This window comes from Diabrotica virgifera, chromosome 9 (genome assembly GCF_917563875.1).
Source record: "Diabrotica virgifera virgifera chromosome 9, PGI_DIABVI_V3a".
NCBI lineage: Eukaryota > Metazoa > Arthropoda > Insecta > Coleoptera > Chrysomelidae > Diabrotica > Diabrotica virgifera.
Genome location: NC_065451.1, coordinates 150,669,078 through 150,957,435, shown reverse-complemented (window position 1 = coordinate 150,957,435; position 288,358 = coordinate 150,669,078). Strand labels below are relative to the sequence as shown.

The 288,358-nt window shown below is 32.7% G+C and overlaps 4 protein-coding genes across 9 annotated transcripts in view; 2 read left to right on the top strand and 2 right to left on the bottom strand.

Moving 5' to 3' along the window:
- Positions 1-65,164: 65,164 nt before the first annotated feature.
- On the top strand, positions 65,165-96,918 carry LOC126892330 (uncharacterized). Its single transcript, XM_050661837.1, has 4 exons — positions 65,165-65,453; positions 76,056-76,168; positions 87,164-87,509; positions 96,785-96,918. The coding sequence occupies exons 1-4, from the start codon at positions 65,197-65,199 to the stop codon at positions 96,876-96,878; spliced, it is 810 nt and encodes a 269-aa protein (XP_050517794.1). The 5' UTR covers positions 65,165-65,196; the 3' UTR covers positions 96,879-96,918.
- LOC126892329 (uncharacterized) lies at positions 96,837-183,404 on the top strand. Of its 5 annotated transcripts, none has more exons than XM_050661835.1 (8): positions 96,840-97,125; positions 103,624-103,868; positions 115,629-115,838; positions 142,108-142,305; positions 145,903-146,187; positions 146,296-146,505; positions 169,441-169,638; positions 182,958-183,404. In XM_050661835.1, exons 1-8 carry the CDS (start codon positions 96,953-96,955, stop codon positions 183,296-183,298), a joined length of 1,860 nt encoding a protein of 619 aa, XP_050517792.1. In that variant the 5' UTR covers positions 96,840-96,952; the 3' UTR covers positions 183,299-183,404. The 5 variants fall into 5 exon arrangements, with proteins under 5 accessions (XP_050517793.1, XP_050517792.1, XP_050517791.1 ...); XM_050661834.1 differs by having other exon boundaries at positions 146,224-146,505; XM_050661833.1 differs by having other exon boundaries at positions 145,903-146,259.
- On the bottom strand, positions 116,538-117,961 carry LOC126892331 (uncharacterized). The gene is made up of 2 exons (XM_050661838.1): positions 117,373-117,961; positions 116,538-117,318 (listed from the first exon to the last, which is right to left on the bottom strand). Exon 2 carries the CDS (start codon positions 117,055-117,057, stop codon positions 116,539-116,541), a length of 519 nt encoding a protein of 172 aa, XP_050517795.1. The 5' UTR covers positions 117,058-117,318; positions 117,373-117,961; the 3' UTR covers position 116,538.
- Positions 183,405-279,087: 95,683 nt separating the features above from the next.
- Positions 279,088-288,358, bottom strand: part of LOC114343671 (USP6 N-terminal-like protein) — a gene marked incomplete in the record, with an annotated part of 143,926 nt that continues 134,655 nt past the window's right edge. For both annotated transcript variants that reach the window (XM_050661831.1, XM_050661830.1), the window contains 1 exon segment: positions 279,088-281,118. In XM_050661831.1, coding sequence (XP_050517788.1) covers positions 280,610-281,118 — 509 coding nt within the window.

Here is a 288,358-nt window from a genome sequence, read left to right as displayed (position 1 = left end):
AATTCAAAGAAATACCTCTAATTCCATATACCTCGTCCAATTTACTTACCGTTGCACGTCATCCGCGCCATAGCCTGTGACACGATACCAACACGAAATATTTAGGCGGTGGGTGTGTTCTTTTTTAGAATCAAAACGATTCTAAAGGGGAACACACCTACCGTCTAGATATTTCGTGTTGGTATCGTGTCACAGGCTATGGCGCGGATGACGTGCAACGGTAAGTAAATTGGACGAGGTATAGAAATTTAGTTTTTTAATCAAGATGTCGTGATTTACACAATCAAAAGCTTTGGTATAGTCACAGAAAACAGTGGCAGTATAAAGATTATTGTTTAGTGCTTGATAAACCTCATGTAGTACAGAAAACATGGCATCAGTGATACATTTATTAGTTAAAAAGCCGAACTGATTTTGAGATAAAATGTTGTTATCAACGATAAAGGACATATGTCGAGTTTTAATGAGTCTCTCAATAATTTTGGAGAGTGCCGGTAGTAAGGCAATAGGTCTAAAGTTGCAGGCATTAGATTTTTCACCACCCTTATGAAGAGGAATAATAACGGCTAATTCTAAGTATATAACTAGCACTTTCTTGGAATATTCGTCCCACATACTAAAAAGATTGCGATAGTACATTCTAAGTATATAACTAGAAGGTATATAGCACTTCCTTGGAATATTCTTCCCATATACTAAAAAATATGTGCGATAGTACATTCTAAGTATACAGGGTGTCCAGAAACTCTACCGACAAACGAGGACAGGAGATTCCTCAGATAATTTTAAGACAATTTAATCCAATTCACCTAGTCCGAAACTGCTTCCTAAGGGAGCTAGAGCTCTTTGAAGATGGCGTCATGTAATTAGTTTTTCTTAAATACCTCCAGAACACTTTTATTTAGAAAAACGAAAATTGGTATACATATTTACTTTGAAGAAATGAATCGATTTCATCTATTGCGAATTTCTAGTACAGGTCATAGGCGTCCGTTTTGGGTAGGAAAATGGTTATTTTATCGCCTAACTTTTTTGTCTTTAATTTTTAAGCATTTTTGACTCTGAATTATTAAATTGTGAGTTATTCTAGTACTAAAAGGTACTCTTAGTTTAAGTCGATAGGATACACCGTTTTCTAGAAAAATCGATTTGAAAATTTTTCGTTCCTTGAATTAAAAAAAAATATTAAAAAAAAAACTATTTAGAAAGATGAAAACTGGTACATTTATTTATATTCCAGAGATTAATCGATTTCATTAATGGCGAATTTCTAGTACCGGTCATAGGCGTCCGTTCTGGGTAGGTCAATAGTTATTTTATAGCATAACTTTATTGTCTTTAATTTTTAAGTATTTTTGACACTAGATTATTCAATTATGAGATATTCGAGTACTTAAAGTTACTCTTGCTTTAAGTTGGTAAAATACATCGTTTTTTTTTTAAATTTTTTTTAACTTTTTTTTTTCAAATTCCCAAAACTAAAAACTTTCAAATCGATTTTTCTAGAAAACGGTGTATCCTACCGACTTAAAGTAAGAGTACCTTTTAGTACTAGAATACCTCACAATTTAATAATCCAGTATCAAAAATGCTTAAAATTTGAAGACAAAAAAGTTATGCGATAAAATAACCGTTGCCCTACCCAAAACGGACGCCTATGACCGGTACTAGAAATTCGCAATGGATGGAATCGATTCATTTCAGGAAAGTAAATACGTATACAAATTTTAGTTTTTCTAAATAGAAGCATTCTGGAGATATTTAAGAAAAACTAATTACATGGCGCCATCTTCAAAGAGCTCTAGCTCCCTTAGGAAGCATTTTCGGACTAGGTGAATTGGGTTAAATTGTCTTAAAATTATCTGAGGAATCTCCTGTCTTCGTTTGTCGGTAGAGTTTCTGGACACCCTGTATAAATAGAAGGTTTATAGCACCTCCTTAGAACCTTCTAAAAAGTATGTTCTTGGTATATACTAAAAAGAAGTGCGGTAGTTCATTCTAAATATACAGTGTGTCAATTTAAAAACTCACAATGGCTATATCTCACGAACAAAAGCTGATATCAAAAATGATTGAAACCGTTTCTAGGATAGTAAGGGGGAACTAAAATGACATGAAAGAGAACTCACCCCCATCAACCCCCTAGGCCCCCCCATCACAACCAAAAAAGTTTAAAGTGCAAACCCCTACTTGTGATACATCATTGATAAAAATTGCTATCCAATGGTATAAATAATAATTATACAGGGTGAAGCAATAATTGTGAAACTTTGGCTTAAATGAAAAATTTACTAAGGTTTTGTTGAATTGCAAATTGATTAAAAATGTCAATTAAGTAAATATTTAATGTGAATTCCGTTGTTTGGTAAACAATAATAAAGCCTATTTTCAAATTCTGCACGAAATTTGGTAAATGTTCTAGTAATAGGGCGACATGGTCCAAGAGCTGTGAGACATTTTTGAGTAGGTATTTTAGGCAAGCTGAAAATTTTTCAGGTGACTCTTCCATAATAGCCTAATACAAAAATGCCGGTCTGGCTGGAGGGTAGCGGTTATTTTCCCCAAAAATCCCCCCCAAAGTTAAAAAAAGGGTAAAAATTGTTATTACAAAAAATATCATTGACGTGACTTTAAAGTAAATTTAAATATTCAAATATTAGGAAAATAAACAAGCCAGGCGATTTGAGGGCGATTTTAGCTCTGCAAGATACTTGCATGGGCGTCCCAGGATTATTTTCAGGGGATGCATATTAACTTCAGAAGATTTTATCTGAATCTGTACATACTATTAACAAGTATAAAATATACAACTATACATGCATAGCTATGTATATTCCTTCTGGACAGGGAGGTACAATTGTTATTTTGACAGGGTATTTTTTAATATTAAAAATAAATATTCTAAAAAAGGCAGCTTTTTGGTGAAATTTTCCAACTGCCATGTGATCAAACAAATTACGGGTTCATATAAATGAAAAGCGCTATAGGTAAGCAGCAGTGTGAGAAAGAGCGTATACCGATAGCTGTTTGCGTCCTCTGTTCTAGCGAAGTGAGTCCGTTCGCTCGAGAAAAATCACGTGACCTGGTGATACCCATGTTGTTGTGCCTCGAAACGTTAGAGTAATTGTTATATATTATAGTTTTTTAAGTAACTTTTCCTTAATTAAAGGAAAATAATACGTACTATACAATAGATTTTGCAAATATGATAGGAAATGACAAATTTATTATTATAAATATATAGGTAGAAAATTATAAAACTATAAACTAAATAAATTCTGTGTCCGAATCTTGTACTTCTTCTTCAAACTCCTCATCTGAGCTTAAATATTCATTCTTTTCTTCTTCGTCAGACTCCCCTCGAGACTCAGATTCTTCTTCTACATGAACTGTAGATAGTTGTAATATGCATTTAGAATTTATTAAAAATTAATTACTGATTAATTAATTGATTTGCTACGTATTCTCTGTCATTTTGTACGGAGTCGAAGCCTGCACAACCACGGGCGCATCTGAAGAAAGACTTGCCATTGTTGAGATGTGGTGTTATCGAATAATGTAAAAAAATAATGTACACAACACGTAACAAACGCGGAAACATTAAGAAAGATGAAAATTAGACAAGAAATACTCAACACTATGAAGGAAAAAAATGAGCTACTTTGGTCATATACTAAGAAATAAAAAACCTGATGTGATTGGTTATATAAGGAAAAGTATTAAGTATTGGTTTTAAAAGAAAGAATACGTAGCAACTCAATTAATTAATCACTAATAATCTTTTAATTAACTCTAAATACATATTATAACTATTTACAGATTAGGTAGAAGACGAATCTGAGTCTTGAGGGGAGTCTAACAAAGAAAAAGAGAATGAATATTTAAGCTCAGATGAGGAGTTTGAAGAAGAAGTACAAGACACAGAATTAATTTAGTCTATAGTTTAATACTTTTCTACCTATATATTTATAATAATACATTTGTTTTTTTTTTCTATCATATTTGCAAAATCTACAGTGATGAGCGCGCTAATAACCGGCAAAACAGCTCAAAAGATGGAAAACATAATACATCTCGAAACAAAAAGAGATGAAACTCTTTTTGTTTCGCAATGTGTTATGTTTTCAACCTTTTGAGCTATTTTGCCGGTTATTAGCTTGCTCATCACTGTATTGTATAGTACGTATTATTTTCCTTTAATTAAGAAAAAGTTACAACAACATGGTTATCGCTAGGTCACGTGATTTTTCTCGAGCGAACGGACTCGCTCAGTTAGAACAGAGGACGCAAACAGCTATCGGTATACGCTCTTTCTCACACTGGTGCTTACCTATAGCGCTTTTCATTTATATGCACCCGTAATTTGTTTGATCACATGGCAGTTGGAAAATTTCACCAAAAAAAACCTGTCTTTTTTAGAATATTTATTTTTAATATTAAAAAATACCCTGTCAAAATAACAATTGCACCTCCCTGCCCGGAAGGAGTGTACATAGCTATGCATGTATAGTTGTATATTTTATACTCGTTAATAGTATGTACAGATTCAGATGAAATCTTGTGAAGTTCAGATGCATCCCCTGAAAATAATCCTGGGACGCCCATGCAAGTATCTTGCAGAGTTAAAATCGCCCTCAAATCGCCTGGTCTGTTTATTTTCTTTATATTTGAATATTTAAATTTACTTTAAAGTCACGTCAATGGTATTTTTTGTAATATCAATTTTTGCCCTTTTTTTAACTTTGGGGGGGATTTTTGGGGAAAATAACCGCTACCCTCCAGCCAGACCGGCATTTTTGTATTAGGCTATCATAGAAAAGTCACCTGAAAAATTTTCAGGTTGCCTAAAATACCTACTCAAAAATGTCTCACAGCTCTTATACTAACATGTTTGAGTAATTCTTTCTCGCAATTCCCCAAGTGATGCAAGTTGAGTTTTATAAACAACTGATTTAAGGTAACCTCATAGAAAAAAGTAATATACTATCCTACTATAAAAAGTACTATCCAATGGTATAAATAATAATTATGCAGGGTGTTAATATCAGCTGGCTTACTATGACTTTTGTATTTGTAATGCTATCTCCCGGACTATTATTTTAAATGGTAAATGTCCGCTCGAACTTTTTTTTGTTGAATTAAACCTTAATTTGCTATTTTTGCCTTAAATCAGTTGTTTATAAAACTTAACTTGCGTCACTTGGGAAATTGCGAGAAATAATTACTCAAGCATGTCGCCCTATTACTAGAAAAACATTTGCCAAATTTCGTGCAAAATTTGAAAATAGACTGTATTATTGTTTACAAAACAACGGAACCCACTTTGCACATTTACTTAATTGACATTTTTATCAAATTTGCAGTTCAACAAAACCTCATTAAATTTTTCATTTAAGCCAAAGTTTCACAATTATTGCTTCACCCTGTATAATTATTGTTTATACCATTGGATAGCATTTTTTATAGCCTTTTCAATGATGTATCACAAGTAGGGGTTTGCAATTTAAACTTTTTTGTTTGTGGTGGGTGGGGCCTAGGGGGTTGATGGGGGTGAGTTCTCTTTCATGTCATTTTAGTTCCCCCTTACTATCCTAGAAACGGTTTCAAGCATTTTTCGTTTTCAGCTTTTATTCGTGAGATATAGCCATTGTAAGTTTTAAAATTGACACACTGTACATACATAGAACGTTTAAGTACTGTAATGTAGTATATACTTAGTATCTTCTCTGCACATTCGCAATGGTAATTACGCATATTCTCAGTATATACTTTTTCTGAAAAGTATGTTCTATGAATCTACTAAGAACATGAAATTGTTATGTGGGATGTTAACTAACTTTCGAAAAATATGCAAAAAACTGTCTCAATTTGGGTCCTTTTGTGTAATAAACGAAAAGTACGCTATACGATTTCTCTATTATAATAGAATGAATCGGGTCTCTTTCTACCATAAACGATGTTTTTACCATCATAGGGAATGAATCCACTTTTAACAAAAAAATAACAAAAACTGAATCAGGTTCCTTTCTGAAATAAGCTGTTCTTGTAGATCCGCGTTTTGTTAATTGTTATACGCTCAGAAAATCTTACAGGCAGAAACGCATTAGAGAGTCGTGGACGCGACTCATCGCGAACAAGACAGTTATTATTATTATTATTTTATCTCATTAAAAATTGAATCAAGTCCTCGTCGCATCCGCGACTTTCAAATGCGTTCATGAAGATTAAACCAACATAAAGAATCTGAGCTAGACTAGTCCGCGACTCTCTAATGCGTTTCAGCCTTGTTATGTTCGTGTAAAACTCCCTTAACCATGAATGTAGGTTGGTACTACTGTCATCTGAACGACAGCTGTCACATACTTAATACTGCGATAGAAAATGGAAACCATGTGCATAATTCTTTAAAATAAAGTATTTTACATCGAGTATTATTTCATTACAAATACTTACGTCCTTTAAGTACAAAGGACTTGACATTTGGCGACGAGGATAATGGATACAAATATTACAGACACTACATCAACTACAACGTTCCAACTACAGCCGGTACAAACACGAGTTCCTCGACTACAACTGCGATAGTTGCACCTGCTACAGCTCCAGTAATGTCTACACAAGTTTCTACATTCCAGTTTTCCGTTGAACCTTTTAACCAGACAGCTACAAAATGGTCCAGGTGGGTAAAACGGCTGGAAGGAGCATACAAAGTTTTTAAAATTCCAGAGGAAATGAAATTGCCCTATTTACTACATTACATGGGGTCGGAAGCATACGATACACTGTGCGATAAACTAGCTCCAGAGGTCCCTGAAGACAAGTCATATGAGGATACAGTTAAGTTAATGGATAATTTTTACAACCCTGCACCACTTGAAATTGCTGAAATATTTAGGTTTCAATCAAAAAGACAAGCAGAAGGCGAAAGTATACAAGAATACCTACATTCTCTACAGAAACTTGCCATAAACTGCAACTTTTCCACATATTTAAAAAGTGCTATACGAAATCAGTTTGTTTTTGGTTTACAGTCAAAGAGGATTCAAGCCAGACTATTAGAAACAAAGGGATTGGACTTGGACCGAGCCGTAGAAATTGCAGCAAGCATGGAAACTTCAGAAAAGGATAGTAATCAATTTTCTCACAACAATAATTACAATCAGGCTAGTATAAATGTTTTAAATGCGAAAGCAAAAAGTTTTCATAAAAATACAAACACTAGTAAATTTAATGATAATAATACAGTAAATAATCATAGTAGCTCTCCTAATAATACTTTTACAATGTCAAATAACCGTAATAGGGCTTGTTATAGATGCGGAGACACCTCGCATTTAGCCGATAAATGTAATAAAAAGCATTTAATCTGTAACTTTTGTAAAAACGTCGGACACATTCAAAAAGTTTGTTTAAAGGCACAACAAAATTCACACAGGCAAGTAAATTCAGTAAACTCTGCTCAAGAGGTCTTAGAAGTAAATGCTGGAAATTGCAAAGATAAATTTTTTATAAATTTAAAAGTGAATGGTAATATTTTAAATTTTGAGATTGATTCTGGCGCTGCTGTTACAATCATAAATAAAAATATATTTGAAAAATATTTTCCTGCATTACAATTACAAAAATCGGATGTTAAATTAACTACATACTGCAAAAATAATTTGAATGTTTTAGGTTTAGTTTCAGTGGAGGTTGAGCACCAGGAATTAAAGCACACTCTAAAGTTGTATGTGGTGGATGGTGATGGCTACTCACTGGTTGGTCGAGAGTGGATACATGCTCTGGAAATCAATTTACATCAGGTAAATACAATTCTACATGAAAATTTTGAAATTGCAACTTTGTTAGATAAATATAAACATTTATTTGAAAAGTCAGTTGGTGAAATAAAAGGGTTAGAGGCTGAAATTTATCTAAAACCTGGTACTAAAGCAAAATTTTGTAAGGCCCGTCCTGTAGCTTTTGCATTACGCCCTAAAGTTGAGGCAGAATTAGAGTCCTTAGTAAATCAGGGAGTCTTAAAGAAAGTAGCATTTTCGGACTGGGCAACTCCTATTGTTCCTGTAGTTAAACAAAATGGGGACATACGCATTTGTGGTGATTTTAAAATCACATTAAACCCTTGCATTGAAGTGGATGAATACCCTTTACCTACACCAGATGACCTACTTTCCCAATTAGCAGGTGGGGACAAATATACAAAAATAGATATTACGAAAGCTTACTTACACTTGCCAATAAAAGATGAAATGAAACATTTACTTACATTAAACACCCATAAAGGTTTATTTCAACCAAATCGATTAATGTTTGGAATTGCTAGTGCTCCTGCCAAATGGCAACGTTTAATGGAGCAAATGCTACAAGGAATAGATGGTATTTCAATATTTCAGGATGATATAAGAATTACAGCTCCAAATAATACCTTACATTTACAAAGACTTGAACAAGTTTTAAAGAAATTATCTGAACATAATTTACATATAAATTTGGATAAAAGCGAATTTTTCAAAGACGAGATTGACTACTGTGGATATAAGATGAGTAAAACGGGTGTGTCTACTAGTGCAGATAAGGTAACTGCAATTGCAAATGCTCCAATACCTACAAACAGAACTCAAGTTCGGAGTTTCTGTGGCCTAATTAATTATTACAGACGTTTTTTAAAAGATACTTCTACAATTTTACAACCATTAAATAATTTACTTAAAAAGAATGTCAATTTTAAATGGTCGAATACTTGTCAAACTGCGTTTGACAAAGCAAAAAAACTCATTTGTTCTAGAAATGTTTTATGTCACTATGACCCAAATTTACCATTAGTCCTAGCAACTGATGCATCACCCTATGGGGTAGGTGCAGTACTTTCACATATCTTTTCAGATGGTACAGAGAGACCCTTACAGTTTGCTTCTCAAACTCTTACTACTACACAGCAAAGGTACTCACAAATAGACAAAGAAGCTTACAGCATAATTTTTGGAGTAAAAAAATTTTACAATTATTTATGTGCTAGGAAATTTACTTTGCTCACTGATCATAAACCGTTAGTTCAAATTTTTGCACCTGATAAAAGCCTACCAGTTTTAAGTGCAACAAGAATGCAACATTATGCAATTTTCTTACAAGGTTTGAATTATGACATTCGTTACAAAAATACAGATTCTCATCTCAATGCTGACGCACTTTCACGTCTACCTATAAAATCAGAACAAAATTTCACACATGATGAGCCAGATATTTTTGAAATAAATCAAATTGAAACTTTGCCTACAAATATTAGAGATCTAGCTTTTCATACAAAAAATGATCATACCTTAAAAAAATTACTTGTTGGGTTAAAAACAGGAAAACCTGTTGATAAACGATTTAGCTTCAATATAAATCAAGCTGAATTTTCATTACAATCTGATGTTATTATGAGAGGACAAAGAGTAGTTATACCTACTAAATTGAGAAATAAAATTTTGACAGAATTACATACTGCACATTTTGGAATAGTTAGAATGAAATCTTTAGCTCGTAGTTATTGCTGGTGGCCTCACATAGACCAGGATATTGAGTCACTTTGTAAAAATTGTTTAGAGTGCAATAAGCACAAGAACAACCCAATTAAAGATAATTCTCATATATGGGAGCCACCAAAATTTTGTTTTGAACGAGTGCATGCTGATTACGCTGGACCTTTCAATGGAGGTTATTATTTTATATTGGTAGATTCCTTCAGTAAATGGCCTGAAATTCATTTTACAAAAAATATTACTACAAAAACTACTATTGAAATTTGCCGAAAAATTTTTACAACTTTTGGTATTCCTAAAGTTTTTGTTACAGACAATGGTAGACAATTTGACTCTCATGAGTTTAGAACTTTTATGAAAGATAATGGAATTACACAAAAATTTACTGCACCCTACCATCCTGCAACTAATGGACAGGGAGAGAGATATGTCCAAATACTAAAAAAATGTTTAAGGGCTATGCGAAGTGAGGGAAATGACAGGGAGTTTGAATTATGTAAGCTACTTATGCAATACCGCAGAAGCCCACATACAGTTACAGGTAAAAGTCCCTCAGAACTTATGTTAGGAAGACAAATAAGGAATAGATTAGATTTACTTAAACCTTCATGTAGTGATAGAGTTACCTATACTGATATGAGTCTAAGAAACTTTGATATAGGAACTAGGGTTTCCGTGAGGGATTATTTTCATTCTAAATGGCAATTTGGCATTATTGTACTCAGATTAGGGTTATTGCATTATTTAATTCAGTTAGATGATGGTAGAACATGGAAACGTCATGTAGACCAAATACGGCAAATTGGGGAATATACTCCATCTCAAAATAATCCAACATGTTACATTCCGGATACCATTACTCACAATTTGATTCCGAGGGAGGCATCAATTCCAGAGCACAGTGTCTCACCACCACCTACCGAAGTGATTACTGATGAATCCGAAATTTCAAACAATATGGAAAGTTCGAATAGTGTACCTGGGGCTCAAACTGAAACTGAGGAACCCATTTTAAGGCGTTCCACTAGAGTAAGGAAACCTGTTACCAGACTGAATTTGTAAGTACTTTTACTTCTAGTTAACTTTTGTAATTCATGGTCAAGGGAGGAGGTGTTATGTTCGTGTAAAACTCCCTTAACCATGAATGTAGGTTGGTACTACTGTCATCTGAACGACAGCTGTCACATACTTAATACTGCGATAGAAAATGGAAACCATGTGCATAATTCTTTAAAATAAAGTATTTTACATCGAGTATTATTTCATTACAAATACTTACGTCCTTTAAGTACAAAGGACTTGACAAGCCTGAAAAGGCCGAAACGCATTAGAGGCCTTTTAAGGCTGAAAAACATTAGAGAGTCGCGGACTAGTCTAGCTCAGATTCTTTACGTTGTTTTTAATCTTCATGAACGCATTTGTAAGCAAGGGCGGATCCAGGACCGATTTTCGGGAGGGGCCATGAACTTTTTGTTCATGTTGTTAGGAATCGCCACATCAATGAGGGTTGTGTGTCTCGTTAATTTATTGACTAATACGAGATCTGGTCTATTATGCGCCACTGTTTGGTCTGTGAGCACAGTGCGGTCCCAGTATAGCTTGTAGTTGCCATCCTCAAGCATACTCTCAGGGACGTATTGATAATATGGGAGATGGTCGGTTTGGAGAAGTCCCAGCTTGATAGCTATCTCCTGATGAAGGATTTTTCCCACTGCGTCATGCCGTTCCTTGTACTCAGTTGTAGCAAATGCCTGGCAGCCCCCTGTAATATGTTGGATGGTTTCTTGGGCTTGACATCCATATCGGCATCTGTCGCTTTGAACATGAGGGTCTTTGATGATATATTTCAGGTAATTTCTGGTTGGTATAACCTGATCCTGAATGGCCAGTAATGAACCCTCCGTTTCAGGGAACATCTTTCCTGATGTAAACTAGTAGTTCGACGCTATATTGTCGACATAATCTTGGCTGACCTCATTGGGATGTCGCCCGTGCAGAGGTTTACCCATCCAGGCGCGCACTTTTTCGTTCTTAGTAAGGTGGTTTATGCGCAGTTCCGCTTCCCTCAGTTTTATCGGTGATATCCCTCAGTTTTATCGGTATTATTATTATTATCCAGATTTATCCATACGGCTCACACTCCCTCTAAGGGGAAAATTGAGTCATCCCAGATACCTACGGTATCAAAAGGATTGAGCTCTGGTGGGACTCTTTCCGTGTTATCGAGCCCTAGGTGACTTGGTATGCAGGTGTATCTCCCAAAAATTTTCGTACACATCTGGCCGTTGCGAGTAGTACAGCTTTCTGCATGGTCTTGTAAAGATGTTCATTTAGACCCAGCCTTTTTATGCTTTCGAGGAGGTTCTTCGGAATGACTCCAGTAGTAGACATAACAATAGGTATCGTCTGGGTACTTTGCATTCTCCATTGCCTTCGTACTTGAATTTCTAGATCTCTGTACTTGGCGATCTTTTCAGTGAATTTACTACGTAGATTATTGTTGTTAGGTATCGCCACATCAATTAGTGTTGTTTGTCTTGTTAATTTATTAACTAGTACGAGATCTGGTCTATTATGTGCCACTGTTTGGTCTGTGAGCACAGTGCGGTCCCAGTATAGCTTGTAGTTGCCATCCTCAAGTATACTCTCAGGGACGTATTGATAATACGGGAGATGGTCCGTTTGGAGAAGTCCCAGCTTGATAGCTATCTCTTGATGAAGGATTTTTCCCACTGCGTCATGCCGTTCCTTGTATTCAGTTGCAGCAAATGCCTGGCAGCCCCCTGTAAGATGTTGGATGGTTTCTTGGGCTTGACATCCATATCGGCATCTGTCGTTTTGAACCTGAGGGTCTTTGATGATATATTTCAGGTAGTTTCGGGTTGGTATAACCTGATCCTGAATGGCCAGTAATGAACCCTCCGTTTCAGGGAACATCTTTCCTGATGTCAACCAGTAGTTCGACGCTATATTGTCGACATAATCTTGGCTGACCTCATTGGGATGTCGCCCGTGCAAAGGTTTACCCATCCAGGCACGCACTTTTTCGTCCTTAGTAAGGTGGTTTATGCGCAGTTCTGCTTCCCTCAGTTTGATCGGTGTTGTGTCATCTACTGCGCAGATAGCGCGATGTAGAGTAGATGTCTCAGCCTGCATCTGAAAATAAGTTCTTAAATTAGCAATTTGTTTATCTAATTGCTCACCTATATCCATAAGTCCTCTTCCTCCTAAATACCGGGGTAATGTCGTTCGTTCTACTGCACTTTTAGGGTGGTGTTTTTGTGCCTTTGTGAGGTGTGTTCGTACTTTTCGCTGAAGATTTTCTATATCCGTTTTTGTCCACTTAACAATACCAAATGAATAGCTAAGCGCGGAACAAGCGTAGGTGTTAAGTGCCTTAAACAAATTTTTACTGTTAAGCTGTGAACGAAGCAGCTGTTTTACCCTTCTTATAAACTCAGTAGTTATCTCAGTTTTCATTTGCTTATGGTCAATTTTCCGCGCCTGCTTTACTCCAAGATATTTGTACATATCGTTGTCGCCCATGGCCTCGATGTTCTGGCCATTTTGCATATCGAATCCACCGGGCTGTACCTTTCCTCTGACTATATTCAAAACACGGCACTTGTCTAGACCGAACTGCATACTAATATCATTAGAAAATGTTTCTACAGTCTTTAGCATCTCTTCTAGGTGTTCTCGAGTGGAAGCCATTAATTTCAAATCATCCATATACAACAGATGATTGAGTTTCGCTACCACAGTATTATTGCTTTTAATGCTAAAACCTGAGTCAGTGGAGTTTAATAGCTGGGAAAGGGGGTTCAAAGCTAAACAGAACCACAATGGACTCAACGAGTCTCCTTGAAATAGGCCCCGGTTGATTGCGATATTTTCGGTTTCGATATTGTTTTCACCAGGTATTTGGAGGTGAATTTTAGTCTTCCAATCTCTCATTATATACCTTAAAAAGGTCACTATGTTATCATCTACTTTGTATATTTTCAATATATCTATTAGCCATTCATGCGGTTCTGAATCAAAGGCCTTTTTATAGTCAATAAAAGCAGTAAAAAGGTTCCTTTTTTTAATGAATGCCTGGTTAGAAATGACTGAGTCGATGATAAGCTGTTCTTTGCAACCCATGGAACCCTTAGCGCATCCTTTCTGTTGAGGCTCTATGATATTGTTTAGAGCACAGTGTTGGTAGATACGCCGGGTTACACAGGATGTGACCAATTTATACAAAGTTGGAAGACAAGTAATTGGGCGGTACTTGGATGGATCTTGGGTGTTATTTTGATCCTTGGGTATTAAATAAGTAGTTCCCTGAGTTAGAAATGATGGTAATTCCTGCGGATTAGAAATAACATGATTAATTAATGTTGATAAGCACTCATGAATACTCCAAAACTTTTTAAGCCAGAAGTTCTGAACTCCGTCTGGTCCAGGAGATTTCCAGTTATGAAGCTCTTTGATGACATTTGAGATTTCTTCAGTCGTGAATGGTTCGTAGTTAGCAGTGACGTAGTGGTGACAGTTGTGTGTCGTATCTTCTATCCAGGCAGCATTGTTGTTAAAAGCAGCTGGTGTGGAAAGTTGATTTCCCCAAAACTCATGAATTTCTTCTTGGCTTGGGTAAGACTTGTCGACACTCTCTACGGTGGAATTGAGTTTTCGGTAGAACGCCTTCTCAGAGTTCTCAAAAAGTGTATTGTCACATTTTCGGTTGTTACTAACTTTATACCTTCTTAATCGTCCTGAATAGACGGAGAGTTTTTGTTTTAATGTATCCAGACACTGTTGGGCTGTGTTATTTTCTGGATCGTATCTCGAGTGTCTTGCAGTGCTCCGCATTATTTCTTCAGCTCTTTTAATGACTTTTCTACTTGTTACACCTCTTATATATTCTGTGACTTGACCAATATCCCTACGCAGTAATTCAATTTTTCCGAGAAGTCTTTTTTCCCAGGGTGCAATTCTGTTACCAGTCCTTCCGTTATTAGTACCCCGTCGTGTTCTGATCTTAACGCCCATCACATTGGCAATTGCTGTAGCTGCAAAGTAGATTAGCATATGCAGATATTCCAATGTGTGGGCTTCTACGACATAATTGGGTAGGACTTCAGTATTCACAATTTGTAACAGGGCACCTAGTTTCTTACAAGAGTTTATTCGTGGTAGCGGTGGTCTGCTAAGTGGATTTGTTCCATTAAACTCTTGTACGGCACGAGCCATTTCGTTTTCTAGACTATCGCGCAACTCGTTGTTTTCCTGCTGTGTATTATCAGGTTGAGTTTCTGGTATGGGAATCTCAGGAATCTGCTCATCAAGGATTTCATTAGGGACTTGATCTAAAACTAGCTCTTGGTTATTAATCTCCCGTTCGACTTCGCTTTTGATCGTATTGCGTCTAGTCTCTGGGATAAGGTTGTTTCTTACGATTACCCGGTATTGATCTGATACTCTTTGCTCCGATACTTGAATATCTGGGTACTCCCTGCAAAATTCGGCATACAGCTGTTGTCTGTAGCCGATCGTTTCTTGACCGAGGCTTGTCACCTTATAATAGAAGCGCAAAATGCTTTCGTTAATGGACACAGTCCATTTCATGCGCTGCCTCGGTCGTCCCGCTTGAGTGAGCGCCGGCTGATGTTCCGGCGCAGCACCTTCAGCGAGTGGAGCTCTTGCTGTTGTTTGGCTCGCTTGTGGTTGTTGTTCTTGTTGTTGGGCTGTAGTTGTTTGTGTGACAGGGGCCCGCCTCCTCAACACCCTGCCACCGACGTCCCGCATGCTGTCACGTCCAGCGTCGGCTCCAGACGTGCCCTGGCGATCCCCAGGCAGCGGCCCTAAACATAAACTATTAGTCTCCATTCTCATGGGTGTGCATTTTATACCTACTGCCAGGTGTCAGTTTTTGTTCCACGGCAAGTATTCCTGCTACTCTCTGGGTATTGGCGCTACGAATACCCAGAAAGCATCCCCCATTCGCAGGGGGCCGCGCCTGATAGAAGAACTGACATAAAACTCCCACAGGTTATTATTATTATTATTATTATTATTATTTTATTTAGCTAATGCCTCGACAACTAATGGCCATTGGCATGGTAGGTACGGTGAATTTTTGCAGTTAGGTACCTAGTGTCATGTGTAGTGTGTGTTAAGTAAGTGTCTTGTTACTTTGCAAAGTCGACGTCATTGTCTTTGCAAAGAGACGCTAATTGTATCCGAACGTTGACCGGTGAGTACCGATCCCACAAGGACAGAAACTATTTTCATTTATTAATTTATTAATTTATAATAAACGAAAAATTTCTGACCCTGGTGAGATTCGAACTCAAGACCATTCGGAACTTTCGATCCAAAGGTAGGCAATCTTACCACTGAGCCACAGAGGAGGTTATAATTATTATTGATTCAGTGATAATAGCCAGTTTTTTTATGATTACAGGTAATAACAGGTATTAAAACAAAATACAAACAAAAATGTTGTGTAAGTAAACGATTCTGAGATTAAAAATATCACAAGTGATTTGTAAATAATTATTTCATCGGAGAAGCAGATTTTAACATACAAATAAGAAAAAATACAAATCATCATCCTTTTATATTTTGAGAGTCATTGATAACACACTTACTTACATAAAAAACTCCAATAATTTAATTAATATTTTTTGCTATTACAAGTCATCGTTCAAGAATCCAATGTAATACCTACATTTTATATACATAGTAATCATCAGATCATTAAGTAGAGCTGGTTAGATATAATATTGTCGTATCGCCGAAACTACTTGAAATTCTGCCTATAAGTACATATAAAGGGTGATTCATTTAGAGGTACTTTTTAAAAAAGAAGAAACAATGAAAAAAATTAATCTTATTTGAAAATCTTTATTGTCATACAAAAGAATCATTCTTTACAATTACCTCTTAAAGATAATTTCTTTCAAATGTTGACTGTGACTGCGATGACTCGTTTGAGCATTTATATAGATTGGTATTTGACCAATGACTCGAGTAATATTATTAGTCTCCGATGCCTCAATCTTAGCCGGTTTATTCATGTAGACTTTGAACTTTACGTAGCCCCAAAGGAAAACGTCTAGAGGTGTGATGTCACAGAATATAGGCGGCCAATTAACTGGTCTGAAGCATGAAATAAATTGCTCACCGAATCGTTTTCGCACCAAAGTCATACTTCTATGAGCTGTATGGCAATTGGTGCCATATTTTTGAAACCAAATGTCATTGAAACTACGAGCTTCAATTTCTGACATCAAATAGTTCGTTATCATGGCGCGATTTAACGGGCTCCATTCGCAGTTTAACAATGAACATAAAGAAGACAAAATTTATGGAAATATCTAAAACTCAAAGAAATAACGAGAATCTCCTCATAAACGGAACCAACGTCGAACAAGTAGACCAATATGCATATCTTGGAACAATGATCAACTCCACAAATGATTACTTCCAGGAGATTAAAATTAGAATAGAAAAGGCTAGAGCGAATTTTAACAAAATGAGAAAAGTGCTCTGCACAAGAGATCTAAGGTTAGAGCTAAGAATAATGTTGGCTAGGTGCTACGTTTTCTCGACTCTGTTTTACGGAATGGAAGCTTGATCCTTGAATGCGGCATCAATGAAAAAACTGGAATCATTCGAGATGTGGGTATATAGAAAAATTCTAAAAATATCATGGAGAGAACACGTCACAAACAAAGAGGTTCTGATAAATATGAATAAAGAAATGGAAGTCTTAAATACAATTACAACCAGAAAATTGGAATATCTCGGACATATTACACGTGGAGAGAGATACAACTTGCTCCAACTCATTATGCAGGGAAAGATTCAAGGAAAAAGAAGCATAGGGAGACGCAGCATATCGTGGCTGCGCAACCTGAGAGAATGGTACGGATGTACATCAAACGAACTTTTCAGAGCAGCCGTCTCCAAGGTCCGAATAGCTATGATGATTGCCGACCTCCGTCGCGGAGATGGCACTTGAAGAAGAAGATTCACAGTAACATTCAGGCCGGCCTTTGCGTTAAAGACAAATGGACCGACGATTCAACCGGCCCATAAATCACAAGAAACAGTTATTTTTTTAAAGTAATGGCAACTCTTGAACCTTTTCGGGTTGCTCATTAATATTCTTCTTCTTCTTCTTCTTCTTCTTTTTGTATAGACATGACTGTCTGTTTTTTCAATGTGCCTCCAGTAAGTTGACGTTCCATCGTTCTCGTAGTCTTCTCACTGATCGTCTTCCTATTGGGGAACCATCTCTCGCTGTCCTGACTACCCCATTTTTGTTGTCATTCAGCTTATGTGGTCATTCCATTCTATTCTTCTGTTTCTTACCCAGTTATTAATGTTATCCACCTTGCATCTCCGTCGTATATCTGTACTTCTAGCTCTGTCCCACATAGTCTTACCATCGATTTTTCGAAGGGTTTTCATCTCCGCTGTTTCGAGCAATCTTTTTGGTAACCCAAATATGGGTATTTTGTTTATTCACGTTCCCATTAAGTCAAAAATGGACCTCATCGGAAAACAATTTTCTTTTTTTCGATAACAGTGGATCTTCTGCAAACTTATCAAGAGCGCTTCAACTGAAACTGTGACGACTCAGAAGGTCGATCAGCCTCAGATCTTGCAATAATTGAATTTTGTGGACTTTTAAACCGAGGGAATCACGATACACAGAGAACAGATATGCCGATTGTCGTCGCTAAATTTGGTTCGGCCGCGCAGCACGTCACGTGGGAACCTAACAGATATTTTGCTTATTGTTTGGGTGCATTATTTCGTATGTGGTGGCGTTGAAAGTGAATAGATTGAGGCGGTTTTAAAATATTAAGCTGTTAACGATTGAAGTACATTCTATATTATTTTAGTTACAAATTGTTGTTTATTAGCATAACTGTGTATTTTTAAAACCATTATAATATAACTATTAGTTTTATAGTAATTTATTAAAACCGAGACTATACCCTATTCCACAAACATACGCCTGTTTTGGATTACTTCGACAACGAATATTTTACTGTGCAAAATAAGAAGAACGAAAGTAAATTGCAAATTACATTGTTGCTTATTGGAATAATTATTAGCGCCATTTACTTTCGTACTTCTTATGTTGCACAGTAAAATATTCGTTGTCGAAGTAATCCAAAACAGGCGTATGTTCGTGGAATGGCCCATATAATGCTATTTGAGGTGATATGCATGTGCAGAACACGAACATATACAGGGTGTAACAAAAATACAGGTCATAAATCACATATTCTGGGACCAAAAATAGTTCGAATGAACCTGACTTATCTTAGTACAAATATGCACACAAAAAAAGTTACAGCCCTTTGAAGTTACAAAATGAAAATCGATTTTTTCGAATATATCGACAACTATTAGAGATTTTTTATTGAAAATGGACATGTGGCATTCTTATGACAGGAACATCTTAAAGAAAAAATATGGTGAAATTTGTGCACCCCATAAAAATTTTATGGGGGTTTTGTTCCCTTAAACCCCCCAAACTTTTGTGTACGTCTCAATTAAATTTTTATTGTGGTACCATTAGTTAAATTCAGTATTATTAAAACTGTTTTGCCTCTTAGTATTTTTTCGATAAGGCAGTTTTTATCGAGTTGTGGCTTATTTTTTAATATGTTTACATAAAAATTTTATGGTGATTTTGTTCTTTTAAACCCCCCGAATGTTTGTGTACGTTCCAATTAAAATATTACTGCAGTACCGTTAGTTAAACACAGTGTTTTTAAATCTTTTTTGCCTCTGTGTTTTTTCGAGAAGGCACCTTTTATCGAGATGTGGCTTCCTTTTTAATATGGTTCAAAATATACCTAAAATGTAAATCCTACATAGATTTTCATATTATTACAAAGTCTCCATAATCGTACTTAACCATATACAAAATATGTGGTGGATTTGACAAATATTCAAAATATCTCCATAAAAACTGAGTTTTCGAAAAAGTACTAGGAGCCAAAAAAGTTTTAAAAGCAGTGTGTTTAACTGATGGTACTACAATAATAATTTAATTGGAACGTACATAAAAGTTTGGGGGGGGGGGGTTTAAGGGAACAAAACACCCATCAAATTTTTATGGGGTGTCAAAATTTCACTATAATTTTTTCTTAAGATGCTACTGCCATAAGAATGCCACATGTCCATTTTTAATAAAAAATCTCTAATAGTTTCCGATATATTGGAAAAAATCGATTTTCATTTTGTAACTTCAAAGAGTTGTAACTTTTTTTATATGCACATTTGTACTAAGGTAAGTTAGGTTAAATCAAACTATTTTTGGGCCCAGAATGTGTGATTTAATTTATGACCTGTATTTTTGTTATACCCTGTATATTAGAATGAGGGATATTAACAGAAAAATAAGTTTTAAAAACTGCCAGAGAGCACTTGACAAAAGATATCTAAATTTTCTAATTCTAAAAAATGTTTTTAATTATAGATACTAATTCTAATATTATTAATAAAACTTTTCTAGTAAATTTGTTTTTTTTATTAATATACATAATATGTAAGTATTATGCATAATATTATACATAATATGTATTAAGAGGATCGGTACGTATTTTCGGCTGCAATGCTATTCAAATGGGGATTCATTTTTTTCGAATCCTGAGAAAACTAATAAGTATTTTTGAAAAATTTAAACGCAGAATGAAATATTACGTTATTAGCGAGGGCCGAAAGTCCCTGAGAACTTCTATAATGTTTATTTTAATAAGTTACAGGGGTGAAAAACTAAGAGAAAATTTAGTGTGATTTTTAATTTCAAATATATCATTCAAAATAACATTTTTATTTATTCTAAGGGACTTTCGGCCCTCGGTAATAATTTAGTCTTTCATTCTGCGTTTAAATTTTTCAAAAATATTTATTGGTTTTTTCAGGATTCGAAAAAAATGAACACAATGCCCTGGTAATATTTTCCAAATCTATCTTTGTCTTACAACGCACTCAGCCGAATATAGTATTGTCAGCATATATTGTCAATCAGACACTGACAATCAGTGACAATTTTAAATATTTGACATTGCATCGGGAATATGTTGAGTTATTGATTAAATATTATTGATATATAGTGTATTTGATAAATAATTGATTTAAGACGTGAACTTAATAAAAAGTTATTTATTGTGTATTATTTGTGAAAGATCCAAGCAGAGAATACATCAGGATAATATATTCTGTGATCCAAGTATTTTGTTGTTAAAGATGTTCAAAATTGTAAGCGTTCCATAACAATATATTTTTAAAAAATCACTTTAACACTTTTCCTCTTTTCTCGATTGAGTATTAGTCTTTGTTGTGCAAATAAATTATTACAATCACTGGATACATAGTTAGTGAAAAAATTATCACATTTATTAACTGAATTAATAATTTGTAATTATAAAAATAACAGTTATCCAAGAACATTCAAAACCCATATCTTTAAATTAATGATGACATTTTCAAGTAGAATGACATTCTAGTAATGTTTACATATCCATACCAGTGTGAATTTTACTAAACGTAATTTGCCGTGTATAGACAGAAAAAGTAGGGATACACGTAAAATATTTGCGAATTATGTACCCATAGCCTTAATATACATAATCTATTTAAAGTGATCAAGTTATTGGTTCTAAGTACTTTATCTAAAACTTAAAATTTCTTAATTGATTTGTGGTAAGTTTTTATTTTTAGTCAAATATTTTTCAACAATTTAGAATTAATAACAGTAAGTAGACACAATTTTATGTGAAACATTTTTACAGACCCAGAAGTAAAGTGAATGTTTATATTATTTCTGTTTTATTTTTTTAATATACTATGGTAAATGTATATTGGGCAACAGATACCTATAAAATATTTATTTTTCAATGGAAATTCATGTTTAAATTAAATGCATATTGGGAAATGACAGTAAAAAGAATATAAAATACAATTTCTTATTAAAAAAGCGATTATAGGTACATCATTTTAAAACTCGAACATTATTACCGCTTCATTTAGCATTTCCGGATGAAAATTAAGGTTCCCATATGACGTCACGCGTTCGCCTTCCATGCGTGCGAACATACCGGTTCCCTGTGTACCGTGGTGGGAATGAGAAGACGGGGTAGACCAAAGATGAGGTGGATGGACGGGGTAACACAAGATGCCGAGAAGATCGGAGTCGGCAACTGGAAAATGCAAGCAAGGGACAGAACAGAATGGCGTAGAAAGCTTGAGAAGGTCGAGGCCCTCGACCAAAAAGGCTGTAGCACCAAGATGATGATGATGATGAAGACTTTTAAACCAAGATCGTTACGTAATATACGTCAAGTTGTTGCATACGACAAGCCAAGCTTTTGGGAACGGCGACTAATCGATTCTTCGTTATTTTCGCATACATCATCTGCTACTGCCGCTAGGTTTTCTTCAGGTACGTGCTGAATGTGGTCTATTTGGTCATGTTTATCCAATAACAAAAACTGGGTTTCAAAATTACTGATGGTATAGCGAATTGTGCGTTCGGTAGGCTAATTATCTGGACCATAAGTTACTCTAAGCGTACGAAACACATTCTTCATTGAATACTCCAGGGAAATAAGCTAGAAATAGACCATGTTCGGGACACTCAAAGATCCAGGTAACTGACTACTTTTTTAGTTATTGTAGACCTATAGGAAGAAAACCTATCTGTTTCCTTCCTAGAGTTCGCGTCCGTTTCTTAATTATTAATAATTTAGTGCAAAAATCGCGATTTTTTCGATATTTTGCACCCCATTCACAAGCTTAAAGGTTGACATAAAACTACAAAATTTAATTTTTTAGAACATTGAAAAACCTTCAAAATGCCGATTTTTGAAAGTGAAAAAGTTAATTTGTTGCTACACAAACTGCTAAATAAGTGAAAATCGTTATTTGTTAATAACTTTTACTAAAACTAGGGGAAGGGGGGGTATGATGGGGTAGCTAAGGAAAATAAAAAAAATACAACATAATTACTGCGTTTATTACTATTACTAATTGATGGCACGTTACGTCATTAATCTAACCATGATTTGGTACAATCTTTGGAAAATCAACCTATCACATTTTTCAACAATTAGCCATTAATAAGAACATTATGAAAAACCATCTTGCCCCATACTATGGGGTATGATGGGGTAATGGAATTTTGGCATGATGGTGATGCTAATTAATTCTCACAAAACAAACAAAAATGTGTATTTGCTCCAGATCTTCATTGTCCACCCTAGCACAAGCATTGTGAGCTCAACATCCACAGATCTGGCAGTCTACCCAGGGTTCTGACGATGTCACTTTATCTATGGCTGTTTTCATAGCATCTCTCGACTACTCTCCTTTTTTTGTTTTTTTCTTTTAAGTACGTACCATGGTATTATCTAAAATAATAATCCAATGTTATTTATTAAGAAATTTAAATTAACCCAGACTTACCAACAATGTCCCATCATACCCCGCACCCAATACCCCATCTTGCCTCAAAAGGTAACTTTGAACAAAAAAAAAATTCACTAATTAAATGTTTAACGTATTCACACAAACAATATGCCATTATCAAAATAAGAATACTAGTAAACAACGATAAAAAAGACATTAATGAGGTGATCATAATTACCTTATAATAACGATGGTTGTCCCTGCAAAAAATTAGATCAACGGATCGCTAAAACAGTTTTCCGTTTGTAAACAAAAAACGCGTGCACTCTCATTCACGGTTTCTCTTGCAGGGACCGTTAGTCGAATGACTCTTCCTATTGAGTTACTGCATGCTATTCACCAACGTGTAGTTTCTTGTTTGTCTGCGGTACCCCGTCTTACCTCGAGACCCCGTCATGCCCCCCATTCCCCTACTTTAGAACTTTAGTGTTTCACCCAAAGTTGTACATTGGGGTACTTAACAAACCCTCAAAATTTGAGACTGATCCATTAATTAGTTTAAAAGTTATTCTATTTGTTTATCCCAGAGACCTTTATTTTGCAATAACATAAGACAGAAAATAATGATGATAAGGCAATTCTGCGTATGTCAAATGAAAGTAGAAAAGTGATACTATCAAAATGTACTAAAAAAGATAAAAAAATTATCTAATATAGTCAAAAATACTAATGCCAAATTTTTGAAATTTTATAGTTTATAAACATTTAGAACAACTTTAAAAATATTGTCCGTAGAAAAAATCATTTTACATATTCTAAAAGTTGGTATTTTACACGAATTTTTAAAAATGTTGTTCAGTTGGTGACTAGTCGTGGTAAGTGAAGGGGGAGCTGGGAGCCGACAAATGCACGAGTTCAAAAACTAAAAAAGGCAACTTAAAACTACTATCATTTTCTATATCTCGGGATCTACTGAATATATTTTGATCTTTCTTTTTTTTAAATTGTATGTAATTTTTCTGTACATTACAAATATGAAATTTGTCTATTTGCAGGTTGACATTTATTAATTAAAAAAAATTTAATTTGTTTAAACAATTTTTGAAAAAATAATTTTTCCCAAAAATCCATGTTTTTAATCAGACTATCATTATTAATCATACAAAAAGTTAAGGTATACTTTAATAAATAAATTATCTTCAATAAATTATTATCTAATAAAAATAATTTATTTATTAAAGTGAACTTTATCTTTTTGTATGATCATTAATGATACTATGGGTCGGTTGTTCGAACGCTAATCAAAAATGATCATTATCAAATATTTAATTACTGTCACAACTGTCAATGTCAACTTTGATTGGGTTGCTGAAAACATAATTATTGATTACAATTATGAAATTTTTTAATCAATTATGTTAATAATTGTTATGTTAATTAATTAACTAATCTCATAATTATAATCAATTATGTTTTCAGCAACCCAACCAAAGTTGACATTGACAGTTGGGACAGTAATTAAATATTTGATAGTGATCATTGTTGATTAGCGATCGAACAACCGGCCCTTAGATTAAAAAAATTTATTTTTGTAAAAAATATTTTTTCAATAATTGTTTAAACAAAATACTAAATTAGACTGATTATTAATTAATAAATTTACAAACAAATTGCATATTTGTAATGTACGTAGAAATTACATACAAATTAAAAAAAAAAGATGAAAATTCATTAAGTTGATCCTGAGATACAGAAAATTGTATTAGTTTGAAATTGCTTTTTCGGTATTTTAACTCAGTGGATTCGTAGGTTCCCCCTAGTAACCGTTTGAACTACAATTTTAAAAAATCGTAGAGGGTGCTGTGAAGATACAATGTTTATGAAAATTTTTTAACAAAAAATACAAATCCCATTATTTAAAATGGCATCAATGAAGTTCCTTAAATATTATAAACAAATTAGATGTGAATTAAAAAAAATACATGGCTAACTCTGTCCCTAATGAACTCAGGCTATTTTTTTTATTTGAAAATTTGTAGAATATATAAAAATAAATTTCAAAAATTTAGCATTAGGATTTTTGATTATATTGGTTAATTTTTTTATCTTTTTTAATACATTTTGATACTATCACTCTTCTACTTTCATTTGGCATACTCACAATTGCCCTATCTTCATTATTTTCTGTCTTATGTTATTGCAAAATTAAATTCTCTGAAATAAACAAATAGAATAACTCTTAAACTAATTAATGGATCGGTCTCAAATTTTAAAGTTTTGTTAAGTACCCCAATACCCGATTTTGGGTGGAACACTAAAGATATAAGGTAGTTGTAGTAATAGTTATTAACAAATAACCATTTTCACTTATTTTGCAGTTTGCGTAGCAACAAATTAACTTTTTAACTTTAAAAAATCGTCATTTTGAAGGTTTTTCAATGTTATAAAAAACTGAATTTTGTAATTTTATGTCAACTATTTAGCTTTTAAATAGGGTGCAAAAAATAGAAAAAATCGCGATTTTTGCACTAAATTGTTAATAATTAAAAATGGACGCGAACTGTAGGCAGGAAACAGGGAGGTTTTCTTCCTATAGGTCTGCAATTACTAAAAAAGTAGTCAGCTACCTGGATCTTTGAGTGTCCCGAGAAAATCCTTATTACCCTGGACTAGAACGCCTATTTTCGAATACAGCTGAATAATTTCTCGAGCTCAGGTTGAAATGTCAAACGATAATGAATAAAAACGCAACGTCAGGTGATCAGTGGCGTAGCTGACAGACCCGCAGGGCCCGCAAGGCGGGGGGCCCCGACGCTAGGAGGGGCCCCTTAAGCCTTCAAGCTTAATACTTCTACTTTCTTTAAATTGGGGACCAAAACATATTTTCCTAATAAGTATCAAAATAGGAAATTTGGACGGAAGTAATTAAGCGGGTAATTGAGGCAACTCTTACTCTTTCTGGGTGCAATTTAGCGTTTCGTGGACATGTTGGTAGTTTAGATGAAAGTGAATCCCAAAAAGGTAATTTTTTGTCCATGGTTATTTTACTAGCTAAATATGATCCTGTTTTAACTAAATTAATCGATATAAACAACAACAATAACTTAAACATTACTTGAGTCCCCAAATACAAAACAAAGTTATAAATTTGCTGGCTTAAGAAACTGAAAACAAAGTGAATAATTTAATTAAAAAAAGTTATTTTTATTTAATAATTCTTGATACCACTCAATATATTTCCAAAGACGATCAGCTTAGTTTTATTTTCCGGTATGTAAAAATAACTCGCGATGAAAATAATTTACACTCCAAGCAGAAGTTGTTTTTGGAATTTATTTGTATATTAGACCAAAGTACAGAAGGTCCTGTAAATGAAATTTTAAAATTTATATACAAAGCACCTTTCCGTACACAACTGCAGAGGAAAGGGGTATGATGGGGCAAGCGTTATGAGTGGTGTATATTCAGGGGTACAAAGGCGCATAACTGACATTGAAAAAAAAAAAAACAGTTTCCAATGTTCATTGTGCATCCCATAATCTGAACCTAATGTTGAATGATGCCGTTGCTGGTGTAAAGATACAGGAGTTGTTTTTTGTACAATATAATGAAGAGATTATAAAATATGTCTTTTTTGTGCAAGTATTAAAAGATGGGATGCACTATGTACTATTATGACTTTGGATTCATCGCGTTTGACAACACTTAAAAAGGTTATGTGAAACCCAGTGGTCATCCAGATATGATGCTGTTATAGCTTTGCGTCGAGCTTTCCGACAAGTAATGAAATCGAAAATTTCACTGTTGTCAAAAAACTATGAAAAATTAGAAGCTAATGCATTATTAGAGCATATGAATAATTTTTAATTTGGCGTTAACATTACTATTCAATCTGAAATACTTAACTTTATTCATCTAACATCAAAATTTCTGCAATCTGAAACGGCAGAGTTACCGGTCCTTCTTTTTTGAAACTTTTTGAAAAAACTTGTGATAATCTTCGACAAATGAGAAATTCGTTTTCCGAAATTTTATCAGAAGGAGCAGGAATAGCAGAATAGTGATGATTACACCGGAATTTAAAAATAAACGGATAAAACGTATAAAAAAATTTACGAAGGGCTCAGCTGTAACGAAAAAATAACTTACCTATATAAATAAGTAGCAAAAAAAGTTTTGAAGTTAATGTTTTCAATGTAAATTTATATATAGTATTGCAACAACTTAATAATAGTTTTGTCGGATTAAGAAACATGAAGGTATACTTAAAAGGTTTTCATGTCTATTCCCAAAAAATCTATTAACACTAACTGATGAAGACTTATTAAAAAAGGCCAAATATTGTCATTTACACATATTTTAGAATTATACTCTTATTAGTTGTCGGTATGTTTATAATACGGGGGCCCACAAAAATTGTCGCGGGGGGGCCCCGCAATCTTCAGCTACGCCACTGCAGGTGATACCAATCATGCACGATCTCCCATTAAATCCCCACCAAGAAAAGTACCTCTAAACGAATCACCCTTTATGAACGATGTTTTAAAGAAGTGATTATAAAAGTGATCTGAAATATTACTAAACCAAGTCTTGTTGAGTACAGGTAGACCAAGAAAAAGATGACACGAAAAGTTTCAGGAAGATATAGGATCTACAATATATGGAAATTACAGACTGAAAAGGGTAGGCTGAACATAGGATACAGTTGAGAACCATAGTGCAGCAATTTTTATATAGGCAATAAAATTATGTAAACATTAGTATATAGTATATAGGGTGAGGCAGATAAAGGGCCTATTAGAAATATCTCGAGAACTAAAGGTAACTGAATTATGAAAATTGGAATAATGGGGTTTTGAAGACTGATCTATTTAATGAAAATATTTTCATCTACTTGGTACTTCCGGTTATACCGGAAGTTGCTTATAACTTCGTTTTTTAAATGGGATACCCTGTATATTTTGCCATTTTTGGATTCTTCTCGATTTCTTCTTTCTTAAAATATAATGTTTTGTAACATTATACAGGGTAGGTTAAAAGATATTTACGTTTTCTTATTAATTTCGTAGCAATATTCACACCCTGTAGGATTGTAGTAGTTTGACATAATAAACTCTATTTATATTCAAATGATTTTCAATATAGTCTACTATTGTTAGCAATTATTAGTATAGCTAAATTTTTAATTTTAGTATACAGGGTGGGTCTAAACTCGGAATGAGTATTTTCTGAGTTTTCTTAAATGGAACACCCTATATTTTAGTATTGTAATGAAATGATATTTCATGGTACTTTTTTATTTCTTAAGCATTCCCTACACTTAACTGCTTTAATTTGTGCTTAATTGTTAATCGCACCCACAATTGATGGTATTTTGACAGTTCAACCATTATTGGCAATTTTAAGTATCAGTCTAGATTAATATGTATTTATTTCCAAAAAATTATTTGTGATTGAATATTTTCACGGCCAACCTAATAGAATTTCACATATTTTGTGTTGCAATGAATGTTTTGCTTGAATCACCAATAACTCGCAAATAGGGCTTTTCATTCACAGTCATTTGTTTCGAGCTTCTGTCATATGTCGTATAAACCGTGCATATTAATCTTATACACGGATTATACGACATTTGACAGAAGCTCGAAACAAATGACAATCGATGAAAAGCCCTATTAAAGCAGTTAGGTATAGGGAGTGCTTAAGTAATTAAAATGTACCATAAAACAACATTTCATTACAATACTAAAATACAGGGTGTTCCATTTAAGAAAACTCAGAAAATACTCATTCCGTGTTTCGACCAACCCTGTATACTAAAAGGAAAAATTTAGCTATACTAATAATTGTTAACAATAGAAGACTATATTAAAAATCATTTGAACATAAATAGAATTTATTATGTCAAACTACTCAAGCCTACGGGGTGTGAATGTTGCTACGAAATTAATAAGAAAACGTAATTATCTTTTAACCTACCCTATATAATATTACAAAACCTTATATTTAAAGAAAGAAGAAATCGAGGAGAGTCCAAAAATGTAAAAATATACAGGGTGTCCCATTTAAAAAAACGAAGTTACAATCAACTTCCGGTATAACCGGAAGTAGCAAAGAGACCAAAATATTTTCATTAAATAGTTCACACCTCAAAACCCCTGTATAACAATTTTCATGATTTTCTTACCTTTAGTTCTCGAGATATTTCTAATAGGCCCTTTATCTGCCTCACCCTGTATACTGTCATGTGTAATATGTAAAATTTTACAATTGTAATTGTAAAATTGCAAAGCCCTAGACATACAACGCCTGTAGAGCATATTAAATCTTCTTTTTTTCTTCTTCTTCAGCCTGTTTGCATTCACTCCTGGACAAATGTCTCCCCAAGAGCTCTCCATTCATCTCTGTTTTGTGCTATTTGGTGCCAGTTTCTCCCCAAAATGGAAAGCACTTTTTGCAAAAGAGCATATTAAATAATAAAAAAAAAATAAAACATAATTAATTTATTGTTACGACGGTCCGTAAAATTAATATAGTCATAAACATACAGAAAGTCCCTTGACGAAAAATACGAAGTATTAAACTTCGAGAACCGCAGACGTTCGGAAACAATTAGCGTCTCTTTGCAAAGACAATGACGTCGACTATGCAAAGTAACAAGACACTTACTCAACACACACACACACACTGCACATTACTCCCCTGATAAGTGATAAGTTATACAATTACGTGGCTAAAGGTTCTAGTTCTAAACCAAAGCCAGAATCAGAGAAAAAAAAAACTTCGAGAATATACGAGATGTCATCGAAAAATCATGAAATCGCAAAAAATCATGAAATTTAGAACTTCTAAACATAGGAATTTGACATTTTAGTTGGTGATATAGTCGAGGAAATGAAACTGAAAAAATGGTAAAACCTCGCAATTTTTTCGTCCAGTATCGATTTGTACAAAAATTTGGGATTAGGCTCATTTCACCCTCTAGTTCATTTTCTATATTGAGCCGTTGTACGCTTTTGGTTTTTTAAGGGTGAAAACTACCCCTAAAAAAGCTACTTGTAAAAAATTATAAAATAACATTTTAAACTTTAATATTGTTAACATTTGGTACTTATTAGGTACATAATGATTATTGTATGCTTCAAGATATACTATCATAATATTTCAACCTTTAAAACCACCCCTGTTGGAGCTATATATAAATAATTACTTATCCTAAAAGAATAATTTCGGCTTGCATCGATTTACATAAAAATTTGGGATTAGGATCATCTCACCCTGTACTTCATATTCTATAACATGCTTAAGAGCGTCGATTATTTTTAGGGGTGTAAACTACCCCTTATTGTCAACAATTATATAAAAAACATTGTAAACTTTAATATGGGTAAAATTTGGTTTTGATTCGCTAAAAATAATGATTGTTTTATGCTTTAGGATATAATATCATAATATTTCAACCCTTAAAAACTACCCTTAAGAACATTACAATTTTTATAAGTAGATAATTTAATAGATCTATACAGAAAAAAAAAGAAGAATTAAATAATTACAAAAACATTTATTTACACAAAAATACGAATTTACAAATATGTAGAAGTACAAATACAGATAGTTTTTTAGTCATCTTCCAGTATACGAACCGGTTCTGTGGTATTATACATACATTGAAAATTATCCATAATCGGACTATTCGAATATTTCGAAAAAAAAAATTCGTTTTATAAACATAGCTCCTTCATTTTTGGCAATAAAAAGTTTTTTCAAAAATGATTTTGTAGGAACTATAAGACTGTGTAAATTAAATTCCGTTAGATCACTTACTTTTTGATTGGAGTGGGTTTAAAGGGCACGAATAAGGGGGTGTTTGCTCGTAAATAGAGGATTTAAACAGCTATATCTCGCTAACTATTCACTGTAATGAAAATCTATACACAATATAATGTTATTATAAAAGCTACAATATAGTAGTCTATCATTTTTTTCGTATCTCCAGTATCTTCGGAGATATTGGGAAGTAAAAGGTGAAAAATAAGAAAGTGCAAAAAATAAATTTTTATTTAAACTCCAATTTTCTAAAATAGGTCTTTTAAATAGGTCAAACTTCTTGGGTGTATTAACAATACAAATATACAAGGAATTACAGAAAGGTTAACACCAATTTTTAATTAGGAGGGTAGTTAGGGGGTTATTTTCACTGATTTTTTCGTAGAGAAAAGCAGGTACCGACTTTTTTTTGATCATAAGTCGCTCTATTTTCATGTGCGAAATTTTTTATTATTATTTTTTGAAAGGTTTAATTGTATACTTGAAAAAAGATAATTTAAGTTTTCCTCGAAAAATGCAAAGTTTTCCCGTTATTTGGCTTTGAATATTTCAAATTATGCATTTGACGAGAAAAGCTAACCTTTAACATGCCGTATCTCGGTGTGTATTGGTTTTAAAGATATTATAGAAAAATAATTTAGTTTGTGTTACTAAAAGATACAATTTTGCTATCTGCAGTTTTTTTGATTAAATGCCTATTTTTCGAGGTATTCTCAAAAAACCCTCTAAAAAAGTCGATTTTCTCGACGAAAAACTGTTACTGCGCGAATAACTGGAAAAATATTAGTTTTACGAAGAAAATGTAAAACACATTTTTTCTTAGAATTACTTTTTACATCGATTTACATGGTTAAAATGTAATAAAAAATTCCCACCCACGAGATGGGGTGGTTAGCACCCCCCAAGGTTTTAGCGCACAGCGGCATGATATAGAAAATGATCCTTGGACTATTCCCTACCATCTGTGAAAATTTCAAGTAAATCCATGCTGGACGAAAAAATTGCGAGCAACAATGCTTCATTTCCTCTACTTCTTCTTCTTCTTCGTCTAGCCATTCACGTCCACATCTGAACATAAGCCTCTTCAAGTCTTCCTTTCCATTGTTTTTTGTTGTACGCTACTTGTAGCCAATTTTTCCCGGCAGTTCGTTTCAGATCATCTGTCCATCTCATAGGAGGTCTGCCTCTGGGTCTTTTGTGTTCGTATGGTCTCCAGGTTAGAATTGTTCTGTGCCATTTGTTAAGATCGCTCCTAGCTACATGTCCAGCGTATTCCCATTTCAATTTTAGTGATTTTTGTACCACATCGGTGACTTTGGTTTTCTGTCTTATCCATGTGTTTGTTGTTCTGTCCTTAAGTGACATGCCAAGCATTGCGCTTTCCATCGCGTGTTGAGTGACTCTGAGTATAATCATATTCTTTTTTGTGATTGTCCATGTTTGTGCCCCATACGTTAATATCGGAATAATGCATGCATCAAAAACTTTAGATCTAAGATGTAGTTGAATTTGCTGATTTCTGAGTATATAGCTCAGTTTGCCGAATGCTGCCCATGCTAACTTTCTTCTTCTTTTTATTTCTTCCGTTTGAATTTCGCTATTTAGTATTATTTTTTGTCCTAAGTATATATATTCTTCAACTTTTTCTATAACTTTGTTGTTTATTATTGTCATCGTTTCTTCGGAGTGCATGACTTTTGTTTTGTTTAAATTCATTTTCAGTCCTATTTTAGAAGATTCTGTGTGTAGTTCTGAAAGCATGGTTTGCAGTTCTTGTAGGTCAGTAGCTATCAGGATTATGTCATCCGCAAATCGTGGATTACTGAGATAGCGGCCATTGATGTTTATTCCCTTATATTTCCAATTTAGATTTTTAAAAACGTCCTCCAAAACTAAGGTGAACAGTTTGGGTGATAGAGTGTCTCCCTGTTTGACTCCCCTGTTTAATGGTACAGGGTTCGTGTATTCATTTTCATTTAGGTAGTATGTAGCTGTAGCTTGTAGCTGTAGCTGTAGCTCTCTACTAATAGAGAGATATTTTATTAATTGTGAATGGTAAATATAAGACCCACCGCATTCGATGTAGAAATGGATACGTCCGGACATCCGCATGGTTTTTGAAAATGAAAGAAGGTGAAAAGAGGTTAGACAAGAAGAGAAAAAGCTCCTAGCTATTGTAAAAGCCTTATTCCAAATATTACATGTGGCTCTTTTCATAGAAATTTTTCTAGATTAATATATTTTTATTATAAACACCTTTAATTTTACCTACAGTTTACCTATATTATATAACTCGTATCAATATTTACGTGTACTTGATTTTATTTTATCTGTAAAACATGTAGGTAGTAACATTATTCTATTTTTGGCCTACAAGCGTATTTCAAACAAACTGCATTGATAAAAAAAACATTTCGCAATATTTGTTACTTTAAGAAATCGTTATTCTCAGTCGTTATAGTGTAGTAGTGATGTTGAAAAAGTAACTATTCGTTACAAAGTACTCGTTACTTACGAATACCGAAAGTAACGATTACTATAAAGAGAGGTAAATCGTTACTTTGATTACTTTGATTACTCTGATTACTTCGTTACTTCGTACCAATCGTATCAGAGCGAGTAATGACTATTGTATCTACAATCAGCTGTGGGAGCACGCCAAATAGAATTCTATTTTAGTGACGTCACGTTGCCTAGCAACCGTCGATTCTCCCATTATGAAATTCTATTTTGTGACGTCAGCAAAATAGAATTCTATTTGGCGTACTGTGGGGCCAGTACACTTGATGACTTTCTACCATTCGTATCCCAGCGAGTAAAAACAGATCGGTGAAGGTCGTTGTTATATCGGAATACCCATGGGTCATTCCATTTCAAATCACTCAATTTTGGAGCAAAAAAAAATTTGGAACTCCGACTTGTCTGAAAATTGGTATATAGCTTCTGCGGGACGTAAAAATAAGATATCTAAGGTCAAAAAATCTTCTTCTTCTTTTTTTCTCAACATGTTATTTTATGCGATTTAACAGTGATTTCGTGTTTATTTATACAAATTTGCATTTTCTATCTATCGTAAAGTATCAATGGAAAACATAATATTTTAATAGAAGGGACTCAAAAATGTCATTATATGGCATTATAACAAGTTACTTTGATTCAAAACAAGCTTTTGATCAAATTTTATAGTGTAGAAAACGTTAAAATACCGTTTTTTACATTTTTCTCCATTCCCAAAATACATCATAATCGATTTGGCTAAAAATTTGCCCACAGATAGACAAAACATAGGACTTTAAGTGGTGAGAAGGATTTGAATTATATTACAATACCAAAAAAGTTACATGCAATATTATAGTCAAACATATAGGCGTCTACTGTAAGTACAATTTAACTCGAAAATATCGACCTCACGACAAAAATTGTTAAAAAGAAATTGTAATAATTGTAAATACGATTTATTTGGAACAATTTCAGTTCCTACCATTTTTGTCGAACAGTTAAAAATGGTGGAGATATTGAGCAAAACAGGTTCTCCTTTAAAACCAAGATGGCGGCTAACGTAACGGAGGAATTCATTCGTGATTTTAAATTTAGGCTACTATTGACTCCCCCAAAGATCAGAAAAATAAAATTTTGGGCAGCTCGGCATTCAAGGTCAAATGCTATCCCGACTGGGCTAATATATACTTTTGAGTCTGATATTACTGCATGTAACTTTTTTGGTATTGTAATATAATTCAAATCCTTCTAACCACTTAAAGTCCTATCTTTTGGCTATCTGTGGGCAAATTTTCAGCCAAATCGATGATGAAGTATTTAGGGAATGGAGGAAAATGTAAAAAACGGTGTTTTAACGTTTTTTACACTATAAAATTTGATCAAAAACTTGTTTTGATTCAAAATAACTTGTTATAATGCCATATAATGACATTTTTGAGTCCTTTCTATTAAAATATTATGTTTTTCATTGATACTTTACGACAGAAAATGCAAATTTGTATAAATAAACACGAAATCACTGTAAAATCGCATAAAATAACATTTTGGGAAAAAAAGAAGAAGAGATTTTTTGACCTTAAATATCTTATTTTTACGTCCCGCAGAAGCTATATACCAATTTTCAGACAAATCGGAGATCCAAAATTTTTTGCCTGAGTGATTTGACATGGAATGTACCCTATACAAAATACCTACCTACTGAGAAATACGATTCTCGATATGATTCTCTCTCTCTCTCTTGTCGTTTCCCCATTACTGAGGATCGTGACTTCTTCCAATATTCCTAACAATGTTTCTCCATTGGTCTCTATTTTCAGCTGCTCTAAGAGTTTAGCAGAATGAGTTTCCAGCTGAATACTTTATTTGGTCAGACCATCTAGTTGGTGATCGTCCTCTTGATCTTCTCCCCGGAACGTTTCCAGAAACAATTAATCTCTCCAAACTGTCGTCACCTCTGCGAACCATGTGACCAAAGAATTGCAGAATCCGTTGCAGACATATTGTGGCCAGCCTTTTTTTAATATTGAGTTGGTTTAGAATGGAAACGTTTGTCCTATGAGCTGTCCAAGGTATGCGCAGCATTCTTCTCCAGCACCACATCTCAAAGGTATCAATTTTTTCTCTGCTCCATATAGAAATATTGAGAATACAAGGGCATTCACCAGTCTCATCTTGATATTTTGAGAAATAGATCTGTCTTTCCAAACTTTAGTTAGGCGGCTCATCGCATTTTTTGCCATACCAATATGTCTCCGAACTTCTGCTTCACAGTTACCATCGTTAGTTATACTATACCCGAGATAGATATGATAACCGGTATACAAAAATACAAAAGTAACAAAAGTAATCATAGTAATCAAAGTAACGAATACTGTAAATGATTCATCATCATCAGTAGCTCGACAACCCTTTTTGGGTCCTGGCTTGTTCTAGGATTTTCCGCCATTCTGTTTTGTTCCTTGCTTTGTTCTTCCAGTGGGTAATCTCAAGTGTTTTCAGATCTTGTTCCACTTGTTCCATGTATCTAAGTTTGGGTCTTCCCTTTGACCTTCTCCCTACTGGTGTTTGCTTCATTATATGTTTTGGTGTTTCGGTCTCCAACATTCGTTCAACATGGCCCATCCAGCGCAGACGTCCGATCTTTATGGATGTTATGACGTCGGGTTCGTTGTATGCTGCGTATAGTTCAAAATTATATCTTCTGCGCCATACGTCATTTTCTTTCACACCCTTATATAAATATGTGTCTAAGGATTTTTCGTTCAAACGTGCCTAATAAGTTCTCATCGCTTTTCGACAGTGTTCATGTCTCTGATCCATATATAAGGACCGGTTTTAGCAGGGTTTTGTACATTTTGCATTTGGTTTTTCTAGTGATGTTGTTAGATCTTAGATGTTTAATGAGTCCATTATATCTTTTATTAGCAATATATATTCTTCTCTTAACTTCTTCGCTGACATTGTTATATGCGGTAACTAGTGAACCTAGATATGTAAAATGTTTTACGTTTTCGATGTTATAGTCTCCTATTGTCAGATTCTGTAGGTTTCTTTGGCCTGTCGATTTGCTGGCCTTCATGTATTTGGTTTTTATTTCATTGAAATTTAGGCCACTGTTTTGTGCCGCTCTTTCTATAGCATTAAATGCTTCTATCATTTCTCTTTTGGTTCTAGCTATGATATCAACATCATCTGCAAATGCCAATATTATTTGTACACTTTTTGTTATTATTGTTCCTCTGGTGTTGACTTTTGACTCTCTAATTATTTTCTCTAATGTGATGTTGAATAGAATACAGGATAGGGCCTCTCCCTGTCGTAGGCCCGTTCTAACATGGATTGTATCTGTTAGTGCGTTTTGAATGCGAACCCTGCTTTGTACTTTGTGTTTCTTTTACTATATCAATGAGATGAATTGGAATATTAAACTCTTTCAGGGCGTTGATCAGAAATTCTCGATGGATACTATCATAGGCACTCTCAAAGTCAATGAAGAGATGATGTGTTTCTATATTAAATTAACTAGTCTTTTCCAAGATTTGTCTCAAAACGAAGATCTGATCTATTGTGGACTTCTGCCTGCAGAAACCACATTGATATCACCCAACTATTTGTTCCGCATATGGTCTCAATCGCTCATACAAAATATTTGACAGTATTTTATATGCCACAGTCAGTAGCGTTATTGCCCGCTAGTTTTTAAATTGAAGCTGATCTCCCTTTTTATGTAGTGGAATGATTACTCCGGTATTCCAGTCTTGTGGTAGTTGTTTATTATTCCATATGTTCACTATAAGTTCGTGTATCGCATTAAATAGGGAGTCTCCGCCTTCTTTTATTAATTCTGCGCTAATGTTGTTCAATACAGGTGACTTGTTGTTTTTCAGTCTGGTAACTGCTTCTTGCATTTCAGCTACTGAAGGGGGGTTGTTTCTCTGGTATCCGTTTGATCCAGTATAATTTCATCGTATAGTGGATCTCTGTTTTGTTCAAACTTTTCTTTGAAGAATTCAGTCCATCTTTGCAGTATTTCACTCTGTTGAGTTACTACATCTCCTTCTTTGTCTCTGCACATCATTGTTCTTGGTTTAAATTCTTTTCTGCTTTTGTTAAGTTTTTGGTAGAATTTTCTGGTTTCTGTAGGTTTATTTAATTTTTCAATTTCTTGGAGTTCTTTTTCCATGTGTTCTCTTTTCTTTCTGCGGTGTATTTTCTTCTCTTCCCTCCTTAGCATTATATATTCCTCCTCTGCCTGTCTTGTTCTATGTCGTTGTTGTAGTCGTTGATATGCATTATTTTGTCTCTCTGTTATGTTACGACACTCTTCATCGAACCACTTCCCTTCAGTTGATTTGACCTTTTTTTGTAGACCCAAGGTCTCTTTGGCAGCGTCTTGTATAATGTTTTTATACTCTTCCCATTCTCTGTTTATATCCTCGTGCTTTTGTCTGTTTTCTAGACTTCCGTTTATATATTCTTTGTATTTGGCCCTTTTGCTATTGTCTGCTAAGTTTTTTATTTCATATTTTTCAATTTTGGATCCCTTTTCTTTTTTAATGTTTGAGATTCTGGCTCTTATTCTACTTTCCACTAGGTAGTGATCTGAGTCTGCATTTGCCCCTCGTCTGCTGCATACGTTTATTACGTCTGAGTGATGTCTAGAGTCAATAATAACATGATCGATCATGTTTACTGTAACCCCATCTGGAGATCTCCACGTTCCCTTATGAATATTTTTTCGCTGGAAGCATGTGCTGGCAATGACCATGTTAAGGGAAGTTGCTAGATTTATTAGTCTGATGCCATTGTCATTGGATACTTCATGGAGGCTGTGCTTACCTATCGTTGGTAGGTATTGTGGCTCTTTTCCTAATTTTGCGTTGAGATCACCATAAATAATTTTAATGTCATTATTTGGGCATGAATGGTACGCAGCTTCTAGATTTTCATAGAATTTTTCTTTGACATCGTCTTCTTTTTCCTCTGTAGGGGCATGCACATTTAAAATGCTATAGTTAAAAAAAGTTCCCCTTAGTCTCAGGATTCACACATTCTAGGGTTCATAGCACGAAAGTCTCTTACGAGGTGTTTAACCTTTTTATTTACAATAAAACCAGTACCTAGTGCGTGGTCTTTAGAGTCGCAACTATAGAATATAATGTGGTGTCTTTTGTCGATGGTGCCAATCCCGGTCCATCTCATTTCCTGTAGAGCTGTTATATCTATGTTATATCTATTCAGTTCACCGAGCAGATTTTGGAGGGCTCCCGGTCTGTATAGGGATCGGATGTTCCATGTCGCAATTCTTAAATAGTGTACCTTTTTCTCGCGCAGTCGTCGTCGTTTGATCAGTCCGGTTTTCTTTCCTTGAACGTTCGTAACATGTGTGTTTTCTAGGATAGGGTTGTTAGCCCTACGCCCAACCCCCTTTTCGGAGGGCCATTTCTCCCTTCCTCGTCGGCCCTGACCCTACTTTCCACTGGGGTTGGTTACCCAATCTCCGGTAGGGTTGCTCAGGTTTACCAGGGGCCACCCGTGTGATTAAGTCACACTTCTTGGAGGTGAGGATAGGAATTGAGTAGGAGTGGCTAGAGGTGTCATCAGCAAGCGACACCTTGTATTGCGCATCACTACTCCTTTGAACCCCCCTGTAAATGATTACTTTATACAAAAGTAACGATCTGTAACGAATACTCAACAGTAACTATAATCAGCAAATCAAGATCACTAATCACTATAGTGTAGCATAACAAGAAAATATACACTGCGCGTCTGAAATCTGCTCCTTATAGTTCAGTCAATTTATACTCTACGAGCCCCCTAGTGGGAAAATTTTGGTATAGTTCTGATTTCATTCATTATATAATAATATGTATTTTGGGCTACTGAATCCGAATATGAGGTTTGCGGACAAAATTTCATGACGGAACATTGAGTAAATCGCGAAAAAAGCGGAACATTTCTGCTTTTTCCTGCTTTTTTACTTCAAATTTTGAAAATTATTAACTTTTAGTAAATGATCTGTTAACAGAAATTAATGTACTTAAAATTCCCTACAAATATCACTATTTACATTTTTGTTCAGACGAACCGTTTGGTCTAAAGTGCAAGTTGAAAATTGCCAATTTTTAACTGTCTCTGCAAAATCCCATTTTTTTACATTTCAAAACTTTATTTTTTCAAAAATGAATAACCATTTTTATTTTCGTTGCAACACGAAACTACAGCCGCATCATATTCTAGTTCAAGCAGAGAGTGCTGTAAGCACCTCTACCGGTTTCGAAACTTATTAGTCTCTCATCAGGAGGCACATATTCTGCTCTCTCTGACCCAACCAGGACAAACCCCGGCGTGCAGTTACGAATTGCAACGAGCGAAATGGCATGGATGCCCTAGCGGCAACAGTTAGCAAAAGACTAAGTTTTCAATCTAATAGCACATAAAACCAGCGGCAGCTCGTGGTCTAAAAAGTGGTGAAGATGAGGAAAGTCTGCCGGACCTAAAAGAAATTTCGATGTACTTATACCTATGACGCGCCCAAATCTCATTAAAAATTCTTTAAAAAATGTTTAGAGTTTAGGGTCCTAACAACTTGAAAACTTTTTTATGGCACTTATATTAGAGACGAGGATGAAGAGATACTTAAGCAAATAAGCAGTATGTATTAGATAGATTAATAAACCTGACTTAATTAATTTTTATAAATCTAGTCGAGTCTTTGATCGTTTATGGAAACAAATCTATCAATGTGCAATTGCATTTTCGAGTGATGTGTGATAGCGAGTAGACGTGCTTTGCCCGTGCTCCCAACAATTTAACAGTGAAATCAGTTGAAGTCATATTAGTATTACAGTTTGGTCATTTGTAAATCATCGAATTTAATTTCTATATAAAATGGTTGTAACTAGAGAAATGAAAGAAGAAATTGAAAAAGCAGTTCACGCAGCAGTAATTAGTGCTTTCAAATCTGAATCATTTTTAAAAATTATTACTACAAATGTGACCGAGGCAACCAAAAAAACGATAAATGAGCTTGAAAAAACTGTAAACAGCTTAAGTGATAAGATAAAAATAATGGAAAGTGAACATCAAAATTCTATAAAGCACGTTAACCAAGAGTTATCGGATATGACAACGGATAATCATAATTTGAAAGGAAAAATTAATATATTGGATCAAGCAAATAGAAAATTTAATCTCAGAATCTTTAATTTAAAAGAAAAATCAAATGAGAAGGTAGAAGACGAAATTATTAAGCTTTTAAAATCAAAAATAAATATCGATATAACTAATTATATTGAAGTATGCTACAGTGTTGGACAAAAACAACAGAATAAGGATAGAGGAATTTTCCTCAAGTTAACAACGTATGAAATGAAAAAGAGAATTTATGCAGGAAAAAAGTATTTAAGGGTACCGGCATCGTTGTTAGAGAAGATCTAAGTGCTACGAACATGCAATTATTAAACCAGGCAATAAATAAAGTGGGCGCAAAAAACGTTTGGACTATGGATGGAAAAATATACATACAAAAAGATAATAAAATTATTAGTTTAAAAGACTGTACTCATCTGGAAAAAGTATTTACGTAGTAATTGTTGTTGAGTTTGTTATGATGGTTCACTAGAAGTTATTTAATTTATGTTAAAGAGTAATATTTGCTTTAGGTTTTTAGTTACAATATAATATATTCTGAATAATTAAGGCTTCTTGTCTAAATTCATTATAGGTTGGCCGAGCTGGAGGTAATTAAGCATGCCATCAAAACAAATTCTATGATTGAATTCCTTAATCTACTAGATAACAATTTAACAATTGATACAAATATTATTAGTAATATGGAACAGTTTGTTGGTGAGAGAGACACGGACAATCTATCAGGTATGGGTATTGTTCATTTTAATATTCGTGGGCTCAGAAAACATCTTGATGAATTAACCATATATGTAGCTACTATGGAAAAATATTTTGATTTAATTGTTCTCTCTGAAACGAGAAATCTTTTTGAGGTAAGCAATTACAATATTCCTGGATATAATCTGTTTTATAATGATTCTAAAAAAAATATATGTGATGGTGTTGCCATCTACATAAAAAATTCAATTAATGCAGACGTTAAAGTAATATCAATAAATGATAACAAATTTCTTAGAGTTACATATTTATTAAATTCTACTTATTCTAAGTATTCATTTGGTGTAACAGCTTCATACCGATCACCTTCTAGTAAAATTGATACTTATATTAATGATTTAGAATCATATTTCTCGCAAATTCAAATGATGGATATTGAAATACATCTAGGTGATATCAATATTGACTTACAAAATCAAAACTCTCACGAAACAGTTATATATTTAAATATGCTAAATATGTTTGGCTATACTTCTTATATTAATAAACCTACAAGAGTAACTAAAAAATCAAGTACTACGTTAGACCATATATTTATTAGACAGAATAGCGCAATACAAAATTCGTTTAGAATTGATCCTGTAATTTTTACTACTGATATGACAGATCATTATACACCGTTTGTATATTTTAATACTGAAAGTGATAAACCGCTGTCCAATTTAAACGATACCGCCCAGATAATAGATTATAAAAAATTAAACGTAAAATTGTCCGGTGAATCATGGAATGACTTATATTCAAGTAATACAACGCAAATTGTTTATGATGAGTTTATAAATAAGTTAAATAATTTCATCATAAACTCAACAAAAACTATAAAAAGAAAAAATAAAGAACAATGTAAAAAAATTAAACCCTGGATTAGTTCTGGTTTAATATTGTCTATTAAAACTAGAGACAATCTAAAGCGAAAACTATTAAAAAACTACTCTATTGAACTAGACAAAGAATATAAAACTTATCGAAATCACTTAAGTAATCTAATTAAAAAGACAAAAAATGATTTTTATAAAGCTAAAATTAATGAAACAAACGGTGACTATAAAAAAATGTGGTCTATTATAAATGAAATTTCAGGTTGCAAAAGAAAACAAAACAATCAACTTGAAAATATTCCGTTGATTAATACACAAGGAACTCAAATAACTAATAATATTGAGAAATCAAATATGTTTAACAATTATTTTACAAGTTGTTCTGAAGCTATTTTCTTGTGGCATTTTTATAATCAAGTATATTCAAATGGGAAATAAGCCACAATTTTACCTAAAAATGATTTTATTAACGTTTCGACGCCCAAGTCGGGTGTCGTTGTCAAAATACAAAATAATTATTTTGTATTTTGACAACGACACCCGACTTGGGCGTCGAAACGTTAATAAAATCATTTTTAGGTAAAATTGTGGCTTATTTCCCATTTAAATATACTTGATTATAAAAATGCCACAATTTTACCTAAAAATGATTTTATTAACGTTTCGACGCCCAAGTCGGGTGTCGTTGTCAAAATACAAAATAATTATTTTGTATTTTGACAACGACACCCGACTTGGGCGTCGAAACGTTAATAAAATCATTTTTAGGTAAAATTGTGGCTTATTTCCCATTTGAATATACTTGATTATTTTACAAGTATTGGTCAAAAAATGGCTGATAGTATTACAAAAACTACATTACCACCGGGTTTTGAAAGAGACTTAGAATTACAATCATCAATTTTCTTGGAACCTGTAAATATAAATGAAATTATTTTACTAATATCTAACTTAAAAAATAATAGTGCGCCAGGACCAGACGGAATTACTTCGAAATTAGTTAAAAATATTCATGTGCACATTGCTTCTCCATTAGTTCATATCATTAATCTCTGTTATACAACAGGTAAAATCCCAACACAATGGAAAGAATCACTTGTAACACCTGTTTTCAAAGCCGGTAATCAAAAACAAGTCGACAATTACCGTCCTATATCAGTCATTAATAGTTTTTCGAAAATTTTTGAACAATCTCTCAAAAAGAGACTAATTACATTCTTTGATAAATATAAAATTATAACCGAAAGGCAATTTGGATTTGTGAAAAAAGCTAACACAGAGAAAGCTATAATCGATCTTGTTGATCAAACAGTACAATGTCTAGAAGAATCAAATAAATGTCTAGCAATTTTTCTGGATCTCGCTAAAGCTTTTGATACTATATCACATGAGATTCTTCTAAACAAATTATATAAAAATGGGGTAAGAGGTATAGCTTTAAATCTTATTAGTAATTATTTATCTCAAAGAACACAAAAAGTCAAAATAGGTAATTGTATTAGCTCAACTAAAGAGATTACTGTTGGGGTACCCCAAGGAACAGTACTAGGTCCGATTCTATTTATACTGTACATTAATAATATAACCGAAATTCATGGGTTTTCAGGGCGAATTTTATGCTATGCTGATGACACAGTCTTAGTATTTAAAGATTCAACATGGGACCGCGTATGTAAAACAGCTGAATCTGGCATAAGTAAGATACAGTTATGGCTTAACCACAATCTGCTCAGTCTGAATATAAAAAAAAAAGTAAATTTATTACTTTTTCTCCCACTATGTCTGATGAGCCAACTAATATTAGTTTAAAAATTCATAGTTCAGATTGCAACAGTGTGCAGGCATGTCCATGTCCCTCTTTAGAAAAAACTAAATCTATTAAATATTTAGGAGTTATAATTGATCAGCATCTGAGATGGCGTGAGCATGTGGCACACGTGGCAAAAAGAATTAGATCCTTAATGCCTAAATTTTACTTATTAAGAGACATTCTCTCAAAAAAAACCTTGAGTATCCTATATAACTCTTGGATTGAATCTATAATACGATATTGTATTGTTGTTTGGGGTGGTACATTTAGTAATACCTTACATATTTTACAAACAGCTCAAAATACATTTCTTAAAATAATATTTAAAAAAAGTAAACTTTTTTCCACATCACTTTTATATAAAGAGCTAAAACAAATGAGTGTCCGATCTATTTATATACAGCAATCATTAATTTGGGTATTTTCCAATTCAAGTAAGTTAAAAATAAATCAACATCAAAAGTATACAAGGACAACTCAACAACTTTTGGTTAAAGTACCATTTTTCAGCAAGACAATTACAAAACGATCACTATTTTATTATGGTCCAACTCTATTTAATTTATTGCCAAAAAATATAAAAACAATAATAAATTATAAACAGTTTAAAAGAACCATAAAAAATATGATATTAACAATTGAATTCAACATTTTCTAAAAATTAATTTTCTAGCCAAACTGTCTTCTAGTAAATATAGTTGCGCCATGCCGATTAGGTCTTCTCTCCTCTCACTTTCAATTGTATTTTGTCAAACATAGAGTATGTAAATTATACCAGCCACAAGTACTTACTGTTTAAAATTGTACAATTGGATTGTACACCTTCAGGGATTAAGGTTACAATACAGGTATTAAGTTGCCTAGTGTGCTTTTTCCCTGAAGTGGGTGCATTATATTAAATATAATATTATTGTTAATTACAATGTACAAAATTCTTCTTTGGAAATAAAATTGAATTGAATTGAATGATATCCTCGTAGAAACGATTCTTGTGCATAAGTTTATTTAATAGTTCTCTATGAGTGCGATAACAGTCAAACTAAAAGTTTTTAGCCTTTTTAAGCACGAAAAACTTCTTTCTACAGATACGGTATTCGATGGAATTGTCAGAATTAAACAAAACAAATTATAGGCTTCTGTAACAATGTCTTTAATTGGTTGTAATGTTATAACCAATTCTTGCAAATTACCATTTTTTAAATTTCCGTCAGCATAAAAAGGCAGAGCTCTCTTTTAAGTGTTTGAATTTTAGTCAATTTTTTGCCAAAAACTAAAAATAAATTTTGATAAGCGTCGGAAGGAATGATCAAACCGTATGACCCAAACTTTGTTGTATCTGCTAAGCTTACGAATTTTAATTCATCACAATCCTAAAAATGTACATCCATTTCCATTAAAATATGATCATATATTAAATAAAAAAATTAATGCTCTGTATTGGGTAGAATATGCATTCGTGTTCATACCATCATCACACCTAGATCTTTCCAAAGTATTAATGACGGTCATTGTGCTTCTTTGTCAAAAATATAATTAAAAAATTATTCGGTTCTTATATCACGTATTAATTGACGAGTCCTTTTTATCTAGTTTAAATAAAAATGAGTATCTAGGGACTTTCTTTTTGAAGAACGTCATATAAAATATCTGTTATAATATGAAAAATGTCGCTAAAAACTGTTGCTAAAAATGTAAACCGAAAATCATTTAAATCTCCTAAAAAGCCTTTTAGTATGGTATAACTATACCCAAACCCCGACATCCAAAGTGAAAGTTATCCTCCAACACCAAATTGTTCTATATGGTCCATATAAAGCTTCAGAAAAAAGTCACACCATTTTGAGCGTCGGATTTGGGGGGAGAGGGGGGAGAAATCGGTAAATTCGTAGTTTTTTACGTTTTTCGTCAATATTTCTAAAACTATGCGGTTTAGCATGATCAACCTTCTATACAAAAATGTTCTGCATTAAATTTGAAATAAAAAAGGTCCCATGCATAATCGTTCTAAAATGAACGGTTCCAAAGTTACGGAGGTAGTATAGTATAATTGGTCCAAAAAAGGCCTAACCCATGTCCACATATTATTATTCAGTAAAAAGTTATACCATTTTGAGCTTCCGGTTTGGGGGGAGGGGGAGACGGGGGAAAAGTCGGCAAATTAGTAGTTTTTTACGTTCTTCGTCAATATTTCTAAAACTATGCTTTAGTGTAAACAATGTTCTATACAAAACTATTCTACATAAAATTTAAAACAAAAAAGGTCCTATACATAATTGTTATAAAATCAACGGTTCCAGAGTTACGAAGGGTGAAAATTGGTGGTTTTCGATTCTTTTGATATCTTTTGGGCAATTTATAATATTATTACTGATTAAAGAAGGTCTTTAACAGAATTGTGTTTTGTAAATAAAATTTGCTATTTCAGTGGCCGATGGTATGTTAGTGATAAGCCCTTGAAGAAACGTCAACCTCACCACCCAAAATCTTCATCAATTACCCAAAAAATATAAAAAGTATCGAAAACCTCCACTTTTCACCCTCCGTAACTCTGGAACCGTTGATTTTATAACAATTATGTATAGGACCTTTTTTGTTTTAAATTTTATGTAGAACATTTCTGTATAGAACATTATTGGAATTAAAAAGGCTTTTTAACCTTTGTTTACAAAGTAATAATAATAATAATATGACAGTCGTGACATTACACTTCAGCTGTCAGCCTTAAATTCACGTTGTATGTTTCTATATTTATACTATATTGATAGATTAGCACAAAATTAATAGTTAAATTTTAAATAATGTCTCGTTTTTGTAAACCACACATAAATCATACACATAAGATCGTCCCCCGCAACGCCAGAGTGTACCACGTGACCTATAATCATAGCTAACGCTCCGAGCCGATAGTTTTCGCAGTTGACGTGTTCTTCATTTTTGTATATTGGCACTATAAAGTTACTCTGCCAGTTTTTTGGGACTTGTTGCTTATTGCATGCCTCTTTGTATATTTTCCCTAGACAGTTTATTCCAGTCTTGAGTGATCGCTCGCCGTAGTTAGTCGAATTTAACGAGTACCTTCCGATAAGCATTCACAAGAACCTAACTACTTTCTAAAAAGTTAATCATATTGTCTAATTTGGTTAGTGTAAAATTTAACAGTGGATATTGATACGGGCGGCCCTCCGCCCGGGTTGCCCCAGGTAAATGATAGCTTAAGTAGTTTTAATAACAATTCCATTAATTTTTGATAATGGTCCATATTTAGTATACCTACTTGGAGCATAAGGATAAGAACTTGGGAAAATTGTTCCCTATCAGGGTGGGACACTATCTTCAACAGGTTACTGAATTTAAAAAAGATATTATTAATATTCAAACTATAGACAAAAACACGAGTCAAAGTAATTTTTAAAACATTCAGTATTGCAAACTCATTATAAATCATAAAATTGTTCTTAAAAATAATCTAATAGCGCACATTCCAAACATATCGTTTAGAAAACATTGTTTCGGTGAAGGAGGTATCTGAAGTCAAGAGAATGAAACGTAAAAAAGTTAACAGTGATGGTACAGTGAAATATATTAATAGGCAAATCATAATTTTAAGTTTTGTAGGTAATATTTTTCCACAAAATGTAAAAATAAACATGTGTATCTTCGTAGTTGAGCCTTATGTGTATCCTGTAGTTCAATGCCTTAAATGTTTACGGTATGGTCATACAATGTCCCAATGTCGTGGTAAAATTAGGTGCCAAAAATGTATAGAAGAAACTATTCAGGATTTCTGATTTATCTCTTGCTATTTTGACCATTCGTGTCTGCCCCATTTTGCTTATGTGGATATTCCATTCTTTTTTCTATTTAGCATCCATTCGTTTACACACTGTACGTTATATTGTCGTCTAATGTCTTCACTCCTCTTTTGATCTCTCAGCGTATTTCCTGTAATTCTTCTCAGTAGTCTCATCTCTGCCGTTTCCAATAGTCGTTGTGTTGTGGCTGTATCGGGTCTTGTCATCTTGTTTATGATGCATATGTCATTATTGGTCTTATGGCCGGTATACACGACAACGATTTATCGTAGCGATGTGAGTGTGGAGTTCGTCGGTGCAGTTTATCGAACGTTCATTGAGTGTCCACACGTCTCCAAAATTTGCATCGATCATCAGTTTCCCGAAGCTCAGACTATAAACATGTCATCCGTTATATAAGCCGACGGACGTGCTTGCAATAACCTAGCTTATTTTGTGAAAAAACGGAAGAAAATCAAGGAGTTTGTAATCTGTGGTGTAAGTATTGACTTCTCAAAAGAAAAGCATACTCTCATCTAAAGGCTATAGCGGGATAAGATGATCAAAACTGCCCCCGCCACGATCAGCCCCACGACTTGTAATTTTGAAAAAAGCATATTATATAAAAACATGCCTTCATATAATTTTTTAGCTTCACAGAGCTAGGCCATAGAATCTTTTGAATAGAGAAATAGTATATTGTACAACAAGAGAGAAAAAATACATATTTCTCACGAGCGCAGAAGTTTGTTGGCACGAGCCAAGGTACGAGGCGAGTGCCGCAAATCAAGCGAGGGAGAAATATGTCGTTTTCTCACGTGTTGTACACTGTACTTTTTGTATGGATGCGTTTTTGTCAAGAGTTCAAACTTCAAAATTAAATAATTTAGGTACTTTTATGTAGATTATATGCCAAAATTGAAATAAAATACATATTATACACATATGTAGGTATTTAATATTCTTAATATTTATATACTTTTTTACACATTTGAGAGAGAAGTTGCACATTTTATAGCATCCATAGAAAATAGTATATTGTACAACAAGTGAGAAAAAAGACATATTTCTCACTGAGCTCTTACTGAGCTCAGAAGTTTGTTGGCACGAGTCGAGACACGAGGCAAGTGCCTCAAATCAAGCGAGGAAAAAATATGTCATTTTCTCATGTGTTGTACACTGTACTTTTTCTATGGATGCGGTTTTGTCGTTTTGTCAAGAGTTCAAACCTTAAAAATTAAATAATTTAGGTGCTTTTAGGTATATTATATGCATAAATTAAAATCAAATATATATACATGTAAGCATTTAATACGTATTCTTAAAATTTATATACTTATGTTATTTATTTAAAATTCTAAACAATTATTTTTGAACAGTTTTGAAAGGTAATTCCTGGTAAGTTTCGCTTCAACACATTTTGTTTGACAACATTAATTGTGTTTGTATTGTACATGTTACCATGGAAACGGCGATCATATGTATTGTAAATCCGGCGAACCCGTGAGAAAAAATATTTCTCACTGCAATGGCCGACTTTTCTCACTGTGTGAGAATTTTTTCTTTTGAATGTATGTAAGTAGTGAGAGAAGTTGCACATTGTGTAGCATCCATAGAAAAAGTACGTTTTTAGACCTTATTTTTTTAGCGCAATTTTGCTTTAAAAATCTGAAAAAATTCAAGATGTATCTTTTGAATACAAAACAGTCTGATTTTTTCCGACTTTTAAATTGATTTTGGCGAACTTTTAAATAGTAATTTCTTGTGATTTTTTTTTTCGTTCTTTTGTATGGCAGAGGCAGAATTTTTAATTTCTGAGCGGAAAGGAAGAAAAAATTTAAAAAAAATCGTCTTTTACCAAACTAAACATATTTTACCAAAAAATATTAAACGACTAAGAATAGTTTCGAAAAAATTATAAATAAATATAAATCTCTGCAGAAGCCCGAAGGGATGATTGCGCCGATTTTATCTGTTTTTAGACACCCCCATTGTGATTTCTTACACACTTACACAAATTCCAACAGCTACTAATAAGTTAAATAAATTCGATAACTCTAAATCACCACAAAATTGCTTTTTAAATCTTCGATCTCTTGATAATAAGATTTTATACGGTATTTACCCTAACAACACAAAACATTCCAGGAATGTACTATCAAAGTTCTATTAACGTTTGAATGTCCTAGACATTCAAGGAACATTCGGTGAATATCTGATTAAGATAATCGTGGAATGTGACCACAAGACATTCTATGAACATACTACCAATGTCCTATATTTTAAGAGAGGCCATTTACTATTCAATTTGCATTCATTTTCAAATTGGCCGCGCGTGTATATTATGTATTTACTAGTAGGCAATCCAAACCACGTGACTTCTGGTTCTGGTTGGCAAAAAGTTACAGAGGTTATGTTTGTATGTTTGTATTAATATCATTTCATTTAATTGTTTATCGTCGGTTATCGTCGTATTTTATCTATTTTGGATTCAGTTTGCTGTATTTTGTGAACTTTATAAACTTTACCACACTGCAAAGTGATTATTTAAGGAAATTATTATTGGAAACTCCAATTCCAGATGTTTGGAGAAATAGGTAGGGGAAACAATTTTTATTTACTGTTCATTTTTCTCTGATATTTATCAATATTGATGAATTTACAATCAACTATTTTCAATGGGAAATAAGCCACAATTTTACCAAAAATAATTGAAAATAGTTGATTGTAAAAATGCCACAAGGAAATAGCTTCAGAACAATATTGATGAATTGTGCAAGCAATAACATTATTTCTTTTATTGTTTTATGAAGCTGAAAATAATTGGGGATTAAGATCCATATACAATTCAGTCAGAATTGGATTTTACCATAAAGTGCATTCCACCAAATTACTATTATAGATATTTATACATATCTGGTGGAGTCTCACAGTTACTACTCTAAGCAGCAGATGAAAGCATACAAAAGCCTTCAGGCACATAAATATTTTACAGCTGGATTTGTTTTTAAAGTTGGAGTAAAGTTGGAAGTCACAAGCAACAACTTCGTAAGTACCTACAAGAATATTGAGGAAATCCAGCTCCTCGATACTACTGGGCAAACTAGAAGATTGAAGAGGCCAAAGCCTTTTGAATTAGTTTGAGTGATAGGTGATAGTGAAAAGCAGAGCATAATGCTTGTGTGCCAGTGAATGTTAAAATAGTGCGTTTAGAAAAGCAGAGTATAGTGCTTGTGTGCCTGTTAGATTAGATAAGAGACGCTATGGGGTAAGCTCTTCATTTTAAGAAAGAGTAGTAATTTAGGTTAAATTAAAATTGCTCATTGGTCAGAGTTATGACCAGATTGTAATTGTAATGTACAATTCAATACAATGAATCATCATCGTAGTGAAGATTATGGAAAGAAATATATGATAAGATTTTGTGCAATAAAAATGTTTATATTTACCAAGGATGTATTATTTGGTACGGCCACATATACTTCTGGTATATTGTCGGTGATGTGACAATACCTCCTATCTGCTTTTTCATGAATTTTGTAGGAGATGAAAAACTTGTTTGGGCCACCTCCTGTTTTCATATGATATTTTTTGACTTGTTTTGTAGTAAATTCAACTATCTATTTACTACAAAACAAGTCAAAACTTACGTATAAAACAGGAGGTGACCTTAAAAAATGTTTTTCGTCTCCTGCAAAACTCATGAAAAAACATAATATAGGAGATATTGTCCCATCACTGACGATATATTTCAGAGAATGTCTAAAAAATATACTTTGAATGTCCTAAGAACATTCGTAGACATTCATCATGGAAGGTTTCAACAAGACATTCAGTCTAAAAAATATACTGTGAATATTCAAAGAACATTCGTAGACATTCATGGAATGTTCCAACAAGACATTCAAGGAATGTTTAAAATGCTGACACAGCACTTTCCTGGGACTTTCCAGGGACGTTGGTGTGCTTTTGGGGACATTCCAGGAATGTTTTCAATGTCCTGTGTGTACCTTCTAGGAACGTTCCTGGAATGTTTTGTGTTATTAGGGTAGTTGTCGAAAACCAAACTCCTGTGTAATGTGGTTTGCCTAACTAGTTCCACTTACAATGAACGAAAATCCATTTTAAAATAACAACTAGTTTAATGAATTTTAAATGATAATTTTCACATTGGGTGTGTTGTTACATCATTTCTAATCTTAACAATCTGCATACCTTACTCTTAAATATGACAGGTTATTTTAAACTACCTGTGGAACTGTCGTTTGTCTTGTCATCGTTCCGAGGTTCCCAACCATTTCATTTTCACTTGCCGTCTCACTTCCAACATGTGAACAAGTCATACCTAGCTCTCAGATGTTACCTAGGGCAAATTAGATAATATTTTAAACATCCAGGCTTAAGGTAGCATTTTATACCAATGTTTCCTTGACGGACTACTTTTACTGGGCTTTGACCCACATATTTTTGTGTAATACTATCTTGGTGGTTAAGCATGTGCATTGCACGTGAATATAACCTAATATTTTTTAACCCTAGTCAAAATTTCAACATCTTTGCCTTTTTATCAGGTTATATTCATTTTAGGTAAGCATTGATGATGTCTGGTAAACCAGTCGAAAACTAGTTATGTGAATTTGATGTGGCCCTTTTGAGGGTTTTTTAAATATACCTTTTATACAAGATTTATTGTTTTTTGTATCACATGGTATACAGCCAACTACAGGAAAACTTTTTCCTTGTTGATTTTTGGATTGTTATAATACGGTCTCGATAATAATAATAATATCGTATGGCATTTTTGCCGGGGAGATCCTTTCGGATAGTTCCGGCGCCATTTACATCTTTAACCCTATTTTAAGTAACTAGTGCCGATGTACACTAGCCCAGGGGGACCGACGGCTTTACGTGCTCTCCGAGGCACGGTGAGACGGCTCGTGTCATTATTGGAAATGAAAATGGTTTGTCTTTGGCAGGGCTCGAACCCACGTCTACTGGCGTATGAGGCCAGCCGTTATTCCACGGACGCTCACACGGTCTCAATAAAGGGTCCTTTAAGATGTAGGCACGATTGCGCCGATGGCAAATTTAATCCTCGGGTATGGGACGAAATCACGATCATTATTAGGTATTATACTTACTGGAATATCTGCTCATTAGAGAAAATATGTAAATTGCGTAAAGAAGGCAGGCGCGGATCAAAGAGGGGGTCAATGAAGTCAATTGCCCCCTCCTTGAGACCTCGCTCGGAGTCTACTGACACTGTTTTTAAGAAAGAGATTACGATTGAACATAAACAGTGAATTTTGTGTCCTGTTGATAACTGAATAACTGTTATTAACTGAAAATTATTAAAAGTCTTTGGGACATAATAAATGAAAAAGTCCCACAATAAATCTGTTTATTGTCATCTATTCAATTCAATGCCAGAGACCGGGTAAAAATAGTAATTGCCGGTGCTATGTTATGGTTATTATTTGATCATTTAATAAAACCCCCCGAATAAGAGCCACTTTCAGACAAGGGCGCCCATATAAAAATTTTTAGGGGGGGCCAAACGTGAAGATGTTGCACATTACATTTTGTATATTTCGGATGACAATATATACAGTAGACTCTCTCTATAACGAACACGGATATAACGAGGTTTCGCTTATAACGAGGTACATTAGGCGTCCCATGAAATTCCTGTTGAACTATAAAGGCGGAGATACATATGCGCTCTGCTCGGTGTGCGAGCCGCTCGCGCGCAGCGTATTCGTCATATTAGTACGTGTTTTCAAGTGACGCACAAACGGCACGCACACGGCGCACCACGATCTAAATTCTGTCGGTTTTTCAACAAACGCTTTGATGGTTCGCAATACGTATTTGGACGGGTTTGCGAGTGGTTTGTTGGTTTTGGCGCGCATGAGTTGAATATTTGTTAGTAATGGAATGGTAGGAACTGTCGGAAGGAAATTGATGTTTACCGTGGAAAATCATTATTGTGGGATCCTCAATAAAGAACCATTTAATTTAAAGAAACAACTTAAATCCGATCTGAACGGAAATAGAAGCTGAAATAAAAAAATGTACATGCGGACCTTTTTAAAAAATGTTAGTTCATTGTTGTACTAAAAATAACATGTATTAAAAATAAGATTTATTATTTTATTTGGGCATAAGCAACAATTCGAGTTTGAAATCAAGTTTACTTGACCTTTCGACTTTCGCTTCGGAAATAGTTATCAATATCAAAAAAACATTCATAAGCAGATATATATTATGTGTCACCGGAAAGCCAAATAGGTAACGCACGACTTGGAGAACCTATAGTTTTCTAACTTCGTGTCAGGTGAAGCAACGCAGTTGAAACAAGCGGATATATTATAATTGTGTCACCGGAAAGCGAAAAAGGTAAGGCACAACTTGGAAGACCCAATAGTTTTCTAACTTCGCTTCTGGTGAAGCAACAGAGTTGGAACAAGCAGATATATTATAATTGGGTCACCGGAAAGCCAAAAAGGTAACGCACAGCTTGGAAGACCCAATAGTTTTCTAACTTCGCTTCTGGTGAAGCAACGGAGTTGGAACAAGCAGATATATTATAATTGGGTCACCGGAAAACGAAAGAGGTAACGCACAACTTGGAAGACCCAATAGTCTAACTTCGCTTCTGGTGAAGCAACGGAGTTGGAACAAGCAGATATATTATAATTGGGTCACCGGAAAGCCAAAAAGGTAACGCACAATTTGAAAGACCCAGTAGTTTTCTAACTTCGCTTCTGGTGAAGCAACGGAGTTGGAACAAGCAGATATATTATAATTGGGTCACCGGAAAGCCAAAAAGGTAACGCACAACTTGGAAGACCCAGTAGTTTTCTAACTTCACTTCTGGTAAAGCAACGGAGTTGGAATAAGCAGATATATTATAATTATGTCACCGGAAAACGAAAAAGGTAACGCACAACTTGGAAGAGCCTATAGTTTCCTAACTTAGCTTCTTTTGAAGCAACGGAGTTGGAACAAGTAGATATGTTATAATTGTGTCGTCGGAAAGCGAAAAAGGTAACGCACATCTTGGAAGAGCTTATAGTTTCCTAACTTCGCTTCTCGTGAAGCAACTGAGTTGGAACAAGCAGATATATTATAATTGGGTCACCGGAAAGCCAAAAAGCTAACGCACAACTTGGAAGACCCAATAGTTTTCTAACTTCGCTTCTGGTGAAGCAACGGAGTTGGAACAAGCAGATATATTATAATTGGGTCACCGGAAAGCCAAAAAAGTAACGCACAACTTGAAAAACCCAATAGTTTTCTAACTTCGCTTCTGGTGAAGCAACGTAGTTGGAACAAGCATATATATTATAATTGGGTCACCGGAAAACGAAAAAGGTAACGCACAACTTGGAAGAGCCTATAGTTTCCTAACTTCGCTTCTGGTGAAGCAACGGAGTTGGAACAAGTAGATATGTTATAATTGTGTCGTCGGAAAGCGAAAAAGGTAACGCACATCTTGGAAGAGCCTATAGTTTCCTAACTTCGCTTCTGGTGAAGCAACTGAGTTGGAACAAGCAGATATATTATTATTGGGTCACCGGAAAGCGAAAAAGTTAACACAGGGCTTGGAAGAACCTATAGTTCTCTAATTTCGTTTCTAGTGAAGCTACGCAGTTGAAACAAGCAGATACATTACAATTGTGTCACCGGAAAACGAAAAAGGTATCGCATGACTTGGAAGTACCTATAGTTCTCTAATTTTGTTTCTGGTTGTAGGAACAAGCAGGTATATTATGGTAGGGGAGCAAAGTATGCTAAATGTGCAGTCACTCGAGCGCTTTGGCGACCTATTGGGTTGTGATTATTAGGTCCTAAAACCAAAAAAGTTAAGTAAAATTTTCCATTTTAGTGGGGACTTCCCATTTTTTAATTTAATTTTCCATTTCCAACAATCCTTTTTCCGATTATAGCGCCATCTATCCATAATTCAAAAAAATGTTTCGAATAAAAGTTGTTTATTTTTATACAAACAATCCAAATCTGCAATAAGAAACGGGGTCTACCATTTAAGATTTTAAAGTAACCCCCCACCTCACCTCCGTGGGGGGTCGTGTTTGGAACCATTCGATAGATTTTTCAAAAACATTGATAAAGTGTATTTTGCAGTTTTTCAATATGATGTTTATTTTGCGAAAGATCGCGGGATTTGTATTTAAAATTTTAAATTTACCCCCCACCCCTCTCCGTGGGGGGTCAAGTTTGGTATTTTTCGATAGATTTTTGAAAAATATTGAACACGTAGTTTTTAGTTTTTCAATCTGACGTTCATTTCGCGAAATATTCGCTTTTTTTTGTGAAACTTTTTGACTCACCCATTTCCGTATGCCCCGCTCAAATCGTCATATTTTTGAAATATAGACTCTTTTGCATGTACTTAACTTACCTTATCTTAATCTGACAATTTCGAATATTTTAAGGATAGATTTTTTTTCGGGCCCCCCTGAACGAACTCCCCTGTGTTAAGAGCATATATGGTGGAGGTACATCTGCAGGGTACCACGTTTCTCCCCATATGATAATCTAACGCGCTCGAGTAACTGCAAAAATCCCCGCTTGGGCTCCCCTACCATTATATTTGTGTTGCCAGGAAGCGAAAAAGGTAGTTTCCGAAATGTTCCCAAACTGTGGCTTATTCCACATAAAATAGTAAATTGCATAAGATGACACAAGAAAATAGTTTCAGAACAATACCATAATAAGATGTAGTAGAAGTACAGGACAGAGACATGATTATCTACAATTACTAAACGTTCGTAAGTTTCCTCTGGATCGTCAAAATGAAAAATTTTAACGAACAATAACCGCGCCACGAACGCGCGGCGCACACACGGCGCGGAGTTCGCGGCGCGGATATGTATTTCCGCCTTAACGCTTTATAACGAGGCATATTTGGTTACAACGAGGAAAATTGAAATTGAAGAATACGTGTCTTTACCTGTTTTTAGCGTTGTAATGATCATAAATAAATAAATGCCCCAACTGCCTGTACATAGAAATGCCCAACATCTACCTTATTATCAAGGTCAGTGCTGTAATAAACTCGGCCACCTGTAATAAACTTCTGCCTGTTTATCGACCGATATTGAATATTATAGAAAATTTACAATTTATGACGGCGAAGTCTCATTGTTCACTGTTCAGGTTGACCATCGACACCTAATAAACTACGTAAGAGGCATCAAAACATTTCAATATTATTGTTGTTTGATATAAACGAAATCCGCTTATAACGAGATAATTAGTCCACCGTTTCAGTTCTCGTTATTGAGGGAGTCTACTGCAGTTTAAACCACCTAAAAAACCTAGTTTGAACCCTGTTGTCAGAAATTATTCATACATTTAAATACTAGACCAAGTTTTTAAATGGAAATGTCATGGGTATTACCACAAAAGTTGCGCCTCTCTTTAAAAACCGTTTGAAAAGAATACAATGCTTGCAAAGTCCTGCCTTCAACTTTGGCGAGTAGACTAACCATGAGTATGTGTCGAACCAAGTTTTTACTTTAAAATCTCAAAAATCTTTATTTTCGCAGATTTAGAATCCTTATGAAAAATAAGTCACATATATTCCAAACATTTTTAGAATCGTTAATAGATGGCGCAAATAAATCGCATTTTCCGATTATAGCGCCATCCGTCAACAATTCTAAAAAAAGTTTCGAATAAATGTTATTTATTTCTTGAGGGGGAAACTCAATCTGCAATAAAAAACGGGGGTTCCTATTTAATATTTTAAAGTTAACTCTCACCCCACCTCCAGAGTGTGGAATGAAAAATCCTGTTTGGTGCCATTCTATAGATTTTTGAAAAATATTAAACACATGTTTTTTAGTTTTTCATTTGGAAGTATATTTTTTGAGATATTAGACCGTTTCTATAATTTTGCTATGGTATCACGATATATCGTTTTTTCCGATTATAGCGCTATTTATCCACAATTCTCAAAATTGCTCGAACAAAATTTGCAACAAATCCAAATCTGCAACAAAAATTAGGGGTTCCATTTAACATTTTAAAGTTACCCTCCGCTCCACACCCAGGGGTTGAAGTGGTGGACTTGTTTAGTGTCATCGCATAGATTTTTGAAAAGTATTTAACACATATTTTTCAGTTTTTCGATCCGATGTTCATTTCGCGAATTATTCGAGCTTTCCGCTACTTTTGGGACACCCTGTATATAACACTCATTCGTCATGAAAGATCACCTGTTTTTCATTTAAATAAAATTGTTCTGTTGATCATAATGTACACTTTAAAAATAATCTAATTACTAAAAAAATACTTTTGCAAACTTTTGACTAACTATGTTCAATAAATTTTAAAAATTATTTTTCAATATGAATTTATTTCTGCTTGTGAAGATGGTTCTATTCTGTGTACACACAACTTAATATAGGAAACAAATATAATCACTTCACAGATTTTACACTTTATCTTTATAGTGCCAGTTCTCAAAGACAAATGGCTCATAAGTGATTATCGGTCAGAGATCGGATTTCTTGCTGATATGATTTTCTTTGCAGTATTATAAATGATTAATTTAATTTGTAATTTTGGGTGTCGATTACAGTATATATTATGTTCCCACGTTTCTAATCTCTTTCAATGTTTTCGTTAATAGCATACCGTGACTGTGCGAAATGTGTATTATGCACATTCCATATAGACCGCTGTCGCAGACTCACAGATTTTCTGTTAAACTATTAATTACCCAATATGTGATTTTTTTTATTAATAAATATGTTGTTTCCAATTTATCTCTAAAAATTATCCAATGATTTTTGACAAAAATACGTTTATGTAATATAAATTTAATTTTTGTTCTTTCCCGAAAAGCCAGGGGGGGGGGGCACGGCCAGGTGTGTATGGGCGCCTATGCTTTCAGAAGGATGTCCAAAGTATTATGTAACAAACACCTAAAATTGTCATTAAGGATCCGACTACTTCGCTGCTACTTGTTCTCGGTCTTACTGTAGTGGAGTCAATGAAGGTTTTCACCTCCGATTTCGTTGAACCTCTATCGATTTTCATGAAAATTGGTAAGTACGTAGAGGATACCTCAAGAAACAAAGGTGACATGGTGCCAACTTGCGCTTTTACCCTGGGGGGGGGGATGCCACCCCTTCTCGGGGTGGAATTTATTTTATTAAAAATAATACCACTAATCGATAGAGGGACAAATTATAAGTTAAATTTGTTATATAAAGTTATTTCAATAAATCAATAGTTTTTGAGTTATTAAAGATCAAAAGTTTTGATTTTTCCTGAAAAAAATCCATGTTCTAAAGCAGTTTTTCATAAATAACTCAAAAACCATAAGTTTCTTCAAAAAAGTTGTTATTACCAAAATCGAGGATAATATAAAAATAAATAAGCTCCTTATTCGAAAAATCCTTTATTACATATACAAAGTGAGTTATATGCAATTGAATGTATATTTTTTTTCCGCGAGTACTCAAATCTAAGTATTCAAGCTTAAATAACAGGAAAACGATGCACTTTGTTAAATATAGATATTAAACATTTTAATAAACTACTTAAAGGTAACTATCAAAAAGCTATATAAGTAGTAGATAGCATCAAAATTAAGCAAGTTATGATGGAAATAAGAGGACCCTTTCAGATTTTTTAGGGAAGAATGAAAAATGAAACATACGTCATTTCCACAAAAATTAAAATTTATAGTAACCCATTTAAAACTTTATTTATTTTAACATGAGTAATAACTTCAACAATTTTGACCGGTTTAGAACGCATATTTTTGAAAAAAAATACGATTAAAAAAAATTAGAATTTTTCAAATTTTCGTGAATTTCATTTTCTTTTGATAATAACTCCAAAAATTCTGGATATACTTAAAAAATGGTAGAGAACAAAATTTTAGTTTTAACTTTATTTAAGCTTTTTCTTTTTTTAATATTTTTTTACGACAAAAAATAACCGAGAAAAAAACATTTAAAACATAAATTTTACTGCGAGAACCTTGTAACCGGGGCCCTTTCACCTTGTATTTAAAAAAAAAAATAAAGGATTTAGATAATTATGTTTAATACAGTGTTATAGAACTTTTACTTAGCTTTGTAATGGTTTTTGGATAAATCTCATATTTCAAAATTTAACGGAGTTATTTAAAAAAAAACCAATAACATTTTCTTTGAAAAAATTTTATAGCGGAGATTTTGTATGTATACAGGTTGTGGGAAGTCCAATTAGTCGTTTGTTGTAGGAGATACGAAAAAAGTTTATTTAGGTGAGATTGGGGCATAGATAATATCAGAATTTAAATACATTTCCAAATATACAGGGCCACCCATATTGACAGGGTGAAACAAAATTATCTTTTGTTTAATGGAACACCCTGTATATTTTTAAATTTTTGGATTCTCCTCTATGTTTTATTTCTTAAAATATCAGGTTTTGTGATGTTATACGAAGTAGTTTAAAAGATAATTACGTTTTTATTTTCAAATTTCATAGCAATATTCACCCCCTGTATAATTGTAGTGATTTGACATCAGAAAATCAATTTATGTTCAAGTGATTTTTAATATAATCTATTATTGTTAAAAATTATTAATCTAGCAAAACGTTTAATTTTAGCTAATACAGGGTTGGTCGAAACTGAATGAGTGTTTTCTCAAAGTTTGAGAGTATGAGTTTTCTCAAACGGAGCAGCCTGTAATGCCTGTAATGAGCATTATAATGAAATGCTATTGTATGGCACTTTATTATTTCCCACCCTGCCAGTGAGAACTGAATTTATTTTTGAAATCCCTAACTTTATTTAATTATTAATTATTTTAAATATTGTAAACGATTAAAAAACAATCAAATTAAATTGAAATGAATAACCAGTGTATATCTTCCACATTTACTTCATATTTAACGTAGCCTGTACCATAACATTGCACAGATTATTATCCCTGTATAGCAACGATATACCATGAATGTGAATTCATACTTGAGAAATGTCCTATATCCAGTCTCACAAAAAAAAAGGGATTCCTCAAACATAATATATATGCAGACAAAATCAGCCAAAGTGATTTGCGATATCTAATTAAAGGCCCTACCAAGTTGGTTTTGTTGAATATAGCATGGAAGCACGACGATACTTTAGTGATAAGCGTATTTTTCGTAGTAGCTATAGTATGTTGTTTTATATTATGTATTACCTATATTAAATTAGTTTTAGTATGTTTCGTTTATCTAAAAAAATGTAAAACAAACAAAAATTCTGTTTTTCTTGTAGTTGTTTTTTCGTATAGATATTGTTTTATATTGTAGTAAATTTAATTTAGTTTTAGTATGTTCCGTTTGTTTGTAGAATTATATTTAATTAGATTTGCTTTAATTACTAAAATAAATAAATTTTCTTAATGTTGTTCTGAAGCTATTTCCTTGTGGCATTTTTATGATTAATTATTTATATGGGAAATAAGCCACAATTAAAATGAAAAAAATAATTTTATTAACGTTTCGACGCCCAAATCGGGTGCCGTTGTCAAAATACAAAATATTACTAATATTTTGTATTTTGACAACGGCACCCGATTTGGGCGTCGAAACGTTAATAAAATTATTTTTTTCATTTTAATTGTGGCTTATTTCCCATATAAATAATTAATCAAATAAATTTTCAATTATATTTTATGTATTTGTGGAAAAGGAAACCTAGCATTAGCGGCCACATTTCTATAACGGCCAATTGTTTTCTATTTTTAGTGGCCGTTATTGTCAGGTTTTACTGTACCAATAATATTTTATTAAATTATGAAATATTATTTAAATAAAAAATTTATAAACTTGACAAAAGAAAGTTTGCTTAGAATGTACTCCTCTATCTAATTATGGGGTTATTTTTAATAAAATAGTGTTCACCAATGAGAAGGGGTAACATCCACCCCCAGGATAAAAGCGCAAGTTGGTACCACATAATTTTTGTTTCTTGAGGTATCCTCTAACTACTTACCAATTTTCATGAAAATTGATGGAGGTTCAACGAAATCAGGGGTGAAAACCTTCAGTGACTGCCTTTTTGGAAATATAAAAGATTAATTTTTTTTCGTGATTGTCGATTTGTTAATTTTTTGATTTTTGGTTGCTATAAGGTTTAAAAAATTAATAAAAATTATAAATCATGCACATAAATGTAAAAAAATATTTATTTTACTTAATTAAACAAGATTGCTTGAGCCAGAATGCTGAAATCTGCATTTTTATCATTAAAAAAAAAGGTGGATTTCACCCCTAAAATGCAGAAAGCGCAACTTGGTGCCATATCACTTTTGTTTTTTGAAGTATCCTCTAACACTCTAACTAATCAACAAATTTCATGATAATCGATGAAGGTTCAAAGAAATCGTGGGTGAAAACATTCAGTGATTACACTTTCAGAAATATAGAAGAATAAGGTTTTCGTGATTTTCGACTTGTTAATTTTCGGATTTTTGGTTGCTATAAGGTTTGAAAAATTAAAAAAAAATGTAATTCATGCACATATATATAAAAAAATATTTATTTTTCTTAATTAAACGAGATTACTTGCGCCATAATGCGGAAATCTGCATTTTTTACAATTTAAAAAGTAGGGGTGTATTACATCCCTAAAATGCAAAAGCGCAAGTTGATGCTATATATCTTTTATTACTTGAGATATCCTCTAACTACTTACCGATTTTCATGAAAATCAATGAAGATTTAACAAAATAGGAAGTGAAAACTTAAAGTGACTGCACTTTCAGGAATCTAAAAAATAATTTTTAAAAAAGGGGTGTATTTCACCCCTAAAATACAAAAAGCGCAAGTTGGCACTATGTCACCTTTGTTCCTTGAGGTATCCTTTAATCACTCACCAATTTTTATAAAAATCGATGGAGGTTCAACGAAATCTGAGGTAATAACTCATATCCACCTTCATTGACTACTGTATGGTGTCGAGTCTTGGACTGTGAATAAAATCGATCTAAATCGCCTTGAGGCTCTCGAAATGTGGTGTAATAGAAGAATTTTAAGAGTTTATTGGATGGAGAAGATTCGAAACTCCACAATACTACATAGAATGTCTGAGCAAGACTACTGCGATTATAAAAAGCATCAAGAAGAGATTGCTGGATTATTTCTCACATTTAATGAGAGGTCTCAAATATACCAGGCAAACGCAGTCCAGGAAGAAGAAGAACTTCATGGTTGATTTTGGGCGGCAATAAATAAAATTAAGATACCTATGATGTTAACCAACCTTCTGAAAGGACAAGATGAAGAATAAGAAAATAAAAGCCCATCCCGAAAAAGAATCCTGCGTACGCCAGTCACGAGAAAATTTTTATTTCATTGCCCCCACCTTGCAAGTTTGTTGGATCCGCAGTTGAAAGAAGGTAGTCTGTTTAGTAGGTACTAAGCAGAAAGGGTGGGTGAGAGGTAGGGTGCTTATTACAAAGAAATTGAATTTTTCAAAAACATGCCAGTTGTTTTGATTTAGTCATATCTTCAATATTGAGAAACTTATAAGTGAACAAGGCAAAACTCTTGCGTTTGTTCAAAATTTTAAATTTCGATCTATCAAGTAGAGGTGCACTAATAAAAAGTGTCAATCTAAGCTGTACACAGATGAAGCTATAACTGTTGTTTTGGGTATCTAATAATTATTATTATAAATATTTTATGCGATTTTTTTCACTATTACACCAGTCTATCTGGGAAAAAATAATTGATTTCACGAAAAAAATCTTATACGGATTATAAGGTTATAAATGTTATATGAGGTGTAGTTGATGAAAAATCCGTCAAAACGTTTCTTATACATTTTATCAAAAAATGGTTTAAATAAAACTTGTAGATCACAAACAGTTCTTTAATTTTGAGAGGTTTCTAATTAACTAGTCACAATTATGACAGTTAATGAGTTATTTACTTTTTTTAATTCTTTTACTTTATTAATGTTTTGTATTTTGATAACGATTTCCTAAGTGGAAATCGAAACGTCAAATAAATTTAATTTTAATCTTAAACTGTGGCTTATTCCCACCTAAAATAGTAAATAAATAAAAAGTAAAAGAAGGACAAGATATTAATTACAACATCACGGGAAGCGGCGCAGTCATACCTATAAATAGTCCTGTCGCCAAGGGGGGTACAACGGCCTCCTGTATTCAGATGGACTTACCTAAGTTTTTTTTTATGTATTTTGACCTGTAGAACACGAATTTTTTGGGTAACAGTTGATCCGGATGTCGATAAGATTGTTATAAACCAAGAAGTTGAGGAATCACATAACAGCGATTTCTCGCAAAACAAAACATTTTTTTGTATTTTTTGGGCCATTCTAACCAAAAAATGTTCCTACAAATTTTTTCTTAGGATGCATAGTTTTCGAGATAAACGCGGTTGAACTTTCAAAAAATCGAAAAATTGCAATTTTTGAACCCGAATAACTTTTGATTAAAAAATAAAATAGCAATTCTGCTTACCGCCTTTAAAAGTTTAAGTAAAATTGTATCTGTTTTGAATATTTGCATTGCTAAAAATTTATTTTGTGATTGTTAAAAAAAGCTATAAACACATAGTGTTTCCCGTGCCTAATACATGCGTTTTAATGCATGCTACGTAGAAATAGCGCCGCTTGCACTTTTACCTCTACCTACTCATTCGATTTTAAATGAGAAATCATTGAAAACATCACTGAAGCACTAGGTGTTTATAGCTTTGTTTTAACAATAAAATAATAAATTTTTAGCAATACAAATAATTAAAACCGATATAATTTGACTTGAACTTTCAAATGCGGTAAGCAGAATTGCTATTTTATTTTTTAATCAAAAGTTATTCGGGTTCAAAAATTGCAATTTTTCGATTTTTTGAAAGTTCAACCGCGTTTATCTCGAAAACTATGCATCCTACGAAAAAATTTTAGGAACATTTTTTAGTTAGAAAGGCCCAAAAAATACAAAAAAATGTTTTCTTTTGCAAGAAATCGCTGTTATGTGATTCCTCAACTTCTTGGTTTATAACAATCTTATCGACATCCGGATCAACTGTTACCCAAAAAATTCGTGTTCTACAGGTCAAAATACATAAAAAAATCTTGGGTAAGTCCATCTGAATACAGGAGGCCATTGTACCCCCCCTGGCGACAGGACTACTAGGGATTATGGACCCTTTGAATTTGTTCGGCGCAATCATGCCCTCAGTTTAACGTACCTCAGGTGAAATCGGCGCAATCGTCCCCTGCCCACATTACTTTTACTAGTATATTTTATATTACATATTATATAAAAACTACGTTTGCAGTTTTGTTGGGTGGATTGAATAGCTCGACAGAACTGTTGCCGGTCCCAAGCCCGGATAAAGGAGGAGGGGTTCTACAGCCAGGTTAGCACCCTACTGATATACTTAAAAACCATACAGCTCATAGAAACAGGATTATGCATCGGAACAGGAATGACTAAAACCATTGAACTATCTAATTCTCACACTAAACTTACTTAATGTCTACTGTCAAACTAAACTGTCAGCAATATTTACTATTTATATAAACATTTATTCTGGCAATGTCTGAGGCTCCTACAAGCCCTTCAAAAGATCACCAGCTAAAAGATGTTGCAAATACTTCAAAAGATTATCAGCTAAAATATGTTCCTTGGGTTTTTAAATCGTCTTCTCAGTTTACGCCATATTATACTAGAGTAACTCAAAGTAGTCTTGGGAAATATTGCGTTCCAGTTATTTCCAAAGATGATGAATTACCAAAAAGAGGTCCTAGCGTAATTCATCCTAAAATTTTAGAAAATATGATGTTTGATGAAAGGTAAAGTATCTTTTACTTTATTTTGATATTTCTTTATCTATAATTATAATGGGAGATTTTAACGCAAATATTGAGGAAGAAAAAGTAGAAGAATGTGCAGGTGGATACGGTCTGTCAACAATAATTTTGTTATAGCCAATACATTGTTTAAATTGCCTAAGAAAAAAATATACCTACACCAATATACACCAGAATATAAACCAAATAGATATAGAGCAGCGTTTCCCAAACTTATTTTTCCGTGACCCGGTTAATTTTGTGTTTATACTTCGTGACCCACTATTTTTTTGCATACCCTGGTGTGTATGTACAAGAAAATATATTTAAATATTTTTTATAGTTTTATATATTTTAATGAATAATCATTAGCTCAAACAAAAATGTAATAAAATAAAATAAAAATATTTTAGTAATGAGAAGTGTGCAGTTATTTCTGGTTAACTAAAAACTTCACGTTTAGAAGAAAATATGTTAATTATATCCTCAGGTCTGGTTCGACTTCCTAACGGTTCCTATATTTATTTTTGAGAAAAACCAGTGTTGAATACCCTGCCCCCACACTTATAGGTCGTAACAAAAGGAATTTGAAACTTTATCGCTTTTTCTGCTAAAACTGGGTACTCCTGGCGCAAGACAGCCAAAAATCTATCAGTGGTATTTTGTCAAATATGTCTTTGAGTGTCCTATCACACGATATTTCAATTACTGACTCAATATCTAAGTCCGGAAGTCCTGTCTAAGATTCTACGTCCATTGTAAACGGATTCCTTATACATGCCTTGTTGCTGTGGATGAGGGGGAAATATTCCTTCAGATTTGCCTCCAGTCCTAGCAGGTGTTCCTTGAAAGCTGCTGAAATCTCATCAGCGCTCATCATCATTTGTAATTTCCTGCTTCCGCGCGACGTGTCCACAAATTAAGTTTTTTTGTTGCAGCTTCCACCTTCTCTTGTACTATATTGCTACTTTGTAATGTCATATTTAAATTGTTCAAGAAGTCAAAAATATTACATAGATAGGCTACCTTGATTAACCAATTGACATCATGATAACTGTGTTTAAATTGAAATATTACATCCCTAGCCGTTGGTGGATGTTGTTGAAATTATTGAAATTGTTGAATTTTGAAATTTATTCCTTCAATTCAATTAATTCAATTAAAGTTTTTTTAAAATATTCCCTTTTGATAGCCAACGCACTTGATAGCCAACAGTGTAAAAGAGGATGTTCACGTGAAACGGCGAGGCGAGGCGACCCGGCATTTTAATTTCGTGGCCCGGTACCGGGTCGCGATCCACCATTTGGGAAACGCTGATATAGAGTATTAGTTAGGCAAAGATACAGGAACGCAATTATATCAGCAATACCATATCCGAGTGCCGACATAGGATCAGATCACAATCCAGTGGTGACCAGAATTAGGCTCAAAATGAAAATAATAAAACGAAAAAAAAAAACAGATGCAAAAATATATACAAGTGGCTAAAAATTAAGGAACCCACTCATAAGACAACGCATGACAGATGAAGTCAATAATCCACTAATGCATGTTAAAGAACAAATTCCGCAAAATACTAAAACGGATACAAAATGGTTATTAATAAAGACAGAAATAGATAAGACAAATTATCTTACTAGCTGTATACGGTCCAACAGAAGACAGCTCAATTCCAGAAAAAGAACAATTCATAGAACAACTTCAAGAAGAAATCGAAAAGAGAAAGAAGAATCAAGAAATAATTATTGCCAGTGACCTGAATGGAAGAACAGGAAGAAAACAAAACGACAGAACAGTAGGTATATTTGGAGAAGATGTAATAAACGATAACGAAGAGAGAGTGATTGAACTATGCGAAATAAACCATTTAAAGATCACAAACGGATACTATAAACATAAAGACATACACAAATACACATGGACACAAGAAACAAGAAAATTGAGATCGATTATTGACTATGTTATAGTAAACCAAGAAAGCTCGACAAAAATAAAGGATGTGAGAGTAAAACGAGGTGCAGAATGCGGCACAGATCACAAACTAGTAATCGCTCGGATGGAATTCCCCTTTATATGGACCCAACAGAAACCGACCTTGGGAGATACTGACGAATCTACGACTCCGGCAATACCTGTCAATGTGTGCTCAATAAATGAAAAGAAATTCAACATAAACACATAAACTTATTAGAAGAAGACTCCATAAAAGACTTATACAAACGAAGATTGGACCCAAAGGTAGAAGAGTTTAGGTATGAATCATTAGAACAGACTTACGAACACATAAAAACCTGCATAAATACAGCAGCCCTAGAAGTTCTTGGAGAAAAAGACCAAAAATACACCCACCAAAATATAAAATTAAACGAAGACACACTGAAATGCATAAAAGAGAAGAAGGAACTCCATATAAAATACCTGAACACAAAAAACTATGAGGACTTGGAACTCTACAGGGAAAAAATAAAGAAGTAAAAAGAAAAGTAGCAAAAGAAAAAAATGAAAGATGGGAAAAACAAGCATAGAAATAAAACAACACATAGAAGGAACGGGAAATTCAGAGTAATGGCGTATCTTAAAGTCACTCCAAAGAAATAAGACAGAGAAAATCAAGATTGGTCAAATCAAAGAAAACGAGTGGCAAGAATACTATAAAAAATTGCTAACGTAAAGTCGCCACCAATTCAAAGAAGTAGAAAGAGACGGAATAGAAATCTATACACATGACGAAATCGAATTAAGCCTAGCTGAGGTAAAAAAAAACGATCAAAACACTAAAGAACAAAAAAGCAGAAGGCCCCGGCGGAATACCAAATGAATTGATAAAGAACGGATCAGAAAGGCTATTCCGCATGATACACAAAATGTTTGAGAGAGAACTGAATGGAGAAGACTTACCGAAAGAATGGACTCAAGCATATATGACATCAATATATAAGAAAGGAAATAAAAAAATGAGAAATATATACAGGGTGGTTCATCTTATTCGCCTCGGTGGCTGTACGGAAAACCACTTAATATTTAAAAAAAAAATTCTTCACAGAAATATACAGGACCATTAATACTACAATCCAAAAATAATGTGAATTATAGAGGGTGCTCCAAAAAAGAGTGGTATATCAAAGTTTTATTTTTTCTTATGGAATACCCCATATCTGATGACATTATTGAATTTACCTTAAAAAATAAAATATACTTTCATAAAGATTCCCTATACCTAAATACAGGGTGTTTTGATTTATTTCGATTTTTATAAAAATGTAAGGTTTTAGAAAAAAATAAATATCTACCAATCTAAGAATCAGTAACAAATTCTTTCTCGGATTTTAATAACATACTATTTAGCATACTTAAACAGATGCTTATTGAAACAAAGTTTCTTACAGGGTGGTCAAAATATGAGATTGTTCTATTAACAAATTCAAGCTGTAATAACTTACTTATTATAAATGGAACACCCTGTATCTTACTAGTCTATCGCGTAGAAAATTTACTTAGCTCTCAATTTGTATTAGGGTTTCCTATACCTATCTTTTTACAGGGTGGTCAAAATATTAGATTGTTCTATTAACACATTCAAGCTGTAATAACTTACTTATTTTAAATGGTACACCCTGTATATTACTAGTCTATCGCGTAGAAAATTTATTTAGCTTTCAATTCTTATTAAGGTTTCCTATACCTATCATCCTTCATTTTTTTTAATTTTTAAAGATTTCCTAATTTGTAAGCTTTAAAAATTAGAAGTATAGTCTGTTCGCTAAACTCAGACGCAACTTTCTAGATATTTTAGTCATTAATTTTCCCAATTTTAGTAAAATTGGCAAAAAACAAAAAAATTATCGACTAAAATATCTAGCCAGTTGCGTCTGAGTTTAGCGAACCGACTATACCTATGTCGTGGTTATGCACAACACATCACCAACACAGGCAATATACTTAGAAGATACTGTCATTAATAAAATTTTCATTGTTATCATGTAATCACCCAGACTGTTGTATTATTTTAGTTGATTTTGGCCTACATGTGACATGGAATAATATGTTTATATTTATATTAAACTGCGTAGCCTATATTAGATGCCGTATTTTGGAAGATATTTAAATTATTATATTTCATTTCGTATAAGTATTTTCCATATCTTAAACCGACGGTTATTAAGTAAATTTAAGAACACCACTTTTTGATTGAATCTTTGAATCGCAATTACAAACAATTAAATGCAATGGCTACTATGACGAAAACGAGCCTATTGTACAAAAATATGTAAAAATGGGTATCTACAGAATAACATGGGAATTTATATTTACAGAGTAACATGTGTATTGAGAATGTTTACATGGAATTGAAGAGATTTTAAATATCTTCCACTATAAAGAATATAATATCGAGTATGTCAGTTAAATAAGAACACTATGTGTGATTAAATGATAAAAAATGTGAATTTTATTAACGAACGTATCTTGACTAAGATAGTTAAGTATATTGCCGGTGTTGGTGATGTGTTGTACATAACCACGACATACAAGGTACTTAATTCTAATTTTTAAAGCTTACAAATTAGGAAATCTTTAAATATTTGAAAAATGAAGGGAGATAGGTATAGGAAAACCTAATAAGAATTGAAATCTGAGTAAATTTTCTACGCGATAGACCAGTAAGATGCAGGGTGTTCCATTTAAAATAAGTAAGTTATTACAGCTTGAATTTGTTAATAGAACAGTCTAATATTTTGACCACCCTGTAAAAGGATATGTATAGGAAACCCTAATACAAAGTTAAAGGTAAGTAAATTTTCTGCGCGATAGACTAGTAAGATACAGGGTGTTCTATTTAAAATATGTAAGTTATTACAGCTTGAATTTGTTAATAGAACAATCTCATATTTGGACCACCCTGTAAAAAATTTTGTTGCAGTAAACATTTGTTTAAGTATTCTAAATAGTCTTTTATTAAGATTGAAGAAAGAATTTGTTACTGATTCTTAGATTCGTAGATATTTATTTTTTTCTAAAACCTTACATTTTCATAAAAATCGAAATAAATCAAAACACCCTGTATTTAGGTATAGGGAACCCTTATGAAAGTATAGCTTATTTTTTAAGATCAATTCAGTAATAGTATCAGATATAGGGCATTCCATAAGAAAAAATATAACTTTGATATACCACTCTTTTTTGGAACACCCTGTATAATTCACATTATTTTTAGATTGTAGTATTAAAGTCCCTGTATATTTCTGTGAAGAAATTTTTTTTAAATATCAAGTGGTTTTCCGTACAGAGACCGAGGCGAATAAGATGAACCACCCTGTATACAGGATAAAATCGGAGAAGACCAGGCAGGATTCACAGCGGGGAAAGCATGCCTGGATCACATTTACACGGTCGAACAACTAATAGAAAAACGAATGGCCAAAAATAGATCCGTCCATCTGTCATTTGTAGATCTTAAGAAGGCGTATGACTCGATACCTAGAACCAAGCTATGGGAAGCAATGGAAGACATCGAAATCCCACGAAGGTTAATAAAAGCAGTAAAAGCACTCTACAAAAATAACACAGTAGCTATCAAAATGGGCAATCGAATATGCAGTCCATTTAAGACGACAAAGGGACTACTACAGGGGTACTCCACATCCCTTACCCTGTTCAAAATATTCCTGGAAAAGACCCCGAAACCATGGAAAAGAAAGTGCGAAGGAATGGGTATACCAGTAAGGAATAAATATCTATATACCTACCCTAAGTTTTGCCGACGACCAAATAGTGATCGCACAAGACGAAGATGACCTTAGTTTTATGATGAGGAAACTGGAACAGGAATATACAAATAATGGGATGAAAATAAACCCAAAGAAAACTGAATACCTAACAACGGAGAATATAGAAATAAAACAACTGGAAATAGACGAAGGTAAATAAATCAGAGGAACAGATAAGTACAAGTATTTAGGTTTTATAATATCAAACAAAGGAACAACTGAGGAAGATATAAAAAATAGACTAGGACAAACAAGAGACTGCATACGAAAATTGAACTCGATACTGTGGGATAAGAACATCAGCATAACAACAAAAAGAAGAATATATAATACCATGACAAGAAGTATCCTTAAGAAGGGTGTGAAAATTGGATAATAAATAAGAAAACCAAAAATAAAATAAGAGCAACAGAGATGGAATTCCTAAGGAGAAGCTGCAGATTAACAAGGAGAGATAGAATAAATAACATAGAGATTAAGAGAAGAATGGGAGTGAACTCAGACATAATAGACTACATCGACAGAGGAGATTAACCTGGTACGGACATGTCAGAAGAGCAGACCCAAATCGGTGGATATACCGAATAACAGAGTGAAGCCCGATACGAAAAAGAAAGAGAGACAGACCCCGAATATCCTTCAGAGATGAAGTAGACGAAGCAATGGAGAGAAGAAATCTACAGGAAGGGGACTGTCGAGACAGAAAGAGCTGGAGAGAACGGTTTAGTGAAGGAATGCAGTGAAAACTGTGGAAATCCTTAGTATATAATAATATATAGAAATAGATAAAAGTCAAAAAGAAATTCCGACACCAACCAAATACAAAAAGAAACAATTTATGACGGAAGAAATCTTAGATTTAATGAAAAAAGACGTCAAAATGAAAACAAAGATTATCAGATGTACAACAATGTGGATAAATAAACATATAAAATAAATAAATAAAATACAAAACTAAGCAGATGGAAGAACAATGGTTAAAAGAACAATGCGCAGAAATAGAACAATACCGGAAAAGATATGATAGTTTTAATACACATAAAAAAAATAAAGAATTAACTCACAACAACAGAAAAAGAAATCCGGGAATACTAAAAGATACAAATGGGAAACTAGTGTTGAATAGGTACTAACGAAACCTTAAAGAGATGGACAATACATTAATGAATTGTTCAGAGACAATTCAACAGAGATGAACAGATAACGAACCCAGTTCAGAAATTATTGAAATCAGGAGGGGTGTTAGGCAGGAATGTAATATGTCTCCATTAACTATTTAATGTATATAGCACAGGCGTAGTCAGGTTTTAGTTTTGGAGGGGGTTCAAAAAACTAAAACGACTAAAACTACATAAAATAACCTTTATATTCATAATAAAAATTTGAAATATGTTAATATCTTAACTTTTCGGGGAGTGTTTGAACCCCCAAAACCCCCCCTGGCTACGCCCGTGGTATATAGTGAACCGAAGGAATAAGAATTAAAGGAAACAACATCAGATATGAAGATGACACTATGATTATGGAAACCTTTGCTGAACAACTCCAATTACTACTAACGAAAAAAAAAACAGATTATGTGAAGAATATGGGCTAAAAATGAATATAAAGAAGACCAAATACATGCTAATAACTAACAAAACAAATATACAAACAAGCATACATTTGGGAAATGTATCGATAGAAAGTTGATACATACAAATACCTAGAAACCTGGATTTCAGAAAATAAGGATCAAACAACAGAAATAAGAGCCAATAGTGGGAGCACGCAAAATAGAATTATATTTTGCTGACGTCACAAAACTAATTTCACAATGCGAGAATCGACGGTTGCTAGGCAACGTGACGTCACTAAAAGAGAATTCTATTTTGCGTGCTCTACTACAGGGGTGAGAGCACGCCAAATAGAATTCTATTTTGCTGACGTCACAAAATAGAATTTCATAATGGGAGAATCGACGGTTGCTAGACAACGTGACGTCACTAAAATAGAATTCTATTTGGCGTGCTCCCACAGCAGGATAGAAATAGACAGAAATGCGTGCTTAAAAATGAAAACAATTCAATACGCTCTCTATTCATCTCCTAGCGAATAAATGGCAGATTCTCTACAACTCTCGGGACCACAAGTGAGAGCCGTCACCAGAGGGCAATTACTAATAGAATGGCAAACAGAATGGGACGCACAGATAGATAAGGCACAATGGACCAAAAAACTAATACCCAACTGATAGAGTACGTAGGTTCAAACAAGTAAATTTTTATTTTACGTAGTTCCTGACCGGATATGGACCTTTCAGGTCTTGTACGTATCGTATTCTAAAAACCAGAGATGACAACAGCACAGAATACGGTCACAACTAGGAAAGATATCCCCTGACAACTTGATATGTATCGCTATGGAAAACTGAGAGAATTTTGAATTCCTCATAGACCAAATAACAAAAATCATGAAGAGAAAGTCCATGATAGAGAAAGAAATTGAGACAGGATGAGAGAGATCTGGGCCAATCCCTTTTTTTGCTGATTATAGGCTGATATTACTGATATTGATATCTTAGGAGCCACCTCTTTTTTCTTAGCTTTACATGCCCATCACAGACATGAATAATATTTAAACTGCATTTTTATTTTCCATGTATTTCTTTCCCCCGCTTCCTTCCCGCTCCTAGATAAGAACCGACAACTTCTACGATCAATCTAGGCTGCGCAATGCACTCCGAAGTTTTGGTCATTAACTGAACACGTACAGGGGTGTCTTGACGAACATGGGTGGTTTTAGGGTAAGAACAGAACAAGTGGGTCGCGGTCGATGTCGATATCCATGTAAAACACACACCTTGTAGTAAATGGAAGAGAACAGAGCAGGTAAGTGGCGGTGGAGGTTTAGCGCGATGCCATCCAGGAGGTTTACATCGATGCTTTTGAAAATAAAATGAGTTTGTTTTACATGGATATCTACTGCGCGGCCTACAGGGATGCTTCCTTGAGATCGGTCCGTTTGAAGCCAAGTTGTCATTAACTGCGCTATCTGCGTTGATACTTTTTATACAGGGTGTAACGAAAATACAGGTCATAAATTTAATCGCATATTTTGGGACCAAAAATAGTTTGATTGAACCTAACTTACCTTTGAACAAATGTGCATATGAAAAAAGTTACAACCCTTTGAAGTTACAAAATGAAAATCGATTTTTTCCAATATGTCGAAAACTATTAAAGATTTTTTATTGAAAATGGACAAATGGCATTCTTATGACAGTAGCATCTTAACAAAAAATTATAGTGAAATTTGTGCTTCCCATAAAAATTTTATGGGGGTTTAGTTCCTTTAAACCCCCCCCAAACTTTTGTGTACGTTCCAATTAAATTATTATTGTAGTACCATTACTTAAACACAATATTTTTAAAACTTTTTTGGCTCTTAGTACTTTTTCGAAAATTCAGTTTTTATCGAGATATTTTGAATATTTGTCAAATCCACCACATATTTGTATATGGTTAAGTACTAATAATTATGGAGATTTGGTTTAATATGAAAATTTATGTATGATTTACATTTTTAGGTATATTTTGAACCGTATTAAAAAAGAAGCCATATCTCGATAAAAGTTGCCTTCTCGAAAAAATACAAAGAGGCAAAAAAGTTTTAAAAACATTTTGTTTAACTAATGGTATCCCAGTAATAGTTTAATTGAAGCGTACACAAACATTTGGGGGGTTTAAAGGAACAAAACCCCCATAAAATTTTTATGTAAACATATTAAAAAAGAAGCCACAACTCGATAAAAAATGCCTTATCGAAAAAATACTAAGAGCCAAAAAAGTTTTAAAAATATTAAATTTAACTAATGGTACCACAATAATAATTTAATTGGAACGCACAGAAAAGTTTGGGGGGGGGGGGTTTAAGGGAACAAAACCCCCATAAAATTTTTATGGGCAGCACAAATTTCACTATAATTTTTCTTTAAGATGCTCCTGCCATAAGAATGCCACATATCCATTTTCAATAAAAAATCTCTAATAGTTTTCGATATATTCGAAAAAATCGATTTTCATTTTGTAAATTCAAAGGGTTATAACTTTTTTTATGTGCATATTTGTACTAAGATAAGTTAGGTTCATTCGAACTATTTTTGGTCCCAGAATATGTGATTTAATTTATGACCTGTATTTTTGTTACACCCTGTATAATCCCTTTTTTGTATTTAGTTTATTTTTGAATTTCTAAAGTAATTAAATTCAGTAAATTTTTGAAATATGAAGGAGAATCTGATTATTTACAGCTGGCATTTCATCACTATCATAACTTGACTGACACAACATCGCAAAAGCAGTCTTTTTGTCATTCAAATTTCATTAAACTACTTCACTTGGTAGTGGTTCTAATTTGACTGACAGCGCAAGTGACCTCCTTGCTATGTGCTGTCGACATCGACCGCGACATAACTAGTAGCATCCACCGCGACCTACACCTCCACCTCGACCCGCTTGTTCTGTTCTTACCCTAAGTTGGTAGGCAGGGTAACAGAAAGCCATCCGTTTGCAGGATCTCCCTACCCAGCGTGAAATGGACTCGGATGTTTTCCTCTACTCTGTATCTGAAGTTGCACAATACACACTTGAGCATATTTTGATAACAGCAAATAAACCTGAAATCGCGATAACGTGCTACTGTTTACGAATTCAAATACAAGGACTAACATGGCGCTTCTGTAAGCAAAACAGTTTATAAGTTGTATAATTAGCCTTGATAATAAGCAACCCCGTCCTATATCAGGACTGCGTTGACATAGCGAGTAGTAGGTATGTCTAATTTATAAATATATTTTAAGATACTCCTGGTTGGCTAGACCAGGTAAAGAAGACTTTTTTATCCACGAAATGTACAGAAAGTTCACACCCGATAGATCAAAAGGAATGTACGATCCGAGATATATGCATAAAGGTAAGGTAATTAAGTCAAAAGAAGTTATTTAAAGATGTGAATTTGACCAGAATCGATTACTAGTCAAAATAAGCCATTTGGTTTACTATACTTACATCTGTACAGTAAGCCAATTGGTAAATATAGTTGTTCCATTTTATCTTTGCTCATGCGTCATGCTTAATTTTCAAACAAATTAAATCAAAACATAAAGTGAAACGTACGTCGATGTGTATATTATATAGTATATACTAGTTCAATAACTAAGTTCAATAATACTAGCCTAATTTTTTTTGTTACGTTGGTACACTCTTTATATGAACGTATGTGAAGTTTTATTTAAATTTGTCAATTTATTATTTTTTAGAAGCCATTTAGTATCGATTTATCACAGTATTTTTTACAATGGAAATAATCAAGTATTGTGCAGTAATTGAATTTTTATTTTTGGAAGGTTTAAAAGCAAAGAAAAATGAACGAATGTTGAAAGTGTATAAGGACTCTTCGCCTTCAATTAGCACAGTAGAAAGATGAGTTGCTCAATTTAAAAACACTCCCAAAAACAGCAATAACACCAGAAATCGTAGAAAAACACGGGATATGGTGTTGAAAACTCGTCAAGTAACTGAAAGTGATTTAGTAGAATCTCTAGGCATCTCATTGGGCAGTATAAGCAATATTTTGGCCGAAGTATTGGGTTTTAAAAAGCTGTGGTCACAATGGGTACCGCACTTGCTGACAACGGAACACAAACATATTCGAATGTGATTTTCTCAGCAATATTTAGGGCGTTTTCGAAAGGATAAAGTAGATTTTGTGCGTCGATTCATCACAATGGATGAGACTTGGTCTATTACCATGATCCTGAATCAAAACAAGAGGTTAAATAGTGATAGAATCTGGTTTTTCGGCTTCAAAAGGAGATTGTGTCCAGAAATCGGCCAAGAAGATTTTAGCATCAGTTTTTGGAATGTGAGAGGAATTTTTTTGTGGATTACTTGCAAACTGATAAAACAATAAATTCTGGATATTATCGTAATCTTTTAGAAAACCTGAAGGAAGAAATCGTGAAAAAAGACCGGTTTGCAAAAGAGAAAATCCTTTTTCATAAGGACAATGCACCGTGTCATATGAGCATTTTACCAATTGCTAAAATCCATGAATTAAAGTTCGAATTGTTGGAGCATCCACAGTATTAATCCGATTTGGTTCCTAGCGACTTCCATTTGTTTTAATACCTAAAAAAAATTATGCGTGGAAAGCGGTTTTCATCAAATGAAATATCCAATAGAGGTAAAATAATGACGAAATTGTTTCCGATGTGTTCTCGGGTTGTATAAAGAGGCATTATTATTCCATACCTAATACATTCATCAAATCTCTCAACTACCAACAATACAATAATGGCTACAAACATCGATGATACCGTTATCATGGCTTCACATCCTATATGGAATCCAAATGAACCACTCAGAAACCGACCTACATTGGCGACCCTGCTTTTTAGTTACACTGTGTTTTGTTCCGTCAATTCTCAAAAAAATACTTTGATAATGAAATTGTTTTAGAAACACTGACAACTTGCTCTCAATTGCACCGCTACTGAATATCGAAATTATTTAATGCCAAAGGAAAATAAATAAATTTAATTTATCTTACGACGGGACGTGGGCGGCACGGCAGTCTTACGGGGAACGTTGAAGAATCGTGTGATATGAAAAGCATTGGCTAGTTTATAGTTCAACGGGACGGAGCGACAACGGAGACGTGCACCGTCTATTGTACCACGCCCCGTGCCCCGTTCTAAGATAAATTAAGGCTGATTTATGTTACATCGGGACGTGGAAGGCACGGCGCGTAGAACAATATAAAGCGCACGTCCTCGGCACTTCCCGGTGTCGCCCCGTTCCGTTGTATATTAAACTAATCAATGATTTTCATATCAGACTATTCTTCAACGTGCCGGGTGCCCTCCACGTCCCCGTCGTAACATAAAACCTCCCTTAGCCTTTAGGCTTCCAAAGTAACTTCAAATTTTGATTTTTGCGCTGATGATATGATGTGCACATCCGACTTGACAATATCTGTATCATTGTACAATGAGCTTAGGGAAACCTGTCTAGGAAAATGCTACTAATAGTGATAGACAGTGATTGTACAGCAGTATAATTTCTAAGACATCGAAGTACCTGTCTCCCAGTTCTTTGATGGAAGAATTTATAAATTTGCGACGAAACAGTTGTTTTTTCGTAGGTTTTCTAGACAGCATATCTTTACTCATCCTAAAATCCTTTCCTTATCGGATAAGAAAATGTTTTTAGGATGAGTAAAGAGTATAGAATACGTTCTAAGCTCTGTCATTTGATAACAGATTTTTGAAGTGAAAACTTCTTTAGGGACGTTGTGCGATTTTTGAATAGGGGAAAAGCATTGAATTCGCGACCGTCATCGCGACCGTCATCGCGACCGTCATTGCGACCGTCATCGCTTATGCTATATATTATGTGTATGTATATATAAATTGTGTAGAGGTATTTAAATTTAAAATAAATGTAAAACCTATTTTAGGATGCGGAAAAAAGATTGATTTCGCGACCCTCATCGCGACCGTCATCTCTTCGGCGAAATAAATTTTGTACGTATCTATATTATGTGTATGTATACATAAATTGTATATAAGTATTTAAATTTAAAATAATGGTAAAACCCATTTTTGGATGGAGAAAAAGGATTTATTTCGCGACCGTCATCTCTTCGGCAAAATAAATTTTGTACGTATATTATTATAATGTACGTATAATAATAGTAATATTATTGAAGTGGAAACTTCTTTAGGGATGTTGTGCACTATTTAGATGGGGAAAAAGTATTGAATTAGCGACCTCATCGCGACCGTCATTGCTTCGACGAAATAAATTTTTGAAGTGAAAATTTCTTTAGGGACGTTGTGCACTTTTTAGATGGGGAAAAGTTGAATTAGCGACCGTCATCGCTTCGGCGAGATAAATTTTTGAAGTGAAAACTTCTGTAGAAACTTTGTACCCTTTTCAGATGGGGAAAAAGTATTGAATTAGCGACCGTCATCACTACCGTCATTGCTTCGACGAAAATAAATTTTTGAAGTGAAAACTTTTGAAGTGAAAATTTCTTTAGGGACGTTGTGCCCTTTTTAGATGGGGAAAAAGTATTGACTTAGTAACCGTCATGGCTTCGACGAAATAATGTTTTGAAGTGAAAACTTCTTTAGGGACGTTTTGCCCTTTTTAGATGGGGAAAAATATTAAATTAGCGACCGTCAATGCTTCGATGAAATAAATTGTTGAAGTGAAAACTACTTTAGGGAGGTTGTGCCCTTTTTAGATCGGGAAAAAGTATTGAATTAGCGACCGTCATCGCTTCGGCAAAATAAATTTTTGAAGTGAAAACTTCTTTAGGGATGTTTTGAAATAATTTTTCGAACTTTTTCGATGGGAAAAAATATTAAATTAGCGACCGTCATTGCTTCAACGAAATAAATTTTTGAAGTAAAAACTTCTTTAGAGACGTTATGCCCTTTTTAGATGGGGAAAAATATTGACTTAATGACCGTCATCGCGACCGTCATGGCTTCGACGAAATAATGTTTTAAAATGTAAACTTCTTTAGGGACGTTGTGCATTTTTTAGATGGGGAAAATTGAATTAACGACCGTCATCGCTTCGGCGAAATAAATTTTTGAAGTGAAAACTTCTTTAGGGACGTTGTGCCCTTTTTAGATGGGGAAAAATATTAAACTAGCGATCGTCAATGCTTCGACGAAATAAATTGTTAAAGTGAAAACTTCTTTAATGAGGTTGTGCCCTTTTTAGATGGGGAAAAAGTATTGAATTAGCGACCGTCATCCCTTCGGCAAAATAAATTTTTGAAGTGAAAACTGCTTTAGGGACGTTTTGAACTTTTTCGATGGGAAAAAGTATTAAATTAGCTGCCGTCATTATTGCTTCAACGAAATAAATTTTTGAAGTGAAATTTTCTTTAGGGACGTTGTGCCCTTTTTAGATGGGGAAAAAGTGTTGAATTAGCGACTGTCATCGCTTCGGTGAAATAAATTTTTGAAATGAAAACTTCTTTAGGGACGTTGTGCACTTTTTGGATGGGGAAGAATTATTGAGTTAGCGACCTTTATCGTGACCGTCATTGCTTCGACGAAATACATTTTTGAAGTGAAAACTTCTTTAGGGACGTTGTGCACTTTTTAGGTAGGGAAAAAGTATTAAACTAGCGGCCGTCATTGCTTCGACGAAATAAATTTTTAAAGTGAAAACTTCTTTACGGACGTTGTGAACTTTTTAGATGGGGAAAAAGTATTGAGTTTGCGACCGTCATCACTTTGCCGGACTAAATTTTCTTACGTATATATATTATGTGTATGTATACATAAATATCGTAGAACGTACGCAACGCGTATATAATATAGGTATAGCACTTCTTTTTGGATCGGGAAAAAGCATTGAGCTCGTAATTTATATACTATGAGAAGTTTTCACTTCTGTCGGCACTCCCATGAGTGCTTTAATTTTTTTTATAGAGTAAATGATTTTAGAAACTTTGACTTGGTATACGCAGATGGAATACAGAATACTTGTTTAAGAACATATGAACATATTTGTGCAATTTTCTACTATTTTAAAAACTTTTTAACGGTTAGCAATTTGTTTGTGGATTTTCTTTATAAGGGTAGGTATATAGATTGGCTTTGGCAAGGTATTCAATAAATATTGTAATAAAGTTTTAAAGATGTCAAGAAGAATAAAAAATATATACCACTTTTATTCAGTTACAATGCGAAGCCAAACCAGCACTCTAATCGATGATTTCGCCTCTTATTAGAGGCATCATCACCTCTTCTTAGAGGCATCATAGGTTTGCTTATCTCTGACTGAAGTGAAAATCTCCAGCCAGCTAGTCCCCACATTGCAACTAACGTGATGGTAGTAGGTGCTTAGCGACATCTGCTAAATAAAGGTCAAAGTTTTTCAACCTAATAAAAATATTTAAAAATACATATTTTTAAAAGATATTTAATTGAAAATACCATTTTCCTGGTAACTACTCCATGGCTTCTAACTGGAAAGAAGAGTTTAGGATGAATCGAAAAAGTCAATCCCATAATGCACCCAGAAAACCGATTCTTATTTTTGCTCTATCTAAAACGTATTTCTGCTTATAGGCGAGGATATAAAGCACTAAAATCGCCCAAACCTCTAACTTTTTGAAAGTAAGACGGATGGTTATGAAACCTTTTTCATTCGATTCGGGAGAGCTTCAGGAAAAAAATTTACCTATTGACATGAGGGACAAATGAAAAGTGCGCTGTTGTAGGCCGAAAGTGCATTTTCCAAAGTGCATCTCAAAGTGTTCAAAAAATTAACATTCACAACTCGGAAACTAATCATGGAGATGAGTTCCATATTCATACTTAGAGGTTTTTGATGTACCTGAACACGAATATCGGGTCGGTGAAGCTCTGCGAGGTAACTAGTGTCCTGTATCTACGTCTTCTCCGGGAATTTTATGGAAATTCGTAATATAATTTGTTGAAATTTGTTATTCCGGTATTTTGAAGATTAGGTTAGGAATTAGTTTTTTTGAAGTTATACTTCTTTACCGGCGATATGAGGGTGAATTTTTATATGTTAAAACCTATGATCCCGGCGCATGCGCATTATAACTTTGTTGTGATTGGATGTTCTGTAGTTAGATTATTTATGGTTGTTGCGTTTTAAAATTTGTGTGAAAAGAAACAACAAACAAAAGTTAGTTAATAGTTATACTGCCTTTTTAAATAGTTTTCATATACCTATATTTTTGGACTTTTGGACAAGGAAAACTTATTCTAATTTGGTAAGTAGTTTTTATTATAATCATATTGTAATTATACATTTGGATTAGGTTGAAATACAGTAGAGCGTCGATTATCCGAACTAATTGCTGGACATAGGTGTTCGGAAAACCGATTTGTTCGGATAATCGAACTACAATATATTGATACATATTTATAGTCATACATATTTATTTATCCACAAGTGAATAAAAGCCATATTTATATACCTACATATTTATTTATATCTTGATAATGACAACTAGCAACTAAACAAAAAAGTGCAGTCTTTGCAACAACATAATTATTTTTGGATACAATATTGAAGAAAATTGAAGATATTTTAAGCGTCAATTACTAACGCTTGCTCGGTATTTGAGTGCGGGACGCGGGAGTCGATAGTTCGAATAAGCGGTCGTTCGGTTGATCGACGTTCGGATAATCGACGCTCTACTGTACATTTATTTTCTCAAGAATGGGGATTTTAGAGAGAAATCCCAAATTAGGTCCAATTTTTATTTTTAAATTATGATTTTTTGGCGTAGATTTATTTATCTAGTAGGTATGTAATGCTTTGATTTACATACTTAATTTGATTACCAACAAAAGTTCTACCAATCTTCATCTAATATATTGTTTTCTTACTGTTTTGTTATATTTTAATATTTTCTTCCACAAAATTTAAACTACATAATTTAATTATATTCAAAACAACTGTCAAACAGTAAAACGTTCAGTTACCCTATTTTTCCACATGACAAATAATGTGGAATTGGGCGAGTGAGTCTAGGCTTCGATTACGAATCAAAGTGCCACGAAATTCACGGGTTCGATTCCCGATGCAAGTTTTTATTTTTTTATTTTTTTATGCATTTTATGATTGTAAGTATATTTGTTATATAATTTTTTTTTTCAGAAAATGCGTATTTAAAATTTTTGCCAACAATTATTATCGTTCAGAAATCATTTTTTCTTTGTGGCATTTTTCAATGTGTTTGTGTGCGTTTTATTCTTTTATTTTTTTAAATTTTTGGTATTGTCTTAAAAATCACATAATATGTAGTAGAAGTATAACTTCTTACGTGCGTACAAAGTACACACACATTCTTTTTTAGGAATTTCCATAAAATTCCTGGAGACGACGTAGATACAGGCCACCAGTTACCTGGTACAGCATCGTCGAAGCAATATTCGTTTTAAGAGGAAACAGTAGCGATCAACAGGTAGCGAAAACGCGTTCCAAGATTGCGGCTGTAATTTTGAATATTTTTTCGAGATATTTGGCACACGTATTCGTAGTATAATAAAGAATGGCGGTACAGAGCCCAATTTGAAAAATATATTAATATGTGGAAATTACTCTGTAATTAAATACAATATTAAAAAAACGAGCCTGTACCGCCATTAAGAAGAACAAAAAAATACAATTTCTTCAAATAAACTTTTTTATCCGATGCCAAGATTTTTTGTCATTTTGGAACTGCTAAATTTTTTTATTTCATTAGTAGTTCCAAAATGACGTGTGCCAAATATCTCGAAAAAATATTCAAAATTACAGCCGCAATCTTGGAACGCGTTTTGGTTACCTGTTGATCGCTACTGTATCACCTTAAGCGACCTCAAAAACATCGGGAAGACAAGTTTCAATGATGTTCATAACGAATTTCCATAAAACTCTAGGAGACGACGTAGATACCGGCATCAGGTACCTCTTACAGCTTCGCCAACCCGATATTCGTGTTCAACGACCTCAAAAATCTCGGGATAACAAGTCTCGGGAAACTCCAGGAGACGAGGTAGATACCGGTCCCTAGGTACTTCGTACAGCATCTTCGATGCAATATTTGTGTCCAACGACCACAAAAACCCCGAAATAATAGATTTCAAAGATTTTCATAACGAATGTCTATAAAAATCCAGGAGATTACGTAGATACCGAGCACCAGATTCCTCGTACAGCACGTTTGATGCAATATTTGTGTTTAGCGACTTTAAAATTCCCGATATAATAAATTTGAACTGCATATTTTCATAACGATTTTTCCAAAAACTCCAGGAGACATACTCCAGAAACTAGATACCAGGCACCAGCTTCGCCAACACAATATTCCTGTTCAGCGACCTCAAAAACCTCCGAGTATGAAAATTGAACTCATTTCCATGATTATTTTCCGAGCTGTGAATTTTTACTTTTTAAATACTTTGATATGCACTTTGGAAAATGCATTTTCTACAACAATGCAATTTTCATTTGTCCCTTGTGCCAATAGATCAACTGTTTTTCCGAAGCTCTCCAGAATTGAATGCAAAAGGTTTCATAACGATCCGTCTGACTTTAAAAAAGGTATTGTAGGTGTAGTATTTATTTCCTCGTCTAATAATAAATGACCTTCGCAATGGGTCTTGTAAAGTCTAACAAGCTGTTTAGAGACTCATTAATATCTAGCTGAGCGGGATGCTATTGTTTGAGGTGTGAAATTATATAAACAAGGGATCAATTTATAATACAGGTACATACCATGTTTATGGCATTTTACGCCTCGAACAATAGCGCCTAGCTCAGGTGAACATTAATGAGCCTCTTAGATAGCTTATTAGACTATAAGTGAGGCATATAGAATCAAAACCTGCTTGATCCATGTTTTTCGGGAGACTAAAAAAAGATTAAAAATGTAAATTTTCGAAAAAGTATCCGGCATTTCTCAATCAAAGGGGCTTCAATAAATGTCATAAAATGGCATACTAATTTGGTATAGAGTCATTTTTCTGCATGCTCCTTACATCTTTAGAAAGGACCCCGCAACACTCCTTATGGAAAAGTGGTCCCGATCAAATTTAACGAAAGTTTGGTCAATGATACTTCTCGATGTGTAGATTAAAAAACTCCATGGGACCTGGATCTGAATAACTACTATTCTCGAGCTACAGCCTTCTGAAATTATTGGATTCGAGTGCTCGGTTTACGTTAAGTGAACTAATTCACGGTCAAGTGAACGAAAATATTTATCATTGGAAGAAGAGAGACTCATTTTCTTCATGCATACTTTCGTCTTGTATATGAATTCGTAGTCAAAAATAGGTTCATCGTATTTTAGTCTTCAGGAAACCTCCGAAAAGTCCTCAGAAAATTAAAGAAGTGCGATATAAAATGTGCTACTAGAGTGATATAAGAATTATCATGTTTTCATGAATGCTTCACAGTTATGCAATACCAGCAAAGCTGCAGTTGCACCATATCTATAGAATACTACTGAACAGTGGCGGATCTAGAGGGGGAATGGGGGAATTCTCCCCGTAACACGGTCCAGAACTAAAGAAAAAGTTGTCGAAACATAAAAAATACATTAGCTGGCATGAAACTTGTCCCGCATATGATATGTAGAGATAAGACAAGCAGAGAACATGGACTTGATCTCAATACGAAAAAAAAACAAAGTACCTGGTAGTCAGTAAACGCTAACTATTAATTACAATTGACTATTATATGTGGAAAAATTGAGTTTAAGTCATCTTCGACTATCTGCGCGTCAAGAGTTTGCTGATTTCGGTTAGGTGCATCATATGTCGTGTTAACTAACGACCTCTCAGGTTACTTAACATTGGGTTGATGTCTTGCAAAGCCTAAAATCCATAACACATTGGTTATATGTAGTAGGAAATGAATATGTGGTGTTTTGTAGCTTACCGAAACCTAGAAAATATTCGAACTCTTATGAATCCCGGTTCATCCATATTCTCGTCAGTTTGAAAGTCTTCGTCATTGTCTCTAGTTATTTTAACTTGTATGTAAGACGGTGTCAGTTTAATTTGATATGTCTCAATCGTAAGGTCTTTTAGGTATTCTAAGTCGAAAACAGGAAAGTTGGCAAAATTATGATTATGAAGCCTTCTCCATTGACCATTTCTTGTAATCAGATTATCAGTCGCAACTCTAGCTTATACAACATTGGGAATTAATAACCTCTGTAATAATTGTTATTGTTGAGCATCTTCAGCTGTAGCACCTTCCATTGGAAAATATTTTGTATTAAAAAGTTCATCATCACTGGCTCTAGAACCCCTGGTGAACCTCGGCCTGTTCAAGAACCAGCTTCCATTCCTTCCTATTCTTCGCCTTGGTTTTCCAATTTCGTACTCTTTACACCCGTATCTCGTCTTCCACCTGGTCCTTAAATCGTACTCTGGGCCTACATATTTTCCTCACACCTGCCGATCTTTGGTTATAAATGTCTTTTGACGGCTCCATCTCATTCATTCTCGTTAAATGAATAACAATTTTTCTTTAATTCTGGAGCATGTTAAGGTTGGAATTAGCCCATTCCCCCTAGATCTGCCACTGTTCAGTATTATTCTAAAGATAAGGCGAAACTACAGCTTTGCTGGTATTGCATAACTGTGAAGCATTCATGAAAACATGATAATTCTTATATCGCTCTAGTAGCACATTTTATATCGCACTTCTTTAGTTTTCTGAGGACTTTTCGGAGGTTTTCTGAAGACTAAAATACGATGCATCTATTTTTAACCACGAATTCATATATTATACAATATGCAAGTATGCATGAAGAAAATGAGTCCTTCTTCTTCCAATAATAAATATTTTAGTTCACTTGGCCGTGAATTAATGCTCTTAACGTAAACTGAGCACTAAAATCCAATAACTTCAGAAGGCTGTAGCTCGAGAATAGTAGTAATTCAGACCCAGCTCAGAGAAGTATCATTGGCCAAACTTTCGTTAAATTTGACCGGGACGCCGGGACCACTTTTCCATAAAGAGTGTTGCGGGGTCCTTTGTATTTTTAGTTTGGATTTAGCAGATTTTGATTCTAAGCCCACATAATATTGTAAAAATTCTTCATTTTCACCTATTTTTAGGCGCAATTAATGCACTAAAAGTGGGTATTGAAGTGAAAAGATCCGTCTTGTCGTTTTTTTTTTTCGGAGGTACGGCCGATTTTAGTGCTTTATTGCTTCGCCTATAAGCAGTTGAGTACCATAGTGCACAGTTAAAGTTCCGTGGTCTGTTTCGAATGATGATATGTTGACTCTTTTAAAGACTAGCCTCTTTTGAGCTGTACTCTAAATGTACTCTAAATTCTTAAATTAACAACTATTATTTTTAAGTTATGAAAACAATATAAAATAAATTTTTTTAGAAAAAATATTCAACCGTTCGTATCAGTTTGAATTGGACTGTATCGAAGCTGAACGACTAGAAAAACGTCGAGTCAAGAACGAAACAGACGCGGCAGAATTTGAGGGGTCTTTTCAAAGACTAGTTAAGAAACAAGTAGAAAAAGAATCGCCTCCCATACCTTTGGTCCCTTGCAAAATAGAACCTCCCATTTGGTGGCCTAAAACTCCACAACCAGACGAAGAAATTATAGAACCGGTAAAGGTAACTCCAGTTTACACAAGGTCTCATGCTAGATGGATAGAAGAACCAAATTTAACGGCTTTTGTACAGGACAATCTTTGCCAGAGGAAAAAGGATATGCTACTGTGAGTACAACAGTTTTTCTATCTACGGGGGTCCTACAGCATCTGTCGCATTCCGCATTTCGATCTCCACCTTTTTCGGTTGGTCCATATTCCTCCTCATTTATGGCTCTATCATTATTTCTCTGTCTTCTCTTCATTCCAATGCTGTCTTCCTTTCCTTTTTCTATTCCATGGAACGTAAATAAGGCCTGTTTGGGCCATCGTTCATCATTAATTCGCATTACGTGTCCGTACCATAAAAGCTGTATGGGTTCTAGGTAGTACAATAGTTTCTTGTTACTGTAGGTCTGATAACAGTCTTAGTTTCTTGAAACGTATTTGGATTTCATTAATGTTCGTAATGCTCGTAATGTTCGTGATGCCAAAATGAGAGAGCATAGGTTGAGATGGCTTGGTCATGTTGAACGTCGAGACGCTAATCACCCAATACGAAGAATTGCTGAAGTGCAGATTCCTGGAAGGAGTAGGAGAGGAAGACCAAAGAAGACGTGGGGGAGACGATTAGGCAGGACATGTTGGTAAAGGGGATTAATATTGATATGACGTAAGATAGAATTGTAGGGAGAAATGCAATTAGGGAAGCCGACCCCGCATAGGGATAAGGCAAAGAGAATGATGATAATGTTCGTAATGCTCCATATTTTTTTCCTTTAGTTATTCTTGCCTTTACCTCCCCTTCCTCATAATAATTTTCATCTATTTTGGCTCCCAGGCAATTAACTTCTTTGGCTCTTTTGAACGAGTATGTTTTTCTCCATCTAGTTGTAATATTTATGTTTGTAACAGGTAGTTTTTTTTCTTTTCTTTGAAGGCAAATATTGGGTCCGTCGTTGATCTGTTGTTTCTAAAACCTGCCTGGTATTCTCCCAAGATTTTTCCAAATATGGATTTAGCCTTTTTCTTATACTTTGTGACAAGATTTTGTAAACTATTTCTAGTAGTGCAATTCCTTTAGAGTTTAGAGTTTTCGCCTTTTTTATGTATAGGACAGTGCCCCCCCCCTAGCTTTTCGGTTGCTGTAAACTATATGGTTATAAAAAGTATACAAAATATAATGTGCAACATCATCACGTCTGCCCCCCCACCCCTGAAAATTTTTACATGAGCGCCCGTGTAGGACATATCCTTGCTTTGGTCCACTCTTCTGACATTTTTTCTACTTCCCATATTCTTTTTAGCAGGTCATATATCTCTTTTTGTAGTCTTTTCCCTCTTGATTTTATCATTTCGGCCGATATTTCTGTTATTCCTGGGTTTTCGTTATTTTTCAGGCTCTTTATTGCGATCTCTATTTCTTGCTCTGAGGGTATTTCTATTAAGTACATACTATCTGATCATCTTAAAGTTCATGGTTTGTTTAAATTTGTACTTCGCTCTTATTTAGCAGTTCTGTGAAGTAATTTTGCCAATTTATCATTATTTTTCCTGGCTCATTTAGTAGTGTCCCTTTATCATCTCTCACGTATGGCTTGTTTTTATGATACCCTCTTTCCATTTTTTTGCTTTTTAGTAGAATGATCTTATTTCTTTTTTTTTAATTTTTCTTCTATTTCTTTCAGTTTGTTCTTGTTGTATTTTCTTTTTTTACTTCTACATTTTCTTTTCATGATTTTTCTTAATTCTCTGTATTCTTGTCTATTCCTATCTTCGTTATCTGTAAGATTTTTAAGTCTTACTGTTCTTATTGCTTCTGCTACAATACTTCTTGATATTCTTCATCAAACCATTCTTATGGGCGTTTTATCGAGCTATAAATCTTGTGACGTATATTCATCAAAACTTATATTTATTTTTTTAACTCAAAACAAAAAAATTATAACAAAGATCATATCCCAGAGAACGGCAGTTCTCACCAGTGACGCACAAACCCCTACATGCGACATCATATATACACGAAATTTTCGATTTTTCTAAATATGACTGAATTTAAAAAAATGGGCCAAATACCATCTTAAAGTTTAGGAAAATACCAGCCAATCGATATGTCAACCATCCATTTTAGGTCAAAGGGTGTGGGTTTTATGGCCCTCCCCATTTGTGGTCTGTTTTTAGTTCTCGTCCCCAAAACTCCCAAAAATTTCGAAAGTTCGAAAGTTCGAAGTCACTTAATGCAGCTGACATAAACGACATTTTTTAAATTCCTGTTACTACTTACATCCGGCAACTATTTATTATTTATGGAGAAATTCATAATACTATATTTGCTTACTCATTATTTTTGTATTATTAATCTATATCAAATAATTAATTACGGTAGTAAAAGTAAAATTTTTACCAATAAATATATAGGTATTATCAGAAAAAGAATAATATCACAAAAAAATTTTGACACATTTACGTAGCGAAAAATCGTACGGTGGGGTAGTAGTCACATCCGTTTTTTTACAGTATTAACTTAGTTTAGACGTTGTTTTGGCTAGAAATTTTTGATTTGATTCGTATGCATATCATCGATGACGCATGGGTATTCTTTCATTTTTCCTACTGCAGAAAACTTTATACTGCCAGTGTTTGACATAAGTTGGTGTCACTGCCAAGTTATTCTTAAACTCATTTTGTTAGCGTTATGTACAATTTTATGTTGATTAAAACCTTATACCACAGGTTTTACTTTATCATTTCAGGGGGCCACGGCCGATTCAGAACCGGTGTAGGGTGTACTTTGTGACTTTTGACCACCCATAAGGCAGCTGTAGGACTGGGTAGGTACAACACGGCACATTTTTTTGGGGATGCATCTTAGGTCCAAAGATAGACAGAGCTAAGCTTTCAAATGGTGCCTAAGTGGTCAAGATCGGAGATACACACGGCTCAGTATAGCCAAAAAATTGAAAAATTGAACTTTGAAAATTTTGGTTTTCCGACAATTACTCAAAATTTCAATCTACGAATTGCACCAATACTCTGGGCTAATTAGCAAAATACAAGGAAAAGTTATGTACCAGCAATTTTATTGCTGGAATCGAATCTTATTATTGCATGTATTAATAATATAGATATGCAAAGTCCGCAGATAGTGTGCTACTTTTTTTATAAACAAAATGGCGCCCGAAAATCGTGTTTTTTTCAATTTTTGCTCTATAACTCTAAAGATTTTAACTTTAGACCAAAAACACCCAAATAAAAATTTACCGCAATTAAAGTCTGCATAGAGACGTGTTTTTTCCGATTTACTTCGACGAAAACTTTCCCCGGAAAAAGCGGGTTTTTCCAACAAAATCTTTAATTTTCAACTAAACTTTTAGATAAGTAGTTGTTAATCAATAATTAAATAACTTGGTAGCGTAAAAGCCCTTTCCGTATATATTATAATTCCAGAAGTCTATGGAAATTGAATGAACAGTTTAGCAACAATTAAAATATTAATTAAAAATTTACGGTCGCTATAATAACGACAATAATTATGATGCATAAGAATAACTATGATTTTTTCATAAAAAGACACTATACCTATCTAATGTACTTTACAGAATTGAAATTGGACTATTTAAGCGGCCTCAGGAATATTTTAAAATTATAAACAATTTTTTGGTTTATAAACAAATAGAATATCTCGGGAAATATTAAACTAATAGTACATTGTTTACCGGGTAGGAAAAGCTTAACATTCCTGGACGACTGTGAAGATTGCTAAGTCGAGGCGCAAGCCGAGACTTAGCAACACAGAGTCCAGGAATGTGGCTTTTCCTACGAGGTAAACATACTATTTTTCCGCAAATCGTTTAAAATTCGACAGATAATGATTGATTTAAAAAAAACGCGATAATTTTATTCCCAAATAAATGGTGCTTTGAAATTCCTAATAAAATTACTTGGGTTACTATGGAAATGTATTGAGGTTGAATTGTCAAACTTGACGCTTATAAATTTAATTGCTGGTGTTCTCGAAAGTAAAATGATAAGTGATGATGAAATTTCCATTCCTGGGACTCCTCCAGAGCTGGTTGAGGCAGTGAATACTGCTTCATTAGAATTATTGCCAAAGAAATCAAGAGAAAAGTACGAAAATGTATACAGACGTTTTATGGATTATTAATAATTTTCTATCATTTATGTAGAACACTAACAACTGTACGGAAATATCATTTCCTTACAGTAAGGAATAGTACATTGTTTACCGGGTAGGAAAAGCTTAACATTCCTGGACGACTGTGAAGATTGCTAAGTCGAGGCGCAAGCCGAGACTTAGCAACACAGAGTCCAGGAATGTGGCTTTTCCTACGAGGTAAACATACTATTTTTCCGCAAATCGTTTAAAATTCGACAGATATTGATTGATTTAAAAAAAAAACGCGATAATTTTATTCCCAAATAAATGGTGCTTTGAAATTCCTAATAAAATTACTTGGGTTACTATGGAAACGTATTGAGGTTGAATTGTCAAACTTGACGCTTATAAATTTAATTGCTGGTGTTCTCGAAAGTAAAATGATAAGTGATGATGAAATTTCCATTCCTGGGACTCCTCCAGAGCTGGTTGAGGCAGTGAATACTGCTTCATTAGAATTATTGCCAAAGAAATCAAGAGAAAAGTACGAAAATGCATACAGACGTTTTATGGATTATCGCATGAGTAAAAATACGAGTTCTTTCTCAGAAAATGTTGTAATGGCATACTTCCTAGACCTTCTATCATTTATGTAGAACACTAACAACTGTACGGAAATATCATTTCCTTACAGTACGGAAATGACATTTCCTTACAGTAAGGAAGTCCTGACTTTTTCTTCAAGAAATTTTGACAGGAATGTCAAAATTTCCTGGCGATTTGCGGAAAATTAAATTATGAAAACGGTATTCAAAAGACAGCGGCAGGACGCTTCTTCTAAAAGAAAAAACGTTTAATTATGACGAGTGGTTCCTGAGATACAACCAGTCAAAGTTGACCAGAATTTACGGCAAAGATATAAACAATAGGATCATAATTTTCAAATCATCACCGTTTCATTTTTGTCCTCTTTCTCCAAACCAATTTTCATATTTTTAAAATACTCATAACATATATTATTATAATAAAAACTATCGATAATACGTGTTAGTCTAAGAGCTAGTGAACCCTCCGACTAACGGTCGTCCTGTAAGGCTAAAAATTTTTCTAGTGATAATTCATAGCACACCAAGGCTAAAAACCATGACCTGGCAGGCCTCAGCGGTGCACGTGTATCTACCAGGTGAATCGAAAAGTGCAAATTTAGGGGGTAAAATAAACTTTCTCCTGTAAAGTTTAAATTTAAGTGTGTGTTTGAGTAAGTCATTTAGAAGAAATGTGTACAATGACAGGCGATTCTGAAGAGCATAAGACCTTGCCAGGCGAGGAGAAAGATTAGAGGTTTTTCCTAAAATTATTCTTTTTGCATCGAACAATTTTTTTTTAGATTTTTTAAATCATTTCAAACAGAAAACGTCTTTAGTGATTTTTCTCTAAGTTAATAGTTTTTGTTATATGAGCGATTGAAAATTTTGAAAATTGAGAAATCGGCCATTCTTAACCCTAAATCGGACATTTATCTAAAAATTTCAATGTTTCCAAGGTACGTAGATATTCTTTAAACATTGATTGATGAAAACCTGAAGAGTTTTTTGGGATAAAGTATCGAAAACCCCTTTGTTTTTTAATTGCTAATCAAGCGTGTGCGACACTGTAGTATAAGTGAGGACGTTTGAGTTTGCATAAATTCATTATCTCGAGAATGGGCAAATTTCAAGAGAAATCCTCAGACAGGTCGAGTTTTATTTTTGAATTAGGACTTTTTGGCATATATATAATACTAGTGACGTCATCCATCTGGGCGTGATGACGTAATCGATGATTTTTTTAAATAAGAGTAGGGGTTGTGTGATAGCTCATTTGAAAGGTTAGTTAATTCTCTATTCATTAATATAAACATTAACATAATTATTTATACAGGGTGTACAAAAAAAATTTTTCTTCTATTTGTCAAAGTTAATCAAAGATAATTTAATAAAAAAAATTTTTTTGTACACCCTGTATAAATATGTTAATGTTTATATTAGTGAATAGAAAGTTAAATAACCTTTCAAATGAGCTATCACACAACCCCTACTCTCATTTAAAAAAATCATCGATTACGTCATCACGCTCAGATGGATGACGTCACTAGTATTATATATATGCCAAAAAGTCCTAATTTAAAAATAAAAATCGACCTGTCTGAGAATTTCTCTTGAAATTTGCCCATTCTCGAGATAATGAATTTATGCAAACTCAAACGTCCTCACTTATACTACAGTGTCGCACCTGCTTGATTAGCAATTAAAAAAACAAAGGGGTTTTCGATATTTTATTGCAAAAAACTCTTCGGGATTTCATCAATCAATGTTTAAAGAATATCTACGTATCTTGGCAACATTGAAATTTTTAGATAAATGTTCGATTTAGGGTTAAAAATGGCCGATTTCGCAATTTTCAAAATTTTCAATCGCTTATATGACAAAAACTATTAACTTAGGAGAAAAATCACTAAAGACGTTTTCTGTTTGGAATGATTCAAAAAACCTAAAAAAAATTTGTCCGATGCAAAAAGAATCATTTTAGGAAAAACCCCTAATCTTTCCCCTCGCCTGGCAAGGTCTTATGCTCTTCAGAATCGCCTGTCATTGTACACATTTCTTCTAAATGACTTACTCAAACACATACTTAAATTTAAACCTTACAGGAGAAAGTTTATTTTACCCCCTAAATTTGCACTTTTCGATTCACCTGGTAGATACACGTGCACCGCTGAGGCCTGCCAGGTCATGGTTTTTAGCCTTGGTGTGCTATGAATTATCACTAGAAAAATTTTTAGCATTACAGGACGACCGTTAGTCGGAGGGTGCACTAGCTCTTAGACTATGTGAAAATTGCCAAATATAGCAAAATTCCAATCAAAAATTAGGTTGAAGAAAATGTAACCCTCAAAGTTCAAAATCGGTATACGTTAACAAAATGTATTTTCTCGGCTTCCCATGGAGCAATTTCCTTCATTCTTTTTTTGTTCCCTAATAACTCGAGTAAAGCCATCGAAATAACGCATTATTAAATGTCAAACTTGCTTTTGTTTTGTTATAATAGATTAATTTATTTATAAGAACAGAAAATTACATACTTTTTCCAGTTGTAGGTTTTTTTTAGATAAACTTACTACAAGTGTACCTTTTAAATTTAAAAACATAAATATTCTCATTTGAAAGCTGTATAATTATTTAAACAATTTTTATTTAAACAAATTAAAATATTGTGTTATAATAAATAAATTAATTTATTATAACAAAAGAAAAGCAAGTTTGACATTTAATAATGCGTTAGTTCGATGGCTCTACTCGAGTTACTTGGGAACAAAAAAGAATGAAGGAAATTGCTCTATGGGAAGCCGAGAAAATGCATTTTTTTAACGGATACCGATTTTGAACTTTGAGGGTTACATTTTCTCCAACCTAATTTTTGATTGGAATTTTGCTATTTTTGGCAATTTTCACACGTATTATCGATAGTTTTTATTATAATAATATATGTTATGAGGATTTTCAAGACATGAAAATTGGTGTGGAGAAAGAGAACAAAAATGAAAAGGTGATGATTTGAAAATTATGATCCTATTGTTTATATCTTTGCCGTAAATTTCGGTCAACTTTGACCCGTTGTATCTCAGGAACTACTCGTCATAATTAAACGTTTTTCTTTTAAAAGAAGCGTCCTGCTGCTGTCTTTCGAATACCGTTTTCACAATTTAATTTAGTTTAATATTACCCGAGATATTCTATTTGTTTATAAGCCAAAAAATTGTTTATAATTTTAAAATATTCCTGAGGCCGCTTAAATAGTCCAATTTCAATTCTGTAAAGTACATTAGATAGGTATAGTGTCTTTTATGAAAAAATCATAGTTATTCCTATGCATCATAATTATTGTCGTTATTATAGCGACCGAAATTTTTAATTAACATTTCAATTGTTGCTAAACTGTTCATTCAATTTCCATCGGCTTCTGGAATTATAATACATACAGAAAGGGCTTTTACATTACCAAGTTATTTAATTATTGATTAACAACTACTTATCTAAAAGTTTAGTTGAAAATTAAAGATTTTGTTGGAAAAACCCGCTTTTTCCGGGGAAAGTTTTCGTCGAAGTAAACCGGAAAAAACACGTCTCTATGCAGAATTTAATTGCGGTGAATTTTTATTTGGGTATTTTTGGTCTAAAGTTAAAATCTTTGGAGTTATAGAGCAAAAATTGAAAAAAACACGATTTTCGGGCGCCATTTTGTTTATAAAAAAAGTAGCACACTATCTGCGGACTTTGCATATCTATATTATTAATATATACAATCATAAGACTCGATTCCAGCAATAAAATTGCTGGTAAATAACTTTTCCCAAAAATGGCCCATTCTCCGATAATCAGCCCAGACTACAATAACTGAGCATTTGTAGGAGGACTTTAGACGTGTCTAACTGTGTATACCTCATATCTTAATTCGAATTTTTTAAGTCATAAGCCTCATAAGTATGATCAAATCCACTTCCTATGGGAAAAATGGTTTTTTAAGCTCACTAAATCCTATAATACCTTCAACTATCATATCTGACCATAAATGCATCAGCCACTAGTTGTCAATTCCTTTCGAACTCACTCTTAGTGATCAAAATCGGTTAAGCCGTACAGAAGTTATCGAGTTCCAAATGTATATTCAAGTAACCACTAGATCATTTGGGCAATAATGCGAGAAGGGCAACCATTTAAAAAGCTTAACGTGTAATCGAAAAACATTACATTCAAGTTCATACATTTAATTTATAAAAAACTTTAAAAACTTCTGAAAGAAGAATAAAAAACCGCTAAACGGCGTAAAAATGAGTGGCGCACATAATATTCCAGCTCCAAAAGAGCTGATATGAATATTACGTGGCGCAAAAATGTATTTTCATTGTGATGAAAAATAAAATTCTAGTTTTGTTTTGAAAGATTTTTCCATAATATTTGCTAAATTTGGAGTAAAACACGCCACAAAAGAGCTTCAAAATGCAAACTGTATCAAAGTTACTCTTTTGTGGAGCGTTTTACTTCAGCATGGAAAAATCTTTCAAAATTAAACTATAATTTTATTTTCCATCAAAATGAAAATACATTTTCACGAATCGTAATATTCATATCAGATTTTTTGTAGCAGGAATATTGTATGCGCCACTTATTTTTACGGCGTTTAGCGGTTTTTATTCTTGTTAAAAAATATTATACGTCATTTTATTTAAATCTTTTTATGATTTTTCCAGAGTTGGCCAGCCTTTTAAAACCGAAGCATGCAACTGGTATTACAAAATATACCCGCCTCCAGACATAAAATTCGTCCCAAAAAGTTTACAGTAGGAAATCTGTCACACTGACAGTATATCAAAATTTTCGTTAACATTTCAAATGTATATTAAAATTTTAAGTTGAAAATGGACAAAATAGCAACAGAAAATCTCTTTTTGTTAGAATTTTTAGTGGATAATGTGACTTTGGATCCAAACTTCGAAAACGATGATGACGATGCGGGAGAAAAATGTGTCACATTCCAGTTTTTGGATAATGCTCCCCTTGATGTATGTGAAGCTGATTTTAAGCCAGAAAGGTATGCTAAATAATAAATATTATTCATATATCGTTTCTATATCTCTTCCCTACCGTTAATGCTTAGGAATTAACACTCAACTCAAGTCACAGACCTAACTAATCTTCTTTTTCACGTGCCATATCAGAATTATCCGACGTTGGCGATCACCATTGCGAAGGCTTGTCGATCTTCTGCAATATGGAATAATTGTCCTGCATTTAATATCTGAGTCCATTCACGAATGTTTTTTAACCAAGAAACTTGTTTTCTTCCTTCTCTATTTTGCCTTTAAAGATCAGTTGTAATATTTTATATCGACTTCCCCTCACTATATGTCCCAGATAAGACATTTTTCGATGTTTAACAGTCTTTAGCAGTTCTCTATCTTTGTTGACCTTCCTTAGTACTTCTTCATTAGTTTTTCTTGCTGTCTAGGGTATCTTCAGCATCCATATATGAATCCACATTTCCAATGCTTTAATTCTGTTCATGATCGATACTTTTAGTGTCCACACTTCTGCACTATACAAAAGTACGGACCAAACATAGCACTTGACCATTCTTTGTCTTAGTTCTAAACTGAGATGATTATTGCAAAGAAATGACTTCATTTTCATAAAAGTAGTTTTAGTCATTGCTATTCTACGTTTTATTTCTATGTCTGGATCTAGTTGGTCCGTTATCACAATTCCCAAATATGTCATTTTGTGAACTTTCTCAACTTTAAACTCCATTTAGTTGAAGCTCTATATCTGGATGCGGGTCTCCTAAACCTATTCCGCTGTGTCTCCTAAACGAAATTTTTAAACATCACGACGTGTTCTGAGGGACTAGAATCCTCAAATTATTTTAGTGATAACAACTTTAGCATGGTTCTGATTAATATTCGTTCTATAAGATATAAAACTGATGAATTATTTCTATTTCTAGAGGAATTAGGGTTTCCTCCGATAGTTGCGGTTACTGAGCACTGGCTTGAAGTCAACGAGCCTTTTTTTGTAGAAAAATATTCCACTATTGCTAGGTATGATCGTCAAAGTTCAGCGCATGGAGGTACCCTGATTCTTTCTACAAATAATGATTTTTCTCTGGTAACAAAATATGATTTTCTATTAAGCGAAGCATTCTTTGAGTTTTCCTTAGTTTACAGTAAGAACTTTAATCTTTATATTATTTGCATTTATAGATCACCTGACTCTTCCGTGGAACTATTTTTTTCAGAACCTGCTTAATTTGTTAGATGACCTGCCCCATAAAAGCAGACAAATTTTATGCGGGGACTTTAACATTAATTATGCTGCTGCTTGTGCTACACAAATATCCCTAGTCAACATATTTGAATCGTATGGTCTAACAATGCACATTGATTCTCCTACAAGGATTACAAAAACTTCATCTACCATTATTGATTATATTGTCTCAGACTTCTCACCCCGTGATGTCTGCGCTACAACTGTTAATGCGGGACTATCTGATCATGAAACGGTTTATACGAAGTTTAACATCTTTAGCAAGCACTCTTCGAAAACTCGACGTTTAGGCAGGATTTTTTCCGCTCGGAATTTTCGTAAATTCCAAAATTTATGCTTAACCTCTGAGTGGCCCTTTCCTTCTATGAACGTCGATAATAATTTCAGTGACTTTTTGAATAAGCTTGTCTGTATCTTTAATAAAGCATTTCCTTTAATCACAATTAAGCCAAAACATCACAAACCCTGGACTACCAAAGGTGTCCGCATATCAGCCAAAAATATGCGTTCACTACTGTACATCAAGAAATTTACTACCAACGTCTCTGTTACTGAATATATCACCAAGTACAGGGCAATCTATTTAAAACTTTTAAAATCAGCTAAAAAATTGTACTATCAAAATCGTCTGAGAAGCTCTAAAAGTGTTGCAAAAGAAACTTGGTCCATAATAAACGATCTTCGTAATAAAACTCACACAGCTCAAACATTTTCCCTTCCAGACCTAGAAAATCTAAATGAATACTTTGTTAATGTGAGTAAAAATATAACATCAACTATTGTGTCACAACAAGATCCCATTTCCTATCTCCCTAATTCAGGAAAGGTCTCGAATTCATTCTTTATAAGACCGGTTGATAGATCTGAACTGATTCAGACAATCAATAATATAAAAAGAAAATCTTCCTGTAGTACCGATGGACTATCCATAAAAATTTTCTCAAATCTCCCAGACAGTGTGTTGGGAGTCCTTATCTCTCTAATTAATGATTCTTTTGAGAAAGGTAAATTTCCAGAGTGCCTAAAGACGGCCATCATTATTCCTCTTCATAAGGGTGGTGAAAAATCAAATGCCTGCAATTATAGACCTATTGCATTACTACCGGTACTCTCCAAAATTATTGAGAGACTCATAAAAGCCCGACTTATGTCCTTTCTCGTTGATAACAATATTTTATCACAAAATCAGTTCGGCTTTTTAAATAATAAATGTACCACAGATGCCATGTTTTCTGTACTACATGAGGTTTATCAAGCATTAAACAATAATCTGCACACTGCCACTGTTTTTTGTGATTATGCCAAAGCTTTTGATTGTGTGAATCACGACATTTTGATAAAAAAACTAGATTTCTACGGAATTCGAGGTATTTCTTCGAACTGGTTTCAATCTTAATTGGATAATAGGAAACAACTGGTTAGAGCAAATGATACAGACTCTAGTCTCAAAAATGTTGTATGTGGGGTACCACAAGGTTCAGTATTGGGTCCTCTACTTTTCCTTATCTTTATTAATGACATCACTAGCTTAAAAATCGATGGAAAAGTTTTTCTTTTTGCTGATGATACCAGTATCACTTGGAGCAACTCAAATATCGCAACTCTTCATGCTACTATAACTTCTGATCTACTTACAATAAAATCTTGGTCCGATTCAAATTTACTCTCTTTTAACGTAGATAAAACAGTAGCATTGTCCTATAAAGGAGCTCTTCAACCCTTACCTCTTCATAACAGCCAGATCAGTATCGTTGATTCTGTAAAGTTTCTTGGTATTTTTTTAGATAGCAATCTGAAATGGTCCCTTCATATTGATGTGTTAAGCAAGAAACTATCCTCAGCTTGCTTTGCAATAAGATCTGCTTCGAAGGAAATGAATTTGGCCTCTTCCAAAATAACATATTTTTCTTTGTTCGAGTCACATCTTCGATATGGTCTCCCTTTTTGGGGTTCTGGTACGGCTGCCCAAACTGATGTTATTTTTAAATTACAAAAAAGAGCAATAATATATCTGTTTGGCCTCAGAAGAACAACACATTGCAGAAGCTACTTCAAAGATCACAGGATTCTAACACTACCTTCTTTATATATTTTAGAAACTGTTTGCTTAATTCGTAAACATCTACATGTCTTTCCAGCAAGACCTAGACATGACTATTCCACCAGAAATTCTACCTTTGACATCTATTTACCGATCCCGTCCAGTGAGTTAGTAAAGAAATCTATATTATATTCTGCAAAAAAACTTTACAACCATCTCCCTCTACAACTTAAATCTGCAACATCTTTCCCCAAGTTCCGTAAAATGACTAAAGCCTATTTATCTGAAAGACCATATTATTCAACAGCAGAGTTTCTTAACCAATAACTAAGAAAGTACAGTATTCTTATTTATAAGTATAATCTTAATCTATATTTGAGTATCATATGCAGCAGCTTAACTTAACTTATTAAATTTCTTAAGGTAATATATGCAATTTGCAAATTTTTTTTTAAATTTTGCAATAGATTGTTACTGTTTTTTTTTTTGTTTCTCTTCATTATTTTTATTTATATAGACGATTTATATCATTTTAGTAAATTGTATTTGTTATTTGTTATTGTTCTTATTTATGATTCTTGTAAGCTTTGTCTATAAAATTGTTAAATTTTTCATGACAATAAAGCATATTTCTATTCTATTCTATTGGGTCACGACTTAAAACGTAAAAATTTGATTTAATCTGATTTTATTTTAATGCCCATTTCATCTCCTACCTCGTGAATACGATCAACAGAATTTGGAGAACTTCAAAATTATCTGACAGAATTACTGTATCGTCTGCGTATCTAATTACATTATGTAGTTCCCCGTTGATTTTCATTCCATATGGCTGTCTCTCAAGTGCCTTTTTAAATAACTGGTCCGAGTAAATATTGAACAATGTTGGCGACAAAATGCAACCTTATCTGACTCCTCGTTGTATAGAGATTTCATCGGTGTAGTTATCTCCAATTTTTACGATACTAGTTTTATTCCAGTTTCTAATGACACGAATATATTTGTCATCTATTCCTATATTTTTCAGTAGCTGCATTAATTTTACATGCTGCACTTTATCAAATGCATTTTCGAAATCCACGAAACATGAAAATACGTCTTTTCTTTGGTCACGGCTTTTTTGTAATAGGATGTTTAGCGCAAAACCTAACTAATAAAACTTCACTTCATATCTTCACCTCCTCTAATCCATGGGGTTCTCTTTTATGATATGTTAGTATTCGTTATTTTCGTATCTCCAAGTGATTCTTTTGCTGCGTTGATTATATTGGTTGCGTTCGGACGACCATAGCCCACAGCGGCTGACTGTCAGCAGAAATCGGCTGAGTGGTTCCCAGCAAACAGACCGACGTGTTAATTACGTGAATTTTGGGTACATTTGTCACCAATATACGTAAATTTCTTACGTGAATTTCACGTGAAAATTTGGTTGGAATGTCACATTGAAAATACGTCTTTAAATTACGTGAATAACTCGTCTTCAATAGACGTGTTATTTACCTTAAATAGCAATAAAATGTTTCGGGAAATTTACGTTGCAAATACGTGTTGATTAACGTATCTTTTAGGGAATGTATATATTAGTATTCACGTGAAAGATACGTCCTTGGTTCACGTAAATAATTCGACCTTAATTAACTTATGAATCACGTAATTATTATCCTCATATGATATAAATGAAACAAGCATAATATAAAGTATTAACAATGTATTTATTTAGTAGAATTTAGAGACTTTAAAACATTTGTCTTGTAAAATTATTATACAAGATAATGAACCAAAAATGGTACCGACGTAAAGACACATTAAAAAATTTGCCAACACAAAACACGTCACTTTTTATTTCTAGGAGGACACTTCGACACTTTCTTGTTTTTTCTAATTGCATGCACTTCAACCCTCGAGCAGTGAGGTAAACGTTAATACGAAAGACATTATAAATAAACCCGCCTAAAATAAAACGAAGGAAATAAAGCTCTTCACGTTTCACGGTTTCACGTTTCACTTTCACTTTTTGTTGTGAGAAATGTGAGAAGCTGATATTAGAAGTTATGATCATCGATTTTAAAAATCGATTATTTTTAAATTACAGTTAAACTATTCTACTTACTTTAAATTAGTATTACGTATTTTCTTTTTGTTTTTAAATTTCTTCTACTATTAACTAATTGGTCTTACTAAAAATCTATTTCAATACCAGAATAATATAAAAAAATAATCCTATCGAAACGTATCTATTATTCGATAAATCGATTAATTTAGTTTTCGAACCAACTATGTTAATCACGTACCGTGGTCACGTGATAGTATTTAAAGGAGGAGAAAGGCTTGGTAGTACGTCATCACCGCGCGCGATTTGAAAATTAGACTCAACATCATTTTAGCTCCTGTGATATTTTTAAAGAAAGAAATAGCAAAAATAGCGTCAAATCAAGGTTGGATTGAAATAGTTATGCTAAATGATTTTAAAAGCGAAACCATAAACTTTTTGTTTAAATATCGGTATTATTTACATTACTTTTACGTGAAATAATGAAATACATCTAATTTTTCGACGTCCATAAAATACAGTGAGTACAATTCAAGCGATACGTATTTAACCAACACCGTTGTAAAATTTTGTTTTCCAAAATATTTCTCAAAATTTAACCAAAGGAAGTTATTTCTGTTTCGTGATTATTACGTGAAATAAACGTACCTTTGCGATGTAACCGACATTCACACCTATTATAAAAAACATGTATTATATTTGTCATAATTTTATATTATTCTAATGTCAAACATGTATAAAGGAAGCCCTAATATATAGGTGAATGATTTGGCACTGAAATACGTTTTTTTTTTCCGTCATAAATCACCGAGTTACGTATTCGTTGAAATTTGCCGTAAGTTACGTAATCATCACGTAACTGGGCTCAAACCTGTTTGCTGGGTTGTATCCAGCGCTTAGTAAATCTTAGTAAATTAGAGAAAGCTTAGTAAATCTCTCAGCGGCTGACTTCCAGCGGTGTCGTCTACACGCTACCGTTGGCTCAGCTGTCCAGCCGCTGTGTTCGTCCGAACACACCCAATATTTTTAAGTTTTGGCCAGCTTTCCTCGATGTTATCGTTTTCTAATATTTCATTCTCAGCAATCTTTTCTGTATTAATGTATTGTTCAGTGGAGTTTCGACTCTTGATTTGATCTTGATTTAACATAATTTAACACAATTATTATTTTTCTAGAAACTATAAATCTAATTGTCCAAAATTTGCCAATATAAAGAGCGGAAAATCTTGTCTGTTTTCTCTGTCGCCTGAACAAGCTGAAGAAGCTCTGAATCAATTGGACATCAATGTAAAGATTTACAAAAAGATGCCACCAGGTGATTGGATGCCTTCAGATGTAGAGATTGGTAGTGCAGCAATCTCTATCGCCAATCTGTTTAACGAACTTATTTCCAGTATCACTGATTCAACTGAAGACGAAGGTATGTAATCGCAACTGAAATTTTAATTTTTAATTTTTTTACTATGAAACTGTTTTATTTACTACTGTTTACAAAGAATACACCATCCACCATGTTTCTACCGGAACGGTAGCGCCTGCATATGGAGGGGTAGGGTATAGGGAAGAAGGGAACAGAACAAAGGCGGTGACGAAGGCAGAATTATGAAGAAAACAGACATTTGTCATTTGTGTCTATGCTGTGATCTGATGAAGACAAAGGATAAAGTACTAGAACATACTCACTCGCAAATAACTCAAAAAGTATTGACTTAGTGATAAAACTCTACAGAACAAAAGTTGCTTGGAGTAAGTCATTTTATCTAATTCCGGACTTATTTTGAATGTCTATTTTTTCACCCCCGAGAAAATATTTTTCACTCCGTGTTTCCCAATTTTTGTAAACTGGAGGGGATGTAGAATAGGGAACTTGCATAAAATTTAAAATTGGAAAAAAATGTTATAAATCACAACAGAACATAATTTAAAACATGTATCAATGATAAAAAAGTTTTGTTTGTCTTTCGTTTTTCCCCTAAAGACGATTAAAAATTCAAATTATTCCAGCCAGCAAAAAACGCGTCGTGACGTCATATGGTTTTGCATTTACATTTTACACCAAAAAGTAAACAAAATTAATTAGACATTATAAACGTCAGTAAAAAATACACCCAAGTAGCAATTTTTCGACGCATTGGTTGTCAGTACAAACAAATGCACTGTATATAACGTTGCCCGAGAGCATTTTCAGTTGTTTCAGCCAACGTCCCCTATCCCGACTGACATTACGATGTTACAACTTTAAGTAATACCTTTAGTTACACGGGCAACTAATTTATTACCATTGTGACAACTACATATCACAGTTCAGTTTTTTCAACAATCGCAACGACTTAAAAACGTTATAATGCTAAACTAATTTACGCCCTGGCCGATTTGGGTTTTCTGGCCGACTCTGAAGTTGTCTGTCACGACCCTAGGTGTTGTTCTAGGTGTGTGACACCTTTGTGGCAACTTCAGAAGGAGAAAAAGAATTTACTTTATAACCTTATTTTTTTCTTATTATTATATGTTTTATTTTGTTGGAAATTTTCGATTTATTTAACAACCTGTTTGTTTTTTTTTAAAGCTGGTTTCCATTCCATTGTCCACTGTTTTATCAGTAGATTTGATAACCTTAATCTTTCAATCTTTGTATCAGCTTTGCTAGACGGGGTTGCCAAGGCAGTTTTTACTCTTTCAGTAGTTTTGCTTTCACAAAATCAGTAGATTCTTTTTAGGCCATGTAAATACAGTATATCTACTTATACAGTAATCTGCATATCCGTCTTAACTGTCCCAAGAGGAATTCCAAAAAATTGGAAACCTAATTATTCCAAAACAACAACTGGTAATTACCATTTTTTAGCTAAAATCTACTAAATCAAAAACTAAAATATACTTAAGGATTTTTGGGATATATTTGGGATTTTTGATAATAAAAACAACAGCTAACTTAAGGGGATAGGCGCAAAATGTCACCCGTTAAAATGTTCAATGTATTTTAAATGTTTTCATTTTTTGCAAATCCTGAGAAAACTAATAAGTATTTTGAAAAATTTAAACGCAGAAAGAAAGATTACGTTATTACCGAGGACCGAAAGTCCCTGAAAACTTCTATAATGTTTATTTTAACAAGTTGCAGGGGTGAAAAAAAGACAAAATGTAGTGTCATTTTAATTCCAAATATCTCATTCAAAAGAAACGTTTTGGTTTTTCTAAATAATGCAATCTTACATTCTGCGTTTAAATTTTTCAAAAATACTTCTTATAGTTTCCTCATGATTCGAAAAAAATGAATAGGTACATTTAACAACTAGAATATTTTGTCATCCACTAATTTTAACAACTGCATGTCTGGATCAAATTCTTCAAACAATTGTTTCGCATTTAACATTAGAAACACGTGAACACAACATTTTGTGTTTTGCAAAGTTACATATGTTTAGATAGTTACATATGTTTAGATATTTTAGTTTTCCATCTTTAGCTTCTAATAGGCTCACCGAATGCCAGAACTCTTCAATAACACCTGAAATACTGCTTGCACTGTTACTTGAAATCTGCAAGTTTGTTACACAAGAATCCAGTTTCCAGTTTCATTTCTCTGTAATATTCATCATCTACGTCCTGAATCTTATTTTCGGTAATGACCTATTTATTCTGAATCTTATTTTCGGTCTTATTTTCGGATTGGGAAATTGTAACCAAATGTGTGAAAATTAATTTAGAAATGGGGTAAATACTATTAAAAAGCAAATTTTATTTTAGTCATAACAAAATGTTGAAATATACCAAAAATCTAGTAAAAAATATTACCTACTAGAATATTTTAAAAAATATCAAAAATCTACCAAAAAAGTAGAAATCTCCTAAATGTGGCAACGCTGTTACGGAGAATGCTACACTTTTGACACTGGTCACATGACCTCTCTGTCACCCAATAAGAGGGTGCGTTCTAAAATGGTTGGGATAGTCAGCGCGGCCGGGTTTGGTTGGCGATTGGACTTCTAAGTTGTCTTATCGGTCTAGGGTTGGTAATACGGTATTTTTTTAGTAATATTGGTAATATTGTTTAATGCACCATTTTGGTTTTATTTGAGATTTTTGGGATGTAAAGAAAATGAAAACACAGAATATAAAAAATGCAGGCATTTTCTGATACCTTTAAAGCACCATCAATACATTAAATTTATACAGAACATCTTTAACATAAATTTTGACTTTATATTAAAATTCGATTTTTTTTAATTTGCATATTTTTTGTCAAAAATGTCGTAAGAAAGTAGCGCCTGTGTTTTTTAAAGGTGAAATATCCATATTTGACGGTAATCTGAGATGCGTTTATAAATTTTAGATCAGGTAATTTTGTTTAAGTCCTTTATGTATTTATATAAATTTAAATACCTAATACGATGTCAAAATAGTTACTTTTTTGGTTTTCGCATTCACCATACAGGTGTTAAAAATATAGGTAAAAAAACATAACTAGTCTGACTCCTTGAGCAACCATTGCACGCGCAGGTTCTTTTTATAGTCGCTTCAGTTGTCTTATGCAACGCTTACGAAACGATGTTGCTTCATAGGAGGTTGCCTAGGCAACGTCAAGACAACTCAAAAATCGTCCACCAAATTAGTGCAGAATAGGGTCGTCTTCTAGGCAATAACAACGTTGTAACAAAACGTTGCCACGCGGTAGACATCGTTGTCGCGTCGACAAATTGCTACTTGGGCAGTTATGTGACGTTAAAAGTGTTTTTGTTCGTTTGAACTATTCATAGAAAATTTTTACTTTTACAAAATGGTTTTATTTTCAATAGTAAACCTTCTTTTCTTTCCTTCAAAAACTGTATCAAACTCCAATCTCAACAAACTGGTATATATTATTACAACGACATACGATACATGTCATTAGAATATAAATAATTTTCCTTTATTACCCTACGACGAGCTGGCCAAATACCCAAGTAGGTGGAGGCCAATAAACTAAAGAAGGAAAAGAAGAATATACCTAAATATAACGCTGTGTCTAGGTACACGCTAACGTGTACGAAAATAAAAAATTAGTGTCAGAGTGTTTGAATTTGTTTAATTGCGTTGTGTTTATACTTTAATTTAAATATTGATTAGTAAAGAGATTTCTTATTTTTTATTTGTTTAGTGTTTGTTTTTAAATTAACTATGCAGTGTGGACAATTATTTAGTTGTTTTAATGAGTTTAACAACATTTTAAAACAGTATGAAAAAGTTAAGAGACTATAAATTAATATATATTTTTTTAGTTATAAGTAAAATAAAGTATTTAGTATTACAATATAGTATAATATGTTACAATTTAGTATATACAATATTTAGTATTACCGTCCAAAATTAAAATAAAAGGAATTTTTTTTATGGCATAGACTTGGGTGTCATTTAGCCAGTCACAACTTTTTTGTTCTCTGTTCATACATAAGGAAGGCAATGAGGTCCTTAGAGTTCCATAGCAAACTCTTCTACAGCTCTCTACTCAGTTCAAAAGCTGGCCGACCTAAAGCTTTCACAACAATAATTGACTTGTTATGAAGCTATTTCCTTGTGGCATTTTTATAATCAACTATTCTAAATGGGAACTAAGCCACAATTTAACTAAAAAAATGATGTTATTAACGTTTCAACGTCTAAATCGGACGTCGTTGTCAAAATACAAAATATTATTAAATTAAACAAAAATGTTCTTGCTTAGTAAAAAATTTTTTCTAATAATTTATTTAATCTGAATAATTTTTGTATTTTGACAATGACATCCGATTTGGACGTCGAAACGTTAATAAAATCTTTTTTTAGTTAAATTGTGGCTCATTTCCCATTTAGAATAGTTGATTATTATAATTAACTTACGTATAAAAATTATTTTAGCAATATTTTGTATGTGTCATGTCAACTAAATACATATATTTATTTTGCTAACCTAAATAATATACTTTTATTATATACATTGATTTATTACAATTAAGTTTGAAACATCTGAATAGTTCTGCTTCCCTTCCCTTATCAAATATTTTTCTATCAAACAAACACTAAACATATCAAAATAGCATGTATTTACCAAAATATACAGTCACTGCGTACGTTAAATAATGACGTCACTGGCTTGATGAAGTTTAATTCGCGTGTATGTACCTAACTTTTTTATTTGCGTACACGTTAGCGTTTACCTAGACACAGCGAAATATAACCATAATAATAACTAATGTAAAACTAGGTGACGTCACGGGCCGTTCGAACTACTTTAAAATACCGAAGACTTTAAATTTGTACTTCTAAGTTATTATGAGGTTTTGAAGCGTGAAATTTTGGAAATCTCATTTTTATACAAAACTGAACATTATTATGTAATAAAAAAAATGTGCAAGTTCCCTATTGTAAACTTTTTCTTATATAATAATAGACAATTTCAACTACCTATTCCCAAATTTTCATCCTTCCTTTATTTTTTTGGGTCAGATTGTTCTTTGATCGGGCTATATATGGTTGTGAGACATGGACGTTAAAAACTACAATACTAAACAAATTAAAAGCATTCGAATTATGGTGCTATCAGCGGATCTTAAAGATATCGTGAGTTTCGCACACTTCCAATTAAAATGATAAATTCATAACGTCTACTCATAAACATCATAAAGAGGCGAAACACAGAATACTTCGGTCATATAATTGGAGGACCTAAATACCACCTACTTCGCCTTATAATACAAGGAAAAGTGTAGGGAGAGAGATGGATTTGTCGAAAGAAACTTTCATGGTTGCGTAATAGTAGACAACGGTGTGGTTCCACGGTAGAAGAATTGTTATTTCGCGCAGCAGCCGATAGAGAAAAATTTCAGGAAATTGTAAACATGATGACGGCCAACGTCTGTATACCTACGGACACGGCACCTAAAGAAAAATAAGTCAAGGTTTGTTTGATAAGACATTTCTATTCACCTACATGAACAATTTTTTGATGAAGTTAAGTGAATTTCTCAGTCGGTACTTTTGATTACTGTTTAGATCCACTTAAGTTTAAAATATAATGTATGTTATTCTAATATACATATTTTGCTAAAAACATGTTTCTTAGAGATCTAAGTATTTGACCTATTTTCAATTACTATATCATATTTTTAATGGTTGGTTTTTTAAATTGTTATGTATCTCTACAACCTACAATGATTGCAAATATATTTACTTGTTTTATGAGTTATGTCGATTATCTACAATTAATCTAGTTTAAAAATAAACCGCTTTGTCAATAAAAATTTCGGAATTTTTGTCTTTTAGTCTGGTCCTTCGTTCTTCCTTTAATTCAATTTAGGTTAAATTTGCGAAGCGAAAACAGAAATATGAGGGAAAGTAGAATATTTATGGATGGAATAAAATATAGTCCTGTCGCCAGTGGGGGTACAACTGCCTCCTTAATTCAAATAGACTTACCCAAGTTTTTTTTTTATGTATTTTAATCCGTAAAACACGACATTTTTGGGTAACAGTTGATCCGGATGTCGATAAGATTTTTATAAACAAAGAACTTGAGGAATCAAATAACAGTGATTTTTCGCAAAACATTTTTTCGTATTTTTTGGGTCTTTCTAAGCAAAAAAGATTTTTCGTGGGATGCATAGTTTTCGACATAAACGCGATTGAACTTTCAAAAAATCGAAAAGTTGCAATTCTTGAACCCGAATAACTTTTGATTGAAAAATAAAATAGCAATTCTGCTTACCGCATTTGAAAGTTCAAGTCAAATTCTATCGGTTTTGATTATTTTCATTGCTAAAAATTATTTTTTTTATTGTTAAACAAAGCTATAAACACATAGTGATTGAATGATGTTTTCAATTAGTCCAGAAAGCCACTGCGCATTGCGCATCCGCTAGGAAAAATATTCTGATTCGGATTTTTTGCACAATCTTACTCAAAAAGGACTCCTTTTAACAAATTTGCATGTTGCCAGGACCAAAAGTTGGTCAAAAGTTTTTAAAACGTTTTTTTTTTGTTTTTTTCCTAGAATTATTTTTTTTTGCATGGAAAAAAGTTTTTTGGATCATTTGAAACCGAAAAGGTCTTTATTGACTTTTCTCTAAAAATGATAGTTTTTGACATATAAGCGATTAAAAATTGAAAAATTGCGAAATCGGCCATTTTTAACCCTCAAAAACTATGTGAAAAACTGAAAATTTGAATGTTGCCAAGGTAGAATGTTGCCAATTCTTTAAACATCGATTGATGAAATCCCGAAGAGTTTTTTGCAATACAATATTCAAAACTCCTTTGTTTTTTAATTGCTAATCAAGCGTGCGCGACACTATTTTCCACCGACAGTATGGTGCAAATGAAAGGAATAAATTCGTTATTTCGTAAACCGGCGACTTTAAGAAAAAATCCCGAAACAGGTCGATTTTTATTTTTAAGTTATGATATTGTGGCATATATGGTATACTAGTGACGTCATCCGTCTGGGCGTGATGACGTAATCGATGATTTCTTTTAAATGAGAATAGGGTTCGTGTGGTAGCTGATTTGAAAGGTTCTTCAATTCTCTATTCAGTAATGTAAACATTTATATAATTATTTATACAGGGTGTCAAAAAAATTTTTATTAAATTAAATTATTTGACAAAAAAAGAAGTAGAAGGACACCCTGTATAAATAATTATGTAAATGCTTACATTACTGAATAGAGAATTGAAGAACCTTTCAAATCAGCTACCACACGACCCCTATTCTCATTTAAAAGAAATCATCGATTACGTCATCACGCCCAGACGGATGACGTCACTAGTATACCATATATGCCACAATATCATAACTTAAAAATAAAAATCGACCTGTTTCGGGATTTTTTCTTAAAGTCGCCGGTTTACGAAATAACGAATTTATTCCTTTCATTTGCACCATACTGTCGGTGGAAAATAGTGTCGAGCACGCTTGATTAGCAATTAAAAAACAAAGGAGTTTTGAATATTGTATTGCAAAAAACTCTTCGGGATTTCATCAATCGATGTTTAAAGAATTGGCAACATTCTACCTTGGCAACATTCAAATTTTCAGTTTTTCACATAGTTTTTGAGGGTTAAAAATGGCCGATTTCGCAATTTTTCAATTTTTAATCGCTTATATGTCAAAAACTATCATTTTTAGAGAAAAGTCACTAAAGACCTTTTCTGTTTGGAATGATCCAAAAAACCTAAAAAACTTTTTGTTGATTAACAATTACTTATCTAAAATTTTAGTAGAAAATTAAAGATTTTGTTGGAAAAACCCGCATTTTCCGGGGAAAGTTTTTGTCGAATTAAATCGGGAAAAACACGTCTCTATGCAGAATTTAATTGCGGTGAATTTTTATTTGAGTGTTTTTGGCGTAAAGTTAAAATCTTTGGAGTTATAGAGCAAACATTGAAAAAAAACACGATTTTCAGGCGCCATTTTGTTTATAAAAAAAGTAGCACACTATCTGCGGACTTTGCATACCTATATTATTATTACATACAGTAATAAGATTCGATCCCAGCAATAAAATTGCTGGTAAATAACGTTTCCCAAAAATGGCCTATTCTCCGATAATCAGCCCAGACTATTAGAAAAATGAGTGGAAATGCACAATTGCATTGTAAAGTGCATACAAAGCATCCAAAAGTGCATAAACATGTTAAAATCAGTCATTTTGTTCCTTGGGGGTTTTTGGGGAATCTGGCCACGAATACGCCATCAGAACCCTCCTCCTGAGCACCTGCTACCCAAGGTCACTGCTAATGCACGTCATCTGGAGTTTCGAGAGTTTTCGGCACTAAATTGATGCAAACAGATTTTTCTCGGGAGTTTTTGAGTTTGCTGAACAAGAATACCTGGTGTCCTAAAACCTTCGAAACTCCAAACGATTATGTGCCTTAGCAGTGACCCTGGGCACCAGGTGGTGCGGGGGTCGGTTCTGACGGCGTATTTGTGTTTAACGACATCACAAAAATCTCCCGAATAACAAAATCTGGCCCTTAAAAACTGATTTTGATATGTTTATTCACTTTTGAAGACTTTTGTTCTGACGTCATCCTGAATACAATGAAAAAATTTGCAAGTCGAGAAGTGTTGTATTTAAAAATCGATTTATTCCGGTATTTTTTTGTTCTAAATGTCCTGGTTTAATATAATAAAAGGGAAGAATAAAAAATACAAGTAACTACACAGTGATGAGCGCGTTAATAACCGGCAAAATAACGCAAAAGATGGAAAACATATTAAGTTGTGAAATAAAAAGAACTAAAACTAGTAGAGTTGGGAAAGTTAGCGATAAAAACGTATAAATTTATATTACATTTATCTAACAATAAAACACTGAAAACGTTTGTTTTCTTTACTACCACAAAATTTATTATAACTATGTGACTACAGCTGTTTCGGCAAAGTGCCTTTCTTAATTAATTTAGTTTACTATGTGTTTGCATTTTAAAGTCTTTAACTGAAGAGGTTGGTCATTCAGAATTATATCTGTATTTTTCAATTTATTAATTTCTATAGATTCTAATAAAGATAGCTTAGTGCTTAAGGCCTTTATTTTGAATATGAAGAATTTGAAACTGTTCATTAAAAGAATGATCATAGTCTAGAAGGTGACGTGCGTATGTAGAATCTGTTTTTCTATTGTTGAAATCCCTTTTGTGTTCTGCTTTCCGTTTGTCAAAGGTTCTGCCGGTTTGACCGATGCGCGATGTAAGTTTTCGGACAGTCACCACAAGTTAGTTTGTAAACACCACTCTGTAGTTGCTTTCTCTTTCGGCTCTTATTGGGTGCTTTCGGACGACCATAGCGGCTGGCGGTCAGCAGAAATCGGCTGAGTGGTTGTATCCAGCCGTGATAGGGAAAGCTTAGTAAATCTCTCAGCGGCTGGCTTCCAGCGGTGACGTCTGACAGCTACTGCTGGCTCAGCTGTCCAGCCGCTGTGGTCGTCCGAACGCACCCAATGTTTTTAATATATTTGCTTAAGTTGTTGTTAGTTCTGAAAGCTGGTGTTATTCCTTTCTTTTTTATGTGTCTGGCTATTTTTGTTGCTATCTTGCCAGTATGTATATGTTATAGAGCAGAAGGTACTGGGTTCTTTCTGTGGTGGTGGATAAACTAATTTCGTTGCTTTCTTATGGAGTTTTTGGTTTAAAATTTTGTTAATTGCTTGTTCGTTATAGCCATTATTTACTGCTATTTGCTTAATGATGTTTAGTTCTATCTCGAAATTATTTTTTTACTTGGGACTTTCTGTCAGTCTATGTATCATGCGGAAGGCAGCTAATTTAATAACATCGCTAAACTTCCCACCTATATTAATTTCATTTCTTTTTATCTCACAACTTAAAATGTTTTATATCTCTCGAGTTATTTGGCCGGTTATTAGAGCGTTCATCACTGTATATGGGGTTTATAATATCGAAAAAAGCGCAACAGAAAAATAAATTAATTTCATGGTTAAATAATACCCATGTAGATAGCCTCTATCTAGGCCGCGTCCCCTATATGTGTATCCATGTGTTTTGTACGTGCCCGTTTGTCCAACTTTCGTCCAGGTTGTATAGGGCCCCAGACTCAAGATGAACTTCATGGTAGACCGGTGAGTTCATCTCCTTCTTGGATGATTTCTGAAAATATTTTTTGTAATAATTGTTTTACCGGTTTTTATTGGCTATAGGACACGGTGTCTTAGTTCAGTATATTTTTCCTTTGGACACCCATTTCCATTAAAAAATGTTGGAGTGATTCTTACCATAGCTTAAGGTAAAAGTAAAATAATCAAGATACCGGAAAAATACGTTCCCCCTTCATCAAAAATTGACCTGTTGCTGGGTTCTTCAAAAATGTCGTAGTTCCTTATACACTCACCGGCAGAGAAAACGGGCACCGCAAAAAATGGGTCATTTTTAATGTCTTGTATTTCCTAAACCTGATGTCCGATTTAAGTAATTTTTTTAATATGTTATAGCCTTATTCTTTAACAATATCGCTGTAATAATATTGTTGCTAGACAGGTACATTGTCATTGTATACAGGGTGTACGAATTAAACTGTGTTTTTTTCTCAAACTTTGGAACACCCTGTGGAATGTTCTAGCTTTTATAAAATACTGAAATTATAACCAAACTATAGCCTCAGGTTTTCTTAACATTATGTTTTTTGATTCATTCGCTTATGTTGGATAATAAAAAAGTTAAGCACTTTAACAACTACCTCTGTTTTTCGTTAATACAGGGTGTTTTTAAATAAGTACGGCAAACTTTAAGGGGCAATTCTGCATGATAAAATAATGACAGTTTGCTTTATAAACGTATGCCCGCAAATGCTTCGTTTCCGAGATAGGGGGTGTTGAAATTGTTCTTACAAACTGACGATTTATTTATTTCTCTAAAACGGTTTGTGATATGCAAATTAAATTTGGTAGATTTTAAGAGGTAGTTATTGCGCATTTTTTGGCATACAATTAAGAATTTTATATTCACCATTGGCGTGCATACGGGTATAAATATTTTAGATATATCCCGTATGCACGCCAAAGGTGAATAAAAAATTCTCAATTGTATGTCAAAAAATGCGCAATAACTAGCTCTTAAAATCTACCGAATTTCATTTGCATATCACAAACCGTTTTAGAGCAATAAATAAATCGTCAGTTTGTAAGAACAATTTTAACACCCCCTATCTCAGAAACGAAGTATTTGCGGGCATAAGTTTATAAAGCAAACTGTCATTATTTTATCATGCAGAATTACCCTTTAAAGCTTGCCGTACTTATTGTAAAACACCCTGTATTGACGAAAAATAGGGGTAGTTGTTAAAGTGCCTAACTTTTTTATTATCCAACATAAGCGAATGAATAAAAAAACAGAATGTTAAGAAAATCTGTGGCTATATTTGGGTTTTAATTTTAGTATTTTATAAAAGCTAGAACATTCCACAGGGTGTTCCAAAGTTTGAGAAAAAAACACAGTTTGATTCGTACACCCTGTATACAATGACAATGTACCTGTTTAGCAACAATATTATTACAGCGATATTGATAAAGAATAAGGCTATAACATATTAAAAAAATTACTTAAATCGGACATCAGGTTTAGGAAATACAAGACATTAAAAATGACCCATTTTTTGGGGTGCCCGTTTTCTCTGCCGGTGAGTGTATATGTTTAAATATATTTATATCTTTTAGAAACTATTCCCACGGCGAAAACCTTAAAAGACGAATTTTACATAACATCACCCAATAGAGAACCATGTGGAAAGATTAGCGTCTACATCAGAATGTCCTGTTTTGGCAAACTTATAGTGACGCAATTCCAAATGAATCTAAACGACAAGTCTGTGCTGTTTAAGGATAAAGAAGGAAAATCTCTGTACAGATATAAGAAAGCTGGTAAAGGTAAGGTAAATAGGTTAAGTGAGTTGGATGGGTACGTAGTTTCTGCCCCAATGCTATTCAAATGGGATTCATTATTTTCGAATCCTGAGAAAACTAATAAATATTTTTGAAAATTTAAGCGCAGAATAAAAGATTACGTTATTAGTGAGGGCCGAAAGTCCCTGAGAACTTCTATAATGTTTATAATGACATCGGCGTTTAGCCTGTTTAATATTATTTTTAAATAATGTAAATTGAATTTTAAATTCAACCATTGTTTGGTTCTGGGGCTATTTAGCAAGTATGCACGTAAGTAATCTAACCACATTTTTAGCTTTTAAAAATTTCAACCATCTTTCAATTCTAATAGTGGGATTACTTATTTTATTGTAGATTCACTGATGATGGACCGATAGGTCTGAAAACGTTCTGAATTGGACATTTTTATTCAATCCATTGGGATTTTTAAGTTTTAATAAATATACCAATTTACATAGAAGTGGTTTTACTTCTTGTTAGAGTTTTTTAACTATATGGTATACAGCCAACCTAGGGAACCTCCCTTTTAGTCTATAATGTTTATTTTAATAAGTTACAGGGGTGAAAAACTAAGAGAAAATTTAGTGTTATTTTTAATTTCAAATATCTAATTAAGTATTTTCGATGAGAAATAAGCCACAATTTTACCCATACTTTTAAATGAATATACAAAACGATAATATCAATTAAAATATATTTGTAAAAATATACAATCACTAATCCGCATCGGACAAACAGTTATCGCACACAAAAAAAGGATATCTCCAGCTGTGCAAGCTTCATGAGCCCATTCTTTACATTTAGTGCACTGTACCCATTTCTCCTTACTAACACTATTAGAGAATAATTCGAGACATATTAGATAGAAGCATTCGTCCTCTTCTGAAGATGAATCTATCTCTTTAGCTTTCGTTTTTTTAGAACATATGTCTCTTTTTACATTCTTTAAACCTGCTTTACTTTGCTTTGTCTTCTTCTTTTTTCTCTGCTGCTTCTCTAACTCAAGCTCATCTTTTATTGGTGTATCCGTTAACATTGCTGTGGTTCTATGTTTTCTGCCTCCTGTTTTACTTGTTCTCTCTCCTGCTTTTGCTAACGGTCTGATTTCTTCCAAAGATTTCTCACAAACGGGAGAAGGAACATGTGACGGTCCGGCTTCTAACAGATCTTTCAAAGAGATGTCATTATTTATAGCACCCATCAAATTCTTCTTATCTTCAAGATGATTGTTTATTTTTTTTTTGAGTAGTTAATTTGGGGGATGCATTAATTTCTAATGTGCTATTATTCATCTAATTTGGTGCAATCACTGTATTTGGAGGCCCATCGGTTGTATACCTACGCAGGTAAGAAATCTTGCTCCCCAAAAATATTTCTATTAAAGGGACATCCAGTACAAACAAATCTCGATTTTATATTTTGGGGGGTTTCTTGGAAGTTCTTCCTGTTCAGTAGAAAACACCTACAAATTTTAATCGGCTGAAGAAAAAGAAAATAAAATTAAGTTAAAGAATACCTGTCGGCTTTTAGCGTAACCTATTTGAATATTTATCAAATTTCCATTTTGTTCCTGAACTGCCATAAATTTTTTGCAATATTTTTCTAAGGTTTTTCTTGGTATCTCAAAATTTTTTGCAGCTTTTCTGACCGAAAAATTTTCTTCAAGGACAACCTTCACTGCTCGCTTCATAATATCGTACGGGGTTTTACCCTTCTCACTTTTCCTTTTGTATGTTCTCATTTTTTTTTTCTAAAAAGTAAAAGATTTCGTTTTGTATGTAAGCACAATAAAAGACCAGGGTTTAGTTCGCCATATGGCTAACTAACCCCAGCTAATATGGGCCAACTAGCCCCGACTAGAATATTTTACAAAAATGGTAGCCAGTTAACAAAATAAGCGATATTTTAAAACTACAATTCTACCAATATATTACAATAGTAGCATGTATTTGCATATTTAAAAATAAAAACTTGTAGATTATCTATATACCTACACAAACATTAAAAATGTAACAGAGGTAAAATTTACTCACCAATTCGAAAAACACTTAAACAGCGGTATGCACGCAACGAAGTCTTATAGATAACTAAAACGGAACTCGCAGTTGCCGGGCGAGGTAACAAAGGAGTGGTCAGGCATTGGCGCACTATCGTGATTTACATAGGAAATACGGCATGTGGGCGAACTTGCCCCTATGGCACACTAACCCCGGTCTCCCCTACTAATTCGATATGTTAATGACTTACTAATCGTGGTATTTTCTTTCTATTGCCTTCCTCTTTTAGTATGGGTAACCACATCCTACTGCATTCTACCGAGGAATTTGTGACACAATTGTTTTCATTTAGCATAATTAGAGCCGCCTCTTTGATTTTTCTCTTTTTACTATCTGTTTCTTTATATTTCAAATATCTAATTCAAAATAAACTTTTTATTTATTCTAAGGGACTTTCGGCCCTCGGTAATAATTTAGTCTTTCATTCTGCATTTAAATTTTTCAAAAATATTTATTGGTTTTTTCAGGATTCGAAAAAATGAACACAATGTCCGTGGTAATATTTTCGAAATCTATCTTTGTCATACAACGCACTCAGTCGAATAGAATATTGTCAGCATTTTGTCAGTCAGACAGGGCCATTTTTAAATAATGACATGGCGTCGGAAATATTTTGAGTTGTTGATTAAATAATATTGATAGTGTATTTGATAAATAATCAATTTAAGACATGAACTTAATAAAAAGTTATTTATTGTTTATTATTTATGGAAGATCCAAGCAGAGAATACACTAGGATATATTGAGTGATCCATGTATTTTGTTATTAAAGATGTTCAAAATTGTAAGCGTTTCATAGTAACAATATATTATTAAAAAATCACTTTATCACTTTTCCTGTTTTCTCGATTGATTATTAGTTTTTGTTGTACAGTAGATAAATTATTACAATCCCTGAATCCATAGTTAGTGAAAAAATTATCATATTAATTAACTGAATTAATAATTAGGGCAATTAATTATACAAGTAACAGTTATCCAAGAACATTCAAAAGCCATCTTTAAAGTTAATGATGACATTGTCAAGTAAAGTTTACATATCCATACCAGTGAGAATTTTACTACACGTAATTTGCCGTGTAAAGACAGAAAAAGTAGGGATAGCCGTAAAATATTTGCAAATTATGTACCGATGGCCTTAAGTCAAAAATTTTATTTTTACTTCTGCTCCACTTAGTCTTCTAACGGTGTTTTATTATTGCTTAAACATTTAAAACATCCAATTAAATATAGAAGATACTGTAATTAAGAGTATGGATACCTACAAATACTTAGAAGCATGGATACCATCAAATGTAGACCAAACCAAAGAAATTAAGACACGTCGTATTGAAATAGTACGTGCATCATTCATTAAACTTATGCAAATGACAAACTCCTATGCTTAAATATGCAAAGGAAAGCATAGGAGTCAGAAGAATTAACCAGAATGCAACAAAAATATCAAAGCCCGGGTTCAATACTGAAATAAGAGATCTATCGTATGAGAAGAGGAAAGCTTACCTACAATACTGCACTAACAAAACACCAAACAATTTCCAACAATACAGAGATACAAGAAATGACACCAATTCTAATATAAGAAATATAAAAAGAGAATATTGGACATGCCTTACCAAAGAAATGGAACACGATTTGTATGGGGCGCAAAGAAAAGTTTGGAAAATATTAAAAAGTAGGAACAAAGAACAAACCCCTTAACGAATATAGAAGTTTAAATAAAATAGAAGCAGAACAATGGACCGCCTATATAGAAGAACTCTATAAGGAAGATACTATAATACCTGAAGAAGAGAAAGAAACAGGAAATGACGACGAACCCAACATAGACACAGAACTAGAAATCACAAAAAAATAAATAAGAAATAACATACGTAAATTAAAAAACAGAAAAGTCCCAGGACCCGAGGGTATACCAAATGAACTCCTAAAATACGGAGGAGAAACCTTAATCGAAAACATAGAGCTCCTCTTTCAAGAAATAATATGTAGCCAGCGTGTATCAAACCAGTGGAGGACGAGTATAACAATACCTCTACACAAGAGAGGAAACAGCAAAGACCCTAGCAACTACCGTACCATCACCTTGCTGAGCACAACTCTTAAACTTTTAACAAAAATACTTGCCAATAAAATAAATGAAGAATAGGTACACAATTAGTGAGGAACAACAAAGTTTTCGGAAAAATAGGTCCACAATAGACGCCATATTCATAGCCAGACAAATTGCTGAGAACGCACTGGAATATAATAAACCTGCATTTATGTGTTTTATAGATCTGACTAAGGCTTTCTTTTGGTAAGATTGGAAGATGTGCTAAGATTGCTAAAGGAGAAAAATCAGCCCAACAAGATGATAGGGATAATTAAAGACATTAATACGAAGAAAAAAACCATAATAAAAGTCGAGAATGAACTAGCATCGGAAGTAGTAATCAACCTGGGAATCAGACAAGGGGATGCTTGAGCCCATTGCTTTTTAATTTAGTAATAGACAAAATCATAGAAAACATTAAAGGTACTGGAAAACGATATAAGATCGCAGAAAAAAAATTAAAATCCTGTCATGCTGACGACGCAATTTTAATTTGCGATAACGAGTATAACCTACAGCGAATGGCACAAACTTTCAATACAGTGGCGAAGAACTACAACATAAAAATATCAACAGCCAAGACAAAATCCCTGGTAGTGTCAAGGGAACCCATAAGATGCAAATTAGTAATTAACAACAAACTAATTGAACAAGTCTCGAGATTCCAATATCTAGAAGTCGAAATATGTAGTTATGGAGATGTTAAAGACAGCTTCCTAAAACAAGTAAATAAAGCCAATTACGTGTCAGGATGTCTGAGGGATGTCATCTGGAGAAACAAAGATATGAGGCTGGAGAAATAGCCCAGTCGGGATACCATTTGACCTTGCATTAGGAGCTGCCCCAAATTTTATTTTGCTTATCTTTAGGGGGGGTCAATAGTAGTATAAATTTAAAATCTCGACTGAATTTGACAGTTGCGTTAGCCGCCATCTTGATTTTAAACGAGAACCGTTTTTGCTCAATATCTCCGCCATTTTCAACTTTAGACAAAAAATATGCAAACTGAAATTGTTGAAAATGCGATTTTCTATAATTTCATTTATTATAATGTTTTTCGTGCGATCCATATTTTCCGAGTTATGGGGAAAAAACAGTGACAGTTAAAGCATAATTATTGATTTATTGAATTATCTCGTTTATTACTACCTTTACAACCAATTTTAACCTATACAAAAATGAAGAAAATTAAATTTTGTACAATTTTGATCTCTTTCGTTTTTTTGATAAAATCAATATTTAAGGTAGTACGTATGCGGTAAAGGCGCGAGCTTAAGACCCGATTGATTTTAAAGCAATTGTTTTTGTTCAATATCTTCTCCATTTTCAACAACAAAAAGTGTAAGGACTGAAATTGTTGCAATTAAGATTTACTACAATTTTTCGAGAGAACCAGTGGCGGGTCCAAGAGGGGGGGAATGGGAAAATTCCCCCCAACGGGGTCCAAAATTTAAAAAAATTGTTGAAATATTAAAATATGTTAGCTGACATGAAACTTAATTATCGACAGACAAATTCAACCAATAAAACCCGCTAGTTAATAAAATTAAGTGAAATAATTAATGCATATAAGTTATTATGTATGTCTCTGATGTACTTAGTTTGGTTGGTGTTTCATTGGAAGTTTCCAAAATTGTATAAAATATAATTTTCTTTATTTTTGTTTATATACAATTATGTCGTAAAGTTAATAATAAATGAGACAATTCAATAATTATGCTTCCCCTCCGCTTCTACTATTTTCCTCCTTAACTCGGAGAATATTGATCGTATAAAAAAATTGTGGAGAAGAAATTGTAGGAAATTGCGTTTCCAACAATTTTAGTTCCTACCGTTTTTGTCGAAAAGTTGAAAATGGCGGAGATATTAAGCAACAACGGTTCTCCTTTAAAATCAATATGGCGGCTAATACAACCGCGGAATTCAGTCGAGATTTTAAATTTACACTACTATTGATCTCCCCTAAAGGATAGAATTGTAAAATTTGGGGCAGCACGGAAAAAAGATTCAATTCAGTAATTATGCTCCCCCCACCACTTTTTACTATTTTCCCACTTAACTCGGAAAATATCAATCGCATAAAAAAATTGTTAAAAAGAAACTGTAGGAAATCATATTTGGAACAATTTTAGTGGAAAATGGCGTAGATATTGAACAAAAACAATTGCTACAAAATCAATCAAAACTTACGCTCGCGCCATTATCGCATACATACTACTTTAAATATTAACTTTAGCAAAAAAATGAAAGAAAGTAAAATTGTGTAGAATTTAATTCTCTCTATTTTTGTATATGAACATTTTTGTCGTAAAACTAACAATAAACGAGATAATTCAATAATTATGCTCTATTTATATATAACTGTCACTATTTTCCGTTATAACTCGGAAACTATCGATGGCACGAAAAAATTGTACAAATAGAAATGAGAGAAAATTACATTTTCAACAATTTTGGCTGTTATACTTTTTGTCGAAAAGTTGAAAATGGCGGAGATATTGAGCAAAAACGGTTCTCGTTTAAAATCAAGATGGCGGCTAACGCAATGGCGGAATTCAGTTGAGATTTTAAATTTACACTACTATTAACCCCCCTAAAGATTAAAAAAATAAAATTTGGGGCAGCTCCTAATGCAAGGTTAGGCCTGTTATTCGTCTAACCCGACTGGACTAAAAGTACGCATATACAAATCATGTGTAAGACTGATCATGACGTACGCGATAGAAACAAGATGTGACACAGCAGAAACATACAAGATATAGTACGGTGGGGAAGACAGAGACGACGAGAGTGGAATCAGCATGTGACGAGAATGGACAGCGAGAGAATAGCCCGTATAGACAGGGATTCGAAGCCAACAGGCAAGAGACCAGTAGGAAGGCCCTTTAAAAGGTGGCGAGATAGCTGGCAGTCAACATCAGAGCTACGAATACAAGCTTAAAATCGGTTAAGAACAGGCCAAGAGGCCTAATATAAGAAGAAGAAGATATAAGGTTAGAACTGCGCCTACGGATGCTTGGGTGTTACGCCTTTTCTACTCTTATTAATGGCTTGGAAGCGTGAACACTAAAACAAGTGCATCTGAATAAGTTGGCAGCCTTTGAATTTTACAGAAGAATGAAGAATCCTACGAATATCATGGATTCAAAGAATGTCCAAAATGGAAGTAAAAAGAAGGATAAGAAATGTAGCGGAAATATTAACTATCAAAAGACGAAAAAGTGAGTACTTAGGACATGTGATGAAAGGGCAAAGACACTCATTTTTTTAACTTATTATTCAAGACAAAATTTGAAGAAAGCGTAATGTGTAGTGATGAGCAAGACTGGTCTTGGTCTTGCGGTCTTGGTCTTGGTCTTGCAGCAAGACCAAGACCAAGACCGCCTTTTGGTTGCAAGACCAAGACCAAGACCAAGCTTGCAAGAACAAGACCAAGACCAAGACCGAACCTTGCAAGACCACGCAAGACCAAGACCAACCTGCAAGACTCTTGCACTTTTTTGAGAAAAATTGGTTTTTATTATTTAACTTTATTTTTTTAGTTCAATAATATATACTGACATTGTAAGAAACCTTAAACAATATCGAATTTTTAAAATACATAATATTTTGGTTATATTTTTAAGTCGTTTTGATTAAGTCAAACGGTTTGCATTTTCTCAACCTTCAAAGTGTCCAGAAGGCAAGTTTTCAAACGGCGACAGTTCAAGGACAATTGAAATTACTTGTAAGACAAAAAAATGTAATTATAGATAGGGTAATCCATTAAAAAAAAATGCAATTAAAACGGTTTTTATGTACCAGTAGTTTTCGCTTTTTTGTCTAATAAAAATACTGACACTTATTTCAATTCTTTTCGCATAATCGAGGAAAAATGTAGGTCATTAAATTTAAAATGAATACAAAAAATGTCATAATAGATTTTGAAAAGGGATTCACAATGCTGTGAAAGCATTGTGGCCTGAATAAAAAATAACTGGTTGTCGATTGTAATGTGTCAAGCTTGGTATCGCAAAATCCAAAGCTTAGGTTCAGTTTCTGAATATAATGACAAAAATTCCGATACTGAGAAATTTTTAAAATTATTTTTTGGATTAATTATTTACAATCAACGAAAGTTGGAAGTTGAATTATTTGCGAAAATCCCGGATGACAAACGTGTAAAGAATTTTACTGATTTCTGATTTCATAGTTGAAAACTATTTGGAAGAATCTAGGTTTTCCCCAGAAAGGGCCAGTAGTACCTACAAATAGTATGTGCCGCACTTGAAATACATGCGCATCATTTCAGTGTGTTTTAAATTCTAGTTTTTACTACCCACATCCGAATATTTTCAACTTTTTAAATGTCATAATGGGTATTCAATCCAAAAATATGTGAAAATAAAAAGTGCGAATAACTCGTGTTACGAGAGCAATGTAGTTTAAATAAAATTAAAGAAATGCAAGATAACAAATTACAGAATTAAGCGTTTATAACTCCCCATTAGGTTTAGTTATTATGTTATAGTATTAGGTCTATAAATAAGTATGTTAAATATGTACGTATTTACTAAAAAGTATGTTTTAGTTAGTTTATAAAAAAAGTTAATTATATTAAATAATGATTAAATAGAGTAAAAAATATTTGATTTTTGTGTTCTCTTAAAAAAATTCAATTTATGTTCTTAAATTTGACCCTCGTAGGATAAATACTACAGTGTTCGAGTGAAAGGAGCAGATCATTATCTGTTAACAACTATAAACCGTTTACCACTTTTCGTAAAATCCGTGAATTGAAGGTCCCCGACCGTTTGTGGCACCTTTAAGAAGCTCTTTTTCTTTAAAATTTTATTAAAATACAGTGGCAATAAACCATAATCCAGACTCAAGACGTGGTCTGAAGGCAGGCGGCAGGTATCGACAGCATGCAAAACACAACGTGACACAACCGAAGGCCGGCAATTGCAACAAGGGTTGTAACTGCATTTACAACCCTTGTTTTTCCTACTGATAAATATTACCATTATAAAAATATACTCTAATCTCTTTATATAGAGAGAAATAATTAGGTCATTAGGTGAATGTATAATGTTAAAATTGGTATCCATTTGAAACTACATTCTACATTCTGTTAAAACTTTAAAGCAAAAAATATAGTTTCATTCTGCACATCTTTATTTATTTCAATGTACATTTTATTCGAAATTGTTTGGTTCAAATTATTAATACCAAAAAAGCAAGACCAGCAAGACTCTTGCAGCAAGACCAAGACCAAGAACAAGACCGGCTAGTGCAAGACCAAGACCAAGACCAAGATTGCCTTTTAGCTGCAAGACCAAGGTTGCAAGAACAAGACCAAGACCAAGACTAGCCTGGTCTTGGTCTTGTTCTTGTTTTGCTCATCACTAGTAATGTGGGAAGACGAAGAATATACTAGATTGAGAACTTAAGGTTGTGGTTTGAATATAGTAGTGCAGAACTATTTCGAGCGGCAGTAAACACGGTCCTCATAGCCGTGATGATTCCCAACCTTCGATTGAAGATGGAACTTTACGGAGAAGAGTTTTTTTAATTAAAATTATTCGCAAGCATGAATTTTAGCTCTTGGTAGCTAGTAGATTTCCTTTGGTCCTAGTTTTATTGTCAACTTTAGAACCTTGTATAGTCGATGATTTCTTGACCTTATTAAGGGGGTTGGCGCTAAATTTCGCGCCAATGTATTTTATATGCATTCATTTTTTTCTAATCCTGAGAAAACTAATAAGTATTTTTGATAAATTTAAATGCAGAATGAAAGACTGTATTATTACTGCCGACAGTATCTTAAAACTTCTAAAATGTTTCTTTTAATAAGTTACAGAGGTAAAAAAAGAGAAAATTGAGTGTGATTTTTAATATCAAATATCTCATTCAGAAGAAATTTTTAAGTTATTCTAAGGAACTTTCGGCCCTCGGTAATAATGTAATATTTCATTCTGCGTTTAAATTTTTCAAAACTTAGATGTTAGTTTTCTCAGAATTCGAAAAAAAAATGAATGCACTTAAAATACATTGCTACAAAATTTTGCGCATACGCCCTTAACTTTTTTATTTTTCCATTACTATATGTATATCAACGGCGTAACCAGGATGATCCTAAGACAACTTCAAAATGGCTTGATTTGTCAACAACACATAATGGTGTTAAGCGTATGGAGCTCAAAGTAGATCCCAATGAGGGGATTATAACCCTTAAAACCCCTCCTGGTTACGCCTATGATATATATTACTATTAAATTATACCCATCCATGTTTAAAGTTATTTTTTTTTAAATAAAGATCCATTTTTCTTAGACAAAGATCAGATATTCAACAAAGCATTTAAAAGTAAACTATTGAATTGCTTAATTTAATTCGATAGACGGATGATATAGCAATTTTATCACAGATAACGTTCAAGGTCTCAAAGTTCTGCTGAATCAGATGATGCAGCGATTTTGTCAGATGACCTTGAAGGCTTCCAAGTTCTGCTGAATCAGATGATGCAGCGAATTTGTCAGATGACTTTCAAGGCTTCCAAATTCTGCTGACTCAGATGATGCAGCGATTTTGTCAGATGACCTTGAAGGGTTCCAAATTCTGCTGAATCGGATGATACAGCAGTTATATCAGATAAAGCTGAAGACCTCCATATTCTGCTGAAGTAATAATGTACTTATACACATTATACATTAATAATGTCAGATGAAGTTTACGGTCGTCAGATTCTGTTGAATCGGATGAAAAAGTAATTATATCAAACCACGTTGAAGGACATAAATGTACACGTTAAAACGAATTAGAAAACTAAAAGAAACGAAATGGTTTGCTAATGAAGACTATTGATCTGACTGAAGCAATTCTCTTTTGGCATCTTCATGCAATATACGTTCTATTTTTGTTAGGAATAAGCCATCACTTTAATTTAAAATTAAGTTTATTTGACGTTTCGATTTTCACTTAGGAAATCGTCCTCAAAACACAAAACAGTAATGAATTAAACAAAGTTTTGTTTTTTGTTACTTGGTAAAAAAAATTAATTTTTTTTAACTTATTCATATTGACAAGTCAGACATAATTATACATTTAAAGTCGATGATTTTAAAATGATATTGTCAATATATTAAAATTGCGTTCCTGGGACGACCTGATTGGAAAATAATTCATTCCATTACATGAAATCAACTTTAACTTAAGAATATCTGTCGGAAACAAATCTTAGCATGTGATTTGTCTTAAAAAAAGACCACCACATGCAGTGATAACAGTAAAATTCTCCTGTTATTGATCCGATAGTAAATGATGAGGAAACAACAACGAAAAAAAAAACATCATGATACTATCCCCACATTGTAAATATTTGGTCTTACATTTAGCTTACACTAATAATTATTAACACTAAACTCCGATTTTATATGCATGGTAATCAATAGTAGTAGGGGAGCCTTAGATGCTAAATTTGCAGAATGTTTGCAGTTATTAAACGTATTGGGTTGTGAAGATTAGGCCTTAAAACCAAAAAAAGTTAAGTTTTCCATTTTAGTGAAGATTTTCCATTTTTTAATTTAATTTTCCATTTTCAAAAATCGTTTTTCCGATTATCGTAATTCGAAAAAATGTTTCGAATAAAAGTTACTTATTGTTACGTACAAAACAGAAGAAAAGCTAAAGATAATAAAAATAACTAGGTACAACAAAATAAATAACGAAATTAAAAGGGCTATTAAAATAGCAAAAGAAAATTGGTTAAGGTGATACAGTAGCGATCAACAGGTAGCAAAAACGCGTTCCAAGATTGCGGCTGTAATTTTGAATATTTTTTCGAGATATTTGGCGCACGTATTCGTAATATAATAAAGAATGGCGGTACAGAGCCCAATTTGAAAAATATATTAATATGTGGAAATTACTCTGCAATTAAATACAATATTAAAAAAACGAGCCTGTACCGCCATTAAGAAGAACAAAAAATACACTTTCTTCAAATAAACTTTTTTATCCGATGCCTAGATTTTGTGTCATTTTGGAACTACTAAAATTTTTTATTTCATTAGTAGTTCCAAAATGACACAAAATCTAGGCATCGGATAAAAAAGTTTATTTAAAGAAAGTGTATTTTTTTGTTCTTCTTAATGGCGGTACACGCTCGTTTTTTAATATTGTATTTAATTACAGAGTAATTTCATTGATATATTTTTCAAATTGGGCTCAGTACCGCCATTCTTTATTATATTGCGAATACGTGTGCCAGTGCCAAATATCTCGAAAAAATATTCAAAATTACAGCCGCAATCTTGGAACGCGTTTTGGCTACCTGTTGATCGCTACTGTATCCTCTTAAGCTCGAAATGTACAGAGATAGAGTTGTTACAACAAAAACATGATTCGTTTAACCTCCATAAAAAGATCAAAGAAGCTGCATGCTTATACAGTGGAACCCCGATAAGTCGGCCCCCGATAACCCGGAAGTCCGGCTAACCCGGACCGATTTTCATCAGATAAACATTTTGATTTTCAATATTTTGTATTTTTCAATTTAATTGTGGCTTATTTCCAATCAAAATAGTTAATTATCAGACAAACCTTTCAACAATAAAAATGTATGTAATATAATATTTGAGAGATAATGTGTACTTATGTGTGTAATTTGAACTATACGATATTAAAAATGACTCATAGCACACGCCTCAGACACAACAGCCACCTGTCTGTAGTATATATTCCTTTTTATTTCAAACTGTCAGCGTTGTTTAGGAAAGACTATTTAAAAAATTCTTTTATAAACAATGGTCTTTAGTATTGTGTGTCTTGTATTGTTCACTTCCATTTGCTTACGTTTGGGTTTGGTGTTTTTTTTAGTAATTTTAATGAGTAGGCAGGTACTGTGCATATTTATAAATATATTTCATGTTATTTCAATTCTAACGGAGTTTATCTGTAAGTATACCGTATTTGATTAATTTTTACCATATTCTCCGGCTATCTCGGATTTTCGATAACCCGGATCGGTCGCGGTCCCGATTAATCCGAGTTATCGAGGTTCCACTGTATAAACACAAGAACACTGGATTTCTTACAGATAATCAGGAAAATATAGTATTGGAAATAGAACAGAAAAGGGATATGTATTTGGATTAAATACGTGGAAAAAACTTTTCAAGATGTACGAAGTAACACTGGCATCACAACAAACACCAATTGCGAAAATGGACCTTCACTTACAGTTGATGCCATCAAAAGTACCAAAGATGGTAAAGCAGTAGGCCCTGATCATTTTCATTCCGAATTCTTAAAACTTATGGACTACGATGACATAAAATGGTTGACAAATATATTTAACAAAATATATGACACAGGCATAATTCCCCAAAAATGGCTAGAATCAACTTTTATAAATCTTCCAAAAAAACCCAATGCGAGAAAGTGCGAAGACTATAGAATTATAAGCCTTATGAGCCATTTACTTAAAACATTTCTAAAGGTCACTCACAAACGAATATATACAAAGTGCGAGGAACAACTAACAAGAACACAATTCGGATTTCGTGATGCTCTGGGAACACGGGAGGCCCCTTTTGCTGTGCAAGTGCTATTTCAGAGATGCAGGGATGTAAATTGTGATATATACGTATGCTTTATAGATTACCAGAAAGCATTTGACAGAGTAAAACATGACAAATTATTAACTCTAATGGAAGAAATTGGAATTGACAACAAAGATCTAAGAATTATCAGAAACATTTATTACAATCAAACGGCAAAAATCAAAATAGAAGACCAGTTAACTGATAAAATTGCAATAGAACGAGGAGTACGACAGGGCTGTATTTTATCTCCACTACTATTCAATATTTACTCTGAATGGTTAGACGGTTGTGCGAAGGGAGTATTAATAAATGGTGAATGGTTGAATAACATTAGATAGGTATGCAGATGACACCATAGTTTTCGCCGATAATCTGAATGATTTACAGATATTAACAAATCGTATAACAGAAGTCAGTAACAGATATGGACTAGCTCTTAACATAAAGAAGACCAAATTTATGACAATTAGTAAAAAACCAATATTAAACGCTCAACTTACAGTCAACCAACAGAATATCGAAAGAGTTGAGCAATATACATATCTGGGTACGAATTTAAATAGCCAATGGGACTACTCGACAGAAATTAAACAGCGAATAATAAAAGCGAAAGCAGCATACGTTAGAATGAGACCCATTTTCAACAGTGGAGACATATCATTAAAAACAAAATACCGTTTGTTGAAAAGCTACATTCACAGTTCTGCTCTACGGAATGGAAGCGTGGACACTAGCGTCCGTGGGGGGTCGTGTTTGGTATCATTCGATAGATCTTTGAAAAATATTGAACAAGTTTTTTCAGACAGTCAAAATTTTCAACCCAATAGAAATATTAAACATATTGAAAAATATTAAAAATATTCCTAAAAGATATTTAATTGAAAACTTATTGGTCCATTTTCCTCGTAACACCTCCATGGCTTCTAAAAATTGCAAGCCAGATGGAGGCTGAAGCGAAGAAGACAAGAGGGAATTCAAAAACTTACAATTACGTCAGTTGCAATGCGGGGATAAGCTCTCGGAATTTCGTCACTTGGGATAGAGAGCAGCAAACTTACGCCTCTCTGATGATGACTGCAAATAGAGTCGAAAATCGTCGATTTAGAGTGCATTTTTATTTTATTTTACGTATTTTTCAGTTTTCGATCTGATGTTCATTTCGCGAAATATTCGCTTTTTTTGTGTGAAACTTTGTGATTGGCCCATTTCCTTACGCCCCGCCCAAATCGTCAGATTTTTTAAATATACACTGTTCTTCATGTACTTACCTTGTCCGTCCTAATCTCGCGTTTTCGAGTTTTTCTAAGGATAGATATTTTTTTACGGACTGCCCACAACGCAGGCCCCCTGTATTAAAAGTCCATATATGGTAGGGGTACATTTACAGGGTACAAAGTTTCTGCCCATGTGATTTTATGACGCGCTCGATTAACTCACAAAATCCCCGTCTTACCTCCCCTACCATAGGAACTATTTACCCATATGTATTAACAGAGGAAATTAATAGAAAGAAAATATGTACCACCATAATGCCTTTGCACCAACAAATCTTAAGCTCCAGCTTAGCCCGTATTAGCTTATTGATAGGGCAGCTTTAAGTCTCACTTACGTTGCACCATAATTTTCGATTCTTATCTAAGCAATCCACGTGACAATCCATTGTAGTCCATGTGGGGTCAATCCAAGCCAAGTGGTCCAAAGGTGGTTGCTTGACTATTTTTAATATTTTTTATTTTTCTGCCTTTTAAACTTCAGTCTATAGAGAGTACAAAATTGCATTCATTTTATTTTTAAAAAATTTAGTTTGCCGATGACGGCCATTTTTGTTAAAGCATGTCGACCATTTTCACGGAAAACATGGCTTGCGCTCTTTAGCCAATATTTTTACTAAGGTTTGTCCTAGAACAATAAACCAAACTTTTTAGAAAAGTATGCTCTAAAAAATTTGCCTGTAGCATTATTTAATTTCAAACTACCCTTAAGGCCTTAAATGAACCTCAAAGTTTGAAAAGGTAAACTGATAAAATTCCATTTTCAGCATTTTTTTTAACAGCATAAGGCAAGCCGATAATGGTTTGTAATTTTTTTCTGAAAAAGACATACGTATGTACATACTTTAAATAAAAAAAGTTTGAGCTTTGAGACTTCAGTAAATTCTTTGAGAAAAAATCTCAAAAATGTAATTTTTTGAAAAATCTCAAAGTTTGACCCCTTATATCCCTGATGGGCACGGATGAAAAAATTTGAAATTTGGCTGAATGTTAGCTCCTAGCAAGTAGAATAAGAAGTAAAAATTTGGAGTTGCAGACTTACGTCATATCGGAGTTATAGGCCTGAAAAAATGGCCAAAAATCAAAATGGTCAAAATTTGAGCGTTTGCGGGCAGGGTAATTAAAATTCAAATAAACTGTCTAATGAGATAAAAATTAATGTATTTTCACCAGATTTCACAATGAATACAAATTTATACAGGGTGGGCCAAAGAAAAGAATCCACCTCAATATTTGGTAATAGTTACCTATTAGGTTTTAAGGAAATGCTGAAATAGGTCCATTTTTATTTTTGAAGTTATACTTCTTTAGGCGCGATTGAGATTAAGGGTGAATTTATATTGATCCGCGCGCATGCGCACACCGACAGTATGGTATTAGTCGTTATACGGGCTCTGATTGGGTGTTGAAATGATCTGTCAATAATTGTTCAATATGGAGGTTATCGGAAAACAAAAATATTGTATATATTAGTTTTTATTGTTGTGAGGACAGAAATAAAATCAAATTTATAATTATAGTGACTTTTTAAATAGTTTTGAAAAGCCGCAGGTACGTAATTCTAAATGTTTCAGTTGTATTCCAATACAAAATTATCTTCATACCTATCTATTTGAAAAATACCTATCTATTTGAAAAATGTAAAAAAAAATAATGTAGTTACCTATTCGTAGGCAATGCTTTAATTTACATAATCTGATTACGAACAAACTTTCTACAAATCTTCACCTAATATATCGTTTTCTTACTCTATATTTTATTGTATTTTAATTCGACAAAAATCAAACTAATAATTTGATTATAAACAAAATGTCAAAAAGTTTATGGTGTAAACGTTTAGTTTGTGTATATTCCCACATGACGTATACGCTAAGGTGGTCTAGTGGAAAATCAATCGACTCTCGTACGGCGCGATGACGTGAAGTGGGTTCAAGCTCCAAGCAAGTTGTTATTTTTTTAATTTTTTTATAGATTTTATGATTGTAGTATATTATTATATAATTTTTTTCAGAAAATACGTATTTAATTAAAATTTTTGGCAACAATTATTGTTCAGAAATCATTTGCGGCGTTTTTCAATGTGTTTGTGTGTGTTTTATTCGTTTATTTTCTTAATTTTTGGTATCGTTTTAATAAAAATTTTTGGAAAGTAGTAGAGAAACTGTTTAAAGTATATTGATTTCGTTGAAATCATATAATAGAAGTATAACTTCTTACGTGGGTACAAAAGTACACACATTCTTTTTTATTATATTGCAACGCTTTTGGGATATATTTCACATTGTGTGACGTCATCCATCAGAGCGTGATGACGTAATCGATGATTTTTTTAAATGGGAATAGGGGTCTTGTGGCAACTAAAAATACATTGTACTGCTATCAGAAAATAGAAAAAATGTTTATTTCACAAATAAACATTTCTTTTCGCTTAAATTAAATCACAAACAGCCTCCCAACTACCTCTTGACAGTTTGAACATTTAATTTAAGCGAAAAGCAGTGTTTATTTGCCAAATAATATTTTTTTCTATTTTATGAAAGCAATAAAATGTATTTTGAGTTAAATAAATTACATACATTCTTCTTATTGTGTCAATTAATTTAATTCAAAAATTATTTTTTGGCCACCCTGTATAAATAATTGTATTATTGTTTATACTACTGAACAGAGAATTGAACACTCTTTCAAATGAGATAATATACGACCCCTATTCCCATTAAAAAATCATCGATTACGTCATCACGCCCAGATGGATGACGTCACTGACGATGACACGTCATGGAGACGTATAAAATATATATAAAAAAATTGTAATTTAAAAATAAAATTCGACCTGTTTCGGCATTCCCGTAAAATACAGGGTGTCCAGAAACTCTACCGACAAACGAAGACAGGAGATTCTTCAGATAATTTTAAGATAATTTAACCCAATTCACTTAGTCCGAAAATGCTTCCTAAGGGAGCTAGAGCTTTTTGAAGATGGCGTCTTGTAATTAGTTTTTATTAAATACCTCCAGAACGCGTCTATTTAGAAAAACAAAAATTGGTACGCGTATTTACCTTCAAGACATAAATCTAATCCATCCATTGCAAATTTCTAGTACCGATCATAGGCGTCCGTTTTGGGTAGGGCAACGGTTATTTTATTGCATAACTTTTTTATCTTTAACTTTTATGCATTTCTGACACTCGATTATTAAATTTTGAAGTATTCTAGTACTAAAAGGTACTCTTGTTTTAAATGGGTAGGACACACCGTTTTCTAGAAAAATCGATTTGAAAATTTTTCGCTTTTTAAATTAAAAAAAAAATTAAAAAAAAACTGCTTAGAAAGACGAAAACTGGTACATTTATTTATATTCCAGAGACAAATCGATTTCATTAATTGCGAATTTCTAGTACTGGTCATGGGCGTCCGTTTTTGGTAGGCCAACAGTTATTTTATAGCATAACTTTTTTGTCTTGAATTTTTGAGAATTTTTGACACTAGATTATTAAATTAAGAGGTATTCGAGTACTAAAAGTTACTCTTACTTTATGTTGGTAAAATACTTCGTTTTTTGTTGAAAAGTTCTTTCAGTTTTTTTTTCAAATTTCAAAAACGAAAAACTTTCAAATCGATTTTTCTAGAAAACGGTGTGTCCTACGGATTTAAAGCAAGAGTACCTTTTTGTACTAGAATACCTCACAATTTAATAGTCCGGTGTCAAAAATGCATAAAAGTTAAGGACAAAAAAGTTATGTGATAAAATACCCGTTGCTCTACCCAAAACGGACGCCTATGACCGATACTAGAAATTTGAAATAGATGGAATCGATTCATCTCTGAAAAGTAAATATGCATACCAATTTTAGTTTTTCTAAATGGAAGCGTTCTGGAGGTATTTAAGAGAAACTAATTTCATGACGCCATCTTCAAAGAGCTCTAGCTCCCTTAGGAAGCATTTTCGGATTAGGTGAATTGGGTTAAATTGTCTTAAAATTATCTGAGGAATATCCCGTCTTCGTTTGTCGGTAGAGTTTCTGGACACCCTGTATAATAACTGCCAAATATCAAGGTGAACTCTTTTCTTTGCCCACCCTGTATAAATTTGTATTCATTGTGAAATCTGGTGAAAGTCTTAAAGCTCAAACTTTTTTTACTTAAAGTATGTACGTATGTCTTTTGCAGAAAAAAATTACAAACCATTATAAGCTTGCCTTATGCTGTTAAAAAAATGCTGAAAATGGAATTTTATCAGTTTACCTTTTCAAACTTTGAGGTTCATTTAAGACCTTAAGGGTAGTTTAAAATTAAATAATGCTATGGACCGTTTTTTTAGAGCATACTTTTCTAAAAAGTTTGGTTTTTGATTTATTGTTCTAGGACAAACCTCAGTGAAAATATTTTTCTAAAGAACGAAGCCATGTTTTCTGTGAAAATGATCGATACGCTTTAACAAAAATGGCCGTCATCGGCAAACTAAATTTTTTTAAAATAAAATAAATGGAATTCTGTAGTCTCTATAGACTGAAGTTTAAAAGGTAGAAAAATAAAAAATATTAAAAATAGTCAAGCAACCAACTTAATTTATATTGGACCACTTGGCATGGATTGACCCTGTGGTGAGACCACTCCCGTCTGGAAAAATTTCTGATTCGGTTTCTTTGTGGATTCCTATTCAAAAATGTCCCCTTTAAACAAATCTTAAGGGTGCCGGGAGGAATTTTTGGGCAGAAATTGTTTAAACAATTTTTTGAAACAAATACAAAAGATCACGTTTTTTTGCTTCGGAACATATATTTTTAAGTTTTGTGGGTCATTCTAAACAAGAAAGGTTCTCAAAAATTGATAGTTTTCGAGTTATAGGCGATTTAAAATCTGAAAAATGCGAAAATACGCATTTTCGAGGCCTAAAAACTCATATTTAAATTAGTATTTTTGAGGTTTCCAGATACTTAAACTGAAGTATAGATATTCAGCTTCAAGATTCTGAAGAGTGATTGCGTTTAAACGATTGGTTTTTAATTGTTAAATATGCATGTCCATCCGATTTTTTGCCGATGCGCGCGCTCTATTTAAAAAATCTCTAATTTTCCTCCGAAAGATATTTTTTCTAGATTCTTTGCGATATTCTAAATAAAATAAGTGTCTTGACATTTTTCTCAAAAGTTAACAGATTTAAAGTTATAAGCGATTTAAAAACCGAAAATGCGATTTTTTGGCATTTTTCGGATTTTAAATCGCTTATAACTTTAAAACTATTACCTTTTGAAAAAAATGTCAGGAAACTTATTGTATTTAGAATATCCCAAAGAATCTAGAAAAAATATTTTTCGGGGGAAAATATTAGATTTTTGAAATAGAGCGCACCGCACCGGCAAAAAAATCGGATAAACACGCATATTTAACAATTAAAAAACAACGGTATAAATTAAGGCTAGACGACCCGTGTTGAGCTGCCCCCCCCCCACTTGCAAAAATCAAAAAACAAATAGCCCCGATTTATGAGCTATTTATGAGCACTCATATTCCGCAAACTAAAAATTTTGAGCTCGTTCCACTGAGCAGAAATTTGATACTTTGGTGGGGGGGCAGGGGGGCTGAGTCAGCCCCCCCACTACTTAAAAATAGGAATATTGAATCGGTTTTTGCGGCAGAATTACGAGCTATTTATGAGCTCTTGAAATTATATAGTTTAGATTTTTGAGCCTATCCCCTTCACCCCCAAACAACCCTTTAATTGATTTAACTTAATAGAAAAATGCTGAGAAAACTTAAAATATATCGTATTGCGGATATAATTCCTATAGCTTATATACTCTAAGAATAAACTATTAAACCACGTGCATTTCGATTATTGAGCTACAACCCCTTCGCAAGAAAACCACCCTATCTTCCCGGCTTAAGAGAAAGTTGTACTTAAAATGCATTAAACTAATTATTTGGCGACTACATATCAATGAATAATCTATAAGCTTCCAAATTACGCGCATTTAGATCAGTAAATTGCAATTTATTTTGTATAGTGCAGTCACTGAAGGTAAAAATCAACGATTACCTTCAATTTCGGTGAACCTTCATCGATTTTCACGCAAATTGGTCAGTGGTTAGAGGATACGTCAAGAAACAAAGGTGACATGGTACCACCTTGCGCCTTTACCCTGAGGGTGGATACCGCCCCTTCTCGGGGGTGAAAATTGTTTTATTAAAAATAACTGCACAAATCAATAAAAGAACAAATTAAAAGCAAAATTTATTATATAAAGTTAATAAAATAAGTCAATACTTTTTAAGTTATTAAAGATCAAAGATTTTAACTATTCGTGAAAAAAATGCATGTTATGAAGCGGTTTTTCGTAAATCACTGAAAAACTGTAAGTTTTTACAGAAAAGTTAATAGTAGTTTAATTCGTATAGATTATATTCTAAGAATAAACTCTTAAATCACGCGCCTTTCGATTATAGAGATACAACCCCTTCGTAAGAAAACCATCCCATATTCCCGGCTTAAGAGAGAGTTGTACTTAAAATAATTTAAATTAATTATTTGGCGACTACATATCGTTTAATAATTTATGAGCTTGCAAAATATACGCATCTCAATTATTGAATTGCCATTTTCTTTCTATAGTGCAGTCACTGAAGGTAAAAATCAACTATGACCTTCGATTTCGGTAAATCTCCATTCATTTTCACGAAAATTGGTGAGCGGATTTTGATGCTATCAACTTTTTCTGGAGCTCATTTTTGATAGGTATTTCTAAGTACTTTGACAAGTATTTAGTACCTAAGTGTTATAAAATGCATCTCTTTCCCGTTATTTTAGCTTGAATCCTTAGATTTGAATAGTCGCAGAAACAATATACATTTAATTACCAATAACTTACTTTAAATTAACACTAAAGGTTTTTTCAAGTAAGCAATTTATTATATTTCTTATTAGCTTCAATTTTAGTGATGAACACTTTTTTGTAAAAACTTACAGTTTTTGAGTTATTTGTGAAAAATCGCTTTAAAGCATGCAATTTCTTTCACAAAAATTAAAATATTTGATCTTTAATAACTCAAAAAGTATTGATTTATTTTAATAACATTATATAACAAATTTTGCTTACAATTTGTCCCTCTCTCGATTTGTGGGGTTATTTTTAATAAAGTAATTTTCACCCCCGAGAAGGGGTGACATATACCCAAGGTTAAAACCCCAAGTTGTTATTGTTAATTCGTGGAAATAAATGGAGATTTACCGAAATCGAAGGTCATAGTTGATTTTTACCTTCAGTGACTGCACTATAGAAAGAAAATGGCAATTCAATAATTGAGATGCGTATATTTTGCAAGCTCATAAATTATTAAACGATATGTAGTCGCCAAATAATTAATTTAAATTATTTTAAGTACAACTCTCTCTTAAGCCGGGAATATGGGACGGTTTTCTTACGAAGGGGTTGTAGCTCTATAATCGAAAGGCGCGTGATTTAAGAGTTTATTCTTAGAATATAAGCTATACGAATTAAACTACTATTAATTTTTTTGTAAAAACTTACAATTTTTCAGTGATTTACGAAAAACCGCTTCATAACATGCATTTTTTTCACGAATAATTAAAATCTTTGATCTTTAATAACTTAAAAAGTATTGACTTATTGTTATTCTGAAGCTATTTCCTTGTGGCATTTTTATAATTAAGTATTTTCTATTTTGACAATTTATTTTAATTCAATAATTTATTTTAATAGTATTTTATATTTTGACAACGAAACCCGATTTGGGCTTTGAAACGTTAATAAATTCATTTTTTAGTAAAATTGTGGCTTATTTCCCATAGAAAATACTTAATTATTGACTTATGTTATTAACTTTATATATTAAATTTTGCTTTTAATTTGTTCCTTTATTGATTTGTGCAGTTATTTTTAATAAAACAATTTTCACCCCGAGAAGGGGCGGTATCCACCCTCAGGGTAAAGGCGCAAGGTGGTACCATGTCACCTTTGTTTCTTGACGTATCCTCTAACCACTGACTAATTTTCGTGAAAATCGATGAAGGTTCACCGAAATTGAAGGTAATCGTTGATTTTTACCTTCAGTGACTGCACTATACAAAATAAATTGCAATTTACTGATCTAAATGCGCGTAATTTGGAAGCTTACAGATTATTCAATGATATGTAGTCGCCAAATAATTAGTTTAATGCATTTTAAGTACAACTTTCTCTTAAGCCGGGAAGATAGGGTGGTTTTCTTGCGAAGGGGTTGTAGCTCAATAATCGAAATGCACGTGGTTTAATAGTTTATTCTTAGAGTATATAAGCTATAGGAATTATATCCGCAATACGATATATTTTAAGTTTTCTCAGCATTTTTCTATTAAGTTAAATCAATTAAAGGGTTGTTTGGGGGTGAAGGGGATAGGCTCAAAAATCTAAACTATATAATTTCAAGAGCTCATAAATAGCTCGTAGTTCTGCCGCAAAAACCGATTCAATATTCCGATTTTTAAGCAGTGGGGGGGCTGACTCAGCCCCCCCCCCCCCACCAAAGTATCAAATTCCTGCTCAGTGGAACGAGCTCAAAATTTTTAGTTTGCGGAATATGAGAGCTCATAAATAGCTCATAAATCAGGGCTATTTGTTTTTTGATTTTTGCAAGTGGGGGGGGGGGGGGCAGCTCAACACGGGTGGCTAGACGCGGTCACTCTCCAGAATCTTGAAGCTGAATGTTTCGGTATATTGTGATTGCGCGCAGCGGTCAAATACCTCCTGGGGTACTCTACACTCTAATACCCGAAAGTTAGGTTTGGACCGAAGGGTTAGGTCTTCCTCCTTTGAAAATTGTACTGTATAATATATAATATACAGGGTGTAACAAAAATACAGGTCATAAATTTAATCACATATTCTGGGACCAAAAATAGTTCGATTAAACCTAACTTACCTTAGTACAAATGTGCACATAAAAAAAGTTACAGCCCTTTGAAGTTACAAAATGAAAATCGATTTTTTCCAATATATCGAAAACTATTAGAGACCTTTTATTGAAAATAGACATGTGGCATTCCTATGGTAGTAGTATCTTAAGAAAAAATTATAGTGAAATTTGGACATCCCATAAAAATTTTATGGGGGTTTTGTTCCTTTAAACCCCCCAAACTTTTGTGTACGTTCCAATTTAATTATTATTGTAGTTACATTAGTTCAACACAATATTTTAAAAACTTTTTTGCCTCTTAGTACTTTTTCGAAACGTCAAATATTTGTCAAATCCACCACATATTTGTATATGGCTAAGTACGATTATGGAGACTTGGTAATAATATGAAAATTTATTTAAGATTTACATTTTTAGGTATATTTTGAACCATATTAAAAAAGAAGTAATATCTCGATAAAAAGTGCCTTCTCGAAAAAATACAAAGAGGCAAAAAAGTTTTAAAAACACTGTGTTTAACTAATGGTACCGCAGTAAAAGTTTAATTGTAACATACACAAACAGTTGGGGGGTTTAAAAGAACAAAACCCACATAAAATTGTTATGTACACATATTAAAAAAGAAGCCACAACTCGATAAAAACTGCCTTATCGAAAAAATACAAAGAGGCAAAAAAGTTTTATAAATATTGAATTTAACTAATGGTACCACAATAATAATTTAATTGGAACGTACACAAAAGTTTGGGGGGGTTTAAGGGAACAAAACCCCCATAAAATTTTTATGGGGTACACAAATTTCATATTAATTATTTTTTAAGATGTTCCTGCCATAAGAATGCCAGATGTCTATTTTCAATAAAAAATCTCTAAGAGTTTTCGATATATTCGAAAAAATCGATTTTCATTTTGTAACTTCAAAGGGCTGCAACTTTTTTTATGTGCATATTTGTACTAAGGTAAATTAGGTTCATTCGAATTATTTTTGGTCTCAGAATATGTGATTTAATTTATGACCTGTATTTTCGTTACACCCTGTATATAATATATTAATTTTTTAATTAATTAATTTTTTAAAATTAGCTAAATTTCCGTTCAAACCAAATAAGAAGTAAATAAAACTTAGACACCCTGTTGAGAACCCTGACCGCTGCGCGCAATTGCAATCTGCCCGAACGTTTAATCATCAATTTAAGTATCTGGCAACCTCAAAAATACTAATTTAAATATGAGTTTGTAAGCCTCGAAAATGCGTATTTTCGCATTTTTCAGATTTTAAATCGCCTATAACTCGAAAACTATAAATTTTTAGGAAAAATTACAAGATACCTTTCTTGTTTAGAATGACCCAAAAAACCTAAAAATATATATGTTCCAGGGCAATAAAACGTAATGTTTTGTATTTGTTTAAAAAAAATTGTTTGAACAATTTCTGCCCAAACATTCCGCCCGGCACCCTTCAGATTTGTTTAAAGGGACATTTTTGAATAGGAATCCACAAAGAAACCGAATCAGAATTTTTTTCAGACGGGAGCGGTCTCACCACATGGACTATTGTGGCAAGCTGAAAATTGATTCAAGACTCAATGGTTCAACTCATATGTTTCGTAAGCTTAGTTTACGGTACGTTTTAATTGGCAACCAGGCATTAGTAAGTCAACAATATATCGAGGATATTAGGCCTGGATCCCGCGTACCAAAAAAAGTTTATTAATAGCAAGCTGAAAATTGTTAATAGCTTAACGGTGTCTAGTCGGACAAACTTTGATGTACGGGAACACTGGAAGTTTTAATTGTGTAACAGGTTACAGGTTTCGAACGTTAGACTACGAAAACGTCCCATGTATTTTGTCAAACAGAACTTCCAATTGTTACCCTTCCATTAAACTCTGGTGCAAAAATCAGACTGTTATTTACCACCAATGTCCCACCTGTCATTTGACATGTTCTACGTGCCGGACTTATTGAAATGCCCAATATATTTGTCGGGTAAACATTTTTTCATATATTATAATATAAACATAAAAATATATTCATATATTTCGTATATTATAAAATATAATATACTTAAAAACAACCTGCTAGTTTTCACAATCATAAACTTGTCACGATGGACAAGTTCCACAATTAAAACTTACCCTGTTCCAGTGTTCCCATACATCAAAGTTTGTCCGACTAGACACCGTTAAGCTATTAACAAATTTTCAGCTTGCTTTTAATAAACTTTTTTTGGTACGCGGGATCCAGACATATAAACACATTCGGCAATATATTTAGACCATATTTCTGTCAATAACATTATCATGAACAGATTTTTTTCTATTTAGGTTCAAAAAGTAGCAAATGTACTCCAAAATCAGAAAAATCTGACAAGAGGAGGAGTAGTTTGAAGAAAGGTAAGGGTGATCCTTGTGAGTGTAATGGACGATCACCTGAAGATGATGTGATGTTTGCAAAAACAGATCAATGCACAGACTCCTGTCCATTTAAACCCTGTATAATAGAACAACAAGGCGGTGGTCCAGGTAAATAAAATATACATACAGTGATGAGGGCGTTAATAACCGGCAAAATAACTGAAAAGACGAAAACATACTTAATACCTTGTAAAATAAAAAGAGATGAAACTAGCAGAAGTGAGAAATTATCCCATATAGTTTCCCATCTTTAGACCTTAGCTTAAGCCATAATTAGCTAGTTGGCTTCAGTCATAATTGTACGTATGACGTTTTTCCTACCTAACCTAGCTTTATTAGGTTATGTATGTTCTCTTCTTTTTCTTTGGTTTATTAGCCTCCACCTACTTATGTGTTTGGCCAGCTCATCGTCTCAGAATAAAGGCAAAATCCCTTATTCACCTACAATTTGGGGTTGATATGGAACAAATAAAACAAAGGTAAAAACTTGTCTAGCTCAGGGGCAAATGCCAACCATTACACAATCTCATAATGTTGCCTCGGATAGGTGTAGTGAAGAACCTAGATGGTTACAGAATGTTTTTACTAAGAAACAATTAGAGCAACATTTTCTTGTGGCAGCTTATGCAATTTAGTATTTATTTTATACTTAATTGGCACTCAGTTAAGTGGTTTCGATATACTTGCGAATTTGGAAATGTTTATTTTAAACAAAACAAAAATTTTAAACAAAGTTTAGCTGATGTTCCTTTTAAGTGTTTTACTATTTTAGTTCGGAATAAGCCACAATTTTAGTTTGAAAATAAGTTTATTTGACGTTTCGATTTGGATTTGACGTTTATTTGTGTCAGTCAAAACGAATAACATAATATATGTTATTAAAATAGAATGTTTTGTTTTTCGACGTCATACGTATAAATTATGACTGAAGTCAACTAGTCACCTATAAGAACTAGCTTTTTCTCGTACTATCTCATCTCACAACTTAATTGTTTATAATTAGATATTATGGACTTCTTGGAATACCTATAATATAAACTTTTGGCATCATTAAACTTTTGTTTAATATAAAACATACAGTACGTAAATCGTTCAGCTGGACATAGGGAACATACATTGTATATATTTAGATACATATATAGATACATTATTACAGATATAAACCAGAAAATGCAGAGATGGACACAATATATAGCACAGCTTTTTGAAGACAAAGAGAGAACAGAACCAAAAGAATTTAAAGATGATACTGGACCTGACATTATACGAGAAGAAGTCGAATATGCAATGAAACAAGCTAAAAGTGGTAAATCTCCCGGGCCTGATGAAGTTCCTATCGAATTACTCACAATTGTGGATACTGAATCTATTGACCTTCTTTTGGATTTATTTAACACCATATATATATATATATATATATATATATATATATATATATATATATATATATATATATATATATATATATATATATAAACGTCCAAGGAGTAATTGGGTTACTAGTAAATAAAAAAGTACTGAGGTAACAGCTGGGAAAACCCTGGTACTGAGGAAGCAATGAAAGACTGGTGCTTCAAAGTGAGTGTCTTTTATTTTCTATTGTTTTTAAGCCTAAAAACAATAGGCGAAAGCTTGACCAAAATAAAAGACACTCACTTTGAAGCACCAGTCTTTCATTGCTTCCTCAGTACCAGGGTTTTCCCAGCTGTTATCTCAGTACTTTTATATATATATATATATATATATATATATATATATATATATATATATATATAACAGGTATAATACCTAAAGAATGGCTCCAATCGACATTTATACTGCTACCCAAAAAAGCCAATGCAAAGGAGTGCAATGAACATGGCACCATAGCCTTAATGGGCCATGTCTTGAAATTGTTTTTAAAAGTGATTCACAATAGAATACATAAGAAATTAGACGAAGGCATAAGTGATACACAAATGGGATTTAGGAAAGGTCTGGGAACACGGGACGCACTGTTTGCAGTAAATGTTCTTTCGCAGAGATGCCTAGATATGAATCAGGAAGTATATGCCTGTTTCATTGATTTTGAGAAGGCATTTGACAAAGTGCAGCATAATCGTCTCAAAGAAATTTTGTTAAATAAAAACATAGACAGTAGAGACATTAGAATTATATGTAACCTCTATTGGAATCAGACAGCAAAAGTAAAAGTTTAAAATGAACTGACTGAGGATATCCAGATTCGTCGTGGGGTGCGACAAGGGTGTATTTTATTACCATTGTTATTTAATTTATATAGTGAAGCCATCTCAGAATTAGCGTTGGCCGAAGTCAATGAGGGCCTAATAATAAACAATGAACCACTTAATAATATAAGATACGCTGACGATACCGTACTTTTAGCGGGAACACTAGAAGAATTGCAACACCTTGCTCAACAACTAAATATACATTGCAACGATTATGGACTAAAAATAAATTTGAAGAAAACCAAGTTCATGGTATTTACAAAAGCACAAAACATCAGAGTTAGACTAGTACTGGATAATACAGAAATTGAGCAAATATCTTCGTACAAATACCTTGGAGCATGGATCACAGAAGATACTGATCAGACAAAAGAAATAAGATGCCGCATTGAAATTGCACGATCCATTTTTAACAGAATGAGGAAACTTTTCTGTAATCGCAATATCAATATAACGCTCCGGATAAGAATGCTTTGTTGTTATATTTTCTCCACCCTTTTGTATGGGGTTGAGGCATGGACACTAAAACAATCCAACATTAAAAACCTGGAAGCATTCGAAATGTGGTGTTATAGACGTATTCTAAAAATATCATGGACAGATCGTAAAACAAACGCACAAGTGCTCGAACATCTAGGAAAACAGTGCGAAGTTTTTAATTCCATAAAAATCAGGAAGTTGGAATACTTGGGGCACATCATGAGAGGTGAAAAATACGAACTATTAAGGAATATAATGCAGGGCAAAATCAAAGGCAGAAGAAGCGTAGGAAGACGTAAAATCTCGTGGCTACGCAATCTCCGTGAATGGTTTGGATGCAGCTCAATTGAAATATTCCGGCGCGTAACCAACAAAATTATAATTGCCAGAATGATTTCCAATCTCCGAGAGGAGCGGAACTTTAAGAAGAAGAAGAATAGATACATTGTATTATATTGAGATAATTGTGGCAACTGAGCTCTATCGATGACAATGTGGTTGTTAGCATTAAGGGGCATTAACCTCAAAATTGACAACTCATTTCGTCTGACATAAATAAACGCCAAAATATGACAATGTAGTAGCTAAATATTTTTGGCCTAAGGGAATGGGAAAACTGTTTAGTTTTGAAATTAGTTTTTAAATAAAAAATATTTTAAAAATTGAAGTAAAATTATTAACTCATTAATCATAAACTTTGTTTTTGATTTATTTATGGACAACCTTGCCTCAAAACTGACTCGTTCTAATCATTCTAACAGCCCTATTGCACCAAAAACTCGTACTCGAACAGAAGCTTCAACTAACACAGGTTAGCGCAGTTGCCACAATTCCCTCAATGTATATTCCCTATGTCCAGCTGAACGATTTACGTATTGTATAATAAAGAAAACAAGAAAACAAGAAAAAACAAGTTAACTATATAATTATTCTTATACTGTATGTCTAGCTAGAAATTTAATTTTGATTTCATAACGAAAGTAAATTTTTTCAGGTCCAGGATATCCAGGAGGATACAATGCCTTCCAGTCTTCCTACAATGGCGCTATTCCATATGGTCCCGAGGGTGCTGCATACAATCCACTTCTTTCTGGATTACCCATGAATCAGGAAATTAATTACGGTCCAGGTGTAGGAATGGGTGCACTTGGTGGACGTTTACCAGCCCAAAGGGGTGGTGCTCCTTGTATAGAATGCGATATTAAACCAAATCCACCATGTGCAACAGTATATGGTGGCGGATTTACCGGATTTGGTGATTTGAATGGATATCCTACAGGTATACCAATGCAACCAGGCATTCAAATGCAACCAGGTATGCCAATGCAACCAGGTATGCCAATGCAACCAGGTATGCCAATGCAACCAGGTATGCTAATGCAACCAGGTATGCCAATGCAACCCGATATACTTATGCAAAGTATGGCCCCTTTGCCAACAAACGGGGGATACGCACCAGTTCAACCCCAACAAAACGGACCTCCTGTGTGTCGCCCTAGCCAAGGTCCTCAAAGAAGTCAAGAATTAGACCAACCTTGCTCTGAGTGTTTCCCCTGTCCATTTGCTGAAGAACCACCTAAAGACGACGGCCCTGAGGGTAATAATAACATTGGCCAAAAATTGGCAATATTTATTAGATTTTGTGAGAATTCTGAAACTGGTCGATTTTCTTTTCCAATCCCTCACTTTCACGTGATTAACGTCTTCCTCCATTTTATTAATCTATCTCATTCTGGGTCTACCCCTTCTTTTGGGATCGATTAGTTTTCTGGTCATAACTGGTTTACGCATTATGTTCGTTACCATTCTTTATACATATCCCAACCACCTGATCCTTTATGACGTTGTTGGTTCTTCTTTTCCTCCCGTCTTCTGTCTTACGTCCTCCGAATAAGCGTCTCAATATTTTCCTTTCCGATATTTTCAGAGTATCCTCTTCCTTCCTATTGAATCTTCATGCCTATCAGACATGTTACTGTGGGTCTAATTACTGTTTTATATATTCGGAGTTTGCCTTGTCTAGAAACGTATTTTGAATTCATTAGAGCTATTAAACTGCGCAATTTTTTATTCTATTTTGCTATTCTCGCATTGGACTCCTATTTCTCTTTTCGATTTTCATCGAATACTACACTCAGGTATTCAAAACTGTTCACCCTTTTAAAACCATAACTTTTACCACTTACATACAGTACTCTAAAATCTTCTCCTTTTTTCTTCTCTCCCTAACACGATCGTATATTTGGTTTTGTTATCATTTAGCTCCAATTAAAATTTTTGTGCTTCTTCAATAATTTTCCTCACAACTTTTCTTAATAATTATTTCGGGGTTCTTGCTAAGATCATCAGATCATCAGCAAATGCCATGCACCGGTGCTCATTTTTCATGTTTATTTCCTCCATCTTCATACTGCATTTTCTGATTACAGATTCTAACATTAAGGGCCGGTTGTTCGAACGCTAATCAAAAATGATCATTATCAAATATTTAATTACTGTCACCAACTGTCAATGTCAACTTTGTTTGGGTTGCTGAAAACATAATTATGGATTACAATTATGAAATTAGTTGTTAATCAATTATGTTAATAATTGTTATGTTAATTGATTAACTAATCTCATAATTATAATCAATTATGTTTTCAGCAACCCAATCAAAGCTGACATTGACAGTTGGTGACAGTAATTAAATATTTGATAATGATCATTGTTGATTAGCGTTCGAACAACCGGCCCTAAGGTTACTCCACATTATTCAACTTAGGGCCGGTTGTTCGAACGCTAATCAACAATGATCACTATCAATTATTTAATTACTGTCACCAACTGTCAATGTCAACTTTGATTGGGTTACTGAAAACATAATTGATTATAATTATGAGATTAGTTAATCAATTAACATAACAATTATTAACATAATTGATTTAGTAATTTCATAATTGTAATCAATTATGTTTTCAGCAACCCAAACAAAGTAGACATTGACAGTTGGTGACAGTAATTAAACATTTGATAATGATCATTGTTGATTAGAGTTCGAACAACCGGCCCTTAATGTCTCAAGCCCTTTACAACCATAAATTGATCTGAAATGTTATTTAATGAAAATGAGAGACATCTTATATTTCAATTCGTTCATAATAGGGGTCGTGTGGTAGTTCATTTGAAAGGTTATTAAATTCTCTATTCAGTAACATAAACGCAATATTTATACAGGGTGACCAAAAAAATATTTTTTGAATTAAATTAATTAACGCAAAAAGAAGAATTTATGTAATTTATTTAACTCAAAATACAATTTACTGCTGTCAGAATATAGAAAATATTGTTTACTTGACATATAAACATTGTTTTTCCCAATTGAAGAGGTGGATTCCAAAAGGTCTTAAGTCAAAAAAGTAAATTTTTCAGGAACGAATTTTTTCTATGTTTAAGAATATAATTAAATGTTACTTTGGAATAGAATCAGTTATGTAATTTGCAGGTTCAAATTCTAGTTTCAAGACAATTTAAAGTAAGATTTGAACACAAAATCATGGCTTTTAAGAAGTTAAACATTTGTTTTTTTTTCAAAACGACCTTTAGTCAGCGACTTAAGCACTTTTGCAAAATTCATGTGGGAGACAACTGCATAGAACAAGGCATGACTAAAGCACTTTTGGAAGACATTACTGATTTATAATAGAGAGTTATTGCCAACGTCTTTTAAGTCGACCTGTAATAAAAGATCCTTTATTTTGACATATAAGCATGCGCAGTATTGCGTCTTTTATTTTTGTCTTTTAATAAAATACAGGCCGCCTGTATTTAAGGAAAATTAGAGGACACCTTTATTTTAATAAAAGTTCTTTTATTTTGACATAACGTGTCAAAAATGTGAAGAAAGGTCTAACTTCACTTGTATTTTGAATTTATCTTGTCGCTTCTTTGGATTGATAATTTATGTATTGTGGGATTGATATTTGATTAAACTTTCATCATTAAAGTTGTATGTTGGGTTTTATTTATTAAAAACAACTATAAGTAATATTCTGAGATATAGATTATTGATGTTTTGACCCAAACGAATATAGAAAAGAACATTTTATTGAAGCTTGAGTTATTACAAGAAGTTGTAAAAAGGAATATTACATAAATAATTTTAAATTGTTACTAATTACAATGATCAGACTTAAAATATCAGTAACTCATTTATTAAACTCAATATATTTTACATTTTTCTATAGAAATAAATATTTATTGAAGATATAAGAGATTGAAGATATAAGATCAATAAATTTTAATGAAAGTTAGGATTTGTTAAAATTCTAGATTCAAAATAGAGTTCTATTCAACAGATATATAACAACAGGTTAACAAAATAAAACAAAGGTTCAAGTATTTATTTTTGAAAATTTAATCTTTATAGATTAGAATCTATAAAGTTTTTAATCAAAAGTATTAATACACTTTCATTTCCATGCCATCTTCTTCTTTTGGTTCTTATCCGTTTCGAATGTTGGAAATCATATAGCAATCGTAACCTTGCTAGCTGCGATTCGAAACAGTTCCATTGATATTCTCCCTCTACCAGGTCTTCGCTTACCTTTGACTGTACCTTGCAATATGTACTGCAGCAGGGAGTAACGGTGCTGATTTATCATATGTGTCCCAGATACTGCAGTTTTATGCGTTTAATGGTAAACACAATCTCCAATTCCTTCTTCATTCCTCCTTGTTCGTGATCCATTTCATGCCATCAGTATTTGTTTATTTAAACATTGCCAAAAAAATTAATAAAAACCAGCATAAAGCTTAATTCTTCTATTATCTTTTTGTATATCGGGAAGTTTATCTGACAGATTAGAGGTTTTTTCATTTTCAGATAACTAATTATTGGGAAGTTTATATAACAGTATCCTTAGTATCTGCCTTTTCAGCTCCGGATAACTAGTTAACGGGAAGTTTTTTTCTGTCAGATATCTATTAGTATCTAATCTGTCAGATAAACTTCCTGATAACTAGTTATCCAGAGGTGAAAAGAAAGAAAGAGAGGGCCAAATGGATAAAAGATCAAACGCCAATAGCATGTATATTTATAAATTTATTATTTAAAACCTGCTAATGATCATAAAATACTTAAAATCAGTCACCAATATAATATTTATATTTATTTATAAATTTATTAACAAACTGCAGTCCAATAAAAATAAAATTAGTTTAAGCGCTAGCTTTAAATGTCGAACAATAATTTTAAACAAACACACACACAATTTAGTCGCATTAGATTAGCTCCTGGTTGAAAATGTACTGCCACAGCTTCTATATCAATATCAACAGCACACTCATTTGCCAGTATTTCAACGTTTTCTCTATTATGTACTACTGCAATATGTAAAACTGAACAAGCTGATATTATTCTTTGAATAAAAGGTAACTTGCATCTCATTACATATGGTAAAATGGGAAATCTCTTCACAATACCAAATGTTCTTTCAATAACAATTCTTGAAGGGATTTGTGATGGATTATAAAAACACAACTTCTGTCTGAAAATTCTGGAATGGTGTGTCATTCGGTAGTTGTAGTTGAGGAATGGATATCCACTATTTCCTAATAACATATTCTCCAGAAATTCCCCATTACATATACCCATAATGCAAAAGTATTTAAAAACTCCTAAAATAGTATTTCCAATTTATTGCACTTCCATATTATTGAACGATGAGTATTATCGGATATATTATGTTGTTCTCTAAACATCTTTAAATGACAAAATAATTAAATTTAACGTTTTACTCTTCAATTATCTTATTTTAATTTATATCGACAAATGGAATTTTATAGGTTATTTTTATATTTACAAAAATATTTCATGTCATTTGTCAAAATAAAAGATTCTTTAACTGCGTTTGCAATACCACTCTTTTAGACCCGTCCTGTATTTGTCCTTTATTAAAGTATCCTGTAATAAAGGATCCTTTATTTGCCGGTGGCAATAACTCTCTAATCTGTATAGTATACTTAACTTAATCTGTTATGGCATGAATTGTTTTTGTAATGTTAGAAATGATGCTCTAGAATCAGATACAACTAAAAACTGCCAAGAGGCAGGTGGGTAGTGACATTTAATTTAAGCGAAGAGCAATGTTTATTTATTAAATATTTTTTTCATATATTCTGACAGCAGTAAAATGTATTTTAAGTTAAGTAAATTACATGCATTCTTCTTTTTTCGTCAATTAACAAGTTGATGAACAGAACGTCTATAGACATCTAATTTCGATTGATGTAATGTGACACAACGTCTATAGACGTTGCATTTTCCCTATTCTACTTTGCAAAATACATATAGTGTCACAATGCTTGTTTATACATTTGACGCATTGTCCGTCAACGTGTTAATTTAATTTAAAAAATTTTTTTTGATCACACTGTATACATAATAATGTTGATGTTTATATTACTGACTAGATAATTGAATAAACTTTCAAATGAGCTTCCTCACGACCCCTATTCCCATTTAAAAAATTCATCAATTAGGCCATCACGTCTAAAGGAATGACGTCACTATTATGGCATATTTGTCAAAAAATCGTAATTTAAAAATTAAAATCTACTTGTCACGGGATTTTTCTCCAAAGTGGCCTATTCTCGAAAAAATGAATTTATTACATAATTTTGAACTGCTTTATATGGTCTGCTCTAACTAAACGAAAAGAGAAATAATTTTTTTCCCAATGCCGAATTAAAACAAATAATTCGATACGGACGCTGTAGCGGCATCTACTTACAGTGTACAGATTCTAAAGGTGCCGGTGGGGGATGGCGTCTATCTATCTATCTATCTATTAGCCTTGCGACATCAAATATTGGACATAGGCCTCCCCTTCGCTCCTCCATCTTTCTCTATCCTGAGCCATGTGCATCCATTTTGAGCCTGCTTGGTGTTTTAGGTCATCTGCCCATCTCATCTGTGGTCTCCCTCTCTTTCCTTTATATGTCCATGGTCTCCACTCTGTAATAATTTTATTCCATCTTTCGTCTTTTTGTCTAATCGTATGACCGGCGAATTTCCATTTTAGTTTAGCTGTTTGACGAGTAGCATCTTTAACTTTTGTGATATTTCTTACCCAGAAATTCCTTTCTCTATCTGACAGTCTTACGTTAATCATTTGTCTTTCCATTGCACTTTGTGTTTTCGCAATTCTGTCCATATTCGCTTTTGTGAACGTCCATGTTTGACATCCATATGTAAGGACCGGAAGAATACATTGGTCGTAGATTTTCGTTTTTAGATATTGGGGATGGCTGGTGTATGAGAGAGAAAGTATTCGAAATAATGAAACAACAAATACATTATTTCGAATACTTTCTTTCTCGTACATCCCCCACAGGCACCTTTAGAATCTGTGCACTGTAAATATAAAATACACACTATATATTCTGGTAAGTCCTGTATCGATGCTTTCTAATACTTGCAAAGCAAACTAACCATAAGTTAAAAAAGGGGAAATCTAAAATTTTCATTTTACTGCCTGTCTTTGCAATCCATTTATATTGTAAGTAAAAATTCCAAGAAATTCTTGAGTATAGCTATTTAGTCCAGTATAGTATTTTTATCCAGAAACAAAACATGCAGATAAACTTTACCTTTAGAAAGTCTGTATCTCCTTTAAGGAGAAGGTTTGGTCTATAGTAGATCTGTTCTTTCTAAAGCCGACTTGGTACTCTTGTAGGATTTTTCCCGTATAGCAATTTAATTTATTTCTCAATATTCTTGCCAAGATTTTGTATGCAAAGGTAATACCTCTATAGTTGACACACTTCAGTTAACCTTCCTTTTTTATGTAGCGGGCATATGCGGGGCTCCTACCAATCAGTTCATTTTAGGGATCATTTCATTTTCCCGTACTTGCACTCTTAGTTGATATATCCTATATCCTTCTCTGCAATTGATCTCCACCAAACTTGATCATGCCGATGCATATGTCATTTTTCCAAGAACTTTCGTTATTTTTCATTTCTTGCATTGCTATCATCACCTCCTCCTCTGTATCTGCATTTCAACTATCTCATCTTCTCCAACTGCCCAGTTGTCTACTGCTTCGCGCTTTACCTCACCGTTCAATAACTGTTCAGAGTATTTTTTTTACTCCGTCCGACTAACACACAATCCACAACTTTATCTTCTCTTTAAGAGCTACCAAATAGAAAGGGATTCGAAATATAACGAGCTTTAAAAGATCTAAAAAATAATAAAGCTCCAGGACAAGACAACATAATTGCCGAGCTCTTAAGAATAAACAAGACGGTATGGTCTAAGAGCTAGCAACGTTTTCGAGAAAGTATTTTAAGACAGCTGATTCTTTCATATATTGTTCCCTATGCTTCCTCGAACACCGCACCGGCCATCTGGCTGCTGATACAGGTTGCGTTCATTACTTACTGCGCAGCACACCTGTACAGGTAAATAGGGTGATTGATTAGTGTGATAAAGCTTAGTAGGTCCGCTATAGTAATAGATAGCAATAAAAGTTAATAACAAAAATTTTAACCAACTTTGAGCTTCACATTACAAAATTAGATACAATGTTACAGGGTGTTCGATAACATAGTGGCAGACCAAACTTTTGTTTTTTTAAATGGAACAACCCAAATACCTGCCAATAGGTACCGAACTATCGAACATCACATTAGAAAATAATGAAATCATCATGCCCTGCGACCATTACACATATCTAGGAATCGTTTTTGACACAACGGGGAAAGATGATGAAGAAATAAAGAGAAGAATAACACAATCCAGAAAAACAATAGGTTGTCTAAACAGCGTGCTGTGGAATCATGAAATAGGAAAAAGAAGAAAACACAATATCTACGAATCTCTTATTAAAAGCAGTCTATTGTACGGAGCAGAAACTTGGCGGATAACCGAAAACAACAGAAGAAAACTGGAGGCAGTAGAAATGGACGCTTTTAGAAGATCAGTAGGAGTGTCACGCAGAGAGAGAATACGTAATGATGAGATAAGACAGCGAATGGGGGTTGACGGCTCTCTAACAACAGACATAGAAAGAAAACAGCTGATATGGTACGGACACGTCCAGAGGATGGATAACTCAAGACTCCCTAAAATAATTATGCAATGGGTACCACCAAACCGCAGAAAGAGAGGAAGACCCAAGAAATCTTGGAGAGAGGGAGTAACGAAGGCGATGAGCGCAAGAGATCTTAGAGAGGGCCAATGGGATGATAGAGTGTCATGGAAATTAGGCATCGGACAACGTCGCAAGACGTTTTAAAACCGATTTATATATATATATATATATATATATATATATATATATATATATATATATATATATATATATATATATACAACCCATATTTTAATTTATATTCGAAATGTTCTTAACTTTCCCATCACAAAAATATAAAGGTTTAGAGAAAAAGACTAAGTTTTCAATCTAATAGCATATAAAACAACACCAAAAATGCTGCTCTACACCCTACCAGACCGAAAACAATGGGAACCTTCTCTGGTTACACCTCCGAGGCTTCTAAAATTTGCAAGCCATAACGGATGCTGAGACTATAAGGAAGATGAGGGAATTTTACAATTTATAATTCACGTCCCATCTGCTCAGCGCGGTAAAGTTCCAACGAGAATGGTTATCTTCGTACTCCAATGAGAGTAAACAGGTATATCAAAAATGAATATCCATTTTCAATTTCGTTGCAACACGAAACTACAGCCGCGCCATATCCCAGTAGTTTCGTGCCTGGGGCGGCTGTAGTTTCGTGTTGCAACGAAATTGAAAATGGATATTCATTTTTGATATAAAATTTGTTATGTTTTACAGGGTATTTACAAAGTTATAACCAATGTTCTACGAAAATCGTAATAAGTTCAGCTCCCTGTATAAATAAAAATAAGCACAACAGCAATGGTTTATTGGTGCCATATTTGTTTGTTGATTGTCAAAATTTATAAAAATGGTTGATATTGCTAATTTTCTTTATATCGAATACAGGATGATAACTCAAAAAGCAAGTACATTATTTTCTCAGTAATTTTAAATACATAGTCTTCGCTACTTTCCAATACAATGGAAATTAGCTCAAATTACTATGATTCCAAAACCTGGTAAACCCGCAACACAAGCAAATTGATATCGCCCTATAAGCCTACTCCCAATAATGTCGAAAGTATTAGAACGGCTACTATTACATAAAATTGAGCAAGTTGTCCCCATAAACGAAATGTTAATTTCAATTTTAATCCCAACACCAATTCGTATTTAGACGTGAACACTCAACCATCCAACAATGCCACAGAATAGTATATAATTAAAACAACTCTTAAAGAAAAAAAGTTTTGCGCTGGAGTGTTTCTCGATATACAACAGGCATTTGATAGGGTATGGAATCAAGGTCTACTCTATAAACTGAAATTACACCTAACAGACCAACTATACTTTATTCTAAAATCGTATCTTACTGACCGATACTTCCAAGTCAAAATTGAAGACAACTTCTTAAATTACCACATCATCCAATCTGGCGTACCACAGGGTAGCGTTCTTGGCCCATTTCTGTATCTGATATTTACAGCCGACGTTCCAGCCAGAAATGATACCTTCTTAGCTACTTTTGCTGATGATAAGGGAATCTTAGCAGTGGATGTCGACCCTACTGTAGCATCACAAAAAGTACAAAATCATTTAGACCAATTACAAAACTGGCTCAAGCGATGGAAAATAAATGTTAATGCCAGCAAATCAGTACAAATTACTTTTACAACCAGAAAATCTACATGTCCTCAAGTTTCTATAAATAATACTCCGATTCCCATCAAACCAGTTGTCAAATACTTGGGATTGCATCTGGATGAAAAACTCATATGAAAAACGCACATTAAAACTAAACGTAAACAATTAGACCTTAAACTAAAAAATATGAACTGGCTATTTAACAAGAGGTCTCAGTTATCTCTTGAAAATAAACTGCTTCTGTACAAAGGTATACTTATACCAGTTTGATCATACGGAATAGAGCTATGGGGCTGCAGTAAACCTTCAAATATGAAGATACTCCAAACATTCCAGTCCAAAATACTCCGTATGATAAGTAAAGCTCCATGGTACGTATCCAACCAGACACTTCACAATGATGTGGACATCCCACTAATCAAGGACTTAATAAAAAATCGTTCAATAAAATATAAAAATCGCACCACTGATCACACCAACGAATTGATAAATAATTTATTCACCCAACCACTTGCTGAAAGAAGACTAAAGAGAATATGGCCAGAGGACCTACCACAATAATACTTAGACAACCGTCACTGGACGGTACGTAACTCATGTTAGGTTCAATTGACTTACATACCAGTTCCATCTTATCAGTTGGTATGTTTCTACCCTTTACCTTTATGCAGTTGTAAATAACGCAATGTGGAATACTGTAGTAAGCAGCAGCCTCCCTATATGTTACTTCTTTTTTGTTTTAACATCTGTCACCTCATTTTTAAATTATTCAAAGAGTATTTCATTGGTTGTCTCTTCCGTATGTACTTCCTCAACATTTCAAAAATGGCAAGACCTGTAACCTTAACATAATAAATTGATTTCTATTTACCTCACATTGTTTCCATTTACCCCACATTGTTTCCATTTACCCCTAACAGGTGTTTTCATTTACCCCATGTTCAAGATTTAAAGGGGTAATTGTGAACACTTACTGTACTGACTTCTTGTAGTAAATAACATTAAAATTAACATTGTAGACAATACAGTGATGAGCGCACTAATAACCGGCAAAATAACGCAAAAGATGGAAAACATATTAAGTTGTGAGATAAAAAGAGATGAACCTAGTGGAGGTGTTAAATGTAGCGATAGTAACTTATAGATTGACATTATATTGATTGTTTCCCACCTTTAGACGTATCGAACGAATTTGAAAATTGCCACTGTCACAGTGACAGTTTTAGTTGACATACTCCTCTGATACGTCTAAAGGTGGGAAACAATCAATATAATGTCAATTTATATGTTACTATCGCTAAATTTAACAACTCTACTAGTTTTATTTCTTTTTAACTCACAATTTAATATGTTTCCCATCTTTTGCGCTATTTTGCCGGTCATTAGCACGCTCATCACTGTATAAATATTCTTGTAGTAAGTAGCTATAAATTATATAATCACTATTAGTCTGGGCAGATTATCGGAGAATAGGCCATTTTTGGGAAAAGTTATTTACCAGCAATTTTATTGCTGGAATCGAATCTTATGATTATACAGTATGTCCCTGTAAGTTGTATCCATATGGAAAACTTTTTTATTATTAACTTTACGAAAAAAAGTTATTCTTCATAAAAAGCTCTGCATCGTCCAAAACCTAAGATTTAACCATCAAATATCAATTTTTTTGAATATTATACGAGATATGTCAAAAAGTTTGAATTTCACTCAAGAGTAAAGTAGCTTTATTTTTCACAATATTGAAAATCCCTATTATGAAAAGATGATTGGAATTAAAAATTATATTCTAGTATGCAATTACATCCTTCTAATTGAAAAAATTTTTTTTTGAAAAATTATGGATTAACATTATTTTCAGTTATTTCAATTCAGATAACTCTTTTATAATTAATTTTACGAAAAAAGGTGATTCTTAATAAAAAGTTATACATAATCTAAAACCTAAAATACAACCATCTTATAACAAATTTTATCAATTTTATACGAGGTATGTCAAAAATATGAATTTCGCTCAAGAGTAAAATACGTTTATTTTTCACAATATCGAAAATTGTTATTATGAAAAGTTATTTAGAATTAAAAACTATGTTTCAGTATGTAATTACATCCTTCTAATTGAAATATTCTGAACTACAAAAATACTTTACTTTTGGTCTAAATTTATCTTTTTTGACATACCTCGTATAAAATTGATAAAATTTGATATAAGATGGTTGTATTTTAGATTTTAGACCATCCAGAACTTTTTATTAAGAATTACTTTTTTTCGTAAAATTAATAATAAAAGAGTTATCAAAATTGAAATAACTGAAAATAATATTAGTTATCCATAATTTTTCAAAAAAAATTTTTTTTTTCAATTAGGAAGATGTAATTGCATATTAGAATATAGTTTTTAATTCCAAACAACTTTTCATAATAGCAATTCTCAATATTGTGAAAAATAAATCTAGTTTACTCTTGAGTGAAATTCAAACTTTTTGACATACCTCGTATAATATTCAAAAAATTTGATATTTGTTCGTTAAATCTTAGGTTTTGGACCATGCAGAGTTTTTTATGAAGAATAAGTTTTTTTCGTAAAGTTAATAATAAAAAAGTTTTCCATATGGATACAACTTACAGGGACATACTGTATATATTAATAATATAGGTTTGCCACAGTCCACAGATAGTGTGCTACTTTTTTTATAAACAAAATGGCGCCCGAAAATCGTGTTTTTTTCAATTTTGCTCTATAACTCCAAAGATTTTAACTTTACACCAAAAACACCCAAATAAAATTTCACTGTAATTAAATTATGCATAGTGATGTGTTTTTCCCGATTTACTTCGACGAAAATTTTCCCCGGAAAATGCGGGTTTTTCCAACAAAATCTTTAATTTTCAACTAAAATTTTAGATAAGTAATTGTTTACTAATAATTAAATAACTTGGTAATATAAAAGCTCTTTTTGTATAGATTATAATTCTAGAAGCCGATGGAAATTGATTAAACAGTTTAGCAACAATAAAATTAGTAATTAAAAATTTACGGTCGCTATAATAATCATAATAATTATGACACCTAAGAATAACTATGATTTTTGTATAAAAAGACACTATACCTATCTAATGTACTTTACAGAATTGAATTTGGATTATTTATGTGGCCTCAGGAATATTTTAAAATTATAAACAATTTTTTGGCTTATAAACAAAGAGAATATCTCGGGAAATATTAAATTAAATTAAATCATGAAAACGGCATTGGAGACAAAGCGACAGGACGCTTCTTCTAAAAGAAAAAACGTTTAATTGTGATGAGTGGTTCCTGAGATACAACCGGTCAAAGTTGACCGGCATTTACGGCAAAGGTATAACCAATAGGATCATAATTTTTGAACAGTCACCTTTTTATTTTTTTTCTCTTTCTCCACACCAATTTTCATATCTTTAAAATACTCATAACATATATTATTATAATAAAAACTATCGATAGTACGAGTGAAAATTGCCAAAAATAGCAAAATTCCAATCAAAAATTAGGTTGAAGAAAATATAATCTCAAAGTTTAAAATCGGTATACAATAAAAAAATGCATTGGAATTTTGCTAGTTTTGGCAATTTTCACTCGTAATATCGATAGTTTTTATTATAATAATATGAGTATTTTAAAGATATAAAAATTGGTGTGGAAAAAAAACAAAAATAAAAAGGTGATGGTTCGAAAATTATGATCCTATTGTTTATATCTTTGCCGTAAATGCCGGTCAACTTTGACCGGTTGTATCTCAGGAACCACTAATCACAATTAAACGTTTTTTTCTTTTAGAAGAAGCGTCCTGCTGCTTTTTCTCCAATACCGTTTTCATGATTTAATTTAATTTAATATTTCCCGAGATATTCTATTTGTTTATAAGACAAAAAATTGTTTATAATTTTAAAATATTTCTGAGGCCACATAAATAATCCAATTTCAATTATGTAAAGTACATTTGATAGGTATAGTGTATTTTTATACAAAAATCATAGTTATTCTTAGGTATCATAATTATTATGGTTATTATAGCGACCGTAAATTTTTAATCAACAATTTTATTGTTGCTTAACTGTTTAATCAATTTCCATCGGCTTCTGGAATTATAATCTATACAAAAAGAGCTTTTATATTACCAAGTTATTTAATTATTAATAAACAATTACTTATCTAAAATTTTAGTTGAAAATTAAAGATTTTGTTGGAAAAACCCGCATTTTCCGGGGAAAATTTTCGTCGAAGTAAATCGGGAAAAACACGTTTCTATGCAGAATTTAATTACGGTAAATTTTTATTTGGGTGTTTTTAGTGTAAAGTTAAAATCTTTGCAGTTATAGATCAAAAATTAAAGAAAACACGATTTTCGGGCGCCATTTTGTTTATAAAAAAAGTAGCACACTATCTGCGGACTTTGCATACCTATATTATTAATATATACAATCATAAGATTCTATTCCGGCAATAAAATTGCTGGTAAATAACTTTTCCTTGTATTTTGTTAATTAGCCCAGAGTATATAGGTACCTACCTACTTAATACAGAGAGATAAAATTTGTAAAATATTGGCACTGTTCTAAATCGATTTATGTGTTTAAAAACAATCAAATTTAAATTGCACAGAATGGACATTCACTTACTATGTAAACAAATGAATAACATATTTCATTTCTAGCCGTAGGGAGTACTGTTTCCAATCGCCTCTGTTTACAATTATCCTGATTGACCCTAGTACTCTTACACAAGAAAGGGGACAAATGTGACCTAAAGAAATATAGAAATATATCGTTGCTCAGTCAAATATGCAAACTATTTATGAGAATCATTAACAATCGGTTGAATTACAAAATGGATAATTACCAACAGGTTGAACAGGCTGGCTTCCGCAAAGAATTTAGCACACTAGACCCTTTGCTGACAATGAAAACATTGTAGGCATGGATCCCGCGTACCCAAAAAAGTTTATTAATAGCAAGCTGAAAATTTGTTAACAGCTTAACGGTGTCTAGTCGGACAAAGTTTAATGAAGGGGAACACTGGCGCTCGAAACACACTATAAGAATTTTGGGACATCTTGGCTATTAGTGCACCCGACCCTAATATGTCTGTGTAGATTTTGGCATTGGATCCGACCATCACTTGTAACACCGTTGTCGTATCCTCTATTTTTTCACACTATCACGTTATAATTTTTTGTGATATTATATTTGTGTGTGAAATGTATCATTTGTGTATTTTAAGTATATTCTAATATGTTATGTATAGATAGGTTTTTGTGAAGTTTAACTTGTTAGGAATAGGAACCTTGTAATATTGTGTAATGTGTTAAAAGTAAGTAGTTTTGAAACATCAATTAAGTAAAGTTTATTATGTTGTTGTTTTCACCAATTTTGAAAAAATTTGAAAACATTGAATTATCCACGTCCGTCTGTCCGTCCGTCCATCTTGTCCGTCCGACCGCGAATATAACTCCTCTGTCACTATAGCAGGTAGAATGACAAATGAGGTGTCAAATAAAAGCTTATAATCCAAGGATGGTACTAAAGGTGAGAAATTTAACGTAGGCTGTCTGTCCGTCTGTCTGTCTGACCGCGTATATAACAACAAATGAGGTGTCAAATAAAAGATTATAAAATTCCTCACCTTTAGTACCATCCTTGGATTATGAAAGGATTTGGGAGCAAAGTATGCTAAATGTGCAGTCACTCGAGCGCTTTGGGGACCTATTGGGTTATGAAGAATAGGTCCTAAAACCAAAAAAAGTTAAGTAAAATTTTCCATTTTAGTGGGCGCTTGCCATTTTTTAATTTAATTTTCCATTTCCAACAATCGTTTTTCCGATTATAACACCATCTATCCATAATTCGAAAAAATGTTTCGTATAAAAGTTACTTATTTTTACGTAAAGAATTCAAATCTGCAATAAAAAATGAGGGCTCCTATTTAAGATTTTAAAGTAACCCCCCACCCCACATCCATGGGGGTCGTGTTTGGTGCCATTCGATAGATTTTTCAAAAATATTAAATAAGTGTATTTTACAGTTTTTCAATCTGATGTTCATTTCGCAAAATATTCGCTTTTTTCTTGTGAAACTTTGGGACTCACCCATTTCCTTACGCCCGGCTCAGATTTTTGAAATATACACTCTTTTGCATGAACTTAACTTACCTTATCTTAATCTGACAATTTCGAGTTTTTTTAAGGATAGATTTTTTTTCAGGCCCCCCTTAACGAACTCCCCTGTGTTAAGAGCCAATATATGGTAGACATACATCTGCAGGGTACCAGGTTTCTCCCCATATGCTAATCTGACGCGCTCGAGTAACTGCAAAAATCCCCGCTTGGGCTCCCCTACCATTATAAGCTTTCGTTTGACACCACATTTGTCATTTTACCTGATATAGTGAGGAGTTATATTCGCGGTTGGACGGACAGGTGGACAGACAACCTATGTCAAATTTCTCACCTTTAATACCATCCTTGGATTATAAGCTTTCATTTGACACCTCATTTGTCATTCTACCTGGTATTCGCGGTGTGCAAGTACTTGGAAGGGAAACGAGAAACGACCGTGCGCGAGTCGCGGAGAAATATTGCAACTATCTTAAATAATTCATATTGTCAATTGAAATTGTCAAATTGACGTATATTTCATACCTTCCGTCATTGAAGCAGTAAAATTATATATTGCTCCACAATATTGATATTATATGCAATTATTATATAAAGGTAAATTTAATTAATTGTATTTTGCTTGCAGTGCTGCATTTTAATAACTAATTTTATTTACTACATACAATTGTTTACGTTTGCATAACATAACCTGCATCTTATTTTTTCTTCTTAATATTTTTTTGGACTATGGCCTTGACAATTATCCAGCAACCAGGACTAATATAATTGGCCAATATAATTAAAAGTGCGAATAAAAGTACATAGCGTAGAAATAGAGGTCGCTTTGCCGAACTTGCACGGTCCCAATAGTGACGGAGGAGTTATATTCGCGGTCATACAGACAGATGGACAGATAACCTAGGTCTAATTTCTCACCTTTAGTACTATCCTTGGATTATAAGTTTTCATTTGACACCTCATTTGTCATTCTACCTGGTATAGTGACCGATGAGTTATATTCGCGGTCAGACAGACAGACGGACAGACAACCTAGGTCTAATTTCTCACCTTTAGTAATATCCTTGGATTATAAGCTTTCATTTGACACCTCATTTGTCATTCTACCTAGTATAATGACGGAGAAGTAAACGTTCTTATTCTATTATTCTTGTAGGTACATTTAACATTGATTGAAATTATGAAAAAAATATAGAAAACAGCATGGCAACACTGTGACGCACAAACATAAGATTCAGCTGTGCGTTACATAGGGTGCACTAATATCCAAGATGTCCGAATTTTGAACGTACGATGGTTGAAATTTACATAGTCGCTCGAGCAAGAGCAATCATATGGAATCTTTCTCCCTTCATCGAATGTTTCAAGCGGTGAAGGGAAAAAGATTCCATATGATTGCTCGAGTCACTATGTAGATTTTAACCATCGCACGGTCAAAATTCTTATAATGCGAAACAAGTGGAACAGGGGAAGTTTTAATTGTGCATCTTAGCAGTTCATATCGCTGTCCCCTCATTACGTGTCCCAGATATTGTAACTTTCTTATTTTTATTGTGTTTATTATCAGTGTCGGCGCTAGGGTATAAGGCGCCCGCCTTCAAAACTAGCACAGGCGCCCTTCGTTTTTTTTTTAATTTAATTAGATTTAGGTATTTCAGTTTTTGGAAATGGTACAAAATTTAAATGAGATGTAAATAGGTAAATATATTCTCCTTGTTTCGATGTTTACAAAATTATCAATAAGATTAATATCTAATTTATTACCAAACACCATTTACTACAGTGACAACAGCGAATGAACGTAAAAATCAATAATTTATTTATTAATTAATTATTTAATACCTCCGATTTCGGTGACCCTTCATAAAATTTCATGAAAATTGGTGAGTGGTTAGAGGATACGTAAAGAAACAAAAGTGGCATGGTGTCAACTTACGATTTTACGCCGGGGATGAATGCCACCCCTTCTCTGAGATTAAAATTGTTTTATTAAAAATAACGCCAGAAATCGATATAGAGACAAACTCTAATCAAAATTTGGCTATATAGCTATTAAAATAAATCAATACTTTTTAAGCGGTTTTTCATAAATAACTCAAAAGCTATAAATCTTTACCAAAATTCAAGATAATAAAAGAAATTAATTTCTTACTTGAAAATCCTTTTATTATTAATTCATCTGAAGCTATCAACTTCTTCTGAAGCTCATTTCATAGGTATTTCTGTAAGTATATTTTATAAAATGTATCGTTTTCCGTTATTTAAATTTGAACACTTAAATTTTCAAGTAAGGAATTTTTTCGATTTTTTATTACCCTCAATTTGGGAATGGGTAATGATACTTATTTTGTAAAAACTTTTGAGTTATTTATGAAAAACCGCTTTAAAACATGCAACTTTTTCACGAAAAATTAAAATCTTAAATAACACAATAAATATTGATTTATTTTAATAAATCTATATGACAAATTTTACTTAGAATTTATCCCTCTATCGATTTATGTGGCTATTTCTAATAAAATAATTTTTATCCCCGAAAAGGGGTGGCATCCACCCCCAGGGTAAAAGTGCAAGTGCAAGATCAATTTCAATGAAAATCGATCGAGGTTCAACGAACTCGGAGGTGAAAACCTTCAGTGACTCAACTAATTTTCTATTCAAATTAATGCTAAACTATTAAGTCTAAACTAGATTTTGTTTTCCATTTCTTCTTTTTCGGCTCTTCTTTTTCGATTTTGTACCCCGGATAACTTTTTTTGAATCCATTTTTATTTAACTACACACTACTTACATTAGATAGGTCACAGGGGACAGAAACAGTTTCAGAAATTCAGAACCATGTTTATTTTACCACAAATCATTAATGTTCTCTCCTTTAACTGCTGACACAAAGATTACAAACAACTTGAAGAAAATTGAAGAAAGAATTTTGAAGAAAATAAACCCAATACCCAAGCGCAAAGATGTTTGGTTTTTAAAAACATTATATCTTCACCAATAAATTTTATTACGACACCGTAGGAATACAATTACTTATATGCGTTGTATACGTTTGTATATTTACGTGTGTGAGGTGCAAAAATAACAAACACAGGTTAGTGATATCTGGAACTTAAAACATATTTAAAAAATTAATTTTTCTATTTTAGTATATTATATGATGCCAGCAGAAAAAAGCTCATTTTGGCGCCTCCCAAACAGTTGCGCCCGCCTGCAGTGCATCCCTTGCAGGCCCGTTATCGCCGGCCCTGTTTATTATTTCGCATTCTATGCCATTTTCTCGCAATACTGTGTCTTCGTTTTCTTCTGTGTCCATACTATTCTAAGTTCTTAGTATCCTTCTGTAACACCACATTACAAATGACTGTAGCTTATTCATGTGGTCTTGCTTCAATATCCAGATTTCAAGTTAATATTGCAGTATTGAGAACACGTAGCATCTCAAAGCTCTTACTGTCAGTTCTAATGTAAGGTCTTTGTTGCAAAGAATTGTTTTCATTTTTACCAAACGCATTGCTTGCTATTTCTATCCAGGTCCTTATTTCTGTTGTTTGATCATTATTGTTTGAAATCCAGGTTCCTAGGTATTTTAGTGCAGTCACTGAAGGTTTTCACCTCCGATTTCGTTGAACCTCCATCGATTTTCATGAAAATTGGTGAGCAGTTAGAGGATACCTCAAGGAACAAAGGTGACATGATGCCAACTTGTGCTTTTACCGTGAAGGCGGATGCCACCCCTTTTCTGGGGTGAAAATTATTTTTTTTAAAATAATACTATAAATCGATAGAGGGAAAAATTCTAAGCAAAATTTGTTATATTAGGTTATTAACATAAATCAATACTTTTTGAGTTATTAAAGATCAAAGATTTTATTTTTTCGTAAAAAAATGCTTGTTTTAAAGCAGTTTTTCACGTATAACTCAAAAACTATTAGCTTTTATAAAAAAAAGTTATTCTTACCAAAATTGAAGACAATATTGAATACACTATTCACTCAAAGTACTAAATTAATGTTAATTCAAAGTGAGTTATAGGTAATTGAATGTATATTTTTTTCTATGAGTACTCAAATCTATGTACACGTACTACGTACGTGCTTAAATAACGGGAAAACCATGCATTTTATTAAATATACCTGTTGAACACTTATCAAAGTACTTCAGAATACGTATCAAATGAGCTCCAGAAGAAGTTAATAGCATTAAAATTAAGCAAGTTATGATGAAAATAAGAGAACCCTTTCAATTTTTTTAGGAAAAAGTGAAAAATAAAATATACGCCATTTCCACAAAAATTAAAATTTATAGTAATCCTTATAAAAATTTCGTATCCAATCAAAATCCAATATACGTAAAAAATGGTAAATAACCAAATTTTAGTTTTTTCTATATAAAATATTATACCTTTTTACCATTTCTGTAGGGTGAAAAATAACCGAGATAGAAACGTTTAAAGCTTAAATTTTGCTGCGAGAACCATGTAACCGTGGCCATTTAATCTTTGATTTTTAAAAAAGGAAGGGGTTTGGAAGATTAAATTCAACGCGCTTTAATAGCCTTTGGAATTATATTTCAAACCGTTTTTAGGTGAACCTGATATCTTAAAAACTAACGGAGTTATTACAAAAACCGATAACATTTTTTTGAAAATTTTTTAAAAGATAAAGTTTGAAAAAGTTTTTAAGCATAAATTTTAATGCTATTAACTTGTTCGGTATCTCATTTGATAGATATTTCTAAGTACTTTCGCAAATGTTTATTAAGTTTATGTTATAAAATGCATCATTTTCCCGTAATTTAAGCTTGAATACTTAGATTTGGGTACTCGCCGAAAAAAATATGCATTCAATTACCTATAACTCTTTTAGTTAATATTAAAAGGTTTTTTTAGTACGGTGTTTATTTAATTTTTTATTAGGTTCAATTTTGGTAATAATAACTTTTTTGTAAAAACTTATATTTTTTGAGTTATCTATGAAAAATCGGTTAAAAACATGCATTTTTCTTATGAAAAATTAAAATTTTTGATCTTTAATAACTCAAAAAGTTTTGATTTATTTTAATAACTTTATATAACAAATTTTGCTTAGAATTTGTCCCCCTATCTAATTATGGATTTATTTTTAATAAAATTGTTTTCACCCCAAAGAGGGGTGCCATCCACTCCCAGGGTAAAAGCGCAAGTTGGCACCATGTCACCTTTGTTTCTTGAGATATCCTCTAACCACTCACCAATTTTCATGCAAATCGATGGAGGTTGAACGAAATCGGAGGTAATAGCTCATATCCACCTTCAGTGACTCCACTATTTGTATTTATCAACCCTTTCTATAGTATATATTATATATACTTTCTATAGTATATAGTATATAGTATATTTTCTAGTCAAACACATAAACTACATTGAATTGAATATTCTTAAAACTCTGTTTGAAATTATACAATTAGGAGTAAATGTAACAATTGCTTGGATTAAGGGTCATTCGGGAATAAAAGGCAATTAAATAGTTGACAATTTTGCTAAATCAGCTTATGTGATCGGAGAAAAAATAAACAAAAATTTAATTCCAGCTTCAGATATTGATACTTTTAGCAGACAAAAACTTAAAAATAATTCGCAATTGCATTACAGAGAATGTAATACTGGCTCAAATTTTGCTCATTGTAACCCTAGGATATTCTCAAAAAGATGGTTTCACACAGAATATAACAGACATTTTATAAAGACCATTAATCGGTTGAGAGCCAATCATGCTCTTACGCCATCTTACATGCATAGAATCGGCTTGGCAGATACTCCCAATTGTACTTGTGGCAAAATCGGAGATCTAACACATGTCATATTAGAATGTCATTTAAACATAAATAACATAAACGACCTTTATAAGGAATTAAAAGATTTATAATGTTTTTTCCCAATAAACCTAAATACTTTAATATTTACAAATGATATGGAAATTCTTCATCTCATTTATAAACATGTTAAATTATGTAAATACAAGTTGTAAACGTAATATGTAATAAATAGGAATAATTTGTTAATGTGGTTTGAAAAAATTTTAAAAAAAATAATATTAAAAAAAACACAAAATAAAATAATAACAAAAAAAATAATAAACAAAAAAAAAAGAAAAAAAAAAGGAACAAAAATAAAAAAGAATAGAAAAAAAAGAAGTAAAAAAAAGTGTTTCGCACAAATTAAAATATATATTTAAAAAAAACACAGTAAAATAATTAAAAAAAAAACAAAATAAAAAAAAGCTACACAATGTACCAATATATAATCTATAAAAATAAAATTGTAGAATGTACTTATGTTATAAGAAATTTATGACTATGAATCTGCAATCAATCAGAAACAAGTCTGGCTAATTGGCTCTGCCAAAGCCATTTTTCAAAAAAAAAACCCTTTCTATAGGTACATTTCCCAAATACAGGGTGTCTGCGTAACTTGGAACCATATGGGAAACTTTTTTAATATCAATTTTACGAAAAAAAGTCATTCTTTATAAAGTGCTCTGCATAGTCTAAAACCTAAGATGCAATCATCAGATATCAAATTTTGTCAACAGTATACGAGGTATGTCAAAAAATATTAATTTCGCTCAAGAGCAAACTACCTTTACATTTCAAAATATTAAAAAAATTTATTATGAAAAGTTATTTGTAATTAAAAACCATATTCAAATATGCAATAACTACCTTCTACGTGAAAAAAAAATTCTGAGATTTTCCTAAATTACTAATTCCGAACATAATTTTTATTTATTAGACCTGTAATAACTCTTTTATTAATAATTTTAGGAAAAAAAGTTATTCTTCATAAAAATCTGTGCATAGCTAAACCTCAAGATGCAACCATCAATTATCCAAGTTTATTAATTTTATACGAGGTGTGTCAAATAATATGAATTTAGAAATAATGCTTTCTATATTCTTTCTAAATTCATATTATTCGACACACCTCGTATAAAATTAACAAACTTGGAAAAGTGATGGTTTTATCTTTAGGTTTAGACCATGCACAGATTTTTATGAAGAATAAGTTTTTTCCTAAAATTATTAATAAAAGAGTTGTTACAGGTCTAATAAATAAAAATTATGTTCGGAATTAGTAATTTAGGAAAATCTCAGAAATTTTTCTTTTCACGTAGAAGGCTGTTATTGCATATTTGAATACGGTTTTTAATTACAAATAACTTTTCATAATAAAATTTTTTGATATTTTGAAATATAAAGGTAGGTGAATGTAAAGGCACTTGAGCGAAATTAATATTTTTTGACATACCTCGTATACTGTTGACAAAATTTGATATCTGATGATTGCATCTTAGGTTTTAGACTATGCAGAGTACTTTATAAAGAATGACTTTTTTTCGTAAAATTAATATTAAAAAAGTTTCCCATATGGTTCCAAGTTACGCAGACACCCTGTATATGTTTGTTTGTATGTTTGTTCTCTTAGGTATTATCATGTATTTGGTCTTTTTTATATTCATTTTTATCCCATATTCTTCACAGAAATTGTCTGTTTAGTAGTAATTGAAGTTGTTCAGCAGAGCTTGCCATAATGCTTGCCACAACTTTATACCTACTCATAAAATATTTTTTCATACTATGTTTGTTTAGGAAATTATCAAGAAATCGGCGCCTCAATGGGAGGAAATTCGCTTACAATCAGAGTTCACAAAGACAAAGGTAAAATCGAGCCAACAAGTGACTATTCAGGAAGCTGCATATGTGCAAACGAAAAGAATAAAATGAACATTAACATGCGGCCAGGAGTACGGCAAGCGGGAGAAAATCTTCCCTTTGCTTTTAAAATGGGTTAGTATACTACTTCTCCTTCCTCTTTTTGTGTAGAATGACTCTGTTTTTTCAATGTGCCTCCTTCTTCTTCTTTAGGTGCCGTGTCCGTATTCAGACGTTGGCCGTTATCATGTTTACAAGTTCCTGAAACCTCTCTCTATCGGCTGCTGCGCGAAATAATTCTTCTACCGTGGAACCACACCATTGTCTAATATTAAGCAACCATGAAAGTTTCTTTCGACCAATCCATCTCTTTCTCTCCACTTTTACTTGTGTTATAGGGCGAAGTAGATGGTATTTAGACCCTCTAATTATATGGTCGAAGTATTCTGTTTTTCTCCTTTTTATGATTAGTCCGTTCTTTAACGGTAAAATATTGCAAAACCTCTAAATTTTAAAGAACAGCTTGGATTGACATGAAATTTGGCATACACATAGCTAACAAGTCAAAGAAAAAAAGTGATATTGTGCCGATATGTGCTTTTGCCCTGGGGGTTGTTTTCACCCCTCCTTGGGGGTGAAAAAATATTCGTCCAAAGAAAGTCAGGAAATGGATAAACTGGCTAATTTTAAGTAACTTTTGTTCTATAGAGTTTTTTCACTAAGTCAATACTTTTCGAGTTATTTGGCAGTGAATATGTTCATTTTTTCAACAAAATAACCACGATTTTAGACGGTTTTTCGCAAATAACTCAAATAGTAAGTATTTTGTCGAAAAAACATTCTTAGCAAAAAGATAGCCTGTAAAAATTTTTAAAAAATGGTGTATACGTATACATCACGTCCCTACACCTAGTAGGAGCAGAGTTATAGCTAATGAAAAATAGGTTCATATTCGTCAAATTCCAAATGGAATACTTTAACGTGAAATAACCAAAAATGAAGCACATTTCGGGAAAAACTCATTACAACTTAAAGTGTTTAAAAAAGCTTCATTTTTGTTTTATAAAAAAAATTTCTAGCATCAAAATTAAACAAGTTACGCTCAAAATAAAGTTAGTCCCTTTTAGTTTTGGTAAAAAAAATCGAGAAAATCACCCCCTAATTAGTATCTTAAATGAACTTAATCGTTACGACTTCACAAGTTTTTTGACTCGTGTATATATTGTTTATATGATCTGTAAGTTTCATCGGTTCAAAGTCCTTACTATTGAAAGGGCTGTAGTTAAAAGGGGTTGAACGAGTCACTGATCACGAATGTATGCAAATTTAGAAACACCAAATTTTAATTAATTTTTGTCTAACAGAAAAACAAAAAATACATGATATTCAGAAAAGTAAATCTGACTTTCTTTGATTTTCGAGATTTTTGGTATCTCTAACAATTTTTAAGTTATTTTGAAAAAAAGCATATTTTTAAAAATTTTATTTTGAAACCAAATTTTTTCAAAAATAAGCACTTTGAATCGATGAAACTTACAGATCGTATAAACATAACATAAGTAAAATAATTTGTGGAGCGGTAACGATTAATTTCATTTAAGTTGCTAATTAGGGGTTGGTCTTCCCAATTTTTTTTTGCAAAAACAAAAGGGACCAACTTTATTTTGAGCGTAACTTGCTTAAATTTAATGCTAGAAACTTTTTGTGAAAACAGAAATAAAGCTTTTTTAAACACTTTAAAAAAGTTATAATGGGTTTTCCCCAAAAAGTGCTTAATTTTTTGGATATTTCACGTCGAAATATTTTATTCGAAATTTGGTGAATATGAATCTATTTTTGATTGGCTATAACTCTAGTTCTACGAGATCCAGAGACCTAACGCGTACACCATTTTTTTACTTTTTTATAGGCTATATTTTTGTTAAGAACGTTTTTTTCGACAAAATACTTACTTTTTGAGTTATTTGCGAAAAACCGTCTAAAAATGTGGTTATTTTGTTGAAAAATGAACATATTCACTCGCAAATAACTAGAAAATGTTGACTTGGAGAAAAAGCTCTATAGAACAAAAGTTACTTAAAATTAGTTAGTTTACAAATTTCCGGACTTATTTTGGACATATATTTTTTCACCCCCAGGGCAAAAGCACACATCGGCACAATATCACTTTTTTTCTTTGACATGTAAGCTATACGCATGCCAAATTTCATGTCAATCCAAGCGGTTCTTTAATATTTAGAGCAAAAACCGTGAAAGAATGGACTAGATTTAGTTTATGAGCAGGCGTTTTGAATTCATCATATGGAGAACATTTGCATTGGAAGTGTGCGAAACCCACGATATCTTTAGGATTCGTCGATAGCACCACAATTCGAATGTTTCTAATATATTTATCATTGCGGTTTTTAACGTCCATGTCTCACAACCATACAATAATATAGACCGCACGTAACATTTTAGGATCTTCTTGCGAATCTTCATCGACAGGCTTCGGTTACATAAAACTGGTTTCCAGGTCATAAAAGCCTTACGTGATATTTCATTCCTGGTTATTAGGTCTGGATCCCGCGTATGAAAAAAAAGTTGATTAATAGCAAGCTGAAAATTTGTTAATAGCTTAAGGGTGTCTATTCGGATAAACTTTGATATATGGGAACACTGGAACAGGGGCAGTTTTAATTGTGGAACATGTTAAAAATTTGGAACGGTCAGACCACGAAAAGGGCAGATTTATTTTGTCCGACAGAATAGAATTAAACTCTCCGAACAGAGATTAAACTCCATGCAAAAATCGGACTGCTATTTATCACCTGTCATAATTGCTGTCATTTGACATATTCTACATGTTCCACTCATTAAAACGCCCATTTGTTGATAAATAGCAGTCTGATTTTTGCATGAGAGTTTAATCTCTGTTCGGAGAGTTCAAGTCTATTCTGTCGGAAAAAATAAATGTGCCGTTTTCGTGGTCTGACCGTTCCAAATTTTTAACCTGTTCCAAAATTAAAACTGCCCCTGTTCCAGTGTTCCCATATATCAAAGTTTATCCGACTAGACACCCTTAAGCTATTGACAAATTTTCAGCTTGCTATTAATCAACTTTTTTTTCATACGCGGGATCCAGACCTATATTATCTCTTCATCACAATCGCAATTTACAATTAACCAACTTCCAATGTATTTAAAATGGTTTACCCGTTCTATCTCCTCTTCATCAAGAGAAACCACGCCTTGATCTATATTTATCCTTCCAACTGCCATCCACTTTGTCTTTGAAATATTAATCTTTAGGCCTCTCCGATAACTTGCTTCACTGACTAGATTTACTAATGTCTGGAGATCTTCTAAATTTTCTGCAAGAATGGCTGTGTCGTTAGCGTATCTGATATTGTTGATTACTTTTCCGCCCAGTCTTACTCCCTCTTGTCTGTCGTCCAAAGCCTCCCTAAAGATGTCTTCAGAGTACAGATTAAAGAGACTGGGTGACAAAACACAACCCTGTCGCACTCCACGTTTGATGGTTAGTTTTTTAGTGCGACTATATCCAACTTGGATGGATGCTACTTGATTGTAATATAAGTATTTTAGCAGTCTTATATCGTAGTGGTCAAGTCCTGTTGCCTGTAGGCAATTGAAAAGTATATCATGTTGTACTCTGTCGAATGCCTTCTCGAAGTCGATGAAACAAACATAAACGTTCTTTCGGAATTCACAGCTTTTTTGTAAAAGAACGCGTATACAAAATAGTGCCTCTCTAGTTCCTAGACCATCTCTAAATCCAAATTGCTTATTACCCATTCTACTTTCACACAGAAGGAATACTCTGTTTTGCATAATTCGTAAAAATATCTTAAGTGCGTGACTCATCAAACTGATAAGTCTAAAATCGCTACATTTGGTGGGCCTGATTTTCTTTGGTAATGTTTTAAACAATGACTCCAACCAATATCTGGTATTTTTCCTTCGTTGTAAATTTTATTAAAGAAAGTGGTTAAGTAGGTAATGTTTTCCTCATCCAAAAGTTTCAGTAGCTCAGCAGGGATTTGATCTGGTCCGGGTGCTTTATTATTTTTGGCTTGCTGTATTGCTTTTCTGACTTCAGAGTTCAGTATACTGGGACCTTTGTCTAACTGGTTGCCACAGGTAGTATGTGGAGCATTTTCTCGAGAAACATCGTCAAAAAGGTCAGTGATGTATCTTTCCCATTCTTTGCACTGTTGTTCGTGATCACAAATTTTTCCGTCTGCGTTTTTAAGTACGTGCTCCCGTAAGTTGTTATTCCATCTGTTTGCTCTATTCACATGATCTTCCACTTCTGTTTCGAGCCTTCCGTAGCTAGATAGTGTGATGCTTAGATATTTAAACTCCATCACTAATTCTACTATCTGACTTACATCTTAGTTGATTTGCTGTTATAATAATGTATTTTGTCGTTTTTGGAGAAATTAACATGTTAAATTTTCTGGCGGTTATATTACATTTATATTAGGGGAGTGCATATAGATTTTCACTTCGGAAAAAATCAAACAAGATAGAACTTTTTGTAATTTGATAAAAAAATGTTTAATAAACAACATATCAAAAAGTTCTACTCGAGAAGTGGGTGCTTCATTTTTTATTAAACAAATGAACTACGAAATTAGATGTTTTTTTAAATAACTCCGAAAATATAAATTTTAGAAAAAACTGACTTGACCATTGAAAAATTCAGAAAATTTTACAAAAAAATCTTATATAAAGAATTTTCTAAAATTAAATCTGTATCTTCTATAATTTTTTATTTATAACGCTAAAGTCACCCTTCTCACAAACATTGGCGCACTGTAAACTAACATACGGCGAAGTGCACGGTTGAGTTATTTTCATGTAATTCTTTAACTAATGGATCAAATGAAATTTTTTCAAATTGAACATGAAAGAAGAATAATTAACCTAGCTTATGGTTAGAATAGAAAGAAATAAAATGTATGGGCATAAGTACGGTGTGGGCGGAAAGTGAGCCTTACATGAATTTAGTTTAAAAATGATTTAAAAATGTGTAAATAATACAATTTTTCTGATAAAACTCTCAATTTTGCACAACTTACCTTTCAACCATCTTACTAAATAATGTTTCGTTAAAAAAAATCTCAAAAATTTAATTCAAATGATATGACGTCTCAAAAAATGTAATTTTTGAAATCTTCGTAGTTTCATAGAATTACCACCACTTTAAGACGGTATTACTCAAGTTTGAACATATCTATTACAGTTTTATAAGGGCTTTTTTAAGCTTAGGATGTAATCCTTAAAATGCACTAAATGATTTTACTTTAGAAATGAAATAAACTATTTCTTTTTAAGAAAATTAAGAAAGATAACAAAAATGTAATACAAAAACCAAAATCCGCAAATTACCAGCTAAAAAAATGGTAATACAAAGTGATCAAAACTTTTTTCTGTAAAAATTACCTAAAATACATTTAATAATAAGCTTCAACAATAATAAATGTTCGGCAAAAAAATTTTTTAGCTCTTATACCGTAGGTATGTCTGCGTAACTTTGGAACCTATTGTTAACTTTTTTCTTATCAGTTTTACGAAAAAAGGTATTCTTTATAAAATACTCTGCATCGTATATAATCTAAGATGCAATCATCAAATATCAAATGTAATTAATGTTATACGAGTTATGTCAAAAAATATGAATTTCACTCAAGAGTAAAGTACCTTTACATTTCACAATATCGAAAATTGTTATTAAGAAAAGTTGTTTGGAATTAAAAAATTGTTTTATTGTTCAATTATATCCTTATAATTAAAATATTGTGAATAATAAAAGCACTTAACTATTAAGAAAAATTCATATTTTTTACATACCTCGTATAAAATTAAAAAAAAATGATATCTGATGGCTGTATCTTAGATTTTATACCATGGAGAGCATTTTATGAAAAATAACTTTTTTTCGTAAAAGTGATAATAAAATAGTTACTTATCATAATTGTAATAAAATGATGATGAGTATCCGTAATATGAGAAAAAATTGACTTTTTTTTATTAGAATGATGTACATAATTGTATATTTAGACATAATTTCTAATTTCAAACAACTTTTCATAATAGCATTTTTTGATATTCTGGAATATAAAGGTACTTTACTCTTTAACGAAATTCATATTTTTGACATAACTCGTATAAAATTGATAAAATTTGATATCTGATGGTTCAGTTTTAGATTTTTGACTATCCAGAGCATTTTATTAAGAATAACATTTTTTCGTAAAATTGATAATAAAAAAGTTTTCCATGTGGTTCCTAGCTACGCAGACACACTGTATAAGAGCTTCTGTATAAGAATTTTCAAATTGCAATGCCATATTCGGATTCAGCATAATCAAAAACAAAATAGAAACAATTTAACGATATTTTTAAAATTATTTATACAAAACAATTGTTATTGTTTAAACAATTAATAATCAGTTAGCGGCCAAATCTACGAGTAGAACTTTTTACTTTAACCTGTATATAAGCTAACAAACAATTTTAGAAAAATATAAGCTTGTTTGAATTTTTCCGAAACAGTGCATGTTTTCGTTCTAATTGCACTCCTCTAATATTCACATTCCTATATTCAGATGAAATATTTAGTGAAGCCTTGGAAAATTGCGAACATGTAATACCTACTCCCAAATGGAACACCTACAACATCCGCTATGCAGACCACACCGTTATTTTTGCAGACAGTTTGAACAGTTTACAGCAACTAATAAACAAAGTAAATGAAGTAAGTGAAAGATTTGGACTACAAGTAAACATATCAAAAACTAAATTTATTGTCATCAGCAAAAATAAAATTAGAGACGCCCAACGGCTTATCAAGAGTACTTCAATGGACCGAGTAAAACAGTAAACCTATCTTGGATCAATAGTAAACGAACAATGGGATCACTCACAAGAAATAAAATGTAGAATAGAGAAGGCTAGTACTGCATTCAATCATAGGCGTAACCAGGGGAGGTTTTGGAGGTTATAACCCCCCCATTGGGATAAACTTTGAGCTCTATACGCTTAACACCATACCCCTCAGAGACCTTCCAGTAGTTGTAACCCCTCCTTTCCAGTAGTTCTACGATGTAAAAGTAAGGCTCCTACGATGTTATATCTTCTCAATATTATACTACGGAGTTGAATCCTGGACACTCACTGAAGCAATGGAGAAAAAACTTGAAGCCTTCGAGATGTGGCTATACAGGCGAATCCTAAGGATATCATGGACGGACAAGATAACCAACGAGACCGTATTACGAAGAATGGGGAAAGAAAGAGAGGTGACGTATACCATTAAAAGGAGAAAGTTAGAATATCTCGAACACATAATAGAAACGGCCCTAAATACATATTACTGAAGGTAATCCTTCAAAGCAAAGTATTCGCAAAGCGAGGTATAGGGAGAAGAAGACTATCATGGTTAAAGGAACTGACGAAATGGTTCTCCACAACCACAACTAATCTATTTAAAGCATCAGTTAATAAAATAAATACAAAAAATAATAATACAAAAAAAATAAGATGTTAAATTGGTGAGGTATATGTATATGTATATGTTGTAAATCATCTTCACTTTGAGAGGTATTGCATCTTTATTTTAACCTGTTTTGTCCCTGGTATCAGTTTTAGTTCTTACTTTTTTTATTATTTCATCCATTATCAGGTTGAACAACAGAGGACTCAGGGAATCCCCCTGCCTTATCCCATTGCCGGCTTCGATTGGGTCAGTTAGTTCTTCTTCTACTTTTACTTTTAGTTTATTGTTCTGGTAGATATTTTCGATAGTTTTAATTATTCCTAGAGGTACCTCTCTTACGTATAATAAATGGATAACGTGTCCTTTAATTTGACCTTATCAAATGCTTTCCTAATGTCCACGAAACATAAATATGCTGGTTTGTTGTATTCTAATTATTTTTATCTAATCTATGTCATATGTATAAGTTTTTAGTTTGTGAAAACTGTCATTATAGATAGCAGTACGTGAAGGGTTTAAAGTGTCGTGAAGTAACAATATACATATTTTAAATGGGATTTACTTTTTCGCATTGTTTTTTTCGCGTTGTCTTGGTGATGCCATAATGAGCAATAAATTACAACAAAAGTTTTGACAGTTTTGTGGTTTGAAAGAAGTTAGAATTTTTAAATGTCAAAGTTCCAAAAATTGTAGAATAGAAATGAATTCCAGTGACGAAGAGTTACAGTTTTTTTATTTGTTTATCGTAGATAAAATATTGTATGAAAGTGTGTGTGAAGTACTTTTTGCAAACTTACGCGATGTATAGCACTCGCCCCGCTGTCGCTCGTGCTCTAAACATCGCGTGCGTTCGCAAAAAGCATACTTCACGAATTGTTTCATAAATAACTATTCTTAAACTTGCCTTACAAATATAGCGCCTGTGTATGATCTTCCCGACCTAAAACCTTGTTGTTTTTCTGCTAATGTAATAATTTCATTCAGTTTGTTTGTTATCACTTTGGTGTTAATGTTGTATTTAGTACATTAATTCCTCTGTAATTCCCTGGGTCCGATTTGTCTCTCTTTTTGAATAGAGGTATTATAGACGAGGCAACGAAGCATTAAAGCTAGGAATTTTCTGCAGTAAGATGAATAGTCATGCAACTTTTTGCATTCGATTCGAGAGAGTGCCAGGCAATTTTGTGAACTAAATTGATCTCCGGCAAAAAATTTTGTGCATGAGAAAAAGCATCTTTAAAGTGCATCTCGAAGGGATGGAAAATAAAAAATTTAGGACTCTGGAAATATTGACGGAAATGAGTTCAATTTTTATACTTGGGGGTTTGGAGGTCACTGAACACGAATTTTATGACGGCGACGGTCTCCGAGGTACCTGGTGCCCAGGGTGGAACTCGTCGCCTGGGACGAGCGAATAATGAACGAAATGAACATTGGATCGAAAAATTGAAAAATACGTGTTCAATATCTTTCAAAAATCTATTGAATGACACTAAACACGACCCTCCACTCCACCCCCTGGAGGTGGGGTGAGGGATAACTTTAAAATCTTAAATAGGAGCCCCCATTTTTTATTGTTGATTTGGATTCCCTACGTAAAAATAAGTAACTTTTATTCGAGACATTTTTTCGAATTATGGATAGAAATACACTTCCAAATAAAAAACCAAAAAATACCTCTTTTATATTTTTCAAGAACCTATCGAATAACATAAAACACGACCCTCCACTCCACCCCCTGGAGGTGGGGTGGGGGATAACTTTAAAATCTTAAATAGGAGCCCCCATTTTTTATTGCTGATTTGGATTCCCTACGTAAAAATAAGTAACTTTTATTCGAGACATTTTTTCGAATTATGGATAGATGGCACTATAAACGGAAAAACACTATTTATTAGCGCTATTTATTAACAATTCTAAAAAAATGTTTCGAATAAACATTACTTATTTTTTCATGAGGAATCCAAATCTGCAATAAAACATGGGAATTCCTACTTAAGATTTTAAAGTTATTCCCCACCCTACCTCCAGGGGGTGGAGTGGAGAGTCGTGTTTGATGTTATTCGATAGGTTCTTGAAAAATATTAAATACGTATTTTTTGGTATTTTATTTGGAAGTGTATTTCTTGAGATATTAGACCGTTTCTATAATTTTTTTTCCGATTATAGCGCCATCTATCCACAATTCGAAAAAATTTCTCGAATAAAGGTTGCTTATTTTTGCGTAAACAATCCAAATCTGTAATAACAAATGGGGGTAAAGGGGGTAAAGTTACCCCCGGGAGTGGGGGTAATCTATCTATTCGATAGATTTTTGAAAAACATTAAACGCGTATTTTTCAGTTTTTCGATCCAATTTTCATTTTGCGAATTATTTATTCGATCGTCCCAGGCGACGAGCTCCACCCTGGGCACCAGCTACTTCGGAGACCATCGCCGTCATGAAATTTGTGTTCACTGACTTCCAAAACCCCCAAATATAAAAATTGAACTTATTTCCGTCCATATTTCCTGAATTTTAAATTTTTCATTTTCCATCTCTTGGAACTTTGAAAATGCATTTTCTTATGCACAAAATCTTTTGCCAGAGATCAATTTAGTTCACAAACTTGTCTGACACTTTCTCGAACCGATTGCAAAAAATTGCATGACGATTCATCTTACTGCACAAAATTCCTAAGTTTTGGGCTTTTTAGTGCTTCGTTGCTTCGCCAATTAGGGTGCTTGATCTCCATTCTTGTGGAGGAATGTTTGGTTCTATTATTTTTTGGACTAGTTCTAATAGTTGTTTGGTCAGATCTTGTCTCAGTAATTTATGAGTTCATTCGATATACTACCCTCTCCTTTCGTTCTGTATTGTAAAAAAGCATCTCCACTTCCACTCTAAACCATTTTTTTCTTTTTTAAAATATTAGTATTTGTTACTTTCCTCTCTTCAAGTGATTCTGTTGCTGCATTAATTATGTTATCTTTGAATTCTTGCCAGCTTCCCTCGATGTTATCGTTTTCTAATATTTCATTCTGAGCAATATTTTCTGATATTCTTTTTCTGTATAAGTATTCCGTAGATTCCATATCGAGTCCTTCGACTCTGATTTTTGTTTGAGTTGGTGCTGCTCTCTTGGGCGTGCATATAATATGTTATATAATTGCCTATATCTCGAATTGTTTCTATTAATAGCTTGTTCTATGAACCACATCTCGAGTTTGTCGATTGTCGTTTCATAGTCTACAAAGGCAAGAAATACACCAAGGGTAGTTGGTGTTTGCCTTCTCTATCAATGTTTTTATTGTAAGCAGATGGTCTGATAAACTACATTAGTCCTGTCGCCAGGGGGGGGGGGGGTACAACGGCCTCCTTAATTCAGAAGGACTTTTTTTTTATGACCCAATTTTTTTATGCATTTTGACCCGTAGAACACGAATTCTTTGGGTAACAGTTGATCCGGATGTCAATAAGATTGTTATAAACAAATAGCTTGAGGAATTACATAACAGCGATATTTCGCAAAACTAAACATTTTTTTGTATTATTTGGGTATTTCTAAGCATAGAATGTTTTTACAAGTTTTTTCGTAGGATGCATAGTTTTCGACATAAACGCGGTTGAACTTTCAAAAAATCAAAAAACTGCCTTTTTTATAGTCCGAATAACTTTTGATTAAAAAATAAAATAGCAATTCTGCTTTCCGCATTTGAAAGTTCAAGTCAAATTCTATTGGTTTTGCTTATTTTCATTGCTAATAATTAATTTTTTATTGTTAAACAAAGCTATAAACACATAGTGCTTAAATGATGTTTTCAATGCATTTCTCGTTTAAAATCTAACGAGTAGGCGCCCATACAGACAATTTCTACAAACGAGATTACGTACATTAAAACGCATGCATTGGCACGGGAAACACTGTGTTTATAGCTTTGTTTAACAATAAAAAAATTAATTTTTAGCAATGCAAATAATGAAAACCGATAGAATTTGACTTGTACTTTCAAATGCAGTAAGCAGAATTGCTAGTTTATTTTTTAATCAAAAGTTATTCTGGTTCAAAAATTGCAATTTTTCGATTTTTTGAAAGTTCAACCGCGTTTATCTCGAAAACTATGCATCCGACGAAAAAACTTGTAAAAATATTTTTTGCTTAGAATTACCCAAATAATACAAAAAAATGTTTTGTTTTGCGAAATATCGCTGTTATGTAATTCCTCAAGTTCTTTGTTTATAAAAATCTTATCGACGTCCGGATCAACTGTTACACAAAAAATTCGTGTTCTACGAATCAAAATACATAAAAAAAACTTGGGTAAGCCCATCTGAATTAAGGAGGCCGTTGTACCCCCCTGGCGACAGGGGCCTTTTCAACCGTTTGGTAATTGTCCATTTAAGACTATGGGTACATAATTCGCAAATATTTTACGTGTAGGTATCCTTACTTTTTCTGTCTTTACACGGCAAATTACGTGTAGTAAAATTCACACTGGTATGGATATGTAAACATTACTAGAATATCATTCTACTTGAAAATGTCATAATTAATTTAAAGAGATGGCTTTTGAATGTTCTTGGATAACTGTTATTTTTATAATTGCAAATTATTAACTCAGTTAATAAATGTGATAATTTTTTCACTAACTATGTTTTCAGTGATTGTAATAATTTATTTGTACAACAAAAACTAATAATCAATCGAGAAAGGAGGAAAAGTGTTAAAGTGATTTTTTAATAATATATTGTTATAATTTTGAACATCTCTAACAACAAAATACTTGAACCACATAATATATCCGATGTATTCTCTGCTTGGATCTTCCACCAATAATACACAATAAATAACTTTTTATTAAGCTCACGTCTTAAATCAATTATTTATCAAATACACTATATATCAATAATATTTAATCAATTTCTCAAAATATTCCCGATGCAATGTCAAATATTTAAAATTGTCACTGATTGTCAGTGTCTGACTGACAATATATGCTGACAATATTATATTCGGCTGAGTGCGTTGTAAGACAAAGACAGATTTGGAAAATATTACCACGGCATTGTGTTCATTTTTTTCGAATCCTGAAAAAACCAATAAATATTTTTGAAAAATTTAAACGCAGAATGAAATACTAAATTATTACCGAGGGCCGAAAGTCCCTTAGAATTAATAAAAAGTTTATTTTGAATGAGATATTTGAAATTAAAAATCACACTAAATGTTCTCTTAGTTTTTCACCCCTGTAACTTATTAAAATAAACATTATAGAAGTTCTCAGGGACTTTCGGCCCTCGCTAATAACGTAATCTTTCATTCTGCGTTTAAATTTTTCAAAAATATTTATTAGTTTTCTCAGGATTCGAAAAAAATGAATCCCCATTTGAATAGCATTGCAGCAAAAAATACGTACCGATCCTCTCCGAGGACTATTAATAGTCCTAATTAAAATCCTAATTAAAAGTCACCCGACTATTAATAATTCTCATAAAGACTTGTTTACTTGACTGAGCAACGATATAGATCTATAATTCTGCAAGTCGCATTTGTCACCTTTTTTGTGTAAGAGTATTACAATATTCTTTTTCTAGTCTTTAAGGATTTTGATTTTATGGAGAGTCGTGTCCTGGAGCTTTATTATTTGTTAGCCCTTTTAAAGCTCTTTGCATTTTGAATCTCATTTGGTAGTACCTTTGATCCCACATTTTTTATTTTTCTTTTGACGTTTTTCGTTGTTGATTCATTAGGCTAGCTTTGCAAGCTATTCAAGGTTTTCTGAAAGTCTTTGACTATCTTTATTATTTTGTATTTCTACCTCTCTTCCTTATTATTGGTGTCTTTAGTTTTGATAATTATTTTAACACCCGGTGTTCTGCTTAGACATTTTATGCATCTGTTGTTTTCTCTTTTGCGTTATATCGCACAAATAATTATAATACATAACTAATCATCTTTTTACCCAGGTCAACAAGGTCAACCAGGAGGCAATAACGTAGTCGTCAATCCACCAGTCAGTACGGCGCCCAACGGAGCCAAGTGCGCAGAGTTTTCAGACCCCAATAAAGAGCTGTTTGTATTGAGAATAGGTAAAAAGAGTGAAGGTGTGGACAAGAAACAGAACCTTGAACTTGAATTGTGTACACCTAAAGGTCCGGAACTGAAACCTATTCCGCAGAAGATTACAACTGAAACGCAATACGATCCTAAGGATGCTGGATCTGAGTCCAAGAAAGGCAAGAAAGGAAAGGGAAAAGGAAAGGGTAAAGGAAAGGGTAAAGGAGGCAAAGGAAAGAAGAAAAAATAGGGTTTTACAAGTTTTTACTTAACTTAAAAACAAGTTTTTAAGTTAAAAATTATTTGAACATATTGTAATGTCCTGTATAAAATAAAAAATGTTACTCTCGTTAAAACATTCATAGCTCTAGCTAATGGCTGAGAACTCTATTTTTCAATTTTTAAATATGTCTGTTTGAGAATATTACTCATAAAACGTTAGAAACCTAGAAATTTTTTAAATTTTTTCGAGTGATTTTTTTATTGGCAGGCTTATAATTCAACATTAATTATCAATAAATACACAAATTCTGTTAATTACAGAAGAAGAAAAGTTTAGGAACGTGTCTGCAAATTTTCTTAGAGCGTGGGATGATTCATTCTTAACAATACTTAATTCAACAATGGAGTCAAGTGTGCAGAATTTTCCGACAGTTATAAAGATATGTTGTTATTAAGAATAAGTAAAAAAGAGTGACCCCTGTGATAGCAGTAATACACGTGCAATTCAAAAAGATTGTAAGACGTAAAAATAAACCAACATGTGATTATACAAAATTAAGCGAAAGAACATCAAAAAGATATCCAACAAGTCAACTCAAATCTAACAGAAGTAAGAAAAGAAATTTTAACATCACAAGATGTCAATAAAAAGTGGAGAAGAAATAAAGTGTGAAAAGACAAATAAAGACAGAAGTGGGAAGTGGATGACTTCGGAAATTCTAGCATTAATGGAAGAGAGGAGAAAAACCAAAGTGAGAAATGAACCAAAATACACCAAGAACTCTAAAGTAGAATTAAATTATAGATAAAAAATGCCAATGAAAAGTGGTTGACAGATCAATGCATAGAAATCGAAGAGTATGGCAGAAAATACGACAGCTTTAATATGAATAAAAACACAAGAACTAACAAGTACCAAAAAGTGAGCACACTATGGGATACTCAAAGATGATAATGATAAACTCATTACAGACATCAAAAATAAACTAAGATGTTGGCAGGAATATAATAAGGGTGATTCCATTTCAAATCACTCAATTTTGGATCAAAAAAACTATTGGATCTCCTATTTGTCTGAAAATTGGTATGTATATAGCATCTGCGGGATGTAGAAATAAAACATTTAAGGTCGAATTGTCTTCTTCGTCTTTTTTTTCAAAATGTTATTTTAAGCGACTTTACAGTGATTTGGTAATTATTTAAACAAATTTGCATTTTCTATCGTAAAGTATCAATAGAATAAATAATATTTTAATAGAAGGGACTCAAAAATGTCATTATATGGCATTATAACAAGTTATTTTGATTCAAAACAAGTTTTTGATCAAATTTTATAGTGTAGAAAACGTTAAAATACCATTTTTTACATTTTCTTCCATTCCCAAAATACATCATAATCGATTTGGCTAAAAATTTGCCCACAGATAGCCAAAACAGAGGACTTTAAGTGGTTAGAAGGCTTTGAATTATATTACAATACTAAAAAAGTTACATGCAATATCATAGTCAAAAATATAGGTGTCTACTGCAAGTACAATTAACTCGGAAAATATCGACCTCACGACAAAAATTGTTAAAAAGAAATTGTAATAATTGTAAACACGATTTATTTGGAACAATTTCAGTTCCTACCATTTTTAGACCAGGGCGCATCTGTAAAAATATTAGTACATTTGAACGTTAAGAGGTGACTCATATTTTTTGCAGAAATTGTTTGAAAATAACTCATATATTAAGGCTATGGGTACATAATTCGCAAATATTTTACGGCTATCCCTACTTTTTCTGTCTTTACATGGCAAATTACGTATAGTAAAATTCACACTGGTATGGATATGTAAATATTACTAGAATGTCATTCTACTTGACAATGTCATAACTTACTTAAAGAGATGGCTTTTGAATGTTCTTGGATAACTGTTATTTTTTGTATAATTGCAAATTATTAATTCAGTTAATAAATGTGATAATTTTTTCACTATGTATTCAGTGATTGTAATAATTTATATGTACCTACAACAAAAACTAATACTCAATCGAGAAAAGAGGAAAAGTGTTAAAGTGATGTTTTAATAATATATTGTTAATATAGAAAGCTTACAGTTTTGAACATCTTTAACAACAAAATACTTGGATCACAGAATATATCTTGATGTATTCTCTGCTTCTATCTTCCATAAATAATACACAATAAATAACTTTTTATAAAGTTCACGTCTTAAATCAATTATTTATCAAATACACTATATATCAATATTATTTAATCAACAACTCAAAATATTCCCGATTCATGTCAAATATTTAAAATTGTCACTGATTGTTAGTGTCTGACTGACAATATTATGCTGACAATATTCTATTCGACTGGGTGCGTTGTATGACAAAGATAGATTTGGAAACTATTACCACAGACATTGTGTTCATTTTTTTTCGAATCCTGAAAAAACCAATAAATATTTTTGAAAAATCTAAACGCAGAATGAAAGACTAAATTATTACCGAGGGCCGAAAGTCCCTTAGAATATATAAAAAGTTTATTTTGAATGAGATATTTGAAGTTAAAAATAACACTAAATTTTTTCTTAGTTTTTCACCCCTGTAACTTATTAAAATAAACATTATAGAAGTTCTCAGGGACTTTCGGCCCTCGCTAATAACGTAATCTTTCAATCTGCGTTTAAATTTTTCAAAAATACTTATTAGTTTTCTCAGGATTCGAAAAAAATGAATCCCCATTTGAATAGCATTGAAACCTAAAATACGTACCCATCCTCTTAATATTTGAGTTATCCTCCCACTCAAAAAGGTCCGGAACATTGTTTAAATAATCAAAATGTCAAAAAATGAAGGAAAAATTCGATTTTTTTTCTTCGTTTTTTGATTATAACTTTGAAAGTGTTTCTGAGAAAAGTTGTACTGATATAAAAGTTGCGCAATTAAATTTCCTACAATATAGAATTCGTTAAAAATTTTAAAAATTGTCACCGTTGTTGCAAAATGGCAATAATTGCGAAAAAACCATAAAAAAACAAGTATTCGCATTTTACGTTTTTCAACCATTTATGCTACACTTAGGACCTTCATATTTTACCAAGAAAAACTTTATGATATAAGAAAACAATACTGTGAATTTCATTGAGATCGGTTGAATAGATTTATATAATAAATTTTGCAATCCAGCTTTCGCAAAAAAAATAAATTTTTTTAAAATCTTGAAGGACAATAAAAAACAGACAGCAAATTTAATTTTTTTACATATAGAAGAATACCGTACCTTTCATTTGCAATTTTGCAAAATTTAAATCGGTTAACCACTATGGCGTCAAGAATTTTTTTAAATACACATTTTTTTTTGGTGCTACGCGCAGGACAGCGGATAGTTTGCTCTGATTGGGCATTCCAATGACCTTTGATAATGATTGACAAATTTTAATTTTTAGTACATTTCGATATAAATAAATAAATTTGTTTATTGCAAAATAAAAACACATGCTCTATCCTTTGAAATAACACTTTTTTGGCAAAAACTTTCTTTGTTCATATATTTTAAGTTAGAGAATAAAAGTTTATTATTTTTAAACATATGCAACTGTTTAAACAATATTTCACAAACAATAATCAAATTAGTTTGATTTTTGTGGAATTAAAATATTAAAACACAACAGAATATAGTGTAAGAAAATAATATATTAGATAAAGATTGGAAGAAATTTTGGTGGAAATCAATTTGTGTGAATCGAACACCGCTATCCTGCGAGTAGCACCAAAAATTTATGTTTATTTAAAAAAATTCCTGACGTTTAGTGCAGTCACTGAAGGTGGATATGAGCTATAACCCCCGATTTCGTTGAACCTCCATCGATTTGCATGAAAATTGGTGAGTAGTTAGAGGATATCTCAAGGAACAAAGGTGACATGGTGCTAACTTGCGCTTTTACCCTGGGGGTGGATGCCACCCCTCCTCGGGGGTGAAAATTATTTTATTAAAAATAATCCCACAGTTCGGTAGAGGGGCAAATTATAAGCAACATTTGTTATATAAAGTTATTAAAATAAATCAAAACTTTTTGAGTTATTAAAGATCAAAGATTTTAATTTTTCGTGAGAAAAATGCATGTTTTTAACCGATTTTTCATAAATAACTCAAAACTATAAGCTTTTACAAAAAAGTTATAATTATCAAAATTGAGGCTAATAGAAAATCAAATAAACTCCTTACTAGAAAAACGTTTCTATGTTAACTAAAAGTAAGTTATAGGTAATTGAATGTATATTTCTTTCGTCGAGTACCCAAATCTTAGTATTTAAGCTTAAATACCGGCAAAATTATGCATTCTATAACATAAACTTAATTAACATTTGTCAAAGTTCATAGAAATATCTATTAAATAAGCCCTCGAACAAGTTGATACCATTAAAATTTATGCACGAAAAATGTTTCAAAATATATCTTTTAAAAAATTTTCCAAAAAATGTTACTTATTGTTTTTTTTGTAAATAACTCCATTAATTTTTAAGATATCAAATTCACCTAAAAACTAGTTGAAAGTTGATTTCAAGAGCTATTATTTTATTTTGACAAAAGGCACAAGATATACATTACTAGAACCCGATATTCGAAAAAATTACTGGTTTAAAAATTACGATTATCCGAGAAGTTCCATAACAACCATAGCTCGGATGAAATTTGGACATGCTTGCTATCCGGCACATTTATACAAAATAAAAATAATTGATAACAATCTTTGTGATATTTGCAATGAAACGACGGACTTGGATCATATATTTTTTAATTGTAAGAAGTACACACATCAGTCGGACATTCTTACAAAAAATTTAAGAAGTTTAAACGTTTACGGTCCCTATAATGTTATGTATCTTTTGGCACTGAGTGATAAACGTATTTTTGATTTTATTTTGTTTTTCCTATATGACTGTAAAATTAAGTTATAGAATGACTAGATTAGGCTTGTAACCTTAAATGTCTTTCCTTTTTATTGCCTACATGCCTGCCTTACCGTGTGGGGTGGGTATATAGGTAATCAATAATTATTAAGAAAAAAGAAAAACCCTTGAATGAGAAAAGTGTGACCTTATCCCAAAATTTTTATTAAGATTAATTTAGCAAAAATTCACTTTGAAAATAAAATATTTATTATATCTATTCTTAACAAAAAGGTCGGTCAGACTTAGATAACCTTAAATTAGATTAATAATTAGATAGTTTAGATAAGATATATTATGTTTATGTACACTGAACCAAAAAAGTACGTATATATAATGAAAAAAACATTGATTCAAAAACGGGAGCATTAATTTTCGTCCGAAGATCAGTATCATTGGTTCAATGTAAGTAGATACATTAACTAATGCTCAAAAACATTAACCAATAAAAAGTTCGTTAATATTACGAAATTGGTACATTAACACAAAGAATGATTGTTCGTTAGATTAACGAATTTGTTCATCAATTACATGAATTTTATTATTAATTTCTATGAATTCGTACGTCTATTCAATGAACTTTTTACTTAAGAATCAATTTATCGATCATTGGTTCAATGTAAGTAGTTCGTAAGTTCGTTAATATTACGAATTGGATACATTAATCCAAAGAATTATGTTCGTTAGATTAACGAATTTGTTCATTAATTCTATAAACATTAGTTTTTAAATTGATGAATTAGTACGTATATTCAATGAACTTTTTACTTAAGAATCAATGTATCGGTACATTGATACGATGAAATGTATATTATTTTAATGAATGTAATTATTGAATTAAAAACTATTTTACATTGTTTCGTCGTATGAGTACGTGGATATAATAAAATATTTACATTCAAATAATGGACGTTTACATTGATTCAATGTGTTACGACATTGAAATGATCACATGTGGTTATTGTATTATGGAAATATTCACAGAATCAATAATAATAATTCTTAGAATATTTGAGCCCATTACTATACAAGGTGTTCTAAAACTGATTTCACCTGGCACACTTGAGAAAGAGTGCTTCAAATACCTATATACAGTATGGTGCAAATTAAAGGAACAAATTCGTAATTTCGTAAGCCAGCGACTTTAAAGAAAAAACCTGAAATAGGTCAATTTGTATTTTTGAATTATTATTTTTTGGCCTATATATAATATATCATACTAGTGATGTCATCCATGTGGGTGTAATGACGTAATCGATGATTATTTTAGGAGTCGTGCGCTAATTCATCTGAAGGGCTATTAAATTTTCTATTCAGTAGTATAAGCATAAGCATTAACATAATTAGTTATACAGGGTATTGAAAAAAAAATTAATTAAAGTAATTGACACAAAAAATAGAATGTAGATTATTGTAGATATGTATCTATTGTATGTAATTCAAAATACATATTATTGTTTATTTATTATGGTGTAATAAACATTTTATAAAAAATGTTTATTTGATATTTAAACATTGCTTCTCACTTAAAATTAAATGTTCAAACTCCAAGAGGCAGGTGTGTGGCAGCTTGAACATTCAGTTTGCAAAATGCAATGTTTATTGGTCAAATAAGCAATTTTTATGTTTTTTTCTTCGGTAGTAAAATGTATTTTGAATCAAATAAATTATATACCTACATTATTCTTTTTGTGTCAATTATTTTAATTAAATAAAATATTTTTGGACACTCTGTATAAATAATGTTATTAACGTTTATATTATTGTATAGAGAATTGAATAACCTTTCAAATGAACTAGAACATGACACATATTCTCATTAAAAAAAACATCGATGATATGTTTATATGCCAGAAAATCATAATTTAAAAATAAAATGGACCTGTTTTGGGTTTTTTTTATTAAAGTCACTGGTTTATGAAATAACGAATTGATTATTTTCCTTTGCACCATACTGTAAATTTTGTAACTGCTACATGCAAGGGGAAGCTGGAAATACTCCTGATGGAAATAATATTCAAAATAAGTTTTATAAACTTTAATATAATTAAAAAACAGGTACACAGAGTCACATACAAATATTCAATAAAAAAAACAAATAACTACTTAATATCTACATAAGAGCATCGGCGCAAAATGTTCAATGCGTTTTAAATGTATTCATTTTTTATAAATACTGAGAAAACCAATAAACATTTTTTAAAAATTTAAACTCAAAATGAAAGATTTCATTATTACTGAGGGCCAAAAGTCCCTGAAATTTTCTAAAATGTGTATTTTAATAAGTTACTGGTGTGAAATAAAAGAGATTTAGTGTGATTTTTAATTGAAAATATTTTATTCAAAAAAAAATTTTTTTGATTTATTCTAAGAGACTTTCAGCCCTCAGTAATACCGTAATCTTTCATTCTGCGTTTAAATTTTTCAAAAATACTTATTAGTTTTCTCAGGATTCGAAAAAAATGAATACATTTAAAACACGTTGAAAATTTTGTTTTATTTGTTGAATTAGCATTTCAAAAAATTTACAGACAACACAAAATTAATCAATACAAAAAAATATGAATAATTCAATTAGAAAATACTTACTTTCTGAAATGTCTCCATGGGTAATCTTTTCAAGCAAAGCCTTATTTGTCTTATCCTTAATATGACTTTCACACTCAGAAACAATTCTTTCGAAATATTTTTTCCATCCTTCGATAAGTCCATTACTGTTTCCGAATGCCACTCCAAAATCCATATCAATCTGCAAAGGTAGAAATATAAATACATTTTTTTAAAAGGGAAAGTAAATATTCCTCACCAATTGATATCCAGAAGGTTGGGAATAAAAATTCCATGTTTTAAGGATTTCAGTAGAATTTTGAGCCAATTTAATGTCATTTAGACGGTATTGTGTGCAAGCTTTCCAGTAGTTATCGAATTGTTCCGAAGTTATAAGTTGTCAAATTTCATAGCTGTTAAACATGTTTTAGCATCTGTTTCGAGATCTAAAAAAAGTTTTGCTTTTTTAAGTTTTTACTGTCCCCTGTATGTACTGTCTCTTCAGTAAATTTCAAGAAACTTTAACTTTAGTAGGCATAAACTAAGGCTCGGTTTAATAATCCGTGGACTTTAAATTTTAAGTTGGTACCTTTATCAATGCAATTCATATGGGTAAATCTCAACTTTAAAGTGAACTTTAGTTAATGTTCACTTTAAATTGATTATGAAACCGGGCGTAATAATTAATCATTTTCACTGTATTCCTATCGAAAAATTTGTATTTCAGGAAATACACTTCGAAAAATAACGGTGGATAAATATTTCAGATTATTAAGCTCCGATTATTGTATTGATTAATATTATTTAAAACCTGAAGGGTTTAAATATTAAATCACAAACGGCTAATAAACTGTCAAATTCATTGAATACAGAAATATTTTGTTTTAGGTATGATTTGGAGAAACATCTAAAAAATTTTAGGACCGGCTTAATCAACAACTTTTCTGTAATATCTATTATTTCAAAAACATCGTTTCTTGAAAAGTTATTTTTATTATGTAGGGAAAGAACAAATTTTGCTACAGAATTAACTATTAACTATAACAGAAAGCTTGATTACACTCAGATTCACAACATATGTCAACAGAATTTGTCCTTAAATCATGTTTACGTTTAAAATGTTTAATCAGTAATGTTAGATGGGTAAAATGATGACGACAAATGAAACAGATCGTTACTTTGATATAAGTATAAAACTAAATAAGTAATCCTCAACTTATTTCGCGATTATAGAATGAATAGATAAACGAATAGGAAAATTAATGGTAAAATGGGAAAATTGGAGTCTAAAAAAACATAAACAACAAACTAATTTACAAGTAGTTAAAAATATAAGTAAACGTACATACCTTAGAACACTCAACCAAATCACAAAACTTTTCTTCTCTGTTACTGTTGGCACAGACATCGAAACAAGTAAACAGCCAAATTACTAATGCGAAACACCGGTGTTAGATAAAAGTCTACAGGAATAGTTCACTGTTGTCACATGACTTTTTTTCACCAATAGAGACACTTATAACATTTTAATAAATGTACAGGTTAATGTACAATATCATTCCTACAATGTATGGGTCACTGAGTAATGTATATTACGTTAAAACAATGATTGCTTTACATCAAAATAATGTGAAGATTTATTAAACAAAGTCGAAAACATTAATACAATGTTACCGTTCATTATTCTTAAATATGACCCTAACAATGATCTAATTATTGTCTATCGCAGTATCAGCCTTATCACTGGTGTGCCCGGCGTGCCCAAACAAAAATTCCATTTAAAAATATTAAGAACAGACTTCCTTTGTTCAAGCTGATTTTCGTTGTATTATATTTGCCGTTAGTGGTGTGTGATAACACTTTAAAAAGCAAAATTGCAATTTTTATAATCGCTTCAACTATGTGTATTATTTGAAACAGTAAATGATTTACTGTTTGGTTTCGGACATTTTCTTGTAATCTATTCTTTACCTATAAATTATATTTTATAGGTGAGATAAATTATTTAAGCCCCACAATTCAATTTGAGATTATTAGTTAACTTGGAATACTGCAGTTAGCGAAACAATTCTCCGAAATTAAAAAAGCTCCATTTATGGCGATAAATATACAGGGTGTCCCGAAAAGATTGGTCATAGATTATACTACAAATTCTGGGGTCAAAAATAGGTTGATTTAACTTCACTTACCTATATACAATAGTGCATACAAAAACAGTTACAGCCCTTTGAAGTTACAACATGAAAATCGATTTTTTTACTTGAACTTAACTCTTGAGATTTTTTATTGAAAATGGACATGTGGCATTCTTATGGCCGGAACAAGGAACATCTTAAAAAAAACAACCGTGAAATTTGTACGCCCCACAAAAATGTTATAAAAATGTTAATGTTAAAAACGGGCTTTTCGAGAAAGTACTAAGAGAAAAAAAGTTTTAAAAACATTGTATTTAACTAAGGTAGCACAATAATAATTTAATTGGAACGTAAACAAAAGTTTGGGGGAATATAGGGGAACAAAACCCCCATAAAATTTTTATGGGGTGCACAAATTTCACTATAATTTTTTTAAGATGCTTCTGCCATAAGAATGCTACGTGTCCATTTTCAATAAAAACTCTCTAATAGTTTTAGATATTATATTGAAGAAAATTGATTTTCATTTTATAACTTCAAAGGGCTGTAACTTTTTTTATATGCACATTTTTACTAATGTAAGTTAGGTTCAATCAACCTATTTTTGACCCTAGAATCTGTGGTATAATTTATGACCAATCTTTTCGGGACACTCTGTATAATACAACTTAAGTCTTGTCAAAACTGACCAATGTTCTGTAGTTTTTCGATATGTGTCAATAGTAGAAAATAATGAGTGTATACCGAAAGAAATCAAAATTTGCGAGTTTTTTTTTAGTTAATATGAGTAACTGATTTCAGTGCACAAGAGCTTAAAACTTAAAACTCTTATTTTAAATACTCTGACAGAATATGGAATTGATTTATCTAAAAGAGGGCAGGATTATGATGAAGCACACGATAGGCCTCTGTAGGACTAACTACATCACTGTTAAAATGATGTACTTTATCATTTAAGGGACTTTCGGCCCTCTGTAATAATGCAATCTTTCATTGTGCGTTTAAATTTTTCAAAAATACTTATTAGTTTTCTCAGGATCAAAAAAACTGAATGCATTTAAAACACATTGGAGCGACATTTTGCGCCTATGCCCTCATCTCGAAAAGTGCGTTTCTTAATTCAATAAACAAGGTGTTAATTTCAAGAACACTGTACATTAGTGCAACATTTTATATTCATTAATTTAAACATATAATCCTAACGTAAAGTTTCATATTTACAATGAACAACTTATTAGTATTACGAAAAAAACCGTTGGTTCAATAAAACAGTTCATTGAATTAAAAATTATATTCATTATTTTTTAATGAATAGAATTACATTGTAATAATGAACATGATCATTACTCAATAACGTATGTTTATTGTATTAACGTACGCGTTTATTGTATTAACGAAATTTTCGTTGAATCAATGTAAAAAAAGTCAATGATTGGCGTTCATTGGTACTATGTACAATATTTTTTTCAGTGTATGTACTATTTACTTTGTTTCTGGCCGCATGGTCTAATCCTAAAGCCAATAAAAAAAAGAGCTATTAAAAAATGTCGAAAATAGTCTTTTAAACCTCTCACCTTTTTAACAATAAAATGTTAAATGGCCCCGGTTACATGGTTCTCGCAGCAAAATTGAAGATTTAAACGTTTCTATCTCGGTTATTTTTTACTCTACGGAAATAGTAAAATGGGTAAAGTATTTGTAACAGAAAAAACTAAAATATAGTTAAATATCATTTTTTACGTATATTAAGTATTTTTGGAGTTAATATGAAAAGAATATGAAAAGTACGATAATTTTAAAAATTCTGATTTTTTTTAAATAGTACCTTTTTTTCAAAAATATGCATTCTAAACCGGTGAAAATTGTTGAAATCATTAACTATGTTAACCTTAAGAAATTCTTGTGAGGATTACTACAAATTTTAATTTTTGTGGAAATGGCGTATGTTTTATTTTTCACTTTTTCCTAAAAAAATCGAAAGGGTTCTCTTATTTTCATCATAACTTGCTTAATTTTGATGCTATGAACTTCTACTGGAGATCATTTGATAGGTACTCCGAAGTACTTTGACAAATGTTTTACAAATATATTCTATAAAATGTATAGTTTTCCCGTTCTGTAAGCTTGAATACTTAGATTTGAGTACTCGTCGAAGAAAATATACATTCAATTACCCATAACTCACTTTGAAATAACATGTTAGTTCTTTAAGTGGGGAGTGTATTAAATTTTTTATTACCTTTAATTTTAGTTATAATAGTTTTTTTACAAAAGCTCATAGTTTTTGAGTAATACGTGAAAAACAGCTTTAAAACATGCATTTTTTTAAGAAAAAATAAAATTTTTAATATTTAGTAACTCAAAAAGTATTGATTTATGTTAATAATTTTATATAACAAATTTTGCTTAGAAGTTGCCCCTATAGGAGCGTTCAAGTATTACGTAACGCAGTTTGGGGGGGAGGGGGGTCTTGTAAAACGTTACGGCGCGTTACATGGGGGGAGGGGGGTTCGAACAGCGCGTTACGTAACATTCTTTTTTAAAAAATTAGTAAATCCTTTATAAAAGGTATATATTTTAAGGTAAATATATACCTTTTATAAAGGATTTACTATTTTTTGTATTACATGGTATACAGCCAACTACAGGAAAACTTTTTCCTTGTGGATTCTTTTTTAACTTAAATGAAAAAAAACTACGGAATTTTATTTATGTTTTACATAGACCCCTGAATTGTTTTATGTTGCACTCTCACGCTCCGTTCATGTTCCGACAAGAGGACAATACATAATAGTACGTTTTCAAGTGAAAAAATCTTAAAATTTGTAACACAGATGAAGCACAGTAACATTTGTTTCCAATAATTGGATGGACCTGTCTCCACAACAAAAGATTAAAATATACAGATGTTATTTAAGAGGTTGCAGAAGGGAACTACATGTTCATAAATCTTGTATGTTTTCTGAAATCGTTTTCTGCAGTAGGTATTCATTAATGTTTTAAATACGCAAATTTTCAAATTATTTAAAAATGTCTTTAAATAAAAAGCATTAAATACAAAACCCACTATATTGATGCTTAGTTTAGAAAATTGATAGATATTTAAAAAATAGTACCCTTATTTAAAATGTGATTTCAAAATTTCAAAAATTTCAAGTGAATTTCAAAATTTCACCTTGCATTATTCATAATAGACCCTACATAATACACATTTTTGAGATGAGGTTGTTAAGCAGCTTCTAAAAACAAAAATATACAGGGTGTTTAATTAAAATAAAGATAATGGACTATGCTAGACTTGAGTGAATCAACCTGTATATTCAAATTTATGTTTAAATAGTCCATAGTTGAATTTAAAAGTTGACGTATCCTAGCGTTTTTATAATTTTCTAAAATAATGACACATGACAAAAACAATTTTATTCCATAAGTGGTTTCCATACATTATAATTTTAAATGATCACCCTGTATTATTCATAAAGACCATAAATTCAGATTGTTAAGCAGCTTTTAAACATATAAAAATATACAGGGTGTTAAAAAATAAAGCTTATGGACTACGGTAGTCTTGCATAAATCACCCTGTACATTTAAATTTATGTTTAAAAAGCACACATTTTTATATATTAAAATCTACGGGTCTCAGCGTTTTTTAAAATTGATTAAAACATGGACAGAAATAATTTTATTCCATAAGTGCCTTCTTACATATACAGAGTGTTTCAGAAAAAGGTAACACGATCTCTAAGAAAGGCGAAAAACTGAAAAATAATTGGGGTTTGCTTAGTATAAAATTTTTGTAACGGCATGCGTTTTCACGATATAGGGCGTTGAAGAACAAAAAGTTTTACACATTTTTTTCACTATTTTTCTGAAACTACTGGCAACATCGTATATTATTTGTTATACAAAAATTTTTACTAAGCAAAATAAAATATTGAAATAATAAATATGTTATTTTATTTTAAGTTTTTATTAAAGAAGATCAAATAGAAGAACGCATGAGAAGAACAATAAAGGATGAAGCCAAAAATGTATGTAAGGATGGGGCCAAGCAGGGAAAATGTAAATGTAAAATTAGTAATAAAAGATTATTATTCTAAGTTTTGGACATATTTCATGTCATGGGACATGAAATTACGATTGGCAGGGATAACCAGACACATGAACTAAAAGGAAGAATCGTTCTTGGGTGGGCAGCATTTGGAAAACTGAGAGAAACTTTTAAGAGTGAGTTGCTCATATGCCTAAAGAGAAAGGTATTTGATCAGTGCGTCCTCCCAGTCTTGACGTACGGATCAGAAACACTTACCTTACCTAAAGCCTCGGCTACCAAACTAAGAGTAACGCAGAGAAGAATGGAGCGGTCAATGTTAGGAATAACTCTGCGAGACAAAATCAGAAACGAAGAAATCAGGAGAAGAACAAAGGTGACTGACGTCATCAAAAGGATAGCTAACTTGAAGTGGAGATGGGCAGGACACATAGCGAGAATGACACATGGGCGATGGACAAAAAGGTTATTGGAATGGAGGCCAAGAGAAGACAAGAGAAGCGCCGGTTGACCGCCTACAAGATGGACAGACGACTGAGACGACGTAAGAAAGCTAAATAAAAACTGGATGAGAGCGGCGCAGGATAGATGTGGTTGGAAATGAGGGGAGGAGGCCTATGTTCAGCAGTGGACTTTTGAGGCTGGATGATGATTGTAAGTTTACCGGAATAATTCCGGTACTTTTCGCAACCTACTTTTCCATTTAGGTTTAAATGGTGACTTGGGTGTTACGTAACGTTTAAGTAGGGGGAGGGGGGTACATAAAAACGTTACGGTGCGTTACTGGGGGGGAGGGGGGTCAAAAATCTTCAAAAATTGCGTTACGTAATACTTGAACGCTCCCTATATCGATTTCTGGTATTTTTTAATAAAAAAAATTTCACCCCGAGAAGGGGTGGCATCCACCCCCAGGGTAAAAGCGCAAGTTGGCATCATGTCACCTTTGTTCCTTGAAGTATCTTCTAACTACTCACCAATTTCCATGAAAATCGATGAAGGTTCAACGAAATCGGAGGTTAAAACCTTCTGTGACTCCACTAGTTGTAGTTAATGGATTTTAATTTTAAAAATTTCAAATAAAAGGTACGGTATTCTTCTATACGTAAAAAAATTTGCTATCTGCTTTATTTTCAGTCCTGCAACATTTTGAAAAAATGAATTTTTTTTGCTGGATTGCAAAATTTATTTTACACAATCTATTGCACAGATATTAATGAAATTTACAGTATTATTTTACTATATTATATAGTTTTTCTGGGTAAAATATGAAGGTCCTAAGTGTAGCATAAATGGTTGAAAAACGTAAAATGCGAATACTTGTTTTTTATGTTTTTTTCGCAATTATTGCTATTTTGCAACAAGGGTGACATTTTTTAAAATTTGTAACCAATCCTATAATGTAGGAAATGTAATTACGCAACTTTTATATCAGTACAACTTTTCTCGAAAGTGAATACTTTGAAAGTTATAATAAAAAAACGAAGAAAATAATCGAAATTTTCCTTCATTTTTTGACATTTTGATTATTTAAACAATGTTCCAGACATTTTTGAGTGGGATGATAACCCAATTATTGTTATAGGAGATAATTCCAAGAAATTTCTGCAAAAAATATGCGTCAACTCTCAACGTCCATCTCAAAACAGATGCGCCCTGGACTATTTTGTCATCAGATTATCAAAAGGCTTTTGATAGAGTACATCAGAAACTCGTAGAACTGGTAAAAGAAAAGAATGTGGACAATCTATTGTCATCTGTACTGGAATGAAAAAGCAAAGGTTAGAATCGAAAATGTCGAAACAGAAACTATAGAAATCAAAAGAGGTGTTAGACAGGTGTACAGCTAAACTATTTTTAAGGAAGCGATATCAGAGGAAGAACAGGGTATATCAATAAACGAAAAAATTTTAAACAACATAAGACGCAAACGACACCGCTATTTTTGCAGACAGTCTAGAGTCTAGAAGCACTGAAACGATTGGTAAATGGATTCCATCAAGTCAATATAAAATATGGACTACAAATGAACGTTAGGAAAACCAAAATCATGCTTATTTCTAAGCAACATACCGTAGGAAGGCTAGATATCGAGGGTAAACAAGTAGAAAGAGTAAATAACTACAAATATCTGGTAACCTTTTTTTGGAATGAGGTGAAAAGATTCATAAATCGACTAGGGAAGGTGTTCCTAGTACTGTTGGATACAACCAAACCAGAGACATACGCCGGCGACACGGTGTCAAACTAAGTGACAGAAGGCCCCTTCGGACATCCCTGTCAGCTCGCCTACCAATTAAAACCACCCCCTCTTCGACCCGAGATATCCCTGGACGAGTTCATTAGCGAACGAAACATGGGATACCCCGCGAGATACAGATCGGATTAAAGGTGCCCTTAAAGCTATTTACTTTATCTACAGTAGGTACTTATTAAATATTGTGAGCGTGTAAGGAAGTAGACCTAGTTCCCAAGCGGAAGAACTTGGGAATATAAAGGAAGGGGGTTACCGTAAAGGGTAACCAACGAAAGAAAAAGAAAGTAAATCTGGTAACCTGGTTAAATAAAAACAATGACCAAGGTAGAGAAATCAGGATACGCATTTAAATTGCAAGACAAGCATTTATAAAAATGAAAAAAATGTTTGTTAATCGAGACCTTTCTCTGGAGCTGAGGATAAGAGACTTATGCTACGTGTTCTTGACTTTGTTGTATGAAATGAAAAGCTGGTACTAAAAGTGGATAGTATACAGAAGTTAAAAACATTTAAGATGTATTGCTATAGAAGAATTTTGAAAATACCATGTATCCAACGAGTTACAAATGTAGAAGTGTTAGAAGACTACAAAAGGATTGCAAGGTCATAAAGAACATCAAAACAAGAAAGCTAAAGAAACATTTAACGTATGACCTAAATATGGAATATTTAGGCCGAGAGAGAGAGCGTGTTTCAAACCGCGAGAGAGCGCTACCGTCGAAACTCACAGCCAATTGTTTTTAAGTTTCATGTCAGCTAATATATTTTTTATGCTTTAAATTCTTTTTAATTTTGTACATTGTATGGGGTAGGAATTTCCCCCATTTCCCCCTCCACCTTAGATCCGCCACTGCCTGTCGTTGGAGTTTTTCAAAAACTTTTGAGATGTGAAAGTAAAATAATCGAAAATGCCGGAAAATATATTCCTCTTTAATCAAAAATGGACATTTCGAGTTTTTCAAAAATGTAGTCGTAGTTCCTGATAAGAATACCTTTGTTTAGTTTGCGTCCGACCACCCTGTATGTATATTATTTTTGTATATACAGAGTGGACCAAAGAAAACAGTCCGCCTCGATATTTGGCAATATTTATTAGATTTTAAGGAAATGACGAAACAGATCGATTTTTTATCTAAGGGGGACACAGTTTTACGGTACATACATCTGTCATTTGTCAACCCCTCCCTTCCCCACCCCTTATTTTTATATAGGGAATAGGGGTCGTGTGCTAGGTCTTTTGAAAGGCTATTCAATAATATAGACATTAACATAATTATTTATACAGTGTGCCCAAGAAAAAATATTTTAATTAAATTAATTGACACAAAAAGAAGAATTTATGTAATTTATTTAATTCAAAATACATTCTACTGCTGTCACAAAACAGAAAAAAATGTTTTTTGATAAATAAACATTGCTTTTCGCTTAATTTCAATGTTCAAGCTGTCACCCATCTGTCTCTTGGTAGGTTGAATATTGAATTTAAGCAACAAACAATGTTTATTTATCAAATAAACATTTTTTCTGTTTTCTGTTAGAAGTAGAATGTATTTTGAGTTAAATAAAGTACTTACATTCTTATTTTTGTGTCAATTAATTTAATTCAAAATACTTTTTCTTGGACGCCCTGTATAAATAATTATGTCAATGTTAATATTACTGAATAGGGAATTGAATAACCTTTCAAATGAGCTAGCACACGACCTCTATTCCCTATATAAAAATAAGAAGTGGGGGAAAGGAGAGGGTTGACAAATGACAGATGTATGTACCGTAAAAATGTTTCCCCCTCAGATCAAAAATCAACATGTTTCTTCATTTCTGTTTTCTGTTTTCTTTGGCCCACCCTGTATAGATAATAAATAAATGGACATTTTAAGAAATTAAAAGTTGGTAAAACTATTATTTTTAAATAGTTATCATGAGGTATTTTGTTAATAGCAAATTTGGGTAATGCCATTTTGTAATTCCACTGTAAATATAGATAATATCGTTTCATCTTGTTGTACAATATATTTTTCTTATCAGGCAAGGGGACAACAAACATTAAATTCGTTCTTGTATATAAATAAATGACAAAAAGAGATTAAGACTTGGAAAAAATGTTTTTTAAACACTTATCATGTTAGGTATTTGTTAATAACAAATTTGGGTAATACCAATTTGTATTTCCACGATCAACACAGATAATGTTTTTCACCTTGTAACATATATTCTTTTTCTTATCGAACAAGGAAAAAACAAACAATACTAGGTATACCCTGTTTTTAAACTAGAAGTAGGAGGAGTAAACTAAACAGACGTATTATTTAGATCCAATATTGTCACTAGAAAAATCACCAGTTTCATCTTTTTTGATTGAGCATGTCAGCTTTCGGGCACGCCAGCTTTTCTCAACACGACTCTACCTTATCGGCAGAGTCTACGAGAAGTGTGGTAAATGGACCGTGATCACGGTTATTAGACTTTATTACGGTTGTCTTGTCCGACGGTGGTGGGGAGACTTATATTTTTTACTTTACGTCACAAGAGTTTACATTCCCATATTTTTAAATGATTTTCGATCATTGAATGTGTGTTATTGTGTATATATGTGTATTATTCGTGTTATTATGAAATAATTAGACAAATAGTACACATTTTATCTTATACGCTGTGAGCTCGTACATAGAGGGGATATTTACAAATTCACCAGCGCCAGTAGTGACAAGTCTGTAAACGTTTACCGGAAATTTGACATAAATGTCAAAGTGATTAATTTTAAATTAAAATTAAAAACATTAATTATAAAAAATATTAGTTGGTCAAAGCTGTGGTATATATATTTACCTTAAATATACTTACGTTTTAAATACTGAATTCAAGTTTTTTTAATGTTCCCTAATATGTAATTATAAATTAATCTTAGCGCCATCTACACGATAATTGTGAAAGTATCCAAAGTAAGAAATCTATATTTTATCAATAGAACGTCAAAATGATTAGCAAAATCTTAAAAAAATCGATTACAATTTAATTATTTTTTTGCGTTGTAAATATTAAGCGATAACAATTAAATAATAAATTTAAAAATTACCGGTGAAAGTTGAATTAGTACCCGCTAGGAGCGACACCAGCGAAGCTCAGAGCGTATACCGGGTGGTGAACACGGTTATTAGACTTTATTACGGTTGTCTTGTCCGACGGTGGTGGGAGACTTATATTTTTGACTTTACGTCACAAGAGTTTACATTCCCATATTTTTAAATGATTTTCGATCATTGAATGTGTGTTATTGTGTATATATGTGTATTATTTGTGTTATTATGAAATAATTAGACAAATAGTACACATTTTATCTTATACCGGGTGGTGAATCGTAAAAAGGGCCATAGGAAACTCGATGTAAAATTCTAAATTGTTGAATTCCTGCTTCCCTAATTATTTTACATCAAAAGTCATGAGATAACACTTGTAGAGAATTAAGATCTGTATTAAAATCAAAAGTTAAAATTGTTCTACGATTTAAATGCATTCCAAAATTTTGAAAAATATGATACATTTGCCACAATTGGTATGCGTGTAAAAGTAAGGCCACACGTTACGATTTAACTGACAGTGCTCACACCATTGACTGAATAAAAAAATCTTTATTATTAATCCTTTCTCCGCAACTGAGGGTATCTTATCAACTGTATTGTTTTTAAACAATAAATGATAAAATAAAAATATTGACAGTTAAAAAATGTGAATATTATTGCTTGTGTGTGGCCTAAGTTTGGGCTGAAAACTAAAATGTATTACATTTTTACAAAATTTTGTAATATGTTTAATTACTTAGACCAATTTTAACAGTTATTTCCAATACAGATTTCAATCCTCTACAAATAGTTTCTAATGTCTTTTGATGTACAATAATTATTAGGGAAGCTGGAATTCAACAGTTCAGAATTTTACATTAAGTTAATGCAAAATTTTGACGCATGTCGAAATTCTCAATGTGTTTTAATTGTATTCTTTTTTTTCGAATCCTGAGAAAACTAATAAATATTTTTGAAAAATTTAAACTCAGAATGAAAGACTACATTATTACCGAGGGCAAGTCCCTGAAAACTTCTATAATGTTTATTTTAATAAGTTACAGGGCTGAAAATAAAAGAGAAGTGTGAAGGCCGCGTCTCACCATCAAATAATTTGATCAAACAGTTTGAGCAAACTTGACGTACTTGAGGAAGTACGTCAAAGTGACGTCACAATTGCAGTTTTTTTGAAATTCTAAAAATCTGTGCTCTCACTATCAGTCTAGTTTGATCAAAGTTTTTATATTGAGTTGTCTAACTTGTTTGTACTTTATTTAAAATTAAAATTTTTCATTATTATCCACAATGAACACTCAGGATGTGACGTCACTAACTGTCACTTTCAGTTTGCTCAAACCAGTTTGATCAAATTATTTGATGGTGGGACGCGGTCTTGATATTTAATTTCAAATATTTCATTCAATAGAATCTGCTTGTTTATTCTAAGGGGCTTTCCGCCCTCGGTAATAATGTAATCTTGCATCCTGCGTTTAAATTTTTCTAAAATACTTGGTTTTCTCAGGATTCGAAAAAAATCATATTACGATTCAAATGACAGTAAACTCTCGTGACGTAATCTCACCCTTAATGTTCATTGGTTAGTCGATTTAGGCAACCGTAGTAATGTCTAAGAACCGTGGACCGTGATAGTGTGACGTCAAAACGTCAAAATTTTTCCAAACACGTTGTGTCTAGGTATACGCTAACGTGTACGCAAATAAAAAAGTTAGGTAGAATTAAACGTCATAACAAATATTTTTCTATCAAACAAACACTAAACATATCAAAATAGCGTGTATCAAAATATACAGTCACTGCCCACGCTAAATAGTCACTAGCTTGATGAAGTTAACTTTTTTATTTGCGTACATTTTAGCGTGTACCTAGACACAACGTGTTTGGAAAACTTTTTTTGACGTTTTGACGTCACGACTATCACGGTCCATTGAAGCTGTAATTACAAAAAAAGAAATATGTATGTCAAAAATAAATAACAATTTTCAATTTCGTTAAAAAACGAAAATACAGCCGCATCATATTTTAGTCCAATCAGAGAGTGCAGCAAGGACCTCTACCGGTTTCGAAACTTGTTAGTCTCTTATCAGGAGACACACATGCTGCTCTCTCTGATCCAACCAAAGCAAACCCCGGCGTGCAGTCACGGATTGCAACGAACGAAATGGCATAGATGCCCTAGCCGCAACTGCTAGCAAAAGACTAAGTTTTCACTCTAATGGCATATAAAACAACATAATGTTACTCTACATCCCACCAGACTGAAAACAATGGGAACCTTCTCTGGTTACACCTTCGAGGCTTCTACAATTTGCAAGCCATAACGGATGCTGAGACTAAGGAAGATGAGGGAATTTTACAATTTATAATTCACGTCCCATCTTCCGGATGTAAATATGTATGTCTTTGTACTCACTTAACGCTCAAAAAATTACGGGATCTGGGGCCTGATTCTAATTCATTTCGACAGTCGCAATTTTATTTCGACACCGCCATGACAGCCGGAGAGTATAGCGATTCTTGGGGATATTAACCTTATCATGTTGAGACTGCTCAGAATTTGGGTTGGCGCTTCGGTTTCTTGGATTTTGTTGATAGTCTGGGAAAATTATCGAAAAAATACCATTTTTGGGAAAAATTATTTACCAGCTATTTTATTGCTAAAATCGAATCTTAAGATTGCATATATTAGTAATATGGGGTATGACAAGTCCGCAGAAAGTGTGTTATTTTATTTATAAACAAATTAGCACTCCTAAATCTTCTTTTTTTTTCAATTAGTGGTCTGTAACTCCTATAATTTTTCCTTTGAGCCAAAAACACTCAAATAAAAATTCACCGTAATTTAGTTCTGCACAAAGTTATTTTTTTTCCGATTTCCTTCAACAAAAATTTTACTCAGAAAATCCGAGTTTTCCCAAAAAATCTGCCATTTTCAATTAAAATTTTAGGGAAGTACCTAATTATTTATCAATAATTAAATAATTGAAGACATGAAAGATTTATTATAGTAGATTATACAGAGGGGCTAAATTATGGAATAAATTCATTTCTTTAAAACGGACGATTTTGGAGCAAAATCCCGAAAGAGGTCGATTTTTATTTTTAAATTACAATTTTTTGGCATATATTTCATACTAGTGACGTCATCCATCTGAGCGTGATGACGTAATCGATAATTTTGTTAATGGGAATAGGGGTCGTGTGGTAGGTCATTTGAAAGGGCGTTTAATTCTCTATTCAGTAATATAAACATTAATATCATTAGGTATTTATACAGGGTTGCCAAAAAAAATTTTGAATTAAATTAATTGGCGCAACAAGAAGAATGTATGTAATTTATTTAACTCAAAATACATTGTACTGCTGTCAGAAAATAGAAAAAAAGGTTTATTTCACAAATAAACATTTCTTTTCGCTTAAATTAAATCACAAACAGCCTCCCTCCTACCTATTGGCAGTTTGAACTTTTAATTTAAGCTAAAAGCAATGTTTATTTGCAAAATAAACATTTTTTTCTATTTTCTGACAGCAATAGAATGTATTTTGAGTTAAATAAATTACATGCATTCTTCTTCTTGCGTCAATTAATTTAATTCAAATTTTTTTTTGGCCTCCCTGTATAAATAATGATATTAATGTTTATAATACTGAATAGAGCATTGAACGCCTTTGTAAATGAGCTACAACACGAACCCATATTCCTATTTAAAAAAATAATTACGTCATCACGCTCGGATGGATGACGTCACTAGTTTGAAATATATGCCAAGAAATTTAATTTAAAAATAAAAATCGACCTGTTTCGGGATTTTTCTCTAAAATCGTCCATTTTAGAGAAAATGAATTTATTCCATAATTTAGCCCCTCTCTGTATATCAGGAGACCGGCGACAATCTAACCAATAGTTTAGCAATAATTAAAATGTTAATTAAAAAATTTCGGTCGAAATCATAACCAGAAAGATTATGATACACCAGAATAACTATGATTTTCATATAAAAAAGCACTATACCTATTCAACGTACCTTACAGGATTGAAATTGGACCATTTGAGCGGTCTCAGGAATGTTATAAAGAAACAATTTTTTGGCTTATAAACAAATAGAACCCCTCAGAAAATATTAGATTAAATTAAATCGACCTGTTTCGGGATTTTTCTCTAAAATCGTCCATTTTAGAGAAAATGAATTTATTCCATAATTTAGCCCCTCTCTGTATATCAGGAGACCGGCGACAATCTAACCAATAGTTTAGCAATAATTAAAATGTTAATTAAAAAATTTCGGTCGAAATCATAACCAGAAAGATTATGATACACCAGAATAACTATGATTTTCATATAAAAAAGCACTATACCTATTCAACGTACCTTACAGGATTGAAATTGGACCATTTGAGCGGTCTCAGGAATGTTATAAAGAAACAATTTTTTGGCTTATAAACAAATAGAACCCCTCAGAAAATATTAGATTAAATTAAATTAAGTTAACGCTGTTGAAAAGAGCACGGCTTCTGTGTCCTTTTCGAAGAAAAACAAATTGAATTGCGAGGAGTGATTCCAGGTATAACCGGTCAAATTTGACCGGCATTTGCGACAGAGTTATAAACAACAGGATTTTAATCTTTGAACCATTAGATACCTTTTAATTCCGGTCCTCTTTGTACATACAAATTTTCATATCTTCAAGACACTCATAACAAAAAAGATTTATGTCACTGTCACCAAATTATTTAATTATTGATAAATAATTACTTCCCTCAAATTTTAGTTGAAAATTAAAGATTTTGTTTGGAAAACCCGAATTTTCCGAAGAAAATTTCCGTCGAAGGAAATTGGAATAAATTATCAATGTGCAGAATTAAATTACTGTCAATTTTTATGTGAGTGTTTTGGTTTAAAGTTAAAATTTTCGGAGTTATAGAGCAATAATAAAAAAAAAGATTTCGGAGTGCTAATTTGTTTATAAACAAAATAGCACACTTTCTGTGGACTTTGCACAGCTATATTACTAATATAGGAAATCTTAAGATTTGATTTCAGCATGTCCAGCAATAAAATAGCTGGTAATTAATTTTCCTTGTTTTTTACTAATTTTCCCAGATTATTACCTCACATCTTTCATTGAGTTGATGATTCATGTTGTGGACATTCTCAATTATTATATTTCTAATTTACTATTCTATCTAATTCCTCAAAACAAGCAAATTTCAATTAAACCCAGCTATATTATAATACCTTTTGATTTAGTTTTCCTTGCAAGAAATAAACAAAACACATCTAAACTAAACCTAACCTCGCTTTTGGCCATTCATTCATCTCCATGGTACAATAAAGTTTCATTTTATTGTACCATGATTCATCTCCGTGTCAAATAATTTCGACAGTCGCCATATTGAAAGCGACTTGTTTTTGGTCGAAATTTGATTTAGAATCAGGGCCCTGGATTTCAATGCATATTTTTTTTTATAATTCTCGTATCGAAGTTACGCATGAAGTTAGTCGTATTGATGGCAGTTGAGAAAACGTGTGCGACCCCGACGGTAATCCAGTAGTCAGTGTCATTAGCTTAATAATACTAATAGGTCGCTAAATTAGTTCTAAACACAACTATTTTTTATATAAATACAGACTAATAATCTAAAAATTAAAGTAATAACGCAGAAAACACAAAAAGTCACCCATATAATATAACTTAAGGCGGCTGCACAATTGACCGGTAACGGGAACGAGAACGGAAACGGGAACGAGAACGGAAACTGAAAGCATCAGCAGATTCACAATTAAATGGTAAACAGCTGTTTTGTGTCACTGTCACTTGTGCCATTAATTATTTTTCTTCTCAAAATAAATTTTGTGGAACGAACTTTTCCTAATTTTATTAAAAGAACATGTCTGTTAACTCTAAAAATATGGATTTATTTGATGACGAGCTTTTAATATTTTCGTTTTTTATGATCTTGGAACTAATTTACACAATATGTGTGCAATCGCAAAGGTTTGTCAGCATAACGATAAAAAGCATATCATTATTGTATCTAATTACCATATAAGTACCTACGTGTACTATGCTCTACATCAATCATACGGATGAGGACATTTTTCCAATAAAGAAATCAATCGTTCGTCATTTATTTTAATGCAAAATGTATAAAAATTGTCACTAAAACTTGGTCACACACTTCTAATAACAAATTTTTATTGGGCATTTGACAGTATTTTTAATATTGCCTTCTGATTGGTTCCGGGAATACAACGAGAACGAAAAAGTTAAAACATGGTCAACTTTCCCGTTCCCGTTACCGGACAGCTTCTCGTTTTCGGTTATTGTGCATCTACAACATTAATTTACGTAGAGGTTAACTTTTTTCCCGTTCCCGTTCTCGTTCTCGTTCCCGGGCAATGGTGCAGCCGCCTTTAGTTAGCTTGTAAACAGTCAAGTCCTTTATTTGGTCCGACCATCGCCCTTGAGAACTTTCTCTGGATTGTTGCCCCTCACTTTGCCTTCAATTTTCATTCGTTCCGTGCCTTATGTTCTTCTAGTTATATGTCCAAGATATCTCAGTATATATTATATTTTGGTTGATAGATGAAATAGTATTGAATTATTTGTGCAATGCGTGGTCCATAGTAAGCGCAACATCCTACAATCCTACGGTACACTCACATTCCAAATGCTATACGCTATACCTACGCTTCGAATCGGCTTTTTTGACGGTCATTGTGCCTAATAGTCTAGTCGCAACATAGGGGGCCCCGTGGACACTTTTAGTTCGCCGCGATTTGATGGTGGTATTATAGGTTTTTTGGGTCGCTGAATCCAATGAAAGTGGTCTGGAAGTCCAAACGTGGTGCGTTTAATTGTTATTAACAAATTATGGTAAAATTAGGTGTTTTTCAGGAATTATTAGAAGCCCTGTAAATAAATTGATAGTGTTAAGGTCTTCTCTGTTGTATTTTTGGTCGCTGAATCGAATGCGACTAGTCTCGATTACTCAAAATAATAATATGTTCTTATTTTGTTAATAACAAAATAATAGTTTATTCGCCGAAAAGCTCGAAATGCGCTATCTACAGCAAGTTTGTAGTCTTTTTCGTAGTATTTTTATAAGCTAAATCGATTGTCACTAGTCGTGATAGCTTAAACCACATTCCGACTTTGTTATTAATAAATTATTGCAAAAATAACGGTTTATATTCTCCTTTTCATGACCATTTTTCAGTGCGTCACAAATTATAGAAAAAAAGGTAAGTCCGTGATAATACACATTTATGACATTTATTCTAACATGACATTTTAGTTAAATCTGACAGTTGTCACATTTTATTTTCAATTTGGAATAAAAACAAATCAATTGTGTCTATTGCATTTATAAAAGGGTATTTTCTTTGATTTGTATAGTCTTATAAATTGTACAGATTATTTGATAATATTATTATTTTATAGTGAATTAAATGTTGTAAACATTTTTTTGATTATTGCGCCATCTATCGACAACTAGAATAACTAGAAGAAATGTTATAAATGTCTGTAATCACCGACGTGCCTTTTTTTCTGTCACATACAATTTAATGCGTTAGAGAGAAATCGAAAAACTGTTACGCACTGAAAAATGGTCATGAAAAGGACATTAGTACGTTCACTCACGGTTTTTGTTCTAAATTTTAAAAAACCACTTGTATTGACATGAAATTTGGCATACACGTAGTTAACATGTCAAACAAAGCAAGTAATATTGTGCCGATGTCTGCTTTTACCCTGGGGGTGACTTTCACCCCTTTTCGTGGGTGAAAAAAGAAACCTTTAAAATATGTCCGGAAGTGGATAAACTGATTAATTCTAAGCAACTTTTGTTCTATACAGTTTTTTCACTAAGTCAATACTTTTCGAGTTATTTGGTTTTTTTGTTGAAAAATGAACATATTCACTCGCAAATAACTCGAAAAGTATTGACTTAGTGAAAAACTGTATATATAAATCAAACGTTGCTTAGAATTAATCAATTTATTCAATTCCGGACTTATTTTAAAAGTTTCTTCTTTCACTCCTGAAACGGGGAGAAACTCACCCTCAGAACATCACTTGTTTTGTTTGACATGTTAGCTATGTGCATGCCAAATTTCATGTCATTCCAAGTGGTTTTTTAAAATTTAGAGCAAAAACCATAAGTAAAAGTACTATAAACCGTTATTTTTGCAATAATTTATTAATAGCAAAGTCGAAACGTGGTTTAAGCTATCACCTATCACGAGTAGTGACAATCGATTTAGCGTATAAAAATACTATGAAAAAGACTACAAACTTGCTGTAGATAATGCATTTCGAGCTTTTCGGCGAATAAACAATTATTTTGTTATTAACAAAATAAGAACACATTTTGAGTAAACGCGACTAGTCGCATTTGATTCAGCGACCAAAAATACACCAGAGAAAACCTTAACACTATCAATTTATTTACAGGGCTTCTAATAATTCCTGAAATACAATTAATTTTACCATAATTTGTTAATAACAATTAAACGCACCACATTTGGGCTTCCAGACCACTTCCATTGTATTCAGCGACCCAAAAAACCTATAATACCACCATTAAATCGCGGCGAACTAAAATTGTCCACTGGACCCGCTATGTTGCGACTAGACTATATAAAGCGTAGATGTGATGATAGGAAATATTAATGCACTACCAAGGCTTAATTTTGTGCTTTTTGGAATATCAGTGATCTTCCATATTTTTGTGAGTTTGACTATTGCCGATCTGACCATTGTGACACGTCTCGATCTCGCGTTCGCTTCCTCCACTGTTAGTAATAACGGAGCCTAAGTAATTAAATTGCCTGACCTGACCACTGCCTAACCTGGCATGTTTCTTATCTCTATTTGGTTGTTTCTGTTTCTAACGATGATCATTACTTTTGGTTTTTGGTATATTTATTTTCAAACCATATTCCGTCCTGACCATACGTATTAAGGACCATAAGAAAAATAATGAAAAGCAAATAATTTTTAAACATTTTATTAAGAAATTTAGAAGTCATTCTATGACTCATCAACACATTTTACAATTCAAAGGTGTAGAATACACATTTTATTGCATGTATCACTTTCTTACATACTCAGCAATCAAAGCCGACACCATTTCTAGCTTTTTCTAACCAGTGCTCTATTTTAACTACTAAGGGATCTAACCAAAAAGTTCCAAAAATTTAACAAACATTTTGAACATCAAACTTAGAATAATACCGAAATGGGACGGACATCGGACATATTATGATATCGTTGATAGATCATCAACTTAAATACAATATATCAAGAGAATAAATTTAGTTGATAGATATACTTTTTAACTAGGTACTACTTTTGGGCCGTCCATTAATCACGTGATGTTTTTTTTTGCATTTTTTAACCACCCTTCCCCATTGGTGGTACATGGTGAGGTTTAGGATTTACCCCCACCCCTATATCACGTGTATTATTTAGAATCTACATAAAATCTATTTTTTTAATATCTATAAAATACACATATAGGTAGTATATATTAGATAAGTATCATCTATTTTTTTTATAAAAAATTAAAGACTAAAATAATAACGTTTAGAAGTAGACAGAAGGGTTTCAGGTTGTTTTTGTCTGACATAAAAATAATGAAAAAAACGCGAAAAACATTTTTGTACTAAATTAGTAATAAATGCTAAATGTATTACAGTGGAACCTCGATAAGTCGGCCCCCGATAACCCGGAAGTCCGGATAACCCGGACCGATTTTCATCAGACAAACATTTCAACAATAAAAGTGTATGTATTATGTTAAAACATTTTATCTGTAGCCGCTTCTGGAATGTCTTAAAAATATCGAGTTTCATTGATAAAACTTGGCTTTGACCATAATATAATATGTAAAAATGACTCATGGCACACGGCGCGCGGCGGCAGAACGTTCATTATCCATTATCGGGCTATCGCAAACAACAGGCACCTTTTATTCCTTTATTTATTTTCAACTGTCTTTTAAAAAATTATTTTTAGAACAATGGTCTTTTAAACTTTAAACAATGAAAGAGCCACTGTTCTTAAATAACATAACATCGCATGGCAGACGAAATTGACACAACCGAAACTGACTGGGTTTTTTTACCTAGAAATGAACAATACTCTATCTATACTGTCTATACTACAACTATAATAGGTAAGTTAGATGTGTAATATGCATATATATTTCATGTTGTTTTAATTATAACGGACTTTATTTATAAGTATACCGTATTTTATTAATTTTTACAATGCTCTCCGGCTAACCCGGATTTTCGATAACCCGGATCGGCCGCGGTCCCGATTAATCCGAGTTATCGAGGTTCCACTGTATACATAAACATTATCATTATTGCACAGTGCTTTGTTGAAGATCAACATCAGTTTCATCAAGCCACTCAGCGTCATTATTTTCGCACACTACGCAGAGAATCTCTCTCGATCTACCGTTCGATCGTCGCGTGAGGATCAGGGCTGCTTTATCCATTAGGCAATATAGGCAGCTGCCTAGGGCGGCAAATTGTGAGAGGGCGGCACAGGGGCTTGAAATTTTGATTGGGGGGGGCAAGCATTATATAATATACAATACATTATATTATATGATGTAATGATGAAAACTGAAAGTATTTTTTGTAAATTTCAGTAATTTTCAGTTTCAGGGGAGGGGGCAACTGCCTCCCCTAACCCTATCAAATGACGCCCCTGGGGCGGCAAAAATACTGTACAAAAAAATATTTGTATTTAAAAATTAAAATCGAATAACAAATATGTATATTCATCATTCATCCATCAATGAAATAGAAGTGGGCGTTCGTTTCTAAATAAAAGAAATTGCATTCATATCAAAAATAAAACAAACATAGCATTCTGTTATCTTAAACCTAACACTATTCATCCAAAAAACGGGAGTCATAAATGTAGTGATTATTGGGCCGCCAGAAGCTCCGCAAAGACGGTGAATTGACTGATCACATAAATATTGCACATATTGCAGAAACTAAAGATTACTAGTAGGAAATCGAGTTAAAGTTGGGATTTTCAAACTGAAATATCACAAGGAGATAATATTCGTGTCGTCGCACTGATATAATACTCCAGCCAGGGAAATAAGCAAGAAATAGACCATGTTCGGGACAATGAAATTAATATCAAGGTAGCTGACTACTTTTTAGTTATTGTGGACTTGACCTATAGGATGAAAACCATCATGTTTCCTGCCTAGAGTTCGTGTTTTTTAATTATTAACAATTTGGTGCAATCAACGCGATTTTTTCCATTTTTTGCACTCAATTAAAAAGCTAAATAGTTGACATAAAATTACAAAATTTATTTTTTTAGAACATTGAAAACCTTCAAAATGACGATTTTTGAAAGTCAAAAAGTTAATTTGTAGCTTCGTAAACTGCAAAATAACTGAAAATCGTTATTTATTAATAAGTTTTCCTAAAACTAACTTAGAACTGTAGTGTTTCGCTTTACTCAAAGTTGGGTATTGGGGTACATAACAAACTCCCAAAATTTGAGACCGATCCATTAATTAGTTTAAAAGTTAGGTATTCTATTTGTTTATCCCAGAGACCTTTGTTTTGCAATAAAAAATGACAGAAAATAATGAAGATGGGACAATTCTGCGTATGCCAAATGAAAGTAGAAAAGTGATCCTATCAAAAGGTATTAAGAAAAGATAAAAAATTATCTAATATAGTAAAAAATACTAGTTTATAAACATTTACAATAACTTTAAAAATTTTGTCCGTAGAAAACATCTTCTTACATAGGTATTCGGAAAGATGATATATTACTCGAATTTTTAAAAATGTAGTTCAAATGATGATTAGTCATAGTAAGTGAAGGGGGAGCTTCTGCGTTGATTACACTAAATTGTTAATAATTAAAAAACGAACGCGAACTCTAGGCAGGAAACATGTACGTTTTCATCCTATAGGTCAACAATTAAAACAGTTGTCAGCTACCTGGCGGGAGCCGAAAAATGCACGAGTTCAAAAACTAAAAAAGCAACTTAAAACTACTACCATTTTCTATATCTTGGGATCTACTCAATGAATTTTGATATTTCTTCTTTTAATTTGTGTGTACTTTTGTGTAAATTACAAATATGCAATTTGCCTAGACATTTAATAATTAATAAACAGACTAATTTTTTAAATAATTTTTGAAAAAATAATATTTTCTCAAAAATCCATTTTTTGTAATGATACTATCATTATTAATCATAGAAAAAGTTAAGGTATGTTTTAATGAATAAATTATGTTCAATAAATTATTATTTAATAAAAATAATTTATTTATTAAAATATACTTCAACTTTTTCTATGATCATTAATAGTATGATAGAATTGATTCAAAAAATGACATAACCCAGACATCCAAAGTGAAAGTTATCCTCGAACACCAAATTGTTCTATATCGTCCATATAATGTTCAGAAAAAAGGTACACTTTTTGAGCGTCGGGTTTGGGGGGGGGGAGAGGGGGAGAGGAGAAGTCGGTAAATTCGTAGTTTTTTAGGTTTTTCGTCAATATTTCTAAAACTATGAGGTTTAGCATGAACAACATTTTATACAAAAATGTTCTACAATAAATTTGAAATAAAAAATATCCTATACATAATCCTTCTAAAATGAACGATTCCAAAGTTACGGAGGTAGTATAGTATAATTGGTCCAAAAAAGCCTAACCTAGACATCCAAAGTAAAAGTTTTCCTCCAACACCAAATTGTTCTATTTGATCCACATATTGTTCAGTAAAAAGTTACACCATTTTGAGCGTCCGGTTTGGGGGGGAGATGGGGGAGAAGTCGGTAAATTAGTTACTTCTTTACGTTTTTCGTCAATATTTCTAAAACTATGTTTAAGCGTAAACAATGTTATATACAAAAACGTTCTACATAAAATTTTAAACAAAAATGGTCCTATCCTTAATTGTTATAAAATCAACGGTTCCAGAGTTACGAAGGGTGAAATGTGGAGGTTTTCGATACTTTTTATATTTTTTGGACAATTGAAGATGATTTTGGGTGGTGAGGTTGACGTTTAATTCTTCAAGGGATTATCACTAACATACCATCGGCCACTTAAATAGCAAATCCTGTTAAAGAAAATTTATTTCAATCAGTAAAAATATTATAAATTGCTCAAAAAATATAAAAAGTATCGAAAACCTCCACTTTTCACCCTCCGTAACTGTGGAATCCTTGATTTTATAACAATTATGTATAGGACCTTTTTTGTTTTAAATTTAATGTAGAACATTTTTGTATAGAACATTAAAGCATATTTTTAGAAATATTGACGAAAAACATAAAAAAAACTACTAATTTACCGATTTCTCCTCTATTTACCCCCCAAATGGGACGCTCAAAATGGTGTAACTTTTTACTGAATAATATCTGGACCATATAAAACAATTTGGTGTTGGAGGAAAACTTTTACTTTTAATGTCTGGGTTAGGCCTTTTTTGGACCAATTATACTATACTACCTCCATAACTTTTGGAGCCGTTCATTTTAGACGGATTATGCAGGGGACCTTTTTTGTTTCAAATTTAATGTAGAACATTTTTGTATAGAAGGTTATTCATGCTAAACCGCATAGTTTTAGAAATATTGACGAAAAACTTAAAAAACTACGAATTTACCGATTTCTCCCCCCTCTTCCCCCAAACCCGACGCTCAAAATGGTGTGACTTTTTTCTGCACATTATGTAGACCATATAGAACAATTTGATGCTGGAGAATAACTTTCACTTTGGAAGCCTGGGTTTGGATCTAGTTATACCATAATATAATGATATGATTAAGAAAATAGATATTTGGAAAAAAATCATTTTTTCAAGAAATGTTTAAACAAAGTAGACCCTTTATTAATTAATACATTTATAATAAAATTGCATATATGTAATGTATGTAGAAATTACATACAAATTAAATTGTTAATAATTAAAAAAACGGACGTGAACTCTAGACAGGACACGGGTAGGTTTTCTTCCTATAGGTCTACAATAATTAAAAAAGTAGTCAGCTACCTGAATATTTCAGTTGTTATGAAAATGATGTAACAGTGTGAAATAGCTTCAGTGAAACAACAGTTAAAAAATAACGGCTACTGCTATCGCAACACATTCCTAAATTGAAAATTATACATAATCATAATTTTTCATTTTTATGTAAAACATTCTGTGTTTATTTTCACCGGTCAAAAGTGAATTCATACCATACTGTGATCAGTGTGATTTTTGTTCTTCTCATTTGTGTAAAATACTATTTTTTATAAATTCTATGTTCCTCATTTTAATACATTTCCAAACAATACATTTCTTATTTAAGGGACCGTTCAAGTATTACGTAACGCAGGTTGGGAGGGGGGTCAAAAATCTTCAAAAATCGTGTTACATAATACTTGAACGCTCCCTAAATAAAAAATTCTGCTTGCATTTTTTTCGCAAAAATGGTACATGCTTGAAGGGCGGCTACTAGAGAATTGCCTAGGGTGGCAATTGACCTAAACGCGGCCCTGGTGAGGATGCAGGAAGGACGAATATTGTACATATTATCTCCATCTCTAGAGTGTTATTGCTCAGATTCAGTTGTTTGTGACAAGTATTCACATGCGCTTTAGCTTTTTTCTTTGTACAAAAGTCCAGTGCACACCGCTGACATGTCCTTTCCAAAAGTATCTGATGATCCTTCTGCAGGCTAGGACAATACAGGTCATAAATCAATTTGCCGAAGCCTTCATACGTTGGAGTAATTTCGAGAGACCGACTCAGAAGAAATGGAGCATGATGGATCTTGCCATCATGCTCTTGAGGCTTTGCAAAATGGGGTAAGGATGTATAACGAAGCGTTCCGAAAGAATGAATCGTATAGAACTCCATAAGAATCACCAGGTGCATTTGTAAAGATAAATATTGCTCTAGATCAGTGATTCCCAAAGTGGTCCAGGTGGACCCCCAGGGGTCCATGAGGGACTCAACGGGGGTCTACGTTGGCGTGAAATAAAAATGGCGGTTCACAAGTTGTAAGTGGGGGTCCACGAAAATTTTATAGTGATTTAACGTTAATATACCGTTTTTTACATTTTCCTCCATTCCCAAAATACATGTCCTTTGATTTGACTGAAAATTTGCCCATAGATAGCCAAAACACAGGACTTTAAATGGTTAAAAGAATTTGTATAGTTTTACAATAGAAAAATACGTGGAATAATATCAGAGTCAAAAATATAGGCGTCTACTGTAAGTACAATTAATTCGGAAAATAGCGACCATACGAAAATAGAGACCGTACGAAAAAAATGGTTAAAAAAATTGTACTGATTATTGTAAACACGATTTATTTGGAACAATTTCAGATGTTGAGCAAAAATAGTTCTCCTTTAAAATCAAGATGGCGGCTTACGCAACGGCGGAATTCATTTGCGATTTTAAATTTACACTACTATTGACCCCATTAAGATTAGAACAATAAAATCTTGCTTAGGTAGCTCGGCATGCAAGATCAAATGCTAACCCGACTGGACTATATAATTTTGACTCTGATATTATTGCATGTAACTTTTCGTATATTGTAAAACTATACAAATTCTTTTAACCATTCAAGTCCTGTGTTTTGGTTATCTGTGGGCAAATTTTCAGTCAAATAGAAGAACATGTATTTTGTGAATGAAGAAAAATGTAAAAAACAGAATTTTAACGTTTTCTAGACTAAAATTTGATCAAAAACATGTTTTAAATAAAAAAAACTTGTTTTTTTTCAATTGATACTTTCCGATAAAAGATGCAAATTGGTTTAAGTAAATTCCAAATCACTGCAAAATCGCTTAAAATGATATTTTATGTTTTATATTATTTCCCCCCCCCCCCTCAATGGTTTTCATTGGAATTAGCAGCAGGGGGTCCACCGAAACCAGTAAATTTTTTAAAGTGGTCTACGAGAAAAAATTGTTTGGGGACCTCTGCTCTAGATCATACTTGACAAAGTTGTGTAGGGCATGGGCAATACTTTTGAAGTATTGATACATGAGCTAAAATATTGAGTTTATTAATAGAATAGTATAATATTTTGATCACCCTGTACCAAATTTTGTAACAATAAACATGTTTGAATATGTCAAATACTCTATTGTTAAATAGAGAGAAAAACACAGAAAAAATGTGTCTCCGATTCTTACATATGTAGATTCGTAGATATTCAGTGCCAAATCAACAGAATAACTCCCACCACTTTACCAATTTATCAGATAGTAGGTATAAAACATGTTAAGACTAAAAACCCGTACCGAAGACGACAGAGTCCTGACCAGTATCTATTCCTAAGTGAAACCATCTGGTGATGCATTCAAAACAAAAGAATTCGCAAGAGTCCTTTCTTATCGTAGGCACGTAATAGCTATTTGTATAACAAGGGAGGAAAGTGTAACTTTTCCTCCCGAGAATGAAGTTTACTGCCCGACGCGTAGCGGAGGGCAGTAATCATTCAAGGGAGGAAAAGGCACTTTACTCCCATGTTATACATATGGGTTTTCCACCTTCCTCAAATAACAAGTCATTTTTTCATTTTTACTTAATTTATTTATGTAACTAACCAACAAAATTTATTAGAACTAAAACAACAAGTAGGTACAATATAACTGTCAATTGTCAAATATAAGTCAAATTATTAATGTAAACATTGTTAAATCAAAATAACAATTTACTGTTTTTTACCATTCTGCAAAATACAGGATGTTTTATAAATAAACGTTAAAATGTATAGATACTTCGTAATCGAAAATAGATATTATACAGGGCGTCAATAAGTTATATTTCATGAATGAAATACCATGACGTCACTTTTACTTTTCTTCCCTAGGGAGGAAAAATATTTTCCTCCCTAGGGAGGAAAAGTACAACTTTGCTCCCTACAATCAGGTCCGGAAAAGTATACTTTCGGTAGAGGTAGGTGGAAAAATAATTACCATGTAAAGTATCCCGTGTCGCTACAGAAATTTGGGTGGAACCAAAGAAAATTAATGTGTTGTTGGGTTATATAATATTAGAATGAGAAAAGATTTTTTTTATCAGTCACACCAATGCTACTTTTGATTTTTGTATACATTTGACGAAAAAATAAATACATGTAATGTATTTTTTGTACGCCACTTTTCAGTTGAGTTTCGGGCATTTTCCGGAAAAATAAATACACGTGATATTATTCCTACACCCCCTCCCCCTTGTGATGTTTCGTGATTTTTTATGGAACCCTCCTCCCCCTTTCGAGCCTCACGTGATTAATGGACAGCCCCTTTCCAAATTCTTACAAAAATTATTATTAACTCATTATAGCGACTTCTGTACCAAAATATCATTATCTATAGGCCTGGATTCCGCGTACTAAAAAAAGTTGATTAATAGTAAGCTAAAAATTTGTTAATAGCTTAAGGGTGTCTAGTCGGACAAACTTTGATGTATGGGAACACTGGAACAGGGAAAGTTTTAATTGTGGAACAGGTTCACAATTATTAAATTAAACAAATTTAAACAGGTAATTGTCAGAATTAAACAGGTAATTGTCAGACTACGAAAACGTTCCATGTATTTTGTCGGACAGAACTTCCAATTGATTTGTTACTATTTCATTAAACTCTCCTGCAAACATCAGACTGGTATTATTTATCACCAACTGTGCATTTTAATAAGTCCGACACGTAGATTATGTTAAATGACAGGAATTATGACAGGTGATAAATAGCCCAGAGACAGATTAAATTACCAATCAGAGCGCCTTTAAGAGAAACAGGGAGAAAACAGACCAGAGGAAGAAATAAATAAAAGACTAGAGAATCCAGTCAAGTAGGAAATATAAGAAGAATGGCAGTGCACATAGCGACGTCGGAAAAGTGTAGAGGAAGAGTGCATATAAAGAGACGTCAAGACTGGTTTGATGAAGAATATAGAAATGCATTCGTAAAACACGGCAAAATTAAAAAGACACAGAGAAAATACAAATTGCAAAAAGCAATTGAAAACATAGAAGAAGCCCACATAAACAAAGAGGTAAAAAATTACCAGTAAGTTAAGAAATCCAAAGAAATAAAAAGAAGAATACAAAGTATTGCAAAGCAGGTTTATTTCTAGGCGAAACTACAGATAAATTAAATATGTAGATGGACGGAATATATCGAAGATCTATTAAATACTGGCCAACAACAGGAACTAGAGGGCAATAAGAATTGGCAAGAATATGAAGAGGGCGCGTGCGAGGAACCAGCTTTGAATGAAGTAAAAGAAATACTTAATAGGAGACCTAAAAAATAACAAAAGGGCAGGAGAAAGGGGTATCCCAGCCGAGCTATTTAGGGAAGGCGGCAAAAGACTGAAAGAAAGAAAATTCCACTTAATATTAGCCGTTTGGCAAAAGGAAGAAATGCCAAAACAATTGAATAGCGCTCACATTTCAGAACATTAGAAATACCAGCAAAGCTGATAAGGCTAGTGAAAATGACGATTGGGAACACGAGAAATAGGGTAACAATGGAGAAATACGGGCAATAAGGGTAACAATGCACGACGTCAGAAATATAAATACAGCAAGTCGAAAGTTTAAATAACGGTAGTACATATTTGAGTTTATGATATTGATAGTTGGTAGTAATCATCGAGTTAAAGTTGTAGTATAATAGTGTTGGTGTTTCAACAAAAGTAATTGAAATAGTGAACAGTATCATAAGTGAAATTAAATTTAATTTTAAATACCAATTCAAAAGAATATTCTTATTTAGTCCTGTCGCCAGTGGGGGTACAACGGCCTCCTTAATTCAGATGGACTTACCCAAGTTTTTCTTATGTATTTTGACCCGTAGAACACGAATTTTTTGGGTAACAGTCGATCCGGATGTCGATAAGATTGTTATAAACAAAGAACTTGAGGAATCACATAACAGCGATTTTTCGCAAAACAAAACATGTTTTTGTATTTTTTGAGCCATTCTAAGCAAAAATGATTTTACAAGTTTTTTCGTTTTTTCGACATAAACGCGGTTGAACTTTCAAAAAATGGAAAAATTGCAATTTTTGGACCCGAATAACTTTTGATTGAAAAATAAAATAGCAATTCTGCTTACCGCATTTGAAACCTCAAGTCAAATTCTATCGGTTTTGATTACTTTCATTGCTAAAAAATATTTTTTTTATTGTTAAACAAAGCTATATACACATAGTGATTGAATGATGTTTTCAATGCATTTCTCATTTGAAATCGAACGAGTAGGCGCGCATACATACAATTTCTACGTAGATTAAGTACATTAAAACGCATGCATTGGGCACGGGAAACACTATGTGTTTATGGCTTTGTTTAACAAATAAAAACTTAATTTTTAGCAATGCAGATAATCAAAACCGATAGAATTTGACTTGAACTTTCAAGTGCAGTAAGCAGAATTGCTATTTTATTTTTTAATCAAAAGTTATTCGGGTTCAAAAATTGCAATTTTTCGATTTTTGGAAAGTTCAAGCGCGTTTATGTCGAAAACTATGCATCCTAGAAAAAACTTGTAAAATCATTTTTTGCTTAGAATGGCCCAAAAAAATACAAAAAAATGTTTTGTTTTGCGAAAAATCTCTGTTATGCAATTCCTCAAGTTCTTTGTTTATAACAATCTTATCGACATCCGGATCGACTGTTACCCAAAAAATTCGTGTTCTACGGATCAAAATACATAAAAAAAACTCCATCTGAATTAAGGAGGCCGTTGTACCCCCCCCCCCCCTGGCGACAGTACTAATTTCATAGGCACTCCAAATTGATCAAAATAAACTAAAATCGTTGCACATTTTACCCAATTGTAGACATAGTCGCCCGTATTCTTATAACATCAGGATACAACGACTCTATTATTGGCTTGATTACACGTAACGAGTACAGTGGCGAGACAGCAAACTGTTACTAGGCCGAGACAAAGGTGAGAGCGAGAGATGGTTTATACGTATTTGGCAATTTTTCAATTTGGAGGCGAGTCAGTTCAATTTCGATTCACAAAAACAAGGAGTAGTGTACTTATGGATCTATAGCCAACATTAAAAATATTTCAAACGGCTTATACCACTGCTTATACAAAAATTGACGGATATATAAGAAGGAGATAAACGTCTTTGGTCTATAGACAATGGATTTTAAGAAGACCAAATCTCGCTGCTCCCGATTTCTTCGATTCATCGATTTTTTTATTTCTTGTCTATATGTCGAATTTAAATTTTTTATTTAATTTGACTTCTTGAGTTTTAAAACCAACAATATTTATTTCTTCTACAATCGATACATTAGACTAAGAGCCGTTATAGGTGAAAATTCTTAATCATTTTAGGCACGACGGGACCCTATAACTTAAATAGTGGAAGCTAAAAGAAAACGTTTGAACATTGTGCCGTCACTTTTCAGTGGCACATGCGTCTACAGTGGCGCATCAAACTTTCCACTTATGGACGGGATACATAAATTAAAAAATACCTTCCCTCATTACCAGAATTTAATTTTTTCATTTTTTTAAGTTTTATGTGATTAAGACATAAGATTCATCGTAATTTTAACCCACCACCCCCTTCTCCCTGCCCCCACCATCAAAAACTTTATTTTTCGATTTTATTTATTTTTTGGTGGGATGCAATCAATTTTAAAATTTCAAAAAATTTACACGCATAGTTAAGGCTTTTATAAAACACTTCTATTTTTTATAGACCTGTAGGTTGAATGTACATACATAACCTGAAAAAAATTTTAAAATTTTTTTTTTGAAAAAAGTATATAACTTTTTTTGGGGATAGCTGCAGATCTAATTTTTTCTTAGTCTTGTGTATTTTATCAAACACTATATTTCTAATTTTTTTCAGATTTTTATGTAACGTTAGTCACCTTCAAAAATCCAAAAAACTGTTTTTTAAGGGGGTTTTGGGGGGTTTGAACGTGTTTTTCTGATTTTTAAATATTCTAAAGAACTCGAGTTACTTCAAGTTACGTATAACCTATAAAAACAAAATTGATTTGATATATTATGAAGTCTATAAAATAGGGAAAATCCCCCAAAACCCCCCAAAAAACAGTTTTTCGGATTTTTGAAGGTGGGGAGACTTACGGAAAAATCTGAAAAAAATTAAAAATATAGTGTTTGATAAAACACTTAAGATTAAAAAAAAATTAGACCTGCAGCTATTCCTCAAAAAAAGTTATAGGCTTTTTTGAAAAAAAAAATCTCTTTTAATTTTTTGAGGTTATGTACACTCTACCTATGGGTCTATAAAAAATAGGCATGTTTTATAAAAGCCTCAACTGCGTGTGAATTTTTTGAAATTTTAAAATTTATTGCATCCCACCAAAAAAAATAAAAACGAAAAATGAAGTTTTTGATGGTGGGGGCAGGGGGAAGGGGGTGGTGGGTTAAAATCACGATGAATCCTATATGTTAATCACATAGAACTTAAAAAAATAAAAAAAATTTAATTCTGTTAGTAAGTTCTGTTAACTTTTAATTTATTTATCCCGTCCATAAGTGGAAAGTTTGATGCGCCACTGTCGACGCATGTGCCACTAAAAAGTGACGGCACAGTATTCAAACGTTTTCTTTTAGGTTCTACTATTTAAGTTATAGGGTCCCATCGTGCCTAAAATGATTAAGAAATTTCACCTATAGCGACTCTTAGTCTACATATGCTGCATCACGTTTTTGTTTATTTTATACTCCAAAGATTTGAAATTTCATAAGCACGGGTGTGACTTATACAACTGAACTAAACTTTATTGTCCTATCTGAGTTCCATTTGTTAGCTATTTTTGAGAATCACAAAGATTAACTCAAGTCGTCTCCTCTGATGAAGCGGTAATGTGCACAGTTACACAGCGAGTGTTGTTTACACATACCGAGTGGATTGGCGAGTATACGATTGTAGGGTGGGAGGTCAAGGACTCAGCCTAGTAAATAGAACAAGATCCGAGTGACTGTCTCGCCATATCACTGGGTCGAGTGCTCGGCCAAGTACTCGTTAGTATGTTTATACCAAACGAGCACTCGGCCGAGAACACTGTCTCGCTACAATACTCGTTAAGTGTAATCAAGGTTTAAAGGCGCGTACAGCGAACCCTAACGAGCTGCTCGCAACTGTTCCCGAACAAGACGTCTACACCAAAAATAAGCAGTTCGCTACGGTTCGCATTTCTATTGCTAATTATGGATAATGACGAATTAGTTTCTTGTGCTGCATTTCTCTATATTAAAATGGTTTCTAATAAACAAAAGAAAAAGCGTGGAAAAATAAGATGGTGGCAACGGAATTTATTCAAAGGTCGTTCAGTTTATGGAGGATCTCATTAATGAGAGATTTGCAAATGAAGGATAAATGGCTATAAATAAATAATAATTTAGTTACCGCTATCCAAGCGAACTTTAATCGAACAGCAAACTGTTCGCGAATCCATACCCATTACGAACTTGGTTTGTATGCGGTTTAACAATACACAAAATTTACACAGCAATGTTTTTTCGCATTATTTAGTACATTCGCTTTGCAAATTAAATACACACATTGTATCAGTACCTAAAAAAATAAATCCTGTAATTATTTGAGTAACAACATAAGATACAAATTTTACGGAACTTTCTGGTAGATCCCTTTTAGAATCAGAATCTACAAACAAAACAATGACAATCCTCTAACGATTCACCAAATTATAATTGACTGATTTTTCTGTCAAGAGAACCATTTTAAAGTATAATATACAATTTCTGATATTGTAACACTAAAAATGTTAACTTGTAGATTCAACTAAAAATGGTTGTAACAGCAACAATACTTAAAGATAAATATAAAATTTATGAAAACTGAAAAAATAAAGACAGTACCTAATTTCATGAGGGAGAATATAACTATCCAAATGAATCAAAATTTACTTGGAAGAGGAAGAAGGACAAGAAACACCTAATGGGAAACGGTTTGACGCCACCGTTTTGTGATTTGTGAAACAGTTTCTTGTCGGTATGATTCAATGTAAGGGCAATATGTACCTATGCATGTATGATCAATACTGGCTCTGGGACCAGTGGCGCACCAAGATTTTTCCTTTGGGGGGAGGGAGGGGTTGGTTTGGGCACTGAAATTTTTGTGAAAGACAAGTTACATTTCCCTACTATTCTTGATATATTTTTATATGCTTTGGGGTGAACGGGTTGGGGGGTTAACCCCACTAGGTGTCACTGTACGAGATTGACTATGGAACAGATTGCAACTATACTGTTAGTTTAAAAAAATGACTAAAAATATATATAGTACACTTTTTTGTTGTCTTTTTAGTGTAAATATTTTATCTTTCGCATTTTTGCTGGAGTCAACATAAATGCGGAGTTTCTGAATAACTTGTCCTTATTGCAGGCTGAGTAGATCATGCCTGCCAACTTCTCAAGACCTTCAGAGTTTTTGTTAGCCTTTTCCAACAGAACTTTAGAACTTTTCCAAAACACAATACATGGCTAACCTTATACTGGCTAAAAATATCTCAACTAGTGGCACATACATAAATTGAACAAGTGTATACCTGTAGACTATAGATATCTGGGCCGTGAGATTAAATTGGGCAGTTTACGGAAAACTGAGTTTTAACTTATGGAGTAAAAATGTTGACTTTACCAGAAACGTAATCAATAAAATATAAATGACACAGAGAGCAATGGAAAAGTCAATGTTGAATAATATAGCCATCAGAGACAGAGCTTCTAATAAAATAATTAGAAAAAAAAATGGTGTTACGGACACAGTTAAAAGAATACAAGGTTAAAATGGAACTGAGCGAGACACGTTGCCAGATTGAAAGATGGACAAAGAAAATTTTAGAATGGAGACTAGACATGAGACTTGGATATCCTGATCAAGGACGTCCTCCAACAAAGTGGTCGGATGACATAGAGCGCATCCGGCACAACTGGATTCAGGGTGCTCAATATCGGATGCAATGACATCATTTAATGGGAGGCATATTTTCAGCCGTGGACTCAAAACGGCTAATGATGAAGATAATGATGTTTATCTTCAAACAAACTTTTTTGGGCAAACATGTTGAATATTTCGTTTTCAAATATTGTAACTTATCCCTAGAAATTTTTATATGTCCCGCTAAAGGGTCAACTGATAGTTTGTTGATTGGGCTAATATATGGATCCTTCAGAAGTCAAACGGTGTAAGTCATCATCATCATCATCAATGGCGTTACAACTCTTCGTGAGTCTTTGCCGCGTTTACTATTGCCTTCCATGTTTGTTGGTCCTGTGCTACTGTCGCACTCCCATTTTCTCTAGATATTCTTTGACTGCATCTTTCCATCTTTTTCTAGGCCGCCCTACAGACGTTCCTCCATTTAGCCTTTCCCAGAACACATTGTTTATAAGGCGATTGTCGTTACTGCGTATCACATGCCCTGCCCATCTGAGTCTATTGGCCTCTATACAGGGTGTCCCGAAAAGATTGGTCATAAATTATACCACAGATTCTGGGGTCAAAAATAGGTTGATTGAACCTCACTTACCTATATACAAAATAGTGCATACAAAAAAAGTTAACGCCTTTTGAAGTTACAAAATGAAAATCGATTTTTTTTCATATATCGAAAATTCTTATAGATTTTTTATTGAAAAATCTATGGCAGTCTTATGGCAGCAACATCTTAAAAAAAAATTAAAGTGAAATTTGTGCACCCCATAAAAATTTTATGGGGGTTTTGTTCCCTTAAACCCCCCCGAACTTTCGCGTACGTTCCAATTAAATTATTGTTGGGGCCACATTAGTTAAACACAATGTTTTTAAGACTTTTTTGCCTCTTAGTACTTTTTCGATAAGCCAGTGTTTATCGAGATATTTTGAATATTTGTCGAAGCCACCACATATTTGTATATGTTTAAGTAAGATTATAGAGACCTGTTAATAATCTGAAAATTTATTTATAATTTACATTTTTAGGTATATTTTGAAAAAGAAGCCATATCTCGATAAAAGGTGACTTATCAAAAAAAGACTAAGAGGCAAAAAACTTTTAAAGACACTGTGTTTAACTAATGGTACCACAATAATAGTTTAATTGGAACGTACACAAACATTTGGGGGGTTTAAAGGAACAAACCCCCATAAAATTTTTATGTATATATATTAAAAAAGAAGCCGCATCTCGATAACAACTGGCTTATCGAAAAAATACTAAGAGGCAAAAAAGTTTTAAAAACGTTGTGTTTAACTAATGGTACCACAATAATGAATTAATTGGAACGTACATAAAAGTTTGGGGGGGGGGGTTAAAGGGAACCAAACCCCCATAAAATCTTTATGGGGTGGACAAATTTCACTATAACTTTGTTTTAAGATGTTCCTGCCATAAGAATGACACATGTTCATTTTCAATAAAAAATCTATAAGTTTTCGATATATTGAAAAAAATCGATTTTCATTTTGTAACTTCAAAGGGCTGTAACTTTTTTTATGGGCACATTTGTACTATGGTAAGTTAGGTTCAATAGAATTATTTTTGACCCCAGAATGTGTGGTATAATTTATGACCAACTTTTTCGGGACACCCTGTATATCTGACTAGATTTTCCTTTCCGAATAGAGACTCTAGCTTGTTATTGTATCTGCGCCTCCATTCGTTTGTCACGCTGTCTCTGCAAGGGCCATATATCATTCGAAGGATTTTACGTTCCCACACCAACAATGTATTTACTTCTCTTTTTGTTAGCGTCCATGTTTCGCTTCCATACGTGACTGCTGGTCGTATTATGGTCTTATATATCTGGATTTTTGCATCTCATGAAAGAAGTTTTGACTTCATTAGATGTTGCATTGCAAAGAAAGATCTGTTTCCTGCCATTATTCGCGTTTCAACTTCAACTTGTGATTGTTGCTTCCAGATATTTAAATTCTTTAACCACTTCGAAGTTATGATCGTTTATAGTAAAATTTTGCCTAATTTGCCGTGGTTCTTGTTTTAAGACGACCATGTATTATGTAGTTTGTGTGTGACGGTGTAAGTCACATTCTCCTAAAAATGACTTATGAGATGTAACACTTGTTATTATATATAATAATATTATAATTTCCTTGTTTGTATTTTTGAATATATTACTTATATTATGATAAATAAAGACGGTTTATTTATTTTTAATGACTCCTTATTTGTCTGCAACTACTTTCACAAACATCTTCTCATCTCATTTTAAAAATTTATTGACTTACACCGATTGGCTTCTGAGGCATCGATGTATAAGTATTAAAAGATGCTATGTATATGCATTAATTATCAAATTTACTTGTTGGAATAACAATTTGATACAATTACAACCGTAACAGAAAATACAAGTTAACATACTAATTCGCGTACTTTCCTCTTAATCTTGGTCTCAAAGTAGATATCTTTTAATTTATTTGTTTAATTATTTTTAATATCAGAATAATATCGTTACAGTGATAGAACTTAATCTTTCCTAAATGTACAGTCTAATTGTTGTCGTACTTCTATTTTATTATTAAGAAAAAAAATTATACAGAAACTACATATTTATAAAAAATTTCGATAGTTATTTACAAATCACAACATTCATTAGAATTTTAAACATTTACAAGAGATGTTAAGAAAATTGTTTATTAAATTTTAAAAAACAACATATTATGTATCCTACAATTAGATTTTATTAAAAATAACTTCGTAGTACCCGATCTCTACAGGTGATAATCCAGCAAATCTGAGTATGTGTAAATAGGGAAACAGCAAACCCCCAAAATGTGCTTTATTTTGGACAAAACAAAATGAACTTGTACCAAAATGTTCGTAATTAAAAAAATTTGCACAATTTTTCTAAAATATAGGTTTTTTTACTGGAGTCATGAACATGCAAATAAACCAGAAAAAGCACAAAATTTGATTTTATAATTTTAATGAAATTTATATTTAACTCGCCATACTGGGTTCAATTTAAATTAATTATAAATAAACTCAAGATTTTTTTGGAAAAATCGATTGCGAATTTTTAATTTGTGTTACATATTTTTGAGTCTCTCTCTTTTTTTTTAATATTAGGTATATTAAAATATTATATAAAAACATTTCTGGAAAGCTTCAGATTTCCAAGCAAGAAAGAGCGCCTAGACAGATAATTATGTGAAAATTGAAAAAAGATTAGGAAAAACAGCTTTCAAATGAAGTCCTTAATGGAAAAACCTTTTAATGTTAACTAAAAGTGAGTTATAGGTAATTGAATGTATATGTTTTTTGGCAAGTACCCAAATCTAATTAATCAAGCTAAATAACGGGAAAATTATGCATTTTATAACATAAACTTATCAAGCATTTGTCAAAGTACTTAGAGATACCTATCAAATGAGCCTCCTAACAAGTTAATAGAATTAAAATTTATGCTCAAAATTTTTTCCAAATTGATTTAAAATTTGTTTCAAAACATGTTGTTGGTTTTTTTTAATAACTCCGTCAATTTTTAAGATATCAGGTTCACCTAAAAACCATTTGAAAGATAATTCCAAGGGCTATTAAACCACGTCGAATTTATCCTTTTAAACCCCTTACTTTTTTAAAAATAAAAGGTGAAATGGCCCCGGTTACATGGTTCTCGGAGCAAAATTTAAGCTTTAAACGTTTCTATCGGTTTTTTTACCCTAGAGGAATAATAAAAACGGTAAAATATTTGATACAGAAAAAAACTAAAAGTTGTTTATATATCATTTTTTAATGTTCTTTGTTCTGAAGCTATTTCCTTGTGGCATTTTTATAATTAAGTAGTTTCTATGGGAAATAAGCCACAATTTTACTAAAAAATGAATTTATTAACGTTTCGAAGCCCAAATCGGGTTTCGTTGTCAAAATACAAAATACTATTAAAATAAACTAAAATGTTGTTGCTAAGTAAAAAAGTTCTTCTAATAATTTATTTATTCTGACTCATTTATATTGGCAATTCAGACGTATATTATACATTTTAAAGTAGAAGAATTTAAAATGATATCGCCAATATTTATGAGTTGCGTTCCTGGGACGACTTTACTAAAAGATAGTTCATTCGATTACATGAAATCAATCCCAACTCAAGAATATCCGTGAATCACAATACCTTGTAAATGCGAACAATTTTATTTAGGTGAAACATCAAGACCATTAAACGTTAGAATAAGTGAACATCAGTGTTATATTAAAAATAGAGAATGTGATAGATCTCAAATATGTCAACATGCATGGGATAATGAATATAGAGTTCAGTGGAGAGATTCAAGTATAGTCCTGAAAGAATCAGATAGTAAAAAGAGAAAAATCAAAGAAACGGCTCTAATTATGCTAAATGAAACCAATTGTGTCGCAAAGTCCTCGGTAGAATGCAGTAGGATGTGGTTACCCATATTGAAAGATGAAGTCAATAGAAAGAAAATACCACGATTAGTAAGTCAATAACATATCGAGTTAGTACAAATTTTATATTTTAGTATTATTTATTGTATATCTATGTATTATTAATATTATTTATAATTTAAACATATTAAAGTCAGCATTTGGTATTAGTTTATTGAAGGTAAATTAAATGTAAGACCAAATACTTACGATGTCGGGATAGTATCACGAGGTTTTTTCCTGGTTTTCCCTCGTGATTTACTATGGAATCTCTAACGCGAGAATTTTACTGTCATCGTTGCATTTGGTTGTCTTTTTAAAGACAGATCACATGCTATGATTTTTTGCGACGGATATTCTTGAGTTGGGATTGATTTCGTGTAATCGAATGAACTATCTTTTAGTAAAGTCGTCCCAGGAACGCAACTCATAAATATTGGCGATATCATTTTAAAGTCTTCTACTTTAAAATGTATAATATACGTCGGAATTGCCAATATAAATGAGTCAGATTAAATAAATTATTAGAAGAATTTTTTTTACTGAGCAACAACATTTTTGTTTATTTTAATAGTATTTTGTATTTTGACAACGAAATCCGATTTGGGCTTCGAAACGTTAATAAATTCATTTTTAAGTAAAATTGTGGCTTATTTCCCATAGAAAATACTTAAATCATTTTTTAGGTATATTGAGTATTTTTGGAGTTATTATCAAAAGAAAATGAAAATTACGATAATTTTAAAAATTCTGATTTTTTTAATCATACCTTTTTTTCAAAAATATGCATTCCGGTCAAAATTGTCGAAAACATTACTTATGCTAATATAAAGAAATTCTTGTAAGGATTACTGATAAATTTTATTTTTTGTAGAAATGGCGTGTTTTATTTTTCACTTTTTCCTAAAAAATTCGAAAGGGTTCTTTTATTTTCATCATAACTTGCTTAATTTTGATGCTATTAACATCTTCTGGAGCACATTTGATAGGTATTCCGAAGTACTTTGATAAGTGCATAGCAGATATATTTTATAAAATGCATCGTTTTCCCGTTATTTAAGCTTGAATACTTAGTTTTGAGTACTCGTCGAAAAAAATTACATTCAATTACCCATAACTCAGTTTGTATTAACATTAGTTTAGTTTTTTAAGTGAGGAGTGTATTACATTTTTTATTATCTTCAATTTTGATAATAATAATTTTGTTGTAAAGTTATACGTGTTTGTTTAAGTTATACGTGAAAAGCAGCTTTAAAACATGCAGTTTTTTTACGAAAAAATAAAATTTTTGATCTATAATAACTCAAAAAGTATTGATTTATATTAATAACTTTATATAACAAACTTTGCTTGAAAGTCCCTCAACCGAATTATGGTATTATTTTTAATAAAATAATTTTCACCTCCGACAAAGGGTGGCATCCACCTCCAGGGTAAAAGCGCAAGTTGGCATCATGTCACCTTTGTTCCTTGAGGTATTCTCTAACTACTCAGCAATTTTGATGAAAATCGATGGAGGTTCAACGAAATCGGAGGTGAAAACCTTCAGTGCATCCACTATTGGTTGAATCTTACTCTCCACATATCATTGTCGCAGATAATTACCAATATTCTTAATTATCTTTCAAAAGTACTGATAAGGTTTATTGTCTTTTCTGGCATGATGCTTAGACACCATATGTTGCTATTGGTCGTATGATAGTTTCATATACCTACTTTGAACTTTACTTGTCTTCTTTATGGGTGTTATTGGATCCCACAACGCAGCACAAGTCATCCAAAAACTATGGAACTAAGCTCCGTTACAGGCCATACTTCCGAAATAAAGAGGAATTTACTAAAAAGTAATTCAGCAAGGAACAAAAGAAGTCTAATGGGCTAATATGAGTACTTCTTGAAGGAACGACTTAACCCAAAAGAAGCACGACAGCAGGCGGTTAATCCTGTCCGTAAGCAAATATCTTTCAAGTCACCATATGGAAAGATCTACGGTTCCGTCCATAATTTAAGAGTTAATTGAGAAATTTTCCCCATATTCCTTCGCGGACCCAAAGGATACAAAATAGTTAGTTACTTAGTTAAATATAGAGAGTTAAAGTAAGTTCAACTAAAATGGATTTTTATTTTGTTTTCAACAATTGTTATAACACTAATGTACATACATTTAAAATGATACTGATTAGTGTTAGAAATAAATATTATACTTAAAATTAGGAATTTTTCAAATTAATACTCTCACATTGGCATGGCGCAATTTTATTTCGTCAATACATTTAATTTTACTATATCTCAAGAGATAACTCTCAAGTGAAGATGGATATTATTCAATTGTAGCTTACACATGTAAAGTAGTTCCTGCCCAATAACAGACTACAAAAATGCTGAATACTGAAGTAGTCTGTATAGTCACGTAATAGAGAAATCTTATTACAAAAATAAATAATTAAAAAAAAAACTTAAATAGTGAAATACAATAATTACAATTAATGTGAATTTACCGTTAAGGCTAATTTTTGAGTGAGAGACAATCAATCATTGAGTTCAACTAGGAAGTAATTATAATAGTACAAAAAGCACAATTCAACTCAGCATAGGCATATTATACTTTCTATACAGAGTTTCACGTTAAGGCCATCGGTAAATACTTCGCAAATATTTTACGGCTATTCCTACCTTTTCTGTCTTTACACGGCAAATTACGTTTAGTAAAATTCACACTGGTATGGATATGTAAACATTACTAGAATGCCATTCTACTTGAAACTGTCATTATCTTAAGTATCAATATACGCAAAGAATTCTTAGATGTTATGTCTTTAGAGGCCTCCTCTACGGAGTACATAGTAAAGCTGTAGTCTTACAAAAGATGCCATAAAACGATTAGAGGCAGTTGAAATGCGGTGCTACCGACATAATAGGTTAAGAGTCTCATATATACACCACACAAATAACATAACTATTCTCCAGAGGCTAAGAAAAGGCAAAGAAAGAGAAAGAAATAGTTGGTTTTCACCTTTCTCTTTGTGAAGACAGATAATTCGACTCAACCACCCACGTGCTTTGTGGAATAATCATATAATGGCTTAGAGTATCTTTATTAATTTCATCCATCGTCAGGATTTAGTACATATATAACATTTCAATGTAAGACTTTTAGTCGACATTTTAAGGGTTTTAACCAATGTATTTTTGGTGGCTTAGCAGGTAGAGCTTACAAAGAACACTGATGATGCTCTCTTTAGAGCGAAAACGTTCTGTTTTGTAATTGTAGCCCTTTATTGGGGTTTTTAAAATAAATATACCTTTTACAGAGAAGATTTTTCTTAATTTTTTTTACAAAGAAATTATTAACACCGTAAAGAACAGAAAATTGGCTTACTTCGGCCCCGTTATACGTGATAGTAAATACCGACTTCTACAGTTGATTGTACAAGGCAAGATTGAGGGTAAAAGAGGCCCTGGACGTAGACGTTTATCCTGGCTGGCCAATCTTAGGAAATGGACTGGTCTAACGTCAATAATTGATCTATTCCGAGCTGCTGTGAAAAGAATAAGATGGGTCAATGTGGTCGCCAATATGACTAGAAGATAGGCGCCTATAGAAGAAGATAAACAAACATATTTCGTAAGGCCAGGCTTGACCTTTAAATTCAAGCAGATTTTTTTATTTCAGGAAACACGTATTGGGACCGTGCAAGTTCGGCAAAGCGACCTCTATTTCTACGCTCTGTACTTTTATTCGCACTTTTAATTATATTGGCCAATTATATTAGTCCTGGTTGCTGGATAATTGTCAAGACCATAGTCCAAAAAAATAATAAGAAGAAAAAATAAGATGCAGGTTATGTTTAGCAAACGTAAACAAAGTAAATAAAATCAGTTATTAAAATGCAGTACTGCAAGCAAAATACAATTAATTAAATTTACCTTTATATAATAATTGCATATCATATCAATATTGTGGAGCAATATATAATTTTTCTGCGTCAATGACAGAAGGTATGAAATATACGTCAATTTGACAATTTCAATTGACAATATGAATTATTTAAGATAGTTGCAATATTTCTCCGCGACTCGCGCACGGTCGTTTCTCGTTTCCCTTTCCAAGTACTTGCACACCGCGAATAGTGCAGTGCAACTACAAATTATATTAAAGTTTCACATTGAGCACATTTGTCGCATTTAAAAAAATGTAAGTAGGAATTGTTTTAAGGTTTATCAACATTTTGCAGAATATTTCGCTGGTATACGCTGTAAAGATTGCACTACGATAAAACTTACAAAAACATTCGAAGAAAGTATGGCACAATTCCTTAGCATCTATGACTGTCTTTTCTACATGATAGTATGCAGTACTCTATTCTTAATAACCAAACTAAAAGTTATTAAAAAAATATGTAAGAACGATGAGTTATTTATTGTTAAACTTTAATTTTCGTATTTTTAAAAGAATATAACAATATTATAATAGAGTATTTTTAGACATAGTAATATATTATACGGTAATTTTTGGAATCAATATACTAGATACATGTAATGAACAAGGAACAACTTTCTTCTTACAGGTAAGGTACAAAAATAAATTCTCACGGAATGTAATGTTTTCAATTAAAAATATGTACTTATAAATTATAGGTATGTTCCTTTGTTTTCTAGTGTAGTTCAGTGTAGGCTACACTGGCTAGTGTCAAACGAAAATCATGGCCGTGTTACAATGGCTGTGGACTTCAATCAACGCCGTAGGTTGCGTACAGCGTTATGCTAGACGTTGCATACAGCATATGTTTTGTACACAGTTATGACAAATGAATGAATGAAAAAAGAAAAGTATTTTAAAAACGTGTAAAATATTTTACGCACTTTTCTTTTCTTTTTATACTCTTTTTATATTCATTCATTTTCAAAACATTTGTGTTTTCAATATTGTTTTATAATTTTTATTGCTAGCATCATAACGTGTGATCCAAAATTATTGTCACCATAGGTGGCTCTAAACGACAGAGTCTATACAGGTCTCTACAGTGCATGTCTATTCTTAATTCAAATATACTGTACGTCAACTTAACAAGAAAAGTTAGGTTATGTAGAGATGTTGGTGGTGGACCATAGAGGTATATATTAACATAGAGGGAGCCTACCTTCCGCTCTTCCTGACGACAAGATCTCATGGACTGGTTTGCTGCATCTCTTTCTAACACATTGTATCGAAAATCTATGATGACATTCAGTGTGAATATAGGCACGGAAGAGGACAACTGTAGCAGCTTTACTATGCGTAAGAGTGAAACAGCACTAATCCAAATAAAAAGATGGTGTCGTCACTTCGCTCTGAATGACACTCTCTCTATGCTAATATATAACTCTATGTGGTGGACATATACAGCATCTTGTTTGATTTTATTTATTATTGTTACTTTTAATCTTGTTAATTCTTTTTATTTTTGATTAAAGTTCTGTGTTAAAGGTTTTGACTGATTTTTTATGTTTTATAATGTTAATCAAAATTAATTGATAAACCAATGATATAAATTCAGATTAAAACAAGACATACGTAATTTTTTGCACGGCTAGCTTTGATTCCAATAATTGTGGATCGCTCGTTATATTCGCAATGTTGTCACAATGACGACCTCTCCTGGATCTCGGCTGAACTAACTTTGAGGGCATTTTCAATGTCAAACGCTAAGCGCACATACTAAGTAATATATTCATTATTTATTTTTAAATGATTTTTGACAAATTTTATATATAACATCGACGCCCACTTTTATTGAAACGTGAAGATTTCATGTGAATTATTTTATATTACCCAATAATTATTAATTTAAAACATGTAAAAATATTACCTAGTTATTTCAAATGCATATGAGCTCAGAATTTGACATTGAAAACAGCCTCAAAGCTAGTTCTTCCGAAAGCCACGAGACGTCGTCATTGTGACTTAACATCGCGAATTGACCTACTACTTTTGACCAATTAAATTAGCAACTCATCTTTTTCTCGTTTACGAATTAGTTGACTAATTCGCCATGTTCAAACTCGTGCCAGCCATATGCTGCAATGCAAAATAACTTAAGACGCTGCGTACAATGGTTAAATATTTGAAACCACGTACAGCAGCTAGACGCAGCGTTCGGCATACAAGAGAGACTGCATCCATTATTTATTGTATAAAGAATACAGACACGTGACGATATATGCAGCGCACGGCGTCTATTAGAGATCATCTTCTGTGAAGTCGCGTACACCAGTTTCATGCTGCTTTCAGTGTATTTATCGGATTGACGCGACCTACTAGTACGTTCTTTAACGGAAAAATATTGCAAAACCTCTATGTTTTAAAGAACCGCTTGGATTGACATGAAATTTGGCAAACACATAGCTAACAAGTCAAAGAAAAAAAGTGATATTGTGCCGATATGTGCTTTTGCCCGGGGGTGGTTTTCACCCCCTCTTGGGGGTGAAAAAATATTCGTCCAAAGTAAGTCCGGAAATGGATAAACTGACTAATTTTAGGTAACTTTTGTTCTATAGAGTTTTTTCACAAGTCAATACTTTTCGAGTTATTTGCCAGTGAATATGTTCATTTTTTCAACAAAATAATCACGCTTTTAGACGGTTTTTCGCAAATAACTCAAATAGTAAGTATTTTGTCGAAAAAACATTCTTAGCAAAAATATAGCCTGTAAAAAATAAAAAAATGGTGTATATATCACGTCTCTATACCTAGTAGAAGCAGAGTTATAGCTAATGAAAAATAAGTTCATATTCGCCAAATTCCAAATGGAATACTTTAACGTGAAATAAACAAAAATGAAGCACATTTCGGGGAAAACTCATTACAACTTATTTAAAGTGTTCTAAAAAAGCTTCATTTTTGTTTTATAAAAAAATTTCTAGCATCAAAAGTAACAAGTTACGCTCAAAATAAAGTTAGTCCCTTCTTTTTTGGTAAAAAAATCGGGAAATTCACCCCCTAATTAGTAACTCAAATGAACTTAATCGTTACGACTTCACAAGTTTCTTGACTCACGTATGTATTGTTTATATGATCTGTAAGTTTCATCGGTTCAAAGTCCTTATTTTTGAAAGGGCTGTAGTTAAAAGGAGTCACTGATCACGAATGTATGCAAATTTAGAAACACCAAATCTTAATCAATTTTTATCTAACAAAAAAACAAAAAAATACATGATATTCAGAAAAGCAATGCTGACTTTTTTGTTTTTCGAGATTTTTGGTATCTCGTAACATTTGGTAACAATTTTTAGGATATTTTGAAAAAAGCATATTTTTCAAAATTAAAATTTTTAAAAATTTTACATTAAAACCAAATTTTTTCAAAAATAAGCACTGTGAATCGACGAAACTTACAGATCATATGAAAACAACATAAGTAAAATAATTTGTGGAGCGGTAACGATTAATTTCATTCAAGTTGCTAATTAGGGGGTGGTCTTCCGATTTTCTTTTTGCCAAAACAAAAGGGACCAACTTTATTTTGAGCGTAACTTGGTTAAATTTAATGCTAGAAACTTTTTATGAAAACAGAAATAAAGCTTTTTTTAAACACTTTAAAAAAGTTATAATGGGTTTTCCCCAAAAAGTACTTAATTTTTTGGATATTTCACGTCGAAATATTCTATTTGAAATTTTGCGAATATGAATCTATTTTTCTTTGGCTATAACTCTGGTTCTACGAGGTCCAGAGACCTAACGCGTACACCATTTTTTACTTTTTTACAGGCTATATTTTTGCTAAGAACGTCTTTTTCGACAAAATACTTACTTTTTGAGTTATTTGCGAAAAACCGTCTAAAAATGTGGTTATTTTGTTGAAAAATGAACATATTCACTCGCAAATAACTCGAAAAGTGTTGACTTGGCGAAAAAGCTCTATAGAACAAAAGTTACTTAAAATTAGTCAGTTTCCCATTTTCGGACTTATGTTGGACATATATTTTTTCACCCCCAAGAGGGGGTGAAAACCACCCCCAGGCCAAAAGCACACATCGACACAATATCACTTTTTTTCTTTGACATATTAGCTATGTGTATGCCAAATTTCATGTCAATCCAAGCGGTTCTTTAAAATTTAGAGCAAAAGCCGTGAAAGAATGTACTATACGGTGCGAAGCTGTACGGCATCTATTGGAGACCACCGACTAAGCATAGGAACGTTCTAGTATAGTTGTTAACCAAGTTAGTTATAGTTATAGTGCAGTTATAGTAAGTCAGGATATTTTACTTCTTGTTTAACTTTTCTTCTACTTCTGATTGTCCTTCTTTAATTTAAACAAACTTTATTATAATTAGCTAGGCATCTTTTTTTTAATAAAATAAACTTATCAACTCAATTTAAAAGCGACAACAAAATACAAAATTAAATTAAATTAAAATTTGTAAGTACCTACTTTAGTTTTTAAAATTACTAAAACCCTTTTAAAATTCAATTTAAATTAAACTAAAAAGAAAAAGATATATTTTGTAAAGCTAAATAGTTGTCAAACTCGGTTGGAGGATACTGAGCAAGACGAGTGTAGGTAGTGTCCCTCACAGAAGCAGGCGTAGATTTATCTACTCTGACGTTACACTTTTTTACTACACTTTTCAATGGAACCAAATACATTAGACGATAATACATCCAACTCCCATAGAACACTGGAAGCACGTTGCCACTAGCGCCTCTGCCGGCTTAAGTTGAACTACGTTTTCTTAACGTAAACATACAAATCTAATTTTGTTAGATTTCGGATACATATTTAATTAGCTAATCTTGGTAAATTGTGTTTCTATTTTTACACAAAATGTCTTATAAAATAGGTTCGGTAAAATGGATTCTCAGCAAATACTAGGATGCTAACAAAATTAAGTAAAAATTGTATTACTTTGCCTCCATTCAACCGGTGAGGGCGTTTAGCTGCAATTTCTTTTTACAAGAAGGCTAACCCCAGACTGTACAGGAAATTTATTTTCTATTATTAGGGCTAAGGATACATTTGATAGTGTGAAATTTAGGTTAACTTATAAAGGGAGCTTCAGATAAAATAATGATATATTTAAAAGGCATTTTCAAAATTATATACAAGGGAGTGTTGAAAATGTTAAATATAATTTAAAATTAAAATGTTCTTCTTCTTGTAGTGCCTATCCGTTTCGGATGTTGGCGACCATCATGGCAATCTGCACTTTGCACACTGCTGCTCTGAAAAAATTTGTAGTGGTTGTGTTGAACCACGTTCGTAGATTTTTCAGCCAGAAAATCCTTCGCCTTCCTGGTCCTCGCTTTCCCTCTACTTTTCCCTGCAAGACCAGTTGCAGCAGTCCATATCTCTCACTGTTCCCCATGATGTGACCGAGGTATTCGATTTTGGCTGTTTTTATTTTGATTAACAGCTCATTTTCTTTTTTCATTCTCAGCAAAACACCCTCATTAGTAATGTGGTCGGTATAAGATATCTTCAGGATTCGACGATAAAGCCACATCTCAAAAGCCTCAATTTTCTTGCAGGTGGCGTCTGTGAGAGTCCACGACTCAACTCCGTACAACAGTATAGGAAATATATAACATCGTAGTAATCTGACTTTTATGGGTATCGACAAATCATGACATTTGAACAACTTTGCCATTTTTTGAAATGCAGATCTTGCTTTCTCTATCCTACATTTGATTTCTATAGAATGGTCCCAATTTTCATTGACGTTCGTACCAAGGTAGGTGTATGTTTTTACTCTTTCTATTTGTTGACCATTCACACCATTCATCTGTTGACCAGTAACATTAAAATGTTACTTACAAGAAACTCTCCAAAATGTATGTGGGTACCTACAAATTGTCACAAAACTTTTATAGATAAATATTTTGATCTTTTAATAAAAGCGTATGTAAATAAAATTAACGATAGTAAAAGGGAAAAATTATGTAAATTAAAAAGTAAGAATATAAAATTAAAGAAAATATCTCACAACTAAATTTGTATTTCGATTTAATTCTATAAAAATACCTTTCTTTTAAATGCATAGTTTCTGGTTACAACTCATACCACTAGATGGCGCTATTTTATTTGCTTCCACAATATTAATGGGAAATTTCAAGAGTTGTATGTATTATCGTTTAATGTATTTGATGGAACATTTGATGGAATAATAAAACAAGTGAAGAAAAAAAGAGGGTACAAAATGGGCAATAGAGAGATAAAAATACTCTGTTACGCTGATGACACCGTGTTAGTAGCAGAGTGCGAAGACGACCTACAAAGATTATTGCACGAGTTCAACATTAACGCAAAAGAAATGAATATGAAAATATCAGTCCAAAAAACAAAAAGCTTAGTAATTGCCAAAGAACCAATAAGATGCAAATTGGAGTTAGACAATCAAATTATACAACAAGTAATGACTTTCAAATATCTGGGAATTAATCTATCAGCCGACAACAATATCGAAGAAGAGGTAAAAGACCAAATAATTAAAGCCAGTAGAACGGCCGGGTGCCTAAACGACACAATTTGGAAAAACAAACACCTAAGATTGGAAACAAAGGCCCGAATATACAGAGTGTAACAAAAATACAGGTCATAAATTAAACCACATATTCTGGGACCAAAAATAGTTCGAATGAACCTAACTTACATTAGTACAAATATGCACACAAAAGAAGTTACAGCCCTTTGAAGTTACAAAATGAAAATCGATTTTTTTGAATATATCGAAAACTATTAAAGGTTTTTTGTTGAAAATGAACATGTAGCATTCTTATGGAAAGAACATCTTAAAGAAAAATTATAGTGAAATTTGTGCACCCCATAAAAATTTTATGGGGGTTTTGTTCCCTTAAACCCCCCAAACTTTTGTGTCCGTTCCAAATAAATTATTATTGTGGTGCCATTAGTTAAACTCAATATTTCTAAAACTTCTTTGCCTCTTAGTATTTTTTCGATAAGGCAGTTTTTATAGAGTCACGGCTTCTTTTTTAATATGTTTACATAAAAATTTTATGAGGGTTTTGTTCCTTTAAACCCCCCAAATGTTTGTGTACGTTCCAATTAAACTATTACTGCGGTACCAGTAGTTAAACACAGTGTTTTTAAAACTTTTTTGCCTCTTTGTATTTTTTTGATAAAGCATCATTTATCGAGATGTGGCTTCTTTTTTAATATGGTTCAAAATATACTTAAAAATGTAAACCATAAATAAATTTTCATATTATTACCAAGTCTCCATAACCGTACTTTATCATATACAAATATGTGGTGGATTTGACAAATATTCAAATATCTCGATAAAAACTGATTTTTGAAAAAAGTACTAAGAGTCAAAAAAGTTTTTAAAAACTTGTGTTTAACTAATGGCTCTACAATAATAATTAAATTGGAACGTACACAAAAGTTTGGGGGGGTTTAAAGGAACCAAACCCCCATAAAATTTTTATGGGGTGTCCAAATTTCATTATATTTTTTCTTAAAATACTACTGTCATAAGAATACCACATGTCCATTTTCAATAAAAAATATCTAATAGTTTTCGATATATTGGAAAAAATCGATTTTCATTTTGTAACTTCAAAGTAACTTTTTTTCCGTGCACATTTGTACTAAGGTAAGTTAGGTTCAATCGAACTATTTTTGGTCCCAGAATATGCGATTAAATTTATGACCTGTATTTTTGTTACACCCTGTATAAGTCAGTTATTAGGCCAGTTATGACTTACACGGCCGAAACAAGACCAGATACAAGCAAAACACGAAGACATCTGGAAACCAACGAAATGAAGATCTTAAGAAGGATTGCTGGAAAAGGACTACAGGATAGGGTAAGAAGTGAGGAAATCAGACGCATATGTGGAGTAGACAATATAAATACCTGGGTAAAGAACAGAAAAGAAGAGTGGAATGAGCACATAAGCAGGATGTCTGAATCAAGGATAGTAAGAATAGCCAGGGACAAGTCACCGTTAGGCAGGAGAAGTATAGGACGCCCAAGGAAAAGATGGAATGACAACTTAGGGGCAGAATGAAAGGCACCGTTGAAGAAAAACAGGCAGTACTGCCTATATAAAAGAAGAAGAAGAAGAATATTAATGGGAAATTTCAAGAGTTGTATGTATTATCGTCTAATGTATTTGATGGAACAGAGTGGTGTCCCACTACATCTTGCAAAGGAACGACTTAGTGTAGAACTTCTACACTTTTTTACACACCAGAAAATAAAGGAACAGACCTTATATATGCTATTTTTTCGTTTTAATCCAAAGTATACTACCAAAGATCTGATTGATTACATTAGGCCCAAAATTTTATTAAATGCTTTAAGTAAACAGACTAACTACTAAATTTATTGCAAAAAAGCCTCAAGAGCTATGATGGAGAATCAACGTAGCAAACTGCAAGCATATTGTTAAATTAAATAAGATAAGTTAAATAAGCTGAAATGGATAGTGCAACAGCTACTACAAATAGTCAGTTAAGATCAGAAACTGTTACAAATGTCATTTAAAATAATTCATTATACCCAAGTCGGTGGAGGCCAATAAACTAAAGAAGAAGAAATAATTCATTCCCAATCCCAATACAGTTTAAAAAACATTTGCAATATTAAGGTTTGTTTTAATATTGTAAATTGTTGACAATAATAATGAACAATAAATTACTCATTTATTGGCCAACTCGATACGCTCACGAATCTTAATTCTAAGTCCTAGATTCAGTTTGGATGTTAAATAGCTGCGTTTGAAAACATTTGATCTATGAATCTAGTAAACTACTTACACCAAGGCGAACATACCAGCCCGCTTAACGATCGAGTTGACACAAAAAATTTGCATTTAATCACTTCTCTAATAAATTAACGCGCCATCTTAAAAATGGGTTGTTTTTTTATTCATTCGCTTATGTTAGATAATAAAAAATTAGGTACTTTATTTACTTTTATGTTTTTCATCAATATATCCTCGTTTTCTACTTAGTTTAAAAAACAAGCCTATGAAAAATTAACAATTTGATAAATGCCAAATTGTTAACAGTCAAAAAGTGTCTGGTTTGTTGTGAAAATCAGTAGATTTATTATTTAAAGTTTCAATTAAGCCCGTATTTTTTTGTTGTTTGGTGGAAATAGAACACGTTACAAGGAACTTGATCTGCGACGAGTGTGCTTAAGCAGTGACCTTAAATAGTGAGGGACTTAGCTACCATGCTATCGGCTCTTTATATTGATTACAATTTTTTGCTAATGCACGATAATGCCAAACGTCACGTTGAACGAACTGTAACCGAATATTTACAACAGCTAAATCTTCGGACTTTGAATCGGCCACCGCATAGTCCTGATTTTAACCTGATCGAACATTTGGGAGACATAATTGGCAGACGACTAAGACAGCGTTTGCCAAATCCTAGAACCTTACAAGAGGTAGAAACAGTAGCTCTCGAGATTTGGAATGATATTGATCAAGACCAAATCGCATACCTCATTTGTAATATAAAAGTACATTTCTCTTTTATTATCGAACATTATCGAATGAATCAAAAAACAAAACGTTAAGAAAGCCTAAGGCTACAATTGAGTTTTAATTTCAATATTTTATAAATGCTAGAATATTTCACAGGGTGTTCCTAACTTTGAGAAACAAACACAGTACGATTGTTTCACACGGTATACAATGACATTTACTTGTCTAGCAACAACATTATTACAGCGATATTCTTACAGATATCAAAAATGTTCCAATTTTTAGATGGCGCGTTGATTTCTTGGAGAAGTGTATAATACGTTGATAACGTAGAACAATGAGAACATTTTTCTCAATCTTAATTTTTCATTTGTAGTAGCACCCAACTTTCAACGACTTTCAAAAGCATTGGTGTCAAATATCAATTATGTTAAATTGCAGCTGGTTTCAAGCTAACTCCATTTAGATCTTTTGATATCAAACGGGGATAAAACGAAAACGAAAGAAATGGCGCAGTGAGTAATTTGGTATGATTTATGCTTAAAATAGATGGCAATTTTGACATACAGAATGCATCAATATTTGTAAAAATTAAATTTATTCAGAACTAAATTATTTTAGGTAAAACATTAAAAAACAAGTATCTTTATTATTTCGTTTTAGATGTCCTCCACTATTTTTTGTGGTATCTATCAAAAATTTGTTATTATTTATTTCTTGGTCTGTATCTTTCATTTAAATAGCAATCTTACAATAACTTAGTTCTCAGATCTTCCTGACTGGCTTTTTCTTCTGCATTTTTATTATCTTCTGCTTATGTGTCCCGAGTTGTACTATGATTTATCTACTATACATACCGACTCATCTAACTAGGTTATTATATATTAAGTCTTTCACAGGACAATACTTCTTCAAGTGCCATCTCTGCGGCGAAGGTCGGCAATCATCATAGCTATTCGGACTTAAAGGTAGCTGCTCTGAAAAGTTCATTTGATTTACATCCGTACCATTCTCTCAGGTTGAGCAGCCATGATATTCTGCGTCTCCCTATGCTTCTTTTTCCTTGACTCTTTCCTTGGATAATCAATTGGAGCAAGTTGTATCTCTCTCCACGTGACATATGTCCGAGATATCACAATTTTCTTGTTTTGATGGTATTTAAGATTTCCATTTCTTTATTCATCTTTCTCAGCTCTTTGTTTGTGACGTGTTCTATCCACGATATTTTCTGAAATCTTCTGTACACCCACAATTCGAATAACTCCAGTTTTTTCATTGATGCCGCATTCAAGGTCCAAGCTTTCATTCGATAAAACAAAGTCGAGAAAACATAGCACCTAGCCAACCTGAACTTAGCTCCTAGTTCAAATCTCTTGTGTAGACAGGATAGTACTACAGAGCAACTAATAGCAGAACTCATTCGATATGTATTCGTTTCATTGACCACATCATTAAGTAACCAATTCACGTGAGGGGCCATACAAAAAGAGATCCCCTCAAACGTCAACAAGATCTCAAAAAGAAAAGAACATCAAGAGACATGCGGCGTCTCTCGTTGGACTGGTCTAACGTCAACCGATCTATTTCGAGCTAGTGTGAATAGAATAAGATGGGTCACTGCGGTCAACATCACTAGAAGATCGGCCCTTTTAGAAGAAGTTGTTTGGCACATACCAAGGAGCATTAGTTATTGTAAATGTAGAATGTAAACGTCCCAGAATGCGATGGAGAGATAACATCCAAGCAGATCTCCGGAAAACGAACATGCCATTTGACCCTAGGTTGATGGAAGACCGAACAAATTGAAATAAAAATTGTCCAGTCAGCCAGGACCCACCCAGGGTTGTAACGCTACATGGTGATGATGATTAGTTATCGTAGGGAGAGTTTGGATTGAAATATTTCCAGTATATCAATACTAGATTTAGGTACTTCCCACAATTGTATTCCACAGCTCCGGACATCCTTCAACGTGCATTTGTATATAACAGCTTAAGTTTGTGTTGATAGTTTCGGCACTCGAATCAATATATTTTAGTGAGATGAGGCCTATGTATATGTAACACAGTAAATGTTTCTTTTACTTTATTCTGCGGTTTACCTGCACTTTCAAGCATTTTATGTCTTTTTGTGACGCAGTTATTGACCGTGTAAGGATACTAGAATTCAGTTTCATTTGTAGTTTGTAAATGCGACTTGGGAGGTTGAATTATTTTTTGTTAATTAGCAAACAGTACTTTTTAACTAATATATTATTACATTTGCGTTAGTCTGAATGACTGATGCTATGACTGGGTCTTCACATCAATAAAGTACAGCTGTGCAGTGTCATCTGCTGTTCTTACTGTAGTGACTTCTGGACACGTATATAAATAAAGTGAATATCAGACACAGTACTGGTATAAGTAAGCTTTCATGCGGGACTCCAGATAAATATTGTCTGTTTTAATAAAAATATCTATTTTTTATGATCTGGAGGGGTGCCGGTGTTAAATACCCCTTCGGGGAAAGTATTGAATAGATATCAGTGTCTCTTTCAATGGTTTTCACTTGTAGTAAGTTCAATGTGCCGCTAGCCTTCGATTGCTCAGTGGAGAAACTTTTAATGAACTTCCATAAGGTGCTGTAATTCTGGCCTGTTGAATTGGTTATTTAAATAAAACACTTGCTATTATCATTCTATTATGTTATGACTGTAATGGAATTTGTAAGGGCAAGAAATAGAACATTACATGAACAGTTGAGTAAACAGCTACCGTAAACCGCCACAACACGACTTTTTACACATTACCGGCTTTATTTGCAACGTGCAACGTGGAGAAAAAATGCTCTCCGAAAAAGCGTAGAAAAAGATTATTTGCGTGTTTTCGTAACAAGTGGCCGATAGCTGGCTGCCGACTTCTGCCATACCCCGCTAACTACTTTCCCTCTCATATGGCAAGCGGGAAATCAACAAGTTCTTGGAACCTGATCTGCACACACTGCATAATAAAATTATGTTTTTCTCAGAGGCGTCGTGGTATAATATTATTGGTGAAATATAATTATTTGTTTGGAGATTACAGTTTTCCAACATGATCCATTCTGTATGTAGCCGAAAAATAAAAATTTAGCAAAAATAACAAAATGTACATAAATAAATAAAAAAATAAATTAAATTTACAATTATTAATTTGTTGATAAAGAAAGATTTCCCAAATATTCTAACAACTATGTAAACTATAGAAAAATGGAACGATTTTTTTGGATTTTATAAATAAATATAATAAATAGTTTCATAAAAGTGCCATATAAATTGTAAAATAAAGCTTAAATTTGTAATGGATATTCTTGTGTTAAGTCAGCTTAAATAAACTCGTCCCATTAATGCACCCAAAACACCATTTTAACCCTTATAGTTTCAAATGGTCAGTATATAATTACATTTTTATAAAAAAAGAACTTTTTATATTACCACGTTTTTATTATTTATAGGACACAATATAAATTCATTTTTGAAATTGTTTTATGTAAACAAACTAGCGAGGCAATTTTAAATATTCATTAGCTATTACAAATCAATAGAAAATTTTACATGACATATGAGGCCATGAGAGCAAGAGTGGCCTAACTGATTTTAACATTAATTTACATAATCAGAGAAATTGATCAGAAGCTATCAATGTCCGAGTGTTTTAGTAATTGTATGTTGACCAATAATGATTCTTGGTCAACATTTAGTTTTTGATCATTTTCTGCGATTATGTAAATCAGTTAGGCCACTCTGGCACTCATGGCCTCATATAAAGTAACGCAATCTATTGAGAAAACTAGTAGCGCCATCTTTTGAGTAAAGTGAGAACTAATTTTACCATATAAAATTTAAAATAGCTTAAAATTCCAAATAAAACGCAATGCATCCATGTAAAAGCTGTTGAAGAGACAGACAAAGAACAGGCGAAGTATATAAAAACGTGGTAATTAGAAGTTTTAAGACTAAATCATGATAGATAAAAAAAAGTTTGTTTTAACATTGTCAACAACTTCCACCGATCTACAAGTTGAAATGATAATAAAGTATTTATTTTACAATTTACGACGTACTCTCATTGACAAAATGCATTTGAAATACAAAACATAGAGATTATGTATACCGAACGACAGAAGAGAAATCTCTTGGAATGACAATTATAAAAATATTCTAATTCGAGAAAATGTGAATAATACTAAAAACATAAAAATGTAAAAATAGTTACCTTAAAAATAGATAGTCGCAAGGATAGATTACAAATCTTTTCATTTAATATTAACAGTCAAATCTCTTTCTATATGGACTTTTTAAATATAGGATTTCGCTATTCTATTTATATTTGTACGCTAAAAATTCAATACGTATTTCATATTAGAATGGACAAAATTAGACAAAAATAACATCACCGAAACTCTCAACTAAATATAGAGTTATCTATGTTCGTCAAAGGGTGGTATACAAAGTTGGAAGTCTAAAAAATAAGCATACACCTGATACTTCTTGCAATCCAGCAAATTTTGAGTCTATAATATATACCAAAGTTTTCGCTTCAAAAAATTTGCGACAAGTTGATATTTGTACAGAATATTTAAATAAATAATCATTTAAATAAACAAGAGTAGTGTTATTTTTCAGTTCGTTCAGAGAGCATCATAAGCACCCTAACCCGTTTCAATCCTTATTAGTCTAGTAACTAGTAAAATAAAATTACACAACATGTAAATCAAAATGTAAATTCGTACAGATTGAAACAAATTTTATATCAAAGTTTAGGTGGGTACAAAAGATATTTTCACAAAAGTATCCAAATCATAAAAGGGAATCATTGTTTAAATAATTAAAAAGGTGTCATTTTTGCAAAGAAATTACTTTTTTAACTGCTGAGGTCATTAAATTACTAATGAAGGTCTACAGAATTGTTTTCTGCAAAGTTAAAGGGAAAATATTTCACATAAGGTTTACTAAATTAAATTTGACCCAATATTTATTTAAATAATTATACATAATACTTTAAAAACAAATTTGCAAGAAATTATTTTAGCGTTTTAACTAAGCACTATAAAATATATTATTTTATAAATTTTAAAAATTGGTCCAAAAATATTTAATATTTTTTGAGATATTGAATTTGTTTATTAAATGTTACTCTATTTTCAATTGCAAAATCGCGGTTGTTGCCAAAGAAATATTCACCTGTATTAAATCTTATTATTTTTATTTTTAATGTACATTTTCGATAAATGTATTGATACATTCCAATTTCAATTAAACTTCCCCCTAAAACGGCATTTGAAAATTATTCAAATTTGTTTATAATTTGTTTTTTTAATAACGTCGCGGGGATTAAATATTTTGAAATGCCGTTTCGATAATTGGGTTCCTGGGAATTTTTCACTACTTATCAAATTTTTTTGTCTTTTTTTTCCTCTTCTTTTTTTTTTCTTGGAGTTATATTACTACGGGCCCTTTTAGGGTTAAGTTTCATTAAGAATGTTGAATCTCTAAGTTGTAGATTCTAGACCTAAAAATATTAAAATTGGTCCAAAATCACTTAAATAAAATGTGGCTACTTACTGTGTTACAGGGTGTTTTATTTAAAAATTATTTTTACCAAGTACTTCTAAACTATTTGACGTATCCTTATCATACTTGGCAGAAAGTGTGGGTACTCTACAGTCTACTAAATTGTGATAAATAAAAGTTTCTAGCTACTACCAGAGGCGTACAACAGGGGATAGTTAATGGTTAACCCTTCCCAAATTCTACGCCACTGAGGGAATTACTATTTTAGCGAAATTTTTTGATTCTTCAATACTTTCTATGTAAATAATATACTCTTTACTGGTAACGATTAAGTCATTAGTTTTCGAGATATTGGACGTTAAAAATGAAACGGCATAGTTATTTTGATTCATTCATTCATTCATTTTAAACTTCCAATATCTCGCAAACTGATGACTTTATCGATACCAATAAAGTTATTTACATACAAAGTATTGGAGAATCGAAAAATTTCGCTAAAATAGTAATTCACTCAGTGGCGTAGAATTTGGGAAGGGTTAATCATTCACTATCCCCTGTCGTACGCCTCTGGCACTAGCTAGAAACGATTATTAATCACAATTTAGTAGGGTGTATAATAGCCACACTTTCTACCAAGTATGATAAGGATACGTCAGATAGTTTTAAAGTACTTGGTAACAATAATTTTTAAATAAAACACCCTGTAACTCAGTAAGTAGCCACATTTTATTTAAGTTAATTTTTAGATTAGATTTAGATTTTAGTTAAATCTTAATATTTTTAGGTCTAGAATCTACAACTCAGAGATTCGACATTCTTAATGAAATTTAACCCTAAAAGGGCCCGTAGTAATATAACTCCAAGAAAAAAAAAAGAAGAAGAAAAAACGACAAAAAATTTTGTTAATTAGTAAAAAAATCCCAGGAACCCAATTATCGAAACGGCATTTCAAAATACTTAATCCCCACGACGTTATTAAAAAAAAAACAAGTTATAAACAAATTTGAATAATTTTCAAATGCCATTTTAGGGGGGAGTTTCGTTGAAATTTGAATTTATCAATACATTTATCGATAGATAAAAATCAAAATAATGAGATCTTATTCAGGTGAATATTTCTTTGGCAACAACTGCGTTTTTGCAATTGAAAATATAGTAACATTTAATAAAATAATTCAATATCTCAAAAAATATTAAATATTTTTCGACCAATTTTTTTTTGCTTAATACTGATAACATAGCGCAACTTCGTCTGTAAAAAAAGATATTTTATAGTGTTTATTTAAAACGCTAAAAATAATTTTTTGCAAATTTGTTTTTATAGTTTTATTTACAATTATTTAAATACATAGGGGATCAAATTTAATTTAGTAAGTCTTATGTGAAAGATTTACCCTTCAACTTTGCAGAAAAAAATCCTATAGACCTTCATTAGTAATTGAATGACCTCAGCAGTTAAAAAAGTATTTTTTTTGCAAAAATGACCCCTTTTTAATTATTTAAACAATGATCTCCTTGTATGATTTGGATACTTTCTTGAAAATATCTTTTGTACCCATCTAAACTTTGATATAAAATTTGTTTCAACCTGTACGAATTTACATTTTGACTTTTTTTTTATTTTATTAGGCTATATTAGGTTATCATATATAATATGATTGATTATCTCTGAACAAACTAAAAATCGGTCTGCCAGTATCGATTCACAAATAACATGATGGTATGGATGTCGTGGCGACACCTGCCTAAGACAAACGAAAATTTTATTTTTAATAAAATTAAAATAATATCAAAAACAAAACTTTATTGGGACAAATTTTCTGGTATCCCCTTCGTGGTTTCTAAAATTTGCAAACCAACGAATTGCAGGAGCAAAAAAAGGCTGAGGGAGATCTAAAAGTTGCATCTCACTTCTCGCCTGTCCAGCACGGTAAAATTCCAATGAAAAATGGTACCGCATACTCAGTTAGGAGTAACACTAATATAAATAAATAATAATTTCATTGTAAAACGAAACAAGAGCCGTGTTATTTTTTCAGTTCGTCCAGAGAGCATCATAAGCACCCTAACAATAGGGAACCCAATAGCACCCTTTCAATAAGGTTTGAAACCGGTTATAGTCTTTAGTAGTAGATAGGTAGGTAGGTAGTTATATGTATTTAGTCTTTCCTGTCAGCCTCTTTTGGTTAACTCTTGTTTCTTCCGTCCTATAATGACTATTATGTTTCCGATGGCAGATGGATCACTATATTTCCTTCTACTACACAATAAAGGCAACGGCAAAAACCACCTAGAACCAAGAGCCTAACTTTCCCAAGAAATAATCATGAAAATGGCTGATAAATACAACGGCTCCGAGTACGGGCACTTTTTAAATAGAGCAGGGGTGCTAAGAATCTTCCTTATCAGCTAGAAGGATGAATACATTTTATAAAAAAGAATAAGTAGATGGAATCTAAAGAATATGTGTGCGAAACAGGAAAGGTCCACAACGCCATAAAAGAAATGAAGCGGCTAAATATAGGTATCATTGGAATAAGTGAAATAAGATGGCCAGGGTCTGGCAAAGTAACTGTAGATGATCACATTGCATACTATTCAGGAGAAGACAGTTCAACACACAAAAATGACATAGCTGCACGCATGTTATTAACCACATGCTTTTCACACCTTCAGCCACGAATGAGGGTATTATATCACCGACCGACTGGACATGTATGTTCTCTTTCATACTTTTGTCCAATCGAGCATTATTCCCTTATTTTACGAGATAAAGAAGTCTTATATTACAATTTTTCAGTCAAATTACTATTCTTTTTGAAAATGCGTTTTTGTTAATAAATGTTTTTCTATCCCAATATCAACTTTCAAAATTAAATTTTAAAACAACCTTTCCAAATTTTGGATCCCTCCCTGACTTATTTAGATATTGAATCTTCTTCTTTTGGTGTCTATTCGTTTCGAATATTGGCGATCATTCTGGCTATAATTATTTTATTAACTGATGCTTTAAATATATTAGTTGTTGTTGTGAAGAACCGTTTCCTCAGGCTCTTTAACCATGATATTCTTCTTCTCCCAATACCTCGCTTTCTGAATACTTTGCAGATATTGAATAATAAATTAAAATATTAAAATATCAAATGCTATTCAAATTTGTCTACCCGTTCTACGTTTATCAACGAAACTTAACCGAAAAATGCTGTTTTTGCATTGAACTTTAAAACGACGTACCGTGGCGATTTTGCCGATATAAAATATATTCTTTATTTTCTTATAATCTAATTTTAAGCATAAGATTATATCCAATGTTAAATCGTAAATATATGTTCAGTTCTTCGAATTCCAACCTTGTATATTAACATGAATCTGTTATAATAATATAAAAATGTTAAGATAATTTAAATTAGATTGAGAATTATCTTAAAGCTTTCAGAATCAACTAGTTTTTATAGTTAATATTTATACATATTTTGTATTTTGATAACGACGTCCGAAATGGAAGTCGAATAGTCAATAAAGTATTTTTACAGTTAATTGTGGCTTATTTCCCAATTAGAATAATAAATTACATAAATGCCACAAAGAAATAGCTTCAGAACAATATTAAGTTACAATAAAAAGTAACTTGTTAAGTTTCGTCTATATGCTTTAGTTTGCTCAAAACATATCAATAATTTTGCCATTATATTTTGAAGAAACAATAGTATTCTGAAAGAATCAATATCATTCTTATAAAAATCCGAATAAAAATTACAATCTTTTTTATATTATTTAATTATTATTTTACAGAGTTTTCACATTTTATTTTACATTATTAAGCAAGACAAACACGATGACAATGTGTCATTTGACAAAGGTTTGTCTCATAATGACCAGTGGTCCCAAATGTATGTGACAATTTTGAAACTGTGAAGTAACAATTACATTATTTCTAGTGATTCTACTGTTTGGATGACAAATGAATACAAGTATTTAAGTACAATTAGTACTTCTATATTGCTATAATGCAGCCGATATAAAATATATTACAATTCCATATGTAAGGGGAAGACAATGTTTTAAATCTAATAAGGCTTTTAATATAGAAGTATGTAATTATCAAAGTGTTTTAAAATATGGATATGTATTATATTAATAAATTAATAAAAAAATGACTGAATATTTTACGTAAACAAAACATTACAAAAAATATAATAAAATATCAGCCTGAGTCACAGGTCTTGGGCTCACATTTAAAAAAAAAATTATCATCTCCCTCATGAGACTTTTTGAAGTTATACTTCTTTAGGCGCGATGGGAGTGAATTTTACATCAAAATCATCTTTTTGGTAAAATTGTGGCTTATTTCCCATTGAAAATAGTTGATTATAAAAATGCCGCAAGGAAATAGCTTCAGAACAACTTAATGATGCATGCGCCCCCATATGATTTTTTTGCAGAATTGTTTGATAAAAAGACTTTAGAGTTTACAAACCTCTATATTTTGATGTCATTTTTGATGTCGCGTATCTCCTTAACCTAACCTGTTGTCCGATTTAAGTGATTTTTTGAATACGTTATAGCCTTATTCTTTGTCAATATCCTTGCAATAATATTTTTGCTAAACAGGTAAATTTTCATTGTATACCGGGTGTACGAATCAAACTGTGTTTTTTTCTTAAAGTTCGTAACACCCTGTGGAATATTCTAGCCTTTATAAAATACTCAAATTAAATCCTGACTATAGCCTCAGGTTTTCTGAACATTCTGTTTTTTGATTCATTCTCTTATGTTGGATAATACAAAAGTTATGTACTTTAACAACTAGTCATGTTCTTCATCAGTATAGGTTGTTTGTAAATAAGTTCGACAAACTTTAAGGGGCAATTCTGCATGAAAAAATAATGACAGTTTACTTTATAAACTATGTCCGCAAATGCTTCGTTTACGAGATACGGGATGTTGAATTTTGTTTACAAACTGACGATTTATTTTATTGCCCTAAAGCCGGTTGAGATGCAAATGAAATTTGGTAGGTTCTAAGAGATAGTTAGGTATTGCGAATTTTTTGACTTGCAATCAAGAATCTTATATTCACTATTGACGTGCATACGGGTAATATGACCGATCATATTACCCGTATGCACGCCAATGGTGAATATAAAATTCTTAATTGTATGTCAAAAAATGTGCAATAACTACGTCTTAAAACCCACCAAATTTAATTTGCATATCTCAACCGGTTTTAAAGCAATAAATAAATCGTTAGTTTGTAAGAAAAAATTCAACATCCCGTATCTCGCAAACGAAGCATTTGCAGACATACGATTATAAAGCAAACTGTCCATATTTTTTAATGCAGAATTACCCCTTAAAGTTTGTCGCACTTGTTTAGAAACACCCTGTACTGAAAAAGAACATGGCTAATTGTTAAAGTACCTAACTTTTGTATTATCCACCATAAGCGAATGAAGCAAAAAACAGAATGTTGAGAAAACCTGAGGCTATAGTTGGGTTTTAATTTCAGTATTTTATAAATGCTAGGATATTCCACAGGGTGTTGCGAACTTTGAGAAAAAAACACAGTATGATTCGTACACCCGGTATACAATGAAAATTTACCTGTTTAGCAAAAATATTATTACAGAGATATTGACAAAGAATAAGGCTATAAGATATTCAAAAAATCACTTAAATCGGGCAACAGGCAAATTACCCATTTTTTAGGGTGCCCGTTTTCTATGATGCACAGTTTAGAAAGGTTATCCCAATCGACATGAATAAATAAATAAAAAAAGTCGCATAAGGGAGGTAATATTTTTTTTTAATGTGGGCCCCAGGTCTTTCACGTATTGAAAGTATTTCTATTGGTATGTATATGACCAATCATACAAACCAGGAAGAAATAAGTGGTAACTGAGAACTACCAAGATTCGCCAAAAATATAATCAGAAGTATTACTAACTTACATTGGTGTCAAAGTTTTTCAATTAGACTTAATCATGAAATTTCGAAACTCCCGAAAGGAGAATCAGACTTTTATTTCCCTTCATATTTAACCCGTGTTCGAGAACATCTTGAGCAGGCACTACAGAGCAACACAATTGGAATAAAAATCAACGGTGATCCTATTAACAACCTGAAGTAACCAGATGATGATGTTCCACTACCGACAATGACTTGCAATGTCTATTATAAAGTAAATATCTTGCAATATCTACATTATTAACTTATTAAGTAAAACACTGACAGCATGAGACAACTAACAGTAGAGTGAAATATCAGTAAAACTAAAAGAACAAACTATCAATCATTCTTTGCACATTATTTTATACTTTTATTAAAAGTAGAAAGTTGACAGGCTTTTTAGATATTTCATGAAAATATCGGATGCCATCTGGTGCCCTTTAAAGAAAAGGGGCAGATAATGCCATAGTATGTTTGCTTCTTTTTTATTCAGATTGCGCTAGTACCTTACATACCGAAAGTTGTATATTAACCACTGATATATGGATAGATGTTTCTGGTCTGCAGATAAGTGTCTGATAAAGAAAAAAAAAAAAAAAAGAATGTGTGTGTACTTTGTACGCACGTAAGAAGTTATACTTCTATTATATGATTTCAACGAAATTAATATACTTTAAACAGTTTATTTATATTTTATTTAAATATTAAACTAATTTTAATACTTACTACTTCTCAAAAATTTTTATTAAAACAGTGCCAAAAATTAAAATAATAAAAAAATAAAACACACACAAACAAACACACTGAAAATGCCACAAATGATTTCTGAACAAAATAGGAAAAAGTTTCCATTGGGGTCCGAACCCGCTTATCAGCGCAGTTAGTATTGAAATTCATTCACCTTAAACTTTTACCCACGGAGACCATGTGTCATCATGTGCGAAGATCAACTAACTAAACGGATTAAACTTTTGACGGTTCTGAATTTAACCAAATTATTTTGATTTTGAATTGAAATTATTTAGAATTGAAAGAAATATTAAAATACAACAAAACATAGAGCAAGAAAACAATATATTAGGTGAATATTGATAGAAATTTTGATGGTAATCAAATTATGTAAATCAAAGCATTACATACTATTTTGGTAGGTTCTTTTTAAATTTTCCAAATAGGTAAGTAACTATGAAATTTTTTATTAGGATAGTGAAACATTTACAATTATTACGTACCTGTCGCTTTAAAAAACTATTTAAAAAGTCACTACAATATTATAAACTTGCTTTTTTATCTGCCATCACAACAATAAAAACTAATATACACAACATTAATTTGTTTCTCCAAAATCTCCATATTGAACCATTATTGACAGATGATTTTAACACCCAATCAGATCCCGTATAACGTTTATACCGTACTGTCGGTGTACGCATGCGCCCAGTAAAATAAAAATTTACCCTCGTGCCTAAAGAGCTATAACTTCAAAAAGGCTAAAACACGAATAATATAGTGGCAAGCAGTATAGAGTAATAGACCAGGGAGCATCTGTAAAAATATTAGTACATTTGGACGTTGAGAGGTGACTCATATTTTTTTGCAGAAATTGCTTGAAAATAACTCAAATAATAATATTTGAGTTATCCTCCCTCTCAAAAAGGTCCGGAACATTGTTTAAATAATCAAAATGTCAAAAAATGAAGGAAAAGCTCGATTTTTTTCTTCGTTTTTTGATTATAACTTTAAGAGTATTCATTTCCGAGAAAAGTTGTATTGACATAAAAGTTGTGTAATTAAATTTCCTACAATATAGAGTTGGTTGAAAATTTAAAAAATAGTCACCCTTGTTGCAAAATAATTGGGAAAAAAACTATACAAAAACAAGTATTCGCATTTTACGTTTTTCAACCATTTACGCTAAACTTAGGACCTTCAAATTTCACCCAGAAAAACTATATGATACAGTTAAACAATACTGTAAATTTCATTAAGATCGGTTCAATAGATTCTGCAAAATAAATTTTGCAATCCAGCTTTTGCAAAAAAAAAATCATTTTTTCAAACTGTTACAGGACTGAAAATAAAGCAGATAGCAAGTTGAATTTTTTTTTACTTATAGAAGTGTACTGTTCCTTTCATTTGAAATTTGCAAAACTAAAATCGAATAACCACCACGGCGTCAGGAATTTTTTTAAATAAACATTAATTATTGGTGTTGCGCGCAGGACACCGGGTAGTTTGCTCTGATTGGGCATTCCAATGACCTTTGATAATTATTGATACATTTTAATTTTTATTACATTTCGATATAAATAAATAAATTTGTTTATTGCAAAATAAAACCACATACTCTATCCTTTGAAATAACACTTTTTTTAGCAAAAACTTTCTTTGTTCATATATTTTAACTTGAGAATAAAAGTTTATTATTTTTAAACATATACAATTGTTTAAACAATATTTCACAAACAATAATAAAATTAGTTTATTTTTTGTGGAATTAAAATATTAAAATACAACAAAATATAGAGTAAGAAAATAATATATTAGATGAAGATTGGAAGAAATTTTGGTGGAAATCAACTTCATGTGAATCGAACACCGCTGTCCTGCGCGTAGCACCAATAATTAATGTTTATTTAAAAAAATTCCTGACGCCGTGGTAGTTTTATTATTATTATTATTATTAAAGAAGAAAAAGGAGCCGAGGTCTAGGACCTATATAGCTCCATTTGACTAAAAAGAACTATGCAAAAAGAAACCTAAACTTAAGACTACATACGACTTATAAATTAATTTAATTTAAGAAACGAAAAATTATTGTTCCCGTGGTACAGAACTAAAAGAGTCATATTTATTTTTGAAGCAATTTACAGATACAGCCCCGACGACGTCGTGTGGAAGTGAGTTCCAGGTATAAAATATTCTATTGGATATAGAGTTCTCACGACACTTACTGTGAAACTGTTGTCTGGCTAATTTGTATGGATGACCCCGCAATCTAAGATCGTTACTCAAAGGGAAAAGATGTGATAGATCTATCCCAAACTTTCCCTGTAACGCTCTATAAGCAATTATTAAATCCCCACGAAGTCGTCGGTCCATAAATGTAGGATAATTTAAGTATGTTAACCGTTCTTCGTAGGAAGGACGACGACGGCCATAAGGAATTCTTGTTGCCCATCTTTGCACAGATTCAAGTCGATCAGAATCCCTTTGCCAGTCGACATTCCACACGGGTCCGGCAAACTCTAAAATAGGTCTTACATATACACTAAAGAGAGCAACAAAATTTTTTGGCGATATCTTAGAGAAAGTCTTAGATAATAAGTAAACTGATGTTCTAGCTTTATTGCATACCGACTGGATATGTTCAGACCAAGATAATGTTTCCGTCACAAGTACACCCAAGTCTTTTTGCTGCGAAACAGTTTTTAGAGAAACATTTGAAAGTACATACCGATTCCTTGGATTGTTTTTACCTAAATGTAGAACTGCACACTTGGATGTGTTTAATTGCAAGCACCAATCGTCTACCCACTTAGCAACCTCTTGAAGGTCGGTCTGTAATTGATTGTAACCAGAAAAGGGATTTGCATATAACTTTGTGTCATCAGCGAAAAGCGACATGTTACTTTTAAGGTGAATTGGCAGATCAGCAACGTACACTAGGAACAAAATCGGCCCCAACACTGAACCCTGCGGAACGCCACTGTATACACTAAACATTGAGGAATAACAGTCACCAACGCGTACACAAAATTTACGGTTTATTAAAAATCCTTTAATCCACTCAAGTAAGTTTCCTCTAATACCGTTATGTTCAAGCTTAAATAGTAGTCTCTTATGAGGAACTCGATCAAAAGCCTTAGCAAAGTCTAAATATATAATATCAACAGGTTGATTACTGTCCAAACAAAGAGACCAGTCATTAACACATGTTAACATATTAGTAACTACCGATCTTCCAGGTACAAAACCGTGCTGGGAAATAGGAATTCTATTATTGTTTAAGAGAAAGTTCATAACCGATTCGCGAATAACTGATTCCATCAATTTAGCCGCAATGGATGTTAGACTAATTGGTCTATAATTGTCAGGATCTAACTTGTCACCTTTTTTATAAATTGGAGTAACACTAGAGATTTTCCAGCCATCAGGTAAAGTGTGTGACAAAAATGAGGTTTTCATTATAAAACTTAACGGATGGATAATCGAGTTTGCACACTTCTTAAATAAAATTGCGGCGAAACCGTCTAATCCGGGAGCGGAAAAGGATTTTAAACACAAAATTTTTTGTTTAAGAATCTCTGGATCAAAGTCTATGTCACTAATATCGTAGTTACTTCTTGTAGAAACAACACGTAAAGTATTCGGAAGAGCCTCCTCGATTGTAAACACTTCTTGAAATTTTTTGGCAAAAATAGTAGCAACTTCCATTTTCACTGAGGTTGGTTCGCCTGTTTCGGTTTTTAAAATAGGTAACGAAACTTTAGATAAAATAGAATTTCTGACATATTTATAAAGAGGTTTTTTGTTCTTATTTGAGGACAGTTGGTTTTCAAAATTTTGTTTAGATTTAAAAATAGTTGATGTTAAGTTATTAGAAAAAGTTCGATGATTGAGGTAGTCAGCATTCGTTTTACTTCGTAAATACTTTTTCCATAATGACTTTTTAAATTTTATCATTTCAAATATTTCTGCACTTATCCATGGCTTATTAGGATTACATCTACGTTGCACATAATGAGAGTTCGTGCGCATGGATTCATTCAGAAAATTTTCAAAAATTTCCCACTGTTTGTTAACATCCTTACCATTCAACATATCTGCCCAATCTGCAGTAGATACATCTAAGTTTACATGATGATAGTTTATTCTTTTATATGTCATTAGCATATTATTTTGTAATATTTCCGACTTGAGGATCTGTATGGAAGTTGAAATAACTGCGTGGTCCGACTTTCCAATTGGAGATGTAACCGAAATATTAGGTAAAAGATTAACATCAGAGGTTAAAGTAAGATCTGGCTGAGAAGGTTGTTGATTCAGACGAAAACGAGTCGGTTCATTGATTATTTGTTCTAATCCAGAATTTTCTAAGAAATTAATAAAAAGCTGAGATTGAGTATCATGAGGGTGATTGATCAGCGGCCAAGAAATGTTGCTTAGATTGAAATCACCAAAAACAATTAAGGTTTTATGTTTGGCTATGAGCGTTTCCAATTGACTGTATAATTCTTGATCACTTTGAACGGAACTGTAACCAGGTCTATATATACAAGCTATAGCAAAATTTATTTTTAACTTTTTAGAAGAAAAATTAAGCGTCAACCCTTCATAATGGTGATCAGAGAAGTTTTCACAAACAATGTTAAATTGGCAGAAGTCAGATTCCTTTGCATATATGCAACATCCGCCTCCTATTCTCCCTATGCGGTCTGCTCTAAAAATTTTATACCCAGGTATATTTACCATAGAGTCCAAAATATTTTTGTGCAACCAAGATTCGGATACTAAGAACAGTGAAGGTTTTTCGCATTGCATAAAAGTAATGGTATCTAAAAATTTCGCTTGCAGAGAACAAAGATTAGTATACATAATACGCCATTGATGAAAGCTCGAACTCAGTTTTTTGGTGAAAGATCAATTATACAGGGAATACCTTTCTGATACTTGATTGTGACGTTTTTTTCTCCATTCTCGATGCGTTGATTTAATTTAAGACGCAGGTCTTTTAAGTATTGTTCTTGCATTGGAGTTTTATCGTCATCAATCTTTATGTTTTTGTATTGCGTGTTCAGTAGTTTCCTTTTGTTTTTTAAAATAATTTTAGCGACGTGTGCATTCGGAAAAATAACTTTTAATGGACGTGGAAATTTACGATTACTGTCTGGTTTACCTAATCTAAAGACAGATGTTGGTGCATTTGCGGAAAGATCTGTATTAATAGAATTCAAAATAGCGTTAACGGCATTAATATCGTTGTCAGAATCTGGAACATTTCTTATAATGATGTTACTAGACCGATGGATCCGATCCATTGTTTCAGAAATAACTGCCTCTGTATTTACCGACTCTGTCTCAAGAATATGTTGACCAGAGAGTTTTGATTCAAGCATGTCGATTTTATTTTGCAGAGACTGAATAACATCTTTCAAAGAACTAAGGTCGGCAAGGCGATCAACGCATGTATTGCAAAATATTTTAATATTCCTAGTTCGGCTACGCGTGATTTTGTCGTCGGATTTCAAACCGGCACACTTAAAGTGTATTCGGCCCTGGCAATGATCACACTGAACGGTTTCTGATAGTAAGCCTTTAACAATTTCAGTACTACAATTTAGACATGCGCTCATGTTTACAATTAGAATGGGACAGTTCACTGATAAATATAATTAGTATAAAAACCTGATTTTTAACCACAAAAGTTGCAACAGCGTATTGTAGAAAAACTGCTATAAATTTCACTTTGCTTCTTTAGCACTGAAAAAGTCACACCACTAACTATCACCCAGTAACTTTTTTTTCTAAATTTCGATCACTTATAACTACAAAATTCCGTATATAATCTAGACACGACGTACAAACGATGTTGACACAGCGGTTTCAAATTGGTATGCCCGTAAAAACGTATGCCCGTATGTTGGTATGCCCGTATGTTGGTATTGGTATGGTTAGTTAATAGATTTTAATTTTGCAAATTGCAAATGAAAGGTACAGTACACTTCTATAAGAAAAAAAAATTTCAACTTGCTATCTGCTTTATTTTTAGTCCTGTAACATTTTGAAAAAATGAATTGTTTTTGCGAAAGCTGGATTGCAAAATTTATTTTGCAAAATCTATTGAACCGATCTTAATGAAATTTACAGTATTTTTTTTTTTTATTAACAAAAATCGCATCAGTTAAATTGGCTATTAGCGAAACAATAGTGGTGAACAATAATTTTTATTACATTTGTGTTTTTATATATTGTATAAAATGTTAATTGCACTTAGGAACCTCTTTAAATTTGACATATTGCACTGTAGGCCTAAAATGTCACTTAGTTTGTTTGGTATATTGTACAATATGCGCTTTGGCGTTAATGCTGCGCAATTCTCCAATAAATGTTTGATTGTTAACTTTTCTTCACAGTTGTCACATCTTGGTTCTTGTTTGTCGGAAAACACATGACTATTAGTTAATCGTGTATGACCCAATCGGAGTCGCGTTAATATTACCTGGTCTCTCCGACTTGTTGGTAATGTTGGCCAGGGTTTTATCGATTTTTTAATTTCGCGTAGCTTGGCCGATGACACTTTCCACTTTTCTTCCCACATATACCGCACTTTACGTTTGACCGCCGCTTTCACATCCGCACTCGTAAATGTTTCCGTACACTCCGCACTATCACTAGTTGCAGCTTCTTTTGCAGCGTTGTCTGCTTCTTCATTTCCTTGAATTCCAATATGGGATGGTATCCAGAGGAATATGATAATTTTTCCATTCAATTGAGCGGTATGAACTTCTTGTTTTATTTTGATGACCAAAGGATTAGATGGGTAGACATATTGGATTGACTGTACCGAACTTAGAGAGTCTGTGAGTATGATATATTTGGTATTACTGGACGCATTGACAGCAAGAGTGGCCTGGTATAGAGCGTATAATTCAGCAGAGTAAATAGAGTACTCTGAAGGGAGTTTGTATTTATTTGTTGATGTTGGGGTTATGACTGCAGCACCAGTGCCTTCATTTGATTTAGATGCATCGGTGTATACATGTGTATACTCCTTGTAATTGCGGAGTATATCATTGAAGGCGGATTTGATTAACTGTGGGTTTGTTGAATGTTTATCGAAAGAAATGAGGTGTGTTAGGCACTGAGGGTTCTTTATTTGCCACGGAGGAATTGAGGACAGTTTGGAAGGAAAGCATTCTGGGAACGTATAGTTTATTTGATTTAAGTAGCTTCTAATTCTTGCGTAGAAGGGTTTGGCCGTTCTTGGTTTATTTATGAAGAGATTTGGGAACTTTTCTGTAAAAAAATTTTGTATAGTAGGGTTTTTTGAGTTACACCTGATTTTTGCGGCGTATGCTACACTTAAATAAAGTCTTCTGTCTTCTAAGGAGGGTTCTCCAACTTCACAATACAGACTTTCGATTGGTGTTGTGCGAAAAGCTCCAGATATTATACGTAAAGCGAGATTGTGAAGACTGTCAAGTTTTTTCAGCAGCGTCTTAGCCGCTGTAGAATACACAGTAGACCCATAATCTAATTTTGATCTGATTAATGTTCTGTATAACATTAAAAGTGTTTGGCGATCCGCACCCCATTCTTTATTGGCCAGAGTTTTTAGAAGATTTAGTCGCTTGTGACAAGATAACATCAGATTTGTTATATGAAGTTTCCAGCTTAGGGTTTCTTCGAATGTCATGCCCAAGAACTTAATTGACGTTGCACGCTTTAGGTTTTCATCACATAGTCTTAGGTTGGGGATATTTGTGACGTTTCTCTTTGAAAACAGGATGAAACGAGTTTTTTCAGCGGAAAAACAGAAACCTGTTTTTTGTGACCAGATTTCTAAGTCTTGTATAAAGTTCTGTGTATGACGAAATATATTTTGTATATTTTTACCTTTGCAGAAAACTACAAGATCATCTGCGTAGACTCGTGCCTTTACAGGCGATTTTAGGTTTTTGAGGATATCATTGATTGCCACTATGAAGAGAGTAGGACTTATAACCGAGCCTTGAGGGATACCATTTTCTGGATACATTATATCTGATGTTATGTTATTTGTCCTAACTCTGAAAGTTCTATTTTGAAGGAAATTTTTAATAAAGAATAGGCTGTGACCTCGAATGTTCCAACTATGTAATTTTTTTATTATATAGTCGTGCCAGGATGTATCGAAAGCTCTCGATATGTCAAAGAAAACCGCTAGACATTTACCCCCTAGTGCGAATGCTTCAGAAATGTCACTCTCCAAATCTATGATATTATCTATAGTTGACCTTTGGTCTCTAAAACCACTTTGTTCTGGAATAATCAAATCTTGTCTCTCCAAGTGCCATCTTAGTATATTGTTAATAATCTTTTCTAGTAACTTACACATGGCGCATGTTAAAGATATCGGTCTGTATGACTCGGGACTTGTTTTAATACTATTAGGTTTTTGTATAGGTATTACTATGGATTCATGCCATTTTTCAGGAAATTTGTGTTGAAGCCAAATAATGTTAAACAGATCTAGAAGTTGTTTGTGAGCGCTCGCTGGAAGGTGTTTAATAAAAATACTAGGAATATCGTCCGGGCCAGCGCTAGTTTCTCTAATATTTGATAATGCTTCCGTATACTCTAATTGAGAAATGGGTAAATTTAACGGTTCATCTGTTTTAGGAGTAATGCTAATTTTCTTATTTTCTTCATGTTGTTTGTAATTAATGAAAGATTTTTTATAATTAATATTACTGGATCGGTTTTTGTATGTGTTAGCAAGGATTTTAGCAATCTCAGTATTACTAGTAACTGCCTTTCCATTTCTCTCGAGGCTTTTGATATTCTGATTGCTGTTTAATCCAGATATTCTTCTGACTTTGTTCCATACTTCAGTCATGGGAGTGTTTGCATTTAACGTTGATACATATTGAGTCCATGACTGGCGTTTGGCATTTCTAGTTGTCTTCTTGGCTATAGCACGTTGTTTTGTATATTCAATTTTATTCTCGAGAGTCTTGTAGCGCTTGTATTTGTTAAAAGCTCTTTTGCTAGATTCAACTGCTGTTTTGCATTCATGGTTCCACCATGGGACGGGGTTGCGTTGTTTTATGTATGAAGTTTTTCCTATTGCTCTTTCTGCTGCTTCTGTGATAATGGTAACAATGTTCTTAAGGGTCTCGTCTATGTTTGAGGTGCTTTTATATGTGGTCATACTGCTTTCGACTAAATTTGAAAAAAGATTCCAGTTAGGTTTTTTTAAATTCCATTTTGGGGTAAATGTCCGTCCACGTTGGTTTTTGTTGTTATGAATAAAAATTGGGTAGTGATCACTGTTATACAAGAAATCCAGCCTATCCCAGGTGAGCTGTGGGGTTAGACCTGGTTCGCATATCGTAAGGTCTATACATGAAGATTCACCGTTCTGTATATTAAATCTAGTGGGTCTGCCGTCGTTTAAGACTGAAAGGTTGGACTGTTCAAATATCTCTTCCAGCAATCTTCCTCTGGTATTTATAGTAGAAGAGCCCCATGAAAAGTTGTGAGCATTGAAATCGCCCAAAATAAGCCTGGGTTGGGGAATTTGTTGTAAGAGTTCAGTTAATGCTTCTGAGTCTACTTGCGTTGATGAAGGTAAGTATAAGTTACAAACGTAGATATTTGGACTCGAGTTAACTTTAATGCAAATTGCTTCTAGATTAGTTTGGAGAGGAACTACTGTAGTTTCAATTGACTTTTTTACAAAGATAGCTACTCCACCACTGGCTTTATCTTGGTTAGTTCTGTTTTTGCAGTAATTTTTAAATTTTTTTAAAGCTTGTATGTTTTCATTTTTGAAATTAGTCTCCTGAAGACAAATTATATCTGGATTGTGTCTGGATAGAATTATTTGGAGCATTGGAAGGTTATTATAGAAACCGTTAATGTTCCACTGCAAAATTGATGAGAAGCCCATTTATAATAAATAAAACTGAAATTTGGGATTGTCACAGAAGTTCATGACTCTATTCTTGAGAAAACTCACTTTCAGTCTCTGATGCCTCAGTATCCGAGTAAGCCATCTGTAAATGCTTCAATAGTTTCTTTCTAATTTTTGTACATCTAGCTTTAATCGATCTTTGTTTGAAATACGGGTATATTGCTGTTAGCATTTTCACTAAAGCTTCAAATTCGCTAGTGTAGTTTTTTATGATGCTGACTGGGTCCTGTGCACCATAAACATTTTCAAATAGATCGGATATTTGATCAAAATTAAGAACAAATGAAGGGTTTTGCTCTGAGATGAATGCCTTGGTCGGTTCCATGAGTACGTGAGTTGGAGTCTTTCCCTTACTTTTCTTTGGTTTTTTAGCTGGAGCAACATTAGGTTTAACAAATGGTTCAAGACTTTGGTTTTCTGAATTAGCATCTTGCGCTAGAGGAGGTGTAACAATGTCATCCAAACTGCGTTTTGAGCTATTTTGTGTAGACTGGGTTGTATCTATATTGATAATTGGTTGTGAGGTTGGAGTTTTTGAGGGGTTGGTTGAAAGTATTTCGGAAGGTGTGGGTTGCGAAGATGATTGGGAGTGGGGGTTTTGGTTATAATTTTCAGAAACTGATTCTTGGATTGTTTTGCAATTTGCTGCAGTGTGCCCTGGCCTTTTACATGAAAAACAGATTAAGGAATCTTGTGCAAAATAAATTCTATAGTTGGTGTTATCATAATTCATTAATATGGATTCAGGTATTGGGGCAAGCGGTGGTGTGATAAAGATTTGTCGTCTAAAACTATAAATGTGGTTGAATTCCGGCAAACCGGCGCTTATCTTGAGAAATGACATGGGAGACATGGGTTGAAGGCCCAGTTTTTCAATTTCTTGAATTAATACAGCATGCGGTATGGAGGGACAAGCGTTTGACAGAATTAGCCTTTGTGATGGAGTGATTAGTTTGCGTGCTTGGACTTTTTGGTTATTAATTTCTATGGATCCTCCATAATTATTCATGAAATTTTCAACAACATTTTTGTTTGCAAGGTACATACACACTCTGTTGTTAGAAAGCCTTGAGGAAAATAGGATATTTTTGGGCTCGATCAACTTTCCTAGTGAAATCAGATAATCTTGAAGTTTAAGGTTTTCAATGGATGGGAATACAATGGCTTGTTCTTTTGTTGGAAATTGTTGTTCAATCAAAGCAGTAGAATAAGTTTTAGTAGTGTTTTCCATTTGGGCGCTCCTGTAGTCAGAAGTCCCGGCAGTCGGATTTGACATATTTTATTTATTATTCAAAACTAAGTAAATCCTGAAATACGGACCTGTCTTACAACAGGTGATTTTATCATGTCGTTATAGATAACGAATAAACGTGTTTAGGGTTTCTTTGTATCAAACCGACTTCTGATAAATAATAAATTCCAGTGAAATAACTTGGCTTTATATAATTTTAAAGAGTACTTACGTACAATAATTGAACGCACTATAATACACTTATATATGCGAAAATAAATTTTTTTTTACTCATTAGCTACTATCTAAATAACTATTTTGTTTGGAGCTGACAAATACGCACCAACTAGTATACCTGCCAGGACCGAACTCCTAAAAATTTACAGTATTGTTTTACTGTATCATAAAGTTTTTCTGGGTGAAATATGAAGGTCATACGTGTGGCATAAATGGTTGAAAAACGTAAAATGCAAATACTTGTTTTTGTATGGTTTTTTTCGCAATTATTGCTATTCTGCAACAAGGGTGACTATTTTTTCAACTTTTAACTAATTCTATATTGTAGGAAATTTAATTGCGCAACTTTTATGTCAGTACATCTTTTCTGGGAAATGAATACTTTTAAAGTTATAATCAAAAAACGAAGAAAAAAATCGAATTTTTTCTTCATATTTTGACATTTTGATTATTTAAACAATGTTCGGGACCATTTTGAGTGGGAGGATAACTCAAATATTATTATTTGATTTATTTTCAAGCAATTTCTGCAAAAAAATTTGAGTCACCTCTCAACGTCCATCTCAAAACAGATGGGCCCTGGACTATAATGAATACACTAATGAAGCACCGCATCAAGGTACGATCAAAAGTTCACAGTTAAAACCGTCAAACATCCTGAAAATATAATGGTATGGGGTGCGTTTAGAGGAAATACAGAAATGGCAGAGTTGTATTTCTTGCCTAATAATGTTACAGTGAGGGAAAGCAACTATGTAACTGTTCTAAAACAACACTTATTGAACTTTTGGAAAATTCACGAATGACCGGGAACTCCCCCGACCTTAACCTCATTGAGAACGCCTGAACTATGAAAAATAATGTTCAAGAGAGTCGACCGTACAACATAAATCATCTGAAAGCGGAATTGAAGAGATTGTGGGTGACCAGGGAAGGAAAATAGTTCTTGAACCTTGATCAATCCATGGCTAAAAAAATGCAGCTTGGTATCGACTACAGGGGTGATACGACAAAGTATTAATTTGTAAAATTAAAATAATTATCCTGATTTATGCGTTTTATTCACTTTGTAAAGATTTTTGTTGCAGGCACTGTATAACGGATAATTTAACTACAGAGGTACTCACACACATATTTATAATTATATCTCAAACATTCCCGACCAGGTGCCAAGTATAAACTCCCACTAAAATGACATGCTCAGTTTTTTTTTGTTATATAAATATCATTATGTCCAAATGCTTAACCAAAATTAGATAAAATATGGTTAGAATATATAGCTAGAGCTAGATTAAATAAAAACGTTTCAAAAAAGCCACAGACAGACGAAACACTGACCATCCCTTTGCCTCATATCTATTTTATCAGCTATTGCTGCAATTTTATTGATTAATAATCAACCTCGATAAGCGATCACTACTTCGGAAATATCTGAAATATCTTTATTGCCAATATAGCTTTTTAAGAAAACATCGCCTGGATTAAATACTAGTTTAATTGCCTAAACGTTTTATAAAGTAGTGACCTAATTGATGAACTGGGGCACATAATTTCAAAGAAATTACCTCCCTGGGAGTTTTTTATTAAATACATTATACAGGATGCTTCATTAAGAATGTCCAATCTCTGAGTTGAAGATGCTAGACCTCAGAATATTACGATTTAACCCAAACCACTTGAATAAAATATGGCTCCTTACTGAGTTACTGAGTTTTACTTAAAAATTTAAAAACATTTTGACCCAGTATTTTCAGACCATTTGACGTATCTTTATCATACTTGGCAGAGTGTGTTGCTACTATACACCCTGTGTGTAAATACGTAGGATGTAAAAGACGTGAGTAGCGATAAATACGTTTATTGATATAGACTAAATTATGATAAATAAACGTTTCTAGCTACTACCAGAGGCCTGCGACAGGGGATAGTGAACGGTTGACCCCTCCCAAATTCTACGCCACTGGGGGAATTACTATTTTAGCGCAATTGATCGATTCTCTTATATTTTCTATGCAAATAATACCCTCTTCATTGGTAACGATAAAGTCATTAGTTTTCGAGATATTTGAAGTTAAAAATGAAACGGCACAGTTATTTTGATTAATGTATTGTGTCGCTTCGGGGTGGCAACGTTGCGCTGAGTGTGTGAATATTAATTGTATTTTGCTCCTGCATTAAACCCGTTTTTCACGAAATGCAGAGTAAATCAATTACAGCAAACGCATAAAGTTAAGTGAGTAATCTTCGCGCTGAACGAAAAATAATAAACTAAATATTGAAATTGTGCTCCAAATTGGCAAAAATAAAAGGTAAGCGTAACACATAAACAAATAAAACGTCATCGATATTACGATATTCGAAGTGGATTCTTGTTTGATTGGAACGCGGTGTTGCCAAGTCGACAGGGAAGTCCTGTAAGTAGGGAGGAGCGAAATAGTATATACTGCTCAATATAATTTTATCAAAAAAAAAAAAGAAAAAAAGTAAGACGCTACACTGAGAAAGGTCAAGTTTCCGCGGAGATAGTCCGAACGAGACCTTTATCGCAGTAAAACGAACCAGTTGTAATGAGCAGAGAAGATAAAAAATACGAAGAGCTATTATTTCGAACAGAAAGTGACGGTACCACGACAGACGAAAACGACAAGAAGAGAAAAGAGGAAGAATTGGAACGGGCTTTTAACAAAAGTCGAAAAATAAGCAGATCTCCCTCCTACAGAAAGGAGAAAATGGAGGAGAATATACAAAAAATTATGGAAATGATGGCAGGATTAAGTCTAAAAATCGAGGAACAATCAAGAGAACTTAGCGAGATGCGTAGAGAGCAGAAAGAATATAGAGATGAAATAAGAGAGCTACGCCAGGAGAATGTAACATTAAGAGAAGAAAACACGAAACTAAAACAGGCAGTTTATCAAATAGAAGAACGGCTTGAAAGTTTAGAAAATCAAAAAAGGCGGAAAAATATAATTATACAGGGATTGAACATAGATACAAATGGGCCAGATATCCTAAAACATGCAATGAAAAATTTTATGCAGACAGAATTAGAAGTAGATGTACAAATAGAGAAGGCTCTGAAGTTAGGAGAAAAAGTTTGTCTGGTTGAGCTTGAAAAGGAAGAAGATAAAAGAAAAATCATGCGAAACAAAACCAAATTGAGAAATCGAGAAGAAGGTCTAGTTTATATCAACGATGACCTATCAAAGAACGACAGAATTGTACAGAAACGTGTCAGACAAAAAGCGCAAGAACTAAGAAAGGAAGGGAGAAAAGTGAAAGTAGGGTATAAGAAAATATATGCCGATCATGAAATATGGCGCTGGGATGGAATGAACCAAACGTTGGTGGTAGAGACCAAAGCAAAAAACTAAGCAATAGCAATGAAAGGAAACAAATGACGACGAAAAATGACAAGAATAGGATTACGAACTATGGAAATAAAACAAATCAAGACAGCAATAAAAAAGAAAAGCCGAAAAATGACAAGATACAGTTTGCAACAGAGATAAATAAGACGGAAACAACTCAGGCAATGGACAAGGCAATAAGTAAAGATAACAAAAAGAAAACTAAAGTCAACTTGGGTACATGGAATGTAAGAGGCACATACGAAACAGGAAAACTCAAAGAATTAATTAGAGAAATTAAAAGATATAATGTACAAATAATAGCTTTACAAGAGACAAAACAAATGGAAACAGAAATAGTAGAAATAGAAGACGTGGTATTTTTTAAAAGCGGGGGAGAAACCAGAAGGTTAGGAACAGGTTTTATAATACAGCGAAAATGGAAGGAAAGAGTAATGGCATTCCAACCAATATCAGATAGACTATGCACAATAAGATTAAAAGGGGACAGACGAAACATAAGTATAATAAATGTACACGCACCGATTGAAGATGCCACAGAAGAAGAAAAAGATGAATTCTACGAGCAATTGGAAAGAGAATATGATAAATTACCAGGGTTTGACATCAAAATAATAATGGGAGACTGCAACGCCAAAGTAGGAAGAGAGAATATATACGAACACATAATAGGGAAATATAGTAAGCATGAGGTGTCGAACGATAATGGCCAAAGAATAATAGGCTTTGCAACAGAAAGGCAAATGGTGATACGAAGCACACAATTACGCCGAAAAGATATATATAAAGGAACGTGGATTTCCCCTGATAAGAAGACAGTAAATCAGATAGACCATATTTTAATAGAGAAGAAGCATGCAAACAATGTAGTAAATGTAAAGAGCATGAGAGGAGCGGACTGTAACTCTGACCACTACCTGGTGAGAGCAGAATATAAAATCGAGCATAACATAAAGCGAAACAACAAAACAACAGAAAAAATTGGAAAACAATTTAACATAGGACTACTAAAAGATAACAACACACAGAAGAAGTATGAACAGGGAATAACCAACAGACTAATCAGGGAACAAGAAACGTCAAGCCCAGACAAACAATGGCAAAATATCAAAGAAGCAATCTTGGACACAAGTAAAGCAATCCTAGCGAAAACCAAAAGAAAACACAAAACAAAAGATTGGTATGATGAAGAATGTCAAGAAGTAGCAGAAGCAATAAGAAAAGTAAGACTCAAAAATCTCACAAATGACGAAGAAAGCACTAGAGAAGAATACAGAGAATTGAGAAAAATCATGAAAAGAAAATGTAGAAGCAAAAAGAGAAAATACAACGAGAACAAACTGAAAGAAATAGAAGAAAAATTTCAAAAAAAAGAAATAAGATCATTCTACCAGGAAGCAAAAAAAATGGAAAGAGGATATCAAAAAAACAACCCATATATGAGAGATGATAAAGGGATGTTGCTAAATGAGCCTGAAAAAATAATGGAAAACTGGCAAAACTATTTCACAGAACTGCTAAATAAGAGCGAAGTACAAAAGGAAACAAACCATGAAATTGAAGATGATCAGATAGCAATAGAAATACCCACAGAACAAGAAATAAAGAACGAAATAAAGAGCTTGAAAAATAACAAAAGCCCAGGAATAACAGAAATATCGGCCGAAATGATAAAATCAGGAGGGAAAAGACTACAGAAAGAGATATATGACCTGATAAAAAGAATATGGGAAGTAGAAAAAATGCCAGAAGAGTGGACCATAGCAAGAATATGCCCTATACATAAAAAAGGTGATAGAATGCGATGCGAAAACTACAGAGGCATCGCACTATTAGAAATAGTTTACAAAATCTTGGCACAAAGTATAAGAAAAAGGCTAAGTCATTATTCGGAAAAAATACTGGGGGAATACCAGGCAGGTTTTAGAAACAACAGATCAACGACTGACCAAATATTTGCCTTAAAAGAAATACAGACTACCTGTTACGAACATAAAACAGTACTATATGCTTTGTTCATAGACTTTAAGCAGGCTTACGACACAGTAAATAGACAGCAGATGTACGAACTGATGAAAGAATTGGGGATATCAAGTAAAATTGTCAGGATGATAAAGATGACGATGGAAAACACAACAAACGAAATAGCTTGGAAAGGGTATACATCCAAAAAGTTTGAAACCAAGGAAGGATTACGACAAGGAGACCCACTATCAACAATGGCATTCAATCTAACATTGGAAGGAATAATCAGGAAAAGCAGAATAAACATGCAAGAAACGATATTTAAAAACGGCCACCAATGCATAGCATTTGCAGATGATCTGACGCTATTAGCAACAAGCAAAAAAGAACTACAAAAGTTAATGAAAAACATAATAACAGAAGCCAAAAAATTCGGACTTAAAATAAATGAAGAAAAAACAAAATATATGATAATGGGAGAGATCCAAAAAGAAAAAGAGAATAACATCATAGTACAAATAGATGGAGAAAAAACATACTCGTTTAAAAGAGCCAAAGAAATTATTTACCTGGGAGCCAAAATAGATGAAAATGGTCATGAAGAAGGGGAGATAAAGGCAAGAATAGCTAAAGGAAATAAAAAATATGGAGCATTACGCACATTATTGAAATCCAAATACGTATCAAGAAAAACAAATGTTGTTCTGAAGCTATTTCCTTGTGGCATTTTTATGATTAATTATTTATATGGGAAATAAGCCACAATTAAAATGAAAAAAATAATTTTATTAACGTTTCGACGCCCAAATCGGGTGCCGTTGTCAAAATACAAAATATTACTAAAATAAACTAAAGTGTTGTTGCTAAGCAAAAAAATTCTTCTAATAATTTATTTAATCTCACTCATTTATATTGGCAATTCAGATATATATTATACATTTTAAAGTAGAAGACTTTAAAATGATATTGCCAATATTTATGAGTTGCGTTCCTGGGACGACTTACTGAAAGATAGTTCATTCGATTACATGAAATTAACCCCAACTCAAGAATATCCGTCATAAAAAATTATAGCATGTGATATGTCTTTAAAAAGACAACCAAATGCAACGACAGTAAAATTCTCGCGTTAGAGACCTCATAGTAAATCACAAGGGAAAACCAGGAAAAAACCTGTGATACTATCCCGACATCGTAAGTATTTGGTCTTACATTAATTTACTCTCAAAAAATAATACCAAATTCTGACTTGTAACATGTTTAAATTATAAATAATATTAATAATACTAGATATATAAGTAATACTAAAATATAAAATATGTACTAGCTCGATATTATTGACTTACTAATCTTGGTATTTTCTTTCTATTGACTTCCTCTTTCAGTATGGGTAACCACATCCTACTGCATTCTACCGAGGAATTTGCGACACAATTGGTTTCATTTAGCATAATTAGAGCCGCTTCTTTGATTTTTCTCTTTTTACTATCTGATTCTTTCAGGACTATACTTGAATCTCTCCACTGAACTCTATGTTCATTATCCCATGCGTGTTGACATATTTGAGATCTCTCAAATTCTCTATTTTTAATATAAGATTGATGTTCATTTATTCTAACGTCTAATGGTCTTGATGTCTCACCTAAATAAAATTGTTCGCATTCACAAGGTATTTTATAAATGCAATTCTTTGTTCTTTCTTGATCATTGTTAGGTTTAGTTTTAGATAGAATAGATCTCAATGTGTTTGTTGTTTTGAATGTTGTTGAAATGTTGAATTTATTTCCTATTGTTTTAAGTTTCTCGGATAGTCCTTTTATATATGGTATTGATATTTTCCTCGTATTATTTCTGGTGAATGTTGTAGGATCCCGTTCTAAGTTGTTCTGTTCCATTCGATCCAATCTTGACAATTCCTTATTTATAAACGATAAAGGATAATCATTTTTTAATAAAACAGATGTTAACAATTGTTTTTCTGCTAAAAAGGAATTTTCGTTAGAACAAGTAATTTTGGCTCTATCATATAAGGATTTAATGATTCCCTTTTTAACGTTGATGTTGTGATTTGACTTGTAATTGAGATATCTGTTGGTGTGTGTTTGTTTTCTATACACTTGAGTCTCATATCCAATATCCTTCTTTGAGATCAAAACATCGAGGAAAGGTAGGCTGTTATTGTATTCCTTTTCCATTGTAAATTTTATTGTCTCTTCTTGATCGTTTATAATATTCAGGAACGTATCCAACAATTCTGATCTATGAGGCCATATTGAAAACACATCATCTACATATCTCCACCATACTGTGGGTTTTAAATTTTGTTTAAAAATAATATTAGTTTCGAAATCCTCCATAAATATATTAGCCAATAATGGAGATAAAGAAGAGCCCATTGCTAGACCAAAATTTTGTTTATAGAATTCATTGTTTAGTTGAAAATAGGTATTATGGGTACATAATGTCAATAACTCCATTATAGCTGATACATTTAGTCTTGTCCTAGTTGCCAATGTATTATCATTCTCTAATTTCGTTTTGATTATGTTTAAAGTTTTATCTAATGGTACATTTGTAAATAAACTGTTTATGTCAAAACTTACTAAAATATTATTTGGATTAAATTCAATAGTTGATAATTTGTTTAAAAAATGTTTTGTATTTTTTATAAAAGTGTCATCATTATTAGCAAATGGTTTTAGAATGTTTAATAAGAATTTTGATAGTTCACTACAAGGAGAATTGATGGTACTACAAATGGGTCTAAGTGGTATGTTCGCTTTATGAATTTTCGGCACTCCATAAAAATGTGGTGTCTTACTGTAGTGAGGTGTCATTAATTTTCTTTGATATTTTATATATGTGTCAAAATTTTAGGAAATTGGAAACCTTCTACGAGAAACTGGCACATTGTCAAAATTCAATAAAATTTTTAAGAAGATGTAGAAATAACAACATAATACCAAAGGGCTTGAGGTTACGGCCAGCATACTCAAGCAGAAGACTCCAAAATATTCTACATAGAGCCAGTTTGTCGATGATCCGGGAAAGGTTGCAATTTCACAGGTCAAATTTATTTTTTATCGAACAAGACATCGTAAGTATTGAAGATTTACTTTTCGGAATGATATCAAATTCTGATTTTGATCGAATTATTTTTAGTTTACACATAATTTATGAAAATTCATATCAGAAACAAAGAAATATACATTTAAATAAATTTAATAATCTTTTAGAACAAAATAGTTTACATACTTTTGATAACCTAAATAGAAATAATGACATATTAGCGACAGTTGTCAATCTATCAAATAGACATTTAAATGCAACGGAAAATTTGGTATTGTCAAAAGGTTTAAACTATGCTGTTACTCATCCATCTATTCCAAAATTAGACATAATCAGCTCAGTGGAGAAAATATCCCAGTGTCTACCAACTCATGAAAAAGAACAATATAGGGTACTATGTAAACTTGAATTGGAAAAGTCTAATCAAATTGAACAGAATATCAGCAAAGAGGAAATGAAAGCTTTAAAAACTTTAAGAAATGATGACTCCATAACAATCCTACCAGCGGATAAAGGCAATGCAACTGTAATAATGAATAAAATACAATATGAGGACAAAATTACAGATCTAATTACAAATGGACCTTATAGCAAATTAACGAAGGATCCAACGAAGACACTAGAAAACAAAATATATAGAACTTTATTCAAATTTAAAAATGATCTAACATACTATCAAAGAAAATTAATGACACCTCACTACAGTAAGACACCACATTTTTATGGAGTGCCGAAAATTCATAAAGCGAACATACCACTTAGACCCATTTGTAGTACCATCAATTCTCCTTGTAGTGAACTATCAAAATTCTTATTAAACATTCTAAAACCATTTGCTAATAATGATGACACTTTTATAAAAAATACAAAACATTTTTTAAACAAATTATCAACTATTGAATTTAATCCAAATAATATTTTAGTAAGTTTTGACATAAACAGTTTATTTACAAATGTACCATTAGATAAAACTTTAAACATAATCAAAACGAAATTAGAGAATGATAATACATTGGCAACTAGGACAAGACTAAATGTATCAGCTATAATGGAGTTATTGACATTATGTACCCATAATACCTATTTTCAACTAAACAATGAATTCTATAAACAAAATTTTGGTCTAGCAATGGGCTCTTCTTTATCTCCATTATTGGCTAATATATTTATGGAGGATTTCGAAACTAATATTATTTTTAAACAAAATTTAAAACCCACAGTATGGTGGAGATATGTAGATGATGTGTTTTCAATATGGCCTCATAGATCAGAATTGTTGGATACGTTCCTGAATATTATAAACGATCAAGAAGAGACAATAAAATTTACAATGGAAAAGGAATACAATAACAGCCTACCTTTCCTCGATGTTTTGATCTCAAAGAAGGATATTGGATATGAGACTCAAGTGTATAGAAAACAAACACACACCAACAGATATCTCAATTACAAGTCAAATCACAACATCAACGTTAAAAAGGGAATCATTAAATCCTTATATGATAGAGCCAAAATTACTTGTTCTAACGAAAATTCCTTTTTAGCAGAAAAACAATTGTTAACATCTGTTTTATTAAAAAATGATTATCCTTTATCGTTTATAAATAAGGAATTGTCAAGATTGGATCGAATGGAACAGAACAACTTAGAACGGGATCCTACAACATTCACCAGAAATAATACGAGGAAAATATCAATACCATATATAAAAGGACTATCCGAGAAACTTAAAACAATAGGAAATAAATTCAACATTTCAACAACATTCAAAACAACAAACACATTGAGATCTATTCTATCTAAAACTAAACCTAACAATGATCAAGAAAGAACAAAGAATTGCATTTATAAAATACCTTGTGAATGCGAACAATTTTATTTAGGTGAGACATCAAGACCATTAGACGTTAGAATAAATGAACATCAATCTTATATTAAAAATAGAGAATTTGAGAGATCTCAAATATGTCAACACGCATGGGATAATGAACATAGAGTTCAGTGGAGAGATTCAAGTATAGTCCTGAAAGAATCAGATAGTAAAAAGAGAAAAATCAAAGAAGCGGCTCTAATTATGCTAAATGAAACCAATTGTGTCGCAAATTCCTCGGTAGAATGCAGTAGGATGTGGTTACCCATACTGAAAGAGGAAGTCAATAGAAAGAAAATACCAAGATTAGTAAGTCAATAATATCGAGCTAGTACATATTTTATATTTTAGTATTACTTATATATCTAGTATTATTAATATTATTTATAATTTAAACATGTTACAAGTCAGAATTTGGTATTATTTTTTGAGAGTAAATTAATGTAAGACCAAATACTTACGATGTCGGGATAGTATCACAGGTTTTTCCTGGTTTTCCCTTGTGATTTACTATGAGGTCTCTAACGCGAGAATTTTACTGTCGTTGCATTTGGTTGTCTTTTTAAAGACATATCACATGCTATAATTTTTTATGACGGATATTCTTGAGTTGGGGTTAATTTCATGTAATCGAATGAACTATCTTTCAGTAAGTCGTCCCAGGAACGCAACTCATAAATATTGGCAATATCATTTTAAAGTCTTCTACTTTAAAATGTATAATATATATCTGAATTGCCAATATAAATGAGTGAGATTAAATAAATTATTAGAAGAATTTTTTTGCTTAGCAACAACACTTTAGTTTATTTTAGTAATATTTTGTATTTTGACAACGGCACCCGATTTGGGCGTCGAAACGTTAATAAAATTATTTTTTTCATTTTAATTGTGGCTTATTTCCCATATAAATAATTAATCAAGAAAAACAAAAATAAGAATTTATAAGACTGTTATCAGACCTACAGTAACATACGCAAGCGAAACATGGGTGCTCAAAAAGTCAGAAACAGACCTGTTAAAGATGGGAGAGAAAAATGCAAAGAGCAATATATGGAGGTGTGAAAATAGAAGGTCAGTGGAGAAGAAGAACCAATAAAGAATTGGAAGAACTATATCAAGAGCCAACGATTACGACGACGATCAAAGCACAGAGAATACGATACTTGGGGCACATAGAGAGAATGGGAAGTAAACGAATGCCAAAAATGGTACTTTCACGAAGACCAATACAAAAGAGGAGGAAAGGCAGGCCAAGGAAAAGATGGAAGGACAGTGTATATGAAGACTTGAAGAAAAGTAACATTGAGAGATGGAAAGAACTAGCATTGGACAGAAGGAGATGGAGAGAGGTTGTGAAGGAGTGTATAAAAAGACTGAAGTGTATTTAAATAAAATTTATAAGTTAAGTAAGTTATATTAAGTTATTTACTATATTATTTATGTAATCAGAAATGTAAACATTTTAGCCCTAGGCCTACAAGGCCTGTTGCGCTTAATAAATAAATAAATAAATATTGTGTCGCTTCATTTTTAACTTCAAATAATTTCGAAAACTAATGATTCTATCCTTAAGAATTAAGAGTATATTATTTACATAAACAGTATTGTAATATCTAAACATTACACTAAAATAGCATTCAGTCAGTGGCGTAGAATTTGGGAACGGTCAACCAGTCACTTTCCCTTGTCGTACGCCTCTGGTAGTATCCAGATAAGATTTTTAACATAATTTAGTATGGGGTACTGTACATACGCTTTCTGCCAAGTATAATAAGGATACTTCAAATAGTTTTAAAGTAGTGGGTACAAATAGTTTTTAAATATTAATCATATGAATCGTATCATATTATATTTCAAACTAACTGCGCCGTTTCATTTTTAGCTTCAAATATCTCGAAAACTTATTGACTTTATCGTTACCAATGACAAGTATATTATTTTCATAGAAAGTATTGGAGAATCGAAAAAAGCGCTAAAATAGCAATTCTCCTATTTTCCATTCACTATCCCCTGTCGTACGCCTTTGGTAGTAGCTAGAAACGTTTATTTATCATAATTTAGTAGGGTGTATAGTAGCCACACTTTCTGCCAAGTATGATAACGATATTTTAAATAGTTTTAAAGTACTGGGTAAAAATAGTTTTTATAAATAAATAAAAAAGCCTGTAACTTGGTAAGGAGCCACATTTTATCTAAGTGATTTGGGTTAAATTTTAATATTTTGAGTTCTAGAATCTACAACTCAACGATTGGACATTCTTAATGAAACACCCTATATAAAAATTTATTGACATCTTCTGTGTCTATTAACAATTAAGAATTTACACGCACATAAGATATTGTAAATAAAGAATAATTTTTAGTTTTCATATTAGGTTCTTCCACGCTTCTTTTTTAATAAATAAAGATGAGCACAAACTTTTATTCTCTAGAATTTTTATTCAATTTCTAGTCCCCGTAAGTAAATTCCTTGAAAATATGTGTGACCCGACAATAGCGCATCCTTATTACTCAAAATATCTCGTCTATTTCAAATCGATAGGGCTCTCCAAAATGAAATTCTTAATCTGACCGTGTTCCACCAAAGGAGTCGGCAATTCATCGTTATCTATTTTGATCCTAATTTTATTCGTATCTAAAAAAGTACACGGGGCTCTTGACAGATCACCGTTATGAGGACTAGCTATGGGTGTATCCAGCGGAGTATATGGAACGTAAATCCGTAAGACGTCAGGCGAAGGATTCCTCGGAGTAGCTCTAGGGGTCGAGTGACTTGATACACCCCTCTGCAAGCTACTAGTCGCGCCTATGCCCGATCCGGCAGAGCTGGCTCCGCCCACTGAGTTGTCCGACATATTGCTGTGAGTGTCCAAGCTGTTCTCGTGAGCTTGTGAGCGCGTTATGGTAGAGAATACTGATAGGTCGGCCGTTGACGTTACACTGGTATCTGCTAGAGATCTTCTGGAGCCGGTGTGCTCGCAATCCAAGAGGGAACTGGCGTCGTCCATGCTTGGATCGAATGAGAATTTCGAGCCTGAAATAAGAAACAGTTAACAATATACATCAACATTTCATATAGTCTAGGAACCAGAGGGTGGAGTATGCACTTGTATTTTCTCTTGGTACCTTGACGTTTATATTTGTTGGTGCGCAGATTCGATTTTTCGAGAGTACCAGACTAAAACCCCGTTAGATATTTGTTATTAATAATTTAATTGTTTAAAACATTGTATCTCCTAAACTATTAGAGATATTTAATTTTATCAGAATGGAAATTGCCTTTAAAAAAATGGCGTTTGGTACACTTTGATCGAATTGTTAGAGCCGGAGTTCTAACCAATTTCGTGAAAATCAATTGCAAAATAGGCATTCGATGGAGCTATTAAATATCTCTAATAGTTTAAGATTTTCACTAAAATTTGTTATAACTCCGGTTCTCAGTGGCGGATCAAAGGGGGGTGTCACGTGGACATGATCTCCCCCCCCAGGCGAAAATAAATATTAATTCAATAATCCTAAAAAAAGAAAAATCGAGAGCCGTCAAACAAGAAAAAATTTAGGCCCATCCAAAAAATTATTAAAAACCCACTTATCCTAGGGGTGGTAGGACTCGGTGACCTTGCATCAGAGAAAAATAATTAAATCACTCTCAAGATCCATGACCCTCTCAAAAATATTTCTGGATCCGCCACTGCCGATTCTAACAACCGTCCAAGTAATGGAAGAACATAAAAGTGCATACTTAACCTAATACCATTGTTTATATAGTAATAGTTGGTCAACGTAATGAGTAAATTTGTTTGATTCTAATTGAGACAGTCTGTCAGGCGTAACTACGATAAATCCAAAATGCATAGACACCAAGTTGGATACGATCCTATTCATAACACACTAACTCACATAAATATTAAGAAAAATAAATATATCGAGGAATATAATTTACAAATTGAATTATTTATGTCATACTATTATATGTAATATAATGTAGTAAGTAGCAAGACATCATTAGTTCAATTTCTAAATATATTCTTCCATATACATATTTATTTTTCTTAACATGTATGAGAGTTGGTTTGTTATAGCATGAGAGCTGTGAGACATTTTTGAGTAGGTATTTTAGGCAACCTGAAAATTTTTCAGGTGACTCTTCCATGATAGCCTAATAAAAAATGCCGGTCTGGCTGGAGGGTAGCGGTAATTTTCCCCAAAAATTCCCCCCAAAGTTAAAAAAAAAGGGTAAAATTTGTTATTACAAAAAATATCATTGACGTGACTTTAAAGTAAATTTAAATATAAAGATAATAAACAGGCCAGGCGATTTGAGGGGGATTTTAACTCTGCAAGATACTTGCATGGGAGCCCCAGGATTATTTTCAGGGGGTGCATCTGAACTTCAGAAGATTTCATCTTATTAACGAGTATAAAATATACAACTATACTTGCATAGCTATGTAGATTCCTTCCGGACAGGGAGGTGCAATTGTTATTGTGACAGGGTACTTTTTAATATTAAAAATAAATGTTCTAAAAAAGACAGTTTTTTTAGTGGAATTTTCCAAGTGCCATGTGATCAAACAAATTACGCGTGCATATAAATGAAAAGCGCTATAGATAAGCAGCAGTGTGAGAAAGAGCTTATACCGATAGCTGTTTGCGTCCTCTGTTGTAGCTGAGCGAGTCCGTCTGCTCGAGAAAAATCACGTGACCTGGCGATACGCATGTTGTTGTGCCTCGAAAAGTTAGAGTAATTATTCTATATTATAGTTTTTAAGTAACTGTTTCTTAATTAAAGGAAAATAATACGTACTATACAATAGATTTTGCAAATATGATAGAAAAAGACAAATTTATTATTATAAATATATAGGTAGAAAAATATAAAATTATAAACTAAATCAAGTCTGTGTCCGAATTTGGTACTTCTTCTTCAAACTCCTCATCTGAGCTTAAATGTTCATTCTCTTCTTCTTCGTCAGACTCCCCTCGAGACTCGGATTCTTCTTCTGCATGACCTGTAAATAGTTGTAATATGTATTTAGAATTAATTAAAAATTAATTAGTGATTCATTAATTGAGTTGCTACGTATTCTCTGAAAAAGAAAGACTTACCATTGTGGAGATGTGGTGTTATCGAATAATGTAAAAAATATAATGGACACAACACGTAACAAACACGGAAACATTAAGAAAGATGAAAAAGGCAAAAGAAATACTCAACACTACAAAGGAAAGAAAAATGAGCTAAAATAAATATTCATTCTCTTCTTCTTCATCAGACTCCCCTCGAGACTAAGATTCCTCTTCTACCTGATCTGTAAATAGTTGTAATATGTACATATTTAGATTTAATTAAAAATTAATTAGTGAATTATTAATTGAGTTGCTACGTATTCTTACTTATATAACCAATACTTAATACTTTTCCTTATATACCCAATCACATTTTTTATTTCTGAGTATATGACCAAAGTACCTCATTTTTCTTTCGTTCATAGTGTTGAGTATTTCTTTTGCATTTTTTTATCTTTCTTAATGTTTCCGTGTTTGTTACGTGTTGTGTCCATGATATTTTTTACATTATTCGATAACACCACATCTCAACAATGGCAAGTCTTTCTTCAGATGCGCCCGTGATTGTCCATTCTTCGACTCCGTATAAAAAGATGGCGAATACGTAGCAACTCAATTAATTAATCACTAATTAATTTTTAATTACATAATTCTAAATACATATTACAACTATTTACAGATCATGTAGTAGAGGAATCTGAGTCTCAAGGGGAGTGTGACGAAGAAGAAGAGAATGAATACTTAAGCTCAGATGAGGAGTTTGAAGGAAAAGTACAAAATTCGGACACAGAATTAATTTAGTTTTTAGTTTTATACTTTTCTATTATAATAATAAATTTGTCTTTTTCTATCATATTTGCAAAATCTATTCTATAGTTCGTATTATTTTCCTTTAATTAAGAAAAAGTTACTTAAAAAACTATAATAATAATTACTCTAACGTTTCGAGGCCCAACAACATGAGTATCGCCAGGTCACGTGATTTTTCTCGAGCGAACGGACTCGCTTAGCTACAACAGAGGACGCAAACAGCTATCGGCATACGCTCTTTCGCACACTGCTGCTTACCTATAGCGCTTTTCATTTATATGCACGCGTAATTTGTTTGATCACCTGGCAGCTGGAAAATTTCACCAAAAAAACCTGTCTTTTTTAGAATATTTATTTTTAATATTAAAAAATACCCTGTCAAAATAACAATTGCACCTCCCTGTCCGGAAGGAATGTACATAGCTATGCATGTATGGTTTATATTTTATACTCGTTAATAGTATGTACAGATTCAGATCAAATCTTCTGAAGTTCAGATGCATCCACTGAAAATAATCCTGGGGCGCCCATGCAAGTATCTTGCTCTCAAATCGCCTAGCCTGTTTATTTTCTTTATATTTGAATATTTAAATTTACTTTAAAGTTACGTCAATGATATTTTTTGTAATAACAATTTTTACCCTTTTTTAACTTTGGGGGGATTTTTGGGGAAAATAACCGCTACCCTCCAGCCAGACCGGCATTTTTGTATTAGACTGTCATGGAAGAGTCACCTGAAAAATTTTCAGGTTGCCTAAAATACCTACTCAAAAATGTCTCACAGCTCTCGGACCATTATGAATAGGGTCGTATCCAACTTGGTGTCTATGCATTTTGGATTTATTTAACTTACGCTTGACATGGCAATCGTGACAGAAATGCTGGTGACTGTCTCAATTAGAATTAAACAAATTTACTCGTTGCGTTGACCAACTATTACTATATAAACAATGCTAATACTTTTATATAAACACATTTATTTTTGCTCCGAAACATATCATACTTTTTCGTATAATTGTTAAACATTGTTGTAAAGCTATCTTCATTATATTTCTAATAAGTTAATTATTAAACAATTTAGTATTCTCATAGAAATATATTTTTGTGTTCTGATTGGTGTTCATATCTCTTTGTGTGCACAGAAAATATTTACATTATTGTGCGGCTTTGAGCCAGGAATTTTGCTATTAACCAATAATAATTGTCTACATCAACATCACAGTCGTCAAGAAGGACGATGTTTAAAACATAATTATAAAACTGAGCTTTCAACTAATGTGTGTTAATAAATGGGTATCAGAATTTTAATTAATTACGGGACATACATTTTCAGAGAAGTTTAAAACCAAATGCATATCAATATCATGCTTTTGTACAATGAAATTTTTTTCTAACGATTCTGTTATACGCGGTAAATGGATTAATTCCGTTCCAGAGTAGAGCAAATGTTTTTTTGTGGTGAGGTGGGCGAAATGAAGTATTTTCGCTTGAGCTGCGGGACTGTTCCGACTTCCTTTCTTCTGCCTCCTCCTTTTGCCTAGACATAACTCTGTTTTTTCAATGTGCCTCCAGTAAGTTGTTGTTCCATGGTTTTCGTGGTCTTCCCACTTCCTATAGGGGAACCATCTGTCATCGTCTTCACTACTCTATTTGCTGTCATTCGGCTTATGTGGTCGCTCCATTAAATTTTTTGGTTCTTACCCCGTTCTTAAATGTTCTTCACCTTGCATCTCCGTCCTATATCTGTACTTCTAGCTCTGTCCCATAGTGCCTTACCATCCATTTTTATAGGAGGTTTCATCTCTGCTGTTTCTAGCATTATTTTTGTCCACTGTGTGTTTTTACTGCGTATACCATTATTGGTCTGATGACTGTTTTGTAATAGCCTAAGAGCCAGTGAACCCTCCTACTAACGGTCTTCCTGTAAGGCTAGAAATTTGTATAGTGATAATTCATAGCACACCATGGCTAAAAACCATGACCTGGCAGGCATCAGCCCTGCACGTGTATCTACCAGGTGAATCGAAAAGTGCATAGTTTAGAGGTAAAATAAACTTTCTCCTGTAAGGTTTAAATTTAAGTATGTGTTTGAGTAAGTCATTTAGAAGAAATGTGTACAATGACAGGCGATTCTGAAGAGCATAAAACCTTGCCAGGCGAGGGGAAAGATTAGGGGTTTTTCCTAAAATTATTTTTTTTTGCATCGAACAAAATTTTTTTAGGTTTTTTGAATCATTCCAAACAGAAAAGGCCTTTAGTGATTTTTCTCTTAGGTTAATAGTTTTTGTTATATAAGCGATTGAAAATTTTGAAAATTGCGAAATCGACCATGTTTAACCCTAAATCTAACATTTAACTAAAAATTTCAATGTTGCCAAGGTAGGTATATATTCTTTAAACATTGATTGATGAAATCCCAAAGAGTTTTTTGCAATACAGTACCGGAAACCCCTTTGTTTTTTAATCGCTAATCAAGCGGTCGCGACACTGTAGTATAAGTGATGACGTTTGAGTTGGCCTAAATTCATTATCTCGAGAATGGGCAAATTTGAAGAGAAATCCTCAGACAGGTCGATTTTTATTTTTAAATTAGGACTTTTTGGCATATACATAATACTAGTGACGTCATCCATCTGGGCGTGATGACGTAATCGATGATTTTTTTTAAATGAGAATAGGGGCCGTGTGATAGCTCATTTGAAAGGTTATTTAATTCTCTATTCAGTAATATAAACATTAATATAATTATTTGTAAAGGGTGTACAAAAAATTTTTTTTTATTAAATTAAACTTCATTAAATTTGACAAATAGAAGAAAATTTTTTTGTACACCCTGTATAAATAATTATGTTAATGTTTATAGTACTGAATAGAGGATTAAATAACATTTCAGATGAGCTATCACACAACCCCTACTCTTATTTAAAAAAAATCATCGATTACGTCATCACGCCCAGATGGATGACGACGAAAAATTCCTAATTCAAAAATAAAAATCGACCTGTCCGAGGATTTCTTTTGAAATTTGCCCATTCTCGAGATAATGAATTTATGTAAACTCAAACGTCCTGACTTATACTACAGTGGCGCGCCCGCTTGATTAGCAATTAAAAAAACAAACGATATTTTATTGCAAAAAACTCTTGGGAATTTCATCAATTAATGTTTAAAGAATATCTACGTACCTTGGCAACATTGAAATTTTTAGATAAATGTCTGATTTAGGGTTAAAAATGGCCGATTTCGCAATTTTCAAAATTTTTAATCGCTTATATAACAAAAACTGTTAACCGAAGAGAAAAATCACTAAAGACCTTTTCTGTTTGGAATGATTAAAAAAATCTAAAAAAAATTTGTTCGATGCAAAAAAAATAATTTTAGGAAAACCCATAATCTTTCCCCTCGCCTGGCAAGGTTTTATGCACTTTAGAATCGCCTGTCATTGCACACATTTCTTCTAAATGACTTACTCAAACACATACTTAAATTTAAACCTTACAGGAGAAAGTTTATTTTACCCCTAAAATATGCACTTTTCGATTCACCTGGTAGATACACGTGCAGGGCTGATGCCTGCCAGGTCATGGTTTTTAGCCTTGGTGTACCATGAATTATCACTATACAAATTTCTAGCCTTACAGGAAGGCCGTTGGTCGGAGGGTTCACTAGCTCTTAAGCTATAAATTCTGCCTTTGATTTCTTTCCCGATATTTTTAATTCTCAACATTGTTTCATTAAGGCAACCTGCGGCTCTGTTTGCTCTATTCACTTGATATTTCGAGCTTTCCGTAGCTAGATAGTGTGATGCCTAGATATTTAAACTCCATCACCTCTTCTATTATCTGACCCTCCAACTCTAATGTACATATTAGTAGATTTGCTGTTCTAACCATGCATGTTGTCTTTTTTTTTTTTTGGAAATTAACATGTTAAATTTTCTGGGAGTTATATGAAGTTGGTGCAGCATACGTTGTAAATCATCTGCACTTTGAGAGAGAATAAATAATATTCCATCGTCTGCATAGCATAGCAGATTATTTTAAGTTGTTCTACCATTTGGTATTATTTTTTAGTTATTACTTTTAAAATGGGCGATTTTAAAATATTTGCGACGAAGCTTCACCGTTATTGGTGTTTGTTGTAAGTGAAGGTACACAGTTAAGGGAAGAAATCAATATAAGCTTACATGGATTCCTTAAGTACATGGAATATAATTCAACAAGTAGGTACCCTTAAGCGATGTACACTGTAACTTTTTTGTAATTTTTATGATGAATTCCCATTGTCTTTCAATCCAACTCCTTTTAGAAGATTTTGTATTGTATTTCTATTTAAAACTTCTTCATATATTCCGGAGTGTTGTTTCCTGCCTTAAATTCTTTAAGACTTGGCAC

What these genes read in the sequence shown, in the direction of transcription:
- LOC126892331 (XM_050661838.1), bottom strand. Translation starts at nt 117,057, where the DNA reads ATGGGTGCTATAAATAATGACATCTCTTTGAAAGATCTGTTAGAAGCC.
- LOC126892330 (XM_050661837.1), top strand. Translation starts at nt 65,197, where the DNA reads ATGTCTGAGGCTCCTACAAGCCCTTCAAAAGATCACCAGCTAAAAGAT. An exon ending in TCCGAGATATATGCATAAAG is followed by an intron (nt 76,169 to 87,163) that starts GTAAGGTAATTA and finishes AAATTTTTTTAG; the next exon opens with AAAAAATATTCAACCGTTCG. An exon ending in AGGAAAAAGGATATGCTACT is followed by an intron (nt 87,510 to 96,784) that starts GTGAGTACAACA and finishes TGATTTTTCCAG; the next exon opens with AGTTGGCCAGCCTTTTAAAA.
- LOC126892329 (XM_050661832.1), top strand. Translation starts at nt 96,953, where the DNA reads ATGGACAAAATAGCAACAGAAAATCTCTTTTTGTTAGAATTTTTAGTG. An exon ending in ATATAAGAAAGCTGGTAAAG is followed by an intron (nt 115,839 to 142,107) that starts GTAAGGTAAATA and finishes TTTTCTATTTAG; the next exon opens with GTTCAAAAAGTAGCAAATGT. An exon ending in ACAACAAGGCGGTGGTCCAG is followed by an intron (nt 142,306 to 145,902) that starts GTAAATAAAATA and finishes AAATTTTTTCAG; the next exon opens with GTCCAGGATATCCAGGAGGA.